This window comes from Paramisgurnus dabryanus, chromosome 6 (genome assembly GCF_030506205.2).
Source record: "Paramisgurnus dabryanus chromosome 6, PD_genome_1.1, whole genome shotgun sequence".
Classification (NCBI taxonomy): Eukaryota; Metazoa; Chordata; class Actinopteri; order Cypriniformes; family Cobitidae; genus Paramisgurnus; species Paramisgurnus dabryanus.
Genome location: NC_133342.1, coordinates 32,097,047 through 32,326,201, shown reverse-complemented (window position 1 = coordinate 32,326,201; position 229,155 = coordinate 32,097,047). Strand labels below are relative to the sequence as shown.

General features: G+C 37.0%; 1 protein-coding gene and 1 long non-coding RNA gene across 2 annotated transcripts; one reads left to right on the top strand and one right to left on the bottom strand.

Moving 5' to 3' along the window:
- Window positions 1-1,571: 1,571 nt before the first annotated feature.
- Window positions 1,572-220,470, bottom strand: tnr (tenascin R (restrictin, janusin)). Its single transcript, XM_065276614.2, has 24 exons — window positions 220,219-220,470; window positions 168,611-168,646; window positions 104,564-104,621; window positions 75,823-76,354; window positions 71,059-71,535; window positions 60,652-60,915; window positions 57,427-57,542; window positions 55,700-55,850; window positions 47,600-47,869; window positions 47,091-47,276; window positions 42,587-42,676; window positions 42,016-42,279; window positions 40,619-40,885; window positions 34,333-34,452; window positions 34,094-34,237; window positions 30,784-30,903; window positions 29,048-29,191; window positions 21,280-21,410; window positions 17,513-17,645; window positions 17,072-17,223; window positions 16,318-16,414; window positions 10,927-11,088; window positions 10,674-10,837; window positions 1,572-6,848 (listed from the first exon to the last, which is right to left on the bottom strand). The coding sequence occupies exons 4-24, from the start codon at window positions 76,295-76,297 to the stop codon at window positions 6,732-6,734; spliced, it is 4,044 nt and encodes a 1,347-aa protein (XP_065132686.1). The 5' UTR covers window positions 76,298-76,354; window positions 104,564-104,621; window positions 168,611-168,646; window positions 220,219-220,470; the 3' UTR covers window positions 1,572-6,731.
- On the top strand, window positions 193,632-195,313 carry LOC135764837 (uncharacterized). The gene is made up of 4 exons (XR_010540305.2): window positions 193,632-193,825; window positions 194,229-194,277; window positions 194,675-194,718; window positions 195,141-195,313. It is a non-coding gene; the product is annotated as an uncharacterized lncRNA (long non-coding RNA).
- Window positions 220,471-229,155: the final 8,685 nt, after the last annotated feature.

Here is a 229,155-nt window from a genome sequence, read left to right as displayed (position 1 = left end):
CCAAATGTCAACCTATGTTTCATCATCAATATCAATTGTTAACTCTTCTTCCCAAAGACATTTACTTGGAAATGACTTTTCACACTGTGTGCTATACGCATTTCATGAAAATTGACTTGAAAAGTTGTTATCTACACTACACTAACTTGACAAAGTAAGTTCATGATTTTCAACTAAACTTTGTAAGTCCATGTTTTTTTAAATAAATAGTTGGGTCAATTATTTAAGTTGAATGAAGTTGAATTTTAATAGGCCTACTGCCCTCTTTTAAATGTAAGTTAATGATTTTCAACCAAACTTTGTCCAGATAACTTGAAATGAATAGTTGGGTCAATTAATTAAGTTGAGTGAACTTGAATTTTATAACAGACAACTTGAAAAAAAGTTAATGATTTTCAGTAACACTTTACTTGAAGGGGTGTTCATAAGACTGATATGACACCTTCAGAATCATGACATGACACGTGTCATGAACATGACGGAGATTTTATGCACGTTTATGACAACTGTCATTAAGTATCATTTGTTCAGTTATGTCATTTTTTAATGCAAAGATGACATTGTTTGAGATGTCTTTGTTATGGCAACTTGACATTAACCAAAACATCATAACTTGTCATGAAAACTTGACATAACCAAGACAACATAACTGTCAAATAGTTTTAAATTGCATCATGAATATTTTTCTTGACCTCAACTACAGTGGTACAAATATAATTTGTCAGTAAAATGTCATTAAGTGTTAATACTCTGTCAAATAGTTTTATAACAATGTCATAAATATTCTTCAGTTTATAATGTTTTTTTTAAGTTTCTTTCGGGTGTTAGAGAAATAAAATCAATCATCCAATAATAATAATAATAATAATAATAATAATAATAATAATAATAATAATAATAATAATAATAATAACAATAATAATAATAATAATAATAATAATAATACAAATAATTAAAATTAATAAAATTATATTTTATTGCATTTGAAGACCAATTCACCTAAAATTAAATGAAAACAGTACAATAGTGGGTTAAGCCATGCACCGTTGGGTCTTAAAAACAGTAAATTACATAAAATTAATGAAATGTTTTGTTAGTTTTTTTCTTCTATATCAGAAAATTTCAGAACCCTCTGTGTGAGAAAGAACAAGTTCTGATAGTTGACAGATTAATGACAAGTTATGATGTACTGTTTTATGTCAAGTTGTCATAATTTTGAAGTCCAGGTAACTTGAAATAATGAGTTGGGTCAAATATTTAAGTTCACAACTAATTAAGTTAAAACTACTTAAAATGTTAAAGGACAAGTTCGGTATTTTACACTTAAAGCCCTGATGGTTTATGATGAAATAGAACAGTTTTGACTGAAATTTGGACATATGATGCTGGCTCGAGAATTTTCGGTTTCTGTGGTATCACCCCACCATCACCACCACAATGGCTGCATAGGTGCACTGGAACAATCCTTCCTAAAATGCATTAAACTTTCGTTTACAAAGACGTGAAACTCATCGAGTGGTCAGGGGTGTTCACTGATATGCTCACACAAAAATCGCAACTGTTTATTTGATCTGATGATAATGAAAAATTAAACAACAATTGTTTTGGCTACACAAAATGTAAAAGTTGCTTAAAAAATGCTTCCAAATGAATACACAATCAAACACTTGACTTGTTTTTGAATATTTTATTAATGTGTAGAAAATGTATTAAAAAAGGAATTATACAGCACATTTTAGGTTAAACTAGAGCTAATTCGATCTGTTACATTAATATCCAAGGTTATTGAACAGAATGTGGTCAGCGAGTTAGGGAGAAATGTTTCAGAGATCGTTCTTTTCCACACATTACTGAACCTGTTTCATTTGTGCTCATGCTAAACACACATTTTCCAAAAGCCATAAAGGATAAGCAGTCAAAACATATTTACTGCTCTAATACATCCTCTAAGGTACAAAACGTAAGGGACTTTTTACAATATTATGGTCAAATGAAACAAACATATATAAAGACTTGTGACCGTGTCTGTGAAATCCAGGCTAAAGTCTTGTAATCTAATTATGTTAAGATGTTATCAAAGTTTGATTTCATTCATTGATATCAATCTTTGACATGACCTTGAAGGTTATATTTTCACCGAATAAATTATGTAGGATGATTCTTTCAAAAACAGTAGCTGACTTTAGCTGGGTTTTCACAGACTGGGTCACATTTGACAGCACAACATCAGAGTTTCAAATGCTGCTTGTAACATGTTTCCATTGTAAATCTTCAGCCAAATGTGGTTTGGTGGTAGTCAGTGTCTCTGCCATATGCTGAATCAATGAATAATGAAGGGCAATCTGCTGGTGTCTCTCTGTTGAGAGCCCTCCCAATCACTCTACTACATTACCATCTCTATTCCTTTTTAATGAAAACAAATTCGAGAAAAGAGATACTGCAGTGTGAAACCACAAACCATTAACTTGCTGAATGAAACGAAACAAACAACCCCAAAAACATACTTCAAACCTCAACAGAGCAGTAACTTGGGAATATGATGCCTTCTGGTGCAGGGAAATGTAAGTCTTTCTCAATGTTAAATGCAATCGCTTTGAGCTGATTAAGAATTTACATGGTTTCCAACTCCCATCCCAGCTGTTTCTAGTCTAATCGTACCCCTTAAATAGTACAAAAAGAAATTAAAGCTAAAAGTAAGAAACTCTTTGAAGATAAATCACAGTGCCATCACTCAAAAGAGGCTCATTATCTGAAACTAAAATGGTTAAGAAAGCATTTTGAAGATGTTTTACATCTTACTAATGGACAGACACTAAAGCACACAAAAAAAAAAAAAAAATACAAATAATTCAGATTCTGTACACTCTTAAAAGCTTACCATTTCAAAAAGTACATACTTCTACCTAAAGGGTGTATATTAGTACCTCAAAGGTACATATTGGTACCCTAAAGATATATATCTGTACTTAAATGGTACATATTATGACCTTTTCAAAGGGTATCTTCCCCAGCCATTTTTTTCTAAAAGTGTACTGTTCCTTTCTTTCTTCTTCAGTATCTCTGTTTTAACACTTTATGGTGAAGATGAAATGTTTTACTGTCTTTAATTAAACTCGATACAACAAATACAGTAAACATGTCTTTTATCATCAGTGAAACTATCAGCATTATGAATGCTAGTAGATAAAGAAGAAAAGTTGCTGAGGTAAGTTACATTGCATGAGGAAATGTCTAAAAAAACATGACATGATCGTACTGTGACTCCTTCACAAACCTTTTAAAACACTGTTAAAATACATTAAGGTGATGAAATAACCTGAAATTATACTCTTGTGATCAAATAAAACTATGGTCGAACTTTCACCAAGAGTTGGATTGCTTTTTGTGTTCGTGTAAGTGCATAACCTTTAACTTTACTTTTAATCAGCAGGTGACAACTTCATTTTCAGAATGAAAATGCGAACAGGAATGGAAACTAACCCTTCACCCTTATACCTGGTATTAAAATGCCCTTCGGTCGATTGGATCACAAGTAGACGAAAGAGACACATTTGACGTGTTTTAATTTGTTTCTTTTCTTCACTTTTGACCACTTCTGTCCTAAGGGGAACACTGCAAAAAGTACTTTTTTACTTAGTATATTTTTGTCTTGTTTTCTGTAAAAATATCGTAAAATTCTTAAATTAAGATGTATTTTCTTGATGAGCAAAATTACCTAGGAATATAAGTCTAGTTTTTAGACAAAAAAAAAAAAACATTGAAGTAAACTAGGGCTTAAAACAAGCAAAAAATTTTCTTGAAATAAGTTTACTTTTTTACACTTAATTCAATAAAATCTTTCTTATTCCATTGGTAGATTTTTTTGCTTGTTTTAAGCACAACTTCGCTTAAATTGTATATTTTTTTCTAGACTTATTTTCCTATTTTGCTCATTAAGAAAATACATCTTAATTTAAGAATTTTTAGATATTTTTACTGAAAACAAGACAAAAATACTAAGTAAGAAAGTTTTTGCAGTGGATGGTCTGGCAGAGTGGTTAAAACACAAGGGGAGAAATTATGGGTTTTTAATTGACACATACTAATATTTGTACATCTGAGATTACCTCTACCTGTCTTCAGTAAACATGCTGCACAATGTTACTGTATGTATATGTAAGGGCTTGAAATAAGCACATGCAACTTTCACAGCTCGCAAAATAAAACTAAACTGAAAGAAGCGGAGAGCAAGCGCTTTAGTTTAATCAATGATAAAGGTCGCACAAAACACTGTGGGTTCGCGCTAGAAGTCAGAGCCGATGGTAAAAATTGTGCTCGGTACGTCACATTAGCTCAATAAGCAGAGAGTAAGTCTTTTGTGGCTGCTCGAACACATTCGACTATAAGGGGACAAGCTAAAAATGTTTTACAACCCTTTTACACGTGCACTGTAAAACAGTTAAAACAACTTGGTTTTGCAAGTCAACTCAACCTACTTTTTTAAGTTTTGACTTACTATAAAAACAAGTTAAAATTGTTTAACTTAATTTGTTGATTTGACCACATTTTTTACAGTGTGCAGACGCGTCATGCACATATTGTGCCCCTTCAGTTTTTTTAGCCAAATGGATTTTGCATACAACCTTAAAATCAAAGAAGCGTCCATTAATCTGTTACTTTCTTTTAATCTGTTTAAAATGCACAATATTATTAATTCTGTGCTGCATCCTTGTCACTTTTCAGAGATTTTTGCGTTTTGATCGTGTTACATTACTTTATACTGGCGGCAGGCGCTGCAGTCAGAGCGCAGCCGCAGACGTCATTAGCGTCTGAGCGCGCTCACAGGCTCTTTGCTGATGCTGCTGCATTTGGCTATCTGAGGAATTCAAACGTGTAAGGAACGCTCACAACATTTCCAAACCCCAGTACGGTAATGTGCAGTTAACCTACTCTATGTAGAAAATGTATGGTTTAAATGTGACCGTCTCTGCGTTATATTATTAGAGATTTCTAGATTCATCTTCTTGGCCCAACGCCAAAGTTCGCCAGAGTTCACGGGGCGCGGAATCACACATGCTCACATATGAGGTCAAATGTAATGCAAAAATCCGTTCCTCTAAAATTTTTATCTAAAACATATTTTTTTAAATCATTATTGAACATTAAAATCAATGACGTGGCTATAGCTTATGTCATTTTCATTGTTTATATATGGATTTAAAATTACATAATGCAGTTGTTGTGCAAAATGCATTAATGACACAATTAAACAAGTCACTAAACAAAACATAAATAAACCAAACATGCCGTTTCAGATGTAAATATGATGCCAATATTGCCATTATTCCGATTGAATAGTATTTGATATAAATGTTAGTCAACGCTTTTATTTTGGAGGTTTTTGGATGAAGGCAGGGGCGCTCAGATTGTTAGAAATGTAGGTGCCATGGAAAAGACTGAAAGCTCTATAATATAATTCGTTTGATGTCTGTGTATGCACAAATTTCTGTGAGCTTTGCACACTGTGCCCCCTTAAAAAAAAAATTGGTGCATGACGCCCCTGACAGTTTGTATACAGCATTGTTCACTTGTGATTTAATCGACCAAAACACATCTTAATACCAGGTATAATCAGCCTCTTAGTGAGTCAGTCTAGTAAAACAAACTAGTCTATGAAAATGAAACTATAAATTGCTTGTAACATAGCGAATTATAAGATGCAGACACACATCTGTGTTCGTTCAAGTCTACAGGAATGAGAACATATTCAACCTTCACAAGCAAGTAGAGAATTCTCCATACCTACTTATCACTGCACTCGTGTCAGTTGATGTATAAAATCACTCATGAGGCATAAACGAGAATCATTCTTTCAGACAGACCCAAGACCATTTCTAAAGTGGGATGATGTAAACGTGTGTAATGTGTGGAATTGATTAAAAAGCTGAAAGAGTCCTTGAAGCACTTAAAGTTATTAGCATGGTTATTATTCCCACTGGTTTCCATTTATTTATTGTGAAATTAAATCTGGATTAATTTAATATTGCAGCGATGGGATATCTAAAAGATATCTTTATATACGCAAAATATTTCTGCTCAATCGTTGATTTCGACCTCAGAATTTTAATAAATCTTTGGTTTCTGAGGTTTTAATAATACTGTAATAGTACTTTAATTATAGCCGTTTTTTTTTTTTGGAAAACCCTGTCATAATACAGTAACAATGTAGACGTTTAGTCCTCTGTGATGCTTTGAAATTACAAATGGATGACTGTAAATGTGAATAACTTAATGCAATTAAATTATTAAGTCAATAAACGTTGGCCTCAGGGTGCAGTACGAACAAAATATAATGTAATAATAAGTGTAATACGTCACACAAACCAAAATCGATAATTCATTATTCAGTTCCTTTTTAAAGGTATTTCTTATAAAAATAGAAGCATCTGATTTTTACGGCCATTATTTTTTCCCAAAACTTTTATCTTAAGGACATAAAATGTTCTCTTCACAAAACAATGAGGTTCTTTCCGCAGGCCTTACACGGTAAACGTGTTAAACTACACCGAGCTTCCCCTTAATCTTTAAAATCTCCCAGAACAGCATTACACAAAAAAGTCATCAAACCTCAAGGAATTTACATCAGACATTCGTCAAAGGGATTTAGTCATTCAAAGATTTAAATAAGTTACGGTAACTCCTCATGTCCTCCTCATCTATGTAAAAACAGTAATAGCTAGCAGGAAAGTGGATTAATGAGTGGATCTCCTCCTCTTGCCACTGATGCTGCGGTAGTTGAACGGCCTCATCTTCATCTCCACGAACGGGATGGAAAACTCGTGGCCTTTCCAGTGATACCAGTTAATACCCTGCAGCGGTCAAACACATTGGATTACTACATAAACATCATGTTTTCAGCTTATATATGGCCAAAGAAATTCCTCACAACATCTGCTCACGAAAATAACTTTACTGCTAAAAAACTTAGGTCATTCTCACAGTTCAGACTTCTTCAAAAAATATCACAAACACTAAGAGAGAGGGTTATGACCTCATGGTTTATAATAAGACACAGCACATCATGCACAAGCCTTTGTGAGAAAACTGAATTGAAAGCAGACAGTCAACAGGATATGACAATTGCGCAAGAACGGACTTGGAATCGCGTTATCCATGGACGCAAATCTCACAGCCGTAAATATTTTTGGCTTTTGCATATTTCCTTTCTTTAGCATCAGCATTCGCAAACAAAACCACAAAGATTGAGTCACAGTGCACGAGGACTGTAGGTGTCAGATTAATGGAGATCAAGATAATAGGTTACGGAAAGACTCGGGTTCATCTTTGTTCTATATTTGCTACACTCTCAAAAAAGAAAGTACAAGAAGTTGTCCCTGGCGGTGCCTTTTCTAAAAGTACACTTTTGTAACTAAAAGATGCATATTGGTAGCTCAAAGGTGCATATCTGTACCAAAATTGTACATATTAGGAGAATTTTAAAAGGTACTATCCCAGTGACAACTTTGTACCTTTTATCTGAGAGTGTGTAGTATATGACAAATTAAGATTAGGCTGTGTTGTACTGACACAATCTCATGGCAATTTGTACTTTTATGAGGTAGCTAATTCGTATTAAAGGCAGGGTGCATGATCTCTGAAAGCTAATGTTGACATTTGAAATCATCTAAACAAACATGCCCCTACCTTAATAGAATCTGGACCTCCTTTTGATAGACACGCACCACACATACGCAACCCAGGCAACAATGTTGGTTAGTAGACACGCCCCTTACTGCTGATTGGCTACAAGTGTGTTTGGCCCGAGTCCCTTTTGCAAAGTGTTTTTTTTTTAAATCATTCACCCCGCCTTTAATTAGTACGCCCACATTTATATGTTTTTGTACAATATGCTTTACCCCTCTGACGTTGCCGTTAGGGACGGGGTTTCACTATTGTTTTTTTTTCTAATAAATATATGTTTTTTATACAATATACCACGTACAAATTAATACAAATTAGCCAACTATGTACTAGCCAACAAGTAAGTAATGTAGACACAAAACAAGCCTGATTTGAGTACAATCTGTTTGTGCCATGGTGATTTGTAATTGACAATGGGGGTCGGGATGCAATATCATACAATGTGTCATAGTGGATGACGAGCAATGGTGCATCTGCGATGCTTCAAGAGGTCCCGGCAGAAAGAAAAGCTTGGTTAATATATTTCAGTCATCTACATATGCGCAGTTGACCAATAGGAGCATAAAAGCTTCTCCACACAAAGCTTTTAATAACGGCGAACCAAGAGACAGTGGGTCTCATTCAGTGATAATTGTATAAGTTTTTCGTATTTATACGCACACTTGAACTTCTCATGAAAACTTTCCGCCTAATTCACAACACGTGTGTACGCACATGAATTTTTTCTTATACTTGTTCTAACGTTAGTTAATTTGGAGCGTTCTACATGAGCGGCCTCGTGCACAAGGTTGGTAATTTGCATATAACACGCCCAAACCAGCTCCATATAAAAGCTTTCCGTGGCGCAGCACTGGTCAAAAGAAAATTTTAGAGCAGTTTTTCATAAAAGAAATCCATGATGATATTTATGTTCGGGAAAATTCCATTTTGCATTGCATTTGTTATTTAGGAGGTTTTGTTGTCGCTGGAGGAAGCCTGTCCAAAGACCGGAGTAACATTAAAAAAGTATTGGATGCTTTAAAGGAATATTCCATTTTCTCAAAAGAAAAATCCAGATAATTTACTCACCACCATGTCATCCAAAAATGTTGATGTCTTTCTTTGTTAAGTCGAGAAGAAATTATGTTTTTTGAGGAAAACATTGCAGGATTTTTCTCATTTTAATGGACTTTAATAGAGCCCAACATTTAATACTCAACACGTAACAGTTTTTTTCAACGGAGTTTCAAAGGACTCTAAACGATCCCAAACGAGGCATAAGGGTCTTATCTAGCAAAACGATTGTCATTTTTGACAAGAAAAATAACAAATATACACTTTTAAAGCACAACTTCTCGTCTAGATCCGGTCCAGTGTGACCTAACTTAAATGCGTAGTGACGTAGGGAGGTCACGTGTTACATATATAAAACGCACATTTGCGGACCATTGTAAACAATAAACTGACACAAAGACATTAATTAGTATTAGTTGACATACAACAACGTAGGAACAGTCCTCGTTCAAGACGCTTGTAAACACTGGGGCGGAGTTTTGCGTTCGTCCTCTGTAACCTCTTGACGTGATGACGTATTGCGTGGGGTCACGTTGGCGCATCTCGCCCGGATCTAGATGAGAAGTTGTGCTTTAAAAGTGTATATTTGTTATTTTTCTTGTCAAAAATGACAATCGTTTTGCTAGATAAGACCCTCATGACTCGTTTGGGATCGTTTAGAGTCCTTTGAAACTCTATTGAAAAAAACTGTTACGTGTTGATTTAAGTGTTAATTGTTGGCGTCTATTAAAGTCCATTAAAATGAGAAAAATCCTGCAATGTTTTCCTCAAAAAACATAATTTCTTCTGACATGCCCACATTTGTTGAGTGCACTTAAACACGCGCGCACACACAGACGGAGGACGAGTTCCAAACGGCACTTTGGGAAGAAGATGCAGCATAAACAGACGCTCCACATAAAGTGAAAACTACGTATTTTTTTAGTGCTTTATTCACCAAATGTATTTTAATGGACTACAGTATGAGACACAGTAGCGCATCTCTCTCTCAAGTTTATACATTAAGAGGTCTGATCTTTGAAGGGCATAGGGATAATCACGTTTGACTGGAGTTGGACCGGACACATTCAACCGCATGTGCATCTGTGCGTACAGAAAATTGCTCACTTTTGCGCCTTTTTGCAGTTAAATTCTCCAATGAGTCAACGACGACTGGAAGTAAACTTAACTGAGTATTGCACACAGATCTTGTCAAAGAACGGGGAAAAAAAACGGTATTAGCCAGTTACCAATATTTTAAATAAACATTTCTGTTCCAGAACATATATTTTTTGAAAGTTTCTGGTTTCGTTTCTGTTCCATGCAAAACATCGAATGTTTCTGGTTTTCGTTCTGTGAACCGGTTCAAAGCCTTGAATGAGACCCAATGGTATTCGCAGAAAAGTTTTGTGGATTTATGTTAAAAATGATTGCTAAATTTATGATGCTCATACTCTTGTTTCTGGATGTCAGGTGGTAGTTATGTCTTCTCAGTAACATCACACACATCGTTAAACACGGCAAATGATGATGCAGGTTGGGAAGCAGCGTGTGGTCTTGCATGTTTCTTGTTCAAGAAACAAAAAAGAATGAAGAAGAACCTGGCATGAAGACGATGACTTCATACTGTATGTAGGCGGTTTGTACGGTGTCTGTGGAAATAAAACTTCCCATGTCTCGGGATTTAAGACCAATTTGTGTGGGCGCGTAGTTTCTAGTTTTTTTTTTTTAGGCATGAAGTAAAACCTCTATGACTGTGGAAAAAACTCTTTCTTTTCTATATAACAGATTGACATTTAAAAACGTCATATTTTATTTACCGACAATGATTAATGGAACTATCTGATTTATTGTAGAAGTTTCAATTTACTCAACACCCACCATTTACTCGAACTGAACTAGACTCAGATAAGCATATTGGATAGTCATGGCCAATGCCTATACATGGCTACCTGACTTACCTGACTATGTCTGGACTCTCCATATTTGCCATTAAGGTTAGCCCGATGGCAGTTTTTATACCACCAGGCTCCCTTGTAGGACAGAGCACAGTTGGTGACAGCAACGTCATTGTCCTTATCCTGGGTAGAGAAAGGTCTGCTCTGATGGTAGCTCAGAGAGTCACCTGAGGTCAAAAGACAGCATAATTATGATCGTGATACCGAGTGACATCACTCTCTGAGGAGATAATGTCTAAATATATTCATGCCACACCTGCTGTGCCATTGTATTCTCCAATCCTTAGTTTATAGAGGCTCTTGGAGTCTCCGATGGAAAACCTGTCGTAGTTGGCGTATACAGACTCCTGGCCGTCTTTCATGTCGATGCGGAGCTCGTAACGTCCTTGAGCTGCGATCCTCTGAATGTTGTCCAGGCCTGGATGGAGAAATAGAAGATGTCTAAGGGACTTACTCTAACGTGTAACATTCAACCATCTTATTCCTGTGTTTCAGCCTATCGACGTGTAAAAAATATGTTTTTATAAATACGCTCCACAATGATAAAAGTCCATAATGGGATATAAAAGGATCTTACATCTAACTCTGAAGATGCATAAGACTGCAGATAAACAGCCTGTGTTTTGAAGATAATCCCATTTCCTGTGTGTCTGATAGAGAAATGACCTTCATTGGATATGGAAGATTTTTTTCTGATAATAAAGCCCTATCTGTTTTTGTTTGAATATCTAAACTCAATCTACACCCCTAAACTTAATTTGCCTAGGCCTATGAACACAGGCTGCAAACACAATCAAGGACAGACATGTGAATCACCAGACTTGGCCGAACAACATCTTCAGGGCTGCCCATTGTTACAATGTGATTTGAAAAATCCTGAAGAAACGTTTATTAAAGGGGCCATGTCACAAGACTTTTTAAGATGTAAAATAAATCTTTGGTGTCTCCAGAGTGGGTATGTGAAGTTTTAGCTAAAAAAAATACCATATAGATAATTTATTATAATATATTATGTTGAAATTGCTTAAACTTTGTAGGTGTGAGCAAAAGTTTGCCATTGTGGGTGTGTCCTTTAAAATGCAAATGTGAGTGCCGTGGTTGGATAGTGCAGATTAAGGGGCGGTATTATTCCCTTATGACATCACAAGGGGAGACAAAGCTCAATGACTTATTTTTTCACATGCTTGCAGTGAATGGTTTACCAAAATTAAGTTACTGGGTTGATCTTTTTCACATTTTCTAGGTTGATGGAAGCACTGGGGACCCAATTATAGTCCCATTTAAAGAGATAGTTCACCCAAAAATGAAAAACCTGATGACCCTGATTTGTGACGATATTTTGAGGAATGTGTGTTACCGAACTGTTCATGAGCCCCATTCACTTCCATAGTATTGGCTTGTCCTACTATGGAAGTGAATGGGGCTCATGATCGGTTTGGTTACAAACATCTCTCAAAATATCTTCCTTCGTGTTCATCAAAACAAAGGAAATTGTACAGGTTTGTAAAAACATGAGAGTAAGTAAATGATGACAGAATTTGACTATCCCTTTAAACAGCTCCATAAATGTAATTTTAATACTGACCACAGTAAGAGACTCTGCGTCTGCTTGATTAAGAAGAGAAATCGTGCTGTTCTCATTCAGTATTACACAACCTTATCAGATTTATCACAAATTTGGACAGAGTTCTGCACTTTATGGGAGCAATAAAGAAAATTAAAAAACATTTTAATACTCTTATTAAATGGGCCACGTAACAGCAGAACACAGAATTAACTCTTTCACCGCCAGCATTTTTCATGATTTTCACAAAAGTTTAATGCCTTCCAGAAAATGCTCCTTTTTAAATATATAAACATACATGTGAATATATGAAATAAAAGAACAGACCCTCTGCTTTCAAACAAAAAAATCCGTTTCATCCTACCTTCATGTGTTCTGATTTTATCACCTCTCAAATATGTGTAGGTTTCATCAAAAACACCAAATTTTGAGCAAAAAGCTGAGATAATTCCATTTTTGTGAAGGACTTTTGATAGAGATCAGATGCAGAGCGATCTTTAAAACAGACACGGACATGCAGCTGTTTGCCCTAGGGCAATACTTCCGGTTTTAAAAAGTTGCGGAAGATAATAGCGGTATTGCAGATTGACGAGATATCTCGTCAATGGCGGGGAAAGAGTTAATATAACACGATTAATTATGACGGCACAATTTGAGGCAGTAGATACACAAACTGTAACATCATACAGTATGTGACCCTGTCTGTGCAAACCTAGATAAAGTCATATTTGTTTTTGTGATTTACTGTTTTCTACATAAACTCATCCTACACAATGCAAAAAAACATTGAGTTAAAATATAACCTATAAGTACCAGTACCATTATGTACATCTAAGGTACCAAAATGCACCTTTAAGGTACAAAAGTGTACTTTTTGAAAAGGTACCGCCCCGGTGACAGCTGGTCTATACAATCTCATGATAACTTGTGTTTTCACACCACAATCTCGCTGCATCATTTTGCTGTCTGAATGCTTACATTTCAACCCCATTACTTCAATATATAATTCAAGGGGTGTCATGACCAGCTGAGGCGTTATAAGGAGAGCATAGGGATTGTGCAGAAGTGTGCAATATGATGTTCAAGCATAGCTGTTTCTCTTTTTAAAACCTGCTGTCTGCTTTGAATGCATGAATAGATGTCTGCCTGCAATGCTTGTCTGCCAAACTGTGTGCTTGATGAACAGACGGTGTTGTCTGTAGGGGTTACACGTAGGCTGATGTTAAAATCTGGCAACGAAACAGAAAAGTAGTGTAGTACATTTTATTAATACTACAATACTGTCAATTTGTCAACGTTCTTCACATTAGAGTTCTTCTTACGGTATATAGTGTTTTAATCTTAAAATATGTAGAAAAAACAGATTTTAAAAACAATTTTAATATTTATTGTGTAAATATATATATTTTACACAATAAATATTAAAATTGTTTTTAAAATCAGTTTTTTCTTCATATTTGAAGATTGAAATATATATACAGTATATACAGTACAATCTGCACATACTGTACCCAATACACCAAATAATTTCTTGCTGCAGTATTTATTATCTACTCATAAGATGCAATCTTTTAAAAATCTTTTCCACACTAAATATAGCTTAATATATTATCCAGGCTTAAATGTCAGCGGGAGGAAGAATGTAATGTTTACTTTTTATCTGTAATTGAGACAATGGTCTGTAATCTGTGCTCCAGAGTGTTTTTTTTTATTCTAATGAATATAATTATAGTTTTCTAATAAGATTTATTCATCAGGGATAAAAAGGAAAAGAGGGCTCTATTGTTTTCTGTCAAATTGGATTCCTGATGAAAATAATTACTAGATAATTTCAATAGCATGTTACAGCTGAGAGCTACAACAATAGACTGAAGTGCCCTGGGAACACACAGTACATCAAAATTCAGTTTCTTTAATGCAGTCTCTTACATTGTTAGACCATTTCTGTTATTGTAATCTCCATTAAGCACCATTAGACACATTTACTTTCAGGATTTTAGCTGTTTTAAAGTGACGTAAGTGAGAGTAAATGTACTTTATGTACACTCGAAAAATGGTTTTAATTTTGGTTTTAATTTCAACTCAGCGTTGGGTCAAAAATGGATGAACCCACCCTGTTGGGTTGCAATTTAACCTATGCTGGGTTGTTTTAACCCAAAATGCTGGGTTGTTTTAACCCATTAATGGGCCAAATACAAATTTATTAATATTTTATAAGATGTATATATTTTCTTATTTAACCCATCGGTCAGTTTTGGGTCAAAAAGGGTCAAGCCCAACTATTTGTAGAAAGTATGTGCATTCCCTAGAAATTGAAAACATGACCATGATCCATACGAAAGTCCAATCATAAGTGTGTAATTTTTTAGACAATGTATTCATACACTTAAAAATGCTGGTCTGTTTCAAACCATGGTTGGGTAAAGTATGGACAAACGCAAACGTTGGGTTTAAATTAAACTATGCTGTTTCAGTCTACAGTTTATGACTCTTACAGTTAACACATTTTTTTTTTTTGACCAAACAATGGGTTAAAATAACCCAGCATTTTGGGTTGAAACAACCCTCGGGCTGGGCTCGTCCCTTTTTGACCCAATGCCAGATTAAAAATAACTTTGTTTTTACAGTGTATACTTTAAAATTCATAAAATTAGTTTTCATCTGTGAAGATTAACTTGTTGGACAAAAAGCGTAAGTATCTTTAACCTTTGTAAAACACAGAGCTTATTTGATAGTTGGCCTATAAATATGTCATCCCTTATGAAGAGCTCAATATGGCCGCTCTGGCTGAGGAAGTCCCGCCCTCCAGTTAAATTTGATAATAATGGATGTTTCTCAGGGGGAGGGGCTCTATAGAGAGTCGCGAAGTGCTTGCCAACCTGTGCACACGTGCAGTAGCTGAATGCGTTGTTTTTGCAGAATGCGATCTTAAGAAACAAAAGTTTTGCTACAGTTGATGTCAGGTTTAATTATTGGTGAAAAATGTGTTGTTTAGTTGTGATTTTAGAGGTATGTCTTTCCATATATTCAAGATGATAAGACTTTAGTCTTGCATGGCTGAAATAACTGTACAGTAGGAGGCATTGCAAACTTGGCCAAATAGCAGTACAAATTTCCCTGAAGGAACTTTGTTTTAACATATTGTTAGATAAAATATAAAAAATTGTATAGGTTAATTAAGCAGGTTAAGTTTATCCATTTTACCCAACCATGGGTTGAAAACAACAAAGCACTTTTAACTCTTTCGCCGCCATTGACGAGATACCTCGTCAATCAAGAGAAAACGCTTCCCTGCCAATAACGAGAAAGTATTGCCCTATGGCAAGCGGCTGCATGTCCATGTCTGTTTTAAAGATCGCTCTGAATGGGATCTCTATGAAAAGTTTGTCACAAAAATGGAATTATCTCTGCTTTTTGCTCAAAATGTGGTGTTTTTGCAGAAACCTAGCCATATTCAAAAGCTGATTACAAAAGAACCACTGAAGATAGGATGAAACGTTTTTTTTTTTTTTTTTTTTTTTTGAAAGCAGAGGGTCTGTTCCTCATTTGATATATTGTATGTTTATATATTTAAAGAAAAACATTTTCTGGAAGGCATTAATCTTTGGTGAAAATCATGAAAAACACTGGCGCTGGCTGGCAACTTTTTTTTAAAACGCTGGGGGTGAAAGAGTTAAATTGTATGTACCGTATTAGTTCATGTATCCCCTTAATCAAACCGATGTACCTAACATTGCTTGCTCCTGTATCATCATTATGTCTTTACAAGGCCTTTTCTATTCAAACACTGGCGAGTTATAGAGTAATAAAATACTCCCCAAGGGCCATTTTCCCAAAAACGCACTGTCAGTCTTTGAAAAAGCAGTTTTTGTGATGACTAGTTGACAGCACTAGCATTTCCAGTACTGATTCTTAAATAAGACTTCTATATCTCAAGAAAAAGTGCTGACAGAATTTAGATGGCCTAGAAAAGATTAATGGGACCTTAAAAGGCCGTATTTTAATAGGTTATCACGTAGCAGCTTTCCTCAGACAGCACTAACCACTTTCTCTATAATTAAAGTCTGTTTCACGTCCTCTCACCGAGCCAGAACTCATCCTCCAGGTTGCCAAAGCCAATCTTGTAGTCACTCCACTTCCTGGAGAAATCAGTCAAGCCGTTCTGACGTCGCTGGAACACCTAAAACATTAACAAGAATACAGTTGCCGCATAACACACTATGCCAATTCATTATAGTGCTTTTGTCTTAAGGGCAATGTGGTGCACATGAATCCCCAACAGATACAGATATATCCCTACAGAGTTCCTTTACTCTCGGATGATAGAGGCTGCTGTGTCAATGCGTGTAACCAGTCAAGATTTTGCCGCAAAGACCAGCACAGGTATTGCCAGCATATGTTGCGTTTTAAACACTGTGATAGGTCCAAAATTGCCACTTGTCACAAGTAAGTTGGTTGCTTGCCAGCTGGCTGTAACTTTGTTACAAAAAAGTCTCTCATACTTTATTCACCATTATGCCATTCCAAATGTAAAGTATATGAAATCTTCAGTTGAACTGAAATAAACACTTTTTGTGCGTCTCTTAACAAAACACGCATAGCCACTGGAAACACAAAAACCAATGAGATTCAACGTAATAGACGTGCTGCTATATTTGAACGTACTATACATATATGTATGTTTTACAACCCTACGCATGTGTAAACATATAGCTTATCCTCTACAAGCACTAACTGACTTTCTGGAGTTTACTTAGCATTGTGTAAATCCTATATTATAACAGACATACTGTACAGTAGGCTTCAGGCTTAAACACAAGTCAGATGTGTCACTCACTATCCAGCCTCCTCCGTCGGTGGTCATGTCGCAGTAAACCTGCACACCTTGACTGAGGTCTCTGTTGATGTAGATGCTGTAGATCCCACTCAGGGTCTCTCCATTTAGCAGGTGCTGTGCACAGTTCTGTGGCGTGGGAAACAATCGGTTTCCTGAAGAGGAAAAGAGTTCACATTCAATACAACCGAGCACACACTGTAATGCGAAGGTCCGCTGTGAGGTTAATGAGTGATGATACGCATCACCGGTTTAACAGTGAAGTGAAAACTCATCTGCTGATTTGTGCCCAACATGTTATGAAATGCTATCCTTGGAGTTTAAAGTAACTTTAAACAGTACTAAATAAAGCTGGCATCTTTCGGGAATTAAGTTCACTGATGTTTAGTCGAGGGGTCCAAGAGTGAATTTGCACCTAATACGAGTAATGTAATGGGTTTTTACCTGTCGTGAAAGTGGTGGAGACAATGGCGCTGGTCTCTAATCCTCTGGCGGCTTGCAGTCTCACGGTATATTCGGTGGTCTCTGCCAGCCCCTCAAGACGAATCCATGTATCCTCTGAATCAAAGATCAGCTCCTAAAACACAACCATAGTTCACTGGGAGATCCTCAAACACACTGATAAAACATTAACATATCATTTCTGTTGAAAAAATAGGACAATGAAACTAAAAAAAGAACCAGAAACAGAGCATAGAAAGCAGCAGCTATTAACATTCTGGGTAGAAGTGTCAGAATTGAGCTTTTTGTTTTGTTAAGGGGTTATAATCGCCTTCAGAACATGTGTACTGTACATTTATTAAATGTTTATTTTTAATTGATGAAAATGTAAAACTATATTGGTTGAATACCAGCCCAGTCTCACGAAATTACATACCTATAGTCACGTAATTTTTTATAGTCACAAATTTCCAAATTTTTTCATGATCGCATCACAAATTTCTGTTTACGTGTCATTGTCACGTATTGGTTACTCAACTGTTTTGTCCTATTTTCTTACCATTGTCGCTTAGGTTTAGGGTTAGATTTACCTAAAATGACATCCTTACCCAAACCCAACTCTAACCCTAATGCCAGGCGACAATGGTTTAAAAATCAGAAAATATAAATATAATCAGAAAAAATAGTATAAACCAATACTTAAAGTGACATCCTAACGTAAACACCAAATCTAACTCTAAAGCGAAGTTAAGTACAGTTGAGTAACCGATACGTGACAATGACAACGCAGACATTCGTGACAGTATCACAAAAAAGAATAAAAAATTATGTGACTATAGGTACATCATTTTGTGAGACTAAATTATGGTTATTCATAATGCAAAAGGTAAGCAGTTTCGGAGACAGGGCTTTCACAGAGCACCAGACTAAAATGCAAGTCTTAACTGAAAACAACTTAAAATATATCACTGACATTGTTTTGTCTCAAGATGCACACCAGTAATCTATTTTACAATATATTTAGGTAAAAACTATTTAAATAATATAACTAACGCCTAGTCTTGGAAACCTGCCCGGGAAACCGTCCATATGTTACAATCACGGCTTTGAACCAGATTTTTTCCCCAACTGGTTTGTTCCGAACAGAAACAGTATTTTAACATTTCCGTTTTTTGGTTCAATGCTAAAATTGACGTTCCTGAACCGTTTAGATAAAAAAAATAAAGTTTCCGAACCAGTTAATAACGTTCCATGTCAGCTGTGGGACATACAAATAGGTAGGGTGATCATTAGGACATTAAACTTAAATTATTAGTCTACATAAGTCTTAAAAAAGGCTACATTATGTAAGCGCATAACTGTAAGTTTGACATGCCTACATTTGTTGAGTGCACTTAAACAATCGCGCACACACAGACGGAGGACGAATTCCAAACGTCGCTTAGGGAAGAAATGCAGCATAAACAGTCGCTCCACATAAAGTGAAAATTACGTTGTTTTTCAGCGCTTTATTTGCCAAGTGTATTTTAATGGACTACAGTATGAGACACAGTAAAGCAACTCTTTCTCAAGTTTATACATCAAGAGTTCTGATCTGAAGGGCATAGGGATAATCATGTTTGATTGGAGTTGGACCGGACACATTCAACCACATGTGCGTACAGAAAGCTGCTCACTTTAGCGCCTTTTCCGTTTAAATTGTTTAAAATCACTTAAGTGTTAACATTTGCAAGCCTTTGAAACACCTGCAAATTATCAACCTTCACCCTATTTAAATTTGCGCATTAATCCGCGAATTGCATGCGATCCGAACCGTGGGTCCTGATCTGTACGGATCAAGGATCAACTTCGATCGGTTACCACTAATTAGTACTAATTAGTAACAAACATCTTGAGATACTTGGTAGCCTACAACATTTACCTCTAAGCATTAGAGACTCAGGCTTGAGTAAGTTAGGCTACTTTCTGGTGGCAAGCCTCTCATTTCTCAGATGAGTCAATGACGACCGGAACTTCACCGAGTATTACACAGAAATCTTGTCAAAGAACGAAAAAAATAACGGTATTAACCGATTACCATTATTTTCAATAAACAATTCTGTTCTGGAACATATATTTTTTGAAAGTTTCTGGTTTCACTTCTGTTTCTTGCAAGACATCAAAAGTTTCTGGTTTTCGTTTTCGTTCCGTGAACCGGTTCAAAGCCTTGGTTACAATACATTTAAAATGATCAAATTAATCATAAGAGTTGAAATCATTTGAACAAAGAGATTCACTAAAGGATTTTTTCCCCTAAAATCATCACTTTCTCAGATATCTTTCCCCAAACCTTGGTTCATTTTTGAGCCTGGAACATATTATATTAAAAAAAGGAAATCATATCAGAATCAATCAGGAACGGTCTGAAAAACTGTTGTGTTCCCCAGCTGCTAACTGTTGGGGGTCTCTTATACAATACAACCTTTCCTCTGAGTGTTTTTCTGTTATTTGATTGACAGCTCCGAACCCTTGATGGGGGAGGAAGAGGCTTATCAGGCTCTACTGCTGCTGCTGCTGCTGCTGCTGGGGAGAAACCAAGTTTCTATTTTGGTCTCCGGCTCATGACAGTTCACTTCCGTTTTTTGTTTCTGAAAAATTCGCTCTTATCGAAATGATCTGCCGTGGCGACAGCAGCATTTTCTTCCACATTTATTTTCTTTTCTGGCACTGGATTTTATTTCACAGCAGTGGAGATAACAAGCTGAATCCTACTGGAGAGCAGGATGGACAGCGTGATGCAGCTCTATACTGCATTAAATATGACATATTTAACTTTTTAAGGAGATTTTTTAAGCAACTTGTCACAACTTATGCAGCAACAGTTTAAATAAAGATGTAATAAATAGCATTGCACAGTGTGCAGATAATAGTGACAATGTACAATCATTTAACTATTTTAATAAGAGATGCACCAATATATCGTTGGTTTAGGGTTAGTTGCATGTAATGTATGACTTACTACTGCTATTAGTAAGAATATTTAACGTGTAACAAAAGGCAATGTAAAATAAAGTGGTACCACTAGATTTATGTCTGACATACACCCCAGGCCTTATATCATCTGTGCACCACTGACACCCACTGGACAAAAACTAGCAGCATTACAGGTCACCAAATAACATGTACTGTACCGTAACAAATATTCTGCTTGTCTCTGTGTAACAAACTGTTATATGGTATATACAGAGCTGTATTTTTCTGTAAGCCAGGAAGTTCAAATAAAAATAAGCGATGCAGTAACAATCCATTTAAAATAATACAATTATTTATAACCCATACATACATACATTAGTGTATAGTTTTACAGGAAATGACTTCAGGGAAGTCTTCGATAGACATATTGTCTCTAGAATAGTCGTGTTAATTGACTTAATTAATATTTACTGGGCTACTTATGTAAGAAATGTAATTAAATTGTGGCATTCCTATAGGCAGATATAAAAGATCTACGAGCTCCTGATGCAAGGCAGCCTCTGTGGACACACAGACAAGATTGTTCATGTGCTTTATGTTACATCATAAAATCTTTATAAGACCACCCAGTGCGGCAGTTTAATACAAATAAATAAAAGGTTACGAGCCCCAAAATGATAACACTGACTTTAGTGAAAGTTTAAAAAGTGAAAAAAATTTCACATCATAAAATAAATGAGCAATGCATAAATATGTGTGCAATGATAAGGTACTTAGCATTTTAAGTTAAATTCATTGCGAATTGACACAATGCTTGCCTTTCGACCGCCGTCTGCAGCTTTGTATGTCAGCATGTAGTTGTCGATCTCAGCGATGGGCGGTTGCCAAGATATGAGGGCACTTCGATGGTTGATCTCACTGGCAGTAAGGTTATGGGGTGCGTCCATAGCTGTAAGCATCAAAGATAAAAAAGCTGACACTTCTATCCAAAGCAGCAAACAATTCATTTGAGGTATATTGTAAGTTTAATTAATACAGTAGCAGAAAAAGTATGTGAACCTTTGAAATTTCATAGTTTTCTGAATAAATTTGTCATAAAATGTGATTTGATCTTCATCTAGGTCAACTGATAAACATAATGTGTCTAAAAAAAAAACTACACAAAAAATTTCTGATCTTTCATGTCTATACTGAAACAATAAAAAAAAAAAACATAGTGCTTGAAGAAGAATTATGTGAACCCTTGAGTTAATAACCGCAAAAAAGCTAAATGAAATCAGGTTTTAGCAAACCTGGAGTCTGGTTAAGATAATACATTTGGAGGTGTGGACTAAAGCTACTTTGACTGATAAAAAAACCCTTAAACTTTTGAAGTTTGCTCTGCACAAGAAGAACACACTTATGTGAGCCATGCCCCGCCAAAAAGAGCTTTCAGAGGAGCTACGATCATCAAGAATTGTTGCTTTACATGAAGCTGGAAAGGGTTAAAAAGTTATTTCAAAGACTTTAGAAATTCACCAGTCTACAGTTAGGCAAACAATCTACAAGTGGAGATGCTTTGGGACTGTTGCTACTCCACCAGAAAGTAGGCACCCAGTCAAAATGACACAAAGAGCACCACAAAGACTCATCAATGAAGTAAAGAAACAATCCTGAATGACAGCCAAACATTTGAAGGCATCATTTGAACTTGCTAACATCTTTGGTAATGAGTCTACAATACGTACTGTAAAACACTGAACAAGCAGGGTATCCACGGCAGGACACAACAAAGGAAGCCACTGCTTACTAAAAAAAAAACATTGCTGCACCCCTGAAATTTGCAAAAGAGCACATTGACACACCACAGCAGGTTTGGCAAATGTTTTGTGGACTGATGAAACTAAGATTGAACTATTTGGAAAAAACACATTTGGTGTAGAAAGGGCACGGCACATAATCATGAAAAATCATCCAAACTGTAAAGTATGGTGGAGGAAACTTCATGATTTGGGCCTGCTTTGCTGCATCAGGGCCTTGCCAGCTATGCAATCATTGAGGGGGTTAGATGAATTATATCCCAAGTATATCAGACAATCCTTCAGGATAGAAGAATGTCTGCACGTCAGCTAAAACTGTGTAGAAGGTGAGTGATATGCAACAGGACAATGACCCAAAACAACAGAGAAAGTCCACAACAGAATGGCTCCAGAAAACAAAATCTGCCTTTTGGAGTGGCGTTGAATGAATGTGTTCAATAAAGACATGAAATCTCAGAATTTTTTTGTGTAGGAATGATTTTTAGACACATCATGTTGGCCAATACCCTTGATGAAGATCAGATGACATTTTATAACAAATTTATTCAGAAAACCAAAAATATTCACATACTTTTTTTTGCCCCTGTATGTGATCTCTGATAATTGAACCCATTGTGTAGCCAGGCACCTACTGTAGTACCGGCTGAGCTACAGAAGGTTTCACTGTGTTTGTCTGTGTCAGCATACAGTACCTGCTCAAGTCATGTAAGCGGACATCTAACCGGAGGCTATAAAGATCATGGGTGCACACGATGTGCACGTTTTAGACATATTGACAGATCTGCTTCAGAGTAAAATACAATTAGTGCATGTTCACCTGGCTCCATGTCTCTCAGTTTGATCTTTTTTCTGACAGCATGTCACTCTGCCTCCAGCAAAACGCACAAACACACACAGACACACGCTTTACTTTCATCACTACACACGCTGTGCTGTCTTCCCTTGTTGTCAAACAGGCATCATCCACCGTGTTTGTGCAGAAAAAGTGATGTACTGTTGCTTTTTTATATTCATTTTGTAAGCCTTGCTCTCTTTGTTTGGAACCATAGCTTGGATCTAATATGCTATTGTTATATTTGTAACCTTTTAATAAGATAAAATGCAAGCTATCACAGAATTATGGAGGCGTGGAAAGGATTATGTCTGCATACTGTATGTATCTTAAGGTCACCACTTGATAGACTACATTTTAATTTCCAGACCTCTAAATAGATACAGTACAAAACATTCTGCCCTTGGTTTACCATTAAATTGACTGAGCAGGCAAACTAACAAAGAGTGCCAATCGAGTCTGAAATGCCACTGCAGAGAAACGCAGAGACGCTCCTGTGCATATCTCAGGAACACATTCATATTCACATCCTCACCTTAATCGCTTAAAGTTGGAATGGTAATCTAAATCAAAATGACAGACAGCACTAATCCAAAAATAGGCATGAAATTTGTTAGTGGTGTTATCTTAATTATCCCCTTAAGCTTCTATAATCCCCCTCATAAATGCCAGAATGATGTAATTATGACACTGCACTCCCCTCAGGGTGTGGGTTGCCAGATCCTTAAATACAGAAGCACTGCATTTTCACATGTATTTTAGACTATATCTAAACATTGTTGTGTTTTTTCAGTCAGAGCTTGGCAGGATTGAACTCTGGCGTTATTAGAGCAGAACTGTTTCTAAATTAAATCACCGTTAAGAAGCCAAAAAAGAGAGAAAAAAAGTGAACATAACAAACTTCATCAAGCCATTACGTGATTTTAAACGTCTGTGAGCTGGCACGAAGGTTACAAAGCCAATGGCCTGTGACACTTTTATGTGCAAAAGAATTTCCTCTAAACAATCCCAACTAATGAAGTAGTCTGGGAGGGTCGATTGATCAAAGTTGAGGTCTGATGCTTCCCTCCAACACCCTTTAATAGATGGGCTAAAGCTTTCAATGCAGCATAAATCAGTCTGATATAAAATGCCTGCTTGTTCTAGTTCAGTCTTCCGTTGGAAACCTGTGGGAAAGACATTCAACCTTCTCTCTCTATCTCTGTGGACAGCTCGCTGAGGATGGTGATGCTAATCTGCTCTAGGTTCCCACATGGGAATATCAGCTTTGCTGACTGTGGTATTTTGTTATTCCAACTACCAAAATAAGTTATGGCCTCGTTTCTGCTCTGCAGGAGCTGCCCATCTAGTGTAAGGGGATGATAGCATTGATAGGAAAGTGTGTTATTGTCTATCGTATATCAAGCTGTATCAAACTGAAGAGAATATAGCTACTTTTACTTCCAAAAACAAGGTGCTGCTCTGCCAAAAAATTAGGTGTTTGTTGAACTTAATACAATACATTTCAATTCAGTGCCCCCAAGAAACTTATCCAAATTGGCCTGACAATGGTGTTCATTTTACATTTAGATTGAATAAAGCTTTATCTACTGAAGTAAATATACAACAAGGAGAGCAAAACTGCTTCTGTCTTAAAGCTACAGAGAATATCACAAGACTCCAACACTTGGCACAAGAAACACAACAGGGGTGACATTTAACAAACTAGCAGAAAAAACTACTAAATTTGACCAAAAAAAAAATCAACAACAACAGCAGTGTAAACAAATACGTATAAAATGTTCAGTATATAAAAATTATGCAGCCATATTTTTTAGCCACGGTCTATGTTTTTTACAAAATCCATTTCGCACCTGTTGTGCTTGTTGCATCGACTCAAATATAAGCATATCCTAAGAGAAAAGCTGAGAGTGTTCCTAAAAGCTGTAAGTTATTACAGTGGCAAGAAAAAGTATGTGAACCCCTAGGAATGAACTGGTTTTCTACAGTCATTTGTCATAAAAAGTGATCTGATCCTCATAACACAAATAATTCTAGTTTATTTTGTCTTTTTGTTTAAGAGAAGGAGTTTTTGCCCATTCCCCTTTACAAAACCACTTCAACAAGTCTGGTATGAATCGCTCTATTGAGGTCATTCCACAACATCTCTATGAGGTTAAGGTTTGGGCTTTGACTAGGCCACTCCAAATGACCCATTTTGTTTTTCTTAAGCCAGTCTGTGGTGGATTTACTTTGATGCCTAAGGTCATTGTCCTCCTGCATCAACCATCTTCTACTGAGCTTCAACAGGTGGACAGCCACCCTGACATTATCCTGTAGGATATTTTGTTAAACTTGGGAATTCATTTTTCCCTCGATGATGGCAAGTGGTCCAGGCCTGAGGCAGCAGAGCGCGCCCAAATCATGACGTTCCATACACCATATTTCACTGTTGGGATGATGTTTTGGTGTTGGTAAGCTGTGCCCTTTTTGTGACATAGTATTCTTCCCGAACAATTCAACTTTTGTTTTCAGTCCATAAAATATTTTCATCCGGGGTTTGCCAAGGTGCCCTTTTGCAAACTTCAGGCTCACAGCAATGTTTTTCGGGAGATCTGCTGCTTCCTCCGTGGTGTTTTGCCATTGAACTGAAATGTGTGCCAATTCCAATGATGTCTTCTAGACTTTAACTGATACTTATGGGTTATTCTTTACTTCATTGAGTATTCTGTGTAGTGCCTTATGCTGCGTTAACACCAGCCGTGGTAGAGGCGGCAAAAATGCGCTATATAAGTTCAAATTTTTCAACTCGCGCGTTTCCCGCGGCAATGGGCAATTTGCGCGGAACGTGCTATCCGCGCCGCGCTTACAGTGTGTACCGCGCCGCAGGATAATAATCCGCGTGTAATCGCGTCTTTGCATTGACTGAACATGTAAATCACCCGCGCTTGCCGCCTCTACCGCGGCTGGTGTAAATGCAGCATTAGAAGTCACCTTGGGTTGGGCGTCCACTTCTAGGAAGGGTAGCTATTAGGGGTGTCCTCGACTAAGGATTTACATATTCGAATCAGAATTTTCGAATCTTTCCATAGTCGACCGATAGTCGAATCATCTATGTTTGTGTGCATGGGTTGGGAGGGGGCCAGACCAGGTACAAATTGGTAACTTTTATTTTCTTTCACAAGCAGCACACATAAACAACTGTCTGATAAAGTGACCAAAACTGTCTTTCAAGTAATAAACGAAGACAAAACTGACGATGCATTTATATATATATTTTTTTAAGGTAAAATGTAAGGCAACATTTGTTTAATTATTCCTCATAACATTTTAAAGCCACGATCTACAGAACATCACACAAAAATACATTTTGATAACTAAACCTAAAAAAATAACAAAGGTGATCCTGCCTTGGAAACTCCGGCTACAATTAAGTGTTTTTATTTAATTTGGAGATAGCGCGTCAAAGCAGTCATGACCAAACAAACCCGACAAATGAGAAATGACAAATAATTTGTGATTGTGACTGTAAATGATAAAAACGAATCTTTATATACAATTCATTAAACTTTAAATTATAACAAGAAAACCACTGAAATTAATGATTTTATAGACACTACGCGTTATTATTTAGCACAGAAATACCTGCTTGCTTGCTTTGACTTTGATCATCTCTGTATTCACTTTAGATACAGAAAGACCGGATGATATTATTTATTTTAGGAATCTCTTTGCTATCATTTGAAAGTGAACACCGACTGACCATAATATTAAATCACAAGAAAGACATTCGTGTCAGGCAGAAATAGGTTCGGTGCAGATAGTTTCCGTTTCATCACCGAAATAAAAAAAACGGCTTACCTGTTTTGTAGTTTAACTTTAAGATAGACAATATAACCATATATAACCATACATTTTAAAAACTTATACTCGTCGAAAAACATCCGTTTTTTAATGTTTAGTTTGATGAACTCCTAAATATGAGACGCAGAGCACCTACCTAGCCCGTTCAGCTAAATTACATGCGCAAGCATGGCCAGCACGCAATTGCGCAACATCGATACAACGAAAAGCTATCCAAAATTTACATACTTAAATTAGATCGGAATATACGTTTATAATAAATACAATTTTTTAAATAAAATAAGGTCAGAAGTAACAAAGTGCAGAACAAATATGCAAAATGCCTCAAGTGCACGGAAACAAAACACAAGCCAAATAGTTAAATCGGATAACCCGTGTTTTAAACCCAAAGTGATATAAAATAAAATATAGAAATTATTAAAAGAACGAAAGTCAAAGTTTAATTTGCCAGCTTTGTCTTTTAAATGTTGAAACAAAGAGGCAAGGCTTTGAACGGGTAGTTATTAACATAGAGACCTCTTATGGACGTGAAGCCCGGTCACAGGGGTTGTTGGATTTATTAACGCATTTTAAAAATATTTATTGAAAGCTGCTACTTCACATATTATTTGCAGCATTATCATAATATGCAGTATATTAATATTGGGAGAAAGCTGTTATATGTGAAATCAGATAATGTGTGCACCCATATACGGCCAAAATTGAATGATCCTCATTTCATAATATATCTGCGACGATTCGACTATGAGATTGGTAGTCGAATCAGGCTTCTCCTATCGATGCATCGAATCTTCGACTATTCGGGGTCACCCCTAGTAGCTATAGTATTAAACAGTCCCCATTTATAGACAATTTGTCGACTGTCAACTGATGGATGTCTAAACATTTTGAGATTGTTTTGTATCCCTTTTCAGCCTTATAGAGTGCAACAACTCATGATAAGATATCTGTAGAGAGCTCCTTCTTGTGAGGCATGATTCATAAGAGCTGATGCTTCTTAACTCTTTCCCTGCCAGCGTTTTTTTAAAAAGTTGCCTGCACCAGCATTTTTTATGATTTTCACAAAATTTTTATGCCTTCCAGAAAATATATAAACATGCAATATATCAAATGAAAGAACAGAAAAAATACCATAATTTGAGCAAAAAGATGAGATAATTGCGTTTTTGTGAAGAACTTGTTATAGAGATCAGGTTCAGAGCGATGATCAAAACATACACAGAGTTTGAACTTTTTGCCCTAAGGGGATACTTCCGGGTTTTATAAGTTGGGTAAGAGCGTAACCTGGTAGATAATAGCGGAAATACAGATTGCCTGAAAAACTCGTCATTGGCAGGGAAGCTCTAATTCTCTTAATTGACGAGTTAAATAAGGAAAACAATCTTAAAATGTTTGTGTGTCTTTATATCAATCAAAGTAGCACTAAACCACAACTTTAAACTCATTTTATTAATTGGACTCCAGTTTGCCAGCTTCTGACACAAATTAGCTTTCATTAAAGTAATTAGTCTATGGGTTCACTTACATTTCCCCTAAGCACTGTGATTGTTTAACAGGTGTTTTCAAACAAGACACAAGAAACTAGAATTATTGAGTGTTGTCAGCTTATACACATTGTGTTTGTTTATTGTTGTAACCTAGATGAGGATCAGACACATTTTTATGGCAAATCACTGTATAAAACCAGTTCATTCCTAGGGGTCAAATACTTTTTCTTGCCACTGTATATGTAAATTAATATTTGAAGAGTTCAGATGCAAAAACCACTAAACGCCACCTGCATCAAAAATGAGATCATGATACGAATGCTATCGACAGGTATTATACATTCATCAAATACTTTCACGTCCAATTCGCTTAATCCCATACCCATTCAGAAATACAGTTTTTTAGGCAGAATCCATTAAGAGTCTGATAAAAATGCTAATAAAAAAACATGCCCGATGCATTTAGAGGGTTGTGCATCTGAGCTCTTCATATGTATACAGTATTTACTGTAAATATACACACAACATTAAGGGTTAATCTTTAATTTTAGCATTATTTACTTAATCTAAAACTCAACTTTTACAAATCAAGATACTCTACTGAGGTTAACTAATAAGCACTCACGTGTGACAAAGTTGGCGATGACGGTGCCACTAGTGAGAGGGCCTTTAGTGGCATAGAGGGCCACTGAGTATGGGGTGCTGGGGATGAGCTGACTCAGCTGATACTCCTGCTTGTTACCCTCCACCAAGAAGGTGTCTGCAGTAACTGGAATAAAAAAATGACATACGGCATCATTTTCATTAAACATGCACAAAAACTGCAAAAGTTTACCTGTAAATATAGAGATACTGATTGTAAATTATTATTAAATCATTAAAGGTACATTGTGTAACTTTTAAAAGCATCTCTTGACAGAAATGGAATTTAATCAACATCAGTTGTGTATAAAGGCCTTACATAATGAACTGTATTGTTTTTATTACATTAAAATGAGTCGTTTTTTCTACATACACGCAGGTCTCCTTACATAGAAGTGTCCGTCATGTTTCTACAGTAGCCCTAAACGGACAAACTGCTCTATGGGGCGCATTTGTCACTATGTTGTCTCAGACTATGCCAAGTTTACCGTAGGGCTGTAACTTCTCACCAATTAACTCACATTTTTAATCATTCATTAATAAATGCGTCATTTGTATGTTAATGTCCAAGGAATTTTTATGGTTTTATGCAGCCATTAATTCACTGCACAAAGCAAATTGGAATTAGCATAATTCATGTATATCTTTATTGGACATTAACCCGTAATGTTTAATGTACTGTATTCTGGGTTATATTTTTGTATTTGACCAAGGTACAGAAATTTGCACTGTAATGCCTGTTGAATTTAAAGAAGCATAGCTTTTGATGCCAAAAAAGTTAACAGGACTTTTAATATTTTGCTATCCTATTTCAAATTATGCACTATTATATGGGTAGTTGCATTTTATTTGCCATTAATATTTGTCACACAGTCTGTGTAAGCCCGGCTGAAGTATTTTTTTTGTGATTTACTGTTACATAAAATTATCCCACATAACGTAAAGAACATTTTGTGATAATACAACATTGATATCTTTAAAGGGACACTCCACTTTTTTTTTTAAATATGCTCACTTTGCTGCCGTACCATGGCTGCAGAAGGCGCAATGATATTACGCAGTGCCCGTAATAGTCCTCTGCTACTGAAAGTTACCAAGGGGACTATTTCAGGCGCTGCGTAATATCATTACGCCTCGTGCAGCCATGTTACAGCAGCAAAGTCCTTGATTATTACGCCAGAATGAGAGTATAGATCCTAACTATATCGGCCTAGAATATCGCAACTTAATTTTCAGTCGGTCTTAGCACACGATGTAACTACAGAAGAGTCAAGTTTTAAATAGGAAAAATATCCAAACTCTTTGGTTATTTTTTAGCCTGATGCTAATCAGATTCAATGGATTATGCTAAGCTATGCTAAAAGTGTTACAGCAAGACCCAGAGATCGGCTGAATGGATTCCAAAACGGTAAAAATCAAATTAGCAAAAAAGTGGAGAGTTCCTTTAATGTCGACTTTGTAAAAAAATTAATTAATGTGAAATCAATTATTGAAATCAAACTTTGATGTTCCTAATCTCATAATAACTTATAAACTTTAGCTATTTTGGGTGACTACCAACTATTTAAGGGCTATACTGATCTAGGGGTTTGATTCTTGCTTTGGATGTCAGAAATTGCGGGTTTGAATCCCCAAAAATACACAAGAAAATGAGAGCAATTGATGGTGATGCAAGAAAGCCTGACAGGTTGTGCCTTCTTTCATCAGGTCTTCACATACCCTGGTTCCTGGTGAGGGTGAGCACATAGTTATCAACACTTGAGACCGGAGGGTTCCAGCGCAGCAGAGCCCCCTGAGGTGTGACATTCAATGCAGTCAGCTCCGCAGGCATGTCCATAGCTGTGTGGAACAGAGGATTATGTGCAGGTTACAGGCAGAGAGAGATAAGCTCAGTCTAGGTAATTGGAGGCAGTTTCCTCCTCACCTATTTTTTACCTAACGCGTATTCCACAATTTAAAAAAAAAATCGAGCACCTCAGCAGCTTGGAACAAATTTGTTGTGATTATTTGGCTGTAGAAGATCACAATTTCCTTAATTAGCTGCCAACATTGGGGAAATTAGACATTCAAATGTGTGCGGCGCTCCACCTCAGCGGGTAATGAGGACCGTCTTTCACGGCGAAAATTTTCAATCCGTGTTGCTTTCTTTTCAGATGTTCACAGATGGCTGTTCTCTTTCCCTGATAGGAAAATCGCACTCTCCCGTGTGCGCCGTGGCATATGTCCTCTTAGATGAGGTCAATGAGCTGCAATCACACATTATCTCCCTGTACTGTCCCACGCACATCTTTGTACTGCCAGCTTCGCTGTCAGGAGCCAAAATCACGTCTACTGTGGTAGAGAGCTGACCCTCCCGTCAGACACCGTTGACTCTGCTCCAAGAATTTCTATGCCCTCTCGCTACCTTCAAGAGAAGCAGATCTCTCCCACCTGACAGCGGTTCAGAGGCAAATCCACCTACCTCCTTATACCTGCTCATCCATATACTGACAAGCTCTGTTCTGGCAGACAAGATACTGAATCTGTTCTCCGCATTTTTAGAGTTTTCCTTTATGAAATGAACGTAAGCTTTATGGTTCTCGGGAGAAGCCGTGAACCCGATCCATCATGTTTTATCATCCCCTCATTTCATCCTTGACACAAAATCCAGTAAGCCAGACTGTTTCTAAATCCTATTAACAATAAGCTTTTTCAAAAAAGCAGCTTGTCACTTTGCATTGTATTGTTGCATATGCTGGCAGCTTTAATCTTTATTGGTTTTTACGTCAAAATAGGAGGTGTGGCCGAGTTTTGATGTTATATGCAAACAATTCTTATCTAGTTATTTGCAAGTCAGCAGTCTTTAGGCAAAGGCCGGCATCTGTTTGCTCTATTGTTTCACCACACTGTACGATGTGAGTAATTAGTTAACGTCCTAGCTTAAGACATTGGCTCATTAATTCATTTCCCAGATATAATGCACGGCTGGAACAAATACAATTGCTGGGAATTCTACTAAATCATTTTCATAATCAGTATTGTTGTCTGTTGTTTTTTAATCCTCATAAAGATAAATGTTCTTGAGAAGCACAAAGACTGGCTTTGAAAGACAACATCTTGAATCAAGTTTATTTTTCTCACCCACTGACAAACGACCTACTTTAGTCCTGAAACTCTAGAGGAGCAAGCTAATAGCTTCTATTCCTGCGATCCGTCAGTCAATTTGTTTGGACCACAGCATGAATCAACCTGATTGGCTTTTCATGTCATTTGTAGCCAAGGACAATGCATGCATCCACCTTTATGCAGGGTTCACACCAGATGCGGTAGAGGCGGCAAGCGCAAGTGATTTACATGTAAAGTCAATGCAAAGACGCGAATAGGCATCCTGCAGCGCGGATGGCGAGTTCCGGCCAAATTGAGTGTTGCCACGGGAAACATGCAAGTTGAAAAACTGTGAACTTTGGTTTTGGATTTCCGCGCCGCGTTAACCGATCAGGACCTTACTGTAGTAGTGAGGTGATTACAGGAAGCAAGCGGAGTCTTAGCGGAGTTGCAGAAGCCCTTCCCATGATGCGAATTTCTGAGTAAATGTCTCGAATGACTAGAATTTCACGCGCGATTGAAACAAGTAAACTCAAAATGTTCAATCGTCTAACTTTACGTGAATAGCACGTTTTTGCCGTCTCTACTGCGGCTGGTGTGAATGCACAATTACTTATAACGTGGGTTCACACCAGATGCGGTAGAGGCGGCAAGCGCGAGTGATTTACATGTTAAGTCAATGCAAAGACGCGAATAGGCATCCTGCAGCGCGGATGGCGAGTTCCGGCCAAATTGAGCGTTGCCGCGGGAAACGCGCAAGTTGAAAAACTGTGAACTTTGGTGGATTTTTGCGCCGTGTTAATCGATCAGGACCTTACTGTAATAGTGACGTGATTACAGGAAGCAAGCGGAGTCTCAGCGGAGTTGCAGAAGCCCCTCCCATGATGCGAATTTCCGCGTGAATGTCTCAAATGACTAGAATTTCACGCGCGAATGAAACGAGCAAACTCAAAATGTTCAAATGTCCAACTATATACAAATATCGCGTTTTTGCCGCTTCTATCGCGGCTGGTGTGAGTGTACAATTACTTATACCGTGGGTTCATACCAGCCATGTTTTGAGGCGTCAAATTCGCGTCTACCGCGTCTAGTTTGCCACTTGAACATTTTGAGTTTACTCACTTCATTTGCGTGTGAAATTCTAGTCATCGAGAGATTAACGCGGAAATTCGCGTAATGGGAGGGGCTTCTGCAACTCCACTCGCTTTCTGTAATCACGTCACTACTAGAACAAGCTTCTGATTGGTTAACACGGCGCATTTTTCCAGCAAAGTTCAAAATTTGTCTCATTCGCACCGCGAGACCTCCAGACACGCGTCAACATGTCTTCACATTGACTTAAAATTTAAATCACTTTTGCTTGACGCCTCTACCGCGACTGGTCTGAACGCAGCATTAGTCTCCTTGGCTTGCTGTGAGCATGTGGTACAGGACGATATCAGAGCTCTGACAATCGCCCACTTCTTCTCTTGTTCTCTTGTTTGGCAATACACAGATCAAAACAGATTTTGTTGTATTTACTGTAGTAATACTGCTGACCCCCAAATACAAACAATCTGTACAACATGCATACTGTTGCACCGGTTATTTATGACCATTATGTGCTGCGCTACAAAGCCGCCAGGTAAGCTTCCACGCTGATCATTGATTCCATTAGTAAAATTTCATTTCACTGCTGCGAGATAGCTGCCAGCTTCCCAGAGGACAGCAGAAACACACAGGGTGAGAGATGCTGCTCATTACATGCTAAATGATGTGCTTTATTCCTAAGATTGTCAGTATTTCTATCCATTCAAAGGCTTTGTGATGAAGAAGTCTACAAGAAGACATTCTTCAAATGACATTTCTAATGGTAGCTTGCGAAATGCAAGGGTTTTTCCCTGATGGGTAATATTGTTAGGGGACATTAGTACATCTCTATGTAACTGAATGTGAACTGAAGTACCTGTGAAGACAGTCGTGGTGATGATCTTGCTTTCTTGGCTTCCTTTCACTGCATTTAGCTTGATCTCATACTCGGTGGCCGGATGGAGGTTGGTCAGGGTGTAGTTGGTGACATCGCTGTCAAAGATCACATTGTCTACCCTACCTGTGAATCACATATAAATGTTACATTTGTTAGAAAATAGATTTTTTTTGTTTCTCTTCTTTATTTCAGTAGTAAAGTAAATATGGAAGAGGTACCTTTTGGTGATTGGTAAGCCATTTTGTAGTAGTCAAAAGGTGCGAGCGGTTGAATCCATGATATGGTCGCAGACTCCTCTGTGATATACAACACACTCAAGTCTCTTGGAGGGTCCATTCCTGTAATTGTGGAGGCAAAAGGCCCATGAGTAAAAAATTAAGTGCATTTCATTGATATAAAGTGTAATGCCTTTCCACTGTATTAGGGTGACCATACGTGCCATTCTTCCCGGACGCATCCTGACCAGGATTTCGGTTTGTCTTCCGGAAGTCGTATTTGTTGACTGCATACGTCATAGAGGATTATTATTATTATTACAGAAAAGCAACCGTTACATTTTAAGGTAAGAATGAAACTACGATTGTATGTCTTATGTTTTTAATTGAATGGCATATGCGGTCAACAAATACGACTTCCAGAAGACGCATCAGGACGCGTCAGGGAAGAATGCCACGTATGGTCACCCTAACTGTACGGAACAAACAATGACCAATAAACTGGAAGTCATTCATTCCCTATGGAGAGTTGCAAAGGAGCTGCGTGAGGTGACGACCATCTGCGGATGCGTCATTTTCAGATCCGCATGCAATACGTCAATGTGAAAATTATTAATCCTTTATTTTTATCAGTAACACAACCCTTAAAAAACGATTTATTATTTATAACTAATACATTATTAATTGAATATGTATACATTGTTATTTTAATCTTGTCTCCATATGTTCTCTCCAAAAATATATTGGTCATATATGCATAGCTTTTTATTGTTTCATTAATATGCATTTATTTATTTATTCCACTATGGTGAATATTAAAATGAAGCCTCTAGAATGAGCTTCTCTCCCATGTTACGATCGTGTCCGAATGTCGCGTACAGTGAAAAGGTGGCATGAAGGGATAGTTTGGCCGAAAATGAAAATTACCCCATGATTTACTTACCCTGAAGCCCCCCGAGTTACATGTCCATCCTTTTCAGACAAACATATATTTAGATATTTTTGAAAATGTCCTAGGTTTTCTAAAATAAAATAAAAAAAACAATATGACGAATGTGAAGCGTTGATTTGCTCCCTGCTTTGTGCCTCTACCCACCGCTTATGAAAAGTGGGTACACTACGCTAATACTCTTTCCTAAATGCGGAGGAGTCTTTATCCAAAGCAAGTTATTCTAGTTCGTAAAATTTTAAATATGTATATTTATCTTACAAAATCAGATCGATTTCCCTTAAAAGGCCGTTATTTATCCCCTGGTGCCATGTGGATTACTTTTAGGATGGATGCACATTCTTTGGACTTGAAGGAGCGGACCACGTACAATTTTTTATGAAGATTGGAAGATCTAGAACATTTTCAAATCTGAATATGTGTTTGTATAAAAAAGAATGGACATTTGTTGGATGTTGGATGGCTTCAGGGCGAGTAAATCATGGGGTAATTTTCATTTTTGGCTGAACTATCCCTTTAAGTGTAAAGAAGACCTCATTTAATCATGCAGGCAAATAAACCCAAACACAACAGAATTGTTGACTTTCATTTTCATAAGTTTTGTACAATATGACTTTGCCCTATTGAGGGGTGGGGCTTAAATATTATTTTTTCCTAATAACTGTTATTGTACGATTCACACTGTATGAATTTGTATGAATAAGCCACCCCCCCAAAAAAAGGCTTGTGAATTCAAATGAGATAAGGCCAGAGCATCCCAAAGTCTTCATTCATTGCACCATATGCTAGTTTTCTCATATAGAAATAAATAAATAGTGATATTTTTGTACCCACAAATAATAGGCAAAGATGAACAGATTTCACTGATATATAAACTTTTGTTTGCCAGTTTGGTCCCAGAATTTGTCCCCTGTGTCTTTCGTCATAGATGAAGAGAAGTGTTGGTGTGGCATGGACGCACGGCACTCTTTACAAGGGCATTTGCATAGTTATTGTTTGCTGCAGTCCAGCAGGGAATCTTCTATGATTTGTTTATCTGTCCCACGATAGCTCTTACAATAGCTGAGGTTATCGGAGACTGCATTTGTAAACGCTTAAACGGACTAACGGCGGTTCTATACCATTCTCGCAACTGAGACGGAAATAAAGAGATTTACTCCTGCCATTATTAAAGTGCCCAGTCATTAAAACGAGTGGAAAGCTATTCACACCTCCCAACATCATTAGACTAATGCATTCAATTCATAAACTATGGGTGCAATTCATAAACAGGTTGTCAACCTCATTTAAATGCTTTCAGGGTAAAATATTCCAAGTAAATGAGTCACGATTATTCATGTATGCATATCTTAATTCATTTTCCACTCAGCAGAGCAGTCAATAAATATATTTTCCACATTCAGACTCGGTATAGAGGGCACAAAGAATGACTTTTCCAGATTAATCCAGTAATTATTCAGTCTTTCTTTTCACTGAGCATATGGTCACTTTCTCATTCACTTTAAAAGTTTGTCAATGTGTGAACACTCTGGACATATAAGACTTCATAAAACAAATTAGAAAACAACAGGTGCAAGTTTTTAAAAGCACTCAAAATAATGCCATTATAATAACATAAACCGAAAAGTAACATTTAGAGTTTATTTAAAACTAATGAGGCTTCTGGGCAGACGGTCTCTGCAGAGTTGAGTTTTTTATGTTTGGAAATAGCTCGGGGACAATACAATATCTCTTTTGGCAACTGCAAATATCAGCAGCTCACTGACAGAACGGCTGAATAATTCCTGACACCTCCACATCGAGACAGAGGTAATTAGGGGAGGATTACACACTGTTGAGTTAATTAAGACACAAAAGGGTAAAAAAATCTGCCGTGCAGCTGTGTGGGGGAATCATAATGAGAAAATACAGCAGGTACAGATGAGACTCTCTTCTGCACACGCCGGCAAATTACTGTCTGCCGACGATGATTAAATGGACACGAAAGTGAACATAACTTTTTTTCTAGCTACGGAAACTTTAAAGCGTTCACCTAGTAAATATTGTATGGACAGTCAGATGTTCATATCTGAAACTTTACCCAAGTGTGTCAAATTTAGGCTCACAGAAGTGTCTGTAGATTCAAACAGAATTAGATCATGCAACGGTATTGAATAATTTGAACCTGCTTTTAATGATAGCATTCACAGCTTTAAAAAAAAATCTTGTTTTATGCAAAGAGAGTTAAAATGCATTTAAGCTATATATTTTATTTGAGTATTTGTTAAACACTTTACAATAAGGTTGCATTTGTTGACCTTAGTCCATGCATTATGCAGCTAACATAAAAGCTGCAATCCGTTACTTTTTCAGTTCAAAATAAACTAAATCAGTTGTTAATAATATCTGTGTCAAAACTTCTCCTTACTCTCCTGATTCACAACGGTAGGCATATTATAAGGATTTATAATTTTCTTAGGCTTAAAGTGACACTTTGTAGTTTTTCAACCTTCATAATATATTTTCAAGACCCTTGTGATGGTACATCGACTTTAAATAGGTTGAATGACATGTCTACCATAGCCTGACGGGGTCTGTATCACTTTTACTAGTACTTTTAAACTTGGGACGTGAGAGTGCAACTATTTATTTTCCTGATGTTTTTGTCATGGCCGAAGCAGCAACTACGATAAAGAAACCCAAGGTTTTGTCGGAGGAGACCAGAAAGAGAAAACGGAAGAGTGACAGAATTAAAAGAAGGACGAGGATCAATTATATTGGGCCAGCAATCGCTCGCTGGCTAGACTAAAGGAACAGGAGGGGTTTCTGACCGATGCTGACTTGTCCGTCATGCTTTTGGGGACTAGTAAGTAATGTGAGTTTTACTGGAGGCTACTTGGAAATTTTAGAGAGAGACTCTTATATCACATAAAACTGTGGCACCGTGATAGCGTCACAGACCTACGACACGAGCAATATGGGTTTGATTTCCCTTTTTTTTATATGAACTTTAACCAAGTGAGCTACGCGATCTTTTGGCGTTTGAAAGAAATAAATTATATTCATATGACATGCTGGAAGGCACACTTTGTGACCTAAAGAGTTGTCTTCTTTTCCTTTGCGACAATGCTGCAAGAGCTTGTGGCCTCTACGGGCGCTAGACATGAAAAATACATGTCTAACACCCCCTAGTGGCCAAAAAGTTCCGCGGTGTGCCTTTAAACTTTAAGTTTTAAACGTCACATCCGTAAACAGAAAGAAGAGGTCCCCGGCTACTTTGTTGCATGTGTGTGCTGATTTCAAGTTTGTCCCAGAGTTGCTTACAATTTAAACTCGTCATCTAAGTAAGGGTCTTGTATCACACTTTAGAGGCTTATTTCCCGATAACTACCGGCTGCCTCTACATTATCCCGCTTATTACACGGCTACTTGCCACATAAGAAAAAAAACTGGACATGAATATGAATTTGAAACAAATTAACATTTTTATCCTTCCGCGAAACTTTGCACAGATGCATAAAATGATCGTAATACCTTATTAAGATCCTCTGCTTCATACTTGTCTGTCTCCATTTTTTTCTCTTTAGCCAGTCTTTGAGAAGTTTTAATGCCCATTCTGTATTTTTTTGTGTGTTGGCTTCGTAGCTGTCATGCTCTATTTTGTCAAGTTCAGTCTCAGTAAGCTCTCTGTGTCTTGTCGTTGTTCGTTCTTCTATCCACTGTTTAAATGTTTTGTTTTTTCCGTACATGTTAAAATTAATGTCAAAATCCATTCTTAATTGTGGTTGTCCAGTGTTTGTCACAAGATGGCGCCAAACAGTAATCTTTATTGGCGCAGAGCGATTTTAATCGTACAAGTAGTACCGGCTATGCGTTATTACTTTGGAGCGTTTATTATTTGAAAAGAATGAACCTGCAAATGTCTCAACTGACCAATCAGAATCAAGCATTCCAGAGAGCCATGTAATAAGAACAGGATAATGTATAGACGGTTTCAGCAGTAACAACAAAAACAAGCTGCTTTTGAGGTCAACACTTAACTTGCGCCAAACTCCGCTAAGAATAAATAACGGCAAAGTCCTTTTAAAGTAGTTTATTTATATAACAAGCAAAATTAACAACAAATAGATTACCTAGGAAACCAATTTTTTTTTTTTTTTGACGAGTTCAGTTTCAGCAACTAGTCAGACCATTAACTCTTTCACCGCCATTGACGAGATATCTCGTCAATTAAGAGAAAACGCTTCCCCGCCAATGACGAGATTTTCCGTCTTTCCACAATACCGCTATTATCCACCAGGTGGCGCCCTTCCGCAACTTTTTAAACCTGGAAGTATTGCCCTATGGCAAGCGACTGCATGTCCGTGTCTGTTTTAAAGATCGCTCTGAATGGGATCTCTATGAAAAGTCCGTCACAAAAATTGAATTATCTCTGCTTTTTGCTCAAAATGTGGTGTTTTTGCAGAAACCTACCCATATTCAAAAGCTGATTACAAAAGAACCACTGAAGGTAGGATGAAACGTTTTTTTTTTTTTTTGTTTGAAAGCAGAGGGTCTGTTCTTTCATTTGGTATATTGTATGTTAATATATTTAAAGAAGAACATTTTCTGGAAGGCATTAAACTTCGGTGAAAATCATGAAAAACGCTGGCGCTGGCTGGCAACTTTTTTTTTTAAACGCTGGCAGTGAAAGAGTTAAACAAACGGAAACCGGAAGAAAATCGCGTCACCGTACGTGCGTCCGATGAAACCATCTATAGGCAGCAGCTTGTTATCGCAGAAATAAGCTCGAAAGTGTTATCAGGATCCAACGCGAAGTGGACTTCATGATAACAACTGTAACATGTCTGTACATTATCCCGCTTATTATATGCCATTTACCTCATAAGTAAAAGGAAAATTAAGTATGTGTTTCAAATATTTTATTTGCCAAAGTACAGACCTTCCGCAAAGAAAACCTTTTTTCGGTTTTAAGACAAGACATTCAAATGACACGAACGCACTATATGGTTTAATCATTTGTAAATATAATCATATACAGGTATGGTATAAAAAAACATATTTATATTTAATTTTTGTGTAATATTAAATTGTACCTATCAAAATAACTTGCAACATCTAGGTGTATTATTGGTTTCAGGTGGTAGTTTCTCGGAATAACAAACTTTGGAATGCCGCGACTGGCCAATTAGAATCAAGCATTTTAGAGTGCTGTGTAATAAACGGAGTTTGCAAATTTTTAAGCAATGATCATCTGGGGAACATCATGTAAACATAAGTATTATATATAAACAAAATAAATGACCTCAGACGTACTGTATAAAGAACACCCGTGAACATCACATACATTAGCAATAATACCTGTTGTGACTGGACCTATAACCGGTTCTGAGGACACATTGCCGTGCATGGTTACCAAGGAAACGGTATAGCGCCTGGAGGGCAGAAGACCAGTGAGGGCGATTTTTGTTTTGGAGCCGTCTAGAGCGATCTCAGAATCATCACTCGAGTCCTGGACACTGTAGTTCAAGATGAATGCATCAGCAGGCGGGGCTGGTGCACTCCAAGCCACAGTCAATGAATCAGATGTGACATCAGAGAAATACAGCTGTGTGATAGGGCGAAAGCCTGAAATCGAACACCAACAACTGTATTACAAGTACGGACTGTTGCTTCCTGGGCTGATAAGACCTTTTTAAAGGTCACCAAAAAAGTTGATAATTTTTGGATGTGTTATTTCTTTAGATGATATTTCATTGACCGGCACATCTTAACAGAATAATATGGCAATGGAAGAATGTTGGAAGAAGAAACAATGATGTGATTTGATAAAAGCAGAACCGTGTAGATGCAGCGAGACGAAAGAAAACAAACACATTGAATGAAGCAGAAAATGATGATGATGATATCATGATAGACATGAATGTGTTGATGTGCGATGCAAAAGCAAGCGAAGCGAAGAATGTTTTTCTTGAATGTGAGAAGAAGAGAAAGAGTGAAAAGTTGATGTTAAGAAAGAAAGGACAGATGGGTAGCTGAATTTTGAACATTGAAATGAATGATGATTAAATGTAGAAGTGCCCATGCACCTGTCTGAGAAAGAAAAGCTACAGGATTTGTTGAATCACCTTTGCAGACGGTCAACACTGAAGTAAAAGTAATTTCACAGCCAAGCCTTGTTACACTTAAATGGCTTAGTAAAGTAAAGTAAGGTAAAGGATCTTTATTGTCATTGCAAGGTAAAGAAGTAAACACTAGGAACACTAACGCTACTGTAAGTAAAAATAATAGGTGAATTTTTTTTCTTATTTGTGACTCTGTCTGTGAAAACTCAGCTAAAGTCATATTTTGTTTTTTACTGTTTTCAAATCTTATAATGTAAAGAATCTGTAAAAAATATAATCTTGATATCTTGTATACTGACCTAGTAAGGTCATGTCAAAGATTAAAATCAATGACTGAAATCAAACTTATATTATCATTAGACATTGTTACAATAAAAAATATTAAAAATAATACATTATAATAACACATATAATTAAATTAGCTTATATATGCATACAGTATGTATACTGCATATAAAACAATAAAACAATGCCCGCTTTAAAGCCCCTGGCTTCTGCGCCATTATAGATCCAGAAAGATTAATTTGATATTTTCTGGGCAATACAGTAACACTGTGATTTCCAATGAAAACATGTGTGATATATGGATGCTCAGCGTGTATGCCTCTATTCAGTTCCCCAAAGATCAATTACCTGTGAAGGCATCAATTGTGGCGGCTGCACTTTGCTGTCTGCCTCTCTGTGCTGCAACCGTGATGGTATATTCGGTGGCCGGCTCCAGACCTGTCAGTGTGGTGAAGGTGATGTCCTTGGGTACCGTAAGCTCGGTCGTAACTCCAGCAGAGGAGGTGTAGGTCACCCTATAATGGTCGATAGGCCCCTGCACCGTGCCCCACAACAGGGTGATGGTGTTGTCTGTGGAGGCTGTGACCGTCAAATCCAAGGGGACATCCAGATCTGAAGATCAGAGATACTGTAACTGTTGGTTTCTAATAGGAGTACAATGTTGTCTGGTACACCAGGGTAAAGCAAAACGCTAAAAAATTGATTCACAAGTTTCTGCAGGAGAAACCGGGGAGTAATCAGGATGTTATTTAAGGATTTTTAATCGTATCAAGCTGATAAGATTTATGATGTCCCAGACATTTTCAGAGTGTTCGTACAGTATGCCCCTGAGAAATACTATAACTGCTTATTGTCTAAAAGAGAAGTTTACTTCACCAGGATCTGATATTGCTAAAGCTATAATTTGATCAGCACTTGCCTGTTCTTGCATTCATTGTTGCTGGTGTGCTTTGGTTGGCACCAAGTACAGCTGAAATTCCAATGCCATATTCTGTGCCAGGCAGTAAATCTGAAAAAAGAGAGAGTGAGAGATAAATAAAGATATACACGACTACTCTTCAAGTTTTAGGGTCACTTTTTTGTTTAGTTGTATCAAAACTAAGAAATCACACAAATGTAACTGGAGCATCTAAAAATAAATCAAAACTATGGTATATTTTATTATCTTCAGTGTAGTCACACTTGCACAAATGTTCTCCTGTCATTTTATCAAGCAGCTTCTTGAGGAATCACTCAGAATTGATTTTTATTCCATATTGAAAGATCCCATATATGACCTACTGTATTATTAGCTGCTTTTTCTTCACTATTCAGTCAAAGTCATCCATTTAAAGATGCAGTGTGGAATTTTAAAAGGATCTCTTGACAGAAATGCAAAATAATATACGAACTATATTATCAGGGGTGTATAAAGACCTTTCATAATGAACCGTTATGTGTTTATTACCTTAGAACGAGACCTTTTTTTATCTAAATACACCGAGGGTCCCCTTACGCAGAAGTCGCCATTTTGTGACGCTATTTTTCTACAGAAGCCCTTAACGGACAATTTCTTTACTAAGTAGTTTCCAACGATGACATGTTTGTCCGGTGGCGGCTACCCTAGCTTGTCTATGTGTTTCAAAAGCGAGGGTGGAGCAGTGGACTAAGCCGTTGGTTGTAATTCCCAACCTCACCACTAGATGAAAATTTACACACTGCACCTTTAAATTAAAAATGTACAAATAAAAAATAAATGTAGGTTTTCTATTTTTTATCTGCTAAAGTAATTTTAAACATTAACATTAAACAAAAGATTTTAAGTTCATGAGAAACATTTCAGTCAACTTTTGAATGGTATCAAATGCTGGGTTGTTTTTAAAGTGCCAGTCGGGTCTAATTTCTAAGCTTCCTAATATTGTTAAGGAGTCCCCAACAACAGGTTTAAATGTATGCAAGGTCAAAAAACTCAAAATATAAATTTAATATGATCCCATTTTTTCAGAGATCCCCAAACGATTTGTGCAAATCCATTCAGCCTGCCTAAACTTCACCTTTCGTTAGCCTACTCTGCTCTGATTGGTCAACTGACACATTCTTCCCACAGTCCAACAATAGTGCAACATGCATTGACCTAGTGCTAACGTGACTTAAAGACAAGACATAAGAGTTTGAAAACCGACATCAATACACATCATTTACCATTAATCCAAGTAATAAAAACGAAGACAGACACTAAAATGTTTACACTTATGTAAGCAAGTATGTAAGTTACCTGGGCTACAGCTAAACAGTAAACATGTGTTAGCCCCTTACTGATAAGACAAAGAGTTTGAAAACCAACATCATTCATCATTGATTAAATAATAAAAATGACGACAGACACAAAGTCTGCATCTGAAATCGCATAATGTGACAGTAGGTACTGAATTAGATGAATTACTCATCGACCATTAAAACAGTACGTTCTATACAGTATGAATATAGATAGTATGAATGAATTTGGACGTACTACCTTCACCCTGTTGAAACATCACGTGACATACAACAACAAGTTAGTCGGTAACTGGAATCACGTTACACTCGTGCAATTTAACCACAAGGGATGGCTGTATAATATATGTATTTGCATTTGAATAGAGCTGTGTTACCAAGCCCATCCGTCTTCTTCATTGGATAATTCCTCTCCTGGGGACTCACAGGATAGCAAAGTGTCAAGTAGTAGATTATCCGGGTACTGTACTTTTCGCCTACTGCTTTTGAAATAATATGAATTCGGACATACTACTCTCCTTGCCTACTGCTTTTCGCCTACTATATAGTATGGAAGTAGGTGGTTTCAGATGCAGCCTAACATTTTTACACTCATATACTGTAAGCAAGTATGTTATGTAAGCTAACCGGGCCACGGCTAAACAGCAAACAGTAGTTTAAATGCAACATGCGTTAGCCAATTGCTAGCGCGACTTAAGACATTACAATAAACTAGACATCAGAACACTCTGGGAAAAATAAACACGTTATAATTATACTTAGAGGTTGTGGTTAGGAGACAAGTGTTCAAAATAAATGAGTACAGAACCATCTTTCATGGACAAACGTTTAGAAAATCCCTCCTTGAAAAAGTCATTTAAACCACTGATTCTTCACATCTTCACCCTTTGGAAGGGACTCCCTACTCTAAAAGCCGATAACTTGATTTATTGTGAACTTTTCGGGTTAACAACTTTGCACAAAGCTTACATTGACGGCAGCTACATGATACTGGATCTGACTGGCTCTTTAAGCCATTTTTGGGTAAAATATGGAAATTTTCTAAATTAATTTATACCAACGATTGGGTTTGTACATATTTTACACAACCATGGGTTAAAGGTGTCAAAGTATCCATTGATACAATATGTTCAGTTGTTCTCTGATATCTACATATTTGACTAAATTAAGTGCACAAATTATCCAGAGACAGTTTTTCATGTCCATTTACAACCCTAGGATTTGTCCCCAGAATGAAATTGTCTGCTATTACCCTATTTGAAAGGGTCATAAATAATGTTGAGTAGCGAGGCTCATGTCAGTCTCACATTAGTAAACAGACCTTGAGCCTGTATTTATTGACTGCAATTTGAAGATGTTTAAGCCTGTTTTAGACAAAGATACAGATTTTGAGGAACAACTAATAGTTTGGAGATTGAAAATGGATGTTTCTGAGTTGTAAATTTATTTGTGTTTTTTCAGTATGGACCTCCAAAACGTAACTAAAACATCAACAGTAGAACTTCAGCCTAAAGGCTAGCATATAGCATTAACTAGCATATAGCGCTAACTCAGCAGTCAAAACTTTGTTTTAAGCATTGTAACAACATTGTAATGAATGTGTAATTTAATGTTGGGGCGTATGTCCACTGTGTTCTGTTGAGATCTGCCTGTTTTCCATTGGTGTTTTGCATACAAAACGTTTACATAAGAAGGAGGAAACAACAGTGTTTAAGGCTCATAAGATGTCATTATCATGTACACAACTCTTATTATTCATCTACTATTATTCCAGTAAATACAGTTTTACCTTCTATGGCACCTTTGAAACAACCCAGCATGTATTGTACAGCATATAAAGATAATAAGAAATAAACTGTATTGTCGGTAATAGATTAGTGAGGGCTCGTGGTATTATTACATGGGCATTGAATGTCATTAAACATGCATTCACTAAAGGAAAAATACAAAGCATCAGAAAGGAAGCGAATCACCTTGAGGTGACTCATACCGTCTTAGAAGTGAGAAAATAAAAAGTTCCCTTCAATGTTTAGCGTCTAATGTTGCTTACTTGAGGGAAAAATCTGTTAATGAGAGGGAAAAGTCAGCATGGCAGCACATTTGAAAGGGGCTGTAGACTTTGCTGTGTTGTCAGCCTCCCCCAGGCTACAATCAATCTCAGAAATGCCATGAATTCAGTATAGGAACATACGATGCCCTACAGTTTCTATAGCTATGTGTTAAATGGTCAGAGAACTGTCTAGGATCATATTGTTCATTTCAGGTCCTATAAATTCTTTAACAAATGTGCCAGAATCACAATATACACTCTCAGGAAAAAGGTACAAAAGTGGTCACTGGGGTAGTACAGTTTCAAAAAGAGTGCATCTTTTTAAAGGTTACCAGTGACAGCTTTTGCACCTTTATTTCTAACAGTATATGTTGATATACATTAGTGTACAATACATTTGAACACTCATGACTTTATTCACCAGTGTTTTTATAGTCTACAGTGTTTTCTATCATCTCCACTGTTTGTAATAGTTTTTAGTTTTGTTAGCTATCATAATGGTGCAGTTTCCCAAACAGGGCTTATCCTAGTCCCAGACTGAAATGCACTTTTGAGCTGCCTTAATTTAAAGGAACACACCCACATTTTGGGAATTTAGCTTATTCACCAAATCCCCAAGAGTTAGATAAGTCCATACATACCTTTCTCATCTCCGTGCATGCTGTAACTCTGTCTGACGCAGCCCCTGCTAGCTTAGCTTAGCATAAAGACTGGAAGTGAATGGCTCCAGCTAGCATACTGCTCCCAATAAGTGACAAAATAATGCTAAACTAGCGGGGGCTGCGTCAGACAGAGTTACAGCACACACGGAGATGAGAAAGATATTTATGGACTTATCTAACTCTGGGGGATACGGTGAATAAGCTAAATTCCCAAAATGTGGGCGTGTTCCTTTAAAAACACTTTACAGTGACATAACTTAACATATATCAGTGCCATTGTTTTGTCTCAAGATGCCCACGAGCATTGTTTTTTGTACAGTTATGTTTGTAAAAACTACTTTAATGTCCTAATGTAACTAAGGCCTAGTCCTGGATTAATCTAAACCCTGTCCGGGAAACCGCCCCAATATGTATTTTATGGAAATATGCAGTTGAATGAACTCTGGGTTTGAGTTTACCAGTGAGGGTGGTCTTGGTGGTGTAACCGTCATTGCGCGGGACGAAGACCTTGTCGTACTGATCTCCAGCTAGTGTGCTGTAAACCACACTGTAGCTTTCTACATCTGCTTCACTATTGTCCCATTCCAGGTCCAAGCTTGTGGATGTTTTCGACAACACTCGCACGTTCTTTGGTGCATCGATTTCTAAGAAAATTGGCACAAACAAAAATGAATAGATCTTGCTTTAGTTTAACTGGTAGAGAAGGGCATTATATATATTCTCATGCTAATAAAATACAAAAGCTGATTAATTTGTGTTGTGTTAATGCAGCATAACTTGGATACAGTAGAAACATCTGCCAAATGCATTAATGTAAAAGTAAATGGACCACTCAACCTAATTTCATAGAGCATTGACATTGTTGCATTGTATAAGGTCAAACACAGTACCTCATTTACATAAAAAAATGAAATACTGAAAGAAACTTTCTATGATTCATTCTAAAGACAGTCACAGAGGGTCTCACCTGTAGTAAATGCTGTGAAAATGGCTTCGCTTTCATTGCCATTTCGGATTCCACTGACCGATACTTCATATGTCGATCCAGGCCTCAGGACTTGCAGTGAGTACTGGCTTAAAGTCGACGGCAGACGAAAGGTGGTTTTTGGTCCATCTACACCCAACAGCCCGTATCGCAGTATGATCTTGTCCACTTTAGCTTTGGGTGAGGTCCACTCCACGAACGCGACTGTGTCTGAGACGTCTCGTACGATAAGCTGGGTTGGCCCATCAATTACTGAAGAAAAGACATACAAGTCATTTCAATGTGATAAGCATGTACAATGCACTAGAATTATAAATATTATTGGTTGGGAAATGTTCCACAGGTATGCATTATTTTTCGATAAACGCAGACTAGACCTGTCAAATGTCTTAAAATAACCCCCATAGCAATGTCTTATCAAAGTCTATGCTAACCGTGCTATAAGCGGAATAATTGAGTCCGGTCCTTTGATTTATTTTAAAAAATAACTTGTGCCACATTACCACCTTGGGTGTGCATTTTTTTCTTATAATTCAATAGCCCGTCATCAATTATTCCTTACATATCTAGGATGGTAACACTGGAATATTTACTGACTGCAATTTAAAGATTTTTGATGTGATGAATAATGAACATAAGAGTTAGACTTTTATTAAATACAGATAGGGAAGCAAAATATAATTTGCCTAAATGCAGACTTTCTACATAAATACAAACCTTGACTATAGACCTGAATTTATCTTATTGGAGATGTTCTGGCAAAACATTTCATAGTCATCTACTGGATCATTTAAATATCTTCAAGGTAAAAGTGCAGAGTCATAAAATAGTGGCAACACATTAAAAAGATAGGGCAAAAAGGTGTGGGAATATGCAGACTCTAATAATATTTAATGAAGTTCAGACTTTAAATAGACTGAACTGTGTCTGAGATTTTAAAGGTGAAAGAACTTTTGCACAGCAAGAAGCATAAAACAAAATTGCAAAAAAATTTTTATCTTTTACACAAATAAAAGTTTGCAAGGAAGCAACATGTTTTCAATGTTGTGAAAAATACTGCGGTCGTCAATGTTACTTTCATTCATCTGTCCAATCACAGTGGAGGGGGTGTAAAAGTACCACACCAACCAACCAGTGCATCGTACAACAATTTATAAGCAAAACAGAAGTATCATAGTGTCATACCCTTTGGACTATGTCGACTCTCCCTGTTTTGTTTCTGTTTCATTACAGGTGAACTAATTGCAGGAATTGGGCACACCGGTGCACATGGGTGTCGTGGCTTTAAATTATCCCAGCTATGTGGGGGGTCAGAATCTGGGTCACAGTCCGCTGACATGACTTTTTTGAACACTATTCATTCCATGACTGTGTTTTAGTGTTTTTTTTAAATGAATTACAACTGTATTCATATTTTAAACCTAAAATTATCGTTTTTATTTGCGCTCTCTGACTCCTTTCTTGTTATTTCCCCTGGGGGACGTAACAATAGCAGCTAAAGCGTTCTGCCGAAGAAATGCTGGCAAGTGCCCACAGTTTGTATTTTTATAGGGTGTACACACCAAACGCGAATTCAATGTTTTGTGCGAGTATATTACATACAAAGTCAATGCAAATATGCAAATAGATGTAAACTAGTGCTGCACTGCAAACAAATATTTCCAAGAAAAAAAAATCTTAGTATTTTTGTCTTGTTTTCAGTAAAAAAATCTAAAAATTCTTTAAGATGATTTTTCTTGACGAGCAAAACAACCCAAGAAAATAAGTCTAGTTTTTAGACCAAAAATATCAAATTTAAGTGATTTTGTGTGTAAAACAAACAAAAAATCTGCCAATGGGGTAAGCAAAAAAAAATCTTGAACATTTTTCTTAAACACTAAATTCAAGAAAAATTGACAGATTTTTTTTGCTTGTTTTATGCACAAAATCATTTAAATTTGATATGTTTGGTCTAAAAACTAGACTTATTTTCTTGGGTAGACTTATTTACTTTTCATTTTGCTCATCAAGAAAAAGCATCTTTATTTAAGATTTTTTTTGACTAAGAATTTTTTTCTTGAAAATATTTTTTTGCAGTGTGGGCAATGCGAATGATGCGATTTGGCATGATTGCTGTGAAAACATGCGCTATTTGACTTAAACACTTAAAAAATATTCAACTCATGCGGAACATTTGCATGCGTCCTACGAAGTAAAACAAAAACGTATCTAGAGTGAGGAACGCGAGGCTTTGCGTTTGGTATGTGCGTAACATTAGAAGAGCATAGCAGTATTTACATTTATACTACACTGCACATTGTATTTGGATAAGAAGTAGGTTAATATATAAATCCATGAAACACAAGCACAAACTAATTTAAATTTTGCGATTACTAAGCCTACTATTTTCTTTAGGGCAACTTGACCATCTGTCTCAGAAACAGATACTGTATCATCAAACACAATGAAAATCTCTGGTGTTTTAAACTTGAAAAGTGCAAGCAATCTCCAACCTCAGCCTCCCTCTGCTGTGATGTGTAAAATGCTGCTAATTGGACCTGGAGAGACGGAGCTGAAATCCACATTTAACTTTCAAAAGATGAGCTTTACAGGCGTAATGTGTTTTTTTAGTGGCATAGAGTGATGAGAATTGCAACCAAACGCAATGAGATTTTCGTCATCTTCATCTGAGATAATCACATTCTTCATTCTGGATGCAATGAATTCTTATTTGATTATATTACAAACCCAGACGCAACAGCGCTGACGCCATCATTTGTGCACAGTTGTGGGCACATTGCTGCATTTTGTTATATGATCAAATTAAAACGTCATCAGAAGCACTCACAGCACTTCCAAAATACAGTGCAATGTTCAATTCACAAAGATGATGGTTCAAATGTAGTTTTATGTACTTTTCTAAATTCAATCATCCAAAAATTTGTTTCTCTAATTTGATATAAATAAATTTTTCAATATTTTTTACAGTTTCTACAATGTAATGCTTACAGTGTGATTAAAATAAAAACATAAAAAGTTATGGAGTTATGTTCAAATAAAATGGCATTTCAAAAGTATCTTCTGCCAATATGGCTATACAGTACTGACTTTTTTAATGTCTGTGCGCACATTTCTGACTGAATCGCAGTTAAAGTCTTTTGCATGACAACAGTCTTTCTCTACTAAGAGTTTTACAGCTAGACAAAAGCATAAATGAGAAAAACTTCTGAATGTTTACTTTTTACCCACAAGAGGGATTTCTTCATTTGATTTGAGGCACACCAGCACAGTCTAATTTTTAGGTCTAATACATAAGAGACTTGGTAATTGATCGCTGTTTATTTTTTCCTAAAAATGTTGCATTTTAGCGCATAAACAGCATAACTACCATTAGATGACTTTGCAACTGAGCGTGTGCTTAGCAAAACCTTGTCTTCCCAGTCCATCTCAGGAGGAAGATAAATCTTAGTGCACATAAATAATTAAGTTACATCGAATTTGTCTTTCTTTATCCAATAAGGTATCAGCAGTGGACATGTGAAATATTAATGGACTCCCATGCATAATTAATGCCTCTTTAATTATGGTCGACGGTGAGGCGCGTTGAAATTAATGACATTTTCACAGTTTGAATTGTTCAGGAAAGGCTCAATTGAATCTAATCCTGCTGTCTGTATGTGACAGAAGAGAAATTCTCGGGTGAAGTTTACATTAAGTGCATAATTGCTGACAGACTGATCCATTCATCATGGTGACATTTTCCATTAGCTGAACCAATGTGACACGTCCCTGAAGTTTATGGTTTCCCAGCCCCTCTCACCCGACCATCCGAGAGGTCTGTGTTTACACTTCTGTTTGCTTGTGCGCACCGTATCGGTGACTGGATCTTTCTCTGCGTGTCCTGTTAGGCACCTTCGCAATGTCGTTTCAATGTGACAACACGCTGTCAACTAAAAGTAAAACGACCGCGTTCATAGCGTAGTTTGGAGAGGAGCCCTCTGTTCGTCCTTACAGCTACACGCGGCATGAATTTCAGCAAGGGACGAGGGAAACATCGATGGGACATGGCAGATGGGTGGAGGAAATCACTGTTGAAGGCACTTTCAACTTGTCAACACCAGCTACAGAAGAGGTTCTGGTGACTCATTTGGCTCAGGAATAACCTGAAGGGAAAAGCTTTTACATGGTTCTCTTTCATCTTCTCTGTGCACGGCGAGCAGTGATGAACTGGATCCCTTTCCTCTGTGCATCCGCACATTGAAAATATGGGAACATTTATGTCTTCATTAATAATGAAGGACTCTGGTATTTGTTCTTGCACATTAAGAGCATCAACAAACTCTTTCTTGTCGAGTACACCGAATTCATCCAAGCATGGCCTCTGCATTCTTCTCTATTATTGTAAAATAAACATCCCTCTGGGATTCATACACCGGATTTATATTCATTACCCACCACAGGGTACACAGAAGAGTTTAAAGACTGAAAATAAATTAGCAAGCGTTATACAAAAGGACCGGATGGTCTGTAAATGTTTGATATGAGGACGTGAGGTGTCCAGCGTCACATTTCAACATTTACAGGCCTGTCAAATGACAGAACTTGTCTGTCCTCGGATAATTAGTTTCTATCCTAATGCATGGTTTTCATCACTGAGGATCCATGCATAATGGCAAATTTTTATGGATGTCACCCTAAGAAACAATTACTGTACAGTACCATTATCATACACAGTAATACTGTAGGTTTCCAAAAACACAGCAAACCAGATCACTTTAAAATCATACTGTATGTGAGAGGTGCTTGGCCATGTAAAACCAAAGTCCCTTAAAGGTATAGTTCGGCCAAAAATGATATTAAACTCATGATTTACTCACCCCCAAGCTGTCCGAGTTGCATATGTCCATCGTTTTTCAGACAAACACATTTTTGTATATTTTAGAAAATGTTTTAGATCTTTCAGTTGATTAAATGTAATGTTACGGGGTCCACGACCTTCAAGTCCAAAAATAGTGCGTCCATCCTCAACAAAATAAATCCAAACTCTCCAGGATGATAAACAAAGGTCTTCTGAGGGTAATCCGCGCGGTGTTGTTGTAGAAATATCAAAATGTAAAACTTTATTAACGTAAATAACTACCTTCCGGTAGCGCCGCCATCTTAGTCGTGTCCGCATTCAGGATGAGAGCTTACGCAGCCTACAGAGGCTACTCTGCTGCTGCTCTGTGCCCCCGCCCTCCGAATTTGTCATACGTCACTAAGAAAAGTGCGTACACTACGCTAATATTCTCTCCTGAATACAGAGGAGTCTAAGATGGCGGCACTACCGGAAGGTATTTATTTTCATTAATAAAGTTTTAAATATGGATATTTCTACAACAAAACCGCACGGATTACCCTCAGAAGACCTTTGTTTATCATCCTGGAGCCGTTTGGATTTATTTTGTGAAGGATGGACGCACTTTTTTTGGACTTGAAGGTCCGTAACATTACATTTATTCAACTGAAAGATCTAAAACATTTTCTAAAATATCCGAAAATGTGTTTATCTGAAAAACAATAGACATATGCAACTCGGACAGCTTGGGGGTGAGTAAATCATGGGTTTAATATCATTTAGCCGAACTATCCCTTTAAGGAAAGTCATGCCTTTACAAAAAATTAACCATGTTTTTTTTTTGTGGTTAACGTGTAGTAACCATGTTTTTTGGTTGTTGATTACTGTTAGCACTACTATTGACTACTATTACAGTACACTAACCATGGTTTGACTATGTTCATGGTTATTTTGTGGTTACCACAGTGTTACTACAATAACCATGTTGTTCTTTTATTTTAACTGTACTTAAACCATGGTAAATTTTCGTTTGCAATGCCTCTGGGCAGTTATTTCAGTCATGCAAGACTAAAACCCTATCCAAGGTAATAGGTCAAGACAGATATCTTTTTAACTGTGTGCTAAAATAACAATTAAACAACATATTTAATTCTTACCCCACAACCACTAAGACTACATAGCTCCAAACAATCACCAGTCTTCACCGATTGATGATTGGATGTTTGAACTGGAAGGTGGGACTCCCAGAATAATTATATTAAAGGATTACTACATTTTTTATGAAAAAATCTGAACATTTTCTCACCCCCATGCCATCCAAAATGTCTTTCTTTGTTCAGTTGAGAAAATATTAAGTTGTTTGAGGAAAGCATTTGAGGATGTTTCTCCATATAATAGACTTTATTGGACTCAACAGTTTACAGTTTCGATGCAGCTTCAAAGGACTCTAAACAATCCCAACCGAGGCAAAAGTGTCTTTTCTAGCGAAAAGACCTCAAAATTTTCGACAAAAAAGTATGCTTTTTCTCCTCTTCCACTAGCCATGAGACTTGCCAGCATAACCTTACGTATTATGTGATTACGTCGAAAGTTCAAGCATAACGTGTGCAAAGCTACCGCTCCAGTGTTTACAGGCGTGGAGAAAGAGGACCGTTCTGATGTTGTTGTATGTGGAATGATACTAATTAATGTCTTTGTGTCAGTTTATTGTTTACAATGGTCCGCAAGTGTGCGTTTCACATATGTTACGTGTGACCTTTTGACTTGATTACGTAATTCGTAAGGTCGCGCTGGCACGTCAAACGGCAAGTGCAAGACGGGAAGTTGATTTTTTTTTTGCGAAAATGAAGATTGTTTCGCTTGATTAGACCGAGGGGCAACCTTGCGATATCCCTGATGAAGCCAATACAGAAGTGATTTAAACCGCAATTCATCAACAGGCCACTAGAGGCTGGCTCCGAAACGGATTCAATTATCATAACCCCAATGTTAAAATGCCCATCTTTAGAGCAGAAAAAATATGTTTACAGCCTGGTAAAGCAACCAGACACTTCAGCTTCACCCACGTCCCTCTTTACCCATTTTCGGATATCCGCGAGTGATGCGCAGCGACGCGCTACCAAGATGCAGATGGCAGGCATCACCTACTATTGGCTAAAAAATGATCTTCAGAACCCTATGAGTGACGTCACGGACACTACAGTACGTCCATTTTTTTAAGTCTATGGATAATACCCTTATGCCTCTGTTGGGATCGACTCCACTAAAGTCCACTATATGGAGAAAAATCCTGGAATGTTTTTCTCAACAAAAAAAAAACATTATTTCTTCTTGACTAAGTAAAGAAAGACATCTTTGATAACATGGGGGTTAAAAGTAAATTATCAGGATTTTTTAATGAAAGTGAAAGAACAATATCTTTAAAATTGTTCGCTAAAACAACAACTAAACGGGATATTTATTCCTTACAAAAGCAGTTGTATTAAGCATTGAATTTTCCCCCATAGTGAAAGGGCCCAGTCTGGTTATATCTAATATGTTTGGAAAAACTTACTTCAACAATGTTCATGGGGTTTAATAGGATGTTGCTAAGTGGTTACTAGGTGGTTAGGACATTGCTAAGGCATTGCTTGAGGTTAGCTGGGTGGTTATGGTATGGTTGCTTTAGGGTGTTAGAAATTTTGCCTTATAAGTCACACAATATGAAACATGGAACACATCAGTTCCGGCCAGTGACTTTTTTTTTCAAGGGCGCTTGATGCGAAGTTCGTCACAACATGTATGTAGCTCGTCATGTGTGTGGTTCGTAATTTCAAAATATCTGTTCCTGCCGCCGAGTGATCCTATGTGCATCACGTGTCTTGTCAAAATAAGTGCCTGCTGCAGATGCGTCTAAAGGGTTTATGATAAAAGAGATGCTCACGTTTGCCAGATACTCGCATAATCTCATGCGTAATCAGAGTTTACTGTTAAGGGAGTGTCTAGCGTGTATTTTGTGAACGTGAGCATCTCTTTTATCATAAACGGTTTTGACGCGTGTGCAGCAGGCACTTTTTTGACAAAGCACGTGATGAACATGGCTCACGTGACGCAACAAACACATATTTTGAAAACACTCGGAACACACATGACACTCAGAACACTTAATTTGAATTTGCGCCCCTCGGACAACAAAATTTGTAACTCAAATCCACTGCGAGCCGCTTTAAATAAAAGTGTCATCAAAATGCATAAAAGAAATGAAAGTAAGTCAAAACCAGGCTTACGTGTGACAAAAGTTGTAGTAACCGGCTGACTCCTGCCCTGGTCTTTCAGTGCCACCAGGTTGACAGTGTATTCCTCCCCAGGCTTCAGCCCTGTTTGGTGGAAGGATGTGATGGTGCTGGGTAGCTGTGCCGTCATCCCTCCATCATTGTCCTGTCAAATACACAAGAGATAAACAAAAACATCAATCTTTATAATACCAGATACCTTCATGCATACACCAGGGTGCAGGCAGGCTGGAAACAGTGCACGGCTTAAATTATCAGAGAATGTTTTCAGCGGGCAGTCGAGTGTGCAATAAAGAAGCTGTTGGAATTTCTGTGTCGATTTTGCCAGATGTTTGATGTATTAAATCAGAGTCTTATTTTTTACAAACAGTTGTGAGTATGATGCACTGCGGTACACAAGACATCACCTGACCTCCGCTTGAATGCTTATGAACACTGAGACTATGGGGGCTTTCAAAGGTAAGCACAATTTCTGACTTCTAAAAGCCTCTTTTTTCCTTTTATCTTTTGTTCTTTCCCATCGACTTTGTGAACGCCCACTTGTCCCTGCCATCAGATCCATTACAATATTGTGAAGATTCAGAACGGCTCTTATGCTTTTTAGTATTAAATCCGCAGAGGGTAAGACTTCCACTTCTAATATGATTTCCCCCGTGGCATGGCGGGGTTGGCTCTCGTACTCGGTACTCTTAGCAATCCCTCCCAACCAAGGAGGATTGAAGTGCACGATGACCCCCTGTACCCCTCTTTTCGTATTCACTTTGCATCCTTCTGAAGATGCATCTGATTTTGTTTGCAGCGTATTCTCTGCTTAAATCTAAAATAAATCAAATCTGCAATGCAGCGAATGCATCAGATCGAAGAGGCCGATGTGTATAGAAAGAATTAACGGTGCAGCTCTTTTACCTTTTAAATAAACGGTTATTACCGTATCGAGTTTTCAGACTTGTGTAAGGAGATTCATCTAATCATCTGCCGGCTGGATGAAATCTTTTGTGTGTTCATGGTTACGAGCTGAATACCATTAAGCAAACCCACAATCCCAGTTTTCCGTTACCAGCAGTACAATATGCCTCTCATACATCAGTTTTTCTAGCTTGAACATAATAGACTCAAAGCATGATTCTAATAGTAACAATATCCACAAAAGAAATTCCTCAGGGGCTGTGATGCGTGTTTGTTATTATATACAGGGGGGGAGATGCTTCACCTCACTGTGAAATGACAGGTATGCTGCACAGAAGACATGCTGCTTTGCATAAAGCGATGCCTCCCACTGCTGTCTCCTAATGAGGCACTGAGTGCAAGCTCCATATTTCGCTGGCATAGAGGAGCTGGACAATTTTCTTCTTCTTGTGAAAGTGTAGTCTGTACATGGTTTCATCCAGATGGACCATTTCAGAAGGGATTAGTGGGAACATCTCTTGCTTGGATGGAATGAGTGTTTCTGCCATGCTGCAAAATAACTCTCATGCAAACATGGACACGTTGACATTGAGGCACCTGATCATTTTTTTTTATTAAAGCATCAATTGGTACGCCGTGCACATATGTCTGTGCAAACGTGACAATGTGATGCCCCATACATCATTGTCAATGCGCACCGTGTTGGATGATGAAGGCCCAAATGCTTATAGATTCCCGAACATTTTTGTTTTTATGCCAGGAGCGACAGCAGGGGCAGATTCAATTGAAGTGTGACCTTTTAAGGAAAGTCTTACCTTGGGAATGAAGCTTATTTCCCAGCCATCAAACAAGTAGTCTAAAGGTTGCCACTGAACCTCCACGGATGTCTCCATGATTGATTTGAAGAGTAAACCGTCTGGATTCGAGAGATCTAAAAGGTAGAGATTGATGAATTATTGGTCTTTAGTCTGTGCGTTTTCAATAAATCCGTTTTTTTTCTAAGAAACCAAGACAGATCTTGCTTGCTTTGCTTCATAAAAAAGAAGTAGTGGAGACAGATGAAACATCATGGAGACATATTTTGTGGTTTTATTGTTCCCGTTTGTAACTTTACTTTAATATGACAGCATTTTAGTGCCACTTAAAAAAAAGATTACGAAAATATATTCAAAACTATGAGAACCTTGTAATACATCAAGAATAAAAGGTCAATATTTTTAGAATAAAGGTGTAGTATTTTAAGGATTAAGTCAATGTTACGAGAATTAAGCCAAAGGAATGTGAGAATACATTCTTAATATAAGTTCATTTTTACATTAAAGGGGGTTTAAAGTTATTTCATGGATTCTGACTTATTAACACAGTTTAAGAGTTGGCCTCCTCATGCTAAACATAGGCAAAGTGTCAAAAAAGAAGCAGTTGGACGTGTGACAGAGTATTTCTGTGTTGAATGCACTTCGCCAGGGTTCAAACAATTTTCTGAAAGTTTTCTCCGATTATGATTCATACGTAAAAATCTTGCTCTAGTACTTTTAAGGGCTATTTCGGTGCAGGAAGTACAATGGAAATCCTTATATGGAAACTTTAACCAGAATAGTGCACGCACACACCAACCAAAAGCGACACAAAATCAACATCACCGAAAAAGTTTTGTTTGAGAGGAAAATTGACCTCATTCAGCATCCCAAAGAAGCCAGCATTACAAAAACAATTGATGTAGTTTGTTTTTCCAGGGGAAGCATCGAAGTCGTGTGTGTGTGTTTGTTTAACGCTGGATTCTGTTGAAATGGGGTGGCCCCAACCGGGTCATAACTCGCAGGCGGTAAATAAAATTGCATCAAATGTCTGTGTTTTGTTGCATATAATGTAAACGACATGAAGACATTTAGTGAATCATAAGTTATCCAGAGATAGTGCAATCCAGTCTCACGGAGTTGCGTATAAATAGCACAAAGTTTGAAAATCGTGCAATGCATACGCCAAATTCCAATTTGGTGTGCATATGATACGCCAGTCCTTCCCATTCACTTAAACGGCGCATCTTTTTTTGTCGCTTTATTTATTGGTTTCTCAATTTTTTTGCAATTTTTTTACCATTTTCGCTTGGGTTTAGGGTTAGAACAACTTTTTGTTATATAAAAATGACATCCTAACCCAAACCCCAATTCTAACCCCAACTCCAAGCGACCATGGCTTAAATATAGACAAAAACATGGAGAAACCTGTATATTAAATAACGTCCTTCAGCAAATCTGAAATCTAAACCTAAACCGAAGTGAAAATAGTTTAAAAAACAGAAAAAATTGAGAATCCAATAAATAAAATGATAAAAAAATGCACCGTTTAAGTGAATGGGAAGGACTGGCGTATCATATGCACGCCAAACTGGAATTTGGCGTATGTATTGCACGATTTTCACACTTCGTGCTATTTATACGCATCTACATGTACATGAGACTAGGTAGGATATTGGCATAATGTTTTGTGTGTGCTCCTTGCTCATGACTCGCTCCACCAAGAGGAGCTTGGGTTTATTGTAAAGTATCGGTACAGCTGATTTGTATTTTATAAATCTGATAAAACTAAAGACTCTTTGGATAAATAAGGAAGTTATACTACTCTATAGTTAAAAGATTAACTTGAGATAAGCAGAAACCATGTGTTATGTGAGCTTTGATGTGTTTGGGGTGGTGTGAACAAGTAGATCAGCAAAGCAGACACAAAATTCAGTACAACTAACTAACTAATAAAGCATAAAGTGTACAGGCACGCAGATCAGCCCAAAATATACAAGCAATGCTCAACAAGCAAATAAAAAAAACTATGTAAAAAGGCTTAACGTGGTTTAATGCATTAAACATTCATAAAAAAAACTAAAACTGTATACCTCTTATTAATAAAGCACCAAAGGAACCCAAACGCAAATCCTGAAATGCATATTAAGCATTATCCTTGCATTTAATATACCTATTACAGTATGCAATTTAGTGCTTTGCATCTGCTTGTCTGTACGAGTTATGTCTTCATAAGTTGTTTACTGAATGTGGTATCTGTTTTGCAGTTCTGCTTGTTCACAACATCCCTCCAAAAACATTAACGTCAAATTTACACAAATCAAAGTTTTACTTATTTTTTTTACGTGACACTAAAATGTTGTCAAACTTTAAATATGCTGTATGTCTCACTTTTAAATATCTTGCTTAACTTGGAATGGCATCTCTATATAATATTCGATTATGCATCAAAAATGCACATTACAGATTACTTTGACAACTACATGCTACACAGCTTTAAAAACGATAATCAAATTGGCTATGCAAGTCCATTAAACCTACTATTTTAAATCTTGACTAGTGATGAGTTGTCGGAACTTATAAACAAGTTGAAATTGTTTAACTTAATTTGTTAAGTTTAATTAAACATGCATTTGAAAGTCTCCAGTAGCTGAATGTCTCAGATGCTTAACCAAGATCATAATACCTGACAGATGCCAAATGCACACAGTAACTGCTTTCAAATTCATTAAGTTTTGATTATCTTCATTACCTCTAAATGACCTGCAAAAATGTTTGAAACAGAAGGATAGTCAGTGCTACTTGGTAATTGTTTGCAGAACGCCCAACTGGCTTTTCACAAATAATGGACAATTTTTACAATGTGCTCTATTTTGGTCTGTGGCATACTTAGGGCTGACAAGCAGTGAGCGTATATGAAAGGCCCTCTAGCATTCTGCCAGTCTGGCACTGCTACCCAACAGGTGGTAAAGGTGTCTAATCATATCCTGTTGGCAAAAACAGCCAGTTCATCCCAAGTAGTATAAAATATGAACATGTTCCAATGCAAAAGAAACCGAGAAATAGTGCCGAATCTCATGCAACTTCATCAGGGTCATGCTTGTGTAATGATGCGCCTACAATGAAAATGTCAAGTCAGACAAATCTGTGCAAAGTGCTCTGACATTTCCCTGGAAAGAACATTGTCTGACGAGAAGACTGATGTTATTCGAATAAAAAGAGCTCTCGGAAGTAAAGTGCACTCACAGGTGGATACTAAGGTGTTCATAGGTGCACTGATGATGTTGTCGATGACGGCGTACACGTTGATGTTGTACTCCAGTCCTGGCTCCAAACCTTTGATGGTGGTGTTGGTAACGTTTCCAGGTACTCTGATCTCCAGTTGGACTCCACCAGGGGTTGTGGGGGCATAAGTGATGAGAAAGTCTGTCAGGATCATAGACCCCTCCCATTCCAGATCAACAGTATGCTCGGACACCCCTTGAACTCGTAGATGTATAGGAGGTGACACTGTGGAAAAAAGTGCATGAATATGCAACATGTCATTCTGATAAAAAGCATTCATTGAGGACATTTATGTGGTAATGTGCTCTTAGGGGAAATCATGGTAAGCCACTTTACAGCAAGGCTTATACAGTATTTGTTCACAGGTTTTTTAACAACATGATCTCATGGAAAGTCGTGTTGTAGTTACGCAAAATTGTATCAATTTATTTGTGTACATGGCGCGAAATTCAGCTTTTTTACGTGACACTCGCACAAATTTCTATAAACAGTTTCTCATGTCGTGGCACGACTTTCTTTTTTGCGTCACTTTATGTATTGTTTTCTTCTTTTTTTTCCCTATTTTTAAATAATTGTCGCTTGGGTTTGAGGTTAAATTTGGGCTTGGGTTAGGATGTACTTTTATTTATTGGTTTCTACATGTTTTTCTTCCACTTTTAAAACTATTCTATTCTGGAGTTGGGGTTAAAGTTGGGGTTTGGGTTAGGATGTCTAAAAATGAAATAGAAAGTGATTCTAACCCCAACCCCAAGCACCAATGGTAAGAAAATAGTAAAAAAAAACACTGAGAAAACTATACATGAAAAATGAAACAAAAAAGAAAGTTGTGCAACGCACACGAAAAACTATTTATAGAATTCCGTGCGAGTGTCACGAAAAAGACATTCATGCTCAAGGCACAAAAAAGCTGAATTTCATGCCTTGGACACAAATAAATGGATCAAATTTTGTGTGACTATAACACGACTTTCCGTGAGATCATAATTGTATGTATTAATTTCATGAAAGGCTGATTGTTTATAATCTACGCACACACTGCAACCATTTCATATTTTACATCCTGTCAACTTTTTTGCCCATTTAAATGAGTCATGGGTAACATGGTCCAGTAAGCCCCTGCTGGTGGATGTTGTAACTACATCATATGGTTGTCTCCGTTTACGTTCATTAAGTCTCAAAGTGTCCTTGTTTTGTTTTGTCATTGTGTGCTTTATATATACATACATATTATCTCAATACACATAAGATCTAACTTTAATGTGATAAGTGTTATAAAACCCTGTACAAAATACATTGAATTGAGTGAAATGCGCCCACAGGATAGCATCAAGGCACGTCCAGATCCAGTGTTTGCTTTGCCTCCGGAGATACCATTATCTGATCAATTTTATGATGTAGGCAGCATAGATGTGTCCTTTTCTGCCTTTAATATCCTAAAATCGTATTCACATACGTCCACAGGGAAAGGGACTGGTGAAGCTGTAAACATTAAAATGGTGACAGAGAAAGCAGCCGGAGAACAGTTTCTGTATAAATGCAAATTCATTTTTTTTTCACTTTCAACAAGTTTGCATTTCTACAAAGAAATGTATATTGCACTTTTTAAATATTTTCATGGTTATAGCCGATGGTGCCTATGAAGCCTGTCCGAAACAGTCACTGCCTGATAGGGTAGAGGAGGTTGCAGACCGAATAAGAAGCGGAGCAACACGTCGCACCATGTATCTAAAAATCAAACACATTATTTTCTATGAATGTACACACATTGGCGGCGCCTGACCGCTGCTGTGCCACAGAGAGCCCATAATTTAACATTTAATAACATAATAACATAATTTTCATATTTTGTATCTGGAAGTAGACTCTGTCTGACTAAGCTTACGCTATTGAATGTGCACGCACGGTGTGCAATACCTGCGAGTTGTCCTACACCTGACACGGCGCTGCGCTTCTCACCCGGTATGTGACCTTCTTAAGAAAGCAACAAGTCAGCTGCCTAAGCTTTTAGCTGTAATCAATATTAAGTATATTTAGCATCGGTTGCCTTAGTAACGACTTAACCATCTAAGCAAGAGTCAAAAGGGCAAGACCTTATAAGAGCTGGAAATTGTGCCTCTGCTCTTGTTCATAATGACGTCACGCAGCATTACAAGTCCTGCAGCTCTGATAACAAAAGTCAGAGGATTTATTGTATTATCATGCGCATGAAACTCTTCACCTATTTGCTATAGCAAAAGCCTCATGTATAAATAAGTAACAATAGACAAACCTGTAGTAATATAGGCAATAATTTGTATTTCATTATGTATATTTACTTGATTATACCATGTCTTTTAATTTACATATTTTAGTAAATCCTTAATACAAGAATCTTGCCTTAGGGAGTCAAAATTATCCAAAGCAGCACTAACTGTAGAGTAGATACTGTGCATTGTGTAAAATACATGAAAGGTTAGCACCATCCCCATCCCTTTCAAAAAGCACACCTTTCTATCTAAAAAGGTCATGTTAGTACCTCAGATGTATATACCAGCCTGATCTCACGAGTACTCTTACATATTTTACGAGTTGGCTAATTCATATGAATTCATACGAAGTTAATCGTGCAAAAATATATGATTCTCATAAAAAACAATGAAACTAAACTCCTAACCCCGCACCTAACCCCAACGTCAGAGGGGTCAAGGCAAATCGTACAAAAACTTACGAATTTGGTCGTATGAATTAATACCAATTAGCCAACTCATAAAATATTTACGAACTCCTGGAGATAACGTTGTATATAGTGGTACCAAAAAATATTGGTACTAAATGTAGGCCTATACATATCTGTACCTAAATGATACATATTAGTAAAATTTTTAAAGGGTTCTGGCCCTAGTGACCGATTGGGACTTTTTTTTTGATAATGAACAAATATTTCAATCCTAATACTCATTTGATCTAACAATTCACACTGAAGTATAAGCTCACAGTATCAGGCCTGTATTTCACATGTTGTTGGCTGTTTAGATCACAGTACAACTAAATGGATTTGAGCCATATATGCCAAAACAAATGGATTCTGGCTGCCTGTCTAAAGATTCATTTAGCTAGTGTTGTTATGTACTGTATTCAAGCCACAAAAGATCCCAAGTCGCATCTTGCCTAGTAAAATCTGACACTGATGCTTCTGTATGCGCAGAATTTAAAGATGCTGGAAAATGTACTTGATACTTATAAAAAGCGATTGGAGAATCCCATATGGGCTACTCATGAGACAAAGAAACAATCCGGGTCTCCAGAACACACAAGGCTTTCTAGTGATACTGGGCTCATAGGACTGGCAATAAGTGGCCTCTAGGGAACCGCTAAGGACTTGAGAAAGCAATTCAGCTCCTTCCACACGAATGGGACAGATTGGCGTTCCTGCTGCTCCGCCTCAACCACAAACCCCTCAAAGAAGAAAAAAATGTCCCAAGGTGCCCACTTAGCAGAATTTATCACTTCAGCACCTGTGCTTTCTCTTCATATCTATTCAGCGTTGCCTTTCATTTTTAAGGAGCGAGGAGTAAGGGAGACACAGCCTTGCCTGGAGGGGAGAATCAGTCTATGCCTCTCATTATCCATGATCTCTTCCAGGAATGTCACTCAAAGACAATAAAATGTCAGATGTTAAAAGCTGACACATATTAAGAAATAAAATTTGAGATTTGATCAAGACATTTCAAGAGAAAAAATGGACATTTCAAGAGAAAAAATGATAGCAATGGCAAATTATGAATAATACTCATAATCATTACTTCTAATGATGCTGGGAAAATCTTTCCAAAACTCATCACAAATTTTTTCATGATTTCTTAATTAATAACTCACTAGTGCCAGCAGATACTGATATTGTAAACCGTACATACAGTGGTGGGCCGTCAGCCTAAACACTATCACTGACATATTATGCTTTAATATAATTTTATGTTTTAAATTCCTAATAGTCTATTCTTCTCATTTCATATTTTTTTCTTGGTTGTGCTGCTTTTATTGGTGTATTTTTATGTTGTAACTTTTATCCAATCATATTTTAATGATAATTTGTTGCCAGGGTCATAATATGTGCCAATAAAAATAAGCTGTTGCTTTAACCAATCAGATTTCGAGTTGGTAACACCAGACATATTATAATGTTGACTTTTCACCTCCTTTGATTGGATGGTCAAAGTGCCTGTGCCTATTGATTACATGATAATATTATTTCAACCATTATATACAGGGCTTGACATTAACTTTTTTGCTAACCAGCCAAAGTGGTTAGATGTTTTCCAAAGTTACTAGCCACTCAGCATTTTCACTGGGCACAATTTTGTTGCTGGTAAAATTAATTTTATATGATTAAACTTGACTTTGGCATTCTAAAGTGAATTTAATTCGAGAAATGTACTTGGTTTAGGTAAATTAGATGCAGATTGAATATCAAATGCAGACTGACCACCCAAATTAAGACTACATTATTTAGCTGGTAATATCAGTATACTTTAGATCATATCATATATTTAGTTGCATAAAAAACATGCTAGTAGGCATAAATAGATTAACTTTGAATGAATATATTAAAAGTGAAGCAGGGGTGTAGAAGATAAACACAAAACCCCTCGACTACCACTTTAAATATTTATTACCAAAAGCAGCAGGCTAAATACTGTAAAAAATGTACACCATGTTTAATTGTCACCATGGTTGAGATTCATACTCTGAATGTGGCATCACTCTGGCTCGCTTGTGGTTGACATGTATTAAACAGGAGTGGACCACACAAGTGCCAACAATCCATGCCAGGTGTGGTCCGAATCTGGGACAGAATTTAAATAAACTATTACCCAGATTTGGGACAGATCTGCATTATTTGCTTTGTGCTTGGCTGATGTGTGGTATTTCTATGGCTTGCTTGTGGTAAAGATCTGGAAAAATGGAAGTGGACCGCTCAAGTGCCATCATTCCATGCCAAAGGTGGGCCAGATGACAGTGTCAGATGTGAGCCAGATCTGGGCCACAGCAATTTTGCTATCTGGGTCGCCACTCCCCCCCATTTTGTTTCTGATTATTATATATATATTTTTGAAAGCCTGCAAAAAGTACTGAGAAAGACAAACATGTATTTAAAAATATTTAAGTATCATCTTCATATACTTAACATTATTAACATGTTTGGAGGAATTTGGCATACAATGTTTGGAAAATGGCACAAGAGAAAATATTTTCTTGCACATTTGCATTTTACATTATATAATGATAACAATGATTAAATGCATATTTCGTCCAAAAATGAAAATTGAACCTATATTCAGATATTTTTGAAAATGTCCTAGCTTTTCCAATCTTTATAATAAATGAATATGGGGTCCACCCCTTCAAGTCCAAAAAGTGCATCCATCCTTTGCCAAAGTAATCCACACGGCTCCGGGGAAAAATAAAGACCTTTAAGAGGAAATCGATGTGATTTTGTAAGAGAAATATACATATCTGAAACGTTACAAACGAAAATAACTAGCTTCCCACAATGTTGCCATCTTAGACTCCTCCGCATTCAGGAGAGAGTATCAGTATAGTGTATGCACTTTTCATATGCGGAGTCACAGATCCGCATGCGTCATACGTCACTACGAAAAGTGGGTAGACTATGCTGATACTCTCTCCTGAATGCGGAGGAGTCTATGCCGTCGTTATCGGAAGCTAAGTATATTCGCTAAAATAAGATAAAATAAAGAAAAAAATAGGATAAAATAAAATGAGATAAAATTATCATATTATTTAGAAACTTGCTTTAGTTTCATCAAGGTTTTATAAGCTAACTCAATCGCATGGTTTCACATTGACTTTTGTATGCGACTGTGTGCGGCTGAACGCACAGACGCGCATGGACATGAATTTGTGCGCGCACACATCAGGGCGACTGCTACGTCACTTTTACAAGCGTGAATTGGATAACATTGCATAAAAAACTAAATTGCATTGTAACAAACATATCTACATTGCTTATAGATGGTTTCATCAGACGCAAATGCGGTGACGCGATTACGCATCTGGTCGGAACTTTACTTCCGGTTTCTGTTTGTTTAATGTTCTGACTAGTCGCAGAAACTGAACTCTTAAACAAATACCTCGTCGAAAATAACAAATGTTTTGGTTTCCTAGGTAATCTATGTGTTGTTCATTTTGCTTGTTATATAAATTAACTACTTTAAAAGGACTTTGTTGTTATTTATTCTTAGTGGAGTTTACCGGACGTGAGGACCATGAACGGCTCTTGTTTATGTTGTTACTGCTGAAACGGTCTATAGATTCGTTTTTGCCACGATTATCTTTGTAAATTCTTATATTAGATAACTGCTAAAATGTTAACTTAAGATTTACACTGGGCACAAAAGATTTACACTGGGGCACATGCCCCAGTAAAAGGGTTCTAGCGACACCTTGCCAAACAATAGATATAATGTAGCCTGCTGGCTGATACAGTATGTAAGTTTGATTCAATGTAAGTTTAAGACATGCATTAGTATTAACAGACCCACTTGACTAGAAAATGTATTACAATGTACTCAATGCATTTACCAATATGACACTAACAGCATTTCAGTATAACATACCAGCCCTATTAAGACGACTAGTTCTTATAACTACATCTGAATTACAGTTCTTATCACTCGACATCTGTGATTTCATGTTTCACAGATTCAGACGGATCTCTATGTTTATTACAGAGATGCAAGCGTCTGTTTAAGCATTGCAGATCACATGCTCTTTCAAACGTTCTCCTTTCGAAAGTAAAATAACAAATATTTTAAATAATTGTTGATTTAATCTGAATATATTACATAATTGCTTAAATGTTTCCATCCACACTGTGAGGCACTACTCACGTACAGCATGATTTTATGATTGTAAAGGTCAAAACAGATGAGGAAATGTGTCGTGAATATTTAATATCCACAACAACAAGCACATTTGCATGAGATTACATTTCCTAGAAAGACCACAGAGAATAAACAGCAGGTAATTTGCTCCATAACTTTTTACAGTTGTGCTAGTAAAAGACAGGCTTTGCAGATTCACAGGTCACAAAATTCTTAACATCCAATAACTAGTCCAATTCAAATAGGGCTCAATGATATATTTCTGCAAAATATGTTATTTTATATGATATATTTAGATGATGGCAAGTGAATATGCACAAATGCTTCCTACCGCAAATGGTAGTGCATGGTGCAAGCAACACCAAGGTCATGGATTCAACTTCCATGTTATGCATGTATAGCCAAAACACTGAAATTCACTTCAAATAAAATCACCTGCCAAATGTATAAATGTATGACATTGAACTTAATGTTCATAATTTAAGCTCTTGAATATAAGATATAGGAATACATGCTGATTACAAAAATGATAGTAATAATATTTCTCATCTCAGAAATACATTACACATAATATTCCAATTTAAGCAATCTATATATTTTAGAAAGGGAACTTTGCGCATCCCATTGCCTTGTCCTTTTTGTTTATTTTCTCATCACTACCTGTTTGCAAAACATGTTTTTCTTACGATTTCAAGGCCTAATGAAACGCGAAAATTGGATAGAGTAACTGAAAGGAAAGTCATATCCTAATTCATTGGCTTGATAATATAAAGACCCAAGAGAGCGGAGAATCTTCAGTAGCTGTGTAATAATTGAGCAGCTGCTCGCCATATTCCCCACCTCTTGTGCACGCCACCAAACTATTTTCTCCTAATTGCAATGAAATAAGCAATTTTACCTCCACTTGGTCTTGCAGAAATAGAGAGCGAAAGAGTTGGTTGGTAATATGATTTGCCCTTCCCAATCATCAGATGACAGCTACCTCGAGCAATGTGGGGTTTCTCCAGCCTTTTCTGCGAACTAGCTGTGAACCTGAGTATGTGTAATGGAAAAATCGCCTCTGCCTGGTTAATATGACACATCTTCCCCAGTGAATGTGACTTTTGACAAATGAATGGTGTTATGCTGTGAGCTGTCACCAATTTCGCAGCTACGGGTGAAGTGGAAGGGGGTCTACAGCGGGGTTTAGCATCTGCTGTGTGTGCCGATAAACGGGGAATCGGTTACTGTTCTTCAGTTCCAGTGTGGATTTTATTGGCCTATTTTTAGAAAGTACATCAATTGAGATTTTACAATAAAGTAACTCAGAAGATATGAAAATTATGTTGCTATTTTCTTTTTATTGTGCAATCCTTTATTGTGACATTATTTCTTTTTTGATGGATTAAAAATGTTTAAAGAACACAGATCGATTATGGAGAATTTTCTGACACATTCTTTATAAGTCTCGGGAGATATTCAGTACAACTAGTGTTTAAAATGATTCAGTTTACATTAAATAAATACATAAAGTATGCAAAAATAAGCCATTCTTTGTTAAATATTTAATTGTTGATATTTTTGGTGCCTTCACCCAAAATGTAAAGAAACCTGCACTCTTAGACCACGTTTGCACCACAACTATGTAAAAAAAGTTTCTTCACCAGCGTCAACACAATCTTAGTCCAGTACTGTTGTGTTTGGTTGCATGCCTGTGCCAGAACATATAATGTGCAATGCCTATGGACTAAAAAAAAACATGTGTGATGTCATTCATGGTGACATTTCCATTGTGGTAGTTTGCACATAAATGTCCCAAACTTGCATGTTAAAACCTTTTTATGTTTGCTATAAGGTATATTTCCCAGCTCAGCTCATTTCCTTGGTTTACCATGACCCCTGTTTTGCTCTCTTACTGCTCTACTGTGTCGAAAACATATAGTAGCATAATTGAGACCAAATCTATGAAATTCCAGCTATAGTCATTTTTTTGTGATGTACTGTATGTAAAGAACATTCTGTGAAAATATAGCCAAAATAACTTTAACCCCTTCGGCGTCACCCGGCGTCTTAATAAAAAAAAAAATCCAATATCATAATAATTTTATAAATAAAATTATAAACATTTTAATCATTCACACATGTAATAATGTAAACATAAAGCCATAAGTCTTTAGTTGTTGTGATTCAAATTTCAAGTCAAAATCACAAAAAAAAACAAGGATTGTGTCACACTTTTAGTGGTTTTACCAACAACGGCCACTATGTGTCAACGGTTTGCTGCATACTCTTGTCACAAATTTATAAATTACTGTCACTGCATTATTATTACTGCAAAAATGTTTTGAAATATGAAAACTACATTCTTAGACCTTTCCAACAATAAATAGTTTGTCAACATATTTGAAGATATATAATAGGATATAGTGTTATGAATTAATAATAATTCATGTAAAAAAAGGTCATGTAACAAAAAAACGTCACTACATAATTTCTATCATCAGATGACCTTGACATATGAAAACTACATTCTGAGAGCTTTCTATTGATATATAGTTTGTCATGATTTTTTAGGTTTAGAGTAGGGGTTTAGTGTTATAAATGTGTAAAAAACTAATTTGGCCTACCTGTGGGCCTGTGACATTTTAGAAACTGACTCTAACTACGTCATAATTTTCCACAAATGGTAATGAAATATGAAAATTACACTCTTTGAGCTTTCCAACAATATATAGTTTGTCAAGATTGTTTAGGTTTAGAACAGGGTATTAGTGCTATGTAAAAACAAATGGAGTCCACCTGTTGCCGTGGGACATTTCAGAAACTGACTCTCACTATGTCATAATTTTTCCAAAATTGTGAGGCAATATGTAAACTACACTCTGAGAGCTTTCCATCAATATATAGTTTGTCAAGATTTGTAGGTTTAGGGTAGAGTATTAGTGTTACAAATATATAATAACAAAATGAGCCCACCTGTGGACCCGTGTCATTTTGGAAAATGTCTCTCATTGTGTCAATCCTTTACCAAAATGGTGATGATAAATGAAAACTACACTCTTAGAGATTTCAATTAATATATAGTTTGTCATGATTAGATAAGAACTAACATGCCAAACACTGAAGTAAACGTAGGATTCCCGCTGGCAGGACAGTGACATTTAGCAGAATTTAAATGTTTTGAGGCACACACTCTTCATAAATCAATTACTCTCCCTACATAATTTATTTTATAAAACACTGTTAAAGTGTGTATTCTTGAGGCTTAGACCTTTCCAAAAATGTATAGTTTGTCGTGATAGATTAACATTTACATCAATAATATTAAAGTAAACTTAGGTGTCCCGTATACGGGATGGCGGCGCTTAAGATTAATATGGACTAAGACCATGTAAAAGATTTATGTGAATTCAATCACTGTAATAAAACTTCGATGTGCCTAATCTTGTGATTAGATTATAGATTTTACAGACAGGGTCACAAATTATACATGTTGAGCACGAACCTGAAGCACAGTCATCCCCCGTATATCCCTCTTGACAGGCGCAGAAGCCGTCCTTGCACACCCCTTTCTGGCTGCAGTTATTGGCACAGAAGATGAGAGAACAGTCCTCTCCTAGGAAGCCCGGACGGCAATGACAGCTTCCGTTCACGCAGGTTCCCTGATCGGAGCAGTCGTTCAGACACCTGCCCTGTGAGCAGTCCTCACCAGCATAGGCTTCTTCACAAACGCACTCGCCATCGATGCACAAACCCCTGTCGGAGCAGTCGCTTGGGCATCTGGGTTCTGAACAGTTCTCACCGGCGAAGTTACGGTCGCACACACACTCGCCCTCGATGCAGATGCCCTGGCCGGAGCAATCATCTGGGCAGCGTGGTTCAGAGCAGTTCTTGCCCGTCCATCCTTCTTCACACACGCATCCACAGATCTCCATGCTGAAGGTGCCATGGCCGCCACACTGAGGGACAAAGTCCAAGTGACCTGAAGGGTGAACAGATATTTTGGACACTGTAAAATATTTTCATATTTGCATATATTTACATTGGCTTAAAGGCAGGGATCCATGATCTCTGAAAGCCAATATTACCTAAACACGCCTCTACCCCAATAGAATCTGGAACTTCTGTTGATAGACCCGCCCCACACATATGCAACCAAGGCAACGATGTCGGTTAGTAGACACGCCCCTTACTGCTGATTGGCTACAAGTGTGTTTTGGTACTCGGCCCGACTCCCTTTTCCAAAGTGTTTTTCAAAAATCACACCCCCGCCTTTAACAGCAGTACACTCTTATGCAGGGTTCACACCAGACACGGTATAGGCGGCAAGAGCTAGTGATTTACATGTTAAGTCAATGCAAAGAAGCATTTAGGCATCCTGCGGCGCGAATGGTGCGAAAGATGCGGAATGCGCAGATGGCGTGTTTCGCGCGAATTGAGCAGTGCTGTGAGTTGAAAAATCTGCAGCGCGTTAACCGATCAGGACCTTGCTGTAGTAATGGCGTGATTAAAGGAAGCGAGCGGAGTCTCAGTAGAGTCGCAGAAGCCCCTCCCATGATGCGAATGTCCACTTGAATGTCTTAAATGACTAGAATTTCATGTACAGGTTTCAAGCGCGAAGGAAGCGAGTGAACTCAAATGTTCAAGCGTCCAACTACATGCAAATAGTGCATATTTGCCGCCCCTACCGCGGCTGGTGTGAATGCACCATTAAATATAAAGGTGCTTGAAAAGGTTCTTCACAGCGACGCCATATAAGAACCATTTTTGGTTCCCATGTGAACCTTTTAGTGAAAGATTCTTAATGGAACCATTTCTTTATTATCTTTTCAAAGATTTTTGCTAGCTTTTGTCCAACAGAAAGGTTTTGTGAATGTTAAAGGTTCTTTAAAAATTTAAATTCTGTCATCATTTACTTACTCTCATGTTGTTACAAACCTGTATAAATTCCGTTGTTCTGAATCTGATGAACACAAGCAAGATATTTTCAGGAATGTTTGTAACCATGAATGAGCCCCATTCACTTCCACATTAGAAAATTATGCAAATCATGAATTAATTTTCATTTTTGGTCAATTATCCCTTTAAGGAACCATACAGCCACAAAAAGTACTTTTTGTATGTTAGGGTGTTTTCACATCTGTAGTTCGGTTCTCCAGGCCAAAAGCAAAAAAATATATACATTGTAACCTTTTTAGCAGTTTTGTTTCCTTTTCACACCAAACTGATTGCTCTGATCCACACCAGTTGAAACGAACCAAAATTCTGTCATGTGATAAGATACACATCACTCACTGGCCACATGTATTTGAACGCATTTCCTAAACTGCTTCTTGATTGTATACAGCACTCTAGAGACCACCTCTTCAAGGTGGTCTCGGTTCGCTTGTTTAGTCCGCTTTTGGTGTACACCAGAGTTCGATTGCTGCATTCTCACCTGCCCAAATGAACCACACCAACTGAGCAATTGAACTCTAATACGATTCAACCGAACTAAACAAGGCAGGTGTGAAAGCACCCTTAAAGGAATAGTCCATTTTCTTAAAAGAAAAATCCAGATAATTTACTCACCACCATGTCATCCAAAATGTTGATGTCTTTCTTTGTTCAGTCGAGAGGAAATTATTTTTTTTGAGGAAAACATTGCAGGATTTTTCTCATTTTAATGGACTTTAATAGAGCCCAACATTTAATACTTAACTCAACACTTTTTTTCAACGGAGTTTCAAAGGACTCTAAACGATCCCAAACAAGGCATAAGGGTCTTATCTAGCGAAACAATTGTCATTTTTGACAAGAAAAATAAAAAATATGCACTTTTAAACCACAACTTCTCGTGTATATCCGGTCGTGATGCGCCAGCGCCCCCACGCAATATGTCATGATGTCAAGAGGTCACAGAGGATGAACGCGAAACTCCGCCCCAGTGGTTACAAGCGTGTTGAAAGAGGACCGTTCCTACGTTGTTGTATGTCAACTGATACTAATTAATGTCTTTGTGTCAGTTTATTGTTTACAATGGTCCGCAAATGTGCGTTTTATATATGTAACACCTGACCTCCCTACGTCACTACGCATTTACGTTAGGTCACGCTGGACTGGACCTAGACGAAAAGTTGTGGTTTAAAAGAGCATATATATTTATTTATTTTTTGTCAGAAATGACAATCGTTTTGCTAGACCCTTATGCCTCGTTTGGGATCGTTTAGAGTCCTTTGAAACTCCATTGAAAAAAAACTCTTAAGTGTTGAGTCAAGTATTAAATGTTGGGCTCTATTAAAGTCCATTAAAATGAGATAAATCCTGCAATGTTTTCCTCAAAAAACATAATTTCTTCTCGACTGAACAAAGGAAGACATCAACATTTTGGATGACATGGTGGTGAGTAAATTATCTGGATTTTTCTTTTAAGAAAATTGAATATTCCTTTAAAAAGGAAGAATCAAGAAACAGAGGTGTCAGGATCCTGCCAGATCCTTGTTTGTATTTAGATCTAGCCAGCATGGCAGGGTTCTAACAGTACAATGTTTCATGTGAGAGATGCGGTTAGGTTTAGGGTTCATTGGTTTATTCTGACCACGCATTTCCTGGGTCTCGTCACTTTTCCCAGATCCCTTACTTGTAATGATTTCCAGGTGTATGTGATTTATTTTGTTCCTATTTAAGAGTCCTTGTGTTTGTTGTTCAGTACGGGTCCGTCTGTGTTACTATGTTGTCTCATGCCAGTTGTTGTTTCCAGTGTGTTCCAGTTCAAGTTAAGTGTAGTATGTTCTGTGTTTTCAGCGTTTTTTCTGTTCATTTGCCCCCTCGTGGGTTTTTTGTTTCTGTTTTGTACTTAATAAATTATGTTCATATTTTCGTATCCGTGTCTGCATTTCGGTTTTCTCCTTCCTTGTAAAATCCTGACAGTAAGCACAATTGACTTCCATAGTAGGAAAGAAAAATACTATGGAAGTCGATGGTGCTCAAAAACGGTTTGGTTACAAACATTTCCTAAATATCTACCTTTGTGTTCAGCAGAACAAAGAAATTAGTACAGGTTTGTAACAATGTAAATAATGACAGAATTTTTATTTTTGGGTGAAATATACCTTTTAGAGTGCATGACAACTTTTCAATTGCAGGGTACTGTAATATATCTCCGTGACTAACAATATCAAAAACAGAATGTGAAAATACTTTAATTGAATCAATTAACTGAAATTGTCAATGTATACAAGTATCGTTGTTAACTATACAACCAGCAAACGATGAGGAGGAATTTGTTACAGGGTTAATTTTTAATTCCACATTTTATATCTGGAGCATTTTGTCACTTTAGCACTAGCTAACTTTCAAACATGCTTAACAGTTAATATTAACGACAGCTTATTTTTATCATCATTATTTTTGTTAAAACATTTCATCAGGTTGGACTAAAATTAAACAGGAACAAAATATTTCTGAGGCAATATCTTGCAATGTTGTTTGCACAACAGGGCTTATAACACCTGAATCATGCAGCTTTACAGAAGCTGGAGGGCTTAGACCGTTCAGTAAGCAGTGCTGTAATTAATCTAGTTCACAATCTAACCTCATTTGTTTTCCCTAATATGACTCTCCTTTACTACTGCGGTGTTGCAGCTGTTTTAGCAGCCCTGGAGGACCTCCGCTCCGCTGCAGTAGTTTGCAGGTGTGAATGCACCCCAGTGCACCTTTGAGACGTTAAACAAGCACAACACTGCCACCATCCACACTTCTGTCGTCCCTAAGGGTCATTGCACAATATAGCTTCTACTTCACTTAGCACTGCTGTCTTAATGTAACAGACAGAAGGACCAGAATGCAACCCGTAAACACTTGCTTTGTCAATTGGGTACAATGAGACAAAAACTATAGTTAGCTGGATGACTCAAATGCAACTTTAGATCAACTTAAAACTGAAAGAAGTTTTATGTGTCAGTTTAATGTGTTAATTAGATCAATAAATTACATAATTAGGAAATGGGATGAAATGCAAGATTCGGTTTTAAATTAATCTCAATATCATCAACTATTATTTTAAGTCATACATAAACATGTTAATCAGTTGCAAAGCCACGCCTGAATGAGCAAATCTTATAGAGGAAGTTAATTCATAAAAAGTCATTCAAAGCACAGTGCATTTTAGGTACAGTATGTTCCCTTGGAATAAAACCAACAATTTTTGTACGGCTACTGCCATGCATTGCTAGCTGAGATGCATAAACACTACCCCACACACAAAGACTCGTATCCAACATCAACTCACCCATGACAGAGCTCTCGCCACAACACCCGGAGCTACAATGCGCCCGAAGCACCGACACCTCACGCTCCAGCATCTCTATACGGTTGGCCAGCTGTTGTATTGCAGTGATGGTGGGACAACCGCAGGCTTGCTTCGGGATGTTGATGCGGTGAGTAAAGGTCACCTGGCTTTCCGAATCCACAGTCTCTTCTGTATACTCCGTTGGAAACTTGTCACCCTCGCCGTTACCTTTGTTCCCTGGGCCTGGTATCGTGTCCAGGTCTATGGAGCACAGTGACTCAAGCGGTACATTGATGTTGTATACATGATTGAAGATCATGGACTGGGTCTGGTTGCTAGGGTCATCTGGAAGCTGTCGTCTCACCCTCGTGGTCTTTACAAGTTTGCTGGTGGGGTTAGGAACAGCTTGAACACCAAAGAACAGCAGAGCCAGGCTCAGCATTGACCCTTGCATCGCCATGTCGAGCCCCCACATCACAGCTGAGGCAATAGTGCCAGATCATCAACTCCTCAAGAAGACCTCTGATCGACACTGAAGAGAAAATACAAAATGGGGCTTTTTCAGAAAATAGGAAAGGAAATGGGCAATTCATCCAGATCAATGCCATTTGCATGTAGTCAAACATCAAAATTAAAGTTGTTTTTATGTCTTTTTCACTATTTAACAGACATAAGCCCTATTTCAACCATCCAGAATGTCTGTTTTTCTCCGACCACCCACGTAAAAATTCCCGGCTGATTTAACTACTGTTTTTTTGACAAACACCAAGGTTGTGTGGTAATTTAATTGCCATCTGAATCCACATATCTGAGTTTATAAAAGGGATCAATGCAACGTCATTCTGCACTTTCTTTAAGCGCCCTGAAATGCACCATATGGTAACGCACTTCAAGTTTATTCTGCACCAGTCTTCATTTATGAGCATTTTAAACATTGACATCTGAAATTATGAGAAGTAGCCTATATATGGGGAAAAAAATATCGCTCTTCAATAGAGAATGGGAGCTGATGTAAATGAAGAGAAAATCACAAAAACGTTTAAAATGTCTATTATTAGCAGCAACAAGTGCAATTTTTTTTTAAGTGTATTCAATTGCACAACAGGATCCGGGCCCTGTGAATGATCATGTAATTAACCACATGTGCAGCCCATTTCCAGGTGTTTCGAAATATAAACTCACATAACCACTGCAAATGTATCTTTTTCCAAATGCATGAGTTTCATCGCAGAGGAGACAAGCATTTAGGAAACAAATATGTCCGAATAGGACCATAGGGTTGGTACTGGTCAATGACCATGTTTACATGCACCCTCATAATGAATTTCTAATGGGCAATTTGGAAATGATAATTATACCACATGTACATAAAACTTTGATAAAAAATAATGTGATTAAGAGGTGGTGTGCGCCGTTTTTAATTAATCGCAGTATGCGTCCATGTAAACACTTTAATCACATCTATACCGCCCTAACTTAAGTGCGCATGTGTTTGTCATGCACCTTAAGCATGGATTCATTTTAAACTTGACATATGGAAGTTTTCCCTGAAATCTGTCAACACGACTCACTGTCAGCAGCAGCAGTCTGCCTTCATCCAGAAACAGCTCAAATAATGCGACTGCAGCATATGAAACCATTACAGGCACTGTCATAGTATTTCTGTCTACATCATGGCACCGAATAACAAAATACGTCCATAAGAACGTGTTTGTCATTTAACATAAATAAATTAAAACAGTGGACAGTATATGTGAGGTCATAATTTGTGCTCTGCATTGGGTTATGTTTGAATAAAAAAAAAAAAACTGCATGTAAACAGGAGTGAAGAGGTTAACTCCAGTCATATTAACATCTTACTGCAAAGTCCTTACTCTGATTTTTGGAAATAATCGCATTATTTGTGTACATGTAAACATAGTCATTATCCCCTAACTCTTTTAAATGTCTGATTAATGGTAAATTCGGTCAATAACCGTGATTGCATTGTGATGGATGCACGCTGTGGTTCACTCAATTTTTCTTCTGTGCACTTTGAGGACTTGGGTCAGGTCCCAATCTATTACTTCAGGTCCCAGGTCTATTTAACATTGTGGGTAATACCCGAGTTAATCGGATCAAGAGAACACACACTCACATCTAAATAAAACATCAACAAAATCTTAGAAGAACTATCGCATACATTATGGTGCTCAAATTGCGTTAAAAGTTTATATTTGGTTGCTCCAGCCAGGCAGCTAACGGGCATGGGCTCTTGTAATGTTTCTATGGCTACCAGTCAGTTTCTGCAGTGACGCAATGACTTTACCTTTGACAATTTGCTCTTTTATTTAGACTTTGCACTTTCTCCAATTTTTATAATAATATTATAAATTGACCATCTTGCTGTTATATCTAAAGTTTTCGTGCAGACTCAAAGAGCACAGAGATGATAGCAAAGAAGTTTGCAGCCATGGCACTGAACAAGCAATCTTTATTATAATCCAAATAGGCAGTATAAATTATTATGCACGTAAAAAAAATCATAACTGCGTTATTCATCAACGTGACTCTTTTAAAGCTGGAATAATGAGTGGATTAAGCATTTCAGTTGGCAAAAGAGGAATAACATGGATGGAACTTTCTTGGCACTGAGGATAGTGTATCACAGTCAGGTAGAGGGGCTAACTTAAGACAAAAAAGTTAATTTTGGCTTCTTGTTTATTGACTTATTAATAGCATCTAGCTGAAGAATATTTGCAGATCGGGTCCAGTCGGATATATGTCTGCCCGGACGGTTTTGGTTCCAGCTTTTAATTAATTGACGGTCCGGGTCGGTTCTGGGTCCAACTTTCAAAATAATTGTTGGGTCCGGGTTGGTTCAGTGTAGCACATTTACGGGTCTCTTCAGGTTCAGGTACGAATTTTGTACCCGTGTAGACTCTCTAATGCACACTGGTGATTTTTCTGATACACATTTTTAAAAGCTAGCCAAATGTTCTAATTTTATTTAGACATACGCCTGGCTTAATCTGAGCCCCGACTGTGAAACCAGGGCCCGGTTGCATAAAGCATGTTAAGTTTTTCCCTTAAAGAGTAACTAAACCCCTGGTCAGAGCCTGACTCCCCCCACTGCAATATTTGAAAAATGCAAGAAAAGTGGGCAGATCCCAACGGAGATAGAGGGGACGAACTAAGTGTGTGGTGAGATCGTAACAAGGGCGTGGTGAGCTTGAACCTGCTTACGTCACGAGTTATTTCTTGGACCCAACATCCAATAGGAAAATTCAACTGCAGTAGCCACCGTTCAACCTGAAGAGGGCAGCACTCAGACGTTTTTACACCATATATTGTAGTATTGAAACACTTTATATCAAAATGTCAAAAAACTTACTAAAATCAATGAACAGCACTAATAAAGCATCATTCTTAAAGATCATTAACTAAAAAAAGTTGGTTTAGGGTTTAGTTACTCTTTAAGAATGATACTTAAGGGGTAAATTCCCCTTACCTACTGTAAGAGAATAATTTAAGGATGTTGCATATAATCCCTTAACTGGTTCTCTTAGGTAAGGGTAATCGTTAAATGTTTCACGACAGTGACCCAGGTTTGTTGTTTTAAAATACCATTGTTGCCATGGAGATGCCACAGAAAAAACGTAAGTGTTTTTTGCAACATTCTTAAGTTTAAGGGAAACATAAGGGTGACCTTAAGGGAAAATTACACTTAAGGTGCTATGTCCTGGGGACAGAAATAATACCGATTTGGTGTAATGGCCCAAACAAAGACCTGCTACGGCATGATTTCTTTTGTTTTAATATTTTGTGTCGAAATAATTTTCTGATATTTTTACACATGGGGCGATTTCCTTTTGAAGTATACAAAATATTTAAGTAATTTGATTAATGGTCTTAAAGAGCACCAATTATCTGATTCACGATTTTACATTTCTTTTGGTGTGTAAGTGTGTATTACTATGCAAAAGGTACAAACAGTAATACCCCAAAGTAAACAATGACGCAATTTATCATCTCCAACATAAATCTCTTTTCTTGGACTACAACAAACACATGGATTGTAGGCAACAGTTTACTTCCTGGGATTGGTGATGTAGACAAGACCGAAGTTATCATAATTCCTCTGCTTCAGACTCTTAGCCTGTAAGTTAACTCCGGTTAGCAACCAAATCTTTCAAACATGGTAAGGAGCATCACATTTCCGGCTGACGTCAGAGGTATTCAGGCCAATCACAACCTACAGATTAGCTGGCCAATCACGGACAGTTTTGTACAAAATCTGTGCGTTTCAGGAAGACAGGGAAATCTGGAGCTACAAAAATGTACGTTATGTGGAAAAAAAAATGTGTTTTTTTAACCATAAACCACGCGAACACATTGTATTATACTAAATACACAACATTACTTATTTATTTATTTATTTATAACGTTTTTAGCAATGAAATAGCTGCACTTTAAAGAACTGTGTTGATACAGTGTGTTGATTCTGTAGAGACCTGGCTTAAAGCTTCGCATTCTTTAAATCTTCCTTAATCCTTTATCAGCAACAAAACCCAGGACAGAAGTACAGTAAAGTATAAAAAGATTCACTGACTGCGACTGGCACCTGTGCTTTGGACCTGCGGTAAGAGAGTAATAATCCCTACTGGCATTTTCAGTGTTCACTGGACTAGCCAAAAGCCTCATCCTGACCAAAAACCATTTTATCACCTGCATCAACCGAAAGACTTTATAGTAAAGGTCTAGTCCTTCACAATATCAGTTTTATTTTATTGATGCAGATTTTTCCAGATTTCCAAAAAATCCTGTAATTTTAAAGCAAACATACACTGCAGACAAAGAAAAGTATGGGGGTTGTCATGGCAACGGACTGGTAGACTGTGTCTCAAACCAGATTCCTCCTACAGTATTATAATAAACAGAGCCGTCTAAACTTCAAGAACAGCTTTACTGACAGACTCATCTCTACTTACCGCACAGCCACTTAGCCACCTCATTATCCGTGTCTTACTGAAAATGATTTTAATTACAGCTATCATATGTGTAAATCTGAAGAAGACTTTTTTATTTTTTAGGATTTACTATTGCTTACTTTTAAAGTATTCTTGCTACCAGCTGGGAAGCTTGCAAAACCCAGCGTTGGATCAAAAAGGGACAAACCCAGCTTGTGGGTTAAATTAACAAAACAAATATATATTTGACCCAACAATAGGCTAAACCAACCCAGCATTTTGGTGTTGAAACAACCCAGCATAGGTTATATAGAACCCAGTGGGTCAGGTTTGTTCCTTTTTGACCCAATGCTGGGTTGAAAATAACCCAGTGTATATATTCATCAAATGCACATTGGGTCTTTGAATTCATAGTCATGCATGGCATACTGACAATTGAAACAATGTAAGATATGATTATCCAGACTCCCACTGAAAATCAAATAGATATGTTGCATTGCATGCAGAGAACCGGTTGGAACTCAATTTGACACTGGTGTAACCAAATGAAGTATATTAAAAATACATACACATTTTAAAAAACAAACCATCCATCTATCCGCTTAATGTCTGAAGATACAAATCCATTTCTATCCATTTTAAAGTATAGCAAAATGAAATAAACAGCATATAGACCAAACAGGGTTACGTTGTCAAATATTCCAGTCACACTGTGTTTTGTTGGATCCTGTGGGGTGGGTCTAAATGGGTTGCACTCAGTTTAATAGTGGCACTGGACCCTGGAGCAGGTGGCTCATTAATTCCACCTCCATCCTGCCTCTTACACCACTGAGTGGCAAACTTCACTTCTCATTCGAACTGGAGTGCTCTGACATTACACAACCAATTTTACCTCACGCCTTCCACAAAAACGAAGGAGACAGGTGATAAATAAGGAATCAAAATTTGCATACAATAACACAAAACACTTCGCCAGTATTAGACAAAAACTGTGTCCATTTAAATCCAACACTGTCCTTGCAATCACAACGCTTTAACACTCCAACAACGACAAAGTCTTTGAGACGTTTCTTTTTTTATGCTCTTCTCTTTAAAACTACAGTATAGAGAGACAACAGAGCTGGAGTGACTGTCACACTTTTTTCGCACGAATTGCTGTACAGTCAAGTAAAGTCAGACCAGGTCTCTTATTATAATAGGCTGGTGAAAACTTCTTGTTTTATCTTGGCAATGCAAAGCAGCCTGCAGTCTTTGAAGAGAAAGGAATCCCATCAGACTGTATGATGGAAAGACTCAATTAGAAGAGCTCTCAATTAGATATGACAGTGAGAACCACAGAGACTCTGCAGTTTTCCCAATATCCCAATTTACAGCTCAACAGAATGCGTTTGCCTGGATTTCTCTTTTTCGTCACTTAATGGCTGTCAATCTAGCAATGAGAATTTACAGTGCGTTCGTGTGTGTGTGAGAGAGAGACGTGTGTGGCTTATCATATAGCACCAGACAGTAGAGAGCAGGTGGTATAGACGCAGTTAAACATCCAATATACAAGCAGAGATGAATGAAAGTGATCATGAAATAATAATTACCATGATATATTGAGGTGGAGGTTCCAACCAAGGAGCCTGTGTCGGGTATATCAATGTATTGTAATGTATGACTTTTTTAATAGAAATAAAATAAAATGGCAAATATTAACACTTTTCAAATTTTGATTCACAAAAATTGCTTACAAATGAATGCAGGCTGCAGCTTTATAATGGAAGAAAAACTAATGGATGAAGATGTTTCAATAACAAGGAAAATAACAATTGGATGATTATGGCTTTGATGTAATGTTTGGAGAGTTGATGCATCATGATGTATTATAATAATCATTGTTTCTTGTTTTGAGGCCTGCTGTCGTATGAAGACTATTGTTGCGGATGATAATCGCAGACTTCTTGAAGAACTTTGGGAAGCTTTTCAGAGAACTGAAAGCATAGTGCTGTTATACAGAAGGTCGAGAAAGACATCGAAAGCGAGGGACAATATTTTATTTTTGGAAAAAAGTTTCACCTTTATTCACACGCTCTTGTTCTTTCAAATTAAACCATCTGTGCTGCTATTGAGATGATGACAGCATAATTTCAACATTTCAAATCTCTTTCTCTCTATCTTCAGTTAAAACTAGCTATTACATAAAGCCTCTATGAAATTAAAATCAAACTTTTTTTCTTTTAGTATGAATACGTTAGACTTAAGAATAAATATAAACTGGTATGGTACAGAACACTGACAAAATGTTCATACAGAAGTTATAAGCATTCAAAACCTACATTTTGACAAAAATTAAGGCACAAAATAAAACGTGGAAAAAGGAGAACTATATTGTATGACGGAAGAGCACTTAGTTTGCAGCACTTTGACCTTGGCGTGCAGTAACATCATCGCTCCAGACTACTCCCCCTCTTGCTCAAACTAAGTACTCCTCCGCCATACGATAGTATACCGGTAATTTACGTTCCGGTAAACACATGAACCCGCCTTCAACGTTTGTATTTAAAATACTGAGGAAGTATAATAGATAATCCAAACAGCACCGTCGAAAACGTGACGTCCTTTAGAGATGTTACCAATCGCTCGCTCGTTCCTCCATCAGCCAAAGACTTCATGGAAAATATTGATAGACAAAACATGTAGCCAATTATATAAAGAGTTCAACGATCTCTGTGTAACTTATATGTGTTTGACTTCATGCTGCGTTGCAAGAACTGACAGAGAGATGACGAAATCGAAGTCGAAATTAAACTACTCCATAGGATTTCTTGAAGAGCTCTCGCGGTACTTTGACATCATCCGACTGCGACGCCGCATAAAGTCAGTGACGCGACTGACGTACGACGCAGCTGACTGTCATCTGTTCCGCCCCCCAGCTTCTTTTATTTTTATTTTGTTTTGTGCGCCCGAGTTCGTTTACAGTCTAGGGAGACGCACGCTGTAAGTTTAAAAAAAAAAAACTTAGCAAACCTGTCTGAGGGACAGGTCAGCCGCGTCACTACAGTCACGTGACTTCACGCTCGAGCCAGAAGAGAAGACAATGCTGAATAAAGTCGTAATTCTTGCTATTTTTGGACCAAAATATATTTTTGATGCTTTAACACATTCTTACTGACCCACTGATGTCACATGGACTACTTTGATTATGTTTTTATTAACTTTCTGGACATGGAAACCATACATAGATTTTCAATAAAGGGGACAGAAAGCTCTCGGACTAAATCTAACATTAAAACATCTTAAACTGTGTTCCGAAGATGAACGGAGGTCTTCCGAGTTTAGTCATTAATTACATTATTTTCATTTTTGGGAGAACTATCCTTATTTAGTAGTCACGCTGTTCCCTTTGGGGGCGGGGGCGAAAACACAAGACGCTTATACAGTATGTAAATATACACACAGACAATAAAGCTCCCGCTGCACGCTAGAATCTCCTGAAAAACAAGCCGATTTCAACAGCAAAATGTACGCTTTTAAATATACAAAAACTGCTATCTCAGACATGGAGAGGCTTCTTCGTGATCTCAACTAACAGATTCTGCAATAAAACGAAAATCACAAATTTTGAAAAAAAAAACCCCGTTGTTTCTCATTATCTCGAAACTTGTGCTGCCAACTTGTGTCACTGGTTTCCGTGATGGGTCACATATAGTTCTCATTTTTATTTGCTTAAAACATCACCACGTTTTATTTTGTGCCACCATCCTTACTCATGTAACTCTTTATATTATATCTTTATATTTTTAAATAGGGAAAACATGGAAGTGTTTGGTGGCTTCTAAATTCATCCCTGTTTGGATCCTAAGGATTGAATGGGGCATTCACGACACTGTCAGAATCCTGCCGGATCCTGTTGGTATTTAGATCTAGTTTAGCATGGCAGGGTTCTGACAGTACATATGTTCTATGTGGGAAATGTGTGGTTGTAGTATTGGTTTATTCTGACCACGCATTTCCCGGGTCTCGTCACTTTTCCCCGATCCCTTACTCGTGATTATTTTCCAGGTGTATGTAATTTACTTTGTCCATATTTATTGTCCTTGTGTTTGCTGTTCTTTGCACGTTCGTCTTGTCGCATCTTGTTGGTCTGCCTGTGAGTATTTAGTGGTTAAGTCTTAGTCGTTGCCTGTTTTATGTTTTTGAAAATTTATTGTTTGATTTGTTAAGTTTAGTGTTAATTCAGCGTCGTGTTTTCCCTTGTCTTGTTTTGCCCCCTCGTGGGTTTTGTTTTTCTGTTTTACCCTGTTTTGTCTAATAAATCCTTCGTTGTTAATGTCTGCATCTGGGTTCGTGTCTGAGTGTTCATAAAATCCTGACAGAACGAACGTGCCAAAACAGAACCCAGCAGACTATGGCAGAGGACCCAGAGTGGTGGAATGCCCTTACCGCCGAGTCACGTTCTGGGTTTGGGTCCTTTCCACCACAGAAGGGACTTGTTCTGCGGAGCTATGCCCAGAAGGTCCTGGACAGAAGGGCTTGCTTTTCTGATCGGATGGTCAACAGATACCTCCTGGCCGGCCTCGACAATCCTCCTCCTGTCTCGGAACGTGCAGGTCTTATTTCAATGCCATTTTGGGATATGGTGGACCGTCTCGACCGACAGCAACGGCCCCGGGATAAGGAGCTGACAGTTGGACCGCAGCTATCGGCCCCTAGGGGTCTCATCACGGGGTCGATAAGGCTGGTGAGTTCCGTTCCCGCCTCTCCGAACCCCGGGGCTTCTTTCACATCTGCCTCACCCACGCCTACTCCTGTTGTCTCCTCTGCACCTTCCGCACCCAGGAACAGGAGGAGGAGGAGAAAGGAAGTGATGGCATCTATACCGCATCCTTCGTCTGTCCAGCCACAGCTTCCTGCTCTGCCAGCCCAGCCACTTCAGCCGCCAGCGCGTCCAGAGCCGCCGACGCAGCCGCCAGCGCGTCCAGAGCCGCCGACGCAGCCGCCAGCGCGTCCAGAGCCGCCGACGCAGCCGCCAGCGCGTCCAGCCCAGCCACTTCAGCCGCCAGCGCGTCCAGAGCCGCCGACGCAGCCGCCAGCGCGTCCAGAGCCGCCGACGCAGCCGCCAGCGCGTCCAGAGCCGCCGACGCAGCCGCCAGCGCGTCCAGAGCCGCCGACGCAGCCGCCAGCGCGTCCAGAGCCGCCGACGCAGCCGCCAGCGCGTCCAGAGCCGCCGACGCAGCCGCCAGCGCGTCCAGAGCCGCCGACGCAGCCGCCAGCGCGTCCAGAGCCGCCGACGCAGACGCCAGCGCGTCCAGAGCCGCCGACGCAGACGCCAGCGCGTCCAGAGCCGCCGACGCAGCCGCCAGCGCGTCCAGAGCCGCCGACGCAGCCGCCAGCGCAACCCCAATCAGAGTTTTCCCCGTCCTGCCATGCCTTTCCCAGGACTCACACCAAGTTCACCCGGACTCCTTCCCCACCCTCCCACCCTGGACCCCCCCTATGAACTCTTTTGTTCCCCCACCCCCCCTCCCTTGTTTGTTGTTTTTATTGTCCCACCCCAACCCATTTGTTACTTATGCTTGTTTACCTTTGTTGTTAATTGTAGTGTTTTCTTGGGTCTTGTCGGTTTGTCAATCTGTCATGCATCGTGTTTAGTGTTCCCCCTTGAGGGCGTCTAGTAGCCGCCTTTTGAGGGGGGCGTACTGTCAGAATCCTGCCGGATCCTGTTGGTATTTAGATCTAGTTTAGCATGGCAGGGTTCTGACAGTACATATGTTCTATGTGGGAAATGTGTGGTTGTAGTATTGGTTTATTCTGACCGCGCATTTCCCGGGTCTCGTCACTTTTCCCCGATCCCTTACTCGCCATTATTTTCCAGGTGTATGTAATTTACTTTGTCCATATTTATTGTCCTTGTGTTTGCTGTTCTTTGCACGTTCGTCTTGTCGCATCTTGTTGGTCTGCCTGTGAGTATTTAGTGGTTAAGTCTTAGTCGTTGCCTGTTTTATGTTTTTGAAAAGTTATTGTTTGATTTGTTAAGTTTAGTGTTAATTCAGCGTCGTGTTTTCCCTTGTCTTGTTTTGCCCCCTCGTGGGTTTTGTTTTTCTGTTTTACCCTGTTTTGTCTAATAAATCCTTCGTTGTTAATGTCTGCATCTGGGTTCGTGTCTGAGTGTTCATAAAATCCTGACAGACACGCTGTACAAATATTAAGTGCATGCATTGAAAAAAGATAATTATGTATTAATTTGTCTAAGTTGAGGTAAGAACATATTAAAATATAAAAAAAGGTGTCTATTTCCTTTAATGTCACATGCTGATCGATCTGCGAAAGTACTATTGTATGGGAAAGTACTACTTGAAGCGTCTAGCATGCCACTTTATTAAGCCACACTGTGGGCTTACAGTTCATTATGATATCACTTTATTTCATTACATCATCCATGAACATGATTATTTAAGTCCTGCTAGATAAAATAAAGGTGAAGACTACAACTCCCATTGTTTCATGCTCTTTCAAAGAGTCATCAAGCTACACCGTTGTTGTTATTTAGCAACTGCTACCAGCAGAAATGACATGAAACATGTCATGAATCACAAATGAATCTACTGAATCTTGTGATGAGCTTGTTTTCAACCCAAGACACGCCGGCTATTCTTCAGAGAATACAAACGCACGTCTGATTGAGATGTCAGGACTGGGAACATGAATGACTGCATCTCAACATGTCAGATAATTATGACACTTCCAGATGTTCAGGTGATGCGACTCATCTTCGAGCCTGCGCTGTGATACATTTGCAATCATCAAGAAGGAGCCTGATAAATGTCCTTGTCTTTGCTGGTAATTCTCCAGTGTTATACAGCAACAATTCTCCTAGAATTCGGCAAGTGTTTGTTGTGTGCTCAAGTCATGATTTGATCAGAGAAAAAAGCGTGTGAACAGTAGAGTTGGGATAAAGACGTGTAGCCCACATGATGTTAGGGCATCAGGAGGTCAATAAAAGCATTAACCTATTGCCAAGATAACAGATGGGAATGTTTGTTGGCTTCACGTTGGATTTGAAAATGCCTTGTTGATAATGAAAAGATAGCAAGTGTAGTTCAGTACACGGACTCTGTAAAAGATGCAGTGTTAGCTTGTGGTACACTTTCTCCAATACATTTCCTATTTTAACCATTAAATCCATTAGATCTCTTTTATTTATTTCTATTTTTTTTTTTTTTTTAGCAGGGTGGATCATTTGAAACAGTTATGATGTTTGACACATATATTTAAAATTTCAAAGTCTATTCAGAGGGTATTTTTAAGTTTGTTTCCTTAGTTTCTAATGTGATTAGGGCATGCAGTACATTTTCCCCTTCACATATTCTTATATTTACAGTAGCAGGCATTTATTTAATTATCCAATGTGACTCAAAGCGTATTGCGTATTGTATAATTTCCTACAACTGAGCATTGCAAGTGCCATACTCTACCACTTGATGTACAGCATCCTTACGCAGTATACTGAATAAAATATTGTTATTTAATATAAAACACTAAATTGACAATTTGCACAATGAGATTCTTATTAGTAACTTTATTTTACTGTATTAGTTACTCCTATTGCTACACTTTTATTCTTAAGTTTATCATAACAATTATGTGAACACTGGTTATAGGTGCAGTGTGTAACTTTTTGAATAATCTTTTGACAGAATTGCAATATAAGCTACATAACTATATTATTAGTGGGGTATAAAAACCTTACATAATTAAGTGTTATGTTTTTATTATCTTAGAATGAGTCATTTTAATCTACATACACCGAGGGTCCCCTTACATGGAAGTCGCCATTTTGTGCCGCCATGTTTCTACAGAAGCCCTTAACGGACAAACTTTTTTACTAAGTTATCTCCAACGATGAAATGTTTGTCCTGTAGTGGCTGCCGTAGTTTTTCTATGCGTTTCAAAAGTGAGTGGTGAGCCGTGGACTGAGCCATTGGTTGCAATTTGCAACATCACCACTAGATGCCACTACAATTTACACACTGCACCTTTAAATGTATATCCCAAATAAATAGCTGTCTATATGAAATATTATGGGGGTGTAATGCTTAGGTGGCAGGAGAAACAAAAACAAAACAAGGTCTTTTAATCTTTTTTTTAAATACCTCCCTAAATCAAGACACAAGCATATCTGTTTTGTTAACACTTTACAATACAGTTGTATTTGTTAAGTAAGGCGTAATGTAGAGGCAGCCGATTGTTATCGCAGAAATAAGCCTCATCAGTGTGATCTGGCTGACTGTACATTATCCCGCTTATTACACAGATATTTACCTACTAAATAAGGTAAGGAACATTAAATATTGATTTGAAATATTTTATCTCATTACAACCAATTCAGACCTTACGCAAGGAAAACCCGTTTACTTTTGGTTTGAAGATGGTAAGTCAAGATGACCAAATGTAATGAGCATGCTATTTGGTTTCATTTTTTGTAAATATAATGTCATACTGTATATGTTATTAAAAGACATATTTATATTTCATTTTGTGTAATATTAAACTGTGCCCTTTAAAATCATTTGCAGCATCCGGGTTACCATGTGTTATTAGTTTTGAGCGGTTGATATCTGCGAATAACAAACCTGCAACTGGACAAGCAGAATCAAACATTCCAACGAGCTGTGTTTTAACTATTTCCCCGCCATTGACGAGTTATCTCGTCAATTAAGAGAAAACATTTGCATGAAAAAAACGTTAACTGCACATTACCGTACTGGGGTTTGGAAATGTTGTGAGCGTTTCTTACACATTTTAATTCCTCAGATAGCAAAATGCAGCAGCAACAAAGAGCTTGTGAGTGCGCTCAGACGCTAATGACATCTGCGACTGCGCTGACTGCAGCGCCTGCCGCCAGAATAAAGTAATGTTACAATAACTTACAAAAACAAGGCATTAAAACAACAAATACAGTGCAAGCACACACTCATACAACTGGTACAGACTGTCATCTCAGTTCTCATATAAAGTGCAGAAGATCACAAACTAATCAGTATTATCACGTCGCACATAATACTGTTAATGGTCTATAGCCACACTTCACATTTAGGCTTACGCAAATTAAAACAACGCTAACTTACCTTAAAAATAGCTGAAGGCGGCGTGTGCGAACATTAAACTTCCTTAAAACAGTGTCCTATAGATTTGAAAATTCCGCCTCGACCTCCGAGATTGAGTCAACCGGTGTTTGCATTAAAGGAATAGTCTACTCATTTTCAATATTAAAATATGTTATTACCTTAAGAACGGTTGAATCATCCCTCTGTCATCTGTGTGTGTGCACGTAAGCGCTGGAGCGCGCTGCGACGCTACGATAGCATTTAGCTTAGCCCCATTCATTCAATGGTACCATTTAGAGATAAAGTTAGAAGTGACCAAACACATCAACGTTTTTCCTATTTAAGACGAGTAGTTATACGAGCAAGTTTGGTGGTACAAAATAAAACATAGCGCTTTTCTAAGCGGATTTAAAAGAGGAACTATATTGTATGGCGTAACAGCACTTTTGGGAGTACTTCGACTTGCCTGAAAAGTCCGCTCCCCTTCTCACTCTCATAATGGGAGAGGGAGGGTGTTACAGCGCCGAGTCGAAGTACTCCCAAAAGTGCTATTACGCTATAAAATATAGTTCCTCTTTTAAATCCGCTTAGAAAAGCGCTATGTTTTATTTTGTACCACCAAACTTGCTCGTATAACTACTCGTCTTAAATAGGAAAAACGTTGATGTGTTTGGTCACTTCTAACTTTATCTCTGAGTGGTACCATTGAATGAATGGGGCTAAGCTAAATGTTATCGTAGTGTCGCAGCGAGCTCCAGCGCTTACATGCACACACACAGATGACAGAGGGATGATTCAACAGTTCTTAAGGTAATAACATATTTTAATATTGAAAATGAGTAGACTATTCCTTTAAGTCAGATAGAGCAGGCGGTGCTGGATCGTTCTAAATGTTCTAATATACATATTTTACACGATCCATAAAACGCCACAAAAAACATGTTGCTAGTATCAAGTCACATTAATATGCTAACGACGTAAATATGCATGAGACGCCGCAATACAACCAATCTGAGAAACTGGTCTATTTTAATAAAAAAAACATACAGTATATCAAGTATATTTTCCTTATTTGATTACATTAAAAGTCATGAAACATTCAATGTTTAATTTATTTTAATTATTATAGATATATATTTAATTAATAAAAAACTGTGTAGGGGGGCACAACAACCTGTTTTAGCTTTTTGCTAAAAAACAAAACAATTATTTTTTTAGGAAAAATACCCATATTTAAGAGTTTATAAGCAGAGAAAAAAATAAATATGATGAAACCTTTTTTTCCCGTTTTGTTTGTTTGTTTGCTTATTGTTTGTTTGAAAGCAGAGGGTCTGTTCTTTCATTTGATATGTTTGTATGTTTATATAGAAGAAACATTTCCTGGAAGGCATTTTGTGAAACTTTTGTGAAAATCACATAAAAATCTGGAGGGCAACGTTTCAAAAAAAAAGTCTGGTGGGGAATGAGATAACATTAGTTGAATGCTTTATTCTGATTGGTTGAGACATGTTTCAGGGGTATGCATTATTTTTCGATACACCTGTCCTGTCAAATGTCTTAAAATATTCAGAGCAATGGTCACCATGGTCCTGTATAAGCAGAATAATTGATTTATTTGAAAATAAAGCACTCCTGTTCGCATAACCCCCTGAATGTGCATTATTTTCGACCAGTTATTTCTTACTTAATAAATGCTCAAAAATTATACTGTTCATTGTGAGTTCATGGTGACATGCATTTCTATGCATTAACACTGTAGGACGCAAAACACTGTTATCAAGTGTTTAATTTAAATAAAAAACTATGTGTTGCATACCAGAAATTATCCATTTATTAATGTGACCTCCTTTATAATTAGGATGAAACTTGAATGAAATGAAAAGGTGATTATGAAACCTTTCTTTGAGCTAAGTTAATACTTGAAATACTGTAAAAAAACCTCCTATGCTAAAGATCTTGTTGCCATTTTCTTTTCTGTCCTATTCATGTGAGTCCACTTTAAGCTTGCATAGAAAAACAAGGACCCCCGATACACAATTAAACACATGCATACAAAAATACAACACAGGGACACATGCATACCGTATTCACTACACTTGCCCTTGTTCTAAAAAAGAGATACACACATATAAATATTAAAGTATGTTGTTACTTATATATGATGGCAGCACTGATGTTTTCTTTTGATCACAATGTTATTAGTCTTTAAAGAAAACATCCTCCTCTATACAGTACTCCTGTTTCATTTCATCCTGTGATTCATTTTAGATTCTGTCAACACTAGCCGTATGTCTCAGCGGCTTTGTTCACGTTGGACATAAACTTGATTTGTTCTCAAATGGGATGTTTAGTCCTGATAAAGGAGTATTCAAACACTGTATTCAATGTCAGGGGTATAAATGCTTTCAGCGGTAACAACATAAGCAAAAGGCTTTTGTGGCCCAAACTTAACTTTCGTTAGACTTCCACAAAGAATCAATAGCAAGTCCCTCTAGAGTAAATTATTTCTGATAACAAGCTAAATAAATAACAAGTAAATGACCTTAATTCAAGTCATAGCTAAAGCATGTCAACCATTACAATAAGCTAACGTTACTGTGTAAAATTAACTTATAAAATGCTACAAAAATGTGTCCTAAAGCTCTAAAATGCTGCACTTGGAGGCAGCATTCCAAGGCATGAATGCAAGGCATTTTTTGTTTATATTTTAAACAGAATTCCATTACGCTGCCTGTGAAGTCTGTCTGAATGCGTTTCCCAGAACTGCCGCGGAAGTCATTGCCTTATAAGGCAGTAAGCAACATGTCAGACGCAGCATCTGTTTCACTCGGAAATAAGTCACAACCCGGAAGACGATCACGACTTAAACTTGTTCAGTCTAAGTGGAGTTCGTCCTTTATTTGAAGTTTGTCTGATCTAGCATCACTATAAGTCACGCATGAGAGAACATGGAGCAGCTCTCTTAAGAGAGACATCCATCTCTTAATCCGGTGCTGAATATCTCCACTCCTCCTTTCTCTGGCTCTCGCTCTTGTATTGCTTTTTATAGAACTCTTTGGCTAGATTGGCATAAAGGGCCGTCTATGTTGCTTATGTTCCGAGCTGACTACAAACTCCATGCATTGCGTTTTACCCTCGGGCGGACACAGGCGTGTAGGCGACAGTGGAGGGGGAGTGGGGAGCATCAGCAACCCCTATTTGCACAGGTTAATGTGCAAACACCTTAATGCGAAGACCGTCGCAGAAGTTGGCCTCGCGGCCAGGCTCGCTCACACCCTTCTTCTGCGAGAGAGCTCAGCCCCGTAACATTACCATTCTATTCTCATTATTCCTACAGTGGCTGCCAAATTGCCTTGTCTTTCAGGATCATTGGACACTGTTCATTTCCAGCACCTGCGACCCAGCAGGTTTTAAAGCCTCACTCTCTCTGCCAGAGTTCCCAAGGCAACAGAGACTTAAGCATGTAGGGACACAAGAAACCACATTTCAGAGACGTCTCTGCTACGTTATTTATTTGCGCCGGAAACTGAATTTTGTTGCCATCAAATAAAATATAGGCTGCAGTTTGTATTGACAAGATGGAAAAGGCATTGTGGTACATAACTCCAGAAACAATTTTTTTTTGTTGTACATCAATATATACAGTGTTAGACTATTGGGTAAATTAAATATAACCACTAGCGAGAGGTTAAAAAGTTTGTTTTAAGTGAGTTATAATTTTATGTCTACGAGGCAAAATTTCCCACAGTCAAATAAAAAGCCAATTACTAAAAGTTCAGGTCATGTACTGAGATACTTTGTAAAACCACAAATGTGAGTCTAAAGCAAACATATAGGTGTATTAAAGCCTTATTTTTTGCAACTTTATAAGGCTTTCTGTAACTTTTGCTAATTAGAGATTGTTTAATTATGTACACATATCTGTGTAACAAAACAAAAAATCTCCCTGGGTAAAAAAATGTTTCTTGAATTTTTCTTTAATTAAGTGTTTAAGAAATAAGTTCATGATTTTTTTCTTACCCCATTGGCAGATTTTTACTGAACTTATTTTGTAAGGTAATTTTGCTTATCAATAAAATGCATCTTAAACGTGAAGGTTGTAGCCTATGATTTTGCATGAAGTTAGCATGCATTAGCATGAAGTTAACATGGTGTTTACATGATTTAATATGATATTAGAATGATTTACTATGATGCCAATATAATGCTAACATGACTTAGCGTGAAGCTATCATAATTTAAGATGATTTATTATGAAGCTTGTATGATTTTGCATGAAGTTAGCATGCATTAGCATGAAGCTAACATGGTATTAACATAAATTAACATGATGTTTGCATGATTTAACATGATGTTACCATAAAGCTCCCATAATGTAGCATAAAGTTAACATGATTAAACATGAAGGTTGTATGATTTTACAGGCTGCTAGCATGATTTAACATGAAGTAAACATGAAGTTAGCATGATTTAACATAATGTTATCATAAAGTTAGCATGATTTAACATGATTTTACATGATGTTAACATGAAGCTAACATGATTTAAGATGAAGCTACCATAATTTAACATGAAGATAACAATGCTAACATGATTTAAGATGAAGCTACCATAATTTAACATGAAGATAACAATGCTAACATGGTTTCCTTGAATCTAGCATGATTTAACATGAAATTTGTATATTTTTGCATGATGTTAACATGTATTTGCATGGAGCTAACATGATTTAGCATGATATTAGCATGAAGGTAATTTAACATGATGTTAACATGAAGCTTGTATGGTTTTGCATGACACTTGTATGATTTTGCATGAAGTTAGCATGTATTAGCATGGAGCTAACATAATGTTAGCATGATTTAGCATGATGTTAACATGAAGCTAGCATAATTAAACATGATGCTAGCATGAAGCTTGTATGATTTGACATGAAGTTAGCATGTATTAGCATGACGTTAACATGATGTTGGCATGATTTACTAGGATGTTAACATGATGTTAACCTGATGTATTTAACATGAGCTTGTATAATTTTGCAGAAGCTAGGATGATTTAGCATGAAGCTAGCTAGGTTCCACCCTTGAACCTGGCCCCGCCCTAGCTCCGACCAGGTTCCACCCTTAAACACATGTTCCACCCATGCTCTTCCCAGGTTTAGCCCCCAATTTTAAGGCCCGCCCAATCTCCACCACTGGAATTCCTGACTCCGCCCAATATACGCCCTTGGAATTCTAGACTCCGCCCATGCTCCACTCATTCTGCCAATTTCTTGCATGACTGAATCGGTGACAAAAAAAGTGTTTTATTTAACTTTATGCTTAAGTTTTTATTTCAATAAGATGGACAAAGTGTGACAATGGTGAGTTAAGACCTGTTTTGGGTTTATATGGAGCTTGGGTGGCCATTTGTGCCAGTTCCGCCGGACACGTCCCGAACAGGATTTCAGGTGGGTTTTCCGGAAGTCGCATTGGTCGCCCGCATACGTCATCAAGGTTTAATATTTCGAGTTCAATTTCAGAAAAGCAATCTTTACATTTCAAGGTAAGAATGAAACTACAATGATTGTATGTCTTAAAAGAAATAAATCTTAATTTTATCATGTATTTTAACTGAAATGTGAGAACCTCAATGACATATGCGGTTGAGCAATGCAAGTTCCGGAGAATGCACCCGAAATCCTGTTCGGGTTGTGTCCGGCGGAACTGGCACAAATGGCCACCCTATAGGGAGCTGATGCACAACGAAAAAAGCTTCTTTACTGAGGGTATAATTCTGGAAAAATAAAAAGCATAAAAGAACAAAAAATTTTAACCATTGAAAGACATGGATGTAAAGATGTGTGTAATTGGACCTGAATTTTTATCCATTTTAAGAGAAAGACTTCATTTAAATTCGAGAAGTCCTCTTTGCACAAAAATGTCGATCCACTCCCTCCATTCTTTCAGGTCTCAGAATAATTGCTGGTAAACTGCTCAAATATTCTCAGCATGTAGTGCTCTTCTTTTACTTTTTAAACTGCTATTCCGGGTTCAGCAAAACTCTAAATGCCTCTTTTTTAATTTATGAGTTGGAGTTTTCAAAGGGTGTTTCAATGGTATTTCACGCATTCTAATTTATTAACACAGTTATAGGGTTGTTTCCTAATGCTAAACGTAGGCAAAGTATCAAAAAAGCAGTTGGGCATGTTACAGAGTATTTCTGTGCCGAATGCACTTCGCCATGGTTCGTACAAGTTTCGGAAAGTTTTTTTCAAATACAGGTCCAGCTGACGTTTCAGGGGTTTCTATACAAATCACTTCTTTATATGGGCACTTCCCCCGGAAAACCCCCGCTCACCCGTCAATCAGCGGGAGACGCTAGAACTTGCAAACATCATATCATGCCACACAGCTTCGTTTAATTTCAAAACTCAACAATGGCACGAATGAAGAAGTGTTTTTTGGATGGAAGGAATAGAAAGCCAGCCTTATGAAAACAATGGATATAGTTTATTATCCGGGGTAGCAGCGGAGTTTTGCTTATGTGTTTAATGCGCTGGATTTTCCCAACCGGGTCATGAGTTGCATGCGGTAAGTAAGACTTCTGTCTTATGTTGGAAATAGGCGTGTGCATATTATATAAATGACACGAACATGTAGTGAATCATAAGTTATAAGAGTTGTATAAAGTGTTGCATGACTCGTACTCGCTCCTCCCGCGGTAGTAACTCCTCCTTCATTTTTTCGTACGTTATCAGAAAGATTCTGTAAAGCTAATCTTTCTTTTATAAATCTGATTAAACTAAAGACTCTTCTGAGATATAAAGGATGTAATACTACTCTAAAGGTACTCCAGATTAACATCAGAAATGCAGAAACAGCGTGTGTTACATGAGCTTTAATAATACTGGCCACACTTCACAAGAGGTTGAAATTAAATTTGAATGGCGATGACAGGAAGAGAAATTTATCGAATTGCAATAAAAAAATTCAACATCAAAATGCAATGTGCAGAATTTCAGCCCTGAGACACTTGGTTAATATTGACCAAGTGTCACAGGGCCTGAAATTCTCCACATTATTGGAAAATTGTTCTCATTTGCACAAGTTCTGCAATCATAATGTCAGAAATTCCTACATTTATTCATTTTAACATGTAGGTACAGCAGAGTAAGTAAATTTATCCATTTATTGTAGCATGTGTTGTGCGTGTGAGTACACTCTGGCTGTGTCCAAAATAGCCCCAAATCCTCTCATTCACTATTCCTTACATTAGTTCACAAATATATATATCACAGAAATGAGTGAGTGAATTCAGACACTTGAGCTTGCCTGAAGCGCTGCAGCGTGAAGGAACTATGTTTCTAAAGTGTTTCATTTATTCTATAGATGGTGTCAGAAGTAGCAACATAAACCAATTACATTTCCTGGTGCGTTTCCCAAAAGCTTGTTAGTCAACTACTGTCGTTACTGACAAAGTTAATTGATTTGGTGTTTCCCAAAACCATAGTTCAAACGAACGTCAGAAGCATAGTTCCTTGTTATTATAATATGTAAACTTACGTTGATCATGCTTTTGAACAAAATAAGCAGAAAACATCTATATTCATCATTCTAAATATATACAAATTTTTTTTACCTCTTTAAGTTTGTGAACAGAATTAAAGCGCTGTATTTAAAAATTGCAAATGTACGCAGAACTACGAGCTTTAAGACCCTGGGGAATCCCTGGGAGAATGATGTAAGAGCAGATTAATTAAATATCTTTATATTATACAACAATGTATGATGCAATGTACGTTATTCACAGCAATAATCTGACATTACATCGATTTGAACAGATTAATTAGTACTCCACCTTCTAATTTGCATATGCATAGATATACTAAATGAGGCAAGGGTGTAGAACTACATTCAAGCTGTTTTAAAGCATGAAGAAATTATTGCTGTGCAGCTGGCACTATTATTGTGACAGGTTAAACTTTTACATATGATATTAGGATGCTCAAAGATGTGTTTTAACTGGTAAAATGATTGGGAGATATTTAGATAGATTGGGGAAGACACTCTTAATTCAATTCTGAATATGGCACACAACTCTGCCACCATCATTTTAGGCTTATTTTTCTCTGTCTTAACCTGAGAACACTGTGCGATATCTCTTTATTTTCAACATAAAGTCAGGTCAGGGCGAAACTTATCATCTTGTTTATCTGAATCATGCACAAAACGCCATGACAGGAAAACAAACATCTTACCAGTCGCAAATAAAATGAAAATTCTGCACACAATCTCTGCTACATTTCTTCGGGGTTAAACGTTGACTTATTATAACACAGAGCACAATGAAGTCCTGTTATGCATGTAGTTATCTTCCTGAGGGAGCTTGGCAATATACAGTAAATAAATCTTTCAAAACTTTGCTGATATATTAAAACCATCTACTACTTCTCTGGCACTGTTTATGGGGATATCATAGCCTGTGCTTTCCTAGCTAACACAGTGTTTCTTTCTTCTGTATATGTCGGTGGATCAAATAATTTAACAGGGGGTTGCATTTGACAAGCAGCATAGTGCTATCTTCCTTTAAGTGCAACCCCATCTGAAAGAACCATTCTTTCAGTCATCCCTCTCTAAAAGATATTTACCTTTCATCTTTCCATTTTAAAGCTCCATGTTTCCTTCTGCTCCCCAAAATGACAGATATTGTACAAACCCAGAGAAATATACGTGTTCTCATATAGTACTGATGAAGCAACGGGTGACAAACACAAACTATTTTTAAACAATATAAATAAACGGTATAAAGATGTGAAACTTACAGCTCAGATACTAACTTAAGCATAAAACATGCAGTGCTTTTATGTATATGCATGATATACAGTACTGTTAAAGTTTTAGATGCATATAGTGTTTACAGACTCTACGTTATTTTTTCGTTGTGATATTCCTTTCTTAAAGGGATAGTTCACCCAAAAATCATCATTTATTCACCCTCGTGTTGTTCTAAACCTGTATGAGTTTCTATTTTTTTATGTTGATGAACACAAAAGAAGATATTTTGATAAATGATAGTAAGCACACAGCCGATTGTAACCACTGACTTCCATAGTAGGGAAAAATATTATGGAAGTATTGTGATAAATGAAGTAGATATTATATTTTGATAAATGATGGTTAGCGCACAGTTGATGGTACCCATTGAATTCCATCATATTTTTTATTCCTACTATGAAAGACAATGGTTACAATCAGCTGTCAGGAACATGGGAAGGATGAACCCAAACGCAAGCACCAGACTAAGACACCAGACTAAGACACCAGACTAAGACACCAGACTAAGACACTAGACCAGTGGTTCTCAACATTATTCCTGGAGGCCCACTGCTCTGCACATTTTGTATGTCATCCTTATTTAACACACCTGATTCAAATCATCAGCTCATTAGCAGAGATCTCCATGAACTGAACTGAGGCCGGCAGATAAGAGAGATATACAAAATGTGCAGAGCTGGTGGCCTCCAGGAACGGAGTTGAGAAACACTAGACTAAGACGCCCGACTAAGACGCCCGACTAAGACGCCCGACTAAGACGCCCGACTAAGACGCCCGACTAAGACGCCCGACTAAGACGCCCGACTAAGACGCCCGACTAAGACGCCCGACTAAGACGCCCGACTAAGACGCCCGACTAAGACGCCCGACTACGACGCCCGACTACGACGCCCGACTACGACGCCCGACTACGACGCCCGACTACGACGCCCGACTACGACGCCCGACTACGACGCCCGACTACGACGCCCGACTACGACGCCCGACTACGACGCCCGACTACGACGCCCGACTACGACGCCCGACTACGACGCCCGACTACGACGCCCGACTACGACGCCCGACTACGACACCTTCATCAGACAATACAGGCAAATACAAAACAAACGAGCACAGAACAAGAAACACAAGGGCATTAAATAAGGGAGCAAATCAAGAGGGGAACAGGTGATGAGGATCAAACAATAAAGACCTATGTGGATGACAAGGGAGTGGGGTAAAAGAGACGAGACAAGGAAAACACGTGGCCTGATAGCAACACACCATGGCACGTGTTCCCAAACATCATGGTACTGTCAGAACCCTGTCAAATTGAACTAAACATTACAACAAGATGAGATTCTGACAGATTCCTGACATCAGCTGTGTGTTTACTATCATTTATCAAAATATCTTATTTTGTGTTAATCAGAAAAAATAGATTCATACAGGTTTAAAAGGATGAAAAAATTATGACAGAATTTTTATTTTTGGGTGAACTATCCCTTTAAAGATCAATAATAAAAAGCTTCATATCAGTGCCAACTACATGCCCCTTGTCTAGTAGAGTCTCTGTGCTCTCCCACATGTTTGTATGTAACTGAGGTTGTGTACGCTGCTAGAAAAAATGAGGGTGTAGACATAACATGAACCACGAGGAAACAGACAGGGCCGACCTGGACGGTTCACCTGATGCGAACAGATCTCGAGTCACTGATGGATCAGAGGGTGAAATTGGACATGCATTTGGGATTATATGACTCTCGCACATTCATTATTGAGCAGCTCGGGTTGAGATTGATCAGAGATCTCGTTGCTGTCTTTCTCAGGTCGCTGGATTTCGATCCGAACCCGAAACGCACCTGATGAGATGACTTGAGGTCGACGCATTTCTGAATTACATTACAAAGCCCTCTGCTTTCCACTGCCAGTTCTCGCTTTCTCAGCCATCAATATGACGACTTATATATTATTTTCAGTTCTCAAATTCACATAAAACATTTTAGAGAGACATGGTATACAAATGAATGATACTGGTGGTAGTCGGTATAAAGGCAAGTCAAGCACTTATTATTTAGCAAAATGTTGTATCAATGTCACCCTAAATAGCAATCACACACCTGTGAACTGGTGTCTCTACAAATGGCTCATTAATATGAGAGTCATAGGCCCGTCAAACAGGCACCAAGCTAAACAATGCTAATCCACATTGATCAAAGGCTTCCCGTTCTGTCACTTCACCTCCATTCTCTCCCACCCACTCCAACCACAATTAGGGTTCCTCTCAGCGTTTCATTAAGATGTTAAAAATACCGAGTTGCCTCCCCCTCCAGAGAGCAAAGTCATCGAGACACATAGCGAAATCCTCATTTACCATTGTGAGAAACTAACCGTGGCATCTCCCTAAACATTTCAATCAGGTGAAGAGCCCCACTCGTGCCAGGGGCTGACAAAAGCGAACGCTAAGCCCTTGCTGGCCCCAGGGCTCCACGGCGCACGCAATGCGTGATGATAAGCTCATCTTCCAGCAGGGAAAAAAAACTAGATTTAATTAGCAACAGAAAGCCTGATGTTTTTCCATTAGATAGCACATAGATTCTAGACAAAATAATGAACTGATGTAGGACTAAGCAGTGATAATTATAGGTTTTAGGTAATGAGGGGAAATACACAGGGATCCTTACTTGTACTGTTGCTTGGCATAATGGTTAGAGAGTCTCGTGGCCGGCAGGTTGTGACCAAGAGGCAACCTAAAGTACCGATCTCTATCGTGAACCCAACATGGAAGTGACGTAAAGTCTCTCTTCACCCACGTCCCGCATCTTTACCTATTTTATCCGTGAGTGATGCGCGGTTCACAATGCCAACATGGCAATGGCAGGCCCCCCAAATAGGCTTCAAAAAAGATCTATACAGATCTATGGGTGATGTCACGGACATAACATCCATATGTTTTTACAGTCTATGGTTGCGACTGAGTGAGAAGGCCTTGAGCAAGGCACCTGTCCCCATTGCTCCCCGGGCACTGCAGTGATAGCTGCCCACTGCTCTCTCTGTGTGTGTGTACACGACTAAGTGCTTGTGTTTACTACTCACTGGATGGAATAAATGTATAGGTTACATTCCAAGTATAGTCTACTATACATTGCTCATTACGTCACTTTCAGTGGAAATTCTGATACTCTATATTTAACAATGGGCTGTTCACATTTTGTGTCTTTTGCATGCAAAAGTTCATTATTTTTAATGTGGACACGCTGCAAGCATGCTCAAACAGGAAGTGACAGAAACCAACCAATCAGCTCACCATTTACGTATCAACATTGCATCATGTAAACATTGTATCATTCCACATCAACTCCTATTTTGTCACAAATAGAAGACATTATGCATGGAGATGCATTAGAGAGTGCGTCTCATGGTTGCTTAGCAACAACAGACGTTACCGGAGTGCAAGCATTTGGGCGCATTGGAAAGCAGGAGGAAAGTTGCGCGGACCAGTCTCATCTCACGAGAATTTTATGACATGTACGGAATTGCTGATTTCAAGAATGACCAATGCAATCTACTAAGAGCAGCGCACATTAGTTCAGGGTTGTAAATAAGCAGAGCTGATGAGGTGCGGGTGATCTACTAGCGCCTGTAACGGTATATTCACACAGGATAGAAGCGTTGACGCTTGACGCAAGGCTTTTCTGAAGCGTTGCCAACAGCCAATCACAGTGGCCGCTACACATGCTCCGGTCTTCCATAAATGTAATTGGCTAGCTTTGCCTAGGTTTTTTGCAGAAGGCAATCTGATTGGCTGACGCACGGGTTGCCGCTAGTGACACGGCGCTGACAGATCCACAATTCAGTTCGGCAACTCATGACGTCACCATTTAAAAGTGAATAAGAAGCGTCCATGCTTGCGCCCCATACACTCTCAGAAATTAAGGTACAAAACTGTACCTTTTCTGTCACTGGGGCTGTACCCTTTCAAAAAGTACAGCTTTGCACCTAAGGATTTAATTTTAGTACCTCAGAGGTACATACTGGGACCAAAGAGAGCTTATTAGTACCTCAAAAATACATATTAGTATTTTAAAAGTACATATTGGTACTAAATATTTACATATCTGTACCTAATGGTCCATACAATTACCTTCTTAAGGGTGCTGCCCCACTGACAGCTAGGGTACATATTTTGACTTTTTCTAACAATGTAGGTCCTAAAGGTACGGTAATCTACCCAAAATTGTATTCTGTTTTGTATTCATGTGAAGGTCCCAAACGGAAACTTAGGGTACAGCCCCAGTGACAGAAAGGGTACAGTTTTGTACCTTTATTTCTGACAGTGTACTGTAATGCGCTTGTGTTCAGCACCACGGACATCTCAGCTAACAAAGCTATAGTACACTGAAAAGAACTGGAAGACAAAAAATGAAGTTTTGAAACGTCTGGTATGGTGTGACATCTCCCAGTGACTGATATTTTATTTCCTCCAGCAAATAAAAAAATATTATGTTCCTCTGTTACATGTAAAAACAATCCTCCGCATTGTATCACTTTCTCTCCGTGATACCTCTTTTTTTAGCAACAATTGCAGTCATTTTATGTGTAAAATGATTTAAGACATGCTTTTTTCTTAAATTTCGCAAATACCAGTTATAACACAAGCACAAACATTAGTAAATCATGTTGCGTGAATCATTTAAATAATCTCCTCCCAAAAGATTTTGCGTCTGAGAGGAAAACTCATAGCAATGCATATGCAATAAAGTCAGTTGGAAAAATAACTAGACCACATCTTTTCAGCACTAATTATCCACTGCACGTCTTTAGTAAATCCCAACTTAACATTTTATTTATTTAACATGTTTAACATGTTATTTAACACCAAAATGATGGTTTGCGCTGGCACAAGCTGGTAATAAATCTGGCCCTATGTGTCTTCCATGGTTTTTGTCACCTCCTGATTTGTTGACTTCAGACAGATCACCAGATTGTGTCTTTTAAACACTCACACCTCCCACATTTATATGGTGATGTTAAAAACATTTTATGTTGCTTGTAAAGTGATTTGACTCGACTTATAGTTCTTCTCAGTTTATGTGAACTGTGACCACACAAGCGCCAACGATTTCCACACAACATCTCCTGATCATTTCACAGAACCGGTGAAAATCGCACCCCACACACCTGACCTAACAGGTCTTGTCAGATTTATGTTTAAGTCATGAATGATTAATCAAACCGTGAGGCTTTTTGTGGAAAGGTGCGTTACTGCTTTTGTGTGGAAATGTTCTTTTACACAATGTGTATGTCTGTGAGTGTCCAATGATGGAGTGGCCATCTACCCCGTTGCACGAAATGCTGGGATTTGCTCCAATCACATATGACAATGCAGAGGGCCAATGGATGGATGGATGGTACCTCTTTAATTAGAGGCTAAGAAAACAAATGTGAAAACCAGAATATCAGAGATTCTTTAGACTCCATACATTAAGCAACACCTTAGAAACCACCTTAAATGACTGAGTAACCTCATAGAAATGTGATAATAACCACTCATAACCTAGCAACACCTCCAGCTCCAGCATCCCTGTTTCAGGGATTACACAGACAAGAATCGCTCATTTTTGTAAAGTTTTTTAAAATTGTATATTGTTTTTGACTAATTGTATACATTTTTTGATGGCTAATGATAGAATGAAAAGTAATGCACGGATTAAGTCTTCAAGCCCCAAGTCACATAGGCAGCATGGTTTACATTTTAGTTTCTGTAAATGTACAAATGCATATCATATAAATACACACAACATAAGCAAATATGCAATATTGAAATATTCATGCATGCATATCTATCTACTGAGAGAGAGAGAGAAATAACTGCTCAGCTGTTATCACAAACAAAGTGTTATCTTACCTTAAGTGCCAGTGTTGATGCTCGTCCTGTCTCACCACACAGAAGGAGAAGCAGCCACCTGTAAAACAGAATCAATGAGACCACACCACACATACACACATATACTCAGCATGCATTCATGTTTTTATACGAGTATATCAAAGACATCCCTGAAACAATGAAGCTTTCTACTGTTCACAGTGTTTTCTCATCACAGCGTGGTCTTTATCTGCACTTTCCTCCTTAGGGACAATTTCTCTCTAGCTTCTGTTGTTAGCACTAAGCTCGCACTAAGGTGAAAAAATAATGCATTAAAAAATTTTTCTGACCATAGGAGAATGTTACTGCAGGCGCAGATTCGGGGCAGTCTGTTGTTGAGGGATGTAAATTAGGTGGGTGCTTCCTTTTACACGACTCTTCCGATATGAATATGGGTATTGATCTGAGCTTTCTGAATGAGCAGACCACAAAGGGCACAAGTGTTCCCTAAGGATACATCCTATGGATTTATTTACTTTTGAAAATCCACTAAAGCAGGCAATGTTCGGGACAGTGTAATTGAAAGAACAAATGAAGTAATGACAAACTACTGTAGAAAACTGATATAAATGAATACGAAAAGTAACTTTATGTCTTTTTCCCTTGCTTACATTTTGGGACCAAACTTTTCGAATGTAAATAATTTCTCAGAAAAGGAAAAATGCAAGAGGCAGGTCAAACAAAAATAGCACTAAAAATGCTAAATGTATACATGAATGCAAAGACCAGGGCTTGAGAACAAATACATTTTATGCATTCCACAGCGTGCCAAACAATCAGTGTACCTGCGATGTTCCTGCTCGGACACACTTCGGTGCTCATTTTCTGACATAATGGTTTCACCTTTCATTGCAGCTCGCAACATGTGAAGTGCTACAATCAACAGTGTGGCCGCCTCGCCCGCTGTAGCTTTTCAATTTCTCTCCTCCATTTAAAAAATTCATGAAGGAGCAGTCAGAAACACATGCTACCGCTGTTTGCCACCCACTCTTCCTTCCAAAATGTTTTTGGAAATAGTGAAACATTTTGACCAAGACAGAGGAAGACTGTTGAGGGAATTCTTATGGTTTTTTCAGTGATTTATGGGCTTCTGTATATACCACAGCCCGAACATGATGGAAGTCCGGCTCGTTGCGTGCAGTCCATGCGGCATGTCAGTCCGTGAGACATCGGGGAGAGTGATCACCATGGGCACAGCATAACACCAGTTCTATGTGAATCACGGTTGACTCGGCTGTAATTTGTTATCTTTCGGAGTTGTGTTGATGCGGCAGATAGATTCCGAAACTATAACCATTTATCACCTGTCACTGGAAACTTTTACACTTTTTATCTATTGTTGAAAAAAATGTTTCAGAGAAATGTTGCATCTATAAAGGCCAAGAGTCATAAATTCTGACAAAATATGAAAAAACAAACAATAAAAGTTTTTTTTTATTAATATCTTCTCATTATGGCATAATTTACATGGACCATTACAGATACAATATAAGAATACTATGGCTGCAACTAACAAATATTTTAATACAGATTAATCAGGTGATCTTTTTTTTCAGATTAATCGACTAGTATTATCCCCTTATGACATCATAAGGGGAGCCAGATTTGAATGACATACTCTTTCACATGCTAGCAGAGAATGGTTTACCAAAACTAAGTTACTGGGTTGATCTTTTACATATTATAGCACTTGAAAATAGCAAATGTCAGATTTTCATAATATGTCCCCTTTAACTCTTTCACCACCAGCGTTTTTAAAAAAAGTTGCCAGCGCCAGCATTTTTCATGATTTTCACCAAAGTTTAATGCCTTCCAGAAAATGTTCTTCTTTAAATATATAAACATACAATATACCAAATGAAAGAACAGACCCTCTGATTTCAAACAAAAAAAAAACGTTTCATCCTACCTTCAGTGGTTCTTTTGCAATCAGCTTTTGATTATGGGTAGGTTTTTGCAAAAACACCATATTTTGAGCAAAAAGCAGAGATAATTCAATTTTTGTGACGGACTTTTCATAGAGATCCCATTCAGTGCGATCTTTAAAACAGACACGGACATGCAGCCGCTTGCCATAGGGCAATACTTCCGGTTTTAAAAAGTTGCGGAAGGGCGCCACCTGGTGGATAATAGCGGTATTGCGGAAAGACGGAATATCTCGTCAATGGCGGGGAAAGAGTTAAAAGGGCCATGGCATGAAAATCTGACTTTTTCCATGTTTAAGTACTATGATTGGGTCCCCAGTGCTTCTATCAACCTAGAAAATGCAAAAAAGACATTTGGCTCTCCTTATGATGTCATAAGGAGCTCTTATTATAATAATATAATAAGTCTTGCACTTTATTTCCTAATTCCTGTATGTTTTAAAACCGAAACCAAAATCTCAGACGCATAAGTGAATAGACATGCATTATTTATATTAGTTAAGCATTTAGGACGATAAACCTCTCAGAAAAAAATACTAATAAGAAATGTAGGCATTTGATGTCTAAGGATGCGTCTCAATTTATCCAACAACAGGCTAGGCCAAGAGTCAAACAGAAATTGACGTTTAGCTGCTTTTGAATCTGTGCTCCTCATAAAGGCTACTAAAGTACCACCATGGTTATGAAAATACCATTTTATATATTTCATTAATATTTTATGTTAGCATTGCATTTTCATAAGTGAGAGGTCATTTACATATTAAGATTAATATGCACATATTGCATATTAAGATGAATGTCCTGTCTTGGAATTAAAAGTGGAAATGCAGTTTTGTCAGTGAGTTAACAGTAAGGGTTGAAGTCTCAGCACCTCACCGCTCACTGATTTATGATTCCCTTTTAAATTTAAATGTTAGATTTTATGAATCATTTTGTAAGATGACAGCCCTGTGGAATAATCTTCTATCATCCACTACTTTTGTAAATTACACGTCAATTAATTGTGGCCTTGCCTTTTACCTTCAAAACTGTTTGGACAACAAATTTATTTTTATTGCTCGTATGGCTAACGGTTAAACGTGATTAATGCACGCAGCTCTGCACCTTTATCTCCATAATTAAACAATAATGAAGTTATAGTAATAAAACTCCATTACTAGAAGAGCAAAATTTATTAGGTCAGAAACATTTTGCTTTTGTTGCATTTCTGTATTTAATTAATCCATGGTCACGTCCTCTCTTTTAATATAAGGACAAAAAAATGCTGAAATCAGTGTTTTTTATTTTTTAATAGTGGGCATACTTTACAATTTTTATATAAATCCTTTCAAATTATAATTCATATCTTGGGTCTTTATGAGCCACTGTCATAATAATGAATTTTAGTCACAGACAGTGAATAATGAATATAAAGTTGCAGAAAAAATAATAAAATAAAAGACCACTCAAGTTTGCCATTCATCAGCATTTCTACATACGGTATATTATCAATGCAAGAGAGCAAAAACCATCCGGTTCCAAATTGTGGCTGGACGATCTTTGCATCTCTATTATTTCTTTCTTTATTCAATTCACAGATAAATAAATACCCCCAAAGCAGCAAAACACTGGATGTTTCTTGTCATTAACTATGGCAATACCATTTAAGTAGTTTGAAAGAATTGGCAGCTGTACTGTATTTACATGGCTCCCTTACATTACTATGTGCCAAAAACACACATTATCTCACATAATCTGCATAAAAATAATTGATGGACAAACACCTAATTACTGTCTTTTTGTTTGATTTAATTTATGTTTAAATTGGCATATAAAAATGCACATTCACAATTAACTGTTACTTGCTGACTTTAGCTCGCAAGAAAAGCAGACAAGTTTAAAAAGAGCTTTCATGGGTTGCACATTTTTCTTTTTGCTAAAGCCCCAGGAACTTTTTTGACTGCTTTCATCTTCAACGGTTTTCTGAATTGTAAAGCTCAGTTAAAATAACTCCTTCCACCAGGTAAAAGTGACAGCCTTTGCCTCGTACAGCCATGGCATCAAAGAAAGTCTTAACAGTTTTAAACCTCAAAACCCAACATGGAGATAGTACAAAGCGATGGCGAGAGTGCACTATTCAGCCTTCAACGGTACACAAGAACGCAATGCAGCCTCTTGTGTCCATTGTCCTGTTCTGCTTTAGGGACAGCATCCATCAAACAAAAGATTAAAATGGCCAGGGAGTTTGAAAATAATGTGCAATGGGCTTGCAGTATCTTATTAAAAGTGCTTTAATGGCTTCATGCCTCGTGGCTAAACCAACATCATCTTATAGAGGTCAGAAACCCTCCCTCCTTATGCATCACATCTGTCAAAAAACCACAAGTGTGGTTTTATTGCGTAGTAACAAGCAAACATCAAATCTGTTGTTCATTTTTTATGCTAATAAGGATGATATGAAATTTAACTCCACAAACACTATTAGACACTTAGAGTTCATTAGTTGAGTTAAAAGTTGAAAGCTACGAGGACAGAGTCAGTGACTAGTAACAGCAGAGTGACACGCTCTTCTTCATTTTAATGGGAGCTTGGTGAATTCTGGCAACATGAGCGTCAGCGACCCTTTGGCGTCAGGAGTTCAGCTACGTGACAAAGTTGAGAAAAGTTCAACTTTATGTGATTGACAAGTGACTTTCCAGAGTGACTACCAATAAAAGTGAATCAGTCATCCGTCACTCATCAATTATTAAGAGGATGATTACTCATTTGTGTGAGTTGCCTCCTATAACAACTTTATTGACGGGTGAGACACAGCGACAAAACGGTTTTTGAGAACTTATTTCAACTTTATTTTATAAGATAAAAACAGACATAGTCAAGATACCAAAAAATATGTTAACATTAATTATTACACGGCTCGTTGGAATGCTTGATTCTGATTGGCCAGTCAAGACATTTACAGATATTCCCAGATAACAACCACTCAAAACAACACACGGTAACCCGGCAAATCATGTTGACAGGTACAGTTTAATATTACTCAAAAATGAAAAATAAATATGTCTTTTAACTCATTCCCCGACAGCCATTTTTTGAAAAGTTGCCCGCCAGCATTTTTTTGTGATTTTCACAAAATGCCTTAAAGGAAATGTTTCTTCTTAAAATATATAAACATACAAATATATCAAATGAAAGAACAGATGCTCTACTTTCAAACAAACAATAAACAAACAAACAAAACGGGGAAAAAAATCATCCTATCAATATTTTTTTCTCTGCTTATAAATTCTTAAATATGAGTATTTATCTTAAAAAAATATTTTTTTTTTGCAAAAAGCTAAAATAATTGCATTTTTGTAAAGGAATTTTGTTAGAGATCAGATTCAGAATGATTATCAAAACATACACAGTTTAAAATTAGTAAAAAAAAATAGCTTCAGTTTTTAATAAATTGTGTAAGTTTGCCATCTAGTGGATAATCACAGTATTATAGATTAACATAAAACCTCATCAGGAACACGTTTTTTTAATGTAAATGTTTTCTCTTAATTGACGAGATAACTCGTCAATGGCGGGGAAAGAGTTAATAACGTATATGACATTATATTTACAAATTATTTGATAAACCAAATAGTGTGTTCATGACATTTGAACATCTTGTTTTATCGGGTTTTCCTTTCGGAAGAGCAATAAAAGCAAAACAATAATTCAAATCAATGTTTAATGTTGTTTACGATGTAAATAAGTGGGATAATGTACAGGCAACTGGTTGCAATCGCGAAATAATCCCCTTCAGTGTGATACAAGACGCTACGTTTCGCATCGGGTCCTGATCACAATGTCGGGCTTATTTCTGCTTACCTAAACATTATCCCTTGCTTGTAAATCCAAATTTAAGGCAACCAGGATTCTTGTACAATGAAAGTACTGTATTTTTTAGTATTTTACATAATTTTAGTATAAAATCAATATTAGTCAAATTATATGTCTTATAACTCTCTATTGTCCTGCATTGGTATATAAAGTAAATATATAGCCTGCATGGATAATAAAATAAATAGTTTTTGTTTCTTTAAAGTTTCTGTTATGGTTTTAATTTATTTTCCTCTGCCTGTGCAATATGCTACAGAAAACACGAATATTTCTTGAAACATTGTTTATTTTCTTTCAGTCCTGTATGTTGCAATACTCTACGGTATGTTGTAATATACTGTAGATATAAATGTAAACAATTAGAAGCAGTTATAGGACAGCAAGGGCCCTATTTTAACGATCTAAGCGCATTGTCTAAAGCGCACAGCGCAACATCTAAATGGGCGTGTCCGAATCCACTTTTGCTAATTTAACGACAGGAAAAATGGTTTTTGCGCCAAGCGCATGGTCGAAAAGGGTAGGTCCTATTGTAATGGGAGTATTTTGGGCGTAACGTGCAGTAAACCAATGAGAGTCACAGCTCTCATCCCCTTTAAAAGCAAGTTGCGCTGGCGCTATGTCTAATCCCTATTTAGATGACGGACTTTGTAAACTGAAAAACTAAGCGGAGGAAGAAGATCCCCAGTTTAAGATTAATGTTAAATAATTATGTTGTTTTTCCACTTGTATTGAAATTGTTATTTTTTTATTAAAACCTTTAAAACCCGTTTTCTTTTAGTCATGGAAGTAAAAAGCAGGCTTGTAATTGCTTTAAATGTATGGCTATCCAATATCATCAAAACATAATTTACAAGTATGTAAGATAAGGTTTGTACTCTAAAAATACTTTATTTGTAACAAATAGGAGATAAAGAATTTACAAACGGCTCTCCTCACGTTTCAGCACTTTGGACAGCGGTTTTTTAGCAAAGAGTTTTTTTAAGCGTGACTTAAAAATGTTTCTCATCTCACCATATCCACAGGTACAGAGTAATCATATACAATAAATCCGTGAGGTAGCATAAAAAAAAACATTTAAAAACAGACGCATTTGTTCAAAGCAAAGCATTTATTTACTTGCCAGGCTGCAGGTGAAGCAGCTCTTTGTGCCTTCTAACGTCTCATAATCTGTCCTCATTTATGTCCAAGAGACTCAATAATAATCTTTTACATTCAATCCTTTAATCTTTCATATTTAAAAGCATTTTTGTGCTGCTGCGCATTCATGTACCTTGTGATAAGCAAACCCGCGTTGTCCTCCCGTGTATAGGCGCATTTTACTAATGCGCTCTTTAAATAACATAAAACACATTGCGCCATTGACTTTAGACTTTAGACCAGGTTTTTGTTGGTCAATGGCGTAGTCTATTTTAGTTGCCTCAAAATAGCAACGCGCCAACAATGCGCCTGAACACACCTCGTTTTCAGACCACAACGCCCATGGGCGCAAAAGGGGGCGCAAATGCATTTGCTATTTAAACAACGCGGCGCTAAACGTGAAAATTAGGGTGGAAACTAGCGAAAGACACTTGCGTCGCGCATTGCGCTGCATTGCGCAGGGTGTAAGATAGAGCCCCAAAAGTTAGAGACAGACAGATCCCCATTGTGATTTTCACAAAAGTGAATGTGTGGATGAGCAAATGCAAGCACAGATTTCCATTAGGCCGGCACGGAGCAAGCGAGACTGTGAGAAAACCCAACCCCATAATCTTCAGTCAATCTCCATTGAGCCGCAATTGCATTTGGATGGTCTTTAGAGAGGTGAACTATAACTTTAGTTTCAGAATCAGGGATTAAAATGTCAGGTTTAAACGGGGTCAATTTTGTTTTGACTGCTGGAAAGTCAATTCATTTAAAACGGCAGAAGAGCAGAGATTCATGTGCGTTTCTGAGATACGCTACCGCTCATTAGTAAAGACCGAATCTTTTACATTTCCAGTAAACATGGCCTGGGGGAGCCATCGATATACACAGATGCTATCGTGTGAAGAACGAGCGCACATAATCTTGTTTACCGTGTGATGTTTTGATAGTTGTGTAAATCGTGAGATCTTCTTTGGCACATTACATGGACAAACATGGCTTCAGGACTGCCGGTGAATGCTAATTAAAAACCATGAAACAATCTATTGAATTGCCTTATGCACTTGTAAACTGCATAGAGAAGCAGTGTGTTCCCAGATTTGTACTGACAAAGCAACCTCTCATCTCGACCTCCCTTTGACTTTCTGTGTTCTCTGCTGACCTCGCCTCTTTCTCTCTTTCTTTTGTGTTGTCCACCAACTGCCCTTACTTTTTTACTTTGTGTCTTTTTGCTCCCATCTCCCTCACCCTTGGCATCTGATTTTTGTGAAGAAAACAAATGGTCCTGGCAAGAGATTTTGGAGCTGGTCTTTAAAACAGCCTGGAAATGATGCATTGCAACGTAACGTTTCTTTGGTTCAGTTGTGAGCTTCTGGCATCAGTTCTGTACGTCCCCTGTGGTTTCACCTCAAAGAGTCACACATGAAAGGAGTGACTAACCTACAGGAAAATTGGATATCTCGGGATATCTGAAAAGTTGTGTTTCATTTAGTATCTAGTTTGTCCTTTTAAAGATGCAATGTGTACATTTTAGGAGGATTTATTAACAGAAATACAATGTGATATACTGTACATAACTATGTTTTTAATGAGTTGTTTTTATCTACATACAGTACAACGTGAGTCCCCTTACATGGAAGTCTACAATTTGCGCAGCCATGTTTCTTTAGTAGCCGTAAGTGCATTGTTTAACATTTAAAAGGCTCTCTTGACTGAAATGCAATATAATATACATAACTATATTATCAAACTACCTTAAATAATGAACTGTATATGAGTAATTTTTATCTACATACAGCACACTGTTAGCCCTCATGTTGTTTTAACACAATTAAATAAGTACACTTAACTTAAACCCTGAAAAATTACGTTCTCCATTATGCAAGTTTTTAAGTTTAATACACAAATTGCATGAATTCTCTCATTCAACAAGAAATTTTGAGTTGAATCAATTTACCCATCATGCACTGCAGCATGCATAAATTAAATGCTACTCTTATATGTTTTGTTGTTTGTTTCTCTTTATTTATACTACTGCAGTTGTTTATTGTTATCATTGTAGCTTATTATTTTTGTGGTAAAGTGCAAGAGCTTATCTTTTCACTTCACGAGATTTGATTACTGTCACCATTATTGAGACTTGTGTGTTCGGTGTTGAGGTCTCTGTGTAAAGTTTACACCTGCGCTTTACTTGATGTTAACTTTGCTTTGCAAGGCGTCTTCTTTTTTTTGTGAGAGGCAAAGATTGCAGAGTTCTCTTAACATTACAAGTTTTATAAAATTTTGTTAAAATAAGTTTATTATATTGTTAACTGACCATTTGTAAAAAAAGGGAACGTTTAGTTAATCAAACAAGAATATATTACTGGAACAAGACGTTTTACATACAGTTAACGAGAAATTTAAATGGCCTGTTCAGAAATTTTAAGTAGATTTAACTTAAAATTAACACATAATTTTCGCTATGCATTATATGTTTTGGTTGTTAAAAAACACTCAAAAAAATGATCAGATTAATCGATTAATCGATCGATTAAGTTCTAGATTAATCGATTACAAAAATAATCTCAATAGCTGCAGCCCTACAGCCAAGTAAGTCCCTCAAAAGGCGGATATTAAATAAGTTTTGAGTTTGTCACACCACAGAAAAATTTTATTATTAACCACACAAATAAATTTGAAAGATTAAATATGTTAGCAAAATCTTGGAAAAATAGGCTGCATTCTCTGCTATCAAGTGGTGGGGGTGAAATGAAATCAAGCCCACTCGCAGAAAAGCTGCCATCTTTCTCAACTGCTACAACCTGAATGGATGCTCGCGATTGTGTTAGGGACGGGGCCATGCATGCAAGTGCATTATCAAGCCACGATTTTACGCCCACCTCAAAAACCTAAACTCGGAAATGGTGAAAAACTGTTTAACGATCTAACACTGGAATTCAATACTACATAGTTGACAGTCTTTGTGATGTGTTTCAACATTTGTGTATGAAAACAATTTTCAAGATTGATTTTACAGTGACTTTAATGTATTACCACTTATTTTATCTATTTGAAGAATTTACAAACAAATGTACCCCCAAAGCCTAGTAAACTATCAGCCTCCCTGCAAACACATCTAGTAAACCGACAGCAAATTCAATGGGCTGAAAAAACTGTCACAGCTGTCAAAAGCAGTCTTCAGACCTTGCACGAGATTGTCTCCTTGGAGAAAGACAGAGTCAGGCATAACTGCTTTGATTTTAACACGCACTCAAAGTCAAACCGACAGTCAATATTCCACTCCCAAAACACGAGCCCTTGATCGTAGTCATCTACAGCATATGTCTTTCTATTTATCATTGGGATTAAATGAATGTGGATTAAACGGTGCGTAGACCAAGGTCTCCCTCATTCAAAATTGCACAATGTATAAAGTGATTAATGATGTTTTCTACACTTCCATTTGCTGTTGTCCTCTTTGATAGATTATATGCATTGCCATATCTGGGATGAACAAATATAGTTCACTTGAGGCTGTGCCAATCACACCAATTACCATCTTGTCATAGATGAGAAACCCATCAAAGGAGGACGATTGATGTGCCCATCGTGGATAAGCATATCTATAAAGCCAGCCCTCACCGTTTCACTTGATTTAAGGTCAGCGGGGAGTTGGGTTCAGTGAGTCCCTCCTGGCATCAGGACACAGATTTTGGCCTGTGATGTGGATCTATTGGCCCATTTTTATGCTGGAAACTGGATCATAGGTTGTTACCCCTCAAAGGAAACTGCCCGGACTGAATACAGGCCAATAGGATATCTGCTCTGTATCTTCCTCTCCAAAAAACATGCAATTTGTGAAAATCTTATGAATTATATATTTGATTTTATACAGCTGACAGCCTGTCAGGAACGGCAAGACAGACAAGCAGAGTGATACTACAGTTTTTGTAAGCAATACGGTACGAGAGGATGTGCTGTATCAGGGAATAAGTAATGGATGAGGGCATTGTTACACACACAAAAAAAATGGCTGGGTAAATTTTGCACATACATTAACACGTGCTGGGCTAAAATGACCCAATTCTGTGTTGTTGGTATGCAACCATGGGTTGTAATAACCATCACTTGGGTTAAAACAACCCAGCATTGGGTCAATTTTAACCCAGCGGTATATTCTGTCCAATATTATTTACCCAGCATGGGTAAAAAAGAACAAAGCCATTGTGACATAACACAGCTTACCAACACAGATGTAATCTTTTTAGGCCACATAAAGAAAATACAGTAATCCTGCAAGGTCACCTATCTCTGTATGCAGTCGTGTCTTTAGGGCGTTTTTAATTGCCAGACCAGCATCTGATATTAAAACACTGGAGAATAGCTCATTGCGATAACACTGTCTTCCTTCAGGGGTGGGTCAAATAAATATGCTCTCCTCTCTCATCAGCTCTTCATTAAAGACTGAATAATGTCCAAGTGCTGATGAGACTGTATTTGCATGTCCACATTAATTCTAGTCAGCGCCTTTGTTTCAGCCCCAACAAGAGGGTGCAACAGCTTAGTGAGAGCAACAAAGGAAGACCCCATCACACATAGAGAAAATGCTGGAATGGCTGGCGAAAACTTTGGGACGTCATCCATCACGCTTGGTTCAGCATGAAAATATGAGGAACACATTATTCTATTTTTAGAAATTCAAATAAGGAGAAAACTGTCATGCGCGGCTAAATGTGGGCACGGTGGTTGTTTAAAGCGATAGATTACTCCAGCTGGGAGTCATTTACGGCTAAGGTCACAAGTAATCGAAAGTCATTTTTACTAAGGGATGTTTTCCATGTGTGAAATACTGCATGCTCAACCCAGCCTGAGGGTCGGCGACTCGTTCCAGAAAAACATGACGATCAAAATACAGGATACTGATGGCATTCATGACAGTAAATGAAATATAAAGATAATGAATCTTCACATATTGTCCTATATAGTGTTATTTGCAGTATATTTATAAAGATATAATTTCTTGTATTAAAAGCCAAAATTGTGAAAAAACACTGTCTGTTATTATAATGAAAACTATTTATTTTGTTTGCCCAAGAATTACTTTCATTTGAAATTGTTAGTATTGTCTAAAATCATTTCCCTTGAGCTGAGGATGAAAAAAAATTCTTACTGCAATCATTTCCTTTCAAATAATTCAAAGAACATTTTGAGCTTCATTTGACCTGTTTTTCTGTCTTCAGGTCTTGGTGCTGAAACATAATGATTTTAACACAATGTCGATGTGAGTCCTTTCAAACACAATTGTAATGTGATGGCTGGATCATTGACCTTCAGCAAAAGGGATTTTCAAGCATCCAAACAGAAGGTCTGGCTAAACAAAAAGTATGGGTTTGTTTTAAATGTTTTATTTTGTGTGCGTGTGTGTGTGTGTGTGTGTGTGTGTGTGTGTGTGTGTGTGTGTGTGTGTGTGTGTGTACCTGGTAATTATCACATTGTGGGGACCAATTGTCCCCACAAAGATAGGAATACCAGTAAATTTTTGACCTTGTGGGGACATTTTGAGGCCCCCATGAGAAAACAAGCTATATCAAATCAAACAGAACGAGTTTTTTTTTTATCTAAGGTAGCAGAAAGTTTCCTGTGATGGTTGGGGTTAGGGCTTGGGTTAGGGGAAGGGAATATACAGTTTGTACAGTTTAAAAACCATTACATATATGGATTGTCCCCACAAAACATGGAAACCAGAATGTGTGTGCGTGTGCTAAGACCAACAGAACATCACAGTGCGTCACTCGCAGATAACCGGGTAAAGAATAGGGACAGGGGTGAAGCTGAAGTGGCTGGTCACTGAAACCACGCCTGCATACCCTTATGCAACAAACATATACTGCAGTATATTGGAAAATATCATGTAATATATTAGGCAATATATTACCATATATCGGATTTAATATTTCTATTTCCCAATATATTGTAATATATGCATAGAAAATATCATGTAATATATTAGGCAGTATATTCCCATATATAGGATTTAATATGTATATTTTCCATTATATTGCAGTATATGAATAGACCATACATGTATATATTGATACAAAATATATTGTAACCAAGACCAAAAAGGGCACTATGTTTTTCCATGTAATAGTTTGTCTTTATATGATTTAATATACTGCAATATATGCAGGGGCGTCGCTAGATCCCTTTTACTGGGGCACATGCCCCAGTGTAAATCTTTTGTGTCCCGGTGTAAATCTCAAGTTTAAATTTTAGCAGTTAACTAGTGTATTCCTATACAAAGATAATCGCGGCAAAAACGGATCTATATGCAATGTAGTTACCCAATTTACGCTTGTAAAAGCGACGAAGCAGTCGCATTGACTCGTGCACACACGTATCCATGTCCATGCACGTCTTTGCGTTCATCTGCACACAACCGCATTCAAAAGGTGACGCCAAGCGAGTTAGCTTATGAAAACATGACTAGACTAAAGTAAGTTTCTAAATAATAATAATAATCTTATTTTGACTCGATCATTATTGGCTTCTTTAGATGAACATGTTTTGTGCAAAGCAGGGAAAGCGAAGCAGACAAGAGAGATGATGAGTTTTAAGGAGGTAAGACAAACTACATCCTCACCCGATCAGGTCTGAAACATTAGAGGAAAAATCTCAGGAAAACCTCGTCAAGTCTGTAGAATTGAATTGTTGCTGAGACAGATGTAAGATGTTCTTAAGATTATCTAAGTGTACTTTACTGTGCTATTTTGAGGCACCATGAATATGAACTAACATGCACTTTTAACATACTATCTCTGTATAAAAAAACTTATTTAGTTAACACTTGTATTAATCTTGAACACAACTTTTATACAAAGATGGGTTCAAGTTTACTACAAGTGGTACCTAAATACATTTTTTAAATACATTTTTAGCACATTTTAGTTCATATTTATGGTGTCTCAAAATAGCACAGTGAAGTACACTAAGATGATCTTAAGAACATCTTAATATACTAAAAATTTGTCTTTAGTACTTCTTAAGTACAAAATTAGTGTGCGAAAATAAAGCACTTAAAATACACTATGGAAGTGTACTACTTTTTCACCTTGGTTAACACATGAGTCAGTTTTGGTGAACTGTTACTTCAAAACTCTACACACAAATCCTTACATTTCTCAGTGCTTACACCATCTGGTCATATGGAAAGCACTAGCATTCAATACTGTTCACTCAAGTCAGCACAGCTTAGCAAACAATTACCAAGCTGGAAACACTAAAAGTCAAAATTGAACACACAGCAATCAGATCCTTCAATAGATACATAAAAGGGCCTGAATCTGTTCATTGAGCTTTGAAACAATGGATCCACAGAGAAATGAAGGAATAGGTCGAGGAAGAGGAGGAGGAAGAGGAGGAGGGAAAGAAGAAGGACATGGTGAAGGAGGAGAAAGAGGACATGGTAAAGGAGGAGGGAGAGGACATGATGAAGAAATAGGTCGAGGAGGAGTAGGAAGAGGAGGAGGGAGAGGAAGAGGCAGAAGAGTAGGGAAAGAAGGAGGACGTGGTGAAGGAGGAGGAAGAGGACATGGTAAAGGAGGAGGGAGGGGACATGATGAAGAAATAGGTCGAGGAGGAGGAGGGAGAGGAATAGGAGGAGGGAGAGGAGGAGGGAAAGGAGGAGGACGTGGTGAAGGAGGAGGAAGAGGACATAGTGGAGGAGGAGGAAGAGGAGGAGGACGTGGTGAAAGAGGAGGAAGGAGATGAAGGGCAAGGTGACAAGCAATTTCAAGGTGAAATACAAGCCACTCTAGTTGACCATGTCCTGGTCCATGGTATGACTATGAGGGAGGCTGAGCAACGAGTAAAGCCTAATTTGAGTCGCTTTACTTATGCCTCCATCTTCAGAGCCTTCAGGGAGGAAAACAGATAGGTGTACTTACAGTAAGACTGCTCTATACAGTAACTTTAGTGTGCATACACTGTTGGACTATGCTACTGGAATAAAGAAATGCATCAAATTGCCTTCCATACAGATAGACATATCAGCAGATGAATGCAAGGGGTGGATCAGGCAAGAGGATTTTACCCTTGCTGTTTGGCTAGGACCAATATAGCCTGTGATGTGGATGAGATTCTCTGGCCTGACCCAGAACTAAGACGGGATGTTGAGGCGAAATATTACAATTTACAGTTGTGCTGTGTATAGCACATGAATGAATAAAAATGCATACATTGATTGTGTCTTTTTGGTCATGTGAAAAGGTTTTTGAGGGGGAGAACCACAAGCAACTTACCAGTTTTGGATATATTGTTTTGAATTGATTGCACAAGTGTGTAATACTATATTGTAGTGTGTGTGTTTTTGAAAGCTTGTGTGTGTTGTCTGAGGGAAAAGTTTGGTATTTCAGTAAGAGTGAATGGTTTTGAGTGTAGAGCTTCATTTTGACCTGAAAATATGATGTTTGCAGTATTGTGTGAGACTTTATGGAATTGTCTTTACTGTTTTGAGAATATGAGGCATAGTTTCAAGAAATGTGTAATAATGTTAGGTATAACGAAGATTATAATTGTATATATGTATCTTTTGCAGTAACTGTTGAACTGTAGAATAGTGGGTTGAGCAAAGGACATTGTATAGAAGTGTTGCACACTTCTTGCACACAGCAGGCTTTCAAAAAAGTCAGCAAAAAATGGGGGGCCTGTGCCCCAGTAGAGCTTTATATCTAGCAATGCCCATGAATATATGGATGTGCTATGTATGTATGTATGTATGTATGTATGTATGTATGTATATATGATTTAACAATTTTTTTTTCTTTCCAAATAAACAACTACAGCATATTCATGAATATGCATGGCATATAGCCTAAAGAAAATATTAAAGACAAAAATCTGCATTACACAAATAACAGTTTTATTGAAACAGCAGAGACCTTTCTTTCATTTTCTACATTTGTCAGTACTCTACTCAGCACCGACTGCTTCAACCAGAATGCGTGCCAAAGGCGATGGAGCATAATGCTTGAGTAGGAAGCTGAGATTCAGGCGCGAGGAGAGGACAAGGACACATACCTGTGACTAGCAACAATGAGGCTGATAGGTCCTGACCAGAGATGTATAGTAACGAAGTAGAACTACTTCACTACTGTACTTAAGTACTAAAAGACAGTATCTGTACTCTACTGAAGTATATATTTTTTCTCCTACTTCCACTTTTACTTCAGTACATATTTTCGATGAGTTTAATACTTTTACTCCGATACATTTTTTATGTGCTGCATAGTTACTCGTTACACTCAAATGTTACGAATCATTCCAAACCCACATTATCACTGCCAGAGCGGTGATACACATTAGAAACACACACAGATCGTGTTCTAAACCAATCGGAGATAGTGAAGGGCGGACCCCTCCCTCCCTCTCACTCCCAAATATGAGCCTGGGTTGTGGACAAAGTGAAGCAAATAGAGAACCAAAGTGTGCGAGAAAGACAGAGAGAGAGAATGCGTGAGAAAGGGCGAGTGTGCGTGAAAGAAGGAAACTTAAGTTCATTGAAACACCTTGTACCTTTACTGTACCTATTACCATTATATCGACTAAAATTTAATTATTTGGTTAAATTAATCTAAATTATCTGAACAGTCCTGTCTTTGTACTCCTGCTACAGCCAAAGGAATTGTGAGTGTCCTTTAGCTAAAACATTTGAAATAATATAAACAATATTATATTCAAACTTTTGACTGTTTTCTTTAATAACTACATTACACAATACTTGTACTTTTACTTTCAGTACTTGAGTAGTATATTTTAAAATAAACTACTTGCAATACTTAAGTACAAAACATGTTTAATACTTTAGTACTTCCACTTAAGTGCTGTGCTTAAAGAGCACTTCAACTTCTACTCAAGTCACTTTTTTGATAGAGCACTTGTACTTTTACTCAAGTCTGGGTCCCTAGTACTTTATACATCTCTGGTCCTGACCTATAGTCCTAACTCATACTCCTAATCAGTAGGTGGCGGTAATGCACCTAAAAGTTGTTTGCTAACCACCAGTAAAACTTGAGAAGGAGACCGATCGTTGGCATGCTCTCAACCCAGGAAAAACTTCAAGCTTTACAAGGTACATAGTTTTCAGAGGTGGTGCTTTCCAGTTTTGATTGCATCTCTTCCAGGAGAGATTTTTGTGAACCAGAGGGGAAGGAGTGAGAAGGGAGAGAGTAATCGTTGTTGTTTTGTTCCACAGATGCTGTTTTAAACCAGTTTCCACGGCCGAAGCTGATGTTAGAAAATCCATCAACAGTAGAATATGCGAGCTAAGACACCAGGTGAAGTGCAAAAGCATGGGTATATAAGTAATTTAAACCAGTGAAGAGCCAAGATGGACTCCTAGCCAGGATAAAGGCCTGTTCTTTTGGTAATTTATGTCTTTGCTTTTTCACATTGCCAAAGCTCCTTGAAAGTTTGTTTATATCTATTATTGTCTGTGCATTTTGTTTATATTGTATTTTTAACTGTATAACGGCACTGCAGAAAGTTTGAAATAAATAGACCTTTGTAATTTAAATTGCTTTCATTTATATTTTGTATATTTTCTGTTTTATGTCACTCTTTTAAAATGTAATTTATGTTAATGTAATGCAAGACATTTATGTAATGTAAAGCAAACCACATTGTCTGACCATGTGCAAAATCTCTTGTGGTTGTAATAGGTCTGTTTAGCTCTCTACCTCAAATTAGTTTTAGTATGTGTGCCTGATTAAAAGAAAATAAAGGTGGCTTTTGATAGATTATCCATTAGTCTGTGTTAATATGTGGTATAAATGTGTGTACATATTTTTATGTATATATTTCTATATAATTTTACATATTATTTAAAATATATTCTACAATATAGTAAACATACATGTGACACTATATCTGTACATATATTGTTAATACATTTTTGCATATCAATCGGAATACAATATGGTGGATATTTGTAAATATAATATTGCATATTTTGCGATATATAAACACATATATTATATTCACGTGCAATATATTAAAAGCGACAATTATTTATATTTATCAATATACTGCAATAAATTACATATATATAGAATATATGTATCAACATATTACTCATGTATTTTACAATATACTGCAATATATTGCATACATAAAGAATATATGCATCAACATATTACTCCATACATTGCCAATATATACTGCAATATATTACATAGATAAAGAATATATTTATCAACATATTACTCCATATATTGCCAATATATACTGCAATATATTACATAGATAAAGAATATATTTATCAACATATTACTCCATATATTGCCAATATATACTGCAATATATTACATACATAAAGAATATATGTACCAACATATTACTACATATATTGTCAATATATACTGCAATATATTACATACATTAAGAGTATATTTATCAACATATTACTCCATATATTGCCAATATATACTGCAATATATTACATACATAAAGAATATATGTATCAACATATTACTACATATATTGTCAATATATACTGCAATATATTACATACATTAAGAGTATATTTATCAACATATTACTCCATATATTGCCAATATATACTGCAATATATTACATACATTAAGAGTATATTTCTCAACATATTACTCCATATATTGCCAATATATACTGCAATATATTACATACATATAGAATATATTTATCAACATATTACTACATATATTGCCAATATATACTGCAATATATTACATACATTTAGAATATATTTATCAACATATTACTACATATATTGTCAATATATACTGCAATATATTACATACATATAGAATATATGTATCAACATATTACTCCATATATTGCCAATATATACTGCAATATATTACATACATATAGAATATATGTATCAATATATTACATACATTTAAAATATATGTATCAACATATTACTCCATATATTGCCAATATATACTGCAATCTAATACATACATTTAGAATATCTGCATCAATATATTACTTCATATATTTCCAATATATTATGGGATATATTAAATAGTATAATGAGATGTATTTAATCAATATATGAAAACGGCAATAATTGCAGTATTGTATAATATATTGCAATATATCACTTACATATATATATAATATATTTTTATATAATATATCATGATATATATTACTTTGTAAATTTCACAATATATGGAGACACATTAAATATATTGTCATGTAATATATTGAGAAATATATGTTTGTTGCATAAGGGTAGCTCAACGGTAGTGACAGTAGTGGCAGTTCACCCATCCATCAACTGGCCACGCCCTTAATTATGTCAAACTTTAAGGCTTTAAGGGACACTTTTTTTGAAAACATGACCATTTTCAAGCTTCCCTAGAGTTAAACATTTGATTTGTACTATTTTGGAATCCATTCAGCCGATCTTCGGGTCTAGCGGTACCACTTTTAGCTTAGCATAATCCATTGAATCTGATTAGACCATTTAGCATTGCGCTCATACATAACCAAAGAGTTTTGCAATTTTTCCTATTTAAAACATGACTCTTCTGTAGTTGCATCGTGGACTAAGACCGACAGAAAATTAAAAGTTGCGATTTTCTAGGCAGATATGGCTAGGAACTATACTCTCATTCTGGCGTAATAATCATTGACTTTGCTGTAACATGGCTGCAGGAGGCGCAATGATATTATGCATTGCCTGAAAACAGTCCCCTGCTATTGAAAGTTACCAAGGCGACTATTTTTGGCAGCTGCGTAATATCATTGCGCCTCCTGCAGACATGTTACAGCAAAGTCATTGATTATTACGCCAATATTGAAAAATATTGAAACCCTTTGGTTATTTTTGAGTGTGATGCTAATGGTCTAATCAGATTCAATGGATTCAGTGCTAAGCTATGCTAAAAGTGGTACCGCTAGACCCGGAGGTCGGCTAAATTGATTCCAAAACATTAAAAATCTACTATTTAACTCTATAAGAGACGGAAAATCTCGTCATTGGCGGGGAAGCGTTTTCTCTTAATTGACGAGATATCTCGTCAATGGCGGTGAAAGAGTTAATATAATTTAAACGCAAAAAAATCACCTTCCTTTAAATTGCAGTTTAAGTCACTTCCGTATTGGCTTCATCAGAAAGATCTGAAGGTTGCCCCTTTGGGAACAATGCAACGCTTAATATGATCACTCTGGCGATGGAAGTCCCGCCTTCCAGTTAAAAGAACCAATAATCAATCAGAAAAAAAACTGATAGTTTCTGGGGGAGTGGCTCTGTACAGAGTCGAGTAATGTCGTGTTCAGACTGCATGATTTTCAAACAGTTGGGTCACAGATCTTTTCATACTGCATTATTATCTGGGGTAGCGTTCAGTCACTGCTGTTTTCACACTGCACAACAGATCAGCGAATGGGGGTTTCACACGGCATGACTTTACTATTGGAAGAATCGCCAACAACTTTGTCCCGGTCCACAAAATACATCTCACAACCAAACGCACGCGAGAAGTGACAAGGAAACAACGCAAGATCACGCGTGCAAGACCATTCCCAAGTGACACAGTGGATTATTATTAAAAATGGTAGCCCGCATAAATCTTGCCATACAAACTACATGTGCGCTCATCTGTAGCGAAAAGAAAATAAGCCTTTTTCTTTACCAAATCCATGCTTGCTGATATTACGGGCTGTACCTTCATAACTCCTCCCTGAACTTCCAGCTGCCCTGTATGTCGGCGACTCGTCGCGATTCTCTCAGATCGCGTTTTTGATAATTCACACGAGCACCGATTTGCCTGTGATTTCGGGCATTTGTCGGCAATTTCTCAAAACATGTCGGCGAGTCAAAATCAGGGCTAAAATCGTGCAGTCTAAACTCGGCATTAGGGGCTTGCCACCCTGTGCGCATGTTCAGTAACGGAAACAACCTTAAAAATCTGGTTTTTAAAGGAGATTTGAGCTTATGAAACAAACATCATGATACAGTTAATGCCAGGTTTAATTGTTGGTCAGAAATATGTTGTTTAATGTGAGGTTTTTTCATGTGATTTTAGAGATTTTTATAGTCTTTCCCCATTCAAGTAGATATGACATAAAATAACTGCCTGCAAAAATGGCCGCCTAGTGGTGCGTTTTTTTTCTATAGTGAGAATAACAAATATGACAAAGTATGTCAATGCTCTGTTGTGTAACTGCAAGTTATGGAAAGCAAAAGCCAAAATAAACCGTTGAAAATGGATCAGCACAGTTCTTGCAGATATGCACGAATGCATTTGTGATGTGTGTACATTCAGAACATTTCACCCTTTATTCCTCAGCTGAGTTCACAGAAAAACAAATTGTCAATTTTGGCCGTAAAAGACGGATCAGAAGCGAAGAGACGATGAAACACGCCGATACGTTCGCCGCTTACTGCCGACACTTTATAAACATGCCGACAAAATGGCAATGCGTAAGCTCTAAAGCCCAAAACCTTTTTTCCCATCTACACTAACGGTATTAACCTAGCCCGATTTAAACTCCAATGAAGTGAACCCGAGTCAGATCTTCTACTGCCGTCTATGCATCATGCTCACTGAGGGCTGAAACTTAATGGCCATCCAGTTGAAAGATCTAAATGAGATTATAGCAAAAAGTGGGAGAACTCAAGGCTTTGCAAACAGGCTGAGGCATATACCGGCTTAGCTTCTGTAATAGGATCTGAAGGCGCTGATGCACATTAAATGCTCAACATCAGTCACAGGTAGGCAGGTCGGCTCCGGGTTTACACTTAGCTGTCAATGCCTATCAAGCCCCATCAAGGACACAGATATAAGTCGGTGCCCCTGAGCCACAGAATGTGCAGTCGAACACTAAAAGCGGGTACCTGCTCAATCTGTTATCGTAAGACCGCTTGGCAGACCTGAGTGAAATATGTAAGCATGCTCCACTGTAAGGGTCCATTACTTGTGACATTGGGAAGCCGTTCGTAAGACTGAGCTGCTGAAAAGTTACTCCCTCACTACACAGTAACAAGCCAATGAACTGGCCGACGGGCTGATGGTGCATTACTGTGTGCATTACCTTGTGTTTCTGCCAGCCTTAACCCTTTCAAACCAACATTCAATTATGATTCCTGAGCTTATTTTAAAGCTTATTTTAAACACTGTTTAAAAGCTGGATTCCTCATGCTGAATGCACTTTGCCAGGGTACAAGCCTCAGAAAGATTTATATGTAACAATCTTGCTTTATTTCTTTTATGGGAGTACAGTGGAAGTCCTTACATGGGAAATTTAACCGGAATAGTGCACGCATACCTCACCAGAGAAGTGTGTTTTTGTTTGTGAGGGAAATTTAAGCTTGTTCAGCTTCCCAATGAACCCAGCATTAAAGAAACAATGAATATAGTTTGTGTACAACGGGTAGCAGGGAAGTTGTGCAAGTGTGTTGTTTACCGCTGGATTTTTGTTGGGCGGTCCCAAACAAGTCAGAATCACAGATGGATAAAATTTATACATTGTAAAGCACTGTAAGTAGCTTTGGTAAAAGGCGTCCTCCAAATGCATAAATATAAAAGGTGCTATGCAGAAAACAAGCCATTAATTTTTAATTCGTATTCAGTGTTAAATGCATGAGATCTTTGGCTTGCTTTGTTATGTAGCACACATTTTTATTTCAGGTTAAGCATTAGTAAACTGTGTGAAACGATAATTTTCTATTCAATGACACACATTTTATTACAACGAGTCCACGGGCGAAAACGGAATCAAAACAATTTCAAAACGAAGGCAAATGCAATGCAGTTTTTCATAATTCCTAATGTGTTCATTAATAATGGAGGCATGGATGAAAGTTATTTTTTCCCCCTTTATTTTCAAGACGTGCACCAGAAAGACAACGACAAGAGTTAATTAGTATTGTTTTTGTTCTTTGCTGAGTTTTAATGACTTTGCTAATAAGGAGCAGCAAAAGCCCCAGTGCCTGGTCAAAATTTGTTTGTCATGAAATATTCATATAAAGTTAATGCTGTGCCAATGCTTTGGCCCATTTTCAAGAATTCAAATTAAAAGCTAAATAACAAATATATAAACACATTCATTGCACATAATCCAGCAATTGTGGATTTAGAGATTACAAGCATTTCGATCAAACCTCAGCCATTGAAATGAATAAGTTGTTTGGGTTTATTCACATTATATGTTTCCTTATATATGAACAATAGCTGTGTATTATGGAGTGAATGCTAATGTGCATGTTTTATGAGCAGGATTTGACAAAGCTCTGAAAATACTAAACAAATTCTTGGTTCAGGTTGTGCTCACGTTAGTGTGACATTAGTTTTCAAAGCAGCTCATCTGTGGCGGAAAATAAACAAACTTCCATTAATGCTTTTAGCTAGATAATAATGCATTATTTATTATCAGGCCCTGCACCATTCATGGCCTGAAATATAAATGTACTGTTTTAGTCCATATCACATCTAAAGACACAGGACATTCTACAGTACAATTATTTTCTCTATTTTGAATTAATGTTAGGTTCATAGTTTAAAAATTCTGTGAAAATATAAACATGATATCTTTAATACTGACTGAGTAAGGCCATGTCAAAAATGTAAATAAAATGAGACTTTAACTCAGCGTTTTTTAAAAATGTTGCCAACCAGCGCTAGCATTTCTTATGATTTTCACAAAATGTAATGCCTTCAAGAAAATGTTCTTCTTTAAATATATAAACACAATATATAAAATAAAAGAACAGACCCTCTGCTTTTAATCAAACAAAAAAGTTTCATCCTACCTTCAATTATTCTCTTTTTATCACTTCTCAATTATGGGTAGGTTTCTTTAAAAATACCAAAGTTTCAGCAAAAAGATAATTGCATTTTTATAAAAAGACTTTTGATAGAGATCAGATTCAGTGTGATTATCAAATCATACACGGAGTTCTTAATGTTTGCCCTAAAGGAATACTTCCGAGTTTTATAAGTTGGGTATGAAACTTTATGCTGGTGGGGATAACGGATTAGAATACTTTAACGAGATGGGACAAGCACTGAACTAAGGCAAGGGTAAAAAAAGATATGAACACAGATGATAATAATGATGATATAATTAAAAGACGACAGGTGCAGACAATGAAACATGAGGTAAAGCTAAACAACAAAGACTAAACAAATAACAGGGTGAAAGCTCCACCTGGTGGATAATAGCAGACATACAGATTGCTGGAAAAATTTGTCATTGGCAGGGAAGAGTTGTCCGGTAATTGACAAGTTATGGCAGGGAAAGGGTTAACCTGCACTGAAAAAAACAACTTGTAAAATTGACTCGCAACAATTTGCACTAACTTTTTTTAAAGTAAAATATACTGCTTTTTAAGTACAACTTACCTACTAAAATCAAATAAAATCTACTTAATAATGCATGAAAAACATATGTTAAATAATTAAGTAAATTTTACTTCATTTTTTTTAGAAGTTAGATTTATTTTAATCATTTAGGTAAAGTCTTTTAGTTTTTTTTTAAATTGAAGTATTGCTGTCCTAAAAATATTAAATAAATCATATTTACTGTTTGTAATTTTCTTTAACATAGTTATGGACTTAATGGTATTATAACAAAAAATTCATGAAAAAACTTGATTCTGAACAGAAACGCACACAAACTGCGTTTTTGTCATGCATTGTCAGCACTGTGGAGAGAAATATATAATGTTCTGAAGAGCGTTCATGCAAAGAAACACTGATCACCTGAATGGGGACTTCACAAAATTATCATTTACAACAAAACAACATCAATAATATAAAAGCTTAAACCTTTAAACCTTAAACAAATATTTAAGTAGTTAAAGTTCTTATCAGTTCTTATTATGTGATAAAGCAAAGGATTGTACGGAGCCCCTAATGGGACATGGAGCAAAAATTAAATAAAGTTTAGTTTCATGTACTCACGTGAAACTTTCATGTGCTCACGCGAAACTTTCATGCGCTCACGCGAAACCTTCATGTGCAGAATTTTTTTTAAAGTTTAGTTTCGCGTGCTCACGTGAAGCTATCGCGCGAGCACATGAAACCATCGCACGTGAAAGCGAAAGTTTCACGTGCGCGCGCGATAGTTTCACGCGAGCACGCGATAGTTTCACGCGAGCACGCAAAACTAAACTTAAAAAAAATTCTGCACATGAAGGTTTCGCGTGAGCACATGAAACTAAACTTTAGATTTTTTTTACTCCAATGTCACCTTAGGGGCTTGGTAGGATTGTGGGTATTCCTTACAACATGTGCAAATAAATTCAAGTAAATTTTACTTGAATTTTTTTAGTTTAATATCCTTAAGTTAAATGAACTAAGATTTTTTACTTGAATCTGCTAAAATTTTTGATTAAAATGTACTGAATTATTTTAGGACTATGTGCAGTGAATATAAAACAATTAAAAGAAAATATCTAATACGACTTACTATTCCCACAAAGTTCATTTTCTACATGAATTAATTGTGTATTCATCATCATTTTACTGGAGGAAAATCTAGTTCTCAATAAATTTTATTATTATTATTATGTAGAAATTATGAGAGTTAATCTAATATATATTACTACATCAAAAAGTTTGTTTTTTCAGTGTGGTTTTAAAGGTCACATGAAAAATATATAACTAACCCCATCATTAGTGTGATGCGAACACTCTTTTCATCAACCCGATCCCAGTATCTGCTGGCAAACGTAATACCTTAACAAAAAAGTGGAAGCTGAATAAAGTAAATATGTCGTCCACCTCAAAATACAGTGTTGATTCTGTCCAAGCGGGACTCCCTGTGCTGTGTCTGTAAAATGTAGTTTTATTTCAACTGATAGCACTTTTTAGTGTACCTTCAGTATCAGCACTTCTCTTTTGCTGGCCAATACTGCAATGACAATAATAGACAACTTGTGTTAGGTCAACAGCAGAGGAGAGAGTTTAATCAGACAGCTCCCATCCCTCCCACATCCCCCTGAATGAGGTTTTTCATCTCCTGTAGAATATACTGTATATACGCAGTCATTTGTCATTATAGATTATTGTGTGCCATCTGACAGAAGATCAATCAATTTAATCTCATCTTAGATTTTCTAAAATAATAAAATAAATAAAAAGCATGTTGGGAATCAAAGAGAAAGGTTTCTGTGTGTTTGTGGTCAGTTTAGAAGAATTAAAAAAAGCTTTTGAGAGAGGGACTGACTTCATACCAACTGTACCAATTTAATTTAATGTTTACACATATAAACAGCAGATACTGTGAAATGAATTATTTATCCTAATACTGTAATATTTTGGTATGTTTACACATTCTTTAGCTTGTATTATTAATAGTGACCTAATTTTTGTTTAAAAGGAGTTTCTTTTGTCTCCTCAGAGCAAACTTCTCCACCAGCAAATCTGCATGATTGTGGTATAAAGTACACCACTTATATTAGGGTAAACATGTTGTCATCATGGTGGTGGTGGTGTAACCTCCAGTAAGATGCATGCAGAGAGCAGTTGAGGACACAGAGAGCGTCTGGATTGATGGTAAGTTTGGCTGACCTGCTGGCCCCACCTGCTCTTCCTGAACCCTGCATCGCTGCAGTAGAGCCCACTACCATCAGCAGTATCTATCATATGGACAGAATTGCTGACTAGCTAATACTTTTCTGCGGTTGCCATAAAACCAGGCAATTAAATGCAATTGGCCTATTCCGCTCTAACCAGAACTCACTGGTTTAAGACAGAGGCAGCCAGTGGAGATGGGAAATTAAAGACTGTGACATTAACTGTGAAATTGCACCTGATTAGGAAGGTCCCTTAAAAATGAGTTGTGGAATAACTTTCACGTCTTCAAAGAAAATCATCGATCTACTTGGATTTGTTTTCAGAACACTCTTTATGTTTAGGGATGTTAAGAAAAGGTAATGATAACATTGTGGTGATGCTTCAGCGGTCTGCAGAGCTTCTGGGTCCGTAAGACATCTAACAGGTTCTATTAGTAACATTCATTCAGTAACGCTAATTAGGCTCAAAATGATGGTTCAACTGGTATGGTAGTATAATTAATCTAAAGGCAAGGTAAACATTTTGGTTATCCTTTTTGAAAATCTCTTCACACCCTGGTAGCAATCACAAAGTAAAGTGGTGTAAATACATTTTATATAAATATATTTATCTTCGGTGGAAGGTAACCTTGTGCTTAACTTCTGCTGGTTAAATCAGTCAGCTGTCCGCTGTTCATCAGATGTTAATCATAAGGTAAGATGATTTTATTTATGAATGCACGTATACAGATCTGGCAACGCCATGCTGACCAAGCAATAATGGAAAGCAGACATCAAGTAATTTATGGGCGTTCCCCCCGAACTGGCGGTACAACTATCACAACAACAAACCGACTCACAGCTCAAGTATCCCAGCTAAAAAGCGCTCGGCTGAAAAATAACCCAGCTGGAAATCGGTGTCCTCCAGGCGTTTTCAGTCGCGTTTAAAAGTTTTGGTGTGCACAACCCCTTAGCTGGCGTGCGCACCAAAGCTTTTATGCCAGCGGCTGGCGTATGTTTTCAGTTGTTTCCAATGGAAGCACAGCCACCAGCTGGCAGTTTTTCTGCTCTGAAAGCCGGCATTCTGCGTTTTATTTCACGCTGAACGCTGAGCGCCGAGAGTTGAAAACTATTAAACTTTGGGTGAAAAGCCCAGCTCGTCAATGTCAGTTCTCACACGGCCGTCCAATCACAGTGGAGGGGCGGACAAATATCACAACAACCAACCGGCACATCATACAATGACTGATAAACAAAGCAGAAGTATCACAGCAACCAAAGCGCGCAGCTAAAAAAAGCTGTCAGTCTGTGTCTGCTGGGCATTTTCAGCTGCTTTAAAAGCTTTGGTGTGCACACCCCCTTAAAACAGCTATGAAGAAAAACACCTGAATCAAGAAGTTTAAAGCGGAGTTCATGTATTTTGGAGTAGGTGTGGCTTTGGAGAGTCGTCTGAAGGGAGATACTGTTGGATCTTATGCTTTTAATGATAGCTAAGCTAGCCTCTCCAAAATGCATATCCTAACTTTAACACGTGTTTTACAATTCAAGATGGTGCAGCTACACTAGATTAGCGTCCTAGGGTACACTTACATGACAAACAATGTACAAAAAAGGAAAGTTTTCATTTGCATTTTTTTGTTGAATTTACGTACAGATAACAACATATCAAAGAAACTAAAAATGCCGTATTATCAATGCAAGGCCAGTCGGTGCTGGTGTCACATGACATGATGTCTGGGACTGTTGGGCAAAAAGGTCCAAAACCAACAGCTGTGTTATATCTGACCCAACGATGGGTTAAAACAACACAGAATTTTGGATTTAAACAACCCAGCACAGATTAAATAATAACCTAGTTGGTTTGGTTCATCCCTTTTGAACCAAAGCTCAGTTGAAAATAGCCGAGTATTTTTAAATGATGATGTCATAGTTTTTACAAGTGCACTTTTGTTTCTTACATGGAGATGGTAACTGTGTTATTTTGTTTTAAAAAACCCTGCACTTTGAAACCCATTTTCAAAAGTTTTCAGGCCCCCAAGCTGCTATTGTTGTGTAAATGAACAGCCAGAATGCATTTGAGTTTTCGTCTTTTTAGCTGAAAACCGGGTTGTTTATAGTAACTACAAAATCCTTTTCACTACCACACCTGTTATTTTAATAAAGAATGAACCTTGTGCTTAACTTCAGATAATTGTAGATATTGAACCAGACGTCTTGTATTTTTATTTGAAAGGAGAATATTGTAACACATTCCCGACATCTGAATAATTTGGGCTTTTACTGGAATAGCAGCAGTCATAACTGTCAATCTGTTGATGGTTATTTACCTCTCCAGCCACAAACCAGATTTTTATTTTATCCATCACTGAATTTTATGATACTTTTATGATCCTCAAAACAGCACAGGCCTGAAGACCTTATTTAGTATTTTTATGAATGCTCATTTACTGCATGGGTCAACATGCAGACTGAATTTTGAGATCAACAATGCTTCCGGTCTGGCATTTTGGTTATAAAAGTATATATGATTTAATTATCTGAACACAAACTAGATCCAAATATAATCATAAAACATATTCTGTAGTCTTGAGTATACAGTATAGGATGTGTATGGTAGACAGTACTGATGTCCCCAAGGACAAACACAAAGAACGGTGCATGACATCACTGCCAACTCTGCAGCTGGTTTCTCTTCTATCACATAAGATGAAGTTCATACATTATGCCCCCATAGTCTCTATACTGTACCTAAAAATACATTACAATCACGCAGGACGCAAGTACTGTACGCAGTGCAGTAAAGCAGTAAATGCACCTGCGACTGGTGAACGGTGCCAAATGGCTTCATGTTTCATTACTGACGCAAATGATTTTATTTCCTTAAAATCCATGTTCCTCCCACCAATCCGTCTTGTGTCTGCCTGTCAGGTCATGAAATTGGATTGATTTGAATGCAGCCTTTTGACATTAAGCATAACAGAGTGACATTTTAGTATATGTGGTGACAATTATGGTGACTTTTTTCATAAATTTAGGTACTACAAAAGCAACAATGCCCTAGAAGAAACATTGCTCTCGTAGTTTTCTGAAACAGAAAGGTTCTTCAGATATTAAAGTTTCTTTATCAATCTTAACCAGAAATGTTTCTTCTATGACATCACCTAGCAACTTTTAAACTTTTTAAACTTTCTAATTAGGTTTTGGAAAAGCGGCTAATTTTGACTTTAATAACATCCGGCATCTGTGTTCAGTCAATATCAATTTCGGTCAAATCCGTTTGAGAATGTCTTAGGCTGTAGAGAAATAATTACATGGTGTTGCAGTGAAATATGGAAATGCAAAAACTTAATTTAGTTTTGCATTTTGACATTTAAATAGTGAGGCACTATGTGCATGGAAATAAGCTTTAGGCAGAATCTCTTGTTATCTCCAGTTTATTAAAGGGTGCATTTGTTAAATAGCTAAATTTAATCGAAACTAAATTTAATTCACCATTCAGTTTAACCAGTCAGTAGATGAGCCTTATTCAATACTGTTTGCTTCGAATGCAATAAGACTAAACAAACTATTACATCATCGCTTTGAACATCATCTTCATTTCCCAAACCAATCCTGGAAGTGACTATTTCTACATTACAGGTGCTGGTTATATAATTAGAATATCATCAAAAAGATTTATTTCACTAATTCCATTTAAAAAGTGAAACTTGTATATTCATTCATTACACACAGACTGATATATTTCAAATGTTTATTTCTTTTAATTTTGATGATTATAACTGACAACTAAGGAAAATCCCAAGTTCAGTATCTAAGAAAATTATAATATTGTGAAAAGGTTTCATTTTGAAGACAACTGGTGCCACACTCTAATCAGCTAATTAACTCAAAACACCCGCAAAGGCATTTAAATGATCTCCAAGTCTAGTTCTGTAGGGGAAGACTTGACAGTTATCCAAAATATGACCATTAACACCTAGCACAAGGAGGGCAAGACACAAAAGGTCAAAAGAGGCTGGCTGTTCACAGAGCTCTGTGTTCAAGCACACTGATAGATAGGCGAAGGGAAGGAAAAGATGTGGTAGAAAAAAGTGTACAAACAATAGAGATAACCGCACCCTGGAGAGGATTGTCAAACAAAACCCATTCAAATATGTGGGAGAGATTCACAAAGAGTGGACTGCAGCTAGAGTCAATGCTTCAAGAACCACTACTCACAGACGTATGCAAGACACGGGTTTCAGCTGTCCCATTCCTTGTGTTTTTTTTTTTGTTAAGCTGCTGTTCAACAATGCACTTGAAAAAGGCATACAAATAAAACTGAATTGATCAAAATATAATATATTATTAGCAGTTTATTCTTACTTGTTCGGTCTCTGTATTCAGAGCTCACAGTGTTAGTAAGGTTCAACTGAAACTCTCTGGGAGGACATGGGAGTTCCTGTGAATGCACCAGATAAAAACAAACACTTAGCCGATATTGGCTGCCTTCTGGATGTGCACGTACACACATTGTTTTCCTGGCAAATCGATGACCGGCGGTCTTTGCTGTAGAGGGCAAGGGAGCGTAGCGGGGGGTGTCCGCTGCAGTCTCTGTGGCATTCAGAGGGGGAGTCCAGACACATGACTTTTTAAATCTGACCAATCAATGCATGCTCACAGAAATCAATAGGTGCCTCCTATTAAGAGTAATTAGAAAGCCAAACTTAGTTCCGCCAAGCACACCTACCCGTGTCCTCATGCTTAGGCCAAGTAATAACGTTTCAGGTGATTTAAAGGGAAATGCATAAGGCCTACTCTAACATTTCCTTACAGAGTTTCTTCCGTTTATAGAGATAATGATGAAAGAGCACAAATCTTAAACTGCTGACAGAAAGGCTGTGTAATATACTGTACATTTAAACAGTCTGTTCTTTTAACTTTTTTGAGGACACAGTGTGGTAATAAACTGACCTTGCCTTGGAATCATTTGTGTAGTATTGTTCACACTGTTCTGAATACAGGCAAAACTAAATCAACATTTGAAAAAGAGGTAATTGATGAAAAAAAACTACAATAAAGATACTTTACTTTAAGTCCCCTTATGGCCTATAATTTTATTCATAAAAATCATCTTTGAACATTATAATATGAAAAAAGCAGGGGCATCATGCACCATTTTTCACATAAATGTGTGCATAAACAAAAATATTATAGAGCGTTCAGTCTTCTCCTTGGCATTCCCACTTACATTTCTGACAATCTGAGCCCCCATGCATTGATGTGAAAACCACCTAAATAAATGTGTTGACTAACTTTTATGTCAAATACAAATATCAATTAATTCAATCAGAATATGACATATTGGCATATATTAACATCTGAAATTGCATTTTTTGTTTATATAAGTTCTGCCAGTAACGAATTTGCACAACAAATTTAATGTAATTTTAAATCCATAAAGTGGATAAACAATGAAAGCGGTTGTGTTTCTTAATCCAAAGGCTGCAGGATCCGATGGTCGCATTTCTAGGCTGTATACATCATCAAGACTGTCTTATTTCAGACTATTAACCATTATAAAGTAAACTGTTATTCTTAGTTAATCGTAAATTGTTGCAATATGCTTATGACTTGCGAATGTAATACTCAGTTAACTTAAATAAATCAGGCTTGATGACGTATGCAGCCTGCTTATGGGACCTCCGCAAGCTGCAGCCTTCGAAATGGCCAGTAACGTGATTGATTTTAATGTTCAACGCTGCAAAAGCAATAATGGTGTAACACTTTTTGTTTATTTTCAACTTTTTATTTTAACTGCAAATATAATTTTTTTTAAATGTGTATAAAATTATTATACAGTAGGAACGCATTTTTGCACTAAATTTGATCTCATATGTGATTCTGCGCCCCGCAAACTCTGGCGTTGTACCAAGATGAATCTAAAAATCTACTAATATTAGTGTGAATGGGCATGATGGCTCTGTGTAAAAGTTTTTTTGCTTTGATAATAATTTATTCGTGCCTTAAAATAGCTTGACTGTAACTCTACCCCCCTGCCTCATTTAATATACGCAGATCTATGAATATGCAAATAAGTCTGCACTCTACTAAATTGCACCAGCTCAGACCACAGATATATATATGTACATAGATGCAACATTCGGCAGTTCCAGATTCAGCAGATGATGTTAAGGAGAAAATACTCAGCAATGGTGTTGAATGATGAATTTTCACATGGTTTGTCTTAAAAGTGCAATGTGTAACTTTTACAAGGATCTGTTGACAGAAATGGAATATAATCTAGATAACTTTATTATCAGTGGTGTATAAAGACCTTACATAATGAACTGTAATGTTTTTATTACCTTAGAGTGAGACATTTTATCTTTATACAACTTGAATCTTCTTACATGGAAGTCGGCGCCATGTTTCTACAGTAGCCCTAAATGGACAAACTGTTCTACAGAACGCGTTTTGTCCCTACATTGTCTCAGGTGAGGACATGTTTGTCCTGTGGCAGCTACCGTAGCCTCTCATTGCGTTTTGAAATTGAGGTTGGTTGCAATTCGTTATATCACCGCTAGATACCACTAAAAGCATACTGTGCCTTTAAAGCATATTAAAAACATCACATAGACATCTAAACAACTATAAAAACTTGATTTTTACCACAGGGCGACTTTAACATGTATTCATTGTCCACATGATAATAAATATTAAAAAAGAGAAAACAAAAAAGCACCAAAATCTTTCATACACTTAACTCTTTCCCTGACAATGACGAGTATTTAGGCAAACCACAATACCGCGATTATGCACCAGGTAAACGGGCAAAAAGCTGTATGTCTGTGTATGTTTTGAGGATCGCTCTGAATCTGAACTCTATCGAAAGACCTTCACAAAAATGCAATAATCTCAGCCTTTTGTTCAATATTTGGTGTTTCTGAAGAAACCTTTAAGACTTTTTTGTTTGAAAGCAGAGGGTCTGTTCTTTCATTTGATGTATTGTTTGTTTATATATTTAAATAAGATAATTTTCTTGAAGGCATTAAACTTTTGTGAAAATCACGAAAAATGCAGTGTTGTTTTTGGCAGCCCTTTTAGTTTTAGTCTTTTGGACGAAAATGCTTTTTAGTTTTAAGTCATATTATAATCATTTAAAAACTTGATAGTTAGTCAAGTTTTAATCTACGAAAACGCAAAAAGGTTTTAGTCAAGTTTAAAGCAACACTATGTAGTTTCCATGTAAAAATGACTTACAGCTCCCCCATGTGGTTGAAAAGCGCAACAGTGCCTGGTATCAGACACTCTTTTGCAGGCAGGGGGAGGGGCGGGGCTGTGTTTCCTACCCTCCACCGCCACTTTCAGAGTGTGCTTGTAGCAGCTAGGAGGCTGCTCAGGTTGCAGCAACGGTACAATTTGTCCAGTTGAAAGTTGTTCTATCACTGAAATAATTTTAGAGACATTATTTAAAGGTAGGGTAACAGATTTGATCCTGAAACATTTTTAGTTATGCTGGTTAAAAGTCTCCTCACATTCTGATACAGATGTGGCCTTTAAAAATGCGCGTCTCTGAGACCAGAATGCCGCGGAGACTTCCGAAATTCTGCGAGATCCCGCAAAAGGGGGGTTCGGTGGGGGACGCAGGAAATATAAAAACCTGTAGAGGGCAGGCGTGTTTCTTGTAGGCCATACTGACGACAATGTGTGTGCTCGACTTCATGCTGAGCGTATACTGTATGATATTGAAGTAACATGACACGGATTATCGATAGACTTTGATGTCATACAAATGCATGCTTTTTGGCAAACATTTTGTTGGCGAAGTTTTCTTTTGCCAGTTACATAAACAGTCACATATTCTTCATAAAAATCCGACTCAAACGCGCATCATTTGTCTTATTTTTTTCCGTGTACTTACAGTAGAAGAGACCTGATGTATGATAATCGAGTCTTATAACAAAATAATTCGCGAAGACCTTTGAAGAGACCGAGCGCATTTACGCAATATCATTAACTAGTTTATCTAATTTTACATTTAGTTCATTTTTGCATCTGAACGTTTTAATAGCTTTTAAAAGCGCTTTTCTGCATTACTGAACAGTAGGCTACTTTTTATATTATCATGTTTCCCTTTACATGGTATGAAACACGATAAAAAGTATGCATTGGTGTTTAATACATTTCACTGAGAATTTGTATAATATGTTATACTTGTACTAAGGAAATAAAATCATATTGTGAGTGTAAATATTCATAAATTCGAGGAGTTTCTGAGGTGTTTGTCATCGGCAAAATGCGCAGTTTCTTTGTTGCCGATTAAAAACCGTTGGCTATGTGATTGTTTAAAATTGACATTTTTTTCTACTTATTATTAATTAATTTTTTGCCTACATTTACTCAAATAATATCAATGTGAAAATATAAGTAAATCATACTTCAAGTTAGGCGTAAAACTAACACATTTTTTATGTCAAATAGAAATAATAATAATTTGAAATATGCAATTATTACAGTTTTAAAAACTTAAATATATTACTCTGACCTTTTTAAATATATTGACTAAAATAATCTGTAAATGTAATACTTATATTATTAAGGCGTATACATCAAATAATATATGTACATTTTACACAAAATATCTGTTCTATTTTTAGTAATTTATTTTCCAACTAAAAAAATCGCATTACTGCATTAAGAGATTTTATTAAGTTACTTGAATCATTTATTTTAGAGATATTTACAAAGCCACTGAATCAATTTTAACAGTGTGTAGCTACATTATGACCTTACGGTAGACTATTATTAAATGCATATAAATAAAAATATGTAAAACTAAATAAAAAAGATATCATACACGGACTGTATGTAAGCATACGTTTTCTTGTTCGGTGCACGTGGGTTTAAATGCCGTTTTTCTAAAGAAGAATTTTAAAACTTTATTGGTGGTAGTTGAGAAGAATTCCTTTTTCCATTTCTAAATCATTTTGAGCGCAATATAAATATATCATATTGTTATTCTTATTATATAAGAATACGCAATTTTTACAACATTTTTAACATATATAAAATATACGTTAAGCATGTTGTGTGTATTTCCTAATTACAAGCTTTTGATGAAATTGCACCAAAACTAAACGTGCATAAAAACATAAAGTCATTTAAATAAGCGAAAAATCTTTTTTATGAGCTCAAAATTTTGAATATAATGTGCTATTGCTGAAAATTGCCCATCTCTAAAGGAGAATATTCATCTTTAAAGTTTAAGAAACAAAAAAGTACTGATAAGCATTCTCAAACATATATATTCTGCAAGCACTCATTTATCCATAATGATGTTATTTATTTTTTAATAACATATTGTCGCTGTCGGGCAAATATACTCTCTGGACACCAAGACCATGTCTATGGGTTCAAGAATAACAAAATATTGGCCATTTGAAACTCGAAAGTCATCACTTTATTTTGTCCCATTGTTTTCCATTTTGCGTGTGGTAAAACTCCTGTGCCCGTCGTTCAAATTCATTGAAATTTCGTTCACTTGTAGTTTAGCAAGTATGTGTAATACAATTTCAATAATGTTTTTACACTGCACATCGTCTGAGGAAATCCGAAGTTGCGTCGAGGGGAACCAAGCTGACAGCCGCGACAGCAGAGATTGTCACGTACCTACAAAAGGGTACTGGAAAAAGTTTGCATCTGACCTGCAGCGATATCATTCTGGCTTGGTGGGATGTCAGCCAGCGAGAGTCCTCTGATTCTGACCTTGTTCTTTTACTCCTCAGAGTCTAAAACCAGGAGGCCATATTTAGTATTAGAGCAGCTATGGTTGCGCGTTTCACACACCTCTCCAAACCACGTTGTTAACACCATGCTTGTTCGACTTCATGCGGCGCCGCAAGAACCGACAGCGGGATGACGTCAGAGTACCGCGAGAATGATTCAAGAAATCATATTTCGCCTCGCTCTCGCGATACTGTGACGTCTTCCGGCTGTCGATTCTCGGGGCGCCGCATGAAGTCGAACAAGCCTATTGACAGCAGCAAAAGCTACGCATGCGCTTTTAACTTGTAAAACTCAATGGTGTATGGGTAATGTAGTCTCTGCTCTCGGTGGGACGAATTAGGTAGCTATTGTGAAGGGCGCTTTGAAAAGCGGCAGCGCAGCCAAATGATTAAATTAAGCCTCTGATTTAAACAGATGTGCAAATGAGCGTTCTGGTACGCTAGAAGTACGTTCTGGGTGCAGGGAGAGGTGGTGGTACGCTCAAGAGCTATATTTGGAAGTGGCGGTACTGAGTACTGGCGCCTACCGGCCCACATTAAAGCACTGGTGGTAGCAAAGGTAGACGGCCCTTTAAAAAGCAAAAGAAAGCTGATAAAAATGAGAAACCTACACTGAAATAAATTGGAGTAGGATTTAGGCTACTTAACAAAATCTAAACATTTTTCACTCAGAAATTGCTAGTAAATATAAACAAAATTATCAGCAGCTTTAACTTTATTACTTTTTTAATTTTAATTCACTCTTTGTTTCAGCGATGTTTATAAATGTACTATATTTTTGCATTTTGATGACAAACTGTTCAACACTGAAAAGAAACTAATGTAATCTTCCTGATTTAATCACGTAAAACACAAGTCTAAACACAAGCACCACTTTTCTGAATGATGATAATCACAAACATCCCAGAGTTTGTAAACCAATTGTTTGTAAAACATATTTAATGCTAACTTTACTTAAAAATTCAGAAAATATTTTTTACAGTGTATAAATAAAAAGAGATGAAGGAAGATAATTCCAAAATGTAATCAATTGTACATGGTTTAGCTGCTTGTTTTAGCAGCTACCAGTGACACAGAGTCAAGAAATTAAAAACCACCCACCCCTAGGTCTGCCAATTCTTTGCCAACCCCCAATGCTAATCGATCACCTCATCAAAGAAAACCGGTTTATCCAGTTTTCAGCAGCGTGTTGGGTTTTAATATCAACCCTTGTAGTTTCTTTGTTAAAATGTAATTTAAGCAAATAGGCCTAATACGCTGTATGTTATTTTAAATGAATGTTTATAACTTATAAAATTAAGTGGATATCAGGTAACTTAATTTGACATATGTTGATATAACCTACACTGTAAAAAATCCAATTAATGAAATGTTGGACGGGCAAAAATATATAAGTTAAACCAATTTTTTTGTTTGAGCTAGTTGAGAAGACATATTATTTTAAGTCTAGATAAATCTGTGTTTAAAACATTAAATGAATGGTTATTTTCAAATCCAGTCAACATTCAGAATGGCTAATGTTGACTGAACTAATTAAGACAAATCAGGTAAATATGTGGAGTTATGACAGCTATGTTTTCTGACAGCAAAATGCTCCTAATATTACTGTTATTTGGTCACAAAATGTAATTGTAAGAGTTGTTCAGGCGTGAATGTATGTGCTTAAAGTTTAAATATGCGGTCGGTTAATAAAGATAGCGTCTATTTAAACGTGTGCTCTGACACTTTCGGACGGAGATGAGCTCCATATGAGCTCCAGAAAATCACCGGCGCTTAAGCGCTCACACCCCGCCCAGCGCAGCCTCGCCTCGGCAAGCGCATCAGAAATCGACTGCTGGCTCTGATATCTCTGTGGCGTTTAAACGTGATTTAATTCATTTTAATTTCTCATACTTAACAATGAAAGGGTTATGTTTTAACCCTTGTTGCTCATGTTGCTGGTACTTTGCCTTTAAGAGTCAAAGGGCGTTTCTATGTGGCGCTGCGCAGACAGTTCGGCAACGAAGACATCAAAGTACCGCGAGAGCAAGTCGAAATGTTACAAATGGTCCGACTTTACCTTTGCTCTCGCGGTACTCTGATGTCATACGCCGACAAGTCAGCGCCGCACCATTTAAAGTCGAACACACAAAGCGTCAAGGCAGGGCCGCTGGAAGTCATTTTGAACAGGGGGTGCTGTGAATTTTTTTACCAAAAAACCTATGAGCCTATAGGCCTATTTAAAATACATTTTAAAAATAAATATATTGAGATTTACTACTTTATTGTCATATACACTTCAGGGCACACAGCCAGGGTCTGAAACACACAGACATCATCAGTTCTCAGATGAATATGCGCTATTAATCAGAAGCAAAAATACTTATCCCAGGGGGAATTACTTTCGTTACAATTTACATACAACATATAATATTATAACAACATATAATATTAATTAAACTTCACAATTTTCAATGTCCATGCGGACGAACATATTTTACTTTCGTTTTTAAGTTAGAATCACACGACAGATGTAAAACATTCTCACATTAACATACCTAGTATATTTTTATATAGATCTTTTTTTTACTAAATAGTACTATTACTGTCTTTTTTAAACTTATAAATAATTCATAATTTGAACAAAAATAATGATGAGTTTAGTTCTGATATTGTATACTTTTATAAAGAAATACATGGTGTATAATTACATTTTTAGAATAGGCTTTATATAAGGTTTGTACTGTAAAAATACTCTATTTGTTACAAACAAAAGATAAAGAATTTACAAACGTGTGGAGAGCCATTTCAGCACTTGGACAGCGAAATGTTTTTTTTTAAAGAATTACTTAAAATGTTTTCTCATCTTACCATATCTACAGGTGCAGAGTCATTATATACAATAAATCCGTTGGGTAGCATTTAAAAAAAAACATTTAAAAGTAGATGCATTTGTTTAAAGCAAAGCATTTATTTACTTAGCTTACAGATGAACTTACAGATGAAGCAGCTATTTAAGCCTTCTAACCTCTCATAATTGGTCATCATTTATGTCCAAGAGACTCAATAATAATCTGTTACATTTTAATCCTTTAATTTTTCATATTAAAAAGCGTTTTTGTGCTGCTGCGCATCCATGTATGTAATAAACAAACCCGCGTTGTCATTCCGTTAATACGCATATTATCAATGCGCTCTTTACTCGCGCAGAAAAACTCGCGTTTTCATGAGCTAGGGGACGAATGTCCAGGAAGTTCAGTATTTCTGTGTGGGCATGCATCAGGGGAAGGTGTGTGAGTCTTTTCTGGGTCATGGTGCTGCTTACCAATGTCTTCAAAAGACGCAAGGCAAAGAAAGTGCGCTCGGATGAGGCCACGGATAGGCACAGACAGTAATGAAATTAAAATCCAAAATACACGTAATAACCTACGTGTGTCAAAAATAATTTCCTAAAATATTCATAAGTAATATATCAATTGTGCAAAATATTTGTACTTAAAAAAATATATTTCTCGCTTTCCCGCGACCATGCTTCAAGGTCTGAAGGAAAGGATACCTGCCCGGATCCCACGCACGCATCTGCAGTTATATAAATTTTACAAAACCAGTATTCATTAGATTTTAAGAACTTTTTTGCCACTTTTAAAACTGTAAAACTAAATAAAAAAGATATCATATGCCGATTGAGCATGTAAGCATATGTTTTCTTGTTCGCTCCACGCAACACGGGTTTAAACGCCGTTTTTTTTCTAAAGAATAATGTTTAAACTTTATTGGTGGTGGTTGAGAATAATTTATATTGCAGAATAATGTATATTGCATTTTAGCGCAATATAAATGTATCATATTGTTATTCTTAATATAAAAGAATACTAATATATTTTTTACAACATTTTTAACTTTAAAACATACATATAAAGATGCTTTGTACAATAGCTTTGCTTCTGACAACAATTTTCTGTAATAAATCAGTAAATCAACCACAAAATGTGTTGAAAGTGGCGAATAAAAGGTGTATAAAACCGCTTTAATTAACAATAACTAAACTGTGCTCTTTTGCATACCTCTACTTTTCTCATGTCTTTCTTTATACCACCTTTATCTTTTTAAAATCTTGCCACTTTTAGAAATAATTTGTTTGCATTTATTGTATACTGCACACTTTATTTGCATCAACTATACCCATAATAACATTTTCTACGTTTTTCTTTCAATAAAAATAAACATATTTATTATTGTCTTAACTTAAAACTTTGTTTTTTAATATATATATTAGATTTTATATAAATAAGTTTTAAAAGTGTTGACTGCGAACGTCTGAGATAAGATATCTGGAAGGACCTATAATATACGCCTATAATATATGTACGTTTTAAATTAAAATGTCTGTTCTATTTCTAGCCATTTATTTTGTTTTGACCAACTAAAAAATACATAAGTGACATTAAGAGATTTTATAAAGTTACTTTAATCCATTATTTTAGTAATATATTTACAAAGCCACTGAATATTTTTACTGTTATGAATAACGGCTAAAAGGATTAAAAAAAATCATAACACTGACTGCCTATATGCGCAAGAAAGGTATTATTAAAGTTTTAAATATGTCAAACTAAATAAAGATATCATATGCCCACTGTACAGTATGTAAGCATAGGCCCATGTTTTCTTGTTCGCTCTGCGTGGGTTTAAACGCCGTTTTTAAAGAATATTTTTTAAACTTTATTGGTGGTGGTTGAGAAGAATTCCTCTTTCCATATGTAAAGCAATTTAGCGCAATATACATGTGTCATATTATTGTTCTTAATATATTAAGAACAATAATACTAATATATTTTTACAACATTTTTAACTTTAAAACATGTATTTTTATACCACATGAATCTCTTTAAAATATTAATACTTTTAGAAAAACTGACATAATTATTAATATTATGAACAAACAATGAAACGGTGTCAAAATTCGACAACACAAATAATTAAGATATTCATTGTAAATAGAGTTAAGTGTATTAGGCTCACACTAAATTCTTTGTTGCACTTAGTATAAATGCCCATTGCACGTACAGTCATCTTAATATATGTATGCGCTGTTATGCTGGCAAGAAGTGGTTGACGTCACTTTGCTGTTTTAATAGAAATGTTAAATATTCAGCAATGCCCTTATTAACTTCTGGAAACAACCGCAATGACAACGCATATAAAAATGTAGTTTTTTATGCGCCACCTGGTGGATTTTCTGTGAAGCGAAACACATTAAGGGAAAAGGGAAAGTAGCCCCCCCGAAAACACTTGCAGAATTCTGCGTGACTCCGCGAGACGATTTGGCGAATGCCGCGGGAGAAAACGCGCGTTTTTAAAGGCCACATCTGTAGCAATCACTGTGTTAAGTTGTTTAAATGTATTTGTAAAAATGTATGTCATCTGTGAAAGGCGTAGGACCAAAAAATGTTCAACAAATCATAGATTTCGGTCCGAACGGACGTTTCCTTTTATGTCCCTCATACGTAAGAGTAATTTGAATTCCCACCGCGCAGCGAGTCCACGCAGATACCATACGTCATCGGCGCGTTCACGTGCGCTCTGTCTGTAAACAGCGAGAACAGCAAACTTTTCTGCTGAATTGACAACCTACACAGGAGCAACAAAACTAAATGCATCTTTTATAACAACAACAGCAAAAACTGCCTGGATCAGCAAGAGCAAAAACCCAAATTAACATCTGTAACTTTACTGCTTTACCACGAGATGCAAACAGCTACAGGAGGCAAAGGGTCTGAAAGGGTCGTTGCACTGTTTATTTTGGTAAGGTAGGTACGCGATATGTTTGTATTGAGATGGATTCAGATATTCTACTTTGATGAAACGTTGTGTTGCTTATGAAATTTGTGTTCGTTTTCCGGATTAGCATAACGATATAGTTACTACGTCTACACAATCGAATGTGTGCTTAAACTAATTCTGATGTAAACCAGTTGTTTATGTTGGTTATTTTGGAAGTGTTATTCACTTTGTACTGCAAAGTTTTCTCACTGGTGAATGAGACATGAGACGTGACCGTCTGATCTGTGCGTGTTCATGTGTTTGGAAAGAGGCGTGACTTTGGAGAGCGATTTGACTTGAGGGTGGGATCGGGATTTCATTGCTAGGCGGCTACCGTTAGCATTTTTCAAAATGTGTTACCCTACCTTTAAAGGTAAAAAAATTACATAGTGTTGCTTTAAGTCAATTTTAGTAAAAAAAAGTATTCTTTAACAAATTAATGGACTCTATGCACGCTTAACTTCCGCGTTTGACTCAAGGCTGCTCTTCAGTTTCCGGTACGGGAGATTTAAAGCGGAGTGACGGCAGAATCGCTAAATTTACTCGTTGTTTGCTGGATTTACCCAAATTTACAACCTGTGATGTGTGAAGAATTGTCCATATGTGCAAACTCGAGAAAGGTTGCAAGTCGTCTTATCTCTGTAATCATTATGATATGTTCATCATACTAGCAGAGCTTACATTGTGCTGTTTTTATGATTCAGGATTAATGTCTTTGTAATGTTATCTTAAAGTGTCAGGTAAATTAAAATACGTAAATGAAATCTCACTGCTATATGAGGAAAAAGCAACACGAACTGCAGCAGGACTTATATTAAATGTGACGTTTAATACCTTTTTTTTGTATATTCACGTCGATTGTCAAAACATTTTTACTTGGATATTTTTGAGTCATATCTTGGAACTTTATAGGATATAAATAACAACGCAAAAAGAACTTTTGACTATGGTAAAGTCCATTTAAGAAATCTATTCCATTATTTGTTTATTTCTTGTGCTGTTTGTTTATTTTAATACCCCGTGTATTTAGTTTGTTGTGTGTGTGTTTTATTTTTCTCTGAAGTTATTCTTGTTGTCATTGATATGAATTTTTTATTTGTCTTTTGCATTTGTTATTAATAAAGCATAAATGCGCAAAATACACGTTTTTTACTGTTCTAACATTTTGCTTGTATAACCACAGATGTTATCTTCGCTAGTACTGATGATAACAATTATACAAAATTCATAAGTATATCAACAACAGATGAATAGCACTGTTATCAGTGCAATTTCTTTCTAAAACTAGTGTTAATGCAGATACAGGGTAGCAGTGTAGAAGTTGTCATGCTTGAGTCTAATGCTGTAAACACTATGACACACACCAGTGGTGGCTAGAAGTTCGGTTCTCCCGTCTATAAAAATATACTTTCATACGTTTAAATGTCATTATGGTATTAAATGTGAAGTATAAGTTATTTCTATGTAAATTAAACAGCCATCAACAAAATTTGCAGTGTTATTTTGGCTATTTTGGCAACCAACGTTCCTGAATATCATTGAGCTCTATGACTGGCGGAAGTAGTCCAGCATCCTGAGATTTCACCGGAAATACGTCAAGCACCGCCGTGCATAGAGTCCATTTAGGTTAAAAAGTGTGGTGTATTTAATGCTATTAAAATGTGCATTAAGGTCGTCCCTGAGGGCTTGCCGTTGTTTCTTCGTCCTCGTCTCTTCAATGAAAACTTTAAAGCGTCTCGTCATGTTTTTGCCACCTTAAAGACATTTTTAGCTAGTCATCGTCGCGTTAGCGTCATAAAAAATAGGCGCGTTAATGAAATAATTTCGCTATCGTCATCGTTAAAGAAAAAACACTGGAAAAATAAGTCTGGCTGGACCTTTTTTTTTTAAATGCAGGCGGGGAAAGAGTTAAAGCAACACTTTGTAGTTTTTTTTACCTTTAAATAATGTCTCTAAAATTATTTCAGTGATAGAACAACTTTTAACTGGACAAATTGTACTGTTGCTACAACCTGAGCAGCCTCCTAGCTGCTACAAGCACACTCTGAAAGTGGCGGTGGAGGGTAGGAAACACAGCACCGCCCCTCCCCCTGCCTGCAGAAGAGTGTCTGATACCAGGCACTGTTGCGCTTTTCAACCACATGGGGGAGCTGTAAGTCATTTTTACATGGAAACTACATAGTGTTGCTTTAAGAAAATGTCAAATTAAAACAACTAGGTTTTGCAAGTCAATTCATCCTACTATTTTAAGTTTTGGCTTAAAAAAGTTGACATAACTTATAAATTCAAGTTGAAATTGTTTAACAAAATTGATTAAGTTAAAGTAACATAAAAATGACTGTTGCTTTGACAAAAATGCTGCCTATTTTTTACAGTGTATAAATTCAACTTTAAACAAGCAAAATGTGTCAGCAATCACAACTTCGAAAGAAATGTCATTTATGTCGCCTATAAACTCTATAATGCACCGAAAACTGTGTAGTAACTTGAGCCCCGGTGCCAAAGGAGAAGCCATCAAAAGTTATTATCTACAAACTGCGTTTACAGTAACCTCAACATTTTCATCAAAGAAATTATAGAGCTCAACTCTTTCTCAGATTCCTTTTCACCTTTCTTCTTTCTATCAAATTACAGCCTTGTCTTCCAAAGAGCAATAACAGAACCGTTTCCCTCTGGCTTAGCTGGTTTTCTGATTCAGAGCATGAGGAGGATTAGCATGATTGATATAATGTAGCCTGCGCACATAACACCTCCTTCTTCAGACACAACATTTAGTGCTAGCCTGCATGCTGCTGCCAATTCTCTCTCAGTCATCCTAAGGGTAATGTGGTATATAAATGCATAGTTATGTAATAAATTGAAGCTCCGTTTAACATCCCGGATGCATCATCTCCACGGAGTGAGGTAATGAATCCAAAATAAAAGGAAAGTACAACATACTAAAGGTTGGATATAGGTGTTGTGTTCCTGTGGGGTTGAAATGGCATTTCTTGCACAGATGCACTAGTGCATGTTGTATGAATTTATACATTTTAATACTGCGGCACAGAAAAATGACCGCCAGTGTTTATCGTTGCACGTAATGACTATTATTTATCAAATAGCAGGCATGTTTTAGATATGCTTTTTAATGCATATGTTTGTAATGCTAAATGAATTAAATGGAATATGTCCAATGCCTCCCTACGGCTAGGAATAGTACATTAGGCTAGGATTAGAACATTAAAGCATGCGGCTCAGAAAGCCAACAGCTTCCTTGGCAGTGCCCGAAAATGCTTTTGGACAGGGGTTCATTTAAGCAAGTGAAACGGCAAAGCAAAAGCCTTCATTCATAACCCTCTGTCTTGTCACTGATAAGTCACCAGCTTTAAATTAGCCAGAATAGCTTTTTCTGCTCTGCATATTTACAAATGAAAGCATCAGAATATTATTTTAACACAGCCTGTGTATAATTAATGTGCGCATATGGCAACAAGAACTGGCAGATGAAACTAGAATCGCAATTTCTCTTTCCATTTCAGAGACTACCAATTAATTTCCAGGTGGGTGGGAATATAACGCGATGTGCCGGCTACCGGCTCGGGGTTCTTTGGTGAAGAGGAATGTGTTAGAAACTCCATCTTTATTTATCTTCAATAGGGCTTAAAAGAGAGAACTGGCGATAAGACAAACTGGTATAACAGAAGCCTGCTTGTATAATGAAGACAGAGGGCTTTAGCATTGAGGCAGAGATACAGTATAATAATATGATATCAGATGAGAAGTGCACATGCCATTTCTAGGTCTTTTGCATGAGACAGAGAAACAATTATCTCCCATTAAGAAAATTAGTGTGGGGTCATTGTACTATAAATGTAAGCTGTAGTTGTTCCTTATCACATAATTAGTCCCATAAGAAAATCTCCCACAGTTCTTTAGCAATTTTGTCACGATAATAATAAGTTAATATGTTTTCATCATGAATTTATTCTGATTGGTTAAATGCTTTATTCTGATATTTTTCGATTAACACACACCTAACCTGTCAAATGTCTTAAAATAACCACCAGAGCAATGTCTTTGGTAACCGATCCTTTTAACTATCCCAACACAATCTCAAGGCAAGTCGTGTTACATTATAGTCACAAAATATTTGATTCATTTATTAGTGTTCATGGACACGATTTTTCACTTTTTTGCGCCTTGCAGAAATGTTTTTTTTTGTGTCACTTACTCAGCCCAAATTTCTATTAATAGTTTTTCGTGTCGGTAGCACGATTTTCTTTTTCGGGTCATTTTATGCATTGTTTTTTCCTATTTTAAATCATTGTCGCTTGGGGTTGGGGTTAGATTTTGGGGTTTAGGGTCAGATGTAATTTTATGCATTGGTTTCTACATGTTTTTTTTTTGTTTTTCGATTTTAAAACTATTTTTCGCTTGGGGTTGGGCATGAAAAACTATTAGAAATATGTGCGGAGTAAATCCAGATTTAGAAGGTTTCCAGCATCAGAATATTTAAAAAGCACTTGAAGCCATTTTCTTTTTGCACATATAAGATTAAGGTCTGAACTTAACACACGCATTATTTTTAGAGGATTTAAAAAATATAAATTTTTTAGATTATAATTATCAAAAATTATAATTTCCGCAATATGATATTACATTAAATTTATGCTTTTACAAACTCATGTTTCGGTAATGAGAACTAAAGTTGTCTAGGTACTATGACAAACAAAATTTCAACTTTTATCTGGAGAGAAAAAATAGGAACTGCTTACCTGGTAGCCATCTTGAGTGTCACAGTCAATTTTTCCCCTTCCAACTGTTTTTTTTTTTTAAATGTTAGTTCCTTGAGGGCTTAAACAATGATTGAAAAATTGTTGCGGAGGATGAGAAAATTGGTCTTGGACACATTTATATTCCTTATTATTGTCTCTACATTTACCAATGATCACCAAATACCCACATGTTTCTTTACTGTAAATGTTTATAGTATAACAAGCTTTTTTTTTATTATAAATATTTCCATGTCAAAGATCCCAAATCCAGTCATGGACGTTGCGGTAATGAAAATTGTCCCCTTAAATGTGGAAAAAACAACAAAATTGGTTTGTATGATGTCAATTGAAATCATGTGCAAAATAGTACATGAAGAGATGTTTGTAACTGTATGCTTCTTATTTTGATGCTCTTACTTTGCATTTACTTTTTCATCAAAATGTTTCATGACACCTCATAAGTTAAATTTTGCGAGAATCCCCCATTCGTGCTCAATTGCATTCAAAATCGTGTCCATGAACCAAAAAAAAAATAATAATCAAATATTTTGTGACTATACCAAGAATTGCCGTGAGATTGGGTCGATTATACGCATCGCGTCGTGCCGCATTACCACCTCGGGTGTGCTTTATTTTCTAATCATTCAACAGCTCTTTGACAATTATTACTTACTTATTCATGCTGATAACATCGAATCTCATTGGTTTTGCATCTTTCATGGATAGTTATTATATACGTTTCATCATGAGACATGCAAGAATCAATCAGTTTTATCATTATAGCCATGTTTGAACTGATGGATCTATGTGCTTTTCAAGCTTCAAAACATTCACAACAATTCAAAACTATGGCATTGCAAAACTAGGAAAAGCCAGGATTGTATTTAATATAACTCTGGTTGTGTTCAAAAGCCAGAGTTAAAGAAAGGAAGTCATACATCTGGGATTGTGAGTAAATTATGGGGGAAATTTCATTTTCCAGTGAACTATTTATTACATATTAAATGGGCTCTTCTATGTTATATTCATTTTATGTGAGGCCTGAACATTATATATTTATGCAGCCCTTAAATTTGAGGCACATCAAAATACAGCTGAATACAAAATACATAAAATAGTGTGTCCACATTGATGGCCTTTGACAAGGCTTATTGCAACGTCAAGGTACGTGTAAGGGATAAAGTGCTATCTAGCTGCCAGTAGCTTATACTACCTATTGTTACATTTTAATCTTTTTTGGCCTTATACTGTATGTCAGATTAGAAGCATTTCATTTTCTGCATTTGTAAATGTACCATAAACCCAGGGCTGGATTATCCAATGGGCATTATGGGCACGGGATCCATGCACACTTGGGGCCCAAGCGACGGGAAGAAAATAACATTTACAAATCAAATTATATAATGGTTATGTGCGAACTGTGGGTATGCAGAAGTCGTCATAGTTTAAAATGAATGAGAAAAGCAGCAGCGCACAGTGGGTTTATCAGATGTCCACTACTTTTCTTTATATATCCTGAATTTGTAAATATCCTGTAAATGACCTGAATCAGTGCAGCCCTGAGAGCCTGGTAGAGTAATCATTTGTACTGCGTATGTGTCGAACGCAGCCATCTGCGCTTATCTGTGGTTGAGTATGCTTTGGTAGCTGGTTCCAAATATCGACATGTACTGTAGTGATTTTGTCCCACAGGTAGTGATCACCGGCTGTAATGCGTCAGTGTAAACTGTGTAAAGGTAGATGTGTTTCTAACAAAAAGAACCATATAATATATATCATTTGATTGTGTGCGTAAGGGGGTCCACAAGACATTGTGCCCAGGGGCCTCCGAATTCTTAATCTGGGCCTGCCTAAACCCAACCAGTTCTCAACCATTTAAAACACAACACGGAAGTAAAAGTACAGTCACAAGTGCTTAAATTGCAAAAAAATCATCAGTATAATATTATTACAAACAATTTGCTTTCAAACTTTAAGAACTGAAGCCATACGGTCACTTTATATGAAGAAATCCACGAATGCAATGCAAATCTTGTTCAAACATAAACTGGAACATTCTCGCACTCGGTCACGAAAGCCAATAGCGCTTCACATTCTAACGTAATGATGCAATCGGTGACACTAATGCTAATTCACAATCAAAGATGGCATCGCTTCTTCTGGTGGCAGTTTTTGAACTAGTGTACACCGAATTAAATTTTTACAGCAGGTTGTGACCACTTTTGCATCTTTTCCTTATATAAATCGATCGTTTGACCTCTGTACACTTGGAATATAAAAAAAACTTGTGACTGTTTTGTATGGTGTGTTTTATTTCATATAATAAATAAATGGGTAAGTTTAAATGCCTGAATAGTGTAATGTGGAATAAAATACAATGAAACCTGGCAATTTTTATTAAAAATCACACCCAATGTCATTATACTAAAATTATACCCCAATATATAATATCATAATATATTAAATATCACCTGCTGCCAGTTGAGGTGCTACTTTAGTAAACGCATCTGTTGGTTGTATTTGGGGGAATTGACAAACAATCAAAACAATCATATGGGTTGGAGGAAAGGTTGCTTATTTCAAAATTTCCTCTCTTTATATGTCAGTCTCTCTATGTATGCGCGTGAGATAATCTGTTCAACAAAATGCATTATATTCAACCAGGTCATATGCGCTGTTCAGTAAGTGATGATGTACATCCCTGCCTGCTTTTCTACAAGGTCACTCCTCTGCTTGAATAAAAGATTAATTTTTTCATGAATGAGGCCAAGAAAGTCTGTGAAATATGTATTTCAGAGAAGGACCTGGCGAGGTAGAATTGAACCAATGTATTTAAATCTCATAAACTCACAAAGGTGACTCGAAATATTAGAGTCCTTTAACTGTTCGCATAGGTGTCATTTACACTGGGGATGCTGGGGACATGTCCCCACCACTTTTTGAAATGACTGATTTTGTCCCCACCATTTTTGGTTAAAATGTTTTGAAAAATCAAACAATACCTGTGCGACTTACACTGCAAAAATGACTTTCTTACTAAGTATTTTTGTCTTGTTTTCAGTAGAAATATCTAAAAATTCTTAAAATAAAATGCTTTTTATTGATGAGCAAAATGACGTTAGAAAAAAAGTCTAGTTTTTAGACAAAAAAATTACAATTTAAGTGAATTTGTGATTAAAACAAGCTGAAATATCGGCCAATGGGGTGAGAAAAAAATCAACAAATAAGATTTCTTTTTTCTTAAACACTTACTGTAAAAAATTGTGCCGTTAAATAACAGTAATCAACTGGCAGCTTGGTTGCCAGCAAGATAATGTTATTTTACGGTTCTGCCTCTGTTAAAATACGTCCGTCGTATTCTACGTCCGTTAATTTACAGCTCTCCTATTTTAACAGTATGTTAATGTTATAATGCCCTGAAAGCAACTCATTTAATTTAGGAAACCAATTGCAGGATCCATTCAAGTTTATAAATATATATATTTACATGGTGGTGTTAGTATTGTGAACTTAATTCATTTGAGTCCACTGAAAACAAATATTACTTCTGAAATTGAACTGCAAACATTTAAACTTTCACACAAATCTCATGTAGTTCATCATGAGCAAACTACACAGTTACTGCTTTAAAATAAAACAACAGGCAGCATAACATCAATGATCTACTGCCCATCCTTGACCTAAACAACCACACTACTCTTCAGCACAATGGTAACCCAAAAACTGAGCCAAATCCTAACAAAACAGAACATTAAACAGTAAGAGATCTCTCACATTATCATCTTGTGTAAATCCCCTGAACAGTTTTTAAGTTCACATAATAAAAAAAACAAAATACAAGGACTTTTCTCTAATGTCTGTGTGAAATTAACATATTTCTGTATGCAAATTTGACTGTTAGATTTTCTGTTTTTTAACAGCACATTCTGTTAAATAACAGTAATCAACTGGCAGATTGGTTGCCAGTAAGACAATGTTTTTTTACGGTCTCCTTCGGACTGTTAAAAAACATTAGCATTCTGTGTTTTTATATCTTACATATTTAACCCTTTAAACCCCATCGCAAAATTCTTGGTGTCAAAAGAACACTGCTTAATGTGTCCACACTACAAAGAGTAAAAGAAACAGACCCAATGTTGAAGTTAATGAGATAATGAAGTGATGATTGAGTTAATGATGAACAGCTGCTGTTAACAAACACAATCACTGAATAAAAGATGAACAAGAACCGAATTAAAGAGAAAACAAGCAGAAACTCAACTTACAGACTTAGAAGAGACTCAAACTTACTCAGATTTTCTAAGATCTCACAAGAAGATCATTAAACAACTCCACAAACAGCATTACCATCTTCACTTATTACAAACCAGTATGATTTTATATTATATGTACATTAGCTCAGAAGTAAATCATAAGGTGTGGTTTCCTGAACAGGGATTATCTTAAACCAGGAATAGTTTAATTAGGAAATATAACCAGTTTTAACAAAAATGCCTAACTAAAAACATTACTTGTGCATTTTCAGGTAAAACGAAGGACACTGATGTTTTTTAAGATATGTCAGTGCAAGTTGTTTTGAGTTTGGACTGCTCTAGTCTATAGTTTAATAGTGTAATCCCTAAATAATAGTTACCATTCTCGTGATCAGCGGTTGCTTTAGTAGGACTCTTGATCCTTGGGTTTGCCTTTTGGTGTTATATTTATTCATGCTTTTCAATGTGATTTGAAAGACATTGAATATGGCAAAAGAGTATAAATAATTTATTGTCACTGACTTATGATTATTATGGTGCTATGTCATGAGTTAAAAGTAATTTATTGACTTCATGAAGTTCATAAGTGATTAGATGGTAGGCAACCCCTTATAGTAGTCTAATAATGTGACCGTGTTGATATAGCCAGAGAAATCTTAAAAACATTGGGAATAAATGAAATAAAAAAACAGAAGCTAAATACATACACAGACATCAAGAATCAGGCTATGAATCTCAACAATGGTGACTATCAAATGAAAAGCTTCATGCTGCAAAGCATGCTGGGTATCAGCATAGTACAAAACTCATTAGGCCGATGAACTGTTTTTCCATTTTCTTTTGTCACCCTAGTTGAGAATCGAAGGCTGATTATTGATGTCTGTGAGTGTCAGCTGAGGATTGGTTTCAAGTTTGCTAAAGTCCATATGTATACAATTCTGTCAAGATATCAAATTACTGTAATAATAATTGTTGTAATGATTCTCATTCAAACATGTTAATACTTAGTCATGAATTACCCCACATACTACTAATTGTTATGATTCAGCTTCTTAAGGCTGGCAAGATAAACTGCTGATCAATAATCAGACATCCAACCTCACAAGAGTCTATCATCTCTTGGTTTTTTTGCCATAACAAACATGCATCATAAAGACACAGTTATAGCAACCAGACTGAAAACCAAGTCAAGAGCCCAACTAATGAAAACAGTGATCACCATAATGGTGACTTTAAAGAAAATGCTTGTAAAGTCTAGTAAACACCTGTTTGTTCTCAGTAAGAACTGTTGTAGATGTATAACAGAAATAAAGTCAAAGTGGTTTATAAGTGAAGATGGTAATGGTGTTTGTGTAAATGTTTAATTCTTCTCTGGTGATATATGGAGAGATTTAATGTGTTGTGTTATTTTCAGTTGATGTTCATCTAAGTCTTTGTGTCTGTAAGTGTTTCTACTCATCTCTTCTCTTTTTTTATTTATTTTTTCTTCAGTGATTCTGTTTATTAGCAGCAGGTGTCCATCATTAATGCTTCAGTATCTGAACTCATTGACTTGATTTCAGGTGGATCATTAGGACACTAATGTAGGGAATAGTGAATGAGGGTGTAGGGTGTGATTTGGGACGCAGTCTTTAACGGTGGACTCTCAGGGCTGTAAATTCACATTATTCTGAGAACTGTTTTTTTACAGAATGCAAAATTTAACAGTATACTTCTGTTTTTGTTAAAAAACAGAATCATACTGTTAAATTTGGCTGTTTTTTAACAGCAATTTTTTACAGTGTAAGCTAAAAAATTTTCACCCCATTGGCAGATATTTTTGCTTGTTTTAAGCATAAATCCACTTAAATTGTATAGTCTGACTAGACTTATTTTCTTACGTCATTTTGCTCTTCAAGAAAATACATCTTGATTTAAGAATTTTTTGATATTTCTACTGAAACAGGACAAAAACACTAAGTAAGAAAGTTAGATTTTCAAGAAAAAAAATCTTAGTATTTTTGTCTTGTTTTCAGTAAAAACACCAAAAAATTCTTAAACTAAGAAGCTCTTTCTTGATGAGCAAAAATCTAGTTTTTAGACAAAAAATATAAAATTTAAGTGATTTTGTGCATAAAACAAGCAAAAAATCTGCCAATGGGGTGACACATTTTTTTCTTGAATTTAGTGTTTAAGAAAAATGTTCAAGATTTTTTTGCTTACCCCATTGGAAGATTTTTTGCTTGTTTTATGCACAAAATCACTTACATTTGGTATTTTTGGACTAAAAACTAGACTTATTTTCTTAGGTCATTTCGCTCATCAAGAAAAAGCATCTTACTGTAATTTAAGAATTTTTAGATATTTTTACTGAAAACAAGACAAACATTTTTCTTGATTTTTTTTTTTTTTTTGCAGTTTACGACTAGTTTTGTGTGTTTATAGTGTGTTTTCCTTTACATATATAATGAATTTCATTGTAATAATTGACTTAACGTGCTGCTTATTTCTTCAGTATGTTCGGTTGAGCTGTTGTTATAGGGACTGTTACATGTGCGCAGTCGACATTGTTGAGGGTTTTATGCTGAGTATTTTTGTGACGGGCCTACACTATGCCCATTTTTTATGCGCCTTTATTCAATATTTTTCCCGTCCTGCTGTAATGTTTTTTCGTCTGATATTTTGTCCCCACCACTTTTCAATACAAACTGATGCCCCTGACTGTACAGTATATATGTGAAAAAATATAGTGTATCCATAAAATGATCTCAGCAGAAGAGGATTTTGTTTGCATTGCTGTCATTTTTCAATTGGTAGTGCGTTGTCTTACAGGTTTGATTCCCAAGAAACACATACTGATAAAACAAAATGCATATCTTGTAATGCGCTTGTAATACGCTTTGGATAAAAGCATCTGCCAAATGCGTAAACGTACATCTTAACAGAAGAGCATTCAGTGTCTTTTTTTGCAGTATTCAATAGTGCAATACACCCAGAATGCAGTGTTTATTCCACTAACAAGAAATCATTGAAACCCACTTCATTTAAAATGCATGAGGCAATGGATCTCTTATCTAAGCTTGGCAATTAGTAATTAACAATACTGACTAACAGGCTTGTTCGTATTGCAGGGCTGTTTAGATATCAGTGCACTTCTGTGACTGCAGGAAAGATAAAAACAACGATGCAATCAGCGAACTTTCTGCAGTATTTCAGCGGACACGTCTGTGCCGCAGCCCATCGGTGGCTCACAGGGGGAAGGCTTTTATTATTGCTTGACCCGTGCGCAATTAAACCGACCCCGGCTGTCCACACAGCGCAGAACAGCGGAAGCGCCCGTCACTCTCGGGGTGAATAACTTCAACCTCAACTGCTGTGCATGTCTGAACACTTTTAAAGATTCACGGTGGGGTGTGTTAACTTAAGCTTAATGCATGGATTTGCTCATCTATTATATTTTTGTTTGCAAATGTTTATTCTTTTTCTGTTCTTTAATGCGCTGTACCTCTTTCTTTAGGCTTAATGAAATGAAATTGTATGCAGCCTGATGTATAGCCTTGAGGTGTAAGTTGCAAATGTACCTTATTAAATAAAACTGATGCTGGTTACAAGCATGCACCGCTGTATGAATAAATAACTGCTTGACTGTTTGTTGTTTACAGTTATGTGTTGTGGTGTAAACTGCATCTTTATTCTCAAATATGAGTGTCAGTTTCGTAATGTATTCTCTTTGTTTGTGGCCCACACACCATTGCAAATATTTCAATTCTGCAATGTCTGTATAACCTCTGTTTACAAGAGTATTGTTAGCCATGGGAATATCACATGAATTAATAAAGCAGAAAAGACCAGTGACAAACTAACAGCTTTACCACAGTGTTGTTTTTGTCACTGTAAAATAAATATTCACTTTAAAACAGAGACAAAACACTGTAGCACAGACCCATTTTTACAAGATGCAATTTAAGTCTCAGTTGTAGCCAGAATGTTTCTGTGAAGTTTCAGCTCAAAATATCCCACATTTATTATAACATGTACTAAATGCCCCTTTTGGGTGAGGCAAAACTGTGGTGTTTTCATGTGTGTGTACCTTTAAATGCTCCTAACTCCTTGCAGTGAGCACTTTCCATTAAAATAGATCTGGTTCCTTTGAATACAGTCTGGGACAATGTCTCTCACTATTAAGATATGGCAGACAGTATCCAACTCGCTGAGGGTGGAAACTATGAGAATGCATGATTGTCTGTCATTGGCAGTGGGCGGGACTTCATCAGTATGATGTCACATTGATAAGAGAATCAAACCGGCATGTCTAAAAAGACTACTTTGGTTCAAAAGAGCCAGTAGGTTCACTGCCATAGCTCAAGTGTAAAAGAAAAGTCACACTTAAAACACTTAAGCTTATAATTCTAATCTGGTTTTATTATTGTTTTTACAGGTACAGTAAATGTGAAGTGTTTACCATTCTTGACCCAGTAACCCACTGCCCAGCATTACACAAGATGTTAGAGAGATTACTCTACCTCTCCCCCTGCCCATGTGCAGACAGTATTGATGCTCCGAACGGTAACACAGACAGTTTGCGACTGGCGTCCTCTCAACTGTGCCATGGGGAAGCATAAAACGTGAGCTTCCAGGTGCTAATTAAAAATTCCAGTGCTGACAGACAACACACGAGATACAATTGTCTTGTCTCTCTGTAGGGGAGAGGAATAATATGATTATCTTTTCACTAAATCAATTCGGCTTCTTTTATGGTAGCAAAGGACTCTCGGCAGAATAAGCTGTTTGAGGTGGAGAAACAAAGGGAGCGTAATGTTTTTGAAGGCCCTGCTTTCATGTCCTCGGCATCTGGTGCTTGGAGTCTTTGCGGACCCACTTTAAATGGTTCACACATTTGTCTTTTCTACAAAACTGGCCGCCTAAGTTTAGAAACAAAGAAAACATCTAGAACATTTTGCAATAGATGAGCGCTGTGAGGAGCTATGACTCAAAATCATACTGAGGTAAAAGCGTTTGTATTAAAGGCGCATTGTGTAATGCTTAGAAGGATCTCTTTACAGAAATGCAATATAATATACATAACTATATTATCAGTGGTGTATAAAGACTATACATCATAAACTGTTTTGTTTGTATTATCTTAGAATTAATCGTTTTTATCTACATACACAACCCCTTACATCAGAGTAAGGGTCCAAACTCTGCCCTGGAAGGCCGGTGTCCTGCAGAGTTTCACTGTCCTAAAAACGGGCTGATGTCTTCCTTGTTCTATGAAGTCCCTCCTTCAGAAATACGTAACGAGTTCTGATTGTGTAGTTTGTTTAGTGTGTTGTGATTCGATAGCAGTTTAGCTTGCCGTTAGCTTAGCTGGCGACTGACGTATTCCTGTGGGCGGAGTTTAGTCAAAAAACTGTTCTACTGATGTCATTAAAGCAGGAAGTACAGGACTGTAATCCAAACCGGCCGTTCGCTGTAGACTTTGAAAGGCGAATTCTGTAAAAGGGGCAATGAATTTGTCGATTTTATTGTTTTAAATTGTTGTCTGAGGTCTACTTATGATGTTCGTGTGGTTTTTACAATTTAAGCAATAAGTAATAGGCTACTTTGTAACATGGATTAGTGGCTCTCTGGAGAATTGGTTCGTTTGAAGGGGCGGGCCGCATTGAAGACCTGGACGTAAACGCCCACTGCTATGATTGGATAGCTTCATTCCCCATCATTACATGTGGGGAAATGTTTTACAAACATTTAGTCGAAAAAAAATATGTTTGAGCCACAAAAAGATTCTGGGTGCTAAAGATGATACACATAAATGACAATATGTATAGTAAAGTAGAAACAAAACTTTAAACTCGACGTGACTAAATTAAAAGTTCTTCCACAACCGTACACTCCGTTGGGTAACGTACTCATAACAGATCACTGCTTCAAAATAAAAGTCTCTCAGGAAAAATGTATCTAAAAGTGATTTTGGTTACATTTGGCAATCGTTAAAGACATTGTTGAGACACTGCATGGTTTGCTTTACCCCTGGTCCACACGTGTGTCACGGGAATCTGTGGGCGGGGCTACGAAAGTGGTTGTTGTATTTGGGTTTGGGGAGGTGTTTCAATTCTACTCTGACGTCATATTTCGGCACATTCCTGAATTGACCATTTTCCTGGCTTGGTGCCAAAAACTGTTATATTTCAGTAGCACGGACATTTTCAGTTTTGAAACTTGCAGGATGTTAATTTAAGCATGATGACCTATAATATAACAAATTATCAAGTTAAAATTGATTGTTTGATTCACCACTCCTTTAAATAAAATATATCGCCTGGCAGTGAACTTGGAGCTTTATCATGTTACAGGTATTATTTATGCAATTTTAGCAACATTACACACTAATTAGGGTTTAAAAATGGAATCAGGAAGAACGTGACCTTTAAATGTGTTTTAAGTTTGTCACACCACAAAAAAATTTATTATTACGACACAACCAAATTTGCTGGAAAAAATACCAAGTAAATAAAAAATGTTATCAAATTCTTCTTGAAAATCAGGCAGCATTCTCTGCTCTCAAGCGGTGGGGGCGTGTCCGCTGTCTGCGCTGAAACCACGCCCACTTGCGGGAAAGCTGCCGTCTCTCTTAAAGCAACACTATGTAGTTTCCATGTAAAAATGACTTACAGCTCCCCCATGTGGTTGAAAAGCGCAACAGTGCCTGGTATCAGACACTCTTCTGCAGGCGGGGGAGGGGCGGGGCTGTGTGCTCTACCCTCCACCGCCACTTTCAGAGTGTGCTTGTAGCAGCTAGGAGGCTGCTCAGGTTGCAGCAACAGTACAATTTGTCCAGTTAAAAGTTGTTCTATCACTGAAATAATTTTAGAGACATTATTTAAAGGTTAAAAAACTACATAGTGTTGCTTTAACTGTTTAAATTGCTACAATTGTGTACTCAAAGTTCAAAGCACCTCTCATTCTTCACGAGTCGAGAATACAGGTAGCTCAGCCCCAAAGTAAAGCTTTTGGTTGATCTTATTGTTATGCCAAGCCCAGTTGGGTGAATAACAATTCCACACTTCAGAAAATACACACCATTGACTTTCCAATCCTGTGGTATCTACATGTTTTGTATACAACAGTTTTAACAGGTTATCACAATTGAACACTACAAGACTCAAGCTTGTTGTATGTGATGTCTTACTGTAAGTCAGTGACAAGTTTGAAACCAGAAATCCCAATTCACAGCGTGTGCCCGTTGCCTGTCATTGTTCTTTAGTATGCATGCTTGCAAAACACGCTGTGAATAGCTGGAGATGCAATGGCAGGGCTGGTTTCAAACAGTCACAGGGTGTGTGGAATGCCCTGACAGGCTAGAAAGCCTCAGTGAAGGCAACCAATGACACTGCCAAAAGAAGTGCTCCTCAAAAGCACCGCTTTGCTGATATTTTGGGCTCTTTCTCATTTTTCTCTGGGTAACGCAGTTCAATAACGGCCACAAGTCAATTCTCTATGCAGTTTGGTGACATGCTGTGAAGAAAAGTCTCCTGTTGTAACATGCATGAGTTTGTGACCTAGTCTACGATTGGCTGTTTAGTGTGTGCAGCAATATGACAGAAGAAATGTGTCTTTCAATGTGCTCGGGGTGATAATCTTCAGTCTTGCCATGTGCATTTAATCTAATGAGAAATATGAATCTTTCCTTTTTAATGACCTTCTCATTTTTCGCTGCCTGTCGTCTGATCCCAGGTTGAACATAAGTTTCAGTGCATAAATTGAGCCCACGTTGAGGCACGACTGCTCGACCCAGGTGCTCCATTCGTTTTTAAGGGTATGAATTTAATGCCATCTCTCCTCATTACAGTACACCTTTCCAATGCCTGTGCTAATTCCTGCACCGATCCCTAAGAGAAATCTCCTGGCTGGCCTGGCTAGCATAAATCATTTTTATCGCTGGCATTTCGGCCTCGATCTGCACAGACGGGTGATGTTTTAAAACCTATGTGGATGGTAAATCTGTCAACTTTAATTAAAATTGCATCTTTCCCCTTTTGTCCAGGTGACATAATGGTCTCCAAACATCCTTCACGAGATCTTTTAGGACCGACCCTAAGGAAGATATATATATATATATATATATATATATATATATATATATATATATATATATACTGTATAAAGCAAGACGTTAAAGGCTACCTTTCGGATCTCAAACAATTGACCTTAAACAAAAATTTAGATAAAGCAGGTTTTACTGGATCTTGCATATTATTTAAACTTGAATGCATGGGGTAAAAATCCCAAAAAAAATAATTGAAAATAAGCGGTATATAAAAACATAAAAATCTAATTTAATCACTTGGCAACATCTGCATAGATAACTAAATATTTCAAACTATTTAAAACAGTCATTTATATACGTATGCAAAAAATGACTTTCTTAGTATTTTTGTTTTGTTTTCAGTAGAAATATCTAAAAACATAAAAATAAATCAAGATGTATTTTCTTGATGAGCAAAATTAGCTATGAAAATAAGTCTAGTTTTTAGACAAAAACTATATCATTTAAGTGCTTAAAACAAGCAAAATTATCTGCCATTGGGGTGAAAAAGAAAACTTATTCAAGATTTTTTATCACCCCATTGGCAGATATTTTTCCTTGTTTTAATCACAAATTCACTTAAATGATATAGTTTTTGTCTAAAAACTAGACTTATTTTCATAGCTAATTTTGCTCATCAAGAAAATACATGTTGATTTAATTTTTTTTAGCTATTTCTACTAAAAACAAAACAAAAATACTAAGTGTGAAAGTGATTTTTTTGCAGTTCTGCAAAATTTCTTAGTATTTTTGTCTTGTTTTCATTAAAATTATCTAAAAATTCTTAAATTAATATGCTTTTTCTAAATGAGAAAAAGGATCCAAGAAAATAAGTTAAGTTTTTACACCAAATATCATTTTTTTAAGTGATTTTGTGCATAAAACAAGCAAAAAAAAATCTGCCAATGGGGTAAGCTAATTTTTCTTGAATTTAGTGTTTAAGAAAAATTTACAAGATTTTTTTGCTTACCCCATTTTGCTTGTTTTATGCACAAAATCACTTAAAAAAGTCTAGTTGTTAGACCAAAAACATCAAATTTAAGTGATTTTTTGAATAAAACAAGCAAAATGGGGTAAGCAAAAAAAATCTTGAAAACTTTTCTTAAACACTAAATTCAAGAAAAATTCAAGAAAAATTAGCTTACCCCATTGGCAGCTTTTTTGCTTGTTTTATGCACAAAATGTGATATTTTTGGTCTAAAAACTAGACTTATTTTCTTGGGTCGTTTTGTTCATCAAGAAAAATTTAAGAATTTTTAGATATTTTTACTGAAAACAAGACAAAAATACTAAGAAATTTTTCATTAGTATCTATTTTTCAAAAAATTTCTTGTTTTCAGTAAAAATATCTAAAAATTCTTTTTAAAAAAAAACATTATTTTCCACATACCGTACATATTTGTGCCACAATTCATATATATATAAAATTTTATTTATTTATATATATAAATATATACACACACACACACACACACACACACACACACACACACACACACACACACACACACACACACACACACACACACACACACACACACACACACACACACACACACACACACACACACACACACACACACACATTAATGTCAATGGTTTCCACAACAAAGATGCAAATCATCAGTGGGTCCTTGTCTATCTTCATCTCTGTTAATGGCAGTGTGAAACTCAATCAATGAAAGCGATTCATTTCACTTTGCATGCTAATCATTCAGCTGTACTGAACACATAATCCCTTTCTGACCTGCGGATGAATTGTGGGCTGTACCATCGAGATGAAAACCTCATTCAGCTAAGCCAACACCATTGTACTGTACCGCATTAATACGCAAATATTTATGCCACATTCTGTAAAAATCAATAACCTAATCCACTTTCTGCCAAATGCTTTTGAGAAAGTGTGCGCTGTTGTACTACACAAGTCTGCTCTTTTGAATACAAAAGCCTTTTTGTGAACTAAAAGCAGAGGCCCTGAATTCATCCATTCTCATCTTTGAAAAGACTGTCTAGTGTCTACCTCTGTATATATACCTCTGTATGCACAATCGCTACATTTTCAGTAAGAGATTGTCTAGGGCTGTCAAAAGGAACATCTTAACATGTCCAATAAATGAAAGGGCCAATATTATCCCCATTTTTACAAGATGCAATATAAGTGCCTAGAATATGTCTGTGAAGTTTCACATCAAAATATTCCACAGATCATTTATTATAGCATGTCCAAAATGCCCTGTTTTTGTGTCTGTACCTTTAAATGCAAATTAGCTACTGTTTTTGGTTAAAAATAGATCTGATAGTATCTCATAAGCCATAAAGTTAACCAGTCACTCAGTGGCCATGGGCAGAGCTTTATCAGTGTTCAGGAAGAGAGTGAAATCTGAAGCTACAAAAATGTATGTATGTAGAAAATAACACACAAACACATTGTATTATACCAAATACACAAATTAACCTTGTTTTCTTAGCAATGAAATAGACGCCCTTTAAAGATTTTAGTCAATTGATAGCTTATTTTAGACAGCTAACATCTCGACCACATGTTTCATCTGCTTCATGCTTTTAACCAGCAGATAGATATTACTCATCTGTATTTCTGAGCCATAAGCCCAAAATGATGAAAACCTCCCGTGTGGTTTGACTGAACCTAATAAAGATTCTTCATGAGGCCGAGCGCATTAGCTGGCCTCATTTGATCTTATTCACAGTGCAGTGTATTTACACTTCCTCTCTATCTGTTATCGCAGACAGGATGCTATTGGTTTTTCTGAGACAGGTGTTTTATGAGAGGTGTTCTATTAAGTGTGAATGGCATGAGCCGGAGCAGCCGAGCTATGGGGGAATTCATCTCTCCCCGATTGTCTTTACACACATCTATTGCTTGTTGACGCTCATCGTATCTAAACCGATTGTTGCTTGAGGCCTACAGGGAAGGAAGGGGAAGTGAGCGATGTCTTTTCATTGATTTAGCACCCTGGACAGCTACTTAGAGACCACGCTTTCCTTCTGTGAGGCGAAATCAGCAATTACACTAAATTGATTAGAGACGTTTTGTTTTACTGTATGCTGCAGTTTTTGTGCTACGTTGTCTTTGAAAGATAATTAAATGAAAGTGGTACTGTATGCACATACTGTAGGGTTGATGGTGATAAAGATTTGTCTTGCTGACCTTTTAAGGGAAGGCAGTGGGATCTCTTTGTTGAAATGACATGAAAGTGCCTCCTAAAGTAAAGGACCTTTCGAATCTTTTCTTTATCTCCCGCTGTCAACCTGGATCTGATATTCATCAGCTCTCTCTTTATGTAAGCGCCGTGAAATCTGTCACTGATTGATTTTAAATAACATTTTTAGATACATTCATTCAAAATTATTAGAGGGTTGAATCACACACATCATTTACAGACATTACTTACAGGAGTGTCCAAAAGTGATGATGACCAAAAGTGGAACATTGACATTTTTGCCTTTATTCAGATCTATTATTAAAAGTGTATGAAAGCTCTTTGGGAAGTATTTAAGGACAGACAGCACGTGAGCACAGCTTAGAAAACACTTAAGGTGAATAAGTGCTGTCAGCAAAAACAAAGGGAGACTAACAACATATTAATAACTAGTTTAATAAAAGTCAGTTCATGCTTTATTTCCTGTAAGCTTTTTGTTTCTCTATGTGTTTTTGTATATTCTAAAATAAACCCATATTTAATAATACAATGTAGCTTGCCTTTTTTTTGTAAAAAATATATTTATCTATTATCATTCACCTCATATTTTTATGAGGGGACATTAAAAGTCAATACTGTACAAATATCAGTGTTCGAATTGAGGGGGACTGGGGTAGTCCCGGACCTCATATAATCATTAGGGGACCCCCTATAAAGAACAAACTAAAAAAATGTTTTTTTTTAATACTACATGACTTTAAAATTCTTGTGCTGTGCTGCCACAAAGGATATCTGTCCATTATTTGCACCAATTTTGCAATATATGAATTCAAAAGATTTCTGTCTGAAATAAATGTAAAGCTAGGTGTTAGCTAGGGTTCCAAACGTAATCTTTGACATATTTCAAACACAACAAATATGCCCTTTATGACATCACTTATGTGTTTTCATAAAGCAAGCTTTCATAAAGCTACAATTTTAGATTTCTGAAATAAAATCAATCTCTCTATATGAAATAAAGTTTATTTCAAATAGATTTTAGACTTAAATTTTATTACAAATAGGGCTGGGCTGATACCACTTTTTCATGTCTGATTGTGATGTCAATACCACAACCTTGAGCATCTTTCGATAGAGATACCGATCCAATACCCTTTTAATAAATTAAGTTGCAAATAACACATTTGTTAGCCATACAAATGTAAAGGAAATGTGTGAATTAAACCATAACATAAATATGATAAACATAAAAAGTACCTCCATTACAGTAAGGCACTCACAAATTAGATTTTAAGCATTTCATGCATGAACTAAAAAAAAAAAACTTATAAGGTAGACACTACTACGGTGTAGTTTTTCCACAGTGTAACATTTGGGATTGATCTGTAAAACACATGTATAAAACTAACCATTTAAAATGGATTTAATACACAGTCTGAATGTTTAACTCTTCAACTCCTTGACTTTAAAACTACCACCACTGTCAACTCTCAAAATATTTATGTTACTGTACTCAGCTTTGTTATTTCTTCTTTTACTGTAAAATAACTCTTTTTGAGTTAAATAAATAATAAATTTGATCCAGCCATTTTCGGCAATGGTGGGCTAATATCGACAACGAATATCGGATCGCCCCACCCCTAATTACAACAAACATTCCATTTGGACATCACTTCTGTTTTTCTTCCTTAAGCAAGCTTTCACAAAGTTACTTCATACATTTTATGATTTCCTTTTGAAATTTCAATTACAATGAATCAAAAAATAAAAATAAAAAATTACACTCACCCTCTGATGTTTTGCAAAGTCCCTAGTGGTGTCCTCCTGAAATAACACAAAATTGCAGTGTCACAACATTGGATTTAATCAAACCATCCAATGTAATAATTGAATATTTTTCTAAAGTTCCCCCAAAGGTGAAAACCCATAAAAAGCATAGCATTAGATGAAATATTCATGACAAGCACAACTTCATGTTGTAACAAAAATATCTGTATGGTTGAAGATAAACATTAAGCTCTGTCAAAACCCCCTAAACCACCATTTTAATGTTCTCTGTCCTTTTGCTTTAAAGAGCTTGTTCCTTTGGTTAAAAGGGTTATAAAAGCATAACACTTGCACACTAGTTATGTAAATGTGGACATGTTAAAAACAGAAGAAAATCTTTGAAGAGCTTTACATGTCTCTTTGTAAATGCTTTTATAGCGGGACAAAGCTTTCAGTTTGCTGAGGAACATAATTATGCACAATTTGAGTTATGCTTATAATGCTTTTCTTTAAATTGCCAGAGGTTTTATTCTTCCTAATAAATAATGTCTTATAACCAGAGTGCATTTACTTTTTGAAAGTTACAGAAAATGCATTACTGATAAATGCGGTGCATTGCTAAAGAGCAGTAAACATATACATCATGTAAGACTGCAATCTAGGTTCCACGTGTGGATTGTTTCACACCCATTAGTTTAATCGGACTCATTGTTGAATATGCTGACTAACACTGCATTACTTTATACTGCGAAATCACTAAAGGCAATGGGCCATAACTAAGGAGATCCTTTCATATTATTATGTCGCTGTTGATGTATGGGTAACTTATTCTACAATAAATCACTCAATGACCTATGTAATATACTCATTTGCCTAAGATGATTAATTATTGATTGTTTATTTATTTATTAATACATTTAATTTTGAAATAACTGGTAGTGTGATTAATTTAATTAATTTAAATGCAGTTTGGTAAATCAAAGTATCCGTGTTTGTGTCTAAAAATACAAAATAAATAAGCAATTGTGGTCTGTAGGGATAATCATGTTGCTATAAATTACAGTCTGAATAAATGAATAGCTAAATTTTAACGGTATCACACAGGCGGCTGTTCCCTCTAGATGAAATAACAAACAGAGACAAAAAATATTATTTCAAATAGATTTTAGACTGTTGGTTTATTACACAACCTGTAAATGTATTTTTAGCAAAAAAATGAACTTGGTTGGAGTCAGTTTTACTAAATAATTTCTTGTTTACTTTACCTAACAAACACAAGTAACGGCATATGATTAATTTAACTTAGTAATTTCAACAAAAGACTGTGTCTTGTCAGCTTTACTTCAAAATTATTTGTTCAGCCAATATAACATTGTTGCATAAAAATAACAGATTAATAAAACCAATACAGACTTGCATCTCATTGGCTGATGATGCTGCAGTGTATTATGGGTAAATTGTTGTTCTGGCAGAATTTTTGTACCCTCTTGCAAAAGTGTAGCACGATTAGATAGGTACCGGAGTAATAAGTGGCCAAGTATAAGTTAATGAACTTGTTCTGATATATTTTAGAACAAAACTAACCAACAAACGGTTTGAAATGTTACATTGCATTTCAAATATGTTTGTGATATGTTTGATAAACTGTAATTAAATAAAGGTTGTATTGAGCAGCTGCAATCTGGTTATTGGAGTTATTAAATCATTATTTTTAATTTTGTTTTATCAATTAAATGTTTCATAATATTGACTTTACTAGGATTTCTTTAGTCCATACAACATTTAAATTGTCAATTTTACACAAACTTTTTTAGTAAATACAACTTACATTTTATTTGTTGACATTACTTAACAAAGCTATGTGGAACCCACTTGACAAAGTTTTTTTTTAAGTAAATCCAACTTTTTATTTTTTTGAGTGCGGGGCACAACGCTTTTTGGCTTTGGCTCTATCATTCAAAAAATATTGAAGTTGGACTAATCATTTTTTTACACAATCAATACACACCTCTCTGCTACAAACACTTAAAGTTTGTTTGTGGGACCTACCGTTATCGCACGATTACACCAGAAGTGACAGGAGTGCAAACATTACACCTTACCCCATAGGTGGGGTTCATTGTAACAAACAGAGGGTTTGTTGTAACGCCTGCTAGAAAATTTTGTTTAAACACAAATAATTCAATAAAATTCTGGCTATATACTAAAGGTGGATATTGTTTATATATCTGCCTATAATAGATAAATATCCACACATTCATCCATCTATGATTCTTCATCTAACTATCCTTGTATTATGCATAAAAAATAGATTTTTTTAAAGGTCTGCACAATTAAGACAAAAAATAATAATTGTGAGTTATTTCCCCTGATATTGTATTAACAGTTATCATTTTGATTAATCGTATTTACATTGTTTTCATTTTATTATCATTGTATGCTTGAGGCTTAATTGTAACACTGTGTGACAACTAACCCCGCTCTGTAAATGTTTTCAATCCCAGCTATCAGTTATTAGGAGTTGCTGACATGTTTCAAAATGGTTTTATGTTTTAGGCAACAAGACAGTGATTCAAATAATACAAGGTTAGATTTGATGACTTACACACCCAACTCAGAAAAAAACATAAAGATAAAGAAATTTACTTTTATGCCTCCAAATCACTCTTTGTTCAATATCTTAACCAAAACAAATCAAAACTTTTCACAGATTTACAGTAGATCACCTTCTTACAGTAAGAGAAAAATATCAAAATCACAGATAACTCGGCCCTGCAGAAATATGTAAAGTAGCTGTGTTACAATTAACCCCGTGTTAGTTTGTGCTCCGCTCACCCCTACTCATTTTTGTCTTCTTGACCTCACTGCCGTCTAGTTCAAAACAGGCATTTGTAGAAAGGATGTCACAGATATCTGGTGTGAAAGCAAATGGAATCAATGAGACACTGAAAGTGAAGTGTGAGAGATCTATAGACAGCACATTAGTCCTATCTGATGACTGATGTGACTTTGAATGATTAATGGTGCATGTGGCTAAAATGAAGACTTATTGATGTGACCTCTGAAACCAGGTTTCTGCTGCAAATTGACTGACATATATCTGCAGGACATATCATCCAGACATTTCCATACCATCATCCTCCTCTGTTCAGTGGTATGAAAGTTGGTATGAACTAGCAGATATGTGACCCATTCGGTGAAAATCCAGCTATTCAGGGTTTTTTTGCACATAAAATTATCCTATATAACGTAAAGAACATTATGTGTAAATTAAAGGTGCAGTGTGTAATTTTTAGAAGGATCTTTTGACAGAAATGCAAAATAATATACAATACTATATTATTAGGTGTGTATAGACCTTTCATAATGAACAGTTATATTGTATATTACCTTAGAACGAGACCTTTTTTATCTACATACACTGAGGGTACATGGAAGTCGCCATTTTGTGCCGCCATATTTCTACAGAAGCCCTTAACGGACAAACTTTCTTACTAAGTTGTCTCCGACGATGACATGTTTGTCCGGTGGCGGCTACCATAGCTTTCCTATATGTTTCAAAAGCGAGGGTGAGCAGTGGGCTAAGCCGTTGGATGCAATTCGGAACCTCACCACTAGATGCCACTAAAATGTACACACTGCACCTTTAATCTTGATGTAGTTAATATTGCCTGAGTAAGGTCAAGTCAAAGATTGAAATCAAAGTGAAATCAATGAGTTAAATCAAACTTTAATGTTCCTAATCTCATCATTATATCATGAGACTTTAGCCTGGATTTCACAGACAGGGTCACATTTATTTAATAATAGGTTTCATCAGATTGCGCATAGCTTTTGCATCAATATAAATAAGGTAGGAACTAAGGTAGGACTGCATATTTTAAATTGAATTTTAACAAGAATGTGTTTCTTTATGTATTTCATGCTATAAATACTAAGCAAGGTCGAACAATCTAAAAATGCTATGTTAATTTGAACCCAGCATTGGGTAATAAAGGGATGAACCCAACCCGTTGGGTTGTAATTTAATCTAATGCTGTGTTGTTTCAACCTGAAATGCTGGGTTGTTTTAACACATTGTTGGGTCAAACAAATATTTTCTTGGCTAGTTTAACCCAACGGGCTAGACTGGTCGCTTTTTTGAAAATAACCTAGCTAGTATTCTGTCTAGACTGAATGATCATTTTATTATAACCAAGTCTTTCACTGTTTTTCAAGGCCTTCATCTTTTCAGTTAATGAATAGCTTCAGTATGTCATGTCTTTTTGAGCTACTTGATATGAACGAAAGCTGTTTATTAAATGTAAAAAAAGTTTGTTAATTATTCAATATAGTTCAGATAACACCGCCAGTCAGACAGGGACACAACAACATATAGAAAATACTATTTCATAAACAAATACATAAATAATACACCAAAATACGGGCGTTTTCGCTGATGGGATATTAATTAAGAAACAATATCTACTTTTCCATGCTTAGATGAAACACAACAGAGGTTTTTTTTACTACCACAGATTTAATGTGGCATTATACAGTAGCACAGATGTATATCATGTTGCAAGACTCCTGGGAGGAGCTCATTTAAACAAGCACAGATGCTTCCATCTGTTAAACTCATATTTACAATCCCATCCCCAATCCTTGTCTTTCTCTCTTCTGTATGGGCAGTCCAGGTGAGTATCGATTCGGGTACTCCTGCTACATCCATCTACCTCTCCACTAATGTCCACCCAGCTGGAGCTCAAGGACCCGGTCAGCGTTATCCATGGCCTGTCTCTTGCCGAGATACTGATGAGCTATTCAGGTGGTAATGTAAGTAAAATCTACTCTCACGCTCTCTACATATCTTTCTCTTCGTAGAACGAGCTTAAAAAGCAAGCGTGAAATGTCAGGGTTGTTTAAAGGGCATGTAAACACTGTTTGAAATGGCACATGGTTTTCTCCAGTAATTATAGTTCCTTTAATCATTTATTAGACGTCTTTCATCCTGTAGACCATCTTTCAGTCTGTCATGTCAAAGGTTGTTCTTGTTGTATGATAAGCTGGGAAAATGAAGGGAAATGCAATCCAGTGTTTTCACATCTGTCTGAAATATCCATATGCATAATTCATGGCAGGCCCTACTGTATAAGGGGATGAATTACATTAAAATAGTTTATTTAAAAAGGCACTTGACTAACCTTGCTGGAATACACAGAAAAATCGTAATTTAAAGATTAGTAGTGCTTAGGACATTTTTGTACAGCAATATTTTGTTATTCAGTTATTCACCTATAAGGGGGCACACGTGCTATTTTTACTGTACATGTATAAATATTCAACATTTCCATTGAATGTTACCGTATATGATATGTTAGTCGGATTTACAGGGCAATGAAACTGTGAAAGTAATCTTTTATTATTATTATTATTATTTTTTAGTTTATTTCATAAGACATAGCCAGAGTTACATGTTAACTTTATGCCATACCGCCAGAATTTAAAGGCTAAAATTACTTTGCTATTAGCTGTAATAATGTGATTGATATACAAAACCTACTTATACTATACAAATGTACTTATTTTAAAGGACAAGTTCGGTATTTTAGACTTAAAGCCCTGTTTTCAGATTGTTTATGGTGAAATAGAATGGTTTTGACTAAAATTTCGACATTTGCGGCTGCCATGAGAATTTTCGCGTGTTTGTGTTTCACCTCCCACCTCTACAATGGGTTTAATGGTGCACTGGAACAATCCTTCCTAAAATGCATTAAACTTTCGTTTACAAGGACGTGAAACTCACCGAGTGGTCAGGGGTGTTCACTGATATGCTCACACAAAAATCGCTGCAAAAGATGCTTTCCAACAGGTGTTTTAGCATTCGTTGTTAACTTGTGGACCTATTTTTCCAAACGCCTCACACCCGTACATTCTTCCGCTTAGAGCTTGAATAATAAACACTCCAGCCCAGGTGGTGGCGCTAATCCGCCTTTGCCAATTGCAAGAATAGAAACAAAGTTCCCGGCGTGGAGTAATACCGTACCTCACAGCACATCTAATACATGTCAATGGAGCTGGTAAAAACTACGATAAAACCTGTTGGAATACGTCTTTTGGAGCGATTTTTGTGTGAGCATACCATTGAACACCCCTGACCACTCGGTGAGTTTCACGTCTTTGTAAACGAAAGTTTAATGCATTTTAGGAAGGATTGTTCCAGTGCACCATTAAACCCATTGTAGAGGTGGGGGCTGATACACAAACACGCGAAAATTCTCAGGGCAGCCGCAAATGTCAAAATTTCAGTCAAAACCATTCTATTTCACCATAAACAATCTGAAAACAGGGCTTTTAGTGTAAAATACTGAACTTGTACTTTAATAACTCACTCCAATATCGAGGTCGCTGCACTGGCTCCCAGTCAGGTTCCCCGTTGATTTTAAAATCCTTATGCTCACATATAAGGCACTGCATGGTCAGCCCCCTAAGTATCTGTCTGCTCTTTTAACTTTATATATTCATACACGACTCTTGCGCTCCTCACAAGGTTTACTGTCTGTTTCACAGACACGTTCGTGATCTGTAGGAAATGGGGCTTTCTCCTCATTTGATCCTAGACTCTGGAATTCACTCCCTTCTCATACACTCAAAACAAACGGTGCTAAATAGCACTAAAAGCGGTTCACTGGCTTGTAATCATAGGGGAACCATTTATAGCACTTATGTAGTTCCTATGTAGCACCTGTTGTGCTATATACAACCATATCTAGTGCTATATCACCCCTGGATGGTTCTTCATAGGTGCTTTATAGGTGCTTTATAGCACAAAAATGGTTCACCTATGACTGTAAACTTTAAGTGCTACTTAGCACTATTTTTTATTAAAAAGTAAGTATTTTTAAATCTAAGCTAAAACTTATTTTTGGGGGGTGGCCTTTTTTTCAATTACATTTTCTTTTTTTTTCTTTTTTTTTAGCTCGGTATGAAATAAAATAACTTTTATTAGACTACTAATGTGACTGGAATCTCATGAGAGTGTGCATGACTTTAAAGTTAACATATTTTTGAAAAGTACTGTTTTTTTTTTTTTAAATTCAATTACATTTTCAATAAAATTTTGTATATATAGGGCTTTCCACAATCATTAATTGTTATAAAGCAGCTTCAAATGAATAAAACGGGAGAAAATAGAAAATCGTAGTACAACCAAGTAGCAAAGTACAGAGATTAAAGAGCACCTATGGCACGATTAACGATTTTAAATTTCCTTTGGTGTGTAAGTGTGTATTAGTACATGTTAATGATATGCAAAAGGTACAAACCCCAAGGTAAACGATTACACGAGTTATCGTCTCCAGCGTAAATCTCTTTTCTTGGACTACATCAAACAGACGGATTGTAGGCAACAGTTTACTTCCTGGGCCTGTTGACGTGTTCACGACCAGTCATTATTGTAATTCCTCCCGCTTTGGACTCAGTCTGTAAGTTACCTGTAAGTGACCGAATCTTTCTAATAGCTGCCCTTTAAACCGTACTAGTGAGCGGAGTAATAATGTAACGTATCTTGTGTTATGTAATGTAATGTAACGTAGTTCTAAGTTAAGCTAATGTCAGATGACCATTGTTGAAAAAGGGTTGAAAAAACTCCTCTTATAGGAAAAAAAACGAGATAATTCGTTTTTTGTGAAGGACTTTTGATAGAAATCAGATTCAGAGTGATCTTTAAAACATACACAGAGTTCTTTCTCTTTCACGTGAGGTGCTACTTCCAGGTTGTATAAGTTGGTGGCTAGTAGCGGTATTGCGGAAAGCCGGAAATTCTCGTCATTGGCAGGGAAGCGTTTTCTCTTAATTGACGAGTTATCTCGTCAATGGTGGCGAAAGAGTTAAAAAAGAGCAGTGCAGCAAGGCTTTTTATATTGCTAGGCAACCACAGAGTAACCACCGAGTCAGCTGTCAATCAAATATTGAATCGTGAGCGCTCTTTTGCTGTAAATATTAGCAGAAACTTTAAAAAGAGGACGCTTGCTCTGACATTGATCGAGGGTGAAAGGTGCACAAAGACGAGGAGAGAGTGGGTTACTGCAGTCTCCGACTGAAACAACTGAACGTCTGTCACCACAATGGAAATCCCGCCTCTCCACTCATTTCATTGGACAGTGGAAAGACGCGAATAACTTCGGGCGCCTTTCCGCTCTCAGTGCTCTTTAAAAAACTCATGCTGCATCCGGGGGCAAAACACTCACTGCCTATAGAAAAAAGGTGCCTAAATGTGTTTGGTGTGATCAGCCCCTAAGACTACATAAAGTGCAAGTCTGTCTCTGAGATGAAATAAAGATAGTGTAGCAAATGGCAGTAATTGTAGTAAAAGTTAATGTAGTAAATGACTCAAAGTAAATGGCATAACTGTATCATAGTATCTTTAATTACATATACATTTTGGATTAATGTATACAGAGTAAAAGTAGTAGTAATAGATCAGGTATGATGATAATATTTCAACTGAGGTTAAAATCAGAAACGGTTTATCTCGCAGCTGTTTTTGTCTTTCTCCTGCTACAGTTATAGTTGCATAAGCTCCCAAAAAGTTTTACTTACATACAGTACAGTTCTTAAAAACATTTACAGTTATATCAGTAATAGACATGGCTGAATTCCCAAAACCATAATTTGATAGTAACACATATTTAATAAGTAAAACCGTTCTTCCACAAATAATTAATGAGAAAATCCGCGTCCTTCATTAATCTCAGTCAATTCAGAAAACAAAGCTCGGGTCTCTGATCCATATTAATGTTATGAGTTTTCTGCTGAAGCAATCTTTAGAAATTAAATACTGACTTTACCACAGTAAGCTTCAGAGGTTTTTTTTCTGGGGGGTGGGGTGGGGGTTATTTTTGCTTGGCTGTAGAATGAACAGCAGTGATTTATTGCACAGATGTGCTGGTGAGAGGAGGAGAGTTTTTATAGAAATATGTTTTGAGGCTCTGTGGTGACCCACAGTTTCTTTCCATTCAATCACCACAGTGTTCAGCTGATGGGCGAGCAGAAGTAGGATGCTCTTTATGTTGCTTGCATCTCCAAGCAGAGGATTTATATTGTGAGTTTTATTCAAAATCCTCTTCTGCTTGAAGTAAAACGTGCAAAAATGACAAACTCGTATCGAACTTGAATTTGATAGGAAAATCCCCAGGTGCTCCAGCATGGGTGAGACACGCGTCAATTCTCATTTGAAAGTTCGAGACGAGGCGTCTGCTACGCTTCTCAGATGGAGTGAATCCCATAAGTACACTAAAAAATATATACTTTACTTTTTTCAGATGAAAGCCTTTACCATGCAAAGAAAAATGCACCTTACAACATTTAACAAAGAGCAAATCCAGTTAGAAACAAGTGTCTGCTAGTTGTCATAGTCAGTAAAACGGTCAGTTTTTTGTATTAAAATGTATGCCTTTAAATAAGCTTGTCATACTGGTGGATTCACCATGGTTAAAGAATAAAAGCATTGGTTTCTTAATTCAGTATGTGAAATTACTGGAAGTACACTTGGGAAATGAACAGTAGGTCCTACAAAAATAATGTGAAAATAGTGTAGCCAGGACAATATGTATTTATTTCCCAGATCTCTTTGTCATCGCTGGATGCAGCTGACCTTGTGTACTGTATGAATCTGTATCAGTCTTTATTTCCATGCCTGAGAGAAAGTGTGCTTGCCGGTCACACTTGTAACCTTGTTCCAAATGAACATTTTATCTCCAGGACAAGAGCTCTCTCTTAACTCTAATACTTTAAAGTGCTTACAGGATCTGCAGCAAAAAGCTGCTTTTATTCTCGGTAATGTGCAAGGTTACACAAATTATACAGTGTTGTTGACAGGATTGTGAATCACATATATGTATCTTATAATGAATGCATCTTTACATCATACATATATCAACACCATTTAGATATGGTGACAAGCATGAAGAGCAGACTCTATCAACCAGTGGTACGCCAGATGCACACTAGGAAAGATCAAGGATTTTCCTATACCTACTTGGGGATGTGTATACATTTTAAATGCATATTAATTAAAAATATTTACAGCATTATATTAATGTATATGGTAAAGATAGTTATCAAAAGAGTGGACATTTTTTTTCACCTTTTATGCATGTGTAAGCCATGGACTGAAGATTGTAAACAGTTCATTATATACGTCTGAGTATTTGAGCCATAAGTTAGATGCTGGTTAACACTTAAGCCAGCTGTAAATGCCATTGGCTGTTAAAGTCTTTTCTTGCTTATAATGCGAGTGTGATGGTGCTTATGGGGTGTTGCTTTGGGAGTGAGTATAAGGGTGAGAGGGAAAAACCACAGTATACTCACTACAAAAATCTAGACTACACCACTGGTATCAACCATGCTATACATCCATACAAATTCAAAGTTCAGCCCTTCAGCAAAAAAGACATTGAACCCAGCGTAAACCCACTTCTATACCTACAAAACCACAGCCAGAAAAAACTGGCTATCAAAAGCAGATGAAAGCGACAAACTATGGAAATGTAGTTGCTCCAACAAATCAAGCTATATCAAACATAGTTAGTATTGATTTATGTAAATATGTTCTCTAAACTGACTGAGATTTATTCTCATGAAGTGGGCGGAGTTAACTTACACAGGTGTGCAATCATTAATAAAATGGCCGCTGCTCTCTTGTGTGGGTGTGCGGACTAAACGCCAGATCATGTCTGAATGGTTACTCTTTTAATCCTTCGTTATGTGTGACCATTTACAAAGCTCTAACTGAGATGGCAGCGCCAACAAGTTATGGTTTATGCTGAGTTTACACCAACCGCGTTTCGGGTGTCAAAATCGCGTATACCGTGCGTGGTTTGCCGCTTGAACAATTTGGATGCATTCGCGTGTGTAGAGCGGAGTAGACGCGCGGAAAAAGCAAGCATTTGAGGGGCAAGTGTTATGCGGTTGTCTGTTTGCAAAATGACTGATGTTGATTGTGCATTTATCGAGAGAGTTACCAGTTTGTATTTGGTAACCTTACTATAGTGGAAAAATAAACGGTGCGGGTCGATAAACGTCACGTGACTCAAAAGTGAAGTGTGCATTACAATTACCAGGTTGCCCAATGTCCTCACAGACACGCTTCCAAGCGAGGTCCTTTTTATTCCTGTCTCCTCTATAGAAATAAGAACTTGTGTCGTATAGCTCCGGGTGACTGCTATGGACATTATCAAGCGTTGGTTGAATGAGTGACTCCGGGCGGGGCTGCCACCACAGCAGCAAGCAGGCTCCTGATTGGTTAACGCGGCGCGAAATTCCGCCAAAGTTAAAATTTTTCAACTCGGGTGTCAGCCGCAAATTCACGTGACACGCAAGATGCACAAAAAGCACCATTCGCGCTAACCGCGCATACCACACACACGAGCTTCACGCGCGAAAGATGCGGAAACGCGTCTTCCGCGCTGCGCCGAATGCCTCTTCCGCGCTGCGGGACCTCCTGACGCGCGTCAACCCGTCTTCACATTGACTTAACATTTTTAATCACCCGCGCTTCATGCCTCTACCGCGGTTGGTGTAAACGCAGCATTAGTTTACCCCTCCTGCTTAATCTCATCCAGTAACTACACTATCTGACTGCATAAAGCATTTTACGACCTTTCAACGTATATGTTTAGTGTGTGATTTGGGCCGAGGGTAAAGAACCATTTGCCTGTCAGGGGGGGGATTATGCTAGTAAAAAATACACAAAAAATATTTTAAGTTTTATATATATGTTTCACAAGATCAATTTTTGGTCTTAACTTAGTCTGGTCATTGAATTAGGTCTTAAGAAAAACAATTGCAGCAATGAATTTGGTCTTCATAAAAATAATAATAGTTAAACAAATTTGGTCTTAATGAAAAAATAATAGCAAACAAAACTTGGTCGTAATGAAAATATTAATAGTAAATAATTTTGGTCTTAATGAAAAGATTAATAATAAACTATTTTGGCCTCCTGTCTTAGATGGGGGAGCTTGAGTTCAATTTTGGTCAAATTATTTGGTCTTAACGAAAACAATTACAGCAATAAATTTGGTCTTAATGCAAAGATTAAAAATAAACTATGTTGGCCTCCTGTCTTAGAAGGAAAAGCTCAGATTGGACAAAATAAAAACTAATCATTATTGAATTTAGTCTTAATGAAAATAACAAAATTAAACAAATTTAGTATTAATGGAAATAATAATATTAAACAAATTTAGTCTTAATGAAAATAATAATTTTAAACAGCTTTGGTCTTGATGACAATAAAAAATAACTTGGTTTTAAAGGACAAGTTCGGTATTTTAGACTTAAAGCTCTGTTTTCAGATTGTTTATGGTGAAATAGAATGGTATTGACTGAAATTTGGACATATGCGGCTGCCCCGAGAATTTTTGGGTGTTTGTGTTTCACCTCCCACCTTTACAATGGGTTTAATGGTGCACAGGAACAATCCTTCCTAAAATGCATTAAACTTTCGTTTACAAAGACATGAAACTCACCGAGTGGTCAGGGGTGTTCACTGGTATGCTCACACAAAAATCGCTGCAAAAGACGCATTCGTACAGGTTTTATCGTAGTTTTTACCAACTCCATTGACTAGTATTAGATGTCCTGTGAGGTACGGTATTACTCCGTGCCGGGATTCTTGCAATTGGCAAAGGCGGATTAGCGCCACCACCTGGGCTGGAGTGTTTATTATTCAAGCTCTAAGCGGAAGAATGTACGGGTGTGAGGCGTTTGGAAAAATAGGTCCACAAGTTAACAACGAATGCTAAAACAGCTGTTGGAAAGCATCTTTTGCAGCGATTTTTGTGTGAGTATATCAGTGAACACCCCTGACCACTCGGTGAGTTTCACGTCTTTGTAAATGAAAGTTTAATGCATTTTAGGAAGGATTGTTCCAGTGCACCATTAAACCCATTGTAAAGGTAGGAGCTGAAACACAAACACGCGAAAATTATCAGGGCAGCCGCAAATGTCGAAATTTCAGTCAAAACCATTCTATTTCACCATAAACAATCTGAAAACAGGGCTTTAAGTCTAAAATGCAGAACTTGTCATTTAAGGCAATAACATTAATATTAGTTAAATAATTTGGTCTTAACTCATTCCCTTTTCAAACTTTTTTTGAAAAGTTGCCTCCCAGCATTTTTTTGTGATTTTCACAAAAAATTCACAACATTTCTTCCAGGAAAATGTTCTTCTAAAAAATATATAAACATACAAATATATCAAATGAAATAACTTTGCTTTCAAACAAACATACAAACAAACAAAACGGGAATAAAACATTTCATCCTATCTTATTTTTTCTCTGCTATAAACTCTTAAAAATATATATATTTTTAAAATAATAGCATTTTTGTGAAGGAATTTTGCAAGATATCAGATTCAGAGCGATCATCAAAACATACACGGTGTGTAAAATTAATAATATTTTTTTCTTCAGTTTTTTATAAATTGGGTATAAAATGGATAATCGTGATGTTTTCTCTTAATTGACGAGATAACTCATCAATGGCGGGGAAAGAGTTAAGCAAGAATAATATTAAACAGATTTGTTCTCCCGTCTTAGGAGTAAGAGCTCAGTGTGAGGCCCCCCAGATTACTGAATTGGACAAAATAAAAATGATCATGGGGGTCTGGGGGTGGAGGGATGTCCCAAAAGACCTGTTGTTAAGAAAGGTAGGTGGCTTTTTAAATACTTCCTGTAAATGATTGACAGCACCGTATGACCGGGTTCCAGTCAAAACTACATTTAGAACTTCTTATAAAAATATAAAGGTTTTACCACGGTTTGTTTATTTATGTGTAAAATTGAATATGTTTCATATGTTTAATATCTTCTGCTATTCCCATCACAGGCCAGGACAGCAAGTGAATGGCTTTGGATTGTGTAGATCTTGAGGCGCCATCAGCCAATCAACATTCCCACTTTTCTGCAGTGATTAGTCACGTGGCATTCACAGCTCAGATGCCATCGAGATGAATGAGAATGCTTACGGATAGCTTTCACCGGGTATTATAGATCTTCTTGATTGGCCCAGATGGAGTCCCTGGCAGGGTGCAGAACAAGTGCCATCCATAGCTGTTTGATGTCCTGACAGATATCTCCAACAGCCTGCAAACACTGGCAGCTATCCATACGTTTCACAACTGCCACAAGTCATCTTTGTGCCATCATTGTTAACATCACTTAATGCCTAGCCTTGAAATCCCACTCATTAGACTCAAGCGCTTTAAGACCATTTATCCCACCCTTACTAGTTTACGTACAGCCGTGACCTTTCCAGTGTGCATGCCATAACATTCACCAGCCACTTGGATCTCAAAGCTGCACAATAAAACCACTTATGTTAGAATACCCACTGACATCAGTTCAAACTTCATCACTACCAATCCACTGACACTAATTGACAAAGCCTGCATGTTGAATAAGCACCTTGCTTTGCACATAAATGATGTACCGTTTTACCCACATCTAAAAGGTTTTCAGAACATTTTGTGTAATGGGTTGTTCTAGGACTTTACACTTACTATGCCCTATTTCAAAATCGTAATATTGTTTTACGGGTGTATTAAAATTACTTTTTTGTCACTTCCCGAGCTTACACTTGCATATATCAGATCAAGCGAAGGTTTGCATATTTGGCGTACTGTCTGAGGGAAGGGACTCGAGCTTGGAAATTGGCCTGAACCCAGAGAGAGATCCCCTATCCGAAACTGTTAAAGGAAAGCTGTTTCTTTAAGGTCTATTTCTTCAACCCTCTGTTTCACATGCAGGTTGAATTGATATGAAATTCACCTGAGGGTACAAAGCGTGATATCTGAAGGTAATATCTGAACATGTTCCTTCCAAACTTTGTTATAAAACATCAGATATTTTACAATATTGCAGCACCTCTCTTCCCAGTCTGTTAGACTCTATTATGTCTGGACTCTATAAAGCCCTGATCTTGTGGGAAAACGTAGCTATTTAACAAGATGTCAATTTGCATGGATTCTACGGAAATGTACAACTGTCCAAAAAAGCACAAATGAAGCCTCCTTGAATCTCTCTCTCTCTCTCTCTCTCTCTCTCTCTCTCTCTCTCTCTCTCTCTCTCTCTCGCTCTCTCTCTCTGGAGTAGACTTTGAGGTAGATCTTTATATGCTCAAACATTATGCTCAAATATAAACCTTGTAATGCGCTGTAAGTCGCTTTGAATAAAAGTATCTGCCAAATGCATAAATATGCATGTTAATAACTAAAGTTAATCAAATGAAAAAGCATAATAGGGTCCCTAAAAATAGCAAAAAATAAAATAAAATTTTGCGCTATACACTCAGTATTTTTATTATGAGCAGTGTTGGGGGAAGTTACTTTTAAAAGTCATGCATTACAATATTAAGTTACTCCCAAAAAAAACTGTTTGCATTAATTAGTTACTTTTCATTGAAAGTATTACTTACGTTACTTTTAAGTTACTTTTGCATTACTTTTTCTTATTGGCTAAGGCTTGATTTCTTTCAGGCCTTGCAGATGTTATTACTGAGAAGTTCTGCATTCAGAAATTGCATATCATCTCCATTTCTGACTCAAACTGTTCCTGCTCAGGCACGCACGCATAGAGTGCATAATTGTATGTGAATACGTTCAGCTTAATTTAGTACAATATTGTTTTTTTTTTAATAAAATTTCTTAGAATTTATTATCTGAAAAGTAACTCAAATTTTTACATTTAGAAAGTAATGCGTTAATTTACTTGTTACTACAGAAAAGTAATATTCTTACGTAATGCACATTACTTGTAATGCCTTACCCCCAACACTGATAATGAGTGTATTTCATTATTTATTTTGGTTATTTTTAACCCAATGCTGGTAAATATTAGACAGAACAGATGTTGGTTTATAAATAAACTAGGGCTGTCAAAAGATTATACAAAATAAAAGTTTGTGTTTGCATAATATATGTGTGTTTGTAATTTGTGTAATTATTGTGTATACTGTATATAAATACACACACATATATGTATAAATGTAAGGAAAATGTTTTTTATGTATATATTTTTATTAATATATAATACAAAATATATAAAAATCTGAATATATGACCTGTCACAAAAACCAGTGACACAAGTCGGCAGCACAAGTTTTGAGAAAATGAGAAACAAAGTTTTTTTTTCAAAATTTGTGATTTTCATTTTATTGCAGAATCTGTTAGTTGAGATCACGAAGAAACCTCTCCATGTTTAAGATAGCAGTTTTTGTATATTTAAAAAAGTGCATTTTGCGGTTGAAATAGGCTTGTTTTTCTGGAGATTCTAGCGTGCAGCGGGGGGCGTCATTGTCTATATTTACATACTGTATAAGCTTTTGTTTTCGCCTCCGCCCCCAAAGGGAACAGCGTTGCTCCTGAATAGGGATAGTTTGCCCAAAAATGAAAATAATGTTATTAATGACTCACCCTTATGTCGTTCTAAACTCTGAAGACCTCCGTTCATCTTCGGAACACAGTTTAAGATGTTTTAACTTTAGATTTAGTCCGAGAGCTTTCTGTCCCCTTCATTGAAAATCTATGTATGGTTTCCATGTCCAGAAAGGTAATAAAAACATCATCAAAGTAGTCCATGTGACATCAGTGGGTCAGTAAGAATGTGTTGAAGCATCGAAAATACAGTTTGGTCCAAAAATAGCAAGAATTACGACTATATTCAGCATTGTCTTCTCATCCGGCTTGAACGTGAAGTCACGTGACTGTAGTGACGCGGCTGCCCTGTTGACATGTTTGCTACGTTTTTTTTCAAACTTATAGCGTGCGTCTCCCCAGACTGTCAACGAAGCTCGGGCGCACAAAACAAAAGAAAAATAAAAGAAGCTGGGGCGGAACAAATAACAGTCAGCTGCATCGTACGTCAGCTGACTTTATGCGGCGGCGCAGGCGGATGACGTCAAAGTACACACACATGTGTAAATGTTTCTCAAATGAATGTGTGTGTATTTACATATATACAAAATAATTACACGCAGTGTGCACACATATATTGTGCAAACACAAACTTTTATTTTGTATGCAATTAATCGCGAGTAATCTTTTGACAGCCCTAAAATAAACGAGAGCTTAGTAATGGTAGGATAACAGATTAGATTTTACTTTGTGATTTCACAGGAACAGCCATGATAAATAAAGAAACAACATTCAAACACATGGTAACTTTTACATGTAATAATGGCTGTTACAGGTAGGATTCAAAGTGGAAAACCCGACCCACTGTTGTATTTTTAAGCAGATGTGAGTGGAACACATCAGCACAGTGTTTTGTGTGGACTGACAGCATAAGTCGCAAAATTTTTAGAGGGGCTGGGATGAAAGAGCCTAGGAATGGCTTTACAATGCTTTACTTCTTCAAAGGGCTCACCAAAGGATTCACGACAAAGCAGATAACATCACCAACCTCTACAGTACAGGTGAGATGTAGAGATCATCTTGACCCGCAATATCCCCTTAAAGTTTGAAAATCATTCATCAATCCCTCTATCTATCAGGTGTGCAGACAGCATTTGTCCCAGCAACATCAAAGGCATCTTAAAAAGGAAAGTTACATTATGTCACACATCTGTCTACTCCTCCCACTGGGAAAAAGCTGAGGCGCACCTGCTCCAGAAACACCAGACAGAAAGAGTTTCTTACCTCGGGCTATCACATCTGTGAGGATGAGTGCTTGCTTTAATACTGATTAAATTAAGTATTATAATTAGAAAAATAACTAAAATATTAATCTTAACAAAGTCTGCTAGCACATCTGCATAGGTCTAAACCGTGCTGCCTGTTCCTATTATGCACACATTGTGCACACTGTTTATTATAATATGTGGCATTCTGCATAGCCTTGTCTTCCCTCGAGAGTATAAAGGATAGAAACAATAAACTAACGTTGACATTTATCTTATATATAAGCAAACCAGTTTATGTCTTTGAAGCAAAAGTAACACAGCTTGAACAGAATGTGACAGTACATTACACTCCTAAATTACAGAGCAGCCTTGAGGGATTTGGACTTGTTAAATCACAATTTGGTTTTAAACTTGTGCATACGAAAGTGTGAATTTCTGTAGTTTGACCTCGTTGTGACTGACATGATTATAGGCTCTGTTTAATAACACACTGAGAAGCTACTATCCCATCCAATTCAGTTTGAGACGACCGATATTCAGTGCATTAAACACAACGGGAACCATAAAAAAGAAGTATTGTGCTTCCTATGGTACTGTACGACATAAACACCTGCACTAACATCAGGTTAAGACTCATTAAGCACATCTCAGTACAGTAGCCATTCACGTTACATTAATTGGCCAGTACTTAGAGACCACAATCCAAGAGTATGAGAAACCGAAGGAAAGGCAATAATAATATAGCAAACACTCCAGCATGTGTTGCCTTTTAGTTTATGGAGACCTTGTAATTAATCCGTGTTTACGTGAGTGAGGGTAATATTTATGCAGCCAAAATGTCACAGTTACTTTGAGGCTCCGGATTTAATTCAGCTGAGATTCTAGCAGGGCGCTCGCGCGGTATAAATACAAATCTCGCCTTGGGCAACTTCAAAATTATGTTAATAAAAAGTGAAATACGACTGTGATATTTCCTCCCGGTTGTGACACGGAGGTATTTTACTCGACTCTGTGGGGTTTATGGAGTGAATTTTAAAAAACCATCATAACTCAATGCTTATTACTTCACTAATGAACTAGAGCTTGTTACACTCTTATTTATGCAAGTAGGTGAAAGATCGCCATTTCTTTTAACTTTGAGAGTCCACCTGCATTAAAAAGCAGCCAAATACTGGCTTGCATGCAAATGCTTGTACATTCGCACACAAAGGTTAAATTCAAGACAGCAGTAATATCATCCATCAGAGCACCCCGCCTTTATCCAAACTGCATTTATACACACAAGTAAAACGGTGCTTTTGCTTTTATTCAGGACGGGTTATAAATGGCGGTATGAGGACAACTATTTGTTCCTTGTCTGAAGCCTGAAGTAATGTGAACTGAAGAGGTACACGAGGCATCTTTTCACAGCCATAACTCTACCTCCAGAGAGTTTGTGTGCATACTTGAGAGAGTGCGGGAATTTACGGCCGTTTCTCCGCAACAATTGCTGTTGATGATGAATTGTGTACCTATACAAATAGTTAGTGCAAGTGTTGATAAATATGTTTTCTGCTATAAGTTAGTTTTGCTGAAATATGCTGGAATTATGAGTAGCTTTTTATGAGTAAGCTGTTTTCACTACGCGATTTATACAGACGGCTGTAACGGCATAAAGCACAGCAGTTGGTCAGGAGCTGTTTATCTCTGTGCGTTTCCTGCAAACTCCTACACAATTAACAATGTGATTTTCACAGCTCTTTATATACAATAAAAGTCCCCATAACGGGAGAACACCAGCGACCCGCACCGAGCCAATCCACAGAAGGTTGGAACTGAGGCCCGTCTTGATGCTTGAGCAAAAAGGATCACATTCATTTTCAATGGAAGCTTGGCAATGTCTGCCAATGCTAGTGACAGCTGGCGTGTCAAGCGACATGACAAATTTAACGTTATGCAAATGCAAAGTGACGGTTGGCAATCCTTGCTGTAATTTAATTTATGATGAGTTAAAGTAGTTCTTATTTAAATTTGATATAATGCAGTATGCACTATTGTAATTTATATATACTATTCAACTTTTCCATCTAGATTGCACATTTTTACTAGCGTAAAACCAATTCCATATATATATAAAAAAGGTTGACAAGATAGCAGTCGTGCTTGTAAGTGTCAGTAAGGCAACCAGATGTAGGAACGCTTTATAGCAATCTAACAAAATGAAAGTGAGCTTTACAGCTTTTTTACGATTTCAAACTCCTCAACGACAGCAGTGTGCATAAACTACTGTGGATCATATTGTTATTTGTTTTAAAGAGCAGCTATCATCCGATTCACGATTTTACATTTCCTTTGGCGTATAAGTGTGCAATACAACATGTTAACGGTAGGGGTGTAACGGTACGCAAAAATCACGGTTCGGTGCGAACCCCGGTTTTGAAGCCACGGTTCGGTTCATTTTCGGTACAGTAAGGGAGAAATGCAAACATTAAACTGCAGGTTGTTTATTACTTTAAACTTTTTTTACAATTTGTTTACACTTTTTTAAACACTTTATTGAAGTATAAAATATATATAAAATGAAAAAATAATAAATAAAATACTACTGCAAAGTTATTTTTTACATTATTTTATAACAGAAGGTAACTCTTATCTTAACCTTCTCTTAAACTTTTTCTACTAAGACCTTGAACTAACAAATTCAATTCCTGAATACATTTATGAACTATTAGCCTACATTTTTGCCACTAAAAATTTTCTGTTTTGATTTATTTTGGATTGTTTAACTCACAGTATTGATTTGGCTATGTACCATCTCTGTATAAAAATAATATTACTGCTCTATGTGTAACTGCATAGCAAGCAACATGATGATATACTTATTATACACTCATTTTGAGATTAGTGAGCTGCATACATAGCCATCTTTGATCTTTTGCACGTTTCTCCTAATCTTTGCTTGTGTCATCAATGTAAGCTGTGACTTTACTTACGAACCCCTCCGCAGCTAAGTAACAGCTGAGTAAGCCCGGGTTACAGCTCTTCTCTGTCCCGACCAGCTGATCGCATTGTGACAATGATATGATTGACGTGATATGCAGATGAAAAATCTGATCACGCATTCCTTATTCTTGCTGTCACAGAAAGCGCGTCTCATGAATGCGTAGCAACGAAAGACGTGCATCCTCTTACGCACTTTTGAAAGAACAAAGCAGCGCGTTGACACGCGTTTAACATGCGCTTTTAGATACGACACGTAAACGTTTACATCAATAATCAAACGGATATACAACTAAGTAAATAAAAATCTTTCTGCGGGCCGAATTATGTTATATGTTTGACAGAAGACTTGCGCTGAACGCGGAGACTTCCGCCACTTAATATGTTCGTGCGGAAACGCACGTATTATGTTCCGCACAGGCGCACACAAAATACTTTCGGTGCACGTGCGCACCGTGCCGAAAGCCCTGAACCGAAACGGTCCGGTTCGAATACACGAACCGTTACACCCCTAGTTAACGGTATGCAAAAGGTGCGAGCCTCAAGGTAAACGATGACGACAACGTAAATCTCTTTTCTTGGACTACAACAAACACACAGATTGTAGGGAACAGTTTACTTCCTGGGATTGGTGATGTAGACAAGAGCGACATTATCATAATTCCTCCTGCTACAGACTCACAGCCTGTAAGTTAACTCCTGTCAGCATTGCATTGTGAACGAATCTTTCAAACATGGTAAGGAGCGTCACATTTCCGGCTGACGTCAGAGGTATTCAGGCCAATCACAACAAATATTAGCTGGCCAATCAGGGACACAGAGCTTTTCAGATTGATACGTTTTTTACAAAATCAGTACATTTGAGGAAGGGCGGATATCTTGAGCTACAAAAATGTACAGTATGTGGAAAATAATGTGTTTTTTAACCATAAACTATGCGAACACATTGTCCTGTTTTATACCAAATACACAAAATTACGTAGTTTTTTTAGCAATGAAATAGGTGCACTTTAATACTAATTTTAGGCATTTAAAGATCCTTTTATCTAAAGCAACTCACAAAAGTGAGGAAAACAACAGAGCAATTCGTCTTAATACTTTTGGCTTAAAGTTTTTTAAACGTTTTTAGAGACACTACCTGTTTAGGAAAACAAGTTTTTTTTCACTCAAGACATAAAAATAGTAAGCTGACATGACTTGACATGACTTATAAATCTGAGTTGATTCAACAACAAAAATAGAGTGTATTAAAGACCAAAGAAAAACAGCAAGTGCATGGAAATAAAGTAATATTTGAGCAACTGAATAGGACAGAAGGCCATTTGACCACTTTCATATAGTCAAATTGCAGGATGGCATCATCTCATCCTGCACTTTAACTCCTATTTAAAGCCAAAGAAAAATGTGTTTTTAGTGGATGTCCACCATCCAATCTACGGTATTATGTGTGTCCCTCCTGGACTCAATGAATATTGAATGTATCCGGAGATGGATCAGTCATGCAATGAGATTTTTAACCAGGTGTGCAGACAGAGACGCAGTGATGCAGATGAGCACTTGAGGATTGCAATAACTCTACAGTTGTTATACAGTTTCTGTGCCAATCTGTTTACAGATGGATTTGTTGTGTGTACACTGTCAGAAAAAGATACAAAAGTGTACCTTTTCTAACGCTAAGGTTCTTTTCTTTACAGGTATACAAAACATAATACAATGTAGTAAATGTCTGGGTACATTACTGTACCTTAAAGACCTATTATGCACTTTTAAAGGTACAGTTAAATGTTTTGTACCTATAAAATTTAACTGGTACAAAATTGTTCCTTAAGGTACAAGGTATAATACTCTACCCCAATTGTACAACATTTAAGTGTGCTGTATACCCATAAAGGTATAAAAATGAACCTTTGAACGTACCACCCCATTGACAGAAGAGGTTTTGCACCTTCTTTCTGACAGTGTATACCCTGGTGAAAAACAAATGTGACCAGTCACGGAAAGTAGGGACACAAGTCGGATCTGGGCATTTTGAGTTATTCACAGATTCTGAAAGTGCAGTTTCTAAGCTTTCCAACGATGTGTAACACGTGGAAATCTGATAAGATTTGGAGAAGTTGTGGCCATTTGAATATAGGAACTCAGAAATACTCAAACCGAGAAAATCGAGACGAAAGGGACTCTTCTTTTCAGCTGGGGGAGACAATAGGGCTCATTTACATCTCATTTAGCTAAGCCATACCCCCTGTAAAACCCTTTTTGAGATGTTCTAGCATCATATGTAGTATTTTATGACCAAATGACAACCCGCAAAAATAAACATGACTCTTTTACCTTTGTGGGGATCACAAGTCGAATCCAGTCTGTTTCAGATTATCCAATGACCATTATTTGTCCACAAATGCGTATAATCCGTGAAATATAGATTGTTTACATCAGATTTCGCATGAATGTCTGGTAATACAATATAATATATAATCTGAAGACTATTTAAATCGTAACATGTAAGGGTATATGAGCTTACACCCCGTTAAACACATGAACCCGCCTTCAAAGTTTGTATTTAAAATAGGGAAGTAGTATAATAGATCATCCAAACAGCGCCGTCGAAAACGTGACATCCTTTAGAGAGGTTACCAATGGCTCGCTCGTTCCTCCATCAGCCAATGACTTCATGGAAAATATTGATAGACAAAACATGTAGCCAATTATATGAAGAATACAACGATATCTGTGTAACTTCTGTGTGTTTGGACTCATGCTGCGCTGCAAGAACTGACATACAGATGACGTCAAAGGACCGCGAGAGCGAGTCGAAATTAAACTACTCCGTAAGATTTCTTGAAGTGCTCTCGCGGTACTTTGACGTCATCCGACTGCGGCGCCGCATAAAGTCAGTGACGCGGCTGACGTACGATGCGGCTGACTGTTATTTGTTCCGCCCCAGCTTCTTTTATTTTTCTTTTGTTTTGTGCGCCCGAGCTTTACAGTCTGGGGAGACGCAGGCTATAAGTTTGAAAAAAAAAAAAAAAACTTAGCAAACATGTCTGAGGAACAGGGCAGCGCGTCACTACAGTCACGTGACTTCACGCTCGAGCCGGAAGAGAAGACAATGCTGAATAAAGTCGTAATTCTGCTATTTTTGGACCAAACTGTATTTTCGATGCATCAACACAATCTTACTGACCCACTGTTGTCACATGGACTACTTTGATGATGTTTTTTCTGGACATGGAAACCATACATAGATTTTCAATGAAGGGGAAAGCTCTCGGACTAAATCTAACGATAAAACATCTTAAACTGTGTTCCGAAGATGAACGGAGGTCTTCCGAGTTTAGAACGACATAAGGGTGAGTCATTAATTACATTATTTTCATTTTTGGGCGAACTATCCTTATTTAGTAGTCACGCTGTTCCCTTTGGGGGCGGAGGCGAAAACACAAGCTTATACAGTATGTAAATATACACACAGACAATGACGCCCCCCGCTGCACGCTAGAATCTCCGGAAAAACAAGCCTATTTTAACCGCAAAATGTACGCTTTTAAATATACAAAAACTGCTATCTCAAACATGGAGAGGCTTCTTCGTGATCTTAACTAACAGATTCTGCAATAAAACGAAAATCACAAATTTCGACAAAAAAACTTTGTTTCTCATTTTCTAGAAACTTGTGCTGCCGACTTGAGTCCCTGGTTTCCGTGACGGGTCACAAATATACTTTATTGTATTTCAAGTATATTTAACTTTGCAATAGTACATTACAAATATACTTACAAAGGAATGTACTTTCTTTAAACATATTTAAAGTATGCTTACAACATATTTGCGCGTATTTTTTACAATTAAACTTTTAACATACTTCAAAATAAATATACTTTAGTATATTTTCTAAAAGTATACTTTAGAAAAATATACTTAAAGTTAAAGTTTTGTGCAATTTTTAAAGTATACTAAATTTAAACTTATTTTAAAATGTATTTTAGGTATACTTTATCGGTATGCTTAAAGTAATCATTATAATAATGCACTGACAGTATATTTCTAAAATACATTATTTAGTATTCTTTAGAAACAGTATATTTTAAGTACATTTTCAAAGTATATGGGGTGTACAAATGTATATTATTTTATGGAGAAATAACGTGGGCTTAAAATTACGAGAGAGCAGTATGTTCAGTTACATTTTATATTGTAGATACATTTGTAATATACTATTAACATAAGGTACACTTTAACTTCACTATAGTCAAGCATTGGATAAACCAATTAACTGTGTTTTACCACAAAATAACCGTGGTTTTGCTAATAATAATCAATACACCAAAAAAACATGGTTACTAAACTTTTACCACAAAAAAAAAACATTCATTTTCGTAAGGGGAATGAGTGTTTGTTTTTTTGTAGTTTTTCAGTCAATTGCATACCGCTTTTAGCTGTACAAAACTTAAACAGTTTTCGTAAATGCATTTCAGAGAAAAGTGAATTCTGAGATTTGAATAATGCATCTGACGTGTGTGTGATGACGTCACGACGCACGTATTTTGATTTTTACCAGTCGTTCAAGGCGGACGGATTCAGTCCCAAGGTACGTTAAAATACCTTAAAATTAATTATATTTGATTATCGTTTGACCATTCTGAAGTTTATCAGTAGACTATCATATTTCGAATGCGAAATGTTGTCAATAACGCGGTGTCTAACTAGCTATTACTGATAAGCTGCTGTGTAGCTTAGCTTAGCTTATAGCTAATGTTAAAGGTTTGAAAGATAGCACTGTTAGCCTGTTATATCGAATTAGTTCACCCGATTGTTTTGTTAAATATATGTATTGGTGTGTATGTATATGTTAATGAAAAAAGGTAGCGTCAGAAAATCTGTTTTTTAAATGTAACGTTAGCGTGAAAGTTAACCATTTATTGACTGTTTAGAGGTTGTAAGGCTTTTACCTAACTGTATTTAGTATTAATGATGCTGCATTCTTTCCTCAGAAGCTAAAGTTTTTCAAAGACATTTGTAGGGAGGACTTTGCAGCTAATGGTAAGTCATTTTAAACTCTTAAGATATAATAATTCATTCATAGTAGTAAATCAAGCTTCAGTTTAGATAACGTTATACATATTGAGGCGGTTTCCCGGACAGGGATTAGACTAACTAGTCCTAGACTAAAATAAATGTAAGAGCTGTCCAAACTGAAAACAACTTGCACTGACATATCTTAAAATACACCAGTGTCCTTTGTTTTGCCTCAAAATGCACACAGGTAATGTTTTTATTAAGGCATGTTTTTTGAAACTGGTTATATTTCTTAATTAAACTAAGGCCTAGTCCTGTTTTAAGATAATCCCTTTCCAGGAAACACCCAATTGTCTGCTTGTTGCATTTTCTTTCTGACAATTTTTACATTTAAATTTAATACAATAAAATCTTTCTTTAGGAGCTGAAGTATTTTATGTAAGGAGGATTTTGCAGCCCATATAGGCAAGTCATTATAATGAAAACTCTTAGGGGTGGTTTCCCGGACAGGAATTAGCTTTATCCAGGACTAGACCTTAGTTTAATTAGGATAGTTTTAACAAACATGCCTTACTAAAAACATTACTTATGTGCATAACGATGTAAAACAATGGGCACTGATGTATTTTAAGATATGTCAGAGCAAGTTGTTTTCAGTTTGGACAGCTCTTACATTTATTTTAGTCTAGGACTAGTCTAATTCCTGTCTGGGAAACCGCCCCTTAATATATATGATGACATTTAAGTCAAGCTCTAGTTTAGGTAAAAATATATCTGCTATACAATCTCTGCCAGTAAACTATAGATTTAATACAGTAAGTCTTAAATAAATGTAATGTTTTAATATTAAACACTTTTTAATTGAGCTTATTGTCTCTCTTTTTCAGATTTCCTTAGGCTGAACCAAAACCTGCCAGACTAAAGTTGATTTGGGAGAGAAAGACGTTGTAAACTCAATCATCTTGACATTCTTCAATGAGTAATTGTTCAATTTTTAGGCAAATACTGTACACTTTGAATGCTGTGAATAAAACTATATTTTAAATATATTTAAAATGAATTGTTTTTGACTGTTTTAATCAGCTTTTATTTATTTGGAAAAATTATTTTGGTTATGTTACCAGCTAAAGTAATCTATTCCCAAAATAGCACTCTTTAAGTTAACTAATTATTAACGCACTTGAAGTATACTCATTACTAATCTAGCTGCAGGTATGTAAAAGTATACAAAATGTAATGTACTTGGCATATTCATTTTTCACCAGGGCAGTTTTTAGAATTTTGGATTGGCCAAAAATATATAGAATGTACGCAAACAGTCTATTTAAGATATACTGATTGTATGTTTGCAAGACACTCATAATACATTTGTAATGTACTCCTAACATAAATAAAACACACTCTAAATCCACTTATCAAGCATGAATTTAGCACAAAAACAGTCATGTACTTAAATTGTACTAAATACACTTAAAGTTGTTCCACTTTAGCACACAAAAGTACACTAAATACACTTAAAGTTGTACTTTGTTACAATTAATATACAACTAAAATATATTAAGTACAAAATTAGTTGTTCCAAAATAGCACTCTTTAAATAAACTAATCAATAGCACACTTTAAGTATACTGGTCATTAGTGTGACTGCAAGTATACTTAAGTATATCAAAATTAAATATATTTAGCATACTATTTTTTCACCAGGGTATTTAAGTTACATCATTTTGTTACATCATGTATGTCTGGATATATGTAGTACAAAATGCTTATCTACTTATTAAACATGCACTGCAACGCAATAAAGTGTCAGTACTTTTGTTTTATTAAAAATATAGTTTATATAAAAAAAGAAAAAAAAAACGTTTTGGTACTACCTGCATTTAGTGTTAATGAGTTTATTATGTACAGTGCTTTTTGAGACATTTAAAGTGAGAAGTGTTTTTATGTTTTAGTGCTGGTGTGAACAACGAATGTTTTGGTTGTGCTGTCATAACAATATCACATTTGCTTCATCTTCACAAGGCAATCCTGTCACAAGGGGCCAATGTGAGGCGTGATTACAATATAAACTTTTTTTGTCTGTATGGAGGAACAGCAAGTGAGCCGAAGCATAAAGCAGCATATATAGTTAATGTAAAGTAGGAGGTTAAGACGAAGGTGAGACCAAGCACCTGTGAGTCAGAAGAGACAAGAAACCTGTGAGCAACAGAGCCTAAATGGACAGGGGTGTCTCCTGGGAGACCATTTGCATCTTAGCAAAATGTCCGGTTTGAATACAGGTAGAAAAGCAGTGTTGCTGGTATGAACACATGAAAAGATCTGGAGCCCGTGGCGGCTGGTGAGGCTCACCCGAGGGGCGCAAATTCAAAATATGTGTTTGGAGTGTCATGTGTGTTGCTTGTGGTTTTTGTTGTGTCATGTGAACCATGTGCATCACGTGTTTTGTCAAAATGAGTGCCTGCTGCACATGCATCAAAACCGTTTATGCTAAAAGAGACGCTCACATTCACAAAATACACGCAAGACACTCCCTTAACAGTAAATTTTGATTACACATGAGATTATGTGAGTATCTGGCAAACGCGAGCGTCTCTTTTATCATAAACCCTTTAGCAGGCACTTATTTTGACAAGACACGTGCACATAGGATCCCTTCATGCGCAGAACACATATTTTGAAATTACGAACCACACACATGACGATCTACATACATGTTGTGACGAACTTTGCATCGAGCGCCCTCGAAAAAAAAGTCACCGGCCACCAATGTCTGGAGCTCTCCAAGCTCTTTAACCAGAACCGTCATCCTGCAAGAATCTGCTGATCGTATCGGGGGAAAGGGGGTGGCTTAAGAAAGATGGATTTGGAACGACTTCAGAAGGATTTAATGGTAGTCGCTGGAGTAACCGTTGGCTTGGCCTGTAATTCTGTTGACACCTTCATGACAATGCAAAAGTTTCAGCTGCTTGGCAGGTGCAAGAAGCCGGAGAGGAGGAGGATGTGGCAGAGATGTATTGAGATTCAGCTCCACCGCTAAAAGTGCCAAGCACTTCTCCTTTGGGATCCAGTGTTTTATTACCCGATAAATAGGAATGGAGTGCTTTGCAAAATGGGGTTTGCTTAAAACATATTACTGGAGAGCCAACTGTGCCGTGCCGGTTTATTTCAAATAATTTTAAATAGTTTGTAATGATGAGATTTGATGAGGTAAAAAAAGTAGTATTCGAGTACCAAGAATGAAAAGCAGGTACCAATATAGGTTCTTTAATGGCATTGCTTGAACAGAATTTAACCTTAAGATTATCATGAGGAAAGGAAATCGAAATGGGAAAGGGTTCATATTTCTTTCAATGACAAATGAATAAATTCACTTGACAAATGCTTGCTGTATAAGAAAGTCAAAGAGATAAATTGCCTAAATTTACACAAATTACCCTAAATTTGTTTACCACATTGGCTATCCAGCAACAATAAACCAGCACAGCAGCATTAATGAAAGAAGATGGGAGACCGTCACAACATGGCTGTCTGCACCCGCGCTAAAATATTGATGGCCATCTTCACTCTCAATGTCAAGCCAAAAGTGTGTCCAATAGTCAATCAGTTGGATTTAACACACAGCTCCTCGCTGGACGGGACCGTTTAGATATTCCAGTCTGCTCTGTTTGTTTCAGCCGGGTCCAGACAGACCTACAGATGAAATCAAAAAGCTTTGTTACCCTGGAAAAGCGACATTTGCCCCCTTCCTACCGTCAGCTTTGATGAAATGCCATAGAACTGGGATTTTGTGAGCAGGTGGGCCACCTTTGCCAGTGTATGCACACAGTCTAAACGCTGTTCCACAGACAGCAGGGAGTCGGACTGGGCACTAATTTGCACCAGTTGCCTGGGAAGCCCAGGACACAGCCAGCTGGACTTTTGGCAACTTACGGAACGGTTACATGATCTGGCGACTCCACGGACTGACTCACAGTTCAATTCTAAATTCATACTGCAGCTCTTCTCTGTAAAGACCCTGGTTTTGAAGAAAACAGCATGTTACTATACAGAAAGATTCCTGCAGTGGATCAGCGTAGATTGCACATGATGTAAAAACCAGGGCGGCGGGTGCAGCAGACCCGACATCCCCTGTCTGTTTCCGACGCCCTTCATCTAAGCCTGACACCCGTTTCCTTGGAAACCGCATTGACAGTACAGGGTCTGCGAGGGTCATGAAGTTGAAACATTTGAGACTGAAGAGATGGGAACTACTTATTCAGGTCCTGACACTGCTGGTTGGCTTTGTCTAAAAATACAGCTCTTTACCTCACCTCAATATTCTCCCTCACTTCCCTGCCTAATTGAAAAAGAAATTTATGCAAACTAGTTTTATTTCACTTCAACGCTAAGGTCTATTCTCATGGTGTTTTTGTGCAAGTTCAAAGACACTATCTGAAAAGGAATTGCATTTTATATTAAAGCTTAAAATTACACCACTGGAAGAATTTAACTATTTTAAAGGAAAACATCATTGTTTTTCAGTATATTACTATGTTTTTACCTCAACTTAGACAAACTGATACATGACTATTTTTTTAATGTGTGCACTTTGTACAGCGCGTTGTGAATGTGCTAGCATTTAGCCTAGCCCAATTAATTCCTTAGGATCCAAACAGGGATGAATTTAGACACCACCAAAGCAGATAAAAAATGAGAACTATATTGTATGGCGGAAGAGCACTTAGTTTGCAGCACTATGACCTTGGTGCGCAGTAACATCATCACTCCTGACTACACCCCTCGCTCAAACTTCTGTCAATATTATTGCACCCAGGGTCGAAGTGCTGCAAACTAAGTGATCTTCCACCATACAATATAGTTATCATTTTTATCCGCTTAAAAAATTGCCTTGTTTTATTTTGTGCCCCCATCCTTTCTCGTGTAACTACTCATGTAATAGTCTTTAAATAGGAAAAACATGGAAGTGTTTGGTGGCTTCTAAAATCATTCCTGTTTGGATCCTAAGGAGTAAATGGGGCTAGGCTAAATGCTAACACATTCACAACGCACTGTACAAAGATTAAGTGAACGCATTGAAGAAAGATAGTAATTTGTTGAGGTAAGAACATAGTAAAATATTGAAAAATGTTTGGGTTTTCCTACAACTACACAGTAGCCTCTTTCACACAGTCATTCTGGTAAATTACCATGAATTTATTAGTGTGGTCAGATTTATTAAAGGCAGAACACCTTTCCGTTTTTTTTTCTCTCAGAAAAGGCTAAACTATTGGAAGTAGGGGTGTAACGATTCATTCGTTTTCTCGATGCATCGATTACAAATCCTGTCGATGCATATGCATCGATCTTGAAACCTGGATTTTTGAATCGTGAATCGTTTGTTTCGATTTTATATTTAAAAATCGAATGAATCGTGATTATATAACGAATATGATGGATAATAAAAAATATATAAATACATTTTAAATTAGTTTTATCTGCGACGTAAAATTAGTGGATTACGTCACTATTCTTCAATTTGCGGCGCGCCTGTTTGCTGTCATCTGAATAAACGCAGCAGACAGTGCACAAATGGAGGGACACGAAGGAGAACAACGCACCAGCCAACATGAGATCAAAGGTTTGGGATTACTTCAGTTTTCACGAAGTAAATTGAAAGATTGTCCGAAGTCCGTTGCAGTTTGCAGACATTGTAAATCTGAGTTAAAATACATTGGAAATACAACGAACCTTAGCAACCATCTCCGCAGATGCCATGCCATTAAGATAGACATACCTGCACTTAAAGCAGCAAGTATTTTAGGGTCAGACGTGAGAAGTGCTACTCCTTTACACACTTTGCTGTATTTACACACTATGCTGTATTTTCTAAATGTTCAGGAAATGTATGCAATGTTTACAATAAAAGCTTATGGTGCATTGAATATGTAGAAGTAGTATTATTTTTCTTGGTTTACTTGCTTTAATGTATTTTGAGTCCTAAGAAGTTAAGCTATTAAACTAAAGTCCTGAATCTAGTTATTGAAAATCTATTAAATGGTCATGAATTTCCCAAATATTTCTTTTATTTGCTTAGATGCAGATGTATACTAAAATTTATAGAACAGAATCATTAATATTCGAATCAAATCAAATTTTATTGTTAATCGAATCGAATCGTTCTGGTTAGCAAAAATCGTTTTTGAATCGAATCAGAAACCTTTGAATCGTGAATCGAATCGATTCGCTGTCTACCCAAAGATTCACAGCCCTAATTGGAAGTGTTCGGTGGAAGGAGATAAAGAGTTAAGAGTACAGCACAGCTATATGTTCGTGTTGTTCACATTATACTGTATGCACTTATGCGGCGATTGCAAACAAAACACTTGAGATTAGATTTTGATTTACTTACTGCCTGTGTTTTCAACTTCTGAATGGCTTCTTTTAATGGAAGAACTGCTCCATCACTCAGTTGTAAACGATTGGCAAATCTGGCATTGAGCTGGACTTTCTTTGTCTCCGAAATGCAGGTAACAAACATAAACCCACTCACAATTACCTTGCTGTCCAGAAAAAAAACAGGGTTACTTGGAAAGCTTAATAAGGTTTTTCTTCATTATTTTGTCGTGCCATTGTTGATTCTTTCTATACAATAAAGTTGTCGCATGCAGTTATATTTGTGACTTTTATTTGAAGGAAAAATGCCAATGATGAGCGTTCTCACTATGATCGATGTGTGGACGCAATTTTCTGGTGGAAGTGTCCATAAAAGTAATAAAGGGTCCATGATACTTAACAGTTAACCATGTTCGAAAAAAAACTTCCCAAATCTTTTTGAATTTGAAGCCAATGATTCTACCTCTACATTTAAACAGTTTGGTTCACATGCTCTAAGTTTGGCACAGCACACTATCAGGTATCACCCACCTCCACTCCAGCTCCACCTGTCTAGATGGGGATATTGTGCTTAATTTTGCAACAGCATCACTTGCGTTTTCACCGCAGCATGTGTATATTAGCAGTAACAATCTTTTTAACAGTTTTTATACCCAACAACAACAGCAGAAATTAAGCACATTAAGTTCTGCCAAGACCAAATACATTGACAGTATCATTAATATATTATCATGACCATTAACATGCTAAAGCTTATCCCAAGAGTGCTTAAAAATTGGCAGTAATGGCACAGTGTACAGAGAATGTCCTCTCATGGGATAACATTTACAGATTTGATATTTTATGAACCCTAACTGTGTGTTTTTCCAAACACCTCAATGCACTGCTCGCTCAATATGTTCATTATGATTAAAAGAGCAATACTAACCTCACGCTTCATACTGTAACAATCATCCTCATTCAGAGCTGAACTACTGGATGTGTTGAAAAGCCTTGAGGTATTATTGAACTTTCTTTGCATTGTCCATGAATTGAGATCTGCCTTTGTGGAACATTACTGTGAGGCTATTGTTGGATAATGTGGGGTCACTAGTGCCTCTCCTGACACACAGGACACTAACAGTTATGGCACAATGAATAAGAACTTGCTGCTGCTGCTGTTGTTATGATTATTTTTGTAAAATAAAAATGCTGACTTAGATTATTGTAAAGACATGGCCTGGAAAAAACTAGCAAATGGAAATTGGATAATTACCGATGAGGATTAGGGCCAATTAATCGGTTTTAAGATTAAAGTCATTAAAATGCAAGGTTTAACTAGTAGTTATATGAGAATAAAGTTAATATATAAGGAGAATAAAGGCAAACAATTTCAAGGATAATGTTAATATATAACGAGAATTAAGTCATAACATTTAGAGAATAAAGATAATATATAAAGAGAATAAAGTCTTGAAATTAAGTTACTTGTGTAACTACTCATGTTACAGTCTTTAAATAGGGAAAACATGGAAAGTGTTTGGTGCCTTTTAATTCATCCCTGTTTGGATCCTAAGGAATGAATGGGGCTAGGCTAAATGCTAACACATTCACGACACGCTGTACAAAGATTAAGTGCATGCATTGAAAAAATATAGCTATGTATTAATTTATCTAAGTTGAGGTAAGAACATAGTAAAATGTTGAAAAACAGTGGTGTTATCCTTTAATGGTACATTATCCTTCTTCTTTCATGTGATCTGGATACTTTGAGCAGTTCGGCAAAGACAGATATACCAAATGCACACCATTGGTTGAGCCAATGTCAATACGTGGGAATATTCAAACTGATCAGTGTTTTCATTAGACACTTCTGGTTTAATTACTTATTTCCTTAACACAATAAATTACGTTTACATTTTAAGTTTGTGCATTTAGCAGATGCTTCTACCCAAAGGGACATTCAGTATATACATTTTATTTGTATGTTTGTTCTCTGGGGATCAAACCTGTGACCTTTGCACTGCTAATGCCCCTACCTGCAAAATGAGCTACCGGATCAAGCTTTTTAAATATCTAAAAAAAATATTAAAACTGTTTATACATTCCCTGGAAAGTTAAAGGTTTAAGGTGAAGTGCATGGAAACTGGCCACACAAATGACCAGATCAAAAACTTGATTTTCTCTCAAGAACTTCACCCTCGGGGAGAACGACTGAGATCTCATTGTTCCTCTTTAACGGCTTTAATTATATAAATGTGATCTTGTTTTCATCCACCAATTCACATTTTCTTTGTAACATCATTGATTTGTTATTCCGAAGGCCTCTGTATAAATGTGTGAGCTGAAAATTATGGTCAGTTTTGAAAAGCGGTGACCTTTGAAGTGCTTTGCGATAGACGTCTCCTTGAGATTCCTAGCCCTCATTCTCTTCATATTAGATCAGGCAAGGGACATTGGAGATGGATCACTAAAGTCTGACAATGAGTGTGTATCTGATCCAACATGCCTGTCTGAATGCGATTTTACTCAATTTCAAGCATGACTGCCCCGGCGCTACTCACACATTTACTTAAAATATGTTCGAAAACATTTATTTTCCCTTTCAAGGCTTCTTGCCCGTACAGGCTGTAGATTGTAATAGGTTGAGACAGACCTCTATCCACAAACACATTTCTAGAGGTCAGGCTAATTTTTGCACGAGAAAATGGTGACTTCGTACATGGCATGCAAGGTTTTTATTTGTACTGCTAATGCAGCCAATTAATTAAAAAAGGTAATAACCTGTTTTTCTTCTGAAATTGGGTTATTCTTCCCCTTACAGCTTTTGTTTCCAGTTCACTTTTCTCACGTTTAACTCTGCCAGCTCTCATTTGAATAATCAAACTTCAAAGGCTTCTGGTTTTTAAAGCACCGTGTGCCTGTGCGACCATTCTGCTCTTAAATGCTTTCTGCCTTATCTCGACGGACACATGTCTTCTCATCTTCAGAACGGTGATTTCAACATCTCATGGGTCTTACATGGGTTTGACTTGGGTCAGGTGACCATGGTTTGTGTGGTAATATGTATTTCTAAACCATAGTTATTATCGCTAAATTGGCAAAGCATTATGTTAGCAATGCAAAGGTTGTTGGTTCAAGTTTGGTTTACTTTGGATAAATCTGTCTGCCAAATCCATAAAAGTAAATGAAAAACTGAGATTAAACGATTCCTATAAAATTTATTGTGAAAATTGAATCAAATAAAATTGTTTACAAATGCCACAATGTAAAAGTAACGTAATCTAAATACTTTTAGTTACTTAAAAGACTACTTACAGTCCATTCAAAGTCTTATACATTTGATGTAAAGATTCCCTGGGCTTCAAACCCATATGTTATTCTGCCAAGTATATCAAGATAGGTAAGCAAAGGTCAGATCCAGCTGCAAATAGGCGGGTCAACCTCAAGTGGGTGGGGGATCAACCTCAAGTGGGTGGGACTTCCGTCACAAGTGGGCTGTACAAATTTCCAAAGGCATATTTATTAACATATTGGTCAGGGCTCCAAAGTTGATTTTGATTGTTTTATTAAATATTATGTGCATTGTGGCGGTAATGCTGAAGTTTTGTTGCAATCCTTAATACTTTACAGAATACCCCAAACCGCAGTATAGTTTTAAAGTTTGAAGGCTTTACGTAATCTACAATATTGTCACGTAAACAGATTCGAAACACCAAGTATTTAGTTAAAGCAACTTGCATTTGTAAAATCCAGCCTACTTGCGGCGTAAGCTCCTCCCACATGCAGGTCTCTGGTCTGCAGCAATATCTACTTGAATATATCAGTAAGCCTCTTTTAACTTTAATGGATTACAATAACCTTTATTGTATCCTGATAATGTAATGCAAGACTGCTGAGAATTAAATAGGTTTGATGCAGTAAAAAATAGGATAGAGTAAAACTGATGAATAGAATCAATAAAAACTGCAGATGAATAAACAAATAGAGCACATGAATATGTCTCCTTTCTTCAACTCTGTGAATAAAGTAGAGCTAAATCTTTACAGAATACAAAGTAGTTACAGCTGCACTGTCTACTCTAAAAAAAGAAGGAACAGACTCAGATATTCTTTATAAAGTAGATTTTTTTTCTTACTCCATCTTTTTTCTTTTTCAGGCAACCCTTGAAATCTATCATTCGATTTATATATTGAATAACATTAGGGAGTTTGATTTTTTTATATAAAATAAATAATATTAAAGGGGATATATCATGAAAATCTGACCTTTTCCATGTTTAAGTGCTATAATTTCGGTGCTTTAATCAACCTGGAAATGTAAAAAAAAGATCAACCCAGTATCTTTGTTTTGGTAAACCATTCTCTGCAAGCATGTGAAAAATTAGCTTATTGAAATTTGGCTCCCCTTGTGATGTAATAAGGGGATCTTATTATAATAATAATGCCGCCCCTTAATCTGCACTATCCAACCACGGCACTGCCATTTAATGCAGAGATCAGCTCATTTGCATTTTAAAGGACACACCTACAAAGTGGCAAATTTAACATGCTATAATAAATGATCTATGTGATGTTTTGAGCTAGAATCTGTGGACACCAACGATTTATTTGACATCTTAAAAAGTATTGTGAAATGTTCCCTTTAATGCCCTTGTATTGATAGAAATGTTAATGTTAATTCAACCCAGCTTTGGGTCAAAAAGGAATTAACCCAACCCACTGGGTTGGATTGTTTTAACCCCAAATGTTGGGCTGATTTAACTTAATGTTGGGTCAAATATAAACATTTTCTGAGTTAATTTAACTCAGTGGCTGGGTTTGTCCCTTTTTGACCCAATGCTGTTTTTTTTAAAAGTGTATTGTCTCTTATCTGTGAACAAACAGTAAAAGGTCACTGCATGTTTTGGTATAGTTTTATTTTTTTTTTTTTTGTGGTCAGTTCTCGCTACAGAGCACAAGTCAATACACATTGAGGTCAAGGGAATATTGAGCGCAACGCATGGAAATGTCATTTAGTTTCTTTGGCTTTTTGTGGCAGGCAAATTATTTGTATCTTAAAATCCTAATGCCTTACATAGCCAACAGGGCAGTGGCGGTTCTAGGGAGGGGCCAGCGGGGGCCGGTGCCCCTGTGACTACAAGCTTGGACCCCCTTGTGGCCCCCCTAAATGTGGAGTGTGAAATTATTTTTGCTTATTTTTTTACATTCGTAATTACACAGTGGCATAAACATGGTATTTGGCCTGTTAATGCCTTTAGTGCAGTGCAGAAAATGATATGACAAGAATAAGGTCTAAATGTAACTGGCCCCTCTAACAGTACAACTGGCCCCAGATTGGCCCTCCCAGTTGAAATGGTCTAGATCCGCCACTGCAACAAGGCACATCTGAGGTTAAGATTTGTGAATGCGATTCAACTCATTCCACAAAAAGTGTTCAATACTGCACCCATACAGTACTGAATCAGCAGCAACCAACTCATCCAGCTGAATAAAATCAGGAATCAAACGGGGGTAAATTGGGAGCCGGGGCTGAAAAGAGAACAAGCCCTCTTTTTAATGACATTCGTTTGCAACTTTTCAACGGCAAGCTAAGCAGTTCAAGAGAAAGAGAGGATTCTGTTCCAACGGGACTGATTAGAACAAAGACCTGTTGCCAAATCCGGTGTCCTCTCGCTCATAACAGACTCATCTGCTGTGCCACACACACACTGTCAATCCAGAAAGGCTTTATTGTACTGTCTTGCTGGGCTGGTGGATTAACGTAATGTGAAATATGAAGTCAGACTGTGTGAACCGTGGCTAGATTACATAAACACTAATCAGACCAGAGAGTTGTTTTCTCCAAAGATGTGTTTTCCGTAGGCTAGCACACATTAACACCACTTAAAAACGTGCACGGTAGTAGTGGGGAGGGAAGGACGTGTCCTGCTTGTTTATGAGTTTACAGACCTGCCCGGAAATAATGGTGGAATGACTCGTGTGATGTGCAGGTAAGGGGAAGAGTCACATTATACTTGTGGATATTGGAAATGCTGGGCTGAAATGACTGCCCGAGTACTGGTTCAGGTTGAATTTATGAGCAATTTCTTTAAATAAATAAAAATACAAGGATACAGCCAGGTAAGGCTGCTAGGAAATGCTTTATTTTCCCCATTGACCTCGATGTGCCCCAGATTAGTTTTCAATCTTTTCTTGTTCACAACCCATTTTTTACGTTCCAAAATTCTTGACCCTTCCGGGAACCTCTGTCCCTGATATTTTAATAGGCTGTAAAAGTTTAGAGCCTTTTAAATAACCTTTTAAATAAAAGGTTTCAGAGCATCTCTTTAAAATGTATCACAGATCTCCAAACCTTTCCTTCTACGAAATGTTGACCGAAGGCATTTGCATCAAATAACAACATGCTGTGGCATATCTGAATGTTAATCCTCAAAACTGCTTGCCATTCGTCCCCGACTCTGTTCGGGAAGCGCCGTCTATTTAAATATTACACTTGTCAGCAATCGTGCAGGCTTTTGTTTAAAGATCAAGTCTCCCTGATGATCACTTGAAGGCACTCGTTCATACACCGATATCATTCTGAACGCATTCAGCTGAGCAATCACAATATTACAAGTTTATCTTGAAATGTCTATAAAAGAGGCAACGAATGCATGGCTGGACTGGTTAGTGAAGACACAAAGCTCTCTGTTAACTACAAAGCAGGAAGGATAGAAATTGGCAAAGAAAACTTGATGTGGGAGTGTATCTCCATCTGCCCGCACAGATGGGTAGAACTAGCAACTGAAAGACAGATACAAGCCAGCCGCACAAGCACAAACAGTGGGTCAAAGCAAATATCCACATAACAGATCTTCTCATTCAGGCACCAGCAGAAAGGTTTGATATATATCTTTTTTCAACAAACTGTACCTCTTTTCAATCTCGTCTATCTGTTATCTGTTTACAAAGGGAGGGAAAGAGCATCGCACAGAATATCAATGTGTCTGACTGTTATTGCACTTCTCAAATTGCAGACATCTGATTGGCCTATTGCTTAAGGGAGAACAGGAAGCAGCGGCGGACGGAGGACTGTGCTGTGTCTGCTGGGCTTTCTGTGGGAAATCAATTATATTTGTTTATTACTGGATGAACTTAATCAGTTCCACCGCTGTAATTACTGCCGTTGCCTTGAAGTCATTATAAAAAAATTGTTTTAGCTTTTCACCTGCAATAATACACGTCAGTTCGGTTTGAAATATTTCTAAATTAAATATGTGATTGTTATTCCTCTCTGTCTTTTAGCACGGTCTTTTGTGTCCTTTAACAATATAGATTTGACATTTTGCCAATAATTGCTTCTGACAGCCACCATTGACCGTGTCTACTCTGAAATCCCACTTAAGGGTTGAAAAAGTTAGCAATAATTGAAAATGACACTATCAAAAAGATTAATCCGACAACTGTATTTCCGAGCCGCAAATGAAACGCCATCACTTAAATAAGCAAGTCGACGCATTTCCATTTGAAACGTTAAGCGGGGAGGAAATTTGTGAGCAGATAACATATTAAGTTAATGATACAATTTTGTCTAATTGCAGACAGATGGAATCTTCACTGGAGCAAATAATTGTTTTACTCCTTAATCACATGTCAATTAACAAGCGCAAACCTGATTGGTTGGAAAAATGTAACCTCGCCCATAACGGAATTGAAAAAATGAGTGTAAATGACTAAACAGTTTGAGCTGGGTTTTGTGCAAGACATCATACACTTTCCCAACCTCGGCAGATCTTCACAAGCTGTGCTAGGCTTTTGTTTATCGACTTACAGTATATTTAGAGTGAGATAAACAAGCAGATGTTTAAAAAAGCAGAGAAAACAGACAATTTATTTCTGACTTCACGATCATGTCGTGATTACGAGCTTGTTGTGTTCAGGGGCTTTGTTGAATGGAAGAATGAATGGAGGTCGCCAGGTTTATACCTTTGTGTGTTTTCGGAAAATGTTATTTAGACACAATGGGGCAGTTTCTCGGACAGGGTTTAGGTTAATCCAGGGGCCTCATTTATAAAAAGTAATTCATTTTAACTTTACTCGGATTAAAAGTTACTTTTTTACAGCTGGGTGGGAATATAAATCACAAACTAGTTGTTTTTAATTGTACAGTAGGAACACAATTAATTACAGTGCAATAACAAAAAGTAAAGATAATAAAAAGCTTTTTATACCCAAGATTAGAAACATTTATGGAAGTGTTTTGTGAACTTTTGAGGCAAAAAATATGAGTTCAGCAGCGAGTACATACAATAACTATAGTAAGGTTGTAATTGATTTACTGCTGGTAACATACATTATTTTATTCAACTATACAAATTAGAATATTGAGCATATAATGGGATGAACACCGTATAATTGTATCATTTTCACGTTTATCGTCTTCTATCTAGTTTTCCTGACCTAGGTACCTGCATGTAGACCTTTATTCTTCTTTCTTTCTCTCGCCAGAGGTTTCTTTCATAAGTATTAATTTGAGGGTACGCATCAGCTGGTGCCTGTCTCGTCCGTATCCATAGTTTGTAAGTTTAGCGCCTTTCCCCGCCCATCAATCAATCACTATATGTGGCGCACCTTTTTCACATTGCCTTATTTTTTCTATATTTTTTACTCAGTACTGTATGGAATTAGATTTGTGCCAAATAAAACAAACAAAACTTTTGAAAAAACAAACAAAAATAGACATTGATAAATTAGAAAAATACACTTTCTTCACTTTCCTTAAACATAGTTTCGAATGCCCTGCCAGTGTTTTCGCTTTCCAAGTTTTTGTTTGCGCTTCGCAAATTTTCATCGCCATTCTGTCACAAGCCTCTCGTGAGGCCAGACTTAGGGGCTGGACACACCAAATCTTTTATCCCGCGGACGGCGCATGTTTTCAATTGATTCCAATAGAAACCCGGCGTTTTTCAAATAAGCAAGCAGCTATCTGGTTTTTTCCACGCTGAAAACCGGCGCTCTGGGTTTTTTCGCGCTCAGCGATAAGCACTGAGAGTTCAAAAATATCCAACTTTGAGGGAAAAGCTCAGCTCGTCAATGTCAGTTCTCACACGGTCGTCCAATTAGGAGCGGGACATTAACCCACCGCAACAAACTGGCTAACAGCTGATGTATCACAGCTACATAAGCGCTCGGCTGAAAAACAGCTGGCATTCGGCGTCCTCAAGGCGTTTTCAGCCGCGTTTAAAAGTTTTGGTGTGTCCAGCCCCTTAAGGGGCTAGTCAAACCAACCGCGCTTTAAACGCTTCGAAACGCAAGGCGCAACACACTGCCTTTTTTTAAAAAAGAGCAGTGCGACGCGGCTTTTTATATTGCTAAGCAACCACCGAGTCAGCTGTCTTGTCAATCAAATATTGAAGTGTGAGTGCTCTTTTGCTGTTAACTGTCATATTAGCAGAAACTTTAAAAAGAGGCTGCTTGCTCTGACCTTGTTTGAGGATGAGAGGTGCATAAACACACAGGAGAGAGTAAGCGAGTGTAGTCCGGTTCTTCAAAGCAACTGTAAACTTCCCTCACCACAATGTAAGCCCCCCCTCCCCTCATTCGATTGGACAATGGAAAGACGCAAATGACGTCGGGCGCTTCTCCGCGCTCAGCGTTCCTTCAAAGGCGCGTGCTGCGGCCGCCGGCAAAAACTGCAAGGCGCTCAGCGCGCATAAACAGCGTGCAAACGCTCACTGCCCATAGAATATCATTCAAAAAAGGCGCCTGCAACTGCCATAAACGCTTTTGGTGTGACTGGCCCCTAACAGCGGTTTGCTGTTATTGGCTCATATGATTTTGACAGCTCATCGAATTGGAACCCCTGAACAGAAGGTGGCACTAATACACCAATAAGCTGGATCCCAACCGCCCAACAGCAGAGTTTCAGTTGCGCAGGTGCATGTCTAGACTCTGGAGCTGTAAGTAGTCTGAACTAATGGTAATATTGGGTATATTAACTCTTTCCCCGCCATTGACGAGATATCTCGTCAATTAAGAGAAAACGCTTCCCCGCCAATGACGAGATTTTGCGTCTTTCCGCAATACCGCTATTATCCACCAGGTGGCGCCCTTCCGCAACTTTTTAAACCCGGAAGTATTACCCTATGGCAAGCTGCTGCATGTCCGTGTTTGTTTTAAAGGTCGCTCTGAATGGGATCTCTATGAAAAGTCCGTCACAAAAATGGAATTATCTCTGCTTTTTGCTCAAAATGTGGTGTTTTTGCAGAAACCTACCCATATTCAAAAGCTGATTACAAAAGAACCACTAAAGGTAGGATGAAACGTTTTTTTTTTTTTTTGAAAGCAGAGGGTCTGTTCTTTCATTTGGTATATTGTATGTTTATATATTTAAAGAAGAACATTTTCTGGAAGGCATTAAACTTTGGTGAAAATCATGAAAAACGCTTGCGCTGGCTGGCAACTTTTTTTAAAAATGCTGGCGGTGAAAGAGTTAAAGAACATTAATGGTAAAACACGGATAATGTACACGTCATCAGAAGAATAACAACAGTTCAATATGAGTAATCGGCAGGCTGGTTGAGCGTCAACACCATCCTCCTCGGCCAGACAATCGAGGCAGCCTGAGGTAAATTTGTTTGTAAGTTTGTAAAGGTATATCCTTTTCCTTAGCCCCCAAGTTCCTTAGCAATTTATCAAACTAAATTTGGTTAGCATTATAAAACACATTTATTTTGTATCTATTTGAGATGGTGGGGCAACTTTTTCAAGAGGAAATTGTTGATGATGTCACAGAGGATGATGGTGTTGTGGTGCCAGAGATCTATTATCCTTTGTCAGACCAGATCAATTGTCCTTTTTAGACCAAAAACTCGTTGTTCTGAATGGATTGTTCTCATTGAAAAACTCGTCATTAAGCCTTTGATATCACTGTTGAATGACCAGGAGTTACACCTAAAGACACTTGATGTCATCCAAAAACTTGTGCTCCATTTAAATTGTGAAAGTCATTTTCAGGTTTAAAAGGGTCACAAGTTTTGTTCACGGCTGTACTGTTACTTTATAACAATTTCCCACCTGTAATCACAAATGGAGACATCTCTGACTGCTGGGCTTCCCCTCTTATTGTATTCAGATTCATATGCATCTGCAGGGTTATTCATGACAATGCTTTATAGTGTTGTGCTTGTAATTTATCTTGATATATCTCAGGCCTTCTCACTGTGTCTGTCAGCCTGTGCTTTACATATCTGAGAGTAAACCTAACTTAACATTAAGGACAAATGCAATGCAAGACGTTATGCATGTTATATATCGGCGTATGGATGATTAAATTAGAAACTGCTTTCTGTTGGTGTGTTTAAATATCACATGACATAGAAATTCACTGTCTTACATTTTCAAAAATTTTGTAAACCATTCAGAAGCAGGTACAATAACAAGTATTGTTTTTTCTCATCCTCATGTTGTTTAAAACCTGTGTGAGTTTCGCTATTCTGCTGAACACAAAGGAAGATATTTCAATGAATGATGGTAAGCGCACAGTAGACTGTACCCGTTGACTTCCTTAGTATTTATTCCTACTATATTTGAAGACGATGTTACTTTTTATTTTTTTTTGCAAATTTTCTAGTTAATTGTTTTTATGTCCAGAGTGTTTTTCTCATTTATCAATGTATATTTTTGTTCTTTTTTGCCAAAGTTTCATTCATTTTATTTGGCACAAATCTAATTCCATAGTAATTCCATAATTATTTGTAATTTGCTCGCTCAGTGGAATGGGCTTGACATTAGCCTTGTTTTTTTTTTTGCTACCATCCCTGTGCTTTCTGAGCAAACTTTTTAGATATAAAAAGATTCTTCATTAATAATAATTTTATTAAAAAAATGGGAAAAAGTAAGTGCAGCATATGGTCGTGACTTTTTAGAAGTTTTATTGATTTATTTATATAGCGCTCAAAGTCCCTTCACATAGCAGTACACCAAAATTAACAACTTCCAAGCTTACAAATAACATAAATATTACAGAGTATGTCCAAAAGGCAGGTTAAAGAAATGTTTTCAGAAGTTCAGAAACATGGAAGGATACAACGTGACACTGAGCTCACTTCACAATTGACCCAATTCACTAAGAAACAAAGAGCAAGCAGCAAATGCACACCGAAATCTTTGGGAGAGACACGACATGCTCGCATGCCAAAGGTCATTATCAAAGAGTGTCATTATCACGGAAGAAGAACAAAGACAACATTTGATTCCAGATATACTGGGCCGCTTGTTAATACACCTGGGCGGCCTGCCCATAAAGTCAATGTGTGGGAAACACTGCTGGTGTGCATCTGGAAACAAAACAATGGCACTGATATATGTCACTGCAAGATGTTTTTAAATGAAGGCAGCTCAAACATGCATTTTAGTCTGGTACTAGTAGAAGCCTGTTCCGGAAACCGGCACAATATGCATTAGCCTACTTATCTACAATACCAGGCAAAGAAGCTGTTGCGGACACAGCACACAGCAGGAATCCTTTTCCCATTCACCATTTTTAAAGTTTGATGTCCGCCCATCTCAGGAATTTGGGCATCAAAATTATTTCTGAACTTTCCGAACACGACATCAAAGGGCATTCATGTGCAATTTTTACCTGGGAAACTCGTATTTATTACTTAAATAACATGTAAAAGCAGAATTATCCAGACAGTAATTTAGAGTGAGTATATTCATATTCACCATATTCATTTGGTATGCACACACCATAATAACTGCCATTAAATGGGCCATGTCACAAGACTTTTTTAAGATTTAAAATAAATCTTTGGTGTCCTCAGAGTACACATGTGAAGTTTTAGCTCAAAATACCATATAGAAATGTATTATATAATGTTAAAATTGTGGCGTTTTGGGTGTGTCTATTAAAATGCAAATGAGCTGATGACATTCAAACACTGATCACAATGATGGTGGTTTGTTGCAATTGAAACTGTAAATTGTGCTGTGAATTATTTTCTCTCTCTCTCTCTCTCTCTCTCTCTCTCTCTCTCTCTCTCTCTCTCTCTCTCTCTCTCTTTACCTCTGCCCTAAATGGCAGTGCCGTGGTTGGATAGTGCAGATTAAGGGGTGGTATTATTATAATAAGAGCTCCTTATGACATCATAAGGAGAGCCAAATTTCAATGACTTTCTAATTTTCACATGCTTGCAGAGAATAGTTTACCAACACTAAGTTACTGGGTTGATCACATTTTTTAGGTTAATAGAAGAACTAGAAACCAAATATAGCACTTAAACATGGAAAAATCAGATTTTCATGCCATGGCCCCTTTAATACAAATATTTGAGGAAAAATGAAAAAGTTCCAGTATCTGAACTTTTCTCCTTTTGGATTTGAAAAAAATCTTATTCATAATAATTCTCATTATAAAAACGTATTCCCCACCCCAGTAATAATCAGTCCAGACAAATTTAACTAAACCTTCTGACGTGACAAGTAACTTTAATACGAATAACACAAATCCGTGAACGGGAAATCCATTTGACTTTGTTCTTTACTGCCGGCTGTTTGCCCACTTCTGTCCTCCTTTAGCATTTTCTCTTTTAAGAACACGCTGGCCTATTTCTGATTGAAGTAAAGAAATCCCTGCCTCTTATCTGTGTGTGTGTAAATCATGGCTGATTTATTAATGTCTTCCATTTCCTCCAGAGCCATACAGGGAAATCAATCGTCCTGTTAGCTGGCCCTGATCGAATGTTAGCTGATAAGTCAAACGTTCTTTGTCACACAGCACTATATAACTGTGTTTTTAGCTTTTCATTGATTGCTGATTTTCTTTGGCTCAGCAAAGCTTTTCAATATGCCAGTAGCTGGGAATATATCTAAAATGTCAGGTAAACCTGATATAAGGTCAATATAAACACACGCACACACAAAACCTGAAGTGCTGACTTGTTGCGTTCTAAGTATAAAAGGTGCGGTAAGCATTTTTTTTTTTTTGGGGGGGGGGGTTGAAGCAGACATAAAATGTCCATAATACCTGACAGATATCGGTGAAATAAATCCTGAAAAATCACACCTGCCTCCGTAATGGCCCTGTAGGCTCTGTAAACAGAGGAAAAAATTTAGCTGCCCGTGTAGTCTGCCAATCTGAAAAGAGCCAATCGGAAAAGCTCTCTGAAAGGGAATCATTTTTCAGGTTTGCTCTCAGGCTTTGGGGAGAGGACAAGTCTTGAACTGAGCAAAATATAATAAGATTTATATAATACAGAGGAAATGGGATGGCCAAACAATGGAGGATGTGGGAAAGTGTGAGTATAACATTATTTCAGTAATGCTTGGTAAAAGAGTGCAGAAATTATAACATTTTTAGGTTTTATGTTCAAATCTTAATGTTCATTTTAAGCATGATGACCATCAAGTCAAAGCACATTATTAATGAAAGCAGGACCTCACCAGCTCCCCCTGCTGGCTGCAAGGGAGTCTGGGACGGATTTGAAAGAATGTGAAGTGGACAGGTTTGTTTGCAGAAAAGGTTGCAGGTTAGGTGGAAACCGCGTGAACAGGCACAGGGCTTAGCTTCAACCAATTTTCTTCATCCACTGCTTTCTCTTTCGTACTCGGATGCTATTATTTAACTTTCAGCGGGTGAACACCACAGCGACTCAGAGCCTGCGGTGCATTTATCAAATGGATTGAACCTGTGACAGACCGCACCACGGTTTCGTGCGCGGTGGGTGAACGAGAAATTTGTACGGTGTTTTTTTTCAGTGGCCTAATGTGTCCTTGGCTAATGCTTAGAGTTTGTAATTAAATTGAGCACAGTGGCCCTCAATGGGTCATTTCAACAGCAGGAGAACATTAAAAAACGCACACAAAGTGCAATAACGTAGCGTCATGGTAAACGGAACCATCAGCTAAGCAATATTTAAGTCAATGACAAGAACAATAGTCAATTGAAAGCCATTTAATAGCAGTTCACCGGAGACTGTAGCTGTAGATTGCAGTTTCAACCAGCTTTCATTTTGGACAATGGTCCTCTGGTGGTCCAATATGCAGGCCAATTTCCTTTTAAACGTTTGCGTGCTCCCCAAGAGCACATGCAAATGTGGAGCTGGCTTTGATAACATTTAGCAGTCTAATAGCAATAGTGCCGGTAACGTATTCAAGGCTGTTACTGCTGGGCATTAAGCAGAGGCAAAGCCCCTGGACTGAAATATTATGCAAATTATTATTTCCTCATAGACACAGTCATGGTATTTGGCCACACATTGGCATGCGGGTACATGTTAATTATTCTAACTGAGAAGGAATTGCAATACAAAAATGTAATTTTCTAATGGTGTTCTTGCAGCAAAACTGATTGAGCATTGTGTAAGCAACGTAAAATGCCATGGATTCGATTCCCAGGAATGCATCAACTGATATGTATAGATTGAATGCATTGTAAGTTGCTTTGGATAAAAGCATCTGCCAAATGCATACACTGTAAAAGATGCAGCATTTTTGTCAAATCAACATATATATTCTTATGATTGATCTCACGAATTTCCGTGGTATAGTCACAGAATATTTTGCTCATTTTTCCGTTTCATTGTTACGGATCTCCGCATTTTTTAGTGGCCTTATCACAGACTTTCTTTTCCGTGTCATTGTCACGGATTGGTTACTCAACTGTTTTGTGCTGTTGGATTTACATAAAATTACATCCCTACCCAAACCCAACTCTAATCCTAACGTTAGGCAACAATGGTTTAAAAATCTGAAAATATAAAAAAATAAATCAGAAAAAGTTGTATAAACGAATACTTAAAGAGACATCCTAACCAACATGATCTCACAAAATTCCGTGGAATAGTCACAGAATGTTTTGCTCATTTTTCCGTGGCATTCTCACGGATCTCCGCATTTTTCGTGGCCCTGCCATGGACTTTCTTTTCCGTGACATTCTCACGGATTGGTTACTCAACTGCTTTTTCCTATTTTCAAACCATTGTGGCTTCGGTTAAGGGTTAGATTTTGGTATTCGATAAGTATGTCACTTTAAGGGGCTATTTACACTTGGTATTAAGATGTGTTTTCATCGATCGGATCACAAGTGGACGAGAGAGACACATTGCGTTTACACCTGGTTTTTAAATCCGTCTCTTTTGTCCACTTTCGACCACTTCTGTTCTGAATACTGTGAGGGGGTGGTCTGTGAGACGGTGGGCGAGTCTCTCTGCTGTCATTCAAACACGAGTGGGAGTAATTATGAGTTTATATGGACGTAAACTAATATTATGGCGGAGCCCGCTGCCTGTTTAGCAAGTATACATGCTGCACAGAGTTTTGTACGTGTATATGTAAGAGCTTTCTCTGAATTTTCAGCGCAATTGATGAAATAGGATCGCGCAACTTTCACACGCTTTCAAAACAAAACTACGGAGATCCTCCGCTTTAGTTTTATCAATGAAAGGCTAAAAATAGCGCTGTTCACCGTATGTTCACGCCAGAAGTCAAAAAAAGACGTAAAACTTGTGTTTAATACCTCAGATTAGATAAATGGGCGGAGAGAAGGTGGTCGCGTGTGGCTGTTCGAACACATTCAACCACATATGCGTTCCGCAACTCCAAAGCGATCCGATCGAAAAATGGTTTCGACTACCTCTGGATGTGGTCGAAAGTGGACGAGCTCAAAACGCTTTGAACACCTGGCATTAACGTCATCCACTTGTGATCCGATCGACGAAAACGCATGTTAATGCCAAGTGTAAACAGCCTATAAGTATTGGTTTTTACTATTTTTTCTGATGTATTCTTTTATATTTTCTTAACTTTAATCTATTGTCGTGTTGGGGTTAGAGTTGGGTTTGGGTAGGGATGTCATTTTATGTAAATCTAACCCTAAACCGAAGCGACAATGGTAAGAAAATAGGACAAAACAGTTGAGTAACCAATCCGTGAGAATACCACGGAAATGAAAGTAGAGCGATCCGTGAGAATGCCACGGAAAAATAAGCAAAACATTCCATGACTTTGCCATGGAAATTCGTGAGATCAGGTTGTCCTAACGCATTTCCAAATCTAACCCTAAACCGAAGCGACAATGGTTTGAAAATAGGAAAAAGCAGTTGAGAAACCAATCCGTGAGAATGACACAGAAAAGAAAATTTGTGGTATGGCCACGGAAAATGCACAGAACTTTGTGAGATCATGTTAGTAACTTTAACTTAAAAAAATATAGTTTTTATATGGTAAGTTATGTCAACTATTCACAGGTCAAAACTTAAAATAGTAAGTTGAATTGACTTGCAAACCCATGTTGTTTTAACGTAATTCTGCATTTTTCGTAGATGCAAACGTGGGCTTTTATACAAATGGGTTTATTAAACACTATTGGCATCATTGCTGACCTAAAATTGTGCCTAAGCAGGCTGAGAAAAAAAGTCAAATGCGTCAAATCAGTTGGTTTCTATTGATGTTGCAGTGTGATGGTGAGCTCGCCTATTGTGAAATCTTATTGGACAATTTCAAGTTAAAAATCAAATTAGTTCTGGGAAGTTCTGGCTGGGAACATTACAGACAAATTGCTTTTGCTGGACAGACTGTACCTGTTTAGGACACCGTCTAAAGCAAATTTACATGTCATTTAAATAAGCTTGCACTGTAATGCTGCATATAAAAAGTATCTAAAGAGTCAAGTTAGTCTTAGTACGGTTATGTTGGTATTAATGAGTGTGACGTTTTCCGCTTCAAAATCCAATGTCTGTCAACCGCATTATTGATTTACATTTCCATAAATTTCAATGTCGGTTGTGCGAGGGCTTTCTGATGGCTGCATGTTTAATAGATAGGTCTGCTTGCTGGAGGGAGGAAAGAGAATGTTATCTGAATTCTCAGACTCCGGGAAAGCTTTGAAATCATGCCTAAGACTAATGAAAGAGAAGCGGGAGGGAGGACGAAATGAGCAACAGAGAGGTGTGATCTACCTACAGAGAGAGATTACCCACGTACCCCTGGGCTCTCATCTTACAGCGCGTGGGGAGGCGTGCGAGATCGTTCGTCACATGCCAGCATGTTGAAAAAAGGAGTCACGGTCGAGACGTTTGGATTTATAGAGCAGCTATAAATTTGTTGAAACGATCCCCCACACCAGATTTTTAATATCGTGCCGATACCACACTCTGTGCCTATGGACAATATGTTCAACTGACTTTGACAAATCATACAGTTAGGAAATATGACTGTATCCTTCACAGTGCAGCTCCGTGGTGAGAAAAAAAGAAAATGTATGCATGCGGTAAACCGGAGAACATTTCTCTAAAATAAAAGGTCTTCTACAGTATATTGTGCAGGAAATAAATAGCGAGTTATCCAAGAAAATGGATGATGACAACAGCAGGCTAACTGCCCATAACAGCATCCCCAACTATTTGGAAGGAAAGTTTTTCAACTGCATGCAACTGTAAATGCATGTAAATCTTGGGTACAGTGAGGTTGCTGTCAAACTTACAAAACATTTCAGCAAAAAATCAGTCTGATTCTAGTAAACAGACCCCAGCTAGATTTGCAGCCACTGTATGCCTAACTTTTATTTAAATGTCTCATATTATGTTAAAAAGATTTTTATATAATAGCATACGGATATCTGCTTGTGTGAGAGCATCATTTTAAGACCTATTAGATTCTTACACAATTATATATAATCACTTCATTTCTGAAGTACCGTTAATGGCGAACAAAGAACTGATCAAAAACACTGAACTGAATAAGCAGCGTGAAATGTGTAATCACATCTGAAACATTTTGTCTGATTAAAAGAAGGATCCCATGAAGATTATTACTTTTTGTAGCTAATTTTCTATAATAAAATGACAATTTTGAACACATCATTAAAGGCAATATTACAGATTTACCAAGTATTCACGAAATATTATCAAGTATTCAAAAATACCCAACTTTGCCTGACTTAATGTGCATGAGTCCAAGCCAATTTTACCAAAACAGTCAAATACATTATTTCCTATTCTATTATATTCTATACATTGCACAGCATCATATAAAACCAATATTTATATACAAATGTTATATATATATATATATATATATATATTTATATATATATATATATATATATATATATATATATATATATATATATATATATATATATATATATATATATATATATATATATATATATATATTTTTTTTTTTAGTATAACACATTTATTACTCTTGTAGAAATTAGTCTTCTTATTTTAAGTTACAAAATTGATATTACTATCCTTGAAAAAATACTAAAAATATGTTGCACATAAAACCAACTTTAATAAAAGCATACATCGCAACACAAGTGCATGTACAGTTAGTCAAGTGTAGTATGTGTGCAGAAGAAACCACTATGAATACATACTGTACAAATAATACTTGAAACAAGACCAGACAGTCAAATCTACTAAATCCATATTTAAACACATGTAAATGATGTAACCCTAGTAAACGTATAATTGGTTACATGAGTCTTCAGTAACCCGTGCACAAACCACACATCATTTCATTACCTAAGCCCTTTATCATTCCCTCCTCCACTTCCCTCATCAAGTACAACAGCGCTGCTATGAGAAGAGGACGCTTATTAAAGACGAGCTGCTCAACTTACCCAATTTAGAAACCCGGGCTCTGTTGTAATTGCTCAGTGTCTTTAAATCTTCACTTTTCTGCCTCTCTCTGGTCCTTAAGCGGCTTCCTCTCACTCGCAACGTTTCTGGCGAAGGTCTATTGATGGCGCTCGCTGTGTATTCTGAAGTCTATTGTTGCTGCTGGTTAGATCGGAGCTCCTCTCTGACTGCCTGTCGCGGCTGCAATGAGAAAGCTGAGCAACGTGTGCACCTTGCTTCAGCTCTAACTCTCTCTCTCTCTCTTTCTCGCTGTGTGACTGTCTTTCTCACCCACTCTCTTACACACACACTATCTCAGTGTCTCCATCCCTCTCACAGCGACACCCCCCATCTCTCTCCCTCTCTGGTTCCTGCTCCGATCCTCCCTATCCCTCTGTTCCCCCGTCATGTTTTTCCTCTCTCCCACTGTATTGATCTGGAAGGGCTGGCGATCTCCTCCAAAAGCCTCTAGAGATACTTCCAATCGCAGTTAGTAGCCAGTCCTGAACTAATCCTGCTAGACCTGAAGCTGGGGAGAGAGAAACTTGCTCTTTCATTTCCACCAGTTCTCTCTTTCTCACGGGCAAAGTGCAATCTGTGCTGTCAGCTGGGCAGCCAGACCCCTGCCTCAGTGAGAAACTGAGGCAGGCGTTAATGTTTCAGCAGGTAGTCTAAAGCAAGTGAATATAAACATAGGAGTTGAAGTCATATGCCGGCTGCGTGGTTCTTTTCAGATGTAAATTGAACATCAACCTTCACGGCACCACGTAGGAGGCTGTCAGGGTAGCGTTAGTTGATACGCTTCATCACGGCGGCGACGTTCAGCTTGTCTTTTTTAGAAATGTTTTTGCACAATCAGCACAGAGAGCCGCTTATATAATTATTTGTCAATGAACCTGTGCTGTGTCATGCTATGTAAATGACAGGAAAGCTGTCGGCCTCAACCAAACTCGAGTACGATTTTCTGGTCCTCTGTCCCCCCAAATCTATTTTGACACTTTAGGCTACTTTTGGGTCTGAACGGTTTGTTAACTGCTGTAGCTAAGAAACAGTTTGAGGAGAAGAAGATGCCGGTTTAACTGTGCTTCTGTATTTGTGCCTTTGGATTTACTAACAAAACTTTAACACGCATTTTAGCTTGTGCTAGTGTGCCGTGGATACATTGCAAGAGCCGCAAAGAATGTGATCTGCTTTTCAAAGGCAATTTAATTTAGAGAAAGGCTGCTATGAAAAATGCATTATACTGTATTGTGTACGAATGAGATCATGCAACGTGTACGTCATCGGAGTTGACTTCTGCAAGCTAGGACGGACAGCAACTGTGAATGGTACCACAGTTCACACAAACTTCACCCAGATCATATTTTATCTTTTTTAAACGGTTAACTAATGGTAAATGAACTTGGGTTCACACCAAAAGTTTTAGTGTGACACAGCCACATTTTTCCGTGGCATTCTCACGGATCTCCGCATATTTCCGTGGCACTGCCACAGACTTTCTTTTCCGTGGCATTCTCACGGATTGGTTACTCAACTGCTTTTTCCTATTTTCAAACCATTGTCGCTTCGGTTTAGGGTTAGATTTGGTGTTTGTGTTAGTATGTCACTTTAAGTATTGGTTTATACTACTTCTTCTGATGTATCCTTTTAAATTTTCGAAACTTTAATCAATTGTCGCCTGGCGTTGGGGTTAGAATTGGGTTTGGGTAGGGATGTCATTTTATGTAAATCTAACCCTAAATAAACCGAAGCGACAATGGTAAGAAAATAGGACAAAACAGTTGAGTAACCAATCTGTGAGAATGCCACGGAAAAGAAAGTCCGTGGTAGGGCCACGGAAATATGCGGAGATCCGTGAGAATGCCACGGAAAAAAATTGCAAAAAATTCCGTGACTATGGAAATTTGTGAGATCAGGTTGGACACAGCCGTGGGACAAACAGGCTACATGCAAAGAGAAACCTTTTTGCATCTCAGTAACACTTTTGCCGTTTCTACCAATAACTTAAAATGCTAAAATGCTGGATAGCGCTTTTTAGCTGAGGAGCTTTAGTTGCTATAATACTTCTGATTTATTAGAAGTTGTCATTAGCTGTGTCCCAATTCAAAGGCTGGGTCCTTCGAAGGACGTGTTCTCTACAGCAAGTATTCCGAAGTCAACGAAGAGAACTGATACTGTAGGCTTCGGAAAATTCATAAGTTGCGTCACCTGCTGTATACGCCTACCGGGCCTGTCAACAGGACACAGCGGAGACATTTCTGACCAACGCTCTCCCAAGAGAATTCGTACATATTTGACAATTTGGCTAATTTGTATCAATTCACATGACCACATTCGTAAGTTTTGGTACAATTTGCCCTGACCCCTGGAATGTTGGGATTAGGTGCAGGGTTTTGGGCGGGGTTAGGAGCAGTGGCGGCTTGTGACTGCTCATCCGAGGGGCGCTTATTTAAAATAAGTGTTTGGAGTGTCATGTGTGTTGCTTGTGTTTTCAAAATATGTGTTTGTTGCGTCATGTGAACCATGTGCATCACGTGTTTTGTCAAAATAAGTGCCTGCTGCACACGCGTCAAAACCGTTTGTGATTAAAGAGACGCTCACATTGACAAAATACACGCAAGACACTCCCTTAACAGTAAACTCTGATTACACATGAGATTATATGAGTATCTGGCAAACGCGAGCTTCACTTTTATCATAAACCCTTTAGACGCACCCGCAGCAGGCACTTATTTTGATAAGACACATGACAAACGACAAGCTACATACATGTTGTGACGAACTTCGCATCGAGCAAAATGACGGATAAAGAAGTCACCAGCTGCCACTGGTTAGGGATTTGGTTTCATTGTTGTTTTTTTCATGAGAATCGTACAATTTTCCATGATAAACTTCGGATGAATTGATACAAATTAGCTAACTCGTAAAATATGTACGATTTCTCGTGAGATCAGGCTGTTCTGACTTATTAGAATATATATGGAACCAGAAAAATATATATTTAATTTTAGAAAATATGACACGCTGATGTAGATTAAACCAACCAACATTATATCAAATGAATCAACCTTAGAAATATACGCAACATACACAGAATAATATTAATACAAAACATAACTTATAATACATGAAACATTTTTTGTTAATTCTCACTTTTATTTAATAAAAGTTTAAAATGTTTATTTTAAAATATTGAGCCGTGATATTCAATCTCAGGATAGCCCAGGCTTTGAAAAATCCATTCGTTCTATCCTTAGCAACATGGAGAAATAAGGACGCATTTTGAGGCCTCATTTTAAGCAGAATATGGATGGCATTACACACTTCAGTCATGCTGCTGTGACGCAATTGGTCTTTGATTACATACTTCGAAGGTCGCAGCCTTTGAATTGGGACACAGTTATTGTATAATGCGCTGGTTGGTTGGTGTGATACTTGTCCCACCCCTCCTTCACTATGATTGGGTGGCTTAGTCAAAAGTGATATTAATGAGCTAAACAGTTTACCCAAAGTTTAATATTTTTTAACTTTCGACGACTGTCAAACAACAATAATAATCCCTGTTTTGGCAGCTCCCTGTATTTTTTTTACGCAGTGCTACCATAGTGAACAATTAAAAAAAATAAAACTGGTGGACAAATTGTTTTTACTAACCAAAAGTATAAATGGTTTCCCAGATGAGGCCAAATATCATCAAACGAATATATATATATATATATATATATTAAAATCAGTTTGAGTTTTGTTCATTTTTCTTTCATTTTTGTTTACTTTACTCGCATATAGCACCTAATAGTCCCTCCTCTTTCAAGCTCCTCCTCTCTTCGCTGAGTATATGAAGTGTCCAGGGTTTCAACATTATGGTCCTGTCCAAAAAGGCACTTCTTCCTTTGCCGTCCACATTTATTGGCTTACTAAACGGAAGTCCTCAAGGGCACATAAGTTTAGGACAGACTTGACAACTTCACGCTGGAAAGACAAGGAGCAGTTACTGGATATTGTTTAGTGCATTTGGGATAGATGGTTGTGTTTTGTGGTGCTTGACATGCAAAGACATTAATTTGTGCTCAGACAGATATTCATAGTTTTTTTATTCATACAGATAATTAGGTCATAAGGGGCGTTGCTAGGCATAAAGCTGTACTGGGGCACATGTCCCCCATTATGTTTTTTAACACTTTTTCTTAAAAACCTGAAGCGCGAAGCACAATGCTTGCTTAACCCACAATCACACTGCAACAAGTACCTGGAAAGGCAAACATGTATGCATTTAAAATACTGAGGTTCTCAGCCATAAAGTTACTGCCAACTGTTGATGTAGTGTCCTAAAATAGTGAATTAAATATTAATTACATATCTGAAAGATTTAATTATTGTTATCATACACAAACAAAGACAGTACAGAACACAAATGTGTTGTCTCAGCAACAGTGCAATTCTATAGACTTGACAGGGGGTTTCCTGAGACTTTTTCATCTAATATCTAAAACTAGCCTGAATAGTTTGTTTATTAACTCTTACCTCCCCCAGACTCATCATATCTCCTTCTCTTTCCGTGCTTCACTGCATGCAGAACCTCCATCACCTAGCACCACTTGGACTTCTCTGTGCGGGGCTGCGTAGGTTGCCAGATCTGCGTAACAAAACCAGCCCAATGGTCTTTTAAAAACTATCCCAAAAGCATCCCAATGACCATTCACAATTAATGAACAAAATTCTTCCATCTTTAACCCACCTCGCGGAAATATCCAAATTTTTAACTGCACCTGAAGGCTGCGGACTTGGCAACACATACTGTAGTCGACATGTAGGGGAGAGCAGGGGTGAAAGTATCATTTTTCAGCAAAAACTTAATTTTAAAAGATAATGTTAAAGACAGATATATTTTTGCTGTGGTCAGTAACTTACAAATGTGGTCTTTCAAAACCAGGTGGAATTTTGAACAAATGTAAAACAACTTCAGTATAATTTCACTTTAAACATAAGTAGTGAATAGTTACTGTCGACCCCACCTGCAGGGACGAAAGTAACACACAGGTGGAACAAAAGTAACACAACAAAACAAGATAGATTTTTGTGGTACACTTGGTTTTATTACATATACATGACTATGACCTCGTTGATATGTAACTGCAAACATATTTGTCTTTGTAAAAAATGAAATTACATTTTCATTTTAAATTTCAGTTTTATCAAATGTTTCGAAAGCAACCAACAGTACAAACCTAAATTGTTGAGAATAAAACATTTTTCAACAGTTTGAACACTATGAAAATCAAATGAAATCAAATCAGAATTAATATACATTTTCAACATAAACGTCAGTATTAGCAGCGGGACAAAAGTAACACGTGTTACTTTCGTCCCGACAGGACCCCCTCACATTTAAACACGATTTACTTTTATTTTGAAAAACTCTGAGAAGTCAAACTTCAGGATATGTTACAGCACTAAATAACCTGTAGATTAATCAGTATTGTAACACATGAAACCAGAAGCACAACATCTTATAAGAAAAAAATGACCGCTTTAGGAATGTACTTATCATGGTTGAAAACACCTTTCTAGATCTACACACGAAAAACGGTGAGTAAATAACGTGATATTTGGGTCTAGCGACGCCCCTGGAGCCAGCTTTAACTTTAATCATTTTTTTACATATAACACCTATTTTTAAAACTTTATTTTGTTAACATGAATAAGTGTTGTTATATATCAACAAATGTACACTTTAAAATATACTTCTCTGCCATGCTGTCAAAACAAAACAATAAGGACGCATTTTGAGACTTCATTTTAAGCAGCCTTTGAATTTGGACGGCCTTACTCGCCTTCAGTCGCACTGCTGTGATTATCCAACAACAATATAACTTCTTCCATTCGTTATATTTTGCAATAATTTATGTGTAGGTAATTCATGTGGAGTTTGCATCGAGGGCACAACACAAAGGGGCCGCATGAAAACACTTCTGAGGGCTAAAATGACAAATGGGACACCCTTACAGAGACTTGGCAAGCATGTGCAATTGACATCTATGAGAAATCCAAATGAGGTGCGACATTTGGGACAGGGATTATATTTTATTGCTTAAATGAGTGCATTATCCTAGTACTTAATGTACACCCTTGATAGAATTTACAATGTGAATGAAGCACTAACACTATTGGTGTAGAATAGTGCACATTGGGTAAACATTAATGCATTAGTGACTGACTCCAAACATACAGTGTGTGCTTATTATAGCTGTTGACTCAAGCAGGGCAGATGACCAATGCACAGCACAATGTAGGTCTGGTACTTGAGGTAAGACATACAAAAAAATATATACTAACCTAATGTTAACGATACTTGTACAGGTAGGGGTGTAGATTGTTTTGTGGGTTTTTTATAATCAACCACAAAGATTTAAGCCATTTACAAGCGATTGAAAAATTTTCACTTCAAAACAAAGTTCTCCTTTAAGTGTCTGGATTTAAACAAAATTGAGATTGTTGAGCATTGGCTAGATTGTTTGGTGCCCGCTGTGTGACAGATCTTTGAGTGGGTTTGGGGTGGGTGCTGCCCGCCCCTCTCACCCAATACTTCGCATCGTCAGCACTTAAACTGACAGTAAATCAAAAACACGCACATGGAGAGCAGGTGGATTATAGCTGTCGCCCGTTGGCATACCGCAGTCTGTCAAACAAAAGCAATGATCAGCATGACATGAAATGTATGAAAATGTATAAAATATGCAAATGGCCTGACGAAGACACAGGGCCTTAAAGTAGCACTCGCCAATTACCAAGTAAACATCAGTATTTGCAAGTATATGAAACGGTGTCAATGCCAATGAGTCGAGAACGCGGGTTATGAATTGCTCTTGCGGCACTTCAATTTCATAATCTGGCAGCTATGCGAAAACGCTGCAGGAGTCGACAGGGGCGTCGGACTGGGGGTAAAACCAGTACTGATTACCAGGGCCCCAAAGGAAGAGAGGGCCCTTAAAAATTCTAGAATATATTTTGGGGGTGGGCCATGGGGGCCCATCAGGACTATATGCATAGGGCCCGAGATCTTATGCAACGCCCCTGGGAGTCGAACTCAACCAAAAGTTAAAAATGTGAAAATATAACACTGATATTTTTAATATTATATTAAGGCCATGTCAAGGATTGAAATCAATGTGAATTTTGATGATGTTACTTAAATTTCCGGAAAGCATCAGTGTGAAATCATGACATAGTTTTAATTATAATGATCATATTCAGTTTGTGATTCATTCAGATTATAAAGCATTATTTAATAAAGGATTATTTAGCATTGGACCATGACTTACTGTTTAAGATTTACCTTGTAAGACAACCTTTTTTGCTTACCTTGAATCTTTCATCCATCAGCTGTTCATTTGTGCTACCATTTAAAGAGTAAAAGAGTAACGCATCATCATTGGTAACAGTGCCATCTTTTCATGTATTGGAAACTGTGTTTTCTGATTATCTGCTACTATTTATGTTGGCCTTATATAAGGATACAATTGGGTGGTTTTGACCTTATACCTTATTATGTTTATCATGTTATGGTGACAGTCTTCCACGAATCTGCTGAATACCCCGGTAAGGAAATGGCAGAGATTATAAAAATAAACCATCATCTCCGCCACCTAAACATTGAAGGCAATCATAGACTAATCAGTGTCCTTCTAAGGGTCATTTTTATTTATAAGCTATGTGCAAGTGTGAAAAAAACTAGCAATCTAAGTAGAAACTCTCTTCTGTACCTTTAAACTGGCAGTCAGGGGAAAATAGCTTCAATAAAACTGCAGTGTTTAGTAAAGTGCACACTTTTGTTAATTTGTTGAGGAAAACATTTGATATAAGCACTTGGACTCAGAAGTAGCTTGTGATCTTATAATAATGATATTTTTTATGGGCAGAATATTAGTTTTCTGAAGGAACAGCAGATGTTCAGATGCTTATAAAATAAACCGCGTCAATCCGCAAAGCCGTTAAAATAAACATAAGTGCTATTTTCTTCTTGATGATAAAGATGCCTTGGGTTCTTCTGAGCGTGTCAAGGGTTAGCAAGAGCACAGCGTAAATGCAATTAATCATGTATAAGCATCTAGGAAAGATTCACTCCCACTCATGTAACTAAGCTTTTCACACAACTAGCTTAGCATGCAATTTACTTCTAATGATTGCAAGTCAAAATAAATAAAGAAAGACAAACAATGCAGCTTTATCTTAAATGTAAGTCTTGACGTTTCCATAAACAAGCGCTCATTAAAACCGTGCATAAGCGAATCTTTTGAATGTCGCTTCGATAAGATCAAAGCTTTTCAGATTGCCACTCGCAGATTTAAAGTCACGGTGGATCAGCATGTAAATAGCAGTGATTGCATTAAGAACTGCAAACTTTGTAAACTCCTTTGTGACAAAAGTTAAGATGCGATTAAATGAAACTTTTTGTTCTGCAGTAAATAATTCTGGTCATTCTTGGGGCAAAGCTGTGATCTGAAGAGCCCTGTTATAGAGAGGAGGTTAAAATTAGCCAAGGTCATGGTGATCAATACAGTTTTCTCATTGTTTCACATGCGGCCCTGCCAATATCAATAAACCAATTAAAGGCTGCGGCCACAAATGCAATGTGACCAAAGAAAATAGCCAGAGAGAAATTAGACGAGAGAAAATGTTGCAATAAGCATTGTATCATATACAGGCACTGAAAGATGCAGATTTATTGCTCTTCTGTTTAATCGCAGATGTAGAATAAATACTACCTTCCTATGGTAAACTCAAAATGTGGTTTAAGAATCAAAAATGGCTTAGAAATGTTCCCTCATGAAAATGATAAAGATTAAGTAAGGGATGATGTACAGCCAGACGGTTGTTAACGCAGAATGAACCAAGTGATATTACACTGAAGGGATCTGGCTGTACACATACCCCGTTTATTG

Coding starts and splice junctions, on each gene's coding strand:
- tnr (XM_065276614.2), bottom strand. CDS start 76,297: ATGTGGGGGCTCGACATGGCGATGCAAGGGTCAATGCTGAGCCTGGCT. Junction 47,870..55,699: donor TACTACAACTTTTGTCACAC/GTAAGCCTGGTT, acceptor TCTTTTCTTCAG/TAATTGATGGGCCAACCCAG. Junction 34,453..40,618: donor TATAGGTCCAGTCACAACAG/GTATTATTGCTA, acceptor CCACAATTACAG/GAATGGACCCTCCAAGAGAC.